Source organism: Heloderma suspectum, chromosome 4 (assembly GCF_057233095.1).
Source record: "Heloderma suspectum isolate Gila_16-S chromosome 4, 16-S_ref, whole genome shotgun sequence".
Taxonomy (NCBI): Eukaryota; Metazoa; Chordata; class Lepidosauria; order Squamata; family Helodermatidae; genus Heloderma; species Heloderma suspectum.
Window position 1 is genome coordinate 24,682,434 of NC_139461.1, and position 288,358 is coordinate 24,970,791.

General features: G+C 45.5%; 5 protein-coding genes and 1 non-coding gene across 34 annotated transcripts; 3 read left to right on the forward strand and 3 right to left on the reverse strand.

The window, feature by feature from the left end:
* Positions 1-15,188: 15,188 nt before the first annotated feature.
* Positions 15,189-25,633, forward strand: C4H8orf76 (chromosome 4 C8orf76 homolog). The gene is made up of 6 exons (XM_084848841.1): positions 15,189-15,746; positions 16,481-16,576; positions 17,700-17,843; positions 18,338-18,822; positions 21,469-21,601; positions 24,309-25,633. The coding sequence occupies exons 1-6, from the start codon at positions 15,630-15,632 to the stop codon at positions 24,480-24,482; spliced, it is 1,149 nt and encodes a 382-aa protein (XP_084704967.1). The 5' UTR covers positions 15,189-15,629; the 3' UTR covers positions 24,483-25,633.
* A 2,338-nt stretch (positions 25,634-27,971) lies between these two features.
* SACK1A (scaffolding CK1 anchoring protein A) lies at positions 27,972-38,540 on the reverse strand. Its single transcript, XM_084847977.1, has 4 exons — positions 38,023-38,540; positions 36,923-37,090; positions 34,495-34,619; positions 27,972-29,771 (listed from the first exon to the last, which is right to left on the reverse strand). The coding sequence occupies exons 1-4, from the start codon at positions 38,503-38,505 to the stop codon at positions 29,216-29,218; spliced, it is 1,332 nt and encodes a 443-aa protein (XP_084704103.1). The 5' UTR covers positions 38,506-38,540; the 3' UTR covers positions 27,972-29,215.
* A 7,555-nt stretch (positions 38,541-46,095) lies between these two features.
* Positions 46,096-46,168, forward strand: TRNAM-CAU (transfer RNA methionine (anticodon CAU)). Its single transcript has one exon. It is a non-coding gene; the product is annotated as a tRNA-Met (tRNA).
* Positions 46,169-50,832: 4,664 nt separating this feature from the next.
* TBC1D31 (TBC1 domain family member 31) lies at positions 50,833-85,116 on the reverse strand. 21 transcript variants are annotated; one of them, XR_014789997.1, is made up of 22 exons: positions 84,810-84,965; positions 78,404-78,550; positions 77,465-77,580; positions 74,974-75,152; positions 73,601-73,752; positions 72,983-73,142; positions 70,786-70,992; positions 69,134-69,301; positions 67,405-67,484; positions 67,166-67,312; positions 66,090-66,223; positions 64,663-64,796; positions 63,447-63,626; positions 62,381-62,613; positions 61,257-61,409; positions 60,861-60,996; positions 59,861-59,953; positions 58,361-58,501; positions 57,000-57,194; positions 53,591-53,667; positions 52,411-52,542; positions 50,833-51,200 (listed from the first exon to the last, which is right to left on the reverse strand). XR_014789997.1 is itself a non-coding variant. In XM_084848856.1 (22 exons), exons 1-22 carry the CDS (start codon positions 84,884-84,886, stop codon positions 51,061-51,063), a joined length of 3,249 nt encoding a protein of 1,082 aa, XP_084704982.1. In that variant the 5' UTR covers positions 84,887-85,116; the 3' UTR covers positions 50,833-51,060. The 21 variants fall into 21 exon arrangements, 13 of the variants coding, with proteins under 13 accessions (XP_084704982.1, XP_084704980.1, XP_084704983.1 ...); XR_014790001.1 differs by having other exon boundaries at positions 53,591-53,741; positions 57,000-57,210; XR_014789999.1 differs by having other exon boundaries at positions 53,591-53,741; positions 57,000-57,307.
* A 2,050-nt stretch (positions 85,117-87,166) lies between these two features.
* Positions 87,167-112,599, forward strand: DERL1 (derlin 1). 3 transcript variants are annotated; one of them, XR_014790006.1, is made up of 9 exons: positions 87,167-87,412; positions 93,856-93,967; positions 95,440-95,504; positions 96,404-96,430; positions 100,847-100,942; positions 101,870-101,922; positions 104,613-104,723; positions 105,050-105,186; positions 106,830-108,894. XR_014790006.1 is itself a non-coding variant. In XM_084848868.1 (8 exons), exons 1-8 carry the CDS (start codon positions 87,260-87,262, stop codon positions 106,966-106,968), a joined length of 756 nt encoding a protein of 251 aa, XP_084704994.1. In that variant the 5' UTR covers positions 87,167-87,259; the 3' UTR covers positions 106,969-112,599. The 3 variants fall into 3 exon arrangements, 2 of the variants coding, with proteins under 2 accessions (XP_084704994.1, XP_084704995.1); XM_084848868.1 differs by lacking the exon at positions 105,050-105,186 and having other exon boundaries at positions 106,830-112,599; XM_084848869.1 differs by lacking the exons at positions 104,613-104,723; positions 105,050-105,186; positions 106,830-108,894 and adding an exon at positions 102,342-102,573.
* A 3,112-nt stretch (positions 112,600-115,711) lies between these two features.
* Positions 115,712-198,930, reverse strand: ZHX2 (zinc fingers and homeoboxes 2). Of its 7 annotated transcripts, XM_084848873.1 has the most exons (7): positions 198,556-198,781; positions 157,837-157,933; positions 154,027-154,130; positions 137,730-137,926; positions 130,389-130,449; positions 123,480-126,071; positions 115,712-116,834 (listed from the first exon to the last, which is right to left on the reverse strand). In XM_084848873.1, exon 6 carries the CDS (start codon positions 125,887-125,889, stop codon positions 123,484-123,486), a length of 2,406 nt encoding a protein of 801 aa, XP_084704999.1. In that variant the 5' UTR covers positions 125,890-126,071; positions 130,389-130,449; positions 137,730-137,926; positions 154,027-154,130; positions 157,837-157,933; positions 198,556-198,781; the 3' UTR covers positions 115,712-116,834; positions 123,480-123,483. The 7 variants fall into 7 exon arrangements, with proteins under 7 accessions (XP_084704999.1, XP_084705003.1, XP_084705001.1 ...); XM_084848877.1 differs by lacking the exon at positions 130,389-130,449 and having other exon boundaries at positions 198,556-198,792; XM_084848875.1 differs by lacking the exons at positions 130,389-130,449; positions 157,837-157,933 and having other exon boundaries at positions 198,556-198,905.
* Positions 198,931-288,358: the final 89,428 nt, after the last annotated feature.

A 288,358-nucleotide genomic window follows, 5' to 3' on the forward strand; every position in this document is an offset into this window, starting at 1 on the left:
AAGTGCTTTAATCTTTTAGGGAGAATTCATTTTTGTTGTTCAGTTGTAGTGGCCAGAAAGCTGCATTTCTCCAAACGTTTGGAGGACCAACTTAAAAATCAGTGTAGCTGAACTTTTGTTGAATTCATTAAACTTAAAGTACCCAGTTCTGAAGCGTGCGTGGATGTCCTGCTCCCTGGTCTGATGCAGATGCAATCCTGGCTCCCAGCAAACCGTGGTTTGCAGCTTGAAAGCCAGCCTCAGGAATGCATGCTCCCTCCCCTCTCTGAAATGAATTACTTCCTCCTTTCCATCATTGATGTTAACTGTAGTTGAGTATTGCATATGCATCAACCATGGTTTGAACGCTGACCAGGATCTTTTATATTTAATACCCTGCAGACTTACTCCACATTCTGATTTTGGGTCCTGCTTTTATGAGAGATGTCTGTCCACCTGAAATACCAGCTAAACTATAACCAATGATTCAGGTTCACAGTTTGGGTGTACTCCTGGATTCAGCCCTGAACCTGGGTGCCCAAGTTTCGGCAGTGACCAGGAGTGCATTTGCACAGCCAAGGCTAGTGCGCCAACTGTGCCTGTTCCAGCCATGGTGACACATGCCTCAGTTGCATCCTTTTTGGACCACTGTAATGCTCTCTACATGGAGCTACCTTTGAAAAGTGTTCAGAAACTTGTTGCAGCCAGACTGTTGACCAGGGCTGGTTACATGGAGCATGTGATTCCCTTGTTACAGCAGCTTCACTGGCTACTGGTTTGTTTCTGTGCACAATTCAAACCGTTGGTTATGACCTATAAAGCCCTCTAGAACTTGGGACCAGGCTATTTTAAATATTGCCTTCTCCCAAATGAGTCTGCTTGGTTTTAAGATCTTTGGGGGAGGCTTTTCTCTTGATCCCACCACCATTGGATGCGTTCAGTGGGGAGGTGAGAGAGGGCCTTCTCAGTGGCCGCTCCCAGGCTCTGGAACTCCCTGCTGATGGAGGCTAGGTTGACTCCCTCTTTGTTGCCTTCCCCTGGCAGGCAGGTACTTTTTTTTATTCAGGCATGTAAGCTGGTTTGTTGCTGGCAGGGTTTCAGCTGGTTGGGTGTTGTTTATTTCTTTTTTACTGCCATGTTTTTAATTGTGTTTTCATCAAGATTCTGTTTGCATGTGTATTTTATTTTTAGCCGCCCTCCATGCCATTTTTGGCAGAAACGCAGGCCATAAATTTAATTCATGTCAATACGGGAAGAGAGGTGGGTGTTTGCCCCAGAGCGCGTGCATTTGCTGAGGCTGGCTCCTGATGGGCGAGCCATGCTTTGCAGGGAGAAAGCATTGCATCATCCCTGGCCTCTGCATATCTGCCTTCCCATAATCCTTAATGCACAAGGGGTGCTGGTGCTGGTTGCAAACGTGCTCAAAGCCTCTCTGCTGTTGGGCTTTGCAGGGTGCTCACTGCTTGTGCGGAGGAGCCAAATAGACCCAATTCCTCTGTTTTGTGTTTGATGTGGGAATGTCATCACAAAGCTATTCCCCCCCCCGCCCCAGTCTGTCATGTATTATTTCTTAGGAACAGGCCCCTCCTCACCAGTGGAAACAGCTGGTTTGCTACTAGATCTTTCATCCAACGCGATAAAATGTCTCTTGTCACGGCACACCCAGAACGAGCAGTCACTGTGAAAATGACTTCGTAGAATCCTGTTGTCCTGATGACTTTGCCATGGCCTTCCAGATGCGTTGGACTACAACTCCCAGGATTCTTGACTATTGGCCATGCTAGCTGGGGCTGATGGAAGCTGAAGTCCAAAAGACTTGGAGGGTACTAGGTTGGGGAAGACCGCTTTACCATATCGTCGTCGTTGTGTTGTGTCCAGACCAAACTCCGCTCCGCCAAAATGTAGCCACCGCCGAGCTGCGGTTCGATCAGGTGGTAGAAGGATTAGCCGGCCCAATGCACTGTTACCAGGGTACGCCCAATTGTACAGCAATCTTCGAGGAGGCTCCTCCCGTGTACCCCGCTTTACCATATCAAAAGTGGACACAGTAACTGATGCTTAAGAGGAACCAGCAGAGCCCGGTGGCTCCGATGTCAGTGGGGCAGTGAATCTGCTCTGGGTTTCAGTCAGAACTTTGCACCTTGGGTAGCTCCTTTAGAGTTCTGACTAAAACCTGGCACATTTCACTGGCACTGGGGCCACCAGCCTCCCCTGAGAGGAACAGAAGGCCACACGTGCCCTGAGACAGGCTTGTATAACCCAGCCTTCTACAACTTGGCGCTCTCTATATATGTTAGACTGCAATTCCCATCATTCCCAGGGAACATCCCCCCCCCCCGGAATTGTATGCCACACTTTATTTTATTTTGAATTTAATATTTATGGAGATGATAATGATTGATGGCTAGGTAATTCAGGGGTGGGCAACCATAGGCCCAATCCTGCCCTCCAGGGTTCCCCGAGCGGCCCATGCTCCCTTCCTCTAGCTCCACCCCCTTTCTCCCAACCACCAATCATTTGGTGGTTTCCTGGCTTTTGTGTTGTTCGTTCCCCATTGTAAAGTATTGAAATGGCCCTCCGAAGGCTTAGTTATTGGCAGTAAGCTAAAATATGCTGGTGTTTTGGCGCCGCCCCGTTTGCCTCAGGCCCTCTCACCACTGGAATGCAGCCCCCAAGAGCTTCTCTGAATTGGAATTTGGCCCTCCAGCTGAAAGAGGTTCCCCACCCTTGGGGTAATGAACCGAAGGCAAATTGATTGTCACATTAATTGGGGTGACCCCCCCCCCCGATTCATTCTTGGTTTGCTTTTGAATCAATCTAATATGCTTTTTCAAATTGTCATTTTTAGGAGTCTCTTTGAAAGGGGTTATGAAATAACTTACCAACCATTCTCTTTTGTGCATTTTTTCCACACGTGTTCACACCCATTGCAAATTAATTGTAACTGAATAGGAGTTCCTGATTTGGTATGATCTGGGGGTTGGGATCCAAATCCATTAAAACCTTTATTTTATTTGGTGTGATTTGGATGGGGAATTGATAGCCTGGCTTTGCCTTCTGTGAAATTTAAGTAAATCCTAGTAATTATTTCTACATTTGCATGTATAGATATAAACTAGCTCATGCAAATTTTATAGAGATTTGTGTCCTATAGGCCTGGCCCCTGAATCTTTTAAGTGCCTAGCAATGCCCGTTGCCCAGAAAGATCTGGGCCACGTCACTTCAGGATTGGGTCCCCTCTTCTTGAAACTTATCTGCCTATAAGGTCCAATAATGCAGACTCCATTTCAAATTTCCCCCGTGGTCTCTCCGGCATTGTCCTTGTTAGGAATCTGGTAATGTTTTGTAGGTTTAAAAAGCTGCATTTGGCAAATATTATTGCCAAGGCATTGCCAATAATGCCAAAGAAACCACAACAGATTCTGAAATGTTCTTCAGAAGTATAAACTATATGTCAGATTCTTAAAAGAAATTAAAAATACTTGGGTGGTGGAGGAGTTTCTTGTGACGTAGATTTTAATAGGCCTCTCCCAGAGTTGCAAGTTTGTTTTGGGAGATCAGTCTACTAAAGCTTTAACTCAGGGGTGGGCAACTTGTAGCCCTCCAGGTATTTTGGCCTACAGAGAGCCAGTGTGGTGTAGTGGTTAGGGTGTTGGACTAGGACTCAGGAGATCCTGGTTCTAGTCCCCACTCAGCCATGAAGCTCAGTGGCTTCGGCCAGTCAGTGACTCTCAGCCTGACCTACCTCATAGCTTTGTTGTGAGGATGACATGGAGACGAGGACGATCATGTACACCGCTGCGGGCTACTTTGAAAAAAGCTGGAATATAAATAGAAGAAACAAACTCCCATCATCCTTCACCACTGGCTGTGCAGCTAGGGCTGATGGGAGTTCTAGGCCAAAGCATCTGGAAGAACACAAGTTGCCCACCCTGCTTTAGTTGATTGAAGGCCAATTGTAACTGATGGAGCTTGAGGATTAGGGAGGCACCTTGTTTATTTTTGAGGGTATTTTGGTTCTGGCATGGTTTAGGGAATTAATATTCTCTTTGAAGGATAGCATTTTCTTTCAACTATGTGTGGCAGCTTTTGTTTGTTAAATTGCGAGCAATTTCACCCTTCTGCATCTCAAGAAAGGTATGCAAATTTATTTTAAAGAACAGGTGATGATTCAGAATCCCTTAATTGGTTGACAGCCATACTACAAACAACATTTAAGACATTTTCGATTAGATGCTTTAAAAAAAATGACTGGAGAATTTATGCCTCAATTTAAGAGCAGGCGGAACAGAGGGCTGTCTTTGGGTCAGATAGATTAAAAACGCCAAGTGGAGAAGCATGCGGCCCATGCAGTCTCCACCTCTTTGACCAGTCAAGAACTGAGGAGGGTTTGGAGGTCAATGTGGGGGGGACCTTTCTGCTTTACAAAGACCCACCCCATATTTGAGCACTCAGGCTGCTCATTGGGCTGTTCAGTCTCTTTGATTCTTGTTCAGGTGTCTCATGGGACCCAAACTCCTTCCCTTTCCAGAGTGAAAAGCATTTTAGCACTGACTAATAAACCCTATATTATAGTAATGCTCTTTCTGTTTGTATTTCAGTTTTTTAAAGTTTGTGTGTGTGTTGTTTTTTGCAAAGCTTTTTTGGCTTGCCAGTACTGTTGGATATTGTTTTGACTTGCATTTGTTTACAGCCCAATTTTCCTAACTCTGCTAAAAAAGATAGCGTTACAAGCACAACGTTGCGAGGCCACGACCAACACTGTGATGAGACTGAGCCGCAGGACTTCCTGTTATGGTGCGCCATTCGAAGTGGCTTTCTTCCCAACTTCTGGAAAATGCAGTACAAATAGTTGCTAGTTATCCATAGGAAAGGTCTGAGGGTAATACAGGGTGAAAGAATTGCACTGAATATGCCACAAGGGATTGAAAACTGCAGATTTTCTTCAGTGAAGCTCCTGCAGCTTTTTCAGTACACATACAAATAAACATCTTATGTGTCCGAATTTGCAGTTGCAATGACTACATTGTGATGTATTTGAATCATGAAAATGGTGCTTCTGCAACTGCCGGTAAAAATGTGAGATCAGCATGAAGGAGGTTGCTAAATCTGCTTTCCTGGTGTATTGTAATTGCAGGTGACCAATGCTATTAGACTCCTTAGAAGTGAAGATTTTTTTGCTAGATTGATGCACAGCAGCTTATACTTTCTAGCTGCTCAAAGTGATGAAGGGGAAGGAACAGCGGGGGGAAGGCGATATATAGGAGTGTAGGAATTCTGGTTTACTGTGAATATGGGGAGGGGAGTGCCTGATTTTTTGTAGAATCAAGAAGAGAATTGGACACACACAACCCCAAGATTGGAATATACCACAAGGACTGGACCATCCATGTTGTGCCAAAGTTAAAAACTACTGCAGTTGGCAGAAGTTCTGCACTGTAAATAAGACTGGTTAAATGACAACTTGTAAAAAAAGAGGGAGGGGGAGATCAGATTTTAATACAGAACATTTCTATTCTACTTCTACATGATAAAAAAAACTTCCATGTTTTTAAGAACTTTATCCAAACGGAGCAACAACAACCACTAGATTTTTGTCTGGCTTGTACCAATACTGTATGTTCTTAGTATAAAAATGGGCTTTATTGCCTGTGTTTGATATGTGATTTAAGCTTATAGCTTCGAGTGACCAAACATTTTACAGAGTAAAAGTTCTTAGAAACAAGTACACCTGATGGATATTTCTGTGTCTTATTTATCAGGATTTGCACAGGTGTTGTATGCGTATTTGTACAACAGTTAACATGGAAGGTGCAGCGTGCTTTTTAAACGTCTTGCGAATGTCTGTGGCACTATGGATTCTGTAGATACAGATTGTTTCCAGAGCAGATGCTACTGCTTTCAGAGGCCTGTGTATTTCAGGGTGGATTTTCTTTTGATCACATAGCTGGAGTGTTGCAGAACCCAGAGTCAGAGAGACCACGGAGTGAAGGAAAAAGAGATTCTTTATTTAATGCGCGGGCTTAAGGCTGGAATCATTTCCAAAGAGCCAGAAGCCCTGAAATACATCAGCACATTGTTTTTATAGACATTGTGTCACATATGAAACGGCTCCTCCTCCCCCTCCCGTGTGGGGTTGCAGTCCTCAACATTTCTTCTCCTAGCACCATTGTTTATAATACAAGAACTGGGTTATAGGGTAGCCATGATAAGGAGAGAACAGAAGAGAACAAGATATACAATTGTATGATCTTTGACGAGATAAGGAATTTCTGTGTCTCGTCAGCTTACAACAATATATTCAAGGGAGAAAGAGCTCAGCAAGAACATGAAGCATGAGACTGCATGAGGCTACTTAGTCTGACCCCCGATATGGCTGCTACAGGAGAAAACACTGGTGGGGATAGGGCCTGTTGCAAAAAGAGTGGAAGGCAGCCCCAGGAATAAATACCAAAAATGTTGACAACAGAAATAATGACTTGTATGCATGGTCAGTTGTATGTTCTTGCTCCCACCCCTAAAACTGAAAGCAGGAAAGAGAAAACATGATCATACCAATAGAAGTCCTCTTCCCCAACATCCTTTTATGAGCTGCAAACTACAAGCCTTGCAGCCAACGTTTTTAACAGGGCATATTTTTCATGGAGCGATGACTGAAGGACTAGTGACATTGGCTCTGCTCAGTGTGCCCTACTCCCTTTCAAGCCAGGAGATGGGCAAAAGTCTCCCTCCCCTATATCTTGTGGCCATATGTTCTCTGGGCGATATATTTGGCTGTGGCTTGGCGGGGAAGTGAGCCACTGAGGTGTGGAGAAAGTCTCTGGCGGCTCTTTTCCTGTTCACGCTTGCATGGAGCGGTCAAAGAGCCATTTGCCTCTGCTTTGTGGGAGAAAGCTGATGACCATAACAAGCAGAGGGTGTGTGTGTGTGTGGGGGGGGCGTTATTCTTGGGATGTGATGCTCTTCTAGGCAGTGAGGCAGGGCTGGGGTCAGGCCCTGGGCCACCAATTGCCTAGTCTTACGCGGTGGCTTAGTGGTTAAGACGCTGAACTGCAGACCGGAGGGTCAGCAGGACAGCAGTTCGAGACCCAACTACCGCGTGACGGAGTGAACTCCTGTCTTCAGTCCCAGCTCCTGCCAACCTAGCAGTTCGAAAGCAAGAAATTGCAAGTAGATAAACAGGTACCGCTTCGGCGGGAAAGGTAACAGCATTCCGTGCACCTTGGTGACAAGTCATGCCAGCCACATGACCACAGAAGCGTCTTCGGACAGCGTTGGCTCTTTGGCCTAGAAATGGAGATGAGCATCACCCCCTAGAGTTGGACACAGCTGGTTGGGGTCACCTTTACCTTTTTACTGTTAAATTTTACTTTATAATTTTTGACCCTCTGAATGGGAGAAGGGGGAAGACTTCAGCAGAGTATTAGGTTTTAAGCCATGAGCTCTTAAGACATGCTGGCTGGCGAATGCTGGGAGCTGTAGGACTTTTTCCTGCATAGGACTGCACCCTTAACTGCTAACTAAATGTGTGTTTTAAGAAATTTTCCCAAATCAGATCTGGTGTCTCCAACATGGTGCCCATGCGCACAACTGTGCTTACAGACTCTTCCCTTGGTGGCCCACCAGGCTCCCTGCCCCCCCCTTTTAATTTTTCTTAAGATTTTTTTAAATTTGAAAAGTGTTTCAACTGGGAGGCTGGCATGCCACAAAGCAAAGTGTTGTTCTCCAGCACCATCTTTATTTGAGTTCAAAAGAGTGGTTTTGTGATTTGAAGCTAAGCCCCCCCTTCTGTTTTGTACTGAGGTTCTTGGACAAGTTTATTTTATTTTATTCCCAACAGTTTGCCTTACACAAAATGAGTGTTTTGTGACCTGCCACGCCCACCATGGCAGCCATTTTATGAACAGGTAGGCCCTCTGATGGCAGCCATTTTGTGAGAGTGCCTCCAGCGCTCTCAAAATTCCAAATGTGCCCACCAACCCAAAACTGTTGGGGACCCCTGCAGTAGATGAACATCTTAATTTAAAGATTTTCTTTTTAAGGGATGCTGAAGAAATTGAAATGTTGAACATTTGAACATAGTTCACTGGGAATTGGATAGTTGCCTTTTACAGATATGAATACCTTGCGCATAGTATTGAACACACAAATACTTGTACATAGACTCACTGACTTAACTAGGTCTGTGTACGAATGCTAAAAGTGGTTGCAGAACTGAGATTCTAACTTTGCTGCTACATGACTGCATTTTTAAATTGCGGAGTGCTGCTCAACTGGATTCCTGTAGAACACATTGAAGGAGGAGTCGTCACAAGAACAATTCAGGGCTCTTTGTATGTACGTTGCATTTTTGCAGAAGGGCCAAAACAGGCAATACAGGGTACAGAGTTCAGCTTCCCCAAAATTGCAGCCTTTGCTTTTCAAAATGTAGGAAATAAAGGAAAAGAAGACTGGCCTTACTGATGAAAAAGATGTGTGTCAAAATGTCTGAGCATTACTGATGAAATCTGAGAAGCCAGCAGAGTAACTAAATAGAATTTCATGGGTTGCAGGCTTGGTAGCCTGCATCATTCCACACTCGTCCCCAGGAATGTCAGAGCCAGATAAAATTATGCAATTCCAGAATGCAATTTAACATATTTTATACTGGTTGCAGAATTCAGATTTTCTTTATGCAGCATATGGATTACTTTGATACAAAACATTTTTTACAGAGTACACATAGCCCTGCCTATACCTGAATAAAGCTAGAAGGTACTGGCACATTGTAATTATCCCATCAGTTTGTTTTGGGCAACATGTTACACAATAATCATTGTAAAGATAGTTTATCATCTTTCTGCTTGGGGGGGTGGGGAGTGGAGACAAAGCATTCATCTGTTAACAAGGGAGTTCCTGAACAGTCTTGAATAGGCATGTTGATTTCCTTTTTGTAAGCAGTTGCCTTTTATTGTAATAGTAACTCTCTCTCAGTATGCTGCAGTGAAGTTTTAGCCCCGTAACTGTTCAGCTGGCTAGTGCTGGACCAATTCATTTTAGTGGAATCATTTAGTGCTTTATGGATCAGGTCATCTGCTGAAATTGGTCAGTGGGTGAGCTTTATGTAAGGAAGATGTAATTATTTCAGATTGGTAAATTTTTTAAAACTTGTGCTATATTTTTGCCTTTAAACTTGATCTTTCTGTTCTCAAGATTTCGGTTGTCATTGAGTCCAGATGCCTGTGTCTTGTCCTGAAAATCTAGAGCCTGGGTGCAGAAACTCCTCCCGAGGGCCAAATAACATTTTGAAGAAGCTCCTGGGGGCTGCATTCCAGTGGTGGGACAGCACAAAAAATGCAAGAAATAACAGCCTATTTTAGTCTTCCTGCCAGTAACTAAGCCTTAGGAGAGGCATTTCAACCTTCTAGAATTGGGGGAAAACAGCAAAAAAGCTGAGAAACCACCAAACAATTGATAGTTGGGGGGAAAGGGGGTGGAGCCTGGGGAAGGGGACATGGCTTTCTGGGGACCCCCAACGGGCTGAATTTTGCCCCTGGGCCTTAGGTTCTGCACCTCGGTCTAGAAACAATCTGTCTAGTTCTGGGTGTAGCTAGGTAGCATAGTTAGGTTGGAATGAGCAGGGCTATTCCGTCCTCCCTGCCTCAAATCTCCATTGTACAACAGATGCGCATAGACTATCATAGGGTTGCTCCACATACACATATTCATCCTTGGATGACTTGCAGGTACTAATGAGCCATCACAGATCAAATGCCACAGACAGGACTTGCATGTCCTCACTTGCTCTCAAAACTGGGTGCTTTTTTCAGTGAGTCCTTTTGCACATTCCGAGCCAGGTATCTAGTATACAGTCATTGTGGTCTCCATGCTTTTAAAGTGCAAAGTACACACTTCCCTTTTATAGCATTAGCTGTTCCTTCCCAAGCAGCAGAGTGACATGCACTGAAATGCTTTGTGGGGGATGGGGCAGGGGGAGCAGATTGCACTGTGCTGGTATGGATGTGTTGGGTTTTGCTCATCAAAACCAAGCTTCTGGTCCTCAAGATAGAGTTGAAATGTGCAAACAATGCCGATTGAAAGTCAGAAGCTGGCTTTCATAATTAATATAGCTTACAGAATGCAGCTGTCTGGTGTGTGCAGAATTTTAACTCTCCTCTAGGGGACCCCTAGTTTGCTGCATCCTGAACGCGTGGAAGAAATGAGCAGCAACAGTCAAGATCCATTAAAATCAGGCATGGAACACACAAAGTGGGGATATATGTGTGTTTTCATCTCCTCTCTAGTTTCTGTCTTAAAGAGCACAGGTGGTGGGTTTCCCTGTACACATAAATGTGTTGCTCGACCTAGTGACATCTGATTAATGGACCTGCTGTAATCTTACTGTGTTGCTCCTCTTTTTAAAATTATTTTTGCTGATTTGATCTTAGGTCAGCCTATGAATAACATTCTCATGATGATTTAACATGCTTTCAGATACTGTACAATGAAGCCCATGAATATATTTATATTTTACTACCCGTCTCCACTGTTACAGTAATGGCCTGTCATTGTAAATAGTTTTATCTGTGTGTGTTTCATCTGAGTCTTGGAAGCTTAAGATATTTGGGGAAGGGAATCTGCCCATATTTGGTTTGTGTTCTTTTCATAATAAAGGTCAGCATTCCATAGTAATTCCCTTTCATTGATTTTCCATTTTCTTTAAGGGAAAATCAAATAGAATTACAGTAATGAATGCATTAATAGACCAGAAAAATTGAGCCGCTTATCAAAAACAGACTATCCTAAAAATGTTTAGAGGTAATCCTGGGGGTCAGTTTGTACAAAATGTATTAAAGTGGTGTTTGGGAGTTTTGACATATCATGAAGATCAAATGAACCCCCTAAATGACCAAGCTGTTGAAGATGCATCACTAGCTTCACTTCCATCCCAACCTGGGGCCTTAGCCACTCCTTAATTACTGATCCCTAATTGCTCTTCCAAAGGCAGCCTTCCCTAACCTGGTGGCGTCCAGATGTTTTGGACTTCAACTCCCATCAGCCCCAGCCAGCATGGCCAATGGTCAGGAATTCTGGGGGTTGTAGTCCAAAACATCTGGTGGACACCAGGTTGGGGTTCCCCAGAAGTTGGGTCCTAAGCTGTTTTCATGATCAGCCTTTACACTTTGTTGCAGTGGCATCACAGTGTGAAGTCAGTACCTGTGATATTATTACAGCTTATATGAGTGGTATCTTGGTGCTAAAAATACTCAGAACATGGAAACCTTCACACTTTTGTTAATTCCCTGGATAAGAGACCTACAGCAAGACTTTATCTCTTGCCTGGGAAAGTCTGCTGCACCTCCCCATCAAGTGTGTGCCACTTTCTCACTTCTGCAGTTTTTAATCCACCTTCTGTGCTGTGCTATGAGAGGATGGGGGAAAGGAAAGGTTCCTCCTGTGCAAGCACCGAGTCATTACTGACTCCTAGAGGGACGCTGCTTTCGCTGGCATTTTCATGGCAGACTATAGCAGGGTGGTTTGCCATTGCCTTCCCCAGTCGTGTCTACCTTTCCCCCAGCAAGCTGGGTACTCATTTTACCAACCTCGGAAGGATGGAAGGCTGAGTCGACTTGAGCCAGCTACCTGGGACCCAGCTTCCGCTGGGATCGAACTCAGGTCATGGGGAGAGTTTCGGTTGCAATACTGCCACCTACCACTCTGCGCCACACGAGGCTCTTCAAGAGGATTGGGGAGTGTGGATATTTGGAGTTGTGTGGGAGCTGGAAGTCACTTCAGATATTCATGGGCTGTTGGGCAGCTGCTCCACTTTTCTGAGTGCTAGTGGTGGCCTCAAGGTCACAGAAGCAAAGGAACTCTTGCAGCTGCTTGAGAGAACAGTTTCAGCCACTGACAAGCTGTCTTTGCAGGCAGGTCTTAGTGGGTGACAGCTGGAGATCTGCAACTGTGTTGCACAAAACCACCACCACCCAAATCGTAAGAAAATCCTGATGTGATTGCTTCTCACCATTCCATTCATTCATTCCAGCCCACAGCCTGCCTCACCTTTAGGTTCTCAGTTGTTTATTCGGTCAGTCGCTTCCGACTCTTCGTGACTTCATGGACCAGCCCACGCCAGAGCTTCCTGTCGGCTGTCGCCACGCCCAGCTCCCCCAAGGTCAAGTCTGTCACCTCCAGAATATCATCCATCCACCTTGCCCTTGGTCGGCCCCTCTTCCTTTTGCTTTCCACTTCCCCTAGCATCAGCATCTTCTCCAGGGTATCCTGTCTTCTCATTATTGGCCAAAGTACTTCAGTACTTCATTCCCTCAAGTGAGCAGTCTGGCTTTATTTCCTGGAATATTGGCTGGTTTGATCTTCTTGCAGTCCAAGGCACTCTCAGAACACATGGCAAAACTTATCCATGAAGACATGTCCTCGTACTGTTCAGATGGCATCTGTGACTGTGAGAATCACACAGTACTTATAAATATTTACAAGGTTCAACCTTGCCCAGAAGTCCCATCCTTCAAACCTTACAGTTTGGGAGTTTGCTGTGACGAGTAATTGCAGTACTCTTGATGAAGTAATTCATTGACGTACTCTTGCATTGAAGCAGGGGCAAAAAGTAATGCTCACCACTCAGGTAACAATAGACTGAATATATATGATGTTTGATCTCTTTTAGAGATGATGTGAAAGAATCAGATTTTTGTGTGTGTGCATATTCATACTTTGATCTTGCTAAGGTTTACACAAAATGTGCTCTCTAGTTAACTGCAGTGATTTTTAACAGGCTTCATTTCTCTATATCAAAATGAATGATCACATAGCCAGTTCTAAGCTAGCATAAAAAAAAATCCTTTGCCTCAGTGTGAAGCAAATACCAATTTAAAACTGAAGTGTTTTAATTAATTAATCTGTGCAGGTCAGCAATTTATCCCCCCCCCCCTGCTTTGAATAGCATCAGTGCAATCTAGAAGTTTGAAAATCCTCATGTATGGTTATATCTGGTGCACTTATTTTTTTTTTTTTAATCCTAGCCTGCCCCCAAAGGTCAGGGCATAATATTAAGTTATTTCAAAAAGGTTTGATTTCTGAAAATATGAAGCTTTAAAATCCACACTCTCAGCATGTGTGGCTGGAATTATGGAGTTGTAGTCCAACACATTTGGAGGTCACCAGGATGAGGAATGGAATGACCTGTTGAGAGTGATAACGTTGTGCTATAGCAAGCATTACGTCAGGTATCTGACCAGGGGAACTGCCTGTGCCAGTTTCTCCAGATTGCAGCGGACGTCACTTGACATGCCAGCCAGCGGTGGGGCTTAATAGGACTCAGTTCTGGTGTCATCGTTTTCAGCAGCAGGGCTCACCTGGAGCCTACAGAGTAAAAAGACTAGAGCTACAATCCTGGACTCCCTCACTAGGGAGTAAGCCCCCTTGAAAGGAGTGAGAATTACTTCTGAGCAAACATGCATACGATTGGCCTGTAGCTGGAAGTGACTCTTGAACAGAAGCAGAGTGCATTTATTTATCTATCTATCTATCACATTTCTATACCACCTAATAGCCAAAGTTCGCTGGGCAGTTCTCAAAATTTAAAGAACATACAATCAGACCAAAGGTCCATGTAGGCCAGGATTCTGTTTCCCACAAGGACTGTGGCCAACCAGGCCAGCCTCTGGCAACCCCATAAGTAGGACATGAGACTTCCATTGTTCCCCAGCAACTGGTATGTAGAGCCATACTGCCTCTTATACTGGGGGTACTTTATAGCCAGCATGACTAGTAGGTGTTGTTAGCCCTTTCCTACTTTAATTTCCTTTTAAAGCAGTCCGAGTGGTGGCCGTCACCACTTCTTGTTGCAAATTTCATAGGTTAACTGTGCCCTTAATCTCCCATTATCCAGCTTCATTGGATGACACCCTGGGATTCTAGGGGCCGTCACCCACATCTTGCGGCAGCAAGTTCCCCAGTTTAACTATGCCTCGCTACGAACTATGGGCAACTTTCCCTAAGCCTGATGAGGGGAAGAGTTTCCAGATCAGAGGGTAGCATTTTGAGGGTAAACACCCCTTTTTCTAGGACTGGCTGGGCTGGGGTGTGCCATGCCACTAACTACTCTGCATCTCTAGGTTAAGAGCAAGCATTTCCCAACCTGCTGTTCTCCAGGTGTGTTGGACTACAACTCCAGTCCAACACACCTGGAGAACAGCAGGTTAAGGAAGAGACAGCTGCCTAGATCAGCCTTCCCTAATCTGGTCCCCTCCAGGTAGTGGGACTGCAACTGCCATGATTCCCAGCCAGCAGCATGGGAGTTGTAGTCCTAAACACCTGTGCCGCCGGCGGGCTTTCCCCTGCGCGGCTCACCCGGGCAGGGAGCTAAAAGGGCCGACCCACCTCCCTTAGCACAGGTGAAGCCGTAGAGGCAGAGCAAGAGGCAAAATTAGGGGGGCAGCGAGCCTGAACTTCCGGTCACAACTAAAGGCCGCCAATTGCATCGGCCCTGAATTCTCTACAGACGCAGAAAGTGCACTGATCTGTCTAATCATCTATCTATCCTAGAGACAGAAAAGTGCGGTGACAATTCAATAGCCTATATTTCAAGTCTATTAATGTGATTTTTAAAAATGTGAACTGTTTAGGTATTTTATTATCTTATTTTATTTTATTTTATTTATTTATTTCATTTCTATACCGCCCAATAGCCGAAGCTCTCTGGGCGGTTCACAAAAATTAAAACCAAACAACACACAATAAAACAATTTAAAATATATAGAACATTAAAACCACAATATAACAATACAACCACAATACAACCTAGCAGCAGTGGAGTTTAAAATACAGATTTAAAACAGCAAAGATAAAAATTTAGAAAGCTAAAATGCTAAAATGCCTGGGAAAATAAAAAGGTCTTCCTTCACCTGGCGCCGAAAGGAATACAGTGTAGGCGCCAGGCGAACCTCACTAGGGAGCTCATTCCAGAGCCGGGGTGCCATCTTAAGCGGTTTAAAAGTATAAAACATAGATTTTAGTCATTAACTTGTTAGCCTTTAAGGTGTCATATAAGGGTCTTTGTTGTTTGTGACCTGCAACAATAGCTTTCCCCCCTCACACAGCCTTTCCCAACCTGGGACCCTCCAGATGTTTTGCACCACAACTCCCAGCATTCCTGACTATTGCCCATGGTGGCTGAGGCTAATGGGTTACAGTCCAAACATCTGGAGGATACCAAGCTGGGGAAGCCTGGCCAAACCCCGCCTCAGTTCCCCCTTTTTCTTTTCCAGCTATCAGCGCTCAGCTGCACGCAGAAGCCTTATGCGCCTCCACTGGCTTGCAGGGAGATGCCTTGCGCTTTAAAGAGAAAAAGCCGGGGGGGGGAGGGGGGGAGGGTTGCTTGCCCCCCAGCCACAGCTACGCTGAAATCTCGGATTGTCCCACCTATGTTATTCCGCGCTGGGGAGAACAAAGAATGGCTTCCAAAGTCAACCCGGAACTGTTGACCCTGCCTGCTAGTCTAAAAGCTACGAGCCTCCACAGTTTTCGTAAATCTATGGCGGCACACGTGGGCTTGAGACGTTCTAGACGTGCTGTCCTCTATGGCCCCAAAGGGGCCTCTCTAGCAGCAGAGCCTCCGGCGCACTCGCTCTCCCCGCTTCCGCCTGGCCGGGATGGAGCTGCCTTTCGGGTTCGAGTTCGAGGAGTCGGTCTTCGAGGGGGGCTGTCGGGAGCGGAGCGGCCGCCCCACGCTCTCCCCCGCCTACAGCGCCCGATGCTGCGAGCCCGAGGTGAGCGGGGAGGAGAGCGGATACCCAGCAGCTCCACGCCCTAGTAGGAATAATGATGCACTCTGCACATGCTCAGAGGCAAGCTTATCCTCAGATGGCCTGTGGGACGTTGTCTGGGGCGGGGGCCGCGAGATAAGACTCAGTTAACGGGGAGGATTCAACTCACTATTTGGGTGGCATCGTACATCGGTGATGTTTCAGGGGTTGGCGGCCTTGTGCCCTCCAGATGTTTTGGGCTACAGTTCCCATCAGCCCCAGCCAACATGGTCAATGGTCAGGGATGATGGAAGCTGTAGTTCAAAACATCTGGAGGGCGCCAGGTTTGCCGAAGAACGGAACTGTAGAAGAGTAGCAGTCCTCTTACAGCACAATCACAACTATGTCCCATTGAGTTTAGTTGGGCTTACTCCCAGGTTAGTGGTATAGGGTTGCAGTTTTAAGTTTGTTGCTGGAAAACCTCCAAAGAGTCTTACAGCACTTTAAAAAACCTAACAGGTTTATTATTGTGGCAATGGCCTTTCATAGGCAAGGCAAGCCACCTTCGTTAGTCTGATGTGGACAGTGAAAGTACTGTGTGTGTGTGGATGTGTTGGGGAACGGAATTCTACAAGATGAGGCTTAAAAATGAATGAATGCATACTGAAAACAAAGCGGCTGAGAGTCCATCCATACTTCTGCTTTAATCGTTACATTGTGGATACTGGAATTGCTTCGTAACTTTTCCTCCTCTACAGTGGTTTTGTCGGGAAGCAAACGGCGAGGATGCTGCTGAAAGTGTTAATGTAAAAAAATTCAGAGGAGATTTGGCATATAAGCAACAAGAGTTTAAGGTACTATCATTCCCTCCTGCCGTGTCCCACCCGGTCCTCCTTTGTTTACACTTTCCTGCAAGCAAAATGTCTGGATCCTGTCATTTGAACGTGTCTTGTTCTTGATTCGCTTTCATGCTCGTTATAAAATCTGCCCCAGATCAAACGGCTGCCATCACCCCCTTTTCCCCTTTTGATTTATGTTTACATTTTGCATCTTGCCCTTTTCTCAAAGTCTTGGGACTAATTGTAATCATAATATTTTTAATATCAAAATAAAAGCAGGGTGGGCAAACAGTCTCTAAGACTCTGGACTGGTGATTTATTCTGCAGTCCTGTGCATGTCTACTAGAAAGTGAGTCCTATTGAGTTTAGTGGGACTTACCCAGGTAAGTGTGCATAGGAGGGGTGCTGAGCCTCTTTCAGCCCGAGGGCCAAATTAAATTTTGGAGAAGTTCTAACGAGCCATTCCAGTGGTGGGTAGGGCAAAAGGGGGGGGGGAATCTACCAGCATATTTTAGCTTAAAAGCTCTTACAAGCCTTAAGAGGGTCATTTCTACCATTTAGTATGGGGGGAAAACTGCAAAAGCCTAGAAACCACCAAAGGATTGGCGGGGGAGGGGGGGGGGTGGCAGCAGGAAGCGAGAATTACCTGATGACGTGGATATAGGGGTGTAGCTGTCTGGGGAACCCTGAATTTGGCCCCCGGGTCTAAGGTTCACACAGTGGAGGCTGGTGGCTGCGATGTCAGTGGGGCGGTGAATCCTCTCCAGGTTTCACTCAGAACTATGAAGGAGGCATCCCAGGTGCTTTGCTGTGAGTGTTGCGTTGCACCTCCTTTAGAGTTTTAAAGGAGGTGTAACGCAATAGCTCCTGTTATAGCTCCATTAGAGTTCTGACTGAAACCCGGGGCGGATTCACCACCCCACTCACGTCGGAGCCACCAGACTCCACTGGGATCAACACCCCTCATGTATAGGACTGCGGCCTTAAATGTGCCCTTTGCTTCTAAACAGATTGTTACTCCTCTTGGAGCTCGCTCTTGGTCTTCTTTTGTGTTTCATGACCGAACACAGCTTACAGCCCGCTCAGTCTTCTGGAGTTCCGCTACGCTTCAGCTCAGTGTTTGCACGTCTCATTTCAGAAGGCCCTGTGGGAGTATTCCAGCTGTCTCGCGCTGTTGCCTCCCAGTAATCTTGCCATGAGAAGAGATGTACAAGAGAGCCAGGCCCGCTGCTTAGCTCAGCTGGGGAGACACAAGGAAGCCTTGGCGATTGCAGAAACGCTGGTTGGTAGCTTGCCAGTTCCGCCTCTCTTTATAGGGTTGCCACCAACAGAGCTATTCGACGAATGTCAATGTGCTAGGTAGTTTACTGAAGAATGGCATCGTTTTCTCCCCCCACCCCTTCAAGTTCTCCAGTGGTTTCCAGGAAGAAATATTTCCATTGCCATGATGCTCAATGTATCAGGATGAGGAAGAAATTTCAGAGACTAGGAGAAAATCGCATGATCCATGTCCCTAATGCAGAAAACCCTCACTCTATAATTTTTATTACATTTCTGTACATGGGGACTTCTGACCTCTGGAGCAATTCAAATTGGCTCCAATGTGTCAGCTGTATTGGTTCCTCTGGCTCTGTTAAGTCTGGAAATTATTTTTTAGGACACTTGAGTGGGTATTTCCTTATTAAGGAAGACATTTTCTCTCTTCAGACTCGTCTGTAAAAAGTGCATACAGCATTATTCATTGTTATTCTTTCTCGATTTTGTCTTTCTTTGTAGAAAAATGGAGCCACGAACACTGACCACGTAACTGTGGTACTTGGTCTGCAGCTCGCTATTTATCACACCCTGGAGCATGTGGAGAGAATAATCGAATGCTTACATGGACTCATTACGTTACACCCCTTTCACCCGGGTTACTGGAAGTTACTTGCCGAGGCTTATCTGAGCCTTTGGCGGCCTCCATCACCGTTGCCAGGTGACGGCTCGACTGCAGGTAGCTCTCCCCAAGCTGCGTCAGCTGAAGCCAACAGGCAGTGTCACAAAAAATGCCGCTGGAGGGACGATGCCTCCTTGCAGTGTTCTCCCCAGACCAACAGCAGCTTCGGATCTTGTGAGGAAGGCCAAAGACTAGAGGGTCCCTTCAGTGCCTCAGGAAAAACAGAGGCACAGCACAGAACCAAGAGTGCTGTGTTTGATTCTATGGGACAGGAAGGATCAGAAGACATTTGGATATACTCATGTGCTTCCTTTGTTAGAGCAAGGTACAGCAGAATAGTATCTGGCTTTGTCTACAAAATAATCTACAAGTCTCCATTTAGGACTGAAACAAATATGATCATGGGTCTCCAGTGTCACATCACTAGGGATGCTGGAGAATTCTACCATGGATCTCAGTGAGGCCGAATGCTAGTGCATTCGGCCCCCCGAAATCCATGGCGGAACAAAGCCCCCTGCCCCACCACCCCGCGAATGGTGCGCAAGACGGACCACTTACCTGGTGCCGTTCGCGCTGCTTTGCAAATGGCGGCCGCGTCTGTGGCCACCATTTGCTTCTTCATTATTGCTGTGATAGGCTACGTATATACTTACGTAGCCTATCACGGCTAATGCAGGGACACCATTTGCGCCATAGCTGCCACCATTTGCGTTCCTGTTTTTTTGCCGTGGTAGGCTACGTAAATATTTATGTAGCCTATCACAGCAGAAGACAGGGGTGCAAATGGCGGCCGCTATGCCATTTGCATCCTGTCTTTTGCCGTGATAGGCTATGTAAATATTTACGTAGCCTATCATGGCAAAAAAACGAACGCAAATGGCGGCTGCCGTAGCCGCCATTTGTGTTCCCTTTTTTTTGCATTGATAGGCTATGTAAATATATACGTAGTCTATCACGGAAAAAGACAGGGACGCAAATGGCGGCGGCTGCGGGGGCCGCCATTTGCATCCCTGTGCAGCCCAGCGGCTGAATGTCCGGCTGCGGGCGGCCTCATCGGGTGGCCCCAGCCAGCGGCTCTGTGGAGTTGTCGTGGAGCTGGCCGGGGAGAATTTCGGGGGGGGGGGGGGAACGGAGCGCCCTCCCCCCACCGCGGATGTCCCTGGACGAAACCAAGTGTTTCGTACATCCCTACACATCACCCTGTTTTTACTTTAAGGGCACAATCCTATTGTTTATGCCCTGGGTACTTGTAAGCCTCCAAACCCGGAAGCTCATGAGTATCCATTGCAGAGTGGGAGGCAATGTTTTCACCCGTCTAGCTGAGGCATCGGGGAGGGAGAGGGAAGGAGGCTGGGGAAAGCTCATAAACCTGCTTCCCCAGGCCCCTCTCTGTCCACTGGCATGCCGCCTTTCCCACCTCTCCAAGCTGACATTTGTGAGCTCATAGAGGCAGCCAGCGCAGTTCTCTCTGCACTGGCAGGGAGGGGAAGGGGAGCTTGCACTCCTGGGTCCAAAGTCAGAGCGCTATTCCCAGCCTAGAATCCAGGAACACGAAAAATCCTATGATCCCCCTCCCCCCCCCAGACGCTGTCCAGTGGCCATAGGATTGTTCTCTAAAGGAGTCTTTGGGAAAGGGGCTCCCAATTTTGCTTAAAATTTTCTAGCTGCCATTTTAATATTACTGAAAACTGCTTTGAGAGGTTGCTGAAAAATAATATATAGACATTTGTTTGTGAAATGTTTGATTGGAGAAGAAGCAGGATTGCTCCCATGCCATTTTTCCAATCTAAATTCTCCCACCCACCCCAGAGCTGGTATTTGTCATGCTGGGGGGAAACTTACAAATACTTGTGCATGGAGAACATAAGAAGAGCCCTGCTGGATCAGACCAAGGGTCCATCTAGTCCAGCATTCTGTTCACACAGTGACCAGCCAGAGCAAGGGATTAAAAGAAAATCCTGAACCCTCTCCCAGTTTTCCTAGATCATCCGTTCACCCAGTGCTATGTTAACCATTTGTCTTTTGCAAGCCAGTTTCAAACCGTGGTTTCAGATACTGGCTGTGTTCTCAGGTCACACTAAATGGTGGCTTAGTGCAACCTGCATGGGCTGGAATGAGCTCGAGCGAACCTGTGAATTGGCTTGTTTTAAAACTGACCAGAGTTGGTGAGAAAACTTAGGATCCTTAGTTTGGATGCAATGACAAGCTGAGTTTAAGGGAAACAGTCTAAACATTTGAGCTGTCTTTCTCCTGACTGCACAAGAGGAGAGGGGTGGGGGAAGCACTCATGCCTGAGGCTCGCTCAGGCTTGCTCCACCTCATGCACATGATTTTAAACCAGGGGTGTTATACCTCAAGCTGGTTTCCCAGATGGCCGTGGCACCTTCCCATTTCCCCCAATTGCCCATTGTTCAGTGGCTTCCCAGCTTTTGCAGTTTTTTCCCCATTCGAAAAGGTTGAACTGCCTTTTCTAGGGCTTAATTTCTAGGGACTAAGAGCTTGAAGCTAAACTATGCTTGAATTCTTTGTAATTTTGCCCCCTTTGCCTTCAGCCTCCCCGCTCCCTTCTCCAAAATTGAATTCAGCCCTCCGGCTGGAAGAGGTTCAACACCCCTGTTTGAAACCGGGGTTTAGCCATGCGATGTGCGAATGTGGCCACTGGGTTGGTAGCCTCTCACAGATCACGGTTAGTTCAGTGGTGTGAGTTTGAATAACAAGAGAAACTGTGGTTTGATGTTACATCTGAACACTCTCTAAGGGCCATTCAGCTTGCACCTTTGTAGGAACAGCTCAGTTGCAAAACACCGTCACTCCTTCAGTGGGACCTGATGCTGTGCACCATTAAACCTCCCGCCATTCAAGCCAAGCTTCACTTCAGGGTTGTCTTGTGTTGATTTTGGCAGTCAGAGCTATTTTGACCCCACTGTCCATCTCCAGTGTTGGTTTTTTTTGTTTTCCCTTTCATCCCCAGGCTCTTGTTTCAGCTCCTGCAGTTGAGTCAGTCTTCCTTTGCTTTAGAAAGTAACTTAAAGGCACAGCAGAAAATTGAAGACCAAATTGCTGCTTTTGGGTTGAAGGAAGATGTCTTGTTCTTGATGACTCAGGTGAGTAGAAGTCCTATGCTGTGCAGAATATATACTCTGTGCTCATTATGAGCCCTGAATAAATGATTCAAATCCAGCGTGTTTGCGTATATTTATATAAGTGTTGTTCTTGCTAGCCACAGAGAAGGGCAAGCTGGGGGCATGGTGGGCTCTTTGTAAGAAGTTGTGCTGAGCCTATATGGAGTTGTTAGGGACCTTGGAGGTCATCCACCTGATCCCCTGCTCAGTGCAAGAATCTTATAACTTTAGCATCCCTGTCCTGCGTTGACTGCAGCAGACTCTGGTGCAGAGCTAAACAAGAAGCAAGGCAATGAAGCCAGAAAGTGTTCAAGCACACAGGTTCTGTTTAATAGCTTTCAGGCTAAGGCAGGAGTGGTCAAGATCACAGGCAAAGGCTGAAGCACAGGTAAGCAGTCAGATAAGTGGGGTCAGGCAAAGACAGGAGCGGTCAAGATAGCAGGCAGAGGTCAAAACGCAGTGAGGCAGTTAAATACATTACACATTCCAGAAGCAGAGTCAAACAGGAGTCCAAGGGTTAGTAGCACAGAGGGTCTGTGGTCTGGACAAGGCAAGGTCTGGAAAGCAAGACTCAAGGCACTGGAGCTGTTATAATGATGTTGTTCCAGCATTGGCTAGGCAGCCACTGAAAGCTTTTAGCACCAGATCCTGCTGAGCCCCACCCAGTCCTCAGCTGCTTTACATTGGAGCTCTCTGGTCAGAGCCCTAGGCATGAGGAGTCAACTTCTCCTGAGGACTCCTCATTTGCAAGCAAGCACTCCTCCTCATGGGAGCCCCACTGGCCTGTTGCTTGAGGAGACGGTGCTCCTCAGGGCCAGGGGGCCTCAGAGGCAGACTCTCCTCGCCCTGACAGGGATGGACCTGCAGCCATCTCCCCCACGGTCCCAGGCTTATCCGGGCCTGGTGACAGTGGCTGCTCTGGGTTGCCCTCGGTTTCTGGGAGCTCCAGCCCTTCCTCTGAGGAGGATTCCAACAGTGGGGGCATGACAGTCCCTGGCAGATGGCCCTTCAGCCTCTGCCTAAATCTCTAGTGAAGGAGGGGACACCGCCTCCCAAGGCAGACTGTCCACAGTCCAAGAGCTGGCCTCTGCTTCCCTGCAATGTCCACCCATCTGTTCTAGTCCTGCCTTCTAGAGCAACATGGAATTAAGTCACGCTGTTCTCTGGAGCGTGGCCAGAATTTCCTAGGTTTCTGCAGGGGGTGCACAACCTTTTCGGTCCCAGCACATGATGCTGTCCCAGGGATCAGGGGCCACATGAACACACACACAGTTAAGAACATAAGAGCCCTGCTGGATCAGACCAAGGGTCCATCTAGTCCAGTGTTCTCGAAACCCACAAGCAGGATGTGAGTGCAACAGCACCCTCCCCCCCATGTCCCCCAGCAACTGGTGTACATAGGCATCCTGCCTTTGTTACTGGAGGTGACATATAGCCATCAGAACTAGTAGCCATCTATAGCCTTCTTCTCCAGGAATTTGTCCAACCCCCCTTTAAAGCCATCCAAATTGGTGGCCATCACTACATCTTGTGGTTGCAATTTTCATAGTTTGACCATGTGCTGTGTGAAGGAGTACTTCCTTTTATCTGTCCTGAACCTCCCACCAATCAGTTTCATGGGATGACCCCACTGGGTTCTAGTATTAGGAGAGAGGGAGAAAAATGTCCCCCTGTCCACTTCCTCCACACTATGCATAATTTTGTATGCATGCACACACACATCCCAGCGAACCTGATACAGATCCCTTTTCCTCGCTGCTAGATTTGTATGAGCGTCTCTGGGGGAGGGAGTGGAAAGCCTTCTCTCCACCCCTTCCCACAGTGATCCTGATACAGAAGTCTCTCTCCTTGTTAGTGCTCCTGCCAGTGAGAAAAGAGCAGTCTATCAGAATCTCTGGAGAAAGGAATTTGGTAGTGGCATCAGGTTGCCCTAGAGGGCTGCAGGTAAGGAGGGCCACATGCGGCGCCCAGGCCACAGGTTCTGCACCTCTGGTTTTGTGGGAGGAACATGGCTGCCTTTGACAGGTTCAGACTATTTGCCATCCGATCTAGTGTTGCATGCTCTGACTGGCAGCAACGCCATCTCAGGAGGAGAGGTCCTTTTGAGACCACTGCCTTCAGAGGCACGTTTAGTGGCGACCTGAGATGGCCTTTTTGGAAGCCGCTCCCAGGCTGTGCAACCCACTCCCAAGGGAGGTTAGGTTCACTCCTTCTCTGTTGTCCTTTCACCAGCAGGCTTGATTGATTCTGCTTGATTCACAAAGGCCTTTAGCCTGTAAGTGGGTCTGTTGAGTTGAGTGCTGTTTTTATTTTTTTATTCTGTAATTGTTACATTTTTATTGTATTTTAATGTATTGCTGTATTGTTTAATCAATTCTGGTTCTGCCTGTAAGCCCCCTTGAGTACCATTTTTTGATAGAAAGGTGGCATACAAATCAAATCAATAAATGAAGGAAGGAAGGATGGGAGAAAGAAAGAGACAGAGAAGTTTTCTCCATCACCTGCTGCTTGATCCTTTTAACCAGAGATGTCAGGGACTGAGTTGGGGCCCATCTGCACCCTAAGCATGTGTGCTGATCTTTTTTTTTACTTGATATGAAAGTCATTGTTTTGCTTAAATTGAGATCTAAAGTTTGGATGTGAGCTCTAATGTTCTGCTGGTTAATTCCCCTCTCCCCTTTCCTTGCAGGCTATGGGAGAGGATCTTGTCCCAGAAAAGCTGAAAGAGGATGTTCAGGGAGAGGTGAAATGCTTAGGTGCTTCAGCCTTGACATCCATGATGACTGCATCTGCTGTGGAATTTGAAAGAAAATGGTTCCAAGGGCTGCGAGGTCACTTTTCTCCCTTGGACTGTCACACATAATGCAATGTGGCTGCACAAAGACGCTTGCTCTGTCCTTGTTTCTGTCCTGGCTGTCCAAAGGGAAGGGGTGGAAGGGTGTGTCTAGCCAGGCTACCAGTATTTTACTCTGGCCAGGTAAGGCCCGGAGGCCCCACACCCAAAGCAAGGCCCATCTATCTGAGCCTCCGCTTGCCTCCTCCAGTGGCGCCTGTCCTGTTCACATCGGAGTGCAGCCTTCCCCAAGCTGGTGCGCCCCAGATGTGCAGGACGGCAGCTCCCATTCTTGCCAGCCAGCATGGCCAAGGACACCTTGGCCACTGGGGAGGTGGCTGAGCATTGTTGGGCAAGGAACTGGCCAGCCCTCCCCATGTTGCTATTTGTGCCCCATTCGCTTTTGTTGTCCCTGTACAACCAGGGCAGCTTTTATCCCTGGCAGTCGACAAAACTTTCATCCCTGTGGTCTTTTCTGGCTCTGCTCGATCCTCCAAGCAGCCACGCTGTCCACTCGCAAAGAGGTCGAAATGCGTTTTGTAAAATAAAGGTCACATGTCTTTCAAATTTTGTTTTTTCACAGAAGGTTCCAAAAAGTGGTGTTTATAGCATACTGGTGATTGATGATCATGGTCACCTCGTGCATGAAAGGCCTGCAACCAGATGCAAACAGCATTATGGAGAAGCTGCTAATGCAGAAGTAGAGCGAAGCCTCCCTTCGCCAGGTTGTGTTGGGCCACAAATGGCCCAACACTTCTGGAGGGTGCTGTGGGGGGAGCAGAGCTGGGGTCTCAACCCACCCGGTGGAGGTGTGGTAAACTGCAGCATGCGCAGGTTGAATAACATGACCAAACACTTCGGTGCACGTAGGGTTGTGCTCAATCTGCACTTAACTGAACGCACCAGCTCCACTTGCGCGAGACGATCCGGTGGAATCTTTTGAGCAAGAATGACAACCTGCTTTTCATGTTGTATCGCATGACCCGGTATTCCCTTACTCGGAATCATTTGTTTGAAGTGTGACCTTCTTCATGATCAACACTCATGTTCCATGGGAGTGGTAGAAAATGTCATCCAACTTCCCAAGTACATATTTTATCAAGATTCTAGGAATTTTTCATACTTAGATCGATTCATGTACCATTATTTCTCTTAATAAAGAATATTAATTTATTAAGTTATTACATTTCTACATCGCCCAATAGCCGAAGCTCTCTGGATGGTTCACAACAAAATTACAAAATACAGAACAAAAGACAGTATGTCATTTCACAGTTTAAAACTACAGTATAAAAGTAAAACCAAAATAAAACCTAGCAGCAATGCAGAGATTTAAAATACAATCACAGATTTAAAACAACAGAACTAAGAGACTAAAAAGCCTGGGGAAATAAAACGGTCACCTGCCACAAGAAAGAGCCCAAAGTAGGTGCTGGGTGAGCCTCTTAACTGGGGTGCCACAGCAGAAAAGGCCCTCTTCCTGGTAACCAGCCACTTCACTTCCATTGGCAGGGGCTCTCGGAGAAAGACTGCTAAAGATGATCTTAGGGTCTGGGCAAGTACATATGGGAGAAGATGATCCTTCAGGTAGCCTTCCCCAGGGTTGGGATAGACATTTCCCAGTCCTGATAACATGCAAATCTTCAACCCAGTGTTGGTCATTGTCTTTGAACTTTTGGTGCACTTACCAAAGTGCCAGCCTAGTGTGTGCTGGACTAGAGAGGGACCATAACTCCATGGTAGAGCAGAGATGCTTTGTATGCAGAGAGTCCCAGGTTTAATCCCTGGTAACGCCAGTGAAATGGCTAAGGTAGCAGATGGTGGGAATAACCTCTTTGTGCCAGAGACCTGGAAAGCAACTGCCGGTGAGAGTGAACAAGGAGTCCCCCAGGCATGCTGGACTACAACTCCCATGATCCCCAGCCATCTCCAGGTTGGGGAAGCCTGGAGTAGACAATACTGGGCTATATAGAATAAGGCAGCCTTCTCCGTTCTGCTATAGTACTTGTGTAGCACCCCATGCCTGAGGGTAGCTTTGTCTCTCATGGTAACCTGTGAAACTCACCAGTCATGTACAGTGGCCTATGAGGGACTCGATAAACCTGTTTCGGGGTGCCTCCCTGCCCTATGATTGCAGAAGCAGGGTGGCCAGCAAACACTGAGCAGGCCACGAGACTTGGTTGCTCATAGGCCACGTTTGGCTTGATGGCTACAGATGGTGCAAGCCTGCCTGGTCTACTGGGTGAAGCAGCAACATGCTACCAGAGGGGGGGGGGGTGTCTTCTGGTGCAGCTGAGGCCACAAGTCCTCTTGGTCTAGCCTAGGGGGGGCAGAATCTCCACCAAGGGCTGAACTCCATTTCGGAGAAGCTCTCGGGGGCCGCATTACAGCATTGGGTGAGGCATTTGAGCCTTTTAGAATGGGGGAAAATTGCACAAAAGCCAGTAAACCATTCTGATGTTGGTGGTTGTGGGGGGAAAGGGTTGGGCCAAGGAAAGGGAGCGTGGCAATCTGGGGAACCCCAGGTGGGCCAATTTTAGCCCACCGGCCTGAGATTCTGCACGCCTGCTCTAGGCCAAGGGTGCTACAAACTCCTGCCTGTGCCATGGGTTGGCCGTCCAAGCTTGAACTGGAGATGCCAAAGACTGAGCTGCTGAATCATGGTCCTTCCCTCGCTCCTTACCAACGGGGAGGTGAAGAGCAGTGTGAGTGTAATAGGCCCCCAAGGCACCTTCACACATTTACTTCAGCATTGTAGCATGCAAGGTTAGCGCTGTGCACACTAAGCTTTGGCCTTCCCTCATTTGTCACAGATTTTCTGTATTTGTCTAATAACGTGCATCATCTACTACTGTCAATTGTATTCAGATAACTTAAAATTTTGGCAAGGGCTACAGGGCATGAAAGGAATGGGGGGGGGGAGGATAGAGGATGGAAAACCACACCTTTGATCACTGGAAACCCTGTTCAAGTCGCCTCTTTCATTTCTGTAACTTCAGCTATCTCCTTTCAAACTTTTCTCAGAAACCACAAGGGCTAGAAATGTCCTTTAAAAATTAGCTGTAGTTCAAGACACCAAACTACATTTTCAGCGTGAGAGATTTTGCCAACGTAATCCCAGAGTTCTCCAGTACTCAATTGATTTCCTCCTCTTTCCTGAAGTTATATCAACTTTTAATTCTGTTTTCAGGTAGTAGTTATACTTTGCAGTTGCTCTAAGGCCTTTTAATTAAAAACGTATTTTGATATGAAGGTTGAAACATAGCCCCATTTACTTAAGTTGCAAAAAAACAAATATGCTTGCAGCTGTAGCCCAACTTTTTCACAGTTTCAATAAATTTATTTATGTACGTCTTTAGCCTGAACATAGTGTATTTCTGTCGGCCTGGGTGCTCCTGGAACTCCCCTGCCCAAATTGATTTCCTTTTTCCCTTTTCTCTTTGCACTGGAACTCAGATGACCTCTGGAGCAGGAGATCTGAGTGGTGATATGGTGATATATAACCCACAGTAGCTGGAAATGTTTCTGCAAAATTTTATTTTATATATGCTGAAATAACAGGTATAAATGAATAGCAATAAAATATACATAATACATGAAAAAGATCCTTTCCTTCCTTTTACTTTTTAACCCACAAAATGCAAAGGCTTCAGAATAGGACACATGTGAGCAAGTTTTAGGATGCAATCCTAAGCACCCTTACCTGGGAGTAAGCCCCATTGAATACAGTTGGACTTACTTCTGACTAAACATACATAAGATTTCTCTGACAGTGATTTCACCTATAGTCCACGCAAACGGGTTTGACAAGAATAATGCCTTCTCAGAGTAGCTTAGGGTGCATTTCACTCTTTAGTTAATTACATGGAAAAGTCTGTTTTGTGTCTAAGGGCACCATTCAATGCATATTTAGACAGAAAAATGTCCTACAACTTGTAGGACTTCTTTTGTCTAAATATGCATTGAATTGCACCCTAACTAAAGAGGTTTGGCAGTGCAAATTCTCAAAATCATGGATCACATATTTATCCTCATTTCCCATCTAGGATTCTTTTTTTCGCTGCTGGTTTCTCATTCCTAAAGAATCAAGGCACACTGCCATAATGTTTTCTCATGCTTTTCAGTCATCCCACAGTCTAGAAACATTTTTAAAGGACAACTGAGGTTCTCAGCCTGTAGGAAGAATCACTGGGTCATTCACTGTCATCTTGTCTGTCTGTCTGTCTGTCTGTCTGTCTGTCTGTCTGTCTGTCTGTCTGTCTGTCTGTCTGTCTGTCTATCTATCTATCTATCTATCTATCTATCTATCTATCTATCTATCTATCTATCTAATCTTAGAATTTATAAGCCGCTCCACATCAAAAGATATTGGAGTGGGGTAGAGCAAAGGAAAACACAAAAAAATTACAATAAAAAAAGGAATGTCAATAAAACTGGGTGGAATTTTGTCATTAGTCAGGAAATGCTTGCCTGAAAAGAGAAGTGTTCAGCAAATGCTGAAAACAAAGTAGTGTAGGTGCATTCCTGATCTCGGAAGGGTATTCCATAGGGTGAGCTTGGAAGGGTATTCCATAGGGTGGGAGCCAGCACACTGAAGGCCCTACACCTGGTGGTTTCCACATGGATCTCTGACCCATGTGGGACCACCAGGAATGCCTCTTCAGAAGACCTTAGCTGTCAGGAAGGATGGCCATGTTGCCTCCTACCATACTCAAGTCATTCATGCTCACGGCAATAAAAGATACAAGTAACCTGGCTGCAAATCATCCAATCAAGTTGGCTTTGTGAAGGCAGCGCCAGACAGGGTTCATTCGTGCCCTGCTGACATCGTCTTGTCTCATTCTCATGGGCCTGTAAATGTTGACGTTGTTGTTGTAAAGGACTGCTGGGGAATTGGCGATGTACTGTCGCTGGTAGTAGTTGACCTGAATGCCATTTGGTGGCAGGGTGGTCATGAAGGTGGTATAGCCGTGGAAAGAGTGGATTCTGTTGAGAGGCAATGGTGACATGGGCTGGCTGCTATAAACAGGAGTCTTGGGAGGCTGCCGGCTTGGCGAGGTGCTGTTGTTGGACAGAGAGCTGAACGGGTTGGATGGGGTGTGGATGCTTCCCTGGGTGCTGCTGTTGGTGAAGCTGCCTTGGGTGGCGGCGGTGCTCTTGTTCAGGAAGAAAAGCGACGTGTGCAATGGAGGCCTCAACCCTGCCACGGGCTTGGACATGGCGTAGAGATGCCGGAACTCTTCATCAAAGAGCTCCACCACTTGGCCCGTGAACTTGGAGAGGAAGTTCCGATGGACCTGGCCACATAGCCATGTGAAGCTGGGTGAGGGCAAAAGAAGAGTAAGTATCCAGGTTACAATGTCATAAGGGGAAACATTTCTGGGCATAATGCAAAGTGCCAGCGCTGACCCCTTAGAGTCCGTTACAGGTTAGGACCAGAGTACCTGAAGGACAGTCCTACTCCCACCCTCTACCTGTACACTAATATCATCATTGGAGGCTTTTCTCTGGGTGCCCCAGATTAATGAGATATGGCGGGTGACAACCAGGGAGACAGGGCCTTCTTGGTGGTGACACCCAGTGTGTGGGATGCTCTCCCCTGGGAAGTTCAATTGGCACCTACATTGCTAACAAAGTCCCTAGGCTTATGAACAATTTTTTAGCTCTGAATTTGAATTGGTTTTGTGCGGCATTCTCTTCTGTTTCGTTCTTATATTGTATGATACTTTAATTGCATATATAAGCTGTTCTTTAAGGATATTATGACCATCTGTATTTAGGGTGTCTTTGTTGTTCTTGCTGCTATTTCCCTATTGACACCATCCAATTTTACCACTTCTTTTAGACAACATGTTGTTGTAAAGAGGCATTCACTACTACCCTTACTCAGACAGTCCCCTACTCCACTCCCGGCTTCTCTTATATGTCAGGAAAGGCAAGGCTCCAGCAAACACACAGAAGTCTCACTTTGCCAAGGATCCTGTCCTCACGCTGTACAAATTGAAAAATATCCATTATAACTGAACAAGAGGCCAAACTCCCATTCACTGGACCGGTATCAAAAATGGCACCCAAGTTGAAACAGATATGAGCAATTTTATATCCAGAGTATCACACAAATTGGTCACAATAGACTACTGAGTGGTCTACATTTTCTTCTAATGGGCCAGAAGGTAATAGGCCTTTGGCCACCCAAGAGAGCTCCATTGGGTGACTCTCTGCGGACGCAGTGGTGGGGGAGTAGAACACTTTCTTTACCGCTATAGCCACTATGGCGCAGGCGTTCAAATGGGCCCTCGTCTGTCTTCGGTCAGACTCGCTCCAGGCTTTCCACCAACATCGCTCTAGTCACCATCCCACTTGTTTCACCGCCACCAGTTCCCAGGAAAACCAGGGAGCTCATCTGGCTTCACTCGGTGGGAGAGGGTGCTCAGGAGCAATCATGTTAACCGCCTGGGGCCATTTCTCCATTCTAGAACGCAACCAGAGCTTCAACGGAATCACCTGCCAAGGTGGTAGGAAAATCCCCAGGAGCTGTCAGAAAACCATTTGGATCCATCACCCTCCTGGGACAGAGCATCGTAACTGGTCCCACGCCTGTGCAGAGGCCCTGAGTCCTAGTTATGTCCCACCCGCCCCACCTTTTCCTGAAGACTCCTGTACTAAAATGATCTTGCGAAAGTACCCAAAGTGATAAATGTAGATGGAGTCAATGGGAAACAGCAAAAACAAAACAAACACAGTAACAACCAAAAACCCACCCTAAGCACAGGCAGTCTTAATATGTTTAAATGTTTTTATATTTATGAAATAATTTTAATAAACTTTTAAAAGCACCAAGTATCCACATATTTGAAGCAGGTTCCCTTCTTACCAAGCAAGTAGGTGGAAAATGGCCTGCATGCGTGTGTTTTCTTTGTACCTCTGCCAGTAAAAAGGCTAGAAGGTTTGGGGGCCTAGAATATCCCCGAGGGGCTCTGAGGGTTTCTCTGCCTGCCCCTTTCCCATGGCAATGGTTCTGCTCATGTTTAACCAGAACAGGAAAACTCACAGTCGGTGTTTTTCCTCCCTGTCAACACCCATCTTCAATGTACAACTTTGTTGGGCTGGAGGGGGGATTTCAAGTTTCTGCATAACTTAACCTTGAATAGCTTAAACATTGGAAGGTGCTGCCAAATATTGCTTAATACCACCTATCAAGATAAAACACATGTATAAGGTTTTTTTAAAAAAAATGAGTGTGATTATCTCTCCAGCCCAAAGCTAACCCAGTTTCGTTAAAGCCAGTTTCTTTGGGGAAACCTATCTGGAGTATGTCCAGGGTTTAGTTTCAGAGAGTACATGTCACAGCATTTTTCAGTCACGTTCTCCATTCCCCACATGAAAATCTTGCAAGTGTTTAGTGCATCCTTCCCCAACCTGCTGCCCTCCAGATGTGTTGGACCAATTCAAGATGCTGGTTTTGACTTATTAAGCCTTACATGGCACGGGATCTCCCAGTATGAACTGACCCGTACGCTATGATAATCATCTGAGGTCCTCCTCCGAGGGAAGCACGGAGGCTGGCAACAAGGGACAGGGCCTTCTTGGTGGTAGCCCCCTGATTGTGGAATAATCTCCCCAGTGAGGTCTGCCTGGCACCAACATTGTCATCAGTTTGGCACCAGGTTCAGCCTTGCCTCTACTCCTATGTATTTGACAGCATATGATAAGCTTTTAACCAGTCCTGGGATTTCTATTGTTGATTGTTTTAATTATTCTTTATGTACATTGTTTTTATATTACGTTTTATATTGTATTTTAAGCTTTTAATCTTTGTAAACAACCCAGAGAGCTTTGGCTATTGGGTGGTATAGAAATATTGTTGTTGTTATTACAACTCCCAGCATCCCCCACCCAGCATGGCTGGCTAGGGAATGATGGGAATTGTAGTCCAACACATCTGGAGGGCGCCAAATTGGGGAAGGGTGGTTGAGTGATTCACTGAACTCCGCAAAGCAGTTTTTAGTGGCATGGACGATGCCTTTGCAGAAATCCAGCTTCTGGAATGATTAAACCAAAGTTTAAGTTTTATTTATTTATTTATTGTATTTTCATCCCACTCCTCAGCCAAAAAAGGCTCCCGGAGCAGCTTACAATCAATCAATTTTAATCCAGGCATGGCATTTAACCTGGTATGCTGCTGAGGGTTTTTTTTGAACTGCTTGGGTGCTGTTTATTTCCTTTATCATTGTGTTTTTAATTGATTTGATTTGATGTTATGTTTTAGTTAAGATTTTGTTTTTAATTTATATTGCATTGTTAGCCGCCTTGAGTACCATTTTGGATAAATCAATATCATCGAATGAATGAATGCAATAGCATCCGCCCACTCCTGTTCCTCAGCAAATGGAGCTGAGTCTGGAGCTGAGCTCTGGGCTTGTCTCCTTGCTGTGGTGAGCCATAGGAACCTGTGCAGCGATGCACACAGGAGGCAGGTACATTCAGCAGAACTGATCTGCTGAATCTGATCTGCAAAAACAGCCAATTTTGGTGTCTGAGATGGAGATGCAATTCTCTTCTCTCTCCATCCTGCAATAAAATCTATAGCAAATGTAACAAACTGCAACTTTGCAGCCTTTTAGTGTAATCCACAAGCTGCTGTTTGAGGGGGGCACCTGACTGTGTTAGAGTGGCCAGGTTTTCTCCTTCGCAGAGGACAGTACTCTCTTTGAAGAGCTGCCAGAAGAGTGTCCTCGGTTTTGAAAGCACCCTCTCTTTGAAAGGCTGTCCAGGTCAGACCAGATTTAAAGACGCAGAACCCTCAGGAGGAAGAGCTGGGCCTTGAAGCTGCCCATTGGCAGCACCCGGACAGCAGACTGAGCAAGACACACAGGTCACCTGGTCACCGCCTCCCATGCTAGGGCGAGATGTTTGGTATTTCTATTGAAATGATAAGGATTATTTCTAGATTTGCATCTATAAATAAAAATCAGCATCTGCAAATGTTACGCAAATCAACACCCTCTTCTCCTCTTTTTTCGTTATCCGTTTCCTCTTTTGGGGTGATTCACAAGTGGCCACCCTACCAAGAGTAGGGCTGGTTGACCCTGTACAGCAGGTGATCACAGCTGGCCTTTCAGAACAAATCCAAAGAAAGAGAGAGAGGGGGAACGAAATGGAAATCCAGAGGGATGAATAAGCTTAAATGTTGGTGGGTGGTGCACAACAAGTGTTAAAACCACCAGATCAAGCAACGGTGCTTAATATTATACGTGATGGAATCCTGTTGGGATTCAGGAATCTAATTATTCCAGCCTTGCAAACAGGGAAGCCTCTCCTACTACTGGCTCATTTCCTCTCCCCTGCCCGCACACTAAAATCTCCCTTCTCTCTCCTGCTACCAGTGGAGGCTGTGAATCTGCGCCGAGTTTCAGCCAGAACCAGTCAGAACTAACCCAGAGTGGATTCAAACCCCCACAGACGTCAGAGCCACCAGGTTCCGCTGCCTGCTCCTCCCTCTACGGCTTTCCAACTGCTCTGTGTACTTTGCCAGATGGAAACAGAGACGCCATCAGGGCAGAACTCCGGGGCAGACGTCAAGGGGCAGCAGGACCCCAAATGCAGCAGGGCTAGTTACTGCGTTTTGAAGCACTGCGTATTAGCATTGAAGGGGCAGGTGGGGCGGAGGGGATAAGACCACTATGCCCAGACTCTAAAAGAGTCTTCCCCAAGCACTGGCCATGCTGTCTGGAGGATGATGGGAGTTGTAGTCCATCACATCTGGAGGGCACCAGGTTGAGGTAGGCTGGTCTAGAGAGTGATGCTAGTCCAGCAATGCTCTACCAGAGCCCAGGAAAGAGGAGTGTCGCATGCAGGAAGGGGCGGCAGCCAGACAGATGCTGCCACACAGCTGCCTTTCTTGGGAGCAATGGCTCCTCTCGCCAGGCAAGCAGCAAATGAACCATCACGGTGTTTTATTTCTGTCCTAAATGCCTCAGTCCACGAGACAGCCTTAAACGCAAGCCTCTTAGAACAATAAAAGTGTAGCAGGTGATCTTACCTGTACGATCCAGACAGAACATATCTCCAGTCGGAGATGATGAATTTTTCTTGGATTTGCCCTGAGAATTTTCGGCCCGATTTGGCACAGTAAACCTCTCCTGTAACGCTTCTCACAGAAATGTTCTGGTAAATTATTAAAGAACACTACATGTCAGTCACTATCGCTCAGCCTAGCCTACCTCACTGGGCTCTTATGAGGATATAATTGCATGCGGGGCAGGGGAATAGAACCATGTATGTCGCCTTGAGCTCCTTGGAGGAATAGTGGGATATAAATACAATTAATAATAACATATTAAGAGAATGCTGCATGCATTTATGCTCTTATATAGATGTAAATAATACTATGCATTCTGATACATTCTGACTTTCACTAAAAGTCCTCCCTCTTCCAGTCTGAGGATTATGAAAGTATGTGAAGTGCCATAGGTATGCAACTTGTCCTGGGTTCAGTTCCTGGCTGCCACTGCAACTGCAAGAAATTGCTTCAAACGTGTGAAGGGGAAATTCCAACAGCCCCATCATTCCCTCTATTTCTGATGTTCAGAGGTGAGTGCCGTTGCTTATGTAGCCAAAATGGCACCATCCACACAGAAGAGGAAAATACCACCAAGCTCAGGGAAACCCCAAGGTTTGCCAAAGTACAAAAGATCTTTAGGAGAAAAAACACAAAAATAGACCAATGAGAACTGAGCATTAGTGGTTCAATGGCAGAATTCTTGCCTACCGTGTGGGAGGCCTGGGTTCAGTTCCCTGCCAATGCAAAGATATTTTAGGGAAGGGCCATTGCTCAGTGGCAGAGCGCCTGCTTTGCATGCAGAAAGTCCCAGGTTCAATCCCCGGCTTCTCCAGGAAAGGCTAGGAAAGAATCTTGCCTGAAATCCTGGAGAGCTGCTGTCAGCCAGTGTTGACAGTACAGGGCTATATGGACCAATGGTTTGACCCAGTATAAGGTAGCTTCCTATATTCCTATGAGCATGCTCAGTGGCAATGGAATGCTGGCTGACTGTTGCGGGATGGGATGGGAAACCAGATGAGAAAGGGAATGTAATGGTGTGCTGTGGAGGAGGGCATGGCTGGCTAGAACCCTGAACAGGAACAGTCCACACTGCAACATTTTCTTCCAGGTCCCACTTGTTCTACCCTATTTGTGCTTTGGGCACAGCTTGCTCTGAGCTCAAGTGCTGACCACTGTTGTGAAATAGACTTCATGTCCTGGTTTCAACAGGAGGAGGAAGATTTTGGAAGTACCTGCTTCAAGGTGGGATTGTCCAAGCTTCCCAATACCGTTTCTTTAAGGTACACACTTATGATGTGTAGCCACCTCGCAGGTTGCAGGGTGAAAACATACACATGCACCCGCTTGTCTCGTAATGTGTGAAGTGTGCCTCATGTACCTGACTCTCCCATCAACCTGCTTTCCAAGGTATAACCTTTTCCAAGGCTTGTTTTCCTAAATTAGCATGGGCGGAGCCAGGTGAAGGTTAGGCAGGATGGCTAATACAGATGTTAGTCACCAATTGTTGATCTATTGTACTATTTAAATATACGCAAATTTAAACTTGTGCACAGCAGGGCTGGCCTGACATATTATCACCTGATGTGGAAAAATTCTCTCGCGCCTCTAGAAAACAACAATTATACACACACACTCACACACACACACACACTCACACACACTCACACCACTGACAATTTGCCAGCCCTTAATAGCATCATAAACCTACCACCTGAATTGTATACCTCATCCTACACATGGTAGAGTCAGCTCCAAATATCACCCACTATGGAGGCTGAGCCATAATGTATGGAGTCAACCATATATTATTATGCTGTGATTCAGGGGAACCTGAACAAGTTACGGAAGTATGCATTTTTAAAATCCATTCTGTCTGTATTTCACAGCTTGTCAGGTGTGTTTTGTTCCATTTTCTGCTGATTGATGGGATCAGATTTTTTAAAAATACTTTTTATTCTATTTTTTATATTTATAAATGAAATAAACAGTACCAATGACCTAATCAGTATCTACAGTTTCCCAACAATACAGTATTCTTATGAGGACAAGGCAATACTGAAAAAGAGAAAAAAGAAAAAGAAAACAGAAAACAGAAGGAGAAGGAAGAAGAAAGCAAGAAAGAAAATGGGATCGGATTTTTTGTATGACAATTTCATTCGTTGGCAAATGCACATTGGTGCAAGTGTGCATTAATTAATGCACATTTGTGCAAATGCACATTTGTAAATGACAGAAATTGTGCAAATCCTCCCCAAAAGTAAAAAACTGGTCTGCAAATCCACGGAATCTGGGGCACTTGGAAATAGCTGGTCCTTCTGAGGAATCTGCAGGTTGGATTCATAGATATCTGAATGCATTTGAATGTATTGCAGATTTCTCCAACATCCCTAAGAAGACTCAGACGTACCTTGCATTGTCCCTCTGCGATGTGCAGCTTGTCACACATCTCGGTGAAGAGCTTTAGATTGCTGTGGTCAAGCAGCAGGTAGACAAAAACCCTCCGCTTGTTAGCTGCTTCTAAGATATCACAGAATATCTCAGCATCAGTGAACACATCCATCAGTATGGCCAGTACCTGGGGAGCAAGCAGAAATAGATATATGTCGACCAAGCAGAAATACATCACAGAGAGCAGAAGAACAGAGGGTCAATGATAGTGACAATAGCATCTATGTAGAACTTGTGTTAAAAAAACTTTCACATTCCTTATCTCTGTCATCCTGTAATGTAGGTCAATATTATAATTCCAAATACCTGCAGAGAAGGAGTGAGAGTGCTACGTTTGACCATAGAGCTGGAGGCTACAAAGAATTCTCTCTCTCTTCTTCATCAGCCTTCTGCAACCAGATGTCTTCCAAATGTTTTGGACTACAACTCCCAGCATTCCTGACCATTGGCCATGCTGGCTGGGGCTGATGGGAGGTGAAGATCAAAACATCTGGAGGTCACCAGGTTGGGGAATTCTCCATTACAGGTGCCACACAATAAACTTGAAGCTAATGTGTAGCTCCCTTTCTCTCTTCAATCAAGCTTCAGAGAAGTTCAGTATTGGATACCTGCCAAAAGGCAGCTCTGCATCACCCATTTTAAATGTAAGAGGAAGAATAACCATAAATCAACAAGCCAAACTATCTCAAGCTTTTGTTTTTGCGAGGGGTACCTTCTACTTGTGTAGCAAACCTGCCACATCGGAAACCATATGGGAGCCCTGGACTTACCTGCCTGAATGTCAGAGCTGGCTGTGCCCAGCCAGTGTAGTTTAGCCGTTAAGAGTGTTGGCCTGGGACTTGGAAGATCCGGGTTCTAGTCCCCATTCAGCCACAAAGCTCACTGGGTGACTTTGGGCCAGATACTGACTCTCACCCTAACTTGCCTCACAGGGTTATTGTGAGGACAAAATGGAAAGGACGGGGACCATGTGAGCTGCCTTGGGGTTTCTTGCAAGAGGAAAAAGGTTGGGATGTAAAAGTAACTATAATACATAAAAATACATTGCTCTCCCCGCACCTGACAGGTCTTGTTGATGCAGCGGCGGATCAGGTCCCTAATATTGCTGTTCTTGTCTGTTTGGAAATACACGGTGGCACTCGACTTCTCTTTCAGGTAGGGCTTCTCTGCTGTGCTCCACGTGTGAAGAAGAGCCGGTTGGCTGTTTTCGGAGATGAGGGGGAAGTATGTTCCTGATGGGAGAGAGTGAGCATCTTTACTCTGCCTTGGCCCAGCTTCTCTGTCCGCATGTGCATCGCTGGAGTAGTACGGTTCCCTTGCATTCCTCTGGATGTATTGGGCTTCCACTGTGGACAGGAAATCCACTTCTCCCTCTTCTTCCAAGGCCTTGAAGTAGGACAGGAATCCGCCATCTAAGAGGGCGTCGGTGGCCAGCCGCACACTTTCATTGTGGCTAAAGTCCACCTTCGCCAGCCGGAACGACCAGTTCTTGACCTCTTCCAGTCGCCTCCGGATCTTACCCACGTGCCTCGATCTGTTCATGCTTCTTCTCCAGGCCCATGCGCTAGAGCGGAGCGAAGGATCTGGGTCAGGCAAAAAATCCCCACTTTCAAGCGGCACAGGAGGGTGAAACAAGCAGATAGCAGCTGGATGTGCTATGTTGCAAACTCTCTTTTGTAAAGAAGACCAGACTTGGCCAGTGGAAACACACAGCCCTCAAGACTTAAGGCAAATTGTCCCAATCCAACTCCCCCCCCCTCTAGATTTTGGGTGTATACTGAAAAAAGGGAGAAATTACACAAGCTTAGCCAGATGCACTTCAATAACAATTACGCTCCAGATGGTAGTCAAGTCTCAAGTTGATTTGTTTGCTCATGTAAGAAAGTTACACCTTCTCCGCAGGGCCCAAGAAAGGGGAGGGGAAAAAAGAGAGATCCCAGCTGCTCATTATCTAATTTTGATTTAATTATACAATTTCCTTTTCTCTGTCATTTGGTCCGACAGGGCAAGGAATTAAAAAGGTGTTCCGGCAGAAGCAAAAATTATTCCCAAATACAATTGAACAATTTTTGAGATAGCTCAGAGGCTCATCAGACTCCTATAGATTTATTTACTTAACTATTGCATTTTTATACCACCTGACAGCTGAAGTTCTCTGGGCGGTGGAGAACATGAAATCAATATCCGTGACTATGCACTGGTGCTACCAATGGGTTGGACCAAGACATCAGTCATGCTTAGACTGGATCCACTGAAATCAATGGGTCGTAAGTTAGTAATGACTAACTTAACTTAAGTCCCATTGATTTCATAGGTCTACTCTAAGCATGACTCAAGCCTGGATCCAATCCAATGTCTCTGCAGTAACAACTTCCCTAGAACCCCTGAGTTATTGAGGTGTAATTTGCAGCATTGTGTTGGGCCAGGGCTGTGTGAAATATGCTATATGTTCAAGGCTGGGTGCAATATGCAATACTGTGCAAGCCCAGAAAAGCCTCAACACTTGACATTGCCTACACAGTTGAGCATCCTGGGATTCTCAACTTTTATTTAATTTTTTTTTAAGCCAAGGTTCTCGCTCTCATGGTTCAAAATATAAGCTTTAGACTGGGTGAACTCATTGTGCATTCTAGAACACCCTCTGAATCCTGTGCAATGCACAGGGGCTCTTGGGTAGACAAACAGATGTGGAAAATGTTATCTGAAAAGCAACAGTTTGAAGCCCATTATCTTAGGGCGCAATCCTATGGCTGCTGGACAGTGGCTAGATGGCCATAGGATTTTTCATTTTCTGCAAACTGAGCTTGGAGACAGCGCCCCGAAGTTGGTTCCCAGAAAATGGACTCCCCCCCTCCTCCCCCACTGCCTCATAGGTGGTGTGGTTCATCCCTGGCTCCATGCTCAGAAGAGCAGTGCACAGCGGGGGAAAGGGGCGTTCCTGGGAGTGGGGAGGGCGGAAGTGCCCTTGTGACACTTCCAATGTGGCATCTGGCCTCCCCCTCCCAGCTCCAAGGCACTCTGGCTAGACAGCTGAAATTGGCCGTCTAGTAGCAGATGCAGGGCAGCCAGAGTGCAGAGGAGAAGTTCCTCTCCTCGCTCTGCCCACCCTGCTTTGGATATTTGGCGGCCTCTGAGTTCAGAGGTGGCTGACTATCCCCATAGGACTGCACCCTTAGGGTACAATCCTATGCATGTTTAGACAGAAAAAAGGCCTATAACTCCCAGCATATAGGGAGTTGTAGGCCATTTTTCTGTCTAAACATGCATAGGATTGCACCTTCAGTTGATTAACTTATTGACTAAACCAGGGGTGTTGAACATGTTTCAGCTCAAGAATTCAATTTTGGAGAAGTCCTCAGGGGCTGCATTCCAGGGGTGGGTGGGGCCAAAGGCAAAACAGGGTGGAGCCAAAGGCAAAGGGGGTGGGGTGAAAATACCCAGACCAACCAGCATATCGCAGCTGAAAGCTCTTACTTCCTGTAGCTAAGCCTTTTAGAAGGGGGGTGGGGGAGGACATGCAAAAGATGGGAAACCACCAAATGACTGGTGGTCAGGGGAAAGGGGGTGGGGCCAGGGGAAAGAGCATGGCCCCCTGGGAAACCGTGGAGGGCCAGACCAAGAGCCCAGGCAGGCTGGATTTGGCCCACGGGCCTAAGGTTCTCAGTCCCTGGACTAAACCAATGAAGGGCGCAACCCTATTTTTTTCTTTTGCATACAATTTTGACATTAAAGCTCCAGGGAATGGCCTGCACCACATTATCAAGGACTCAAACTATAGCAAAATGTATATATTTCCCGATGAAGAACATTTATGCTCAAAATCTGATAGGGCTTCTTGTGTTATTCTGATTAATAACCATGGTGGTGGTCTGCACTGGGGTTAGGTCATAAGTTGTACAGGCCAATTTAAAAAGTTGTAGGGATCCAGCAATTCTAATTCTCACAGAATGCTGTAAATGCCTGAGCAGAAAATCCCAGGCCAGAAGAGTATGAGAAGAGGAATATACAAAGATTCCTTCCTGCCACCTTCATTTATGCACCAACCTTTATGTCCCAGTTGGTTACTTGACATTAATGAACCACATTTTTCCCTCAACATGCGCCTGCAGCTGCATCCAGATCTACAAAACAAGCAATGACCCAGCAACCGCTAAGTGCAATTACCAAGGGGAGAGTCATTTGGAATAATTAACTGGACGGGTAAACAAGAGCCTGTCAGCTTCAATCCGACCAGTTAAAAATTGACAAGGCATCACAAGTATTTAAGTTATTGGGCCTGTTCTATGTTGATCTTTCAAAGTCACCTGATGCCTTTTTGTGTGATGTAGACTGTATATGGGGGCTAGGAATCTGTGCCCCTCTGGATGCTGGTGGACTCCATATCCCATCAGCCCCAGCCAGCATGGGCAATGGTCATGAATGATGGGAACTGTAGTCCAGAAACATCTGGAGGGTCACCAGATCAGTGCCCCTGCTGTATAGCCATGTATTGCTCTGAAGTAAAACTCTTCAGTAAAACTCCAGGAAAGGTGTTGTAAAACTAGTAAAATTCTAGTAAAGTTATAGTAAAGCTGTAGTAAAACTAGTAAAACTCAAGTAAAGGTGTAGTAAAACTCTACACCTTTAACAGGATAATGAAAGTGTTCAGCAGCTAAATCTTATCTTGGTATGAAGAGGCAGCTTTGGGAAATGTGTTGGCTGTTGAATGGCTACCTGAAATACAGCTGTTGAAAGAAAGCCCAGAGCCTTTATGACAGGCGCCCCCAGATGTTGCTGAACTCCAACTCCCATCATCCCTGACCATTGGCCATGCTGATTGGGGCTGATGGGAGCTGGAGTCCAACAGCATCTGCAGGGGCACAGGTTCCACACCCAAGTGTTTTTCATATGCTCTGAAATTACTTTGTTGTTAGTCTATTTTTCTTATATATTTTAAGTTAACGACTGACTGCATCCATCGTGGAAGCACAGCCTCCTTGCTGCTCTGCTGTTGTGCCACTTCAGACCTCTCTCTCTCTCTCTGTTACACAGTGTGTCCCTAAGTTAGGGCATTCGATCCCACAAGGAATGGTGATGGCAGCAAGTTTAGCAGGCTTTAAAGGGGAAATTGGACAAATTCATAGAATCTATTAACAGCTTTCCCTTCAAAGGCAGTCTACCCCTTGAATGTCACACCCTCCTTGTAAGCTTCCTGGCAACTGCAACTGGCTGGCTGACCGCTGCTGGAAACAGGGTGCTGGGTGAGATGGCCCCAGTGGAGGCTGGTGGCTCCGATTTTGGTGGGGTTGTGAATCCATTCTGCATTTCAGGGAGCACTCTAAAGGAGCTATCCAAGGTGCTGATCATGGCAGAGAGTTCTGACAAAATGTGGTCCACTGGACCACATTTGTCAGAACATGACATGGCAGGTCATGGCACAGAGTTCTGACAAAATGGGGTCCACTGGAGAAGGAAATGGCAACCCACTCCAGTATTCTTGCCAAGAAAACCCCATGGAACGTATCACAAGGCTAAAAGAGATGATGCTGGAAGATGAGCCCCTCAGGTCGGAAGGTGTCCAATATACTACTGGGGAAGAGCAGAGGGTATTTCCAAGTAGCTCCAGAAAGAGTGAAGTGGCTGGGCCAAAGCCGAAAAGACACTCAGCTGTGGATGTGTCTGGTGGTGAAAAGAAAGTCCGATACTGTAAAGAACAATATTGTTTAGGAACCTGGAATGTAAGATCAGTGAATCAAGGTAAGCTGGAGGTGGTCAAGCATGAGATGGCAAGATGGAACATCGACATCTTGGGAATCAGCAAACTAAAATGGACAAGCATGGGCAAATTTAATTCAGGTGACTATTATATCTACTACTGTGGGCAAGAATCCCTTAGAAGAAATGGAGTAGCACTCATAGTCAACAAAAGGGTGGGAAAAGCAGTACTGGGGTACAATCTCAAAAAGGATAGAATGATCTCAGTACGAATCCAAGGCAAACCATTCAACATCACAGTAATTCAAGTCTCTGCCCCAACCACTGAGGCCGAAGAAGCTGAGGTTGATCGGTTCTATTAAGACCTACAACACCTTCTAGAACTAACACCAAAAAAAGGTGTCCTTTTCATCATAGGGGATTGGAATGCTAAAGTAGGAAGTCAAGAAATAACTGGGATAACAGGCAAGCATGGCCTTGGTGTACAAAATGAAGCAGGACAAAGGCTAATAGAGTTCTGTCAAGAGAACACGGTGATCATAGCAAACATGCTTTTCCAACAGCACAAGAGGCGACTCTACACATGGACATCACCAGATGGTCAATATCGAAATCAGATTGATCATGTACTTTGCAGCCAAAGATGAAGGAGCTCTATACAATCAGTAAAAGAAAGAACTGGAGCTGACTGTGGCTCAGCTCATGAGCTTCTTGTTGCAAAATTTCAGCTTAAATTGAAGAATGTAGCGAAAACCACTAAACCATTCAGGTATGACCTAAATCATATCCCTTATGAATATACAGTGGAGGTGAGGAATAGATTTCAGGGATTAGACCTGATAGACAGAGTGCCTGAGGAACTATGGACGGAGGTCTGTAACATTGTTCAGGAGGCAGCAACTCAATCCATCCCAAAGAAAAATAAATGCAAGAAAGAAAAGTGGCTGTCTGAGGAGGCTTTACAAGTAGCTGAGGAAAGAAGGGAAGCGAAAAGCAAGGGAGAAAGGGGAAGATATATCCAACTGAATGCAGATTTCCAGAGAATAGCAAGGAGAGGCAAGAAGGCCTTCTAAAATGAACAATGCAAAGAAATCGAGGAAAACAATAGAATGGGAAAGACTAGAGATCTTTTCAAGAAAATCGGAGATCTCAAGGGAACGTTTTGTGCAAAGACGGGCATGATAAAGGACAAAGAAGGCAGGGACCTCACAGAAGCAGATGAGATTAAGAAGAGGTGGAAAGAATACACAGAAGAACTATACAGGAAAGATCTTAATGTCCCCGAGAGCCATGATAGTGCGGTCACTGAACTTGAGCCGGACATCCTAGACAGTGTAGTCAAGTGGGCCTTAGGAAGCATTACTAACAACAAAGCTAGCGGAGATGACAGTATTCCAGCTGAGCTGTTTAAAATCCTAAAAGATGATGCTGTTAAAGTGCTGCACTCAATATGCCAACAAATCTGGAACACTCAACAGTGGCCGCAAGACTGGAAAAGGTCAGTTTACATTCCAATTCCAAAGAAGGGCAATGCCAAAGAGGGTTCGAACTACCGTACAATTGTGCTCATTTCACATGCCAGCAAGGTTATGCTCAAAATCCTACAAGCTAGGCTTCAGCAGCATGTGAACCGAGAACTACCGGAAGTATAAGCGGGGTTTCGAAGAGGCAGAGGAACTAGAGATCAAATCGCCAACATTCGCTGCATCATGGAGAAAGCAAGAGAATTCCAGAAAAACGTCTGTTTCTGTTTCATTGACTACGCTAAAGCCTTTGATTGTGTGGATCACAACAAACTGTGGCAAATTCTGAAAGAGATGGGAGTACCAGACCACCTTACCTGTCTCCTGAGAAACCTGTATGAGGGTCAAGAAGCAACAGTAAGAACCGGACATGGAACAACCGATTGGTTCAAAATTGGGAAAGGAGTACGACAAGGCTGCATATTGTCGCCCTGCTTATTTAACTTATATGCAGAGTACATCATGAGAAACGCCGGGTTGGATTAATCACAGGTTGGAATTAAGATTGCTGGGAGAATTATCAACAACCTCAGATACGCAGACGATACCACCCTAATGGCAGAAAGCGGAGAGGATCTAAAGAGCCTCTTGTTGAGGGTGAAAGTGGAGAGTGCAAAAGCTGGTTTGAAACTCAACATTAAGACAACTAAGATCATGGCATCTGGCCGCATCACTTCTTGGCATATAGAAGGGGAAGAAATGGAAGCAGTGACAGATTTTACTTTCTTGGGCTCCAAGATCACCGCAGATGGTGACTGTAGCCATGAAATTAAAAGACGCTTGCTCCTTGGGAGGAAAGCTATGGCAAACCTAGACAGCATAGAAAGAAGCAGAGACATCACCTTGCCGACAAAGGTCCGTATAATCAAAGCTATGGCTTTCCCAGTAGCAACGTATGGCTGTGAGAGCTGGACTATAAGGAAGGCTGAGTGCCGAAGAATTGATGCTTTCGAACTGTGGTGCTGGAGAAGACTCTTACGAGTCCCCTGGACTGCAGGGAGGTCAAATCAGTCCATCCTAAAGGAAATCAGCCCTGAGTGCTCATTGGAAGGACAGATACTGAAGCTGAAGCTCCAATATTTTGGCCACCTAATGCGAAGAGAAAACTCCCTGGAAAAGACCCTGATGCTGGGAAAGACTGAAGGCAAAAGGAGACGGGGACGGCAGAGGATGAGATGGCTAGATAGCATCACGGATGCAATGAATATGAACCTGAGCACGCTCCGCGAGAGAGCGCAGGACAGGAAGGCCTGGCGTGCTGTGGTCCATGGGGTCACGAAGACTGAATGACTGAACAACAAGAAGCCTGGCCCTGTGAAAATGTGACGTATGGATATTATTGTTGTTGCGGTGGTTGTCTTGTAATGTTTTAATAGTTTCACAATTTTAATACCGATGATTTAATTATATTTTTTAACTTTCGTATAGTTGTTCTATTTCTATTTACAGGTTTGAATTGTAGCAGTTTTAACGTTGTAAAGCCGCCTTGAGTCCCAGTATTGGGAAAAAGGCGGGATAGAAGTATAAAATAATAATAATAATAATAATAATAATAATAATTACAACAACCACCACAACACCCCCCCCCCCGACATCGCAGCCACCAGCCCCCGCCGGGCCGCTCCGCCGCGGCCGGCCCCTGCCCCCGGGAGCGCGGCTCCGGCCCTGCTGCGGCTCGCCGACCACGGGGCGCGCGCGCGTTGCAGGGCTGCGTCGCCTCCGCGGGCAGCCGACTCCCCGGGCAGCTTCCCGCCGCCGCGCGCCCGGTTCCGGTGGCTCCCCGCGGCAAAGGGCGCGCGCTGGCCCGCTTCCTCCCCGCTAGCTTAAGGCGCGCAAGGCGCAGGGGGGCCGCCGCCGCCCGCGGCCGCACAGAGTCCTCGCTTCACCCGGGGACTTGTGACGGGCCTCCGCACGCGCCTCGTTAGCGCAGTAGGCAGCGCGTCAGTCTCATAATCTGAAGGTCGTGAGTTCGAGCCTCACACGGGGCAGCGGGACTTTTTCGCCCTCGGGGGCAAGAAATCCCGCCTGTCCGAGTTTTAAAACTGCACCGCCCCGCTCCCCAGATCTCCGTTTTGAGCGGTGCAAGACTGCAGCATACGAAAGCGGCGGCGGCGGCGGCGGCGGCGGGGCGGGGCGTGTGCGTGTGCATCGGGCATTCCGGGGAGAAAGGGGGCTGCCGCCCGCTGTATGGAATGGGCTAACGCTGGGTCGAGAAGGATTCATGCAGCAGTTCGACCCTATGCAGATATTTACTGGGAAGGAAGCCCCCCCCCCCATGAGTTCTCTGGGGTAAAATCCAGGCTGCTTCGAGTAGACCCGTTTAAACGACTGGGGCCTTAGTCATGACTAACTTAAATCCCGTTCATTTCAACGGGTGCACTCTAAGTAGGACCTACGCTGGATTTTACAATAGGGCTCCCAAATACGTGTGCGTATAAGAGAGCAGCCCGAGCCTGCCACCCCATGCGTGTTTACCTGGGAGTAAGCATGGCTCCTCACCCATGTATGCGTGAGTACTCAGCGAGGCTTAGTTCGGAGTAAGGGCCAAAACAGACATTACTTTAAATCCGTATCTAGCAACTATGTCTCTCTCTCTCTCTCTCGCCCCCCTCTTTTACTCTAGAGTAGGCACGGCACCCCACCCCAATCCGGATAATTGGGGCTGCATAGGGTGCTTTTAGGACTGGGATCAACCTAGCATAGGGCGTTGGGGAGCTTTTAGGATTGGGATCACCCTCCTGCACCTTCTCTACAGTGAAACTGAAGGGGCGGGGGAGACATAGCTGCCAGATAAGGAGTGGAATTTTAGCCCTAAAGGTGGCCAACGTCATTACTGTGACCTGATTGTAAGTGGTGCTGGCTGCGTATCTATATTCCAATTAGGTTAATGCCTTATTACTGTTGGGAATATTGCAACCTTGCCTGCAGCATTGCAGTTAATTCCCAGGAGGGTTGGCCGCAGCTAGCCTTAGGATCTCTATAGCCTACGCTGTGGTTTCCTGTGATTTTGCTCCACCCCTTCCCTCCCTCTCTGACCTTCCACTCCTTGCTGGGAGCAGTTCTGTTTGCTCTCTTGCTCCTGCCTGTATAATAGAACATTTGTGAGTAAACCACTTTACCTTTGGTGTGGTCTGTTTTTAGCCTTCTGTGCATGTGGGGCTGGTAAACACTCATTATATTCTGCCTTTTGTTTTTCTCTCTGCTATTGCTTTTGGCAGCCAAATAATTCCCATCAATTACCATCGGCTGGCGTAAGACCTTTTTCTCCGTCTCCCTCACTTGGTGGTGGGGTTTTTCTTCCTAAAGGTTTTTTGTACTTTTGCAAACCTCAGAGCTTGCAGATAAGCAGAGCTTGTACACGGGTGGTGTCTCTTTAGCCACATAAGCACTTCCACACCACATCTGAACGTTGAAAAGAGAGGGGATAACTGGAACCCCTTCGAAAAATCAAGAAAACCTGTATGAGGTGGAGGCTCCCACTTGCAAGCGGAAGGGGCGGGGGGAGAGCAAGCGAGAGAGCACACGAACAAGCACCTATGGGCTCAATGAAGAGAGCAAGGCATAAGCTGAGGTTGGGGAAAATGAGGAAAGAGTGAGGAGAACTGGAATGTTTTTGAGCTGGGTTGTTTTTATGGATCTCAGGACATTATATAGACCAGGGGTGTGTAACCTAAGGCCCAAGTGCCAAATCTGCCCCTTTCAGATTCCTTAGATGGCCCCTTCCCCTAAGCATTCATGGGTTTCCACCTTTTGTACAGTTTTTCCTCATTCTGAAAGGATGAAATGCCTCTCATAAGCTTAGTTGCTGGCAGTAAGAATTAGGGCCATGCACGGACCCCCCGATCTGCCTCGGAGGCTACTTGGGGGCTTCTGAGGCACGCCCAAATTGCTTCACGCTGATTCGAGGAGGGGGGGCAACCTGCTTCGGCTTCTGGAGCTGAAGTGGGATTTGGACATCTGAATCCTGCTTCGGCCCCTGCCCCCTTACCTGGGCCCTCTAGCCACACACCACCAACCATCTTGTTCTGCAGGGTGGGGGACGCTGCCACCACCGGGGGAGCCAGAGCCCCTGCCGCCAGCTCCTGGGCCCTCTGGACATGTGCCAGCAGCCATCTTGTTCCGGGGGAGGAGCCATTTTAAAAATGGCAACTCCTTGTATTTCCAGAAATATAGAGTTGCCATTTTAAAAATACCCCCCCCCCCCCGAACAAGACGGCTGCTGGTGCACATCCAGATGGCCCAGGTAAGGAGCTGGGGGGCTGGGCTGCACCAAAGTGCTTCAGAGCCACTCGACCCGCTTCATGCTGTGGTAAGAGCAGAACTCGCTCACTAGTTCGATGCCTAGCCGGAGGCCCAATGAAAACACTAGACACGGGTAAGACTCTGGATCAGGTGCTTTATTGCAAGGCACTCTGTCTGCGAGGGAGCAGAGAGCCCCAAAAGTTCAGTGGGGCAGACTTTTATACAGAGAAATATGTCACACATAGGGAAAAGCTCTAGCATGTTCTGCTAAACACATCACCTGGAGGCGTGCACTCTTTCTGGTATTGGGAACACGGCTGAACATTCTTTCTCTGAACATTTTCCCCCTGGGCTAGGGTCAGTGTGTTGGATGTTGGTACTGAGTTGCTGCAACAGTAAACTGCTTATTAGCACGCGGCACAGGCTGTGAGGAGCGATTCACTGGGGAGGAACCTGCACTCCCTAGCAATTCTCAGAACAGGCTGCTGACAGTTTGCAATCTTCTACAGACTGCTGGAGCCAAAACAGGGTGAGCTAATGAACATGGAGTTACTCTGGTTAAGACTTAACACATGCACAAGCATGTGTTGGACACCTTATGCAGATGCCAACGGCATACTTATAACTCGGTGGCCACTTTGGGGTACACATAACACATTAGGAGTGACGTTAAAGGATTCCTTCTACAATGCTCCCTCCCCCTTGCTGGCATTCCAAAGTGTCCCGCTCCAACTCGGAGCTCGGGCCAAAGTGATGCACAAGTAAGAACTTCAAGCTAAAACAGGCAGGTACTTTTGGAATTTTGGCCCCTCCCCTTTTGCCTCTACACCCTTCCCCCCCCCCCCCGCCTCCCACTGAAATATGACTCCTGAAAGCTTCTCCAGAACGGGATTAAGGCCCTCAGGCTAAAAGAGGTTTTGCACCCCTGATGTAGACTGTGCCAGCACTTGACAGAATCCCATCAACAAAATATATACCGGTCTTTGTGCCCAAGGCGCCTGCAATCTAAGATTGACAGGGAGAGGCAAGGGAGGGATGTGGGAAAAAATCAGTGGTGTGTGCTTAAAGCGTGATTGTAATTGGGAATGAGGAGGTAAGTCTTAAACAATAGTGATCTTAATTGAAACAACCCCCCAACCCCAATCCCTCATGTCAGCAAGTTTCTAAACTCTTTATTTTTATCATATCCACAAGGGAGCTTCCTGAACACAGCGCAGGGCTGTTATTCTGTCTGGGGAAGTACGAGAAGTGGCAACTTCGGGAAAGGGTCATGCAGGAGTGCTCTGTAGCAACAGGGGCCCTGCCCTCTATAGACTGTACCATGCTATTTAGATTATGTATGCATTATATGGTCTCCTGGACTGCAGACTCTGGCCTCATCTATTGGCCAAGGGCATACCTTATCTCTTAGAAAGATGATCATGGCAAGCAGAAGACCAGCCTATAGCCCCATACACTGGCCAGAGAATAAACAACTGCAGGGCACTTATTTCACCCTTCCCTGCCAGAAAGGACACCTATAATAACTTTGAAACTAAGAACTAGTGCCTGAGTTTTGCTTCTCCTCCACCCCACCCAATCTCTTTTCCTTTTGTGTCATGTCTTTTTGATTGTAAGCCAGCATGGCCAATGGTCAGGAATGCTGAGAGGTGTAGTCCCCACTCCGCTGAGAGCCAGTGTGGTGTAGTGGCAGGAGTGTTGGACTAAGAGCTGGGAGATCCGGGTTCTAGTCCCCACTCAGCCATGGAAGCTCACTGGGTGACTTTGGGCCAGTCACAGACTCTCAGCCCAACCCACCTCACAGGGTTGTTGTTGTGAGGATAAAATGGAGAGGAGGAGGATAATGTAAGCTGCCTTGGGTTCCTTGCAAGAGGAAAAAAGGCGGGGTATAAATGAAATAAATAGATAGATAGATAGTCCAAAACACTGGGAGGACACCAAACTGGGGAAGGCTGATCCACACATTTATCAAAAGCATGTGGTACAGTCCCCTGTGGACTGTACCTCTCGAGCATGTAGGAGAAATGCATGGCTGAACAATCCCCCAAAACATAATTCCCTACAAACAGAAAAAGTATGTCAGGCTCAGCTGTAGTGTTTTCCCTAACATGCTAATTTTCCAGAAGAGAGGTTTTGACCATGTATACTTGGACTGTAACAATGCATTTCCCCTGATATGATACGCTTACATTTGACAGTACTGAACATTCATTGTGTCAGCAGTCACAACCATAAAATGCACAAGATTACACATATAAACCATGCAGGTGGATGACTAGAATCTGTGCAGCAATTCAGAACTATTAAAATCAATGGGACCAAACAAGCTCATCTCCAAGCACTACAAAATTTTGTAAGATCAGCTGGAATAGGTCACAGAACGCTTTTCTGTTAGAGACACAGCCCTGGCTTTGAAGCTACAAGGAGCTCTTGTATATCTGTGATGCTTTATTAAAAAACATATGTTTACTTAACAGATTTGTTAAAACATGAGCTTCAACTTGTTTTAATTTATTTTTATGTACAAAAATATCTCTAAAAACATTTAGAATAGTGTAAAATCAGATCTTGCAATGCATTTAATGCAGCTACTTAAAACTTTAGTGGAAAAGTCCATCTAGAGTTGGATCACGTCCCTTCAGCTGCTCCACTGTGCATCTGGTGTTGGGGTATGCTTTGCCCGAGCCTGCAACATGAGCTTTTGCCTAAGCTGTCGAACGTCTGCCATCAATTCCCGCTCTTTAGATTCCAGATCTTGCCGTCCTCGGTCTAAAGAAACTTGAAAGGAGAGATGTGAATTAAAACGCCAAGAATTCCATGCTCCAAGGATTGGATCCAGACTTAGTTGTATTTAGGGCGGACCCATTGAAATCGGCACGCATTTAGTTATGGCTAACTAAAGTCCCATTGATTTCAATGGGCCTAATTCAAAGTTCGACTAAGTCTGGATGCAACCCAAAGTTTGTGTCTTTTCAAGATCAAGGCAGCACCAAGTTGTGCCTTCTTGAAAAACGTAATGGAAAATGTGATCTTTTAATGTTTCTAAGTTTTACAGCTCTTGGAAAGCAGTAGTTAGGGTTATATTTCTACAATTATAATTATTAGTAGTTAGAAATATTTCTACAATTGGATTTTCAAAACGTTTTGACAGAGTCCCTTGCCAAAGGCTACTAACGAAACCTGGCGCTCTTGCGGTGAGAGAGCTTATGCATAATAGAATAGAAGGGTTGGAAGGAGCCTATAAGACCATCAAGTCCAACCCCCTGCTCAGTGCAGTCCAAGGCAAAGTGCAGGAGTCCAAGTTATCTCTTATGGGTAAGACAAAAGTTTCAGCGTGGGATAGCAAACATTTTCTGATGTGGCTCTAGCTCAGCCTTCCCCAACCTGATGCCCTCCAGATGTTTTGGACATCAACCCTCATCAGCCCCAGCCAGCATGGCCAATAGTCAGGACTCATGGAAGCTGTTCTCCAAAACATCTGGAGGGTACCAGGCTGGGGAAGCCTGCTCTAACTGCGTGGACCCCTCTCCCACTTCTAAACTGAGACAAGGAAGGATGGAAAAAAGTATCATGCATTGGGTTAGCTGAAGCAAATCAAGCTGAATCACCACATTTTTGGTGGAGAGGGGAGAGTAACAGAAAAAAAGGGTCATCAGCCAAATCTACCCTGTAGCGTGGGGAAGGAGCCATGAATTTGTTCGAGAGTGTGTGTGTGGGTGTGTTAAGGATTAAACTAGACAGTCTGCCCTTGCATTGCTGGTTTTTCTTGTATAGCCAGTGCAGGTCCCTCCAAGCCAGAACGGGCCCATGATATAGGGGGAGGGAGCCTGTAATCCCTGCTCAGAATCCCCCCACCCCCATGCCACAGTCCCTGTCTGGCTTGCCCCCTCCTGCCATGCCGTCTCTTTGTTCAACAAAAAGCAATGACACAAGAGCAAACTACGTGAGAAAATCATGCCAAGATTGGCTCTAATGTTCAGCTGCTTACAGTGTGTTGCTGAAGTGACTCCTGACGAATCGTTTAAGCAGACCTTGCCATGCTGCGACTGAGTCTTCCTGGGTGACTGACCGATTTCCAAACCTTGCTGAGTCTGGGACACTCTCAAGTCTCGCAATCTCTCTGCAGAAAGTGGACAGGCTTCTTGCTAAGTTACAAGCACGGCTGGGCACACTTTGTGCCAACTGATATTTCATACTCTGAATCATAAAGAGATCGTGCCATTTTGTTTGTGCTGGCATACCAGAAGCTTTATGTATAAAATCTACTGGAGGGCCACAGGTTCTCCACCTTGGCTATAGGGTAAAGTAAGGAACTATGGAGAGCTGTATAGACAGCATGCTGAACAGAGCCTGATCCCCATGTATTACATTTATAGCTTTATCAATTTGCATCCCACCCTTCCTTCAAGGAGCCCAGCGTGGTGTGAAGAGGGAGGGGGTATCCCTCCCCCCCTTTTCCTAACAACCCTCTGAAGGAGGTTAGTTTGAGTCTGGCTCAAGGCACCCAGTGAGCGTCACGACTGAGTGAGATTCCCGCTGGGGTGTCCAAGATCAGCCCATGCCACATTGGCTCTCCACTGGACCACAAATGTTACATTTGCTTCACTTTGATGCCATGTCAGGCAATTCTGCCTAATCCATTGCCTTTTAGGTGCCCGGAAAAAAAACTTGTCCGTGCTCTCAAGGCTTTTAAACTGCTACTTATATATTGGCAGTTTTACTGTGCAGTTTATTCTGGGCTGTACCCCATGACATCCTGTTCACCAGGAATGGACACTTCTGCCAGAACCAATTGCTCCTCTCCTGCATCTCCCCACCCACCCTCCTTCCCAAATCTGCTCTAGAGGGCTGGGGAATTCTCTGGATCAGATCTGGGGTGCACACGGAGGTGGGAGAGGAAGGGGAAGTCTCATCGTGCAAGTCTACTTGTACGACATTGGATGTAGCCCTCTGTTTAGGCGTGTTAGTGCATACATTGCCCTTAGATATATTACGATATTTTGAATGCCTAACACACACACACACACACACACACACACACACACACACGAGAGACAGACTAACAAGAGAAGGTTCTCTTGCTAGTCTCTCTTTCTTATATATTTTAACTTAAGACTGACTGCATCCATGGTGGATCCAGAGCCTCCTTATATATCTAATGCACTCACCAAAATAGCCGTCTTCATCCTGGAGCTTTACAGCTAGTTCTATTGCATCGTTCATTTCACGTTCCAGGAACCGCTTCCTGTTGGCATCCAAAGCAGCGGTGACAGCCTGCTCCGCTACCAGCTGCTCTCGCTTTTGCAAAACCTCCTCCCACTAGCGCAAGACAGATAAAAGCAGGACATTGCCATTCAAAGGAGCAAGGAAAGAGGAGGGGAGGGGGAGAAGAGTCTACGGTGAAAGACCAATGATTTAAAAATAATTCAGCACTATACCATCATCAAAAAAGGAGGCTGAAGTTCTTGGCTCTTGAATCTCCAAAACTAATTTAGAGTAACGTTCACAACTTTTGGGATATAAGAAATACTTTTAATAGCCTGGTTTGAGAAGCATCCACATTGCCCCAAGGTAGCCCTCTGGATCTTTCCAAGGCTGACTTTCCTTCGCAGTGGGGGCACCCCACTTATGGCAGAGACTCTCCAAAGAGGTTTGCCTGGTGCCCACGTTGTTATATTTTTGGCACCAGGCAAAGTCCTGTCTTTTTGCCCAGGCATTTGAGAGGCCTAGTTCTAGATTTATGGCTCTTTTATCCATTCCTGTGCTATCTGTGGTTTTGCAGTATATTGTATTTTATCCTTTTAAATATTTGTACTGTGTTTTATATTTTTATCTGTTCTATGGCATTTTAGTTTTTTAACTGTTTGTAATCTGCCTGGAGAACATTTGTTATTGGGTGAATTAGAAATGCAATAAATAATAAAAACAAACAAACACAGACCAAGGGTATTATATTGCATCTAGAATAGGACAAAGGTGGAGGCAACTAAAACATGGTAGCTCACCACAATTCCACTCAACTGTTTGCATCTGCTTATTCCAGCTAAAACATATCCCAGGAGCCTTTTCGCTCACATGAGAAGACCTCTAATAAACGTGTGTGTGTGCACACGCGCGGGGGAATGAGTGCCACAGCAGAGGAAGAAGGTGGATGTGTTTGAGGAGGAGGAAAAGGCGGTTAAAACTACTTCTCCTCTACCGCCCCAGGTGCTTAATTTTAAAGCTTACCCCCACAGCTAGGATTACTGGTTGTAAAGTAAACAACTCTTAGCATTCCTGACCATTGGCTGGGGTTGATGGGAGTTGAAGTCCAAAACATCTGGAGGGCACCAGGTTGGGGAAGGCTCCTCTACACCAGCCTCCCCCAATCTGGCCAAGCTGGCTGGGAATTATGGCAGCTGCAGACGCATCCGGAGAGCACCAGCTTGGGAAAGCTGCTTTGGGGGAAGCCATGACAGCTAATGCTGATATACATTGGTAGCGTAGCAAATCGGGTCGAATTTTGGGTTTCCCCTCTAGCTTGGAGGAGGAAGAGGGCATGTCTCAATGTCCGCCAGGGTCTTGAACAGAAGCAGAGCTTTCTACAGGCAGCCAGGGAAAAGGATGCAAAGGCAGGGCATAGCACAGGGTAGGGAACCTCTTTCAGCCTAAGGGCTGAACTCCATTTGGGAGAAGCTCTCAGGGGCCACAGTTCAGTGGAGGGTGGGGGCGAAGGGGGCAGGGCCAAAGATGAAGGGGGCGGGGCCAAAGACACCTGCATAGTGCAGCTTAAAGCTCTTCCTGCCAGTAATTAAGCCTTAAGGGAGGCATTTCAACATTTTAGAATGGGGAAAAACTGCACAAAAGTCTGGAAGCCACCCAGTGATGGGTTGTTGGGGGAAGGGGGCATCGCTCCACTGAAAGCAATGGAGAAACACTTAGCAGCCCCAAACAAAAAGGAATGGTTGAAAATGTAGGACCCCTTGCAAGGCAATTTGAAACCCGTGCTGCAATCACTGTGTAAAAAGCAGTGCCCATCCCTCTTAACAGCAGTTAGGCAACTTAAACGTCCCCCTAAAGGTCAAAACACAGGCCCCTCACTACCAGCAGAGGGAACACGCAGCTCTACCTCTCATTCAAATCTTCACCAAGGTTGGCCGTAGAATCCCTGTCCAAATGTCTGGAGACGGTGAGTGGCTGGATGGGGAGGAATAAGCTGAAGCTGAACCCTGGCAAGACCGAGGTACTTTTGGTGGGAGACAGGAGGTTGGGGGATGTTGACCTGGTGTTGAATGGGGTACGGCTACGCTTGAAAGACCAGGTCCGCAGCCTGGGGGTCATTTTGGACTCCCAGCTGTCCATGGAGGCTCAGGTGTCAGCTGTGAGCCGGACAGCGCTGTATCAACTCCATCTGATACGGCGACTGCGCCCCTTCCTTCCTGACCATCTGCTCCCATCGGTAGTACATGCCCTGGTCTCCTCTCATTTAAACTACTGTAATGCGCTCTACGTGGGGCTACACTTGAAGACGGTTCGGAAACTGCAGCTGGTACAGAACGCGGCAGCTCGCCTGATTAAAGGCAGCTGCCGGCGAGATCACATCACTCCAGTGCTGAAGGAGTTGCACTGGTTACCAGTTGTTTTCCGGGCCAAATTCAAGGTGTTGGTTTTGACCTTTAAAACCCTATATGGTTCCGGCCCAGCCTATCTTAAGGAGCGCCTCCAGCAGCACCAGACAGGCCGCTTAACAAGATCAGCCTCGGATGGCCTTCTCTCTGTCTCATCAGCCAGGACAGCTAGACTGGTGGGGACGAGGGAGAGGGCCTTTTCTGTGGTGGCCCCCACTCTGTGGAACTCCCTCCCTAGGGAACTCCGTCATGCCCCCTCTTTAATGAGCTTCCGTCATGCATTAAAAACGTGGTTGTTCAGGCAGGCATTTGGGGTGGGTTAGGGTATTTTAGAAAATGTTTTTATGGTAGAATTTTATTGTTTTAAACTGTTTTATTGTAGGTTGTACATCGCCCAGAGTGGCTGGGTGACCAGCCAGATGGGTGATTAATAAATTTAATAATAAATAAAATAAATAATAAACAATCCCCCATGCTGGTAGTTCGGAGGAAAGTGCAAGGAGGAAAACACAGCAGCACTGCCAAAGAACGCATGGACTAGACATGTGCTCGGGTACACATAGGGCTCCCTCCACTGGAGGATTTAGACACACGCACCACTGAATGGGAAGAAAACGCAAAGCACGTTATAGCTGGTGGCACGGCGAGTGGCCTTCTGATGGCTCTGCTCCATGGCCAGATCAGTTTTCAGCATGCAGTGAGGAAAGCAGAAGGAACTGCAGTCCGTACCACAGGTGGAACACCGGTGGCTGCGAGACTGAACAATTAGATCCCCGTTTTGCTCTGCGGCAGCCGTAACATGCCCCAAACGAGAGCCATGCTAGAGGTTGATTCTGGGTCGTCTGACTGACGAACCACACACGTGCCAAACAAGTGGCGGTGGGCAGCAACGTGGCCCCCTGGTCTTGAATCCAGCCACACGTGCTGCAGCAGAGGCATGGCCAACTTCGGGTGGCCTTGAAACACTCACTTTCTTGGCCTCCTCCTCTTTCATCACACCCAGCAGCTCCGCCTCGGCCACTCTGTTGCGATGGAGGAGCTTGGCTAGCTCTTGACAGCGAACATCGCGGGCCCCGTCGTCACACCTTTGCTTCTGCAGGACCTGAGCTCGCCAGTCTGCGTCAGTGTGCTCTTGGTCAGCTTTGGCCAAACACTCCTCGACCAGCTGGGAGGATACAAACCTTGTCAGGGAGAGATTGACTCTGAGGACTTCGCACACATTCCTTCGAGTGACGCTTCAAGCTTGTCCACAGCCAGCTGCCTGGTCACCTGCGAGGACTAAAAACTGTTCCCAGGTGACCAAGAAGGGATGCTTTACAAAAATCAGTGCTTCTCTCCCCGCCTCCCGATCCACCAGTGACTAACGTGGGTATTTTTGGGCAGATGGGCTAGAAAACATTTTCGTGGGGAGCTAGTACCTTTTATAGAGTTATTGTAAGGGTGAGATACCAACAATCCCCTTTGTTTAACTATGAAGATGACAACTAAATATGAACAATTATATATACTATGGACAGCTACTGCCAGTCACTGTGCTGCTAGTACTGTGCTAGATAGATCTACTGAGTCAGACCATAGAAGGCAGTTTCTATTGTTCCTCTTGCAACTTTCAAACCCCTTTTATATTGACCGGGTTTGGACAATTGTGATGGGGAAAGAAGTCATCGTGGCTTCTCCTCATGTGTGCCGTGTTCATGACTGCTATTTGCATAATTCCCTGTGCTGCAGCATGGGTTGGTGTGGGCGGCTTCATACCCACCCTACAAGCCCTGATGTGCAGTACAGATTGTAGGGTGGGTATGAAGCCACCCACGCCATCCCAGGTTTGGACAACATGCCAACCCATGCTGGAGCGTGGGGAATTATGCAAATAGCAGTCACACGTGTGGAGGGAGAAGCCATGATGGCTTTTTTCCCCGCTGCAATCATCTGAACAAGCTCACATTCTCTTGCCACAGGAGAGTGAACTTGAGTGACGCCTGCAGGGGGTTATATATCTAACTGTGCCTTGGGAGGTGGTAGTGGCAGCAGAACAATAAAACACACAAAACACACTTTTGAGTAGAATGCTGCAGTCCTATACCCATTTACCAGGGTGTAAGTCCCAATGGGACTTATTTGGGGGTAGATATGTATACAACAGCTCTGTAAATCATTCTCCCCCAGCCTGTCTTGGGGGGGGGAACGGCACACTTTCCCTCACCAGGCTGTAAAGTTTTCCTTCCAAAACGACAAGCTATGAAAGGAACTCTACAGCATTTCAGCACAAGCTTAAAAATAGGTAGCTAAAAACTATTTCTGCTAGTTTGTTGTGAGCTGCAGGATTCTTACAAGCTGAGCTCTCCGTTCCCCATCCTGCTCCGTTTCAATCAACCTCTGAAGCAAGCGTTCTTCGAGATCCACTTTTTTCCGGCTCGTTTCCAATTCCTCTTTGACTTCCTGCGTTGCACTTTCCTGCTCTTTGACAAGTTTCTGTCAAGATAAAGACCACTGTGGTGTGATTCTGGTGAGAGACAAGGATGAAATATCAAGAGGTTCTCTGCCATAAACTAAAGCCAATCTTTCAAAATGGCACGGACAGTTAGGGGTGCCTTGCTTCTAGGTGACCGCCATGTTGGGCCATTTGGTTTGCATCAACCATTTCTTAGTGATGTGGCTGTCAGCTCCACAGTACTCCCCTACTGGAAGTGCATCAGCACCAGAAGGTCGCTGGGCTATTCTGGGGCAACTGGGCTACCCGCAGTATTGTACAGCTGGGTTTGATTTTCAGTTGGCATCCGCCTCCAAGGTTTTTCTTCCACAGCTTTCTTTAAGCAAATCTCGAGCACGCATAACATGTTCCAAGTCGCAAGCAAACCCCCACTTCAGCCTTCCCCAACCTGGTGCCCTCCAGCAGTTTCAGAATGCAACTCCCATAATTCCTGATTAGTGACAATGCTGGCTCAGGATGATGGGTTTTGAAGTCCAAAACATCTGGAGGGCTTCAGGTTGGGTAAGGTTGCCCCACATCAATGGTAGGGAACCTTTTTTAGGCCCAAGGGCTGGATTGGTTCCATGCAAGCATGCCAGCGGCCACATCCCAAGGTGACTGGGGCCACCCCACTGCTAGCATATGGACCTGTCACATGATTGAGCTCCCTCCCCACACACACCGCCCCTCCCTGCTCCAATCAGGCTTTAAAAAAGTCTCCCTTGGAACCAAGGGAGGGGTGATTTTTGAAAGGGGGGCGGGTTGCAGTGCTGAGGAGGGTTAGCCCTTCTGTTCCCAGCAGCTACTCCCCCATGAAAACGCCGCCTCTTGCTGCAATTAAGCTTTTAAAAAGTCTCCATTGGCAACAATCGAGGCTTTTAAGAAAATCTTAATGAGGGACACTATCTTATTTCCAGTTACTGATCAGAGGTGGTAAGGCATGGAAGCTAGTGGGCTGGATGTGGGTCTCTCACAGGCCGGAGGTTCCCCATCCCTGCCCTACTTCTTTGGCATTTTGTCTCATTTCCGATCAAAACAATAATAGGGCCAGATTTGCAAAAAAGGACACCTGAGAATAAAAACAACCATAAGCCTCCCTTGCTGAACAAGGGGGCTGGGGGGTATTCAATTGGTTGTAACAATTGGATTTCCAGCCCTTTGCCATTTTGCCACTTTGGGGTGAAGCACTCAGCACTCCACCAGCAACAAGTCAGATTGTTGCTAGCAGAGACAAATCCACTGTCCAGATGGATCTGACCCACTGGCACCGACCCACAGTACAAGAACTAGAGCAAGGCACGATCCCAGCTAGAGGCCAGCCTCTAGCACCTCCTGCTCACTGTCACGTGATGCGCGCGCACCTGTTCAAAAAGCCGTCTCTGGGACTCGAGCTCCATCTGCCGCACTTCTACGTCTTGAACTGTGGCGGCTGTTTCTTGCTCTCTCATGGATGCCTGGAACGGACAGATGTAGTCATGCCAAATGAGCAAAGAGTCTTCCTTTGTTCCCGACATCTTCATCTAAACAGTATTTTTCACTGGGTTGACAAACTACAGGGTGGGGGGAAAGCCATATGGTTATCCAGCCCAGCTTCTTGCAAAAAGGCAGGCTCTTCTGTGTGTAACCGCCTCCGCACAGTTGCTGATGGGATTTGGCCAGCAATGGCTAGCTCTTTAGGCCTGGGAGGCTGTACTATCCCACAACGAAGCTGCTTTACTCACCTCCAGCTACTTGGCCATGGATAGCGACTGGCCCCTTGCCAGGTTTGAGAATGTGGCCGGTCAGTGCCAAAGAAGAAAGATACTGATGTACAATGACATTTGTGTAAAGGCAGAGGTCGGAGACAGCAGGAGGGCCTGGGACATATGCTGAATGGGATACCAACACTGGAAACCTCAGCCAGTTCCCTTCTATGTTTCTGAGCAATACAATCCGCTAAGATGATATAAAGAACATAAGAAGGGCTGTGCCAGATCAGACTAAAGTCCTATCAAGTCTAGCATTGTGTGACCGCAGTTGCCAATCAGATGCCCGAGGGAAGCCCATGACCAGGATATGAGTGCAACAGCAGCCCCCTGCTCATGTTCCCCGGCAACTGGTACACAGGGGCCTACTGCCCCTGATGCTGGAGATAATACATCATGACTAGTAGCCATGGAGAGTCTTATCCTCCATGAATTTGATTAATTCCCTTTTAAAGCTGTCCCATATTGGAGGCAATCGCTACATTAGAAAAGATTTGGGTGTTCTGCTCTCTGAAGAAAATACAGCAAAGCACAGCATCGGGTCAAGCCAATGTACATATAAGTGCCGATGCTCCAGGTGAGATAGGTCTCATTTCTCCAAAAGTGAACAGGTTACCTTTCTTGCAATTTCATCATCAAGTCGTTTGAGCTCCATTTCTCGCTGATCTTGCTGGTATTTCAGAAAACGCCTTCTTGCGGCTTCCACCAACTGCAACTCCTTCACCTTCAGCTCTCTCTTCACAGCAGCTAGCCTTCAAAGCCCCCAAAATGACAGAAATTAAGAAGGGCGGAAAGAAGTGAAACTTTGTGATGTGTTACATTTTGGGCAGATTTCGTCTGTTATCTACTAAGGCTGTTCTCATTGTATGACCTATTAACATGCAGATTGAACAAGCAAATTCCAGTTTGTGAGACAATACCTAATCCACATCTATCTAGAAACAGCACTCCTTCTAGTAAAATTCTTAAAGACATCTGCAGTCAGGACCAAAAGATGCTAAAATAAAAATACCTCCGCCTTTGCTCTGCTAGTTTCTCCTCTTCCTTAAGCAGAATCTTCCTCCTTTGCTCCTCAGCCTCATGGAGCAGCTCTTGTTTCCGATACCAGGTTTCATCCTCCACTCGGCGCTCGATTGCTTTGGCTTCTATCTCATGAACCAATTGTCTGCAGAGAATGATTTCATACTTCACGGTCTAAAGCAGAGTTCAAGCAATTCTGCAATGCTCAGTCAAAGCAGGAAATGGCATTTAATCTCTCTGGCTCCCAAACTGGCAGATATGTCCTCTGGCAACATTATCCAAATCAGGGATGCTCAACCTCTTTCAGCCCAAGGGCCAAATTCAATTTCAAAGAAGCTCTTAGGGGCTGCATCCCAGTGGGCAGGGTTGAAGGTAAAAGGGGCGGGGCCAAAATTACCAGCTATTTTAACGTAAAGCTGTTACTGTGAGTAACTAAGCCTTAGGAGAGGCAATGCAACCATTTAAAATGGGGGGAAAAGAACCTGAGCAAAAGCTGGTTTTTCCCCTTAGCAGTTGGGCGGAACCTGGAGGACCAGATCAGGACCCCAGGTGGGCCAGAGTTGAGGTTCAGTATAATCGTCAGTCCTGATGATCAGTATAAACTGAACGTGCAGATAAGAGTAAGCCGTGAATGTGTTGCCCCCCAAATGCAGGCTGAACAGGAAGTGGGCTGTTGTATTGTTTTTCTAATCATTCCATCTACTTCAAAGACTATACATATACCTATTGGAGATGGTGAACCAAAGGGCCAAGCTATTATTCTTTTGGAATGCTTTTACTTCATACTCTGGCCTGATTCACACAGAAGATGTGTGAATCACAGAGAGCCTCCTGAGTAAACAAGGCTAGACATGTGAGGCACAAGACACCTTTCTCATCCTTCTCTGGCCCAATGCAGAGATAACATTCCTGATCTTGTAACTGGGATGCATGTGAACGTGTGTCCAAGGCCTCCTTTCCAAATTTGGGTGAAATAATCTTCAAGTCCAATCCACCCCATAGCTATGATTTCTCAGTCACCACCCCACATCAAACTTGAGTTACCATTCATGTTTCCTAAAGATCCAAGGAACAGGCTACCCTGCCCCATCCCCAGTTCCCTGCTGCCATCAATACCTCTCTCTTAGGTACTCGATTTCATCCTGCCTGATTCTCTCTCGCTCTTGAGACTGGTAATCCACAATGAACTTGGGATACTTGTTAAATATTGGATACTGCCCCTTGGTTAGCGGCACAAAGTCATCTAGCATACGGCACGGATGGATGTCTGCTGGGGTGCACTCCATAAGGTGGTAGGCCTCTTTGATCACAACGTTGACATCCAGGTTGTTCCGATGATGGAAGAAATACTGCAACCAAAGATCAACTTGGATTTAAACAACAAAAAACTGACAGACAAGAGGAATCTTATTCTGGTTTGCTCAACTCCCCAGTATTCATGCAACTGACTAATCCTGTACCAAAAGCACCGATTAACAGGATATCGTGTCAGGTTCACCACCAACTGCTCCAAAAGATTTCAACCCCCTAAACTCACAGGGTCACCAACCCTTTCCCTGACAAAGGATTTGTCCCATGACTTTAATGCTGCACAAGGAAGAAATTCAACAGCTTGAAGTCATGATTGGAAACACGGCAGCATGTCTCCCACTAAGCGAGTAACCAAATGGTACACGTTACTGGTCTGCATTCATTTAGCGTAGGGGTGTTCAACCGCTTTCAGCCTGAGGGCCAAATTCAATTTTAGAGAAGCTCTTGGGGGCCACATTCCAGCAGTGGGAGGGGCCAAAGGCAAAAGGGGCAGGGCAAACCCCCCCAAAGTACCAGCGTATTTTAGCTTAAAGGTCTTTCTGCCAGTATCTAAGCTTTGGGAGAGGCACCGTAACCTTTTAGAATGGGAAAACACACGCAAGAGCCAAGAAACCACCAACCGGTTGGTAGTCGGGGGGAAGGGGGTGGGGCCATCTGGCAAACCTGAGTGGGATGGATTGGGACCCCAGGCAGGCCAGATTTGGCTCAGTGGCCTGAGGTTCAACATCCCTGTTACAGAGTCTGCCCATCTAATGGAATGAGCAGAGGGGTGAATGCAGCAAAATTCAGGTTCCCAGAACACTGTCCTGAGATCAGAGTGAGCCCCATCAATACAGGTATCCATCCCTGGCTTAGATAGCAAGATGCTTACCTCAAAGTCATCTTTCTGATTACAGTGAAGCAAAGGGGCCCTGGAACATAAAATGTAAGCTGCAACCACCATCAGAAAGTAGGAAGGATGGTTGGAGAAGATATTATCAAACATTTTCAGCCATTCCTCCCTTGTCAGAACCTCAGAGAACATGGTTTCCAGAAGAGGCCAGGCATATACCTAAAGTCACATGGAGAAGTCAATGAGCGATCGTTGCATCCTGCCTGCAGGAACATTAGACGAGCTTGAGCACAAAAGACAGGTTTGGTTTTTAAATGCTCTCACAGTTCGTCTCACAAAAAATGCTGGTTCCCTTGTCAGTTCCACTATTGCCTCCTTCAACTGGCAGCATCTCTTCTCGGGTCTTTGGTAGAGAGGGAAACCTAGTGCTCCAGGAACAAGGGCAAATCTGCAGCAGAGGGAGATGGGAAGCAGGGCTGTCCCATCAGCTCTGCTGAGAGGTCAGCTGCATCATTTTAGCAACTACGATTTCGCTTTAACGCTCAGTGCTTGAGTTTGGTTTTTTCCTCTGCCCTCCCGATCCCTTTTCTTTTCTGCTGTTGTGTCTTTTAGCTTGTAATTCTGGGGGCAAGGACTGACTTATTTGTATTGATCGTAAGCCACTCTGGGAGCCTTTTTGGCTGAAAAGCAGAATAAAAATACTTGAAATAAATACATTATTTATTCACCCATGAATGTTGAGGAACTGTACTAAATTAACTTGGAACTGTAGGATACAACAGTAGTTTCACTTGAAGAAACAGTGGTTCATTTTTCCCCTGGAGTAGGCCCAACAATGGAATTAACAATGGAATCCTATGCATGTTTACTCAGAAGGAAGTTTTAATGTGCCCAACTACTCCCAGGTAAGTGTACATAGGACTCCAGTCTAAGGAAGTGGTTTGAGGACTGTCCCCGAGCTTCTAGAATAAAATTAGTCAGGCACAGAACAGCAGTGCAGAAGTGAGCAACAAACACAGCCTCTTTCGTAGAATGAGAGTTTCTGGCCTGTTAGCAACTGGGCAATTCTCTGGACCACAATGAAGTAAACCAGAGCCATCTGAGTCCCTCAATCAAGCCTGAACTTCAGGTCAACGCACGGTCCGACTCCCATTACTTTGAGCAATTTGTCTATTGAGCAATCCCACCCAGTTACTGCTCTACGCAGTAATAATTGCACTATGCTCAAAGCCAGGTTGATTTTTTTTTTTTTTACCTGCGATGTTATATTGAAACTCATTAAATGCTGAAGCAGTTCTTTGTCATGATGGGCCAAGACGTTTTCCACCATACTGAGGACGTTGATGGGAGGATTTGGGAAGAACTCGAACCAGTGCTGACACCAATTAACTAAATAAAGAGAAAAAGGGGGGGAAAAGAGCTAATGTCACTACTTTTATCCCACTAATGGGCAATTCAAGCTCAAAAAGTTAGCAGATGCACCACGGGGTCCCAGGCTTTCCCCCATGCGCATCCTCTTGTGCACTCCATTCAGCATCTGATTCAGGCTTTGGATCTCTCGCTGGGGTCCCCCATGGTCCAGCAGATGGGCAAGACAAGCATGGCCTCTGCCAGCTGTGCTGGAACGCCTCCCAACAGAGGCCCCATAAGGCCCCGTCACTATATGCCAGCTTCCAGATTCCTGCAACCTGGGCACCCTCCAGACATGTTGGACGATAATTCCCACCACGTAGTCCAACACATTTGGAGGGTGGCAGGTGGGAAAAAGCTGCTCATACATCTTCTGGTGCCTGGTGAAGAACTGATTTTTCAAAGAGGCCATTAAAGGGGAGCTGAACTGATAATCTTCTCTATTTCCTGGCTCGATTATTATACGTGGGACCTGCAACAAAATGTTGCAGCGTAGCATGCTCCTGTTCAGTGTTCCAGCCGGTCCTGCCCTCTGTCAGGATACTCCATTCCATTCCATTCCATTCCCCCTTCCCTTCTTTTCCACCCCCCAAGCAGTTAATCAGCACTCCATGCTCAGTGAGCATTCTTAGTCCTTACTGGGCTGTTCTTGGTGGGTTTTTTTCACCGAAAAGTTTTTTTTAAAAAAAAACTTCTGCAAACCTTGCGGGTTTCCCAAAGCCTGGGAATACCTCCCTCTTGTATGTGGATGGTACCACTTCACACGATGTTAAACTCTACAGGTGTATTGGAGATGCTCCACCCTCTGCACCGGACTGGCTTCCAGCACCCTATGTGCCTTCTCTGTGGTGTCACCTTGACCCTGAAATGCCCCCCCCCCCGGAGACACAACTGGCACCAACTCTGTTTTCTTTTCAGCGTCGAATGAAAATGTTCCTTTTGCCCCAGGCATTTTAAGTTTCATTTTTCTTTATTTAATTGATTGTTTTTCATTTTGCTAGTTGGAGGGGGTTTTCTCCCTCTTAATTGGTAACTCTATGGTTTGTATATTGGATTTGTTTTAAAAATGCTGCATGTGCCGCCATGTGATCGCATGTTGGATGATGTTGGTGGTATATCCACTGCAAAAATAATAAATAAATGTGCAGGTAGCTTCTTGGAAGCTATTCAGAACCCAGTGTCAAATCCTCCATGAAACGAGGACCACACTGCTACTCGAGAACACTCTGTGGCGCAAATAGGATGGCCGTTGCTTTGAAAATCCTTCCTTACCTATTACAGTAGCAACCACCTCAAAGCAGATGAGCTGATTGTTCTGGAAGAGCTTGACAAAAGGGAAGGCCAGCAGAGGGACGTAGGGCATCTCGCCAAAGATGGTGGACCAGTGAGCTAGAGCAGATAATGTCCTGTACACAGAGGGAAGAAACTGCTTAGAAAATGTTGGCCGAGAAGAAGCTCGTGTAGCAAAGAGTCAACCCATAAAGTAATGCTCTGGAGTCCAGGATCCTTTTAAAAGAATGGCATGGAAGAGAATGTTGGTTGGGGAATGACCAAAATACTGTCACTGACAGCAGGGTGCTTCCAAGTGGGGCTTTGAGTGTGCAATCGCCCTGTCTCAAACACAGAATTTTACAGGGGGTCCAGACAATGAAATCTTCCATTTGTTACCCTGTTTTCTCACTGCTTCTTCTGTCTTTTCTTACCAGAAAAAAAATCTGCCAGAATAGTTCGATTGGTGGTGAAAGAAGCCCTTTGCCAGGAAGCAAAAGTCATGCACTAGAATGTAAGCCTGACCACACAGGGGCCACGAGAGCCGCCACACGGCAACTTCCTCCTGTCACAAGTGTTTGTCTAAATTCATTCAGAGCTGGTTCACCTGTCGCACAGACTATGGGATGACGGCAAGATAGTAGAGTTCTTGGGCTGTTATAGCTTCTGGGCCACATTCAAGGTGCTGGGGCTTGTGGCCAAAGCCCTCCTCACAGCGGTTTCCAAGCTGGATTAAGTTTGCCGCATCAACAAGCTTTGGATCGGGGGCACAGCATTTGGTCTGCACACAGAGGGCCCCGGTTTAAGCCTTGGTGATTCCTGTTAAAAGCATCAGGAGGCAGGTGGTGGGGAAAATCTTGGCCTGAGACCCTGGGGAGTCGCTGCCAGTCAGAACAGATCACATTTCCCCAACCTGGTGCCCTCCGGGTGTGTTTGGATTGCAACTCCCATAATTCGTAGCCAGCATGGCGACTGACATTGCAAAGATCTTAGGGTGAATGAACAGAATAATACAGTCATCTGGACAGTGAATATGAAATTAACTGCAGCACGCTTCTCTTTCCCCCCCCCGGATTTACCTTTGTAAGACTCTCAAAAGTTTCCTGCTTTTAATAGGGTATTCGCTCTGAAGGTGCACAAATGCTGAATGAGTCCCTTTATCTAGCAGGCTGCTAAAGGCCAAGTGGTTTTCTGGAAGGTGAAGTAAGGACCGCCAAACAAACATCCTGCAATTACAAAGCAGATTTGCGGAGACAGGCCGATTCCGTTTAATGGGGCAGAATGCAAGAAATCTGGTTTGACACATGTCCCCACGCACCTGTATTTGGCTGGATACTCCCCAAATCCTTTCAGCAAGGCCTGCAGCCGCTTCTTCTTCAGCCCGTCTGGCAGCTCGTTCTAGGACAGGACCAACGAGGTGATTTCTTGCATCAACTACCGTAACTCTTCTGTGCGCCCTTTCTGTCTCTTCTCTCAAAACCAGTGGGGGCTGATGGCTCCGATGTCAGTGGGGCAGTGAATCTGCTCTGGGTTTCAGTCAGAACCAGTCAGTGCTTTGCACCTTGGATAGCTCCTTTAGAGTTCTGGCTGAAACCCAGAATAGATTCGCTGCCCCACTGACATCGGAGCCACCAGCCTCCACTGCTCAAAACTCTTTCCTTCATTTTGAATTTCGCAGTTCACATGATCAATTTCTCTTCCTCATTATGATCAAGTCACCTCTCTTTTCTGTTCTCCACACTTTTTATTCTCAGATTAATGTCAGTGTCTTCTATTGGTTTTCAGTTTATTCTATTTAGACTCTTTTTACCCTGTTCTTTAGCCAAAAAGGCTTACACAGTATCTTACAAAGACCAGTAGTGTGAGAGTTCCTCCCCACAGGCTGACAATCTAAAAGTCATGTCACACGAGGAAAAAGGGATAGGGAGGGAGGAGAAACAAAAGTCCAGGCACCAGTTCTTAAAGTTAAAGTTGTTATGACCAGATGGGTTGGAAACAGTTCAGGTAGCTAGTCTGAAACTCTTAACTGCTGCTACACCACACTCCCCAGTAGAATTCCAAAGAATGAGTTTGTCACTGTAACACGTGTCAGAGATGGCATATGCTGCAGGCAAACTGAGGCAGCTACCTCAGGACTCAGATTCTGATGTTGTTTAGGGCTACACTCTGGAAGATGGACAGATCTACTGCATGGAACTCAGTCCATTAGGATGTTCTCCTGAGAAAGCCTCACTGAAATTAGTGGGGGTTGCAGAACAGTACAATAGTGTGTGGAGAATCCAGACAACATCATTATCTGCCTGGTGGATTCCAGCGGGGTATTTTTTGTACTTTTTTGCAATACAAATACAACTGTATTGCACCAGTCTGCCTTATACCGACAGGAAAATCATTACTGAGGCTTTTAGGGGTTTCTGTGCATTTAGTTAAATGCTACCTTTTTGCATGTTCAGCACAATTTATTGCTTCATGAAAAGAGCAAGTAGGTGCTTAGTGATGAACAGCCTAATATTCATTTTGGTTCCTGAGAGGGGTGGAGGCTTTAATTACTGATTTCCTATTGTTTTTTTCAATTTTTATATTGAAACAGCACTATTTCACTATTAAAAAATGAAGAGAAAATGAAAGGAAATCAATAATTAAAGTATCCCTATGTGTGAACAGAAACCAACACTGGAGGAATTAAAAATGGCCATTCAAGGAGCAATTAAGAAATTTCAGTCACTAAACTTCCCAGCCAGGCTCATCAGGAAGCAATAAACCAGGCTAACCCTACAAAGAGGAAACTGCTAATTAATATTGTTGAGAACCTTTGCTGAATGGGACTTACTTAGGAGTAAACATTATAGAAGGAACTTGTCCACAGGGAAGAGGACTGCTGGATACTGCAGCACTATATTAAGTGCTTGTGTGGAAGCTCTGTTTAAATTCTGCTTCCAGCTAATTGCAAAAACCAGTGCTAAAAATTCTCACATGGAATCAGAGACCCATTTGGATTTTCTACTTTAGGCATCAAGTCTTGGTCAAGCCCTGACACATGATCTTACCTCTTTATCCTCATGCAACGTGTCTGGCCCGGGCCGCAAAACTTTGGTTTGGATTTTGCCCCCTTTTGACTTCCATGGCCTCGCTGAGATTCCAGATGTCACTCTCACAGTAAGCTTGCTTGTGTCCTTGGATGACTCTTCAATCACTTTAAACAAAGGTGGGGGAGGCTGAAAAACATAAGATTCAGGCAACTGGATGAAAACCCTCCAGTCCTCGGATAAAGAATGCTACAGGGAGCCTAAAACCTCAAGAAAAGTCTAAACATTCTTCATCATTGTCTAAATCAGCCATCCCCAACCTGGTGCCCTTCAGAAGGGTTGGCCTATAACTCCCATCATCCACAGCCAGCACAGCTGTTGATCACGCTGGCTGGGAATGACAGAAATTGTAGGCTAACACATCTGGTGGGTCCTGGAGGAATGGTCTCAGAAGGTGGTGCTGCGGGACTTCTGTTCCACCCCATGGTTGTGAGCCTGTGGGGTGCTGCAAGGATCCATCCTGTCCCCGATGCTTTTTAACATCTACATGAAACTGCTGGGAGTCATTAGGATGTTTGGGCTGAAGTGGCATTGGTAAGCGGATGATACTCAGCTCTAGCTCTCATTTCCGGCTACACATCCCAGGGAGACTGTGGAACTCTTGAACTGGAGGGTGTTTTGGGGCGGATGAAGGTGAACAAGCTGAGACGTAATCTGGACAAGACAAGGGTGCTGTGGGTTGGGAAACCAACTATTTTGGATGGAGTTTTACACCTGGTCTTAGATGGGGTTGCACTCCCTCAGGAAGACCACATGAGCAGTCTGGGAGTCCCCCTGGTCTCTGTGCTTAGTGGGGAAGCCCAGGTGGCTGAGGCATCCAGGACTGTTTTTTTACCAGCTTAGGCTGGCACGCCAGCTGCGGCCCTATCTGGAGAGGATGGACCTTGCCTCGGTGATCCATGCACTAGTGACATCCATGCTGGACTACTGTAACATGCTGTACATGAGAATGCCTCTGAAGGAGGTCTGGAAACTTCAGCTGGTGCGGAATGCGGCTGCCCAAGTGTTGGTGGGGGTGAGGCCGTTCGATCATGTTGTGCCAGCTGCAATGGTTATTGGTGTGTTTCTGAGCTCAATTTAAAGTGCTGGTGTTGACCTTGCAAGCCTTAAAAGGTTTGGAACCAAATCACTTGAAGGACCACCTTCACCCATATCAGCCTGCCTGCACTTTAAGATCAGCGAGAGGTCCTTCTCAATTGCCCATTTGTGAGGGCCGTTAGGTGGGTAAGTACATGAGAGACGGCCTTTTCCACAGTGGCTCAAGCCTGTGGAATAAGTTGCCATCTGGGGTCCTCCAGGCTCCATCTTTGCACTTTTTATGAAGGCCCTGAAAACCTACTTGTTTACTCTGGCCTTTTTTACTGGACTGTTCTGCTCTGTAGCTGCAATTATGCTGTAGGGTTTTGGTAACGTTTTATTGCTGGTGTCTGTTTTATGAATGTTTGCTGTCTTATTATTGTATAGGATTTTTATTATATGAATGTTAATGTTGTAAGGTGCTGGGCAGGGAGGCTTTTGCCGTGGAAGGCAGCCTAGAAATATTAATATTAATAATAATACCACCAGGTTGGGGAAGGCTGCAGTACATTAATGGAGGTCTGCACACTTCACACCTTCACCTTATTCACTTCTTGTGTCAGAGCCTGGATGCTATGTATGTTAAGGCTGCCATTCTCCATGATCGCTGCAATGTATCTTCCATTCGGGCTGATGGTGATGGTGCTGATTCCCTCTTCGAGACTGCCAACATCAAAGAGAAGCTTACATGTCCGTATGTTGATAAATCTCAGGATATTATCCTGGCTTAGCACTCCAAGAACCTAGAGGGCAAAGAAAGGGGTACAAAAGACTTTCTAATCAATTAGTTTTAATAATTATTTTAAAAACTCCATTCTACTCACGGATCCCCTTTTCGTGATTAATGAATAAGGGGGGCTAGAGTTTACATCCATAAACGTTCTTCTGATTTTTGCAGCCAAGTAAGCAATGAAAGCACAGTACGGGTAGCACAATGATCTTGATCCCCAATCAGAAACTCAATTTGATTAGGAATGGACCAAGAGTACATTTTCCTAATGAGTGGAGAATGCAATTTGGCTCTAAGCTGGCTCTAAAGCAAACAGTCCATGATCAAGGGTCTCCATTTTATTTGTGTAATAACAAAGAGCTCTTATGGAAAGGATTCCTTGCACTACAGCCTTCAAGCCAGTTGAATTTTCATTGTCTGGAATTGTTTAGAAATACAAAATTGGATGATATACAAGCAACATCTCTTAGCACTGGAATCTGTAACCTTTGGGGTTACACTAAAACCTTCATCAGGGCCAAACAAAGGTACCTAGGGGCCAAGTTAGGTGTGATGCCAGGAGATGTGTGACCAGATCTTCATTGGTCCCCCCACAAGGTTAAAAGCGGATTTGTGGAAGGTGGGAGTTTTTATTCAACTGCTTGTTTAGATAATTGATGGAGGAAGCAATCCTATGCCCCCCAAACAGTGCCGGTTTCCTGGCTCTGACCTTGGAGCCAGGAAAACGCTCCCCAGCCCTTCGTAGCCAGCATGGAGAGAAGTGCGCCAGCTACCTCTCTGCACTAGAAAATGGAGTGTGGGGATGGGGAAAAGGGGGCATTCCTCGGGGTAGGGAGGGGTCAGGGTGGCTGTGCTACGACCTATCGTATGGCTTCACAGCCTCCTTCCTTTCCCCTCCGAGGTGCCACTGCGAGATGGGAGAAATCGCCTGTCTAGCAGAAATGTAGGGTGGCTGGAGCGTGGAGGTGCAGATTGCCTCCATTGTCCTCCCATCCTGTTTTGGAGGCTGACAGTTATCCACATAAGATTGTGCCCTAACATGGTTTGTTTTATTCTGGAAGGTTTTGAAGGGTTGGACTCAGTGATTATTTAATTTCTGCTGTGGTTTTAATATGTCTCTTCTGTGTTTCTATTATTATATGTTAAAAGGTGTAAAATGTATTTATTTTATATTTGTATTATATAACAATACTTAATAATAATAATAATAATAATAATAATACATCTACTATGTTCACATTTAATAAAACAAGCAATTTTTATTTATATCCCACCTTTCCTCCAGCCAGTTCAGGGCAGGGTATGTGGCCAAACAACCACCCTGTGAGGCAGGCTAGGCCAAGAGCTAACGGCTGGTCCAAAGTCACCCAGGGAGCTTCACAGCTGGGATTTGAACCTGGGTCTCCCCAGTTCTGATCCAGCACTCTAACCATTATACTGCACCAGCCCTATTAGAGTTCCACAATGCAAGAACAAACACATCAGAAAATGAGAACAGTTCCTTTGAAGGTCCCTGAATGAGGTCAGTCCCACAGGCAGCCACACCTGGAACCAAACCTAAAGTGGGTGTTCTGGAGAGCCAAGCTGGAGCCAAGGGGGCCAAGGGTCCCTCTAGTCATCATCTACTGTGGAGCAGGTCATTCTGCGGCATCTCTGCATCTGGTGTAGCTAGATCATTCCACCAGTTCCAATGCAGAGATACAGCAGAAATACCCAGCCTCAGAGGATGCTTCCCACAGCATCTCTGTATCAGTCCCAGCCCTAGGCTTGCCTCCTTTCAAGTCAGGAGGCACACCCAGAGCGAACGCTATGCAGAAGCGTAAGGGAGTGGCTCTACTGAGAGGGGGCAATTCTGAATTCTTAAATGCTTGAGAAGTTAACTTTTTTGGATGCAAGAGGGAAGCGGGCCTTCTATTTTCATTCAGGAAGAAAAAAGTAAACATCAGCTGTCAGGAGCTTACCAAATGCCCCTCTACTCCTTCGATTCAAACTCTGCCACCCACCTGATTAGAACCACCATCAAAGCTATCCAGAAGGAATTCGAGGTGGCGAACAGCTCGCACTTTGGTCGGCATCTGGATTATTCTCAGCAGCTGCTTAGACTCCAAACACCACAAGTGAAGGTGATTTGATTTACCGCCGGCTGCAAGGACACGGCCATCCCTGTACCCCAAAACAAGACAGAATTGTCATTAATCCAGCCATCTTCATCGACGGCTGAAATCCCAAATTCATGGTTGATTGGCCTTGCTGGCTAGGAGCGATGCAAGTTTCAGCTCAACACATCTCAAGGGCACCAGGTTGGGGAAAGCTGCCTTAATGTATAGGCCAGAATTTTTAAAAATGGATGACAACCCCAAAAAGTAAGAGAGAGAGAGACCCCAACAGATTCTATGGAACAGTTTAAGTTCTTCCACAAAGCAGTGGCTGTTTCAGAATTTGGGGGCCAAGCTAGACACAGCACCATTCGTGCAACTGCATCATGTCTACTTTGGACTTTAGTTTCAAGACACACTAAAACAATGTTAGCGATAAGACACCTATAATAAAAATAATAGTTATTTAAACAAAATTCAGTACTGCCTGTTCAGATTTTTGCAGGCTTGAAGGTGACAACATACCTTGTAAGAGCAAAAACTTTATAGCGCAATGAAGAACCTTCTATTGGAGACGGCAGCTGATACTTGCAGCGAAGAGTATCAAACTCCCAGGCAAAGACAGAGTTATCTTTAAAGCAGCTGAGGATGGTGTTACTTAGTGGAAGGAAGAAAACCTGAAAGCACAGGGAAGACTACCTGGAAAACACATTTTAAAACAAGCAGCTTTCTATACTGTAACAAAAGTGATACTTGAACTTCTAAAAAAAAAAAAAAGCTCCCAAATTTCAGCTATATTTAATCTCTCACATTTCTATCATCTGACAAGATCATATGAACTGCAATATAGGCAAGTGCTGAGACTCCAGCCCAGAAGTCTTCGGGCTGGGAAATGAGGGACGTCAAGCAGGACTCAAGTCTGTGCACTACAACGAAATGGAGAAGTACAGGAAACCGGCCAGATATCAAAGCAAGCTCTTCACACCAATGGCTGGAGCAAGTTATGTGGCAATGCCTAGCCCTCTAGCTTCCAGGTCAGGCTTGCTCGTTATCTAGGCCAGGGGCAGGGAACCCTTTTCGCCCAGAGAACCACATTCCCTTGTGGGTAACCATCTGGGGCTTCATGCCAAGGCTGTCGAACTCCCTCCCGAGGGAGGCTAGGTTCACTCCCTCTCTGCTATCGCTCCAACAGTAGGTAAAGACCGCTTTATTCCAGAAGGACTTTGACCCGTAAGCAGGTCTGTGGGTTGGGTGCTGTTTTTATTCTGTAATTATTCTGTAACTGTTATGTTTGTATTCTATTTTCATATGTTTTAATGCATTTTAAATTGTTTTGTAAGCTGCCTCAAGTGCCATTTTTTGGTAGAAAAGTGGGGTATAAATCAAATAAATAAATAAAGCCCCCACACATGCAAAAAGAACCCCCACTCCCATGCAGCAACTTGACTTGAAAAAAGTCTCCCATTGGAGCCAATGAAAAAAAGCCTCTCCTTGGTTCCAACAGGAGGCTTTTTTCAAACCTAACTGTTGCAGGGGCCAAGGAGGTGGACTGCAGGGTGGCTAGAGGCCTTGTGAGCTGCAGGTTCCCAACCCCTGGTGTAAGCCACTGGTATTCAGCTGGTGGTTCAGGACCAACTACTGGGTATCAGTTTGACCCAAAGTGGGTTGCAAGAGCATAGGGTGAACAAGCATATGGTAAAAAATTAAACCAAATGCATGTTTGGGCTAAAACTGAAGCCCGGATCTGAAAAGGTTGAAGATGACTGATCTAAGCAAGAAGTCAGCTCTACTGCAATAGGGCCTTGGCTCTCACTGGGGCCTGACAGCGATTTAAATCATTCTGGATTTCAGAATAAAAGTTAACAAACATGGCAAAGGAGGTGTTTCTTAACACTGACCTTCTGGATACCCACAGACTGGCGAACATTCAGCTTTCTTTTTCGCTGAAACGTGTCAAGATCCCAAAGCTGGGCTGTATCGGCAGATGATGTGATGGCGTATCGACCAGAACTATGAACTGAGATTGAGGACACTGAAGAGTCATGCCCTCTCATCCAACTAACAAGCTCTTTAGTATCTGCAGCAATAAGGAAGACATCAAAATGACAAGATTTAAACACAAGAGAACCAAGAGGCCATAGGTGTATCATCAGAAAACAGACAAGGGGTTAAAGCGATGATGTTATTCCTCATATATACTCATATTAACCTGAAAGCTAGATAACCGTTACACTAGAAATTGTTCCGAAAAATAATTCTACACAAGGGGATAGGAGAGGGGGTCAATAAGTGCCTGATGCTACAGTATTGCTAAGCAGTTGTGAGCCTCCATCAGTCTTCGGAATGGGAGACCCCTGTGAGCCCCATGTAAGGCTTGGATATAAAGAGTGTGCGTGTGTGTGTGTGCATGCGTGCATACACATATATATACACACACACACAAACACAGTATTTAAAAAAATGGGTTTAAAAAACTTGCAGTGGTTCTTAGTTCCCATTACTTTAGGAACTTATAACAACCCGCTGACATGCTTTCAACTCTTCCTCCAAAATTATGAAGGCTGGTCATTTAGGATATAATCCGCCCATTTGTAAATCCCACTGACTTCAATAGGAAAAGTATCTACTTAAATTGCTTCAACCAGAACAGGGCTGCATGTGATGCTTGCTTGGGGGCTGCATGCATGTACACGCATACATGCGCACATACATCCCAGAGATCCTCATACAGATAGATCCCTCTTTCCTTGCTGCTGGCAGCACTGGGAAAAGGATATCTGGGGGAGGCAGTAGAAAGCCTTCTCTCTACTCCCCCAGCGATCCTGATACGGAAGGCTCTCCACTTTCTCTCCCAGAGATCCTCATACCGATTTGTACTGCTGGCAGTAACAGGACAATTGGTGAGAAATTGGCATGCAAGTGGGTGGGGATTTCTGTGGCGGTAGGGGTGTCACAGCACACAGGAGACGGCTGCAGTTAGGGCCTGTGTGTGTGTGTGTGTGTGTGTGTGTGTGTGTGGGAGTGCAGGTTTGTTGTTGTTGTTCAGTCGTTCAGTCGTGTCTGACTCTTCGTGACCCCATGGACCATAGCACGCCAGGCCTTCCTGTCCTGCGCTCTCTCCCGGAGCGTGCTCAAGTTCATATTCATTGCATCGGTGATGCTATCTAGCCATCTCATCCTCTGCTGTCCCCTTCTTCTTTTGCCTTCAGTCTTTCCCAGCATCAGGGTCTTTTCCAGGGAGTTTTCTCTTCGCATTAGGTGGCCAAAATATTGGAGCTTCAGCTTCATTATCTGTCCTTCCAATGAGCAGTCAGGGTTGATTTCCTTTAGGATGGACTGATTTGACCTCCTTGCAGTCCAGGGGACTCGTAAGAGTCTTCTCCAGCACCACAGTTCGAAAGCATCAATTCTTCGGCGCTCAGCCTTCCTTATAGTCCAGCTCTCACAGCCATACATTACTACTGGGAAAACCATAGCTTTGATTAGACGGACCTTTGTCGGCAAGGTGATGTCTCTGCTTCTTACTTCTTATGGTCTAGGTTGGCCATAGCTTTCCTCCCAAGGAGCAAGCGTCTTTTAATTTCATGGCTACAGTCACCGTCTGCAGTGATCTTGGAGCCCAAGAAAGTAAAATCTGTCACTGCTTCCATTTCTTCCCCTTCTATATGCCAGGAAGTGATGGGGCCCGATGCCATGATCTTAGTTTTTTTAATGTTGAGTTTCAAACCAGCTTTTGCACTCTCCTCTTTCACCCTCAACAAGAGGCTCTTTAGATCCTCTTCGCTTTCTGCCATTAGGGTGGTATTGTCTGCATATCGGAGGTTGTTGATAATTCTCCCAGCAATCTTAATTCCGACCTCTGATTCATCCAACCCGGCATTTCTCATGAGAGTGCAGGTTATGCACCCCTATTCTAGGATTAATGGGACTTCAAAGTACTTAAGGCTGTAATCTTATACATATTTACATGAGAGCAAGTCCCACTGAACTCAGTGGCATTTACTTCTGAGTAGACATATAGGATATCCTTTGACTTTTAAAGTAGGAGAACTAAGATCGTTCCAGTTCTAGGGTGCTCACTCTATGGGTAAGAACTAAGCAAATATCAGGTGATCTTTTGACTTCAGGTGTTCCCTGTTTGATTTAAATGAGTGGTCATCTGTCTAGTTCTTAGGACTTCTGGCTTGATATTTCCCACTTTTCACTACCTGGAGTTTTTTTCCTCTAGTAGCAAGAAAGGCAGCTTATCCTACAATGACTGATGCAGATGCCTGCATACTGTTTGGAAGGGAAACTGTAGAATGTTTTACACTATAGCGAAAGTCAGACATGCAAGATAGGAGTGGCCATATATACAGAGCAAAAGTTTCTTAAACACATGACTATTACCTGTATCAAAGCATTTAATGGAATAATCAGCCAAAGCCACAAGGAACTCAGTTTTCCTGCGGAGATTAAATGCCAGAGCAGTGCAAGCTTGTGCTGTTCGTTGAACCAGGTTGAACCTATTAGTACAAATCAAAATGATTCCTGCAGAGCACAAGAAGCACTCACACCTGCCATCATGCCAAACAGAATGATCGTCAGTAAGACACATGCCCTAAACGTGACTTTTGTGAAGATTTCACATGCTCTTCACACAGTAGCCAAAAAACAATCCTATGACATTCAGGATACCCTCATTTATCTAGACAGAAATCCTGAGACAAAACATTCAGAACATAATCAGTCCCCAGGAAAATTGAATATTTTTTTATACATTATCTTTAGACATTGTGAGGACAACATAGGTTAAATCCAACGTCGTGTGAGTGGACTTCTGCTTGTGCAAGTGGACTTCCCCTTGGTCTCCTCCCCTTTGCATCCCCTGAACACCCCTCAAATCTGCTCAAGGGGGTCCTTCAACCCTCTAGAGCAAGGGTGCGCAGAAACTAGATCTCCAAATGTTTTAGACATCCTGGCATTCCTGACCATTGGCTGGCAGAGGCTTCTGGGAGGTGAAGTCTAAAACATCTGGAGATCTAGCTATTGCCCATCCCTGCTCTAGAGCAGCTTTTTGGGGTAGGGATTGCAGGAGAGAGGGGAAATCCATTCTGCCAGTGATTTCTGTTCTATTGGTGAACAGCCAGCACTGGATACATCCCAGTATTGTGTATACGCAAGGAACTGGACAGGGATTTACCAGGACTAGAGGGGCAATCTTGAGAGTTTGCCCCTCCACTTCATGGTTGAAACTGTGCTAGTGCAGGCATCCCTCCACCCACACAGTTTGTATGTTTTTAAACAACAGCAAAAAGAAGATGAGAGCAATAAACAAGTAGCACTTACCTGTTGCCCACCAAATCAAAAACATAGATATTCCCTTGATGGTCTCCAGCAAGCAGTGAATCTCCCGAACTGCCAAAGGCCACATTCAAAAAACGTATCGTCTTGGAATGGTAGCCCGTGGTACTGTGAATAATATTTACAATGACTCTGAGGAGAAAACAAGGAGACATTAACAGCATGGCATTAGGAAGAGTAAAGTCTGCCATAGCCCATGGAAACCAACAGGTAGATGGGCCTAACTCTGCACAGAACTGGGCTTTCTGCAGTCAGAATCTTACTTACGGAACTACTTCCAGTTTTTTGACATATACAAAGGTATTTCTTGTACAAAAATATTTCTTGACCATGTTCTTCCAACTTTCTTAAAGCCACTGCAGAACATCTATTTAGAAGGGGCAAAGTACAGAACAGATGTATGCTACATGTGCTGAATTACTTTTTCTGATAAATTGCTAAAAAAATACAAAGAAAAAACAACCCCCTCTCCCAATTTTTTGTTTGTTTCATAAAGAACAATGGCAACAGATGGACAGACTCCCCTGTATAGTTCTTCTCCAGTCTGTTGATTTATTGGGGTAAATAAATGCACTCAATTCTTCTGGGAAAGGGTTAGTTAGCTGTTTTGCCACTGATTGCCTGCCAGGGTGTATAAACCAGCCTTCCGCAAACCGCTACCCTCCAAATGTGTTGAACTACAACCCTCATTGTCCCCAGTCTGCATGGAGGGCACCAAGTTGGGGAAGGCTATCGTAAACAATAGGAAATACCCATTTTGTTGCAAGTTAAGAGTGACAATGACTGGAGTATATGCACAACATATCTCCCAGAAGTTGTTAAAGTTCTTGAAAAGAAGGCAATCATGGTATTTTCCCATCTCTTCAAGAAACAGAAATAGGTTTAAAGGACTTGGTGTGGTCTTTTTAGAGACAAGGGGCAGGGAATGTGAGGAACCCTGGACAGCTGGATTTGGCCACTGGGCTTGAACTTCCCCACCCCTCAGATAAGCCATTAACTCGTAGCCTACACAACACAAGGATGACAGCAACAGGATTTTGACTAGTCCCTCTACTATAGACTTAAGAACATAAGAGTCATGCTGGATCAGACCAAGGTCCATCTAGTCCAGCATTCTGTTCACACAGTGGCCAACCAGCTGTTGACCAGGAACGCTCAAGCAGGGCATGAGGGCAACAGCACCTTCCCACTCATATTCCCCAGCAACATCCTGCCTCTGACACTGGAGGTGGAAAAAAGCCATCAGGACTATTGCCATCAGTCTTCACTGGAACGTCTCGTAAATATGCCCACAAAAGTTACTAGCCTGCACAAATTTCTACCTGCCTGCTGGGGGTTGCAGCGGAGGAAAGGAGAGGCCCAGTCCTACTCTACCAGCCCACCAGGTTTCTATGCTGGGTGCCAAGGACGGGGTTTTATTCCTTTGGCTGCCCGCTTAGGGTGCTTCCAGACTGAAGGATCCTAGTCCTAACCGTTAGAAGGCATTGTATAGCTATTCCATCTTTTCTTGCTTAAAGGATTTTCTGTGATAAGAAAAAAGACAGAAAAAGTGGTGGGAAAGCACAGCACGGTTACAATGCTCCATTACATCCTTCCTCTCCTAGCCTGCATGCAATTCCTTGTCACCGCTGGCTACCCAGCAAGTGCTTAAATAAAAGACTAAATACAATATATGACAGAGAACCTGCCCCCATTTATCCTCAGAATCTAGTAGCCAGAGATATATTTCCTCTGTACATGGCAATTACAGAGCTAAGAGCCCATCAATACTACCCCCTCTGCCTAATTCAATATCGAAAGTCATCTATACAGCGCATGATGGAGGACTTGCCTCTACTGTTTGTCCACAGCATTTGGTAGCCAGAGAGTTATAAATGAATCATCATCTTCACCACCACCACCACCACCACCACCACCACACTGTCGAAGAGGGGCACAGAGAAACAGGGCCACTCCACTGGCTCAGCTGAAAGGTCAGCCATTCTTGGCTCCTACTCTCTTTGCACCCATTCCAGCTAGGCGTTGTAAAAAGACCAACAACTTTTGTCTGTATTACAGCTGGCTGTAATACAAACCAGATAATGTTAACTGTTACCAGAGTGTGCTTATTTTCCTTTCCCTTCACCATCCCTTTTCCCTTTTGTGTCATGTCCTTTTAGATCAGTCTCTCCCCGCCCTCCAAATGTTGTCGACTACAACTCTTAACAGTCCTGATCATTGGCTGTACTGGCAGGGGCCAACGGGAAATGAAGCCCGAAACAACTGGAGGGCCCCAGACTGGGGACGACTGTTTCAGATTGTAAGCCTGGAGGCAGGGACAGTCTTTATCTGTAAGCCACTCTGGAAGCGTTTCCAGCTGAAGAGCGGGGGTACAAATGCTTTAAGGGCACAATCTTATGCACATTTAGACAGGAAAAAATCCTACAACTCCCAGCATTCCCCAGCCAGCATTGTTGGCTGGAGAATGCTAGGAGCTGTAGGGCTTTTTTTCTGTCTAAACATGCATAGGATTGCACTTTTAAGTTAACAACAACAACAAAATACATATATTATCCTGCCTGTACACTGAGACTCCATTTTGCTATCACCACCACTGACAGAACTCCATGCATTCATCTAATGCAACAGGTGGCACCTTCCAGAGGTTTTGGACTACAACTCCCACAATCCCTGACCATTGGCCATGCTGGCTGGGGCTTATGGGTGTTGTGGTCCAAAACATCCGGAGGGCACCAGGTTGCCTAGGATAGTATGAAAGAGTAAGCCACCCACCCCCTCTTGTCACCTGCTTGAAGCAACTGGAAACTAGAGGGCAGACTGCTTTTGGACAGAGAGGCTCCACTGTTGATTGACTGGTTAATCTAACATGCAGGCTCAAGAAACGCAAAACGTTTAATTAAAATGAGATCCAGTGTGGTGTAGTGGTTAAAGAGTTGGACTGGAACTCAGGAGATCCAGGTTCTAGTCCTCACTCGGCCACGGAGCTCATGCTTTGGACCAGGCACTGACTCTCGGCCTAACCTACCTCACAGGGTTGTTGTGAGGATACAACGGAGAGGAGGAAGGCTATATGAGCTGCCTGCAGTTCCTTGCTTCAGCAAAGGAGATCGTTACCTTGTCATGGTACTGGAGCTTGAGCACCTCAATGACGTCATGAGCTAAACCGTGAAGGGACACCCAAGACGGGAAGGTCATGGCAGAGAGGTCAGACTAAATACAATCCCCGAGGAAGGAAACCGCAACCCACCCCAGTATTCTTGCCATGAAAACTAAATGGATCAGTACAACCAAAGATATGTCGGTATACCATCGGAAGATGGGACTCCCAGGTCAGAAGATGGTCAAAATGCTACTGGGGCAGAACAGAGGATAAGTTCAACTAGCCCCAGATGTGATGACGCAGCTAGCTCAAAGCCGAAAGGATGGCTAGCAGCCGATGGTGCTGGTGGTGAATGACGAATCCGATGTTCTAAAGATCAACACACCATAGGAACCTGGAATGTAAGATCTATGAGCCAGGGCAAATTGGATGTGGTTATTGGGGAGATGTCAAGATTAAATATAGACATTTTGGGTGTCAGTGAACTGAAATGGACTGGAATGGGCCACTTCACATCAAATGACCACCAGATCTACTACTGTGGACAAGAGGACCACAGAAGAAATGGAGTAGCCTTCATAATTAATAATAAAGTGGCTAAAGCAGGGCTAGGATACAATCCAAAAAATGACAGAATGATCTCAATTCGAATTCAGGGTAAGCCATGTAACATCACAGTGATCCAAATATACGCCCCAACCACAGATGCTGAAAAAGCAGAAGTAGATCAGTTCTATGAGGATCTGAAGCACCTACTGGATAGTACGCCAAACAAAGATGTTATTTTCATTACAGGAGACTGGAATGCTAAGGTGGGTAGTCAAACGACACCTGGCATTACAGGCAAGCATGGTCTGGGAGAACAAAATGAAGCAGGACATAGGCTGATAGAATTTTGCGAAGACAACTCACTATGCATAACAAACACTCCCTTCCAGCAACCTAAGAGACAACTTTATACATGGACTTCACCAGACGGTCGACACCGAAATCAGATTGACTACATCCTTTGTAGCCAAAGGTGGCGGACATCTAGGCAGTTGGTAAAAATAAGACCTGGAGCTGATTGTAGTTCAGATCACGAACTTCTTATTGCACAATTTAGAATCAGACTAAAGAGAATAGGGAAGACCCACAGATCAGTTAGATAGGAGCTCACGAATATTCCTCATGAATATGCAGTGGAGGTGAAGAATAGATTTAAGGGACTAGATTTAGTAGATAGGGTCCCGGAAGAACTATGGACAGAAGTTCACAACATTGTTCAGGAGGCGGCAACAAAAAACGTCCCAAAGAAAAAGAAAACCAAGAAGGCAAGATGGCTGTCTGCTGAGACACTGGAAGCAGCCCAAGAAAGAAGGAAAGCAAAAGGCAACAGTGATAGGGGGAGATATGCCCAATTAAATGCAAAATTCAAGAGGTTAGCCAGAAGAGATAAGGAATTATTTTTAAACAAGCAATGCGCGGAAGCGGAAGAAGATAATAGAATAGGAAGGACAAGAGACCTCTTCCAGAAAATTAGAAACATCGGAGGTAAATTCCAGGCAAAAATGGGTATGATCAAAAACAAAGATGGCAAGGACCTAACAGAAGCAGAAGAGATCAAGAAAAGGTGGCAAGAATATACGGAAGATCTGTATAGGAAGGATAATAATATCGGGGATAGATTTGATGGTGTGGTCAGTGAGCTAGAGCCAGACATCCTGAAGAGTGAGGCTGAATGGGCCTTAAGAAGCATTGCTAATAACAAGGCAGCAGGAGTTGACGGTATCCCAGCGGAACTGTTTAAAATCTTGCAAGATGATGCTGTCAAGGTGATGCATGCCATATGCCAGCAAATTTGGAAAACACAAGAATGGCCAACAGATTGGAAAAAATCAACTTATATCCCCATACCAAAAAAGGGAAGCACCAAAGAATGTTCAAACTATCGAACAGTGGCACTTATTTCACATGTCATTAAAGTAATGCTCCAGATCTTGCAAGGTAGACTCCAGCAATTCATGGAACGAGAACTGCCAGATGTACAAGCTGGGTTTAAAAAAGGCAGAGGAACTAGAGACCAAATTGCCAATATCCGCTGGATAATGGAGAAGGCCAGGGAGTTTCAGAAAAACATCTATTTCTGTTTTATTGACTATTCTAAAGTGTTTGACTGTGTGGATCATCACAAATTGTGGCAAGTTCTTGGTGGTATGGGGATACCAAGTCATCTTGTCTGCCTCCTGAGGAATCTGTATAACAACCAAGTAGCAACGGTAAGAACAGACAACGGATCAACGGACTGGTTTAAGATTGGGCAAGGAGTACGGCAGGGTTGTATACTCTCACCCTACCTATTCAATCTGTATGCAGAACACATCATGCAACGTGCTGGGCTTGATGACGCCAAGGCTGGAGTTAAAATCGCTGGAAGAAACATTAACAATCTCAGATATGCAGATGATACCACGTTGATGGCTGAAAGCGAGGAGGAGCTGAGGAACCTCATGATGAAGGTGAAAGAGGAAAGTGCAAAAGCTGGGTTGCAGTTAAACCTAAAAAAAAAACAAGATTATGGCAACCAGCTGGATTGATAACTGGCAAATAGAGGGAGAAAACGTGGAGGCAGTGACAGACTTTGTCTTTCTAGGTGCAAAGATAACTGCAGACGCTGACTCCAGCCAGGAAATCAGAAGACATTTACTTCTTGGGAGGACAGCAATGACAAATCTTGATAAAATAGTGAAGAGCAGAGACATCACACTGACAACAACAGTCTGCATACTTCAAGCAATGGTCTTCCCCGTAGTAACCTATGGCTGCGAGAGCTGGACCATAAGGAAGGCTGAGCGAAGGAAGATAGATGCTTTTGAACTGTGGTGCTGGAGGAAAATTCTGAGAGTGCCTTGGACTGCAAGAAGATCAAACCAGACTATACTCCAGGAAATAAAGCCAGACTGCTCACTTGAGGGAAGGATATGAAAGGCAAAACTGAAGTACTTTGGCCAATAATGAGAAGACAGGATACCCTGGGGAAGATGCTGATGCTAGGGAAAGTGGAAGGCCAAAGGAAGAGGGGCCGACCAAGGGCAAGGTGGATGGATGATATTCTGGAGGTGACGGACTCGACCTTGGGGGAGCTGGGGGTGGCGACGGCCGACAGGAAGCTCTGGCGCGGGCTGGTCCATGAAGTCACGAACAGTCGGAAGCGACTGAACGAGTAAACAACAACAAAAAGCGGTTCCTTGCAAGAGAAAAAAAGGCGGGATATAAATGTTATAAGTAAACCGACTGCCCCTGCGCGATTACCCCTGCTGCGCTGCCGGGGAGGGCTTGCGGTGCCAGATCTTGCCCTCCTCCCTGTTGCCCAGGTCCGAACTCTGCATCCTGACAGGGAAGAAGAAGAAGGAGCTGCAGGCCCGGCCACCGCGCGCTCGAAAAAGTTCCAACCGAACTGCCCCGCCCCAACCGCCGCTTCTCCTTCCAGGCCGCGCCCACTTTGGAAGACTCCAAACTGCCACCACGGAGAAGGGGGGAAAGGAAGACCCTCCCTTGGCGTCCGCTCAGGGACTCGGGGACAGAGACGCTTCCCTCTCAGTGTGAAACAATCGAGCCCGATGCCTGCTGGGAGTTGTAGTTTATCTATCTTTCTTTGTGTTATAATAAGGTTAGCCGCCCTGAGGTTAAATCCGGGTTAAGCAAATGCAGATGACAAATGGGATTGCAAGTCGAGGGTCGAGCGGTCGAGGCTGGCGTGTGCTACAAACGGGGTTAGAAGACGCGGCTTCGGTGCTTGGAGTAAATAGCTTGGAAAGTTGCCCTGTGCACGGCGGCTCACGCGCTCCTTCTCCTGACAGATCTCTTGTGCATCGTGGCAGGCAGAATTCAACAGGTGCCGCCTCGCATGGAGAAAAAGCCACACCTGTTCAGTTCGCAGTTGCTAAAGGCATGATTTTCTTAAGGCTGCAGACCTGTAGTGTACCTACTTACCTAGGAGTAGGTCCCATTGAACCCAATAGAGCTTACTTCTGAGTAGGCATATATAGGACTGCACTGTGAAACTAGAAAATATTTTATGTCTATATATTTTAACGTTTAATGGATGGATTAATGGATTGATATCGTCCTTTACTCCTCATTAACCATCCACCGTAGCTTATACAAGAGGGGGAAAGCGAAGCAATAAAATAACGTTGTCACTTATTCTCCTTCCCCTAACCCTTTGTAAACCGCTTTGGGATTTGTATCCTAGAAATGCGGTATATAAATACAACAACTATCAGCAAATAAAACAACGCTTAGCCGTCGAAGGTGCGGCTTGCAGCATACTACACAGAGGCGGAGTATGAGCTTGGATGTAGGAGCTGCAGCTTCATTTCTTCGTTTTTGGCGTAAATTCCCTATAAGCTTGCCTCACTCGCAGGCATTCCCCCCTCCGTCTCCCCGGGTGATCTCCTGTGTTTTTTAACAGCATGGCAACAGGCAGACTGCGAAGAGAAAACTCCCTGGAAAAGACCCTGATGCTGGGAAAGACTGAAGGCAACAGGAGAAGGGGACGGCAGAGGATGAGATGGCTGGATACCATCACCGATGCAATGAATATGGACTTGGGCACGCTCCGGGAGAGAGCGCAGGACAGGGGGACCTGGCGTGCTGTGGTCCATGGGGTCACGAAGAGTCGGACACGACTGAACAACAACAGGCAGACATTCAACAGGTGCTGCTTCCCCCAGGATGGAGCTGTGTCCCTACCCGAAAAGCTCGCAATCTGAAATTCAGTACAGGGGAAACAAGAGCGGCAGGGCGGCAAAGAACGGGCGACTGTTTCGCGCTGCACTCCTATACTTGCCTACCCAGAAGTAAGCCCCATTGAGTTCAGTGGGACTTACTCCCAGGTGCTGCACCGGTTGTATTTGCACTTGTGTGAACACTATGTATAATTTTTAATACATACAGAAGTATTACGTCTTTACGGCATTTCATGTCTATGAATTGCTTATTTAACATTTATATCTAGCTCTTCTGCTTATTGAGCACTCGAGTAGCTTACAGAAGAGAAATAACAGAGAAATACGTCAGACATCCAGTCAGTCTCCCCCGCTCGTCCTATTCCCCGGCCAACCTGCATTTTGTAACACCTTGTGAAGAGATCTCAGAAAAGCTTGCACACATTTGTTGAAATCTTTCAGTTGACCTCACAGCGGTAGTCCACTGTTATGCATCTTTGAATGTTTCTTATGGCCAAAACGGCTTCCTTTGTTGTTGTTTTTTTTTTTTACATACAGCTTAACAAAAAGTATAAAGCAGATCCCGTATTAGAACGACAGAGTTTTTTAAAAAATCATTAAATTGGGGGATTATTAAGCAGCAACAACAGCGGAACTGAATATCAGAAGCCTGTTGGTACAAAAAACATGACCACCGATGTCTGCGTCTACATTTTTATGTCTATGTACTACGTGCTAGAGAAAGGAAGGAGCCCGGCAAAGCCAGCCGGTCGCTTTAAGGCGCGGAACGGAACTCCCCGCGACGCGCCTTCCGCCCCCGTCTCGTTCTGTTGCTTAGCGAAGGGAGGGCGGAAACCGGAAGTGGCCGCTGCTCAGTCAAATTGCGTGCAGCCACGTCGGAGGAAGGCGGGCCCCGCCCACCGACCGTCCAACCTCCGCGGCTTCGCTGTCGGAACAGCTCCGGCGGCAGCGAGGAGAAGCGAGGCCCGGCGCTAGGCCTTGCTGCAGCACCGCCTCGGTGGTGGAGGCGAGATGTCGGACCTCGGGGACTGGTTCCGGACCATCCCACTGATTACGCGCTACTGGTTTGCAGGCTCCATCGCGGTTCCCCTCATCGGCAAGTTAGGCCTCATCAGCCCCGTCTATTTGTTCCTGTGGCCCGATGCCTTCATCAACCGCTTCCAGGTAGGGGGCCTGGACTACAGCTCCCGGCATGCATAGCGCGCTCCGGTGTTAGAGAACCGCGCAGCAGTGCTGCGTTCTGGGTGCTGGGAATTGTGGACAGTTCAGTTAATGTAGCAGGAGGGCATGTTTGGGATCGTAGTTGGCTGGGTAGTTCTTTTGGCAAGATTGATTGCCCTCGAGAGGCAGTGATAGGAGTGTCACTATGGCCTCATCACTGTCAGGGAGCATAATTTGAAATACCGTCTCCCCGCTTTCTTGTTGAAAGGAGTTGCATGGCACTTTGCCTCACACTTCGTGAGAGACTAACCCAGCCTTCCCCACCTGCTGTATCCTATAGATGTTCTGGACTGCAACTCCCATCACCCCTTACAGTTGACCATGTTGGCTGGGCCTGATGGGAGTTGAAGTCCAAAACATCTAGAGGGTGCCAGGTTAAGGAAGGCTGGATTAACTTTATGCAAGGAAAAATACCCAGGTATATTTTTTTTCCCGAGCTCCCGTTCTGGGACAGTCTAGTTGGGAGCTATGGTGCAGTGCACAGTGTGTAAGGCTTGAACAGGAAGTTTGTGGTTCAAATGCCCACTTAGTCATTTACTTGCTTATATGTAGTACACTTATATCCTGTCCTCCTTTTTTCATGGAAACTGCAGTGGTGTATATGGGGTTTCCAGGTAGTCTCCCATCCAGGCACTGACCTGACCCAGACCTGCTTAGTTTCAGCAAGGTTGCTGCATCATGTGCTCTCAGGCTGTCCTATAGTTATGAAATTCACTGGGTGACCTTAAGCTGAGCAATTGGGACTGGTCCAATGCACTTTGCAGGATGGCTGTGGGACTGAAATGAGAATACTCTGTGTATGCCAAACTGAGCTCCTTGGAGGATGGGTGAGACAGGAATAAATAAGGAGGTGAATGTATGAGAGGGAGGCACAAAAGTGATGGCAGAGTACTGGGGAAGCAGTCTGTAGCTTCATACTTTTGTGTATTCTCTTTGCAAGCAGAGCTATGCTGAAATTCCACAGGAGCACATAAACTTTGTTTTGTATTGAACATCAAACTGAAAGTCTTAACTTTCTTCTCTCTCCTGCCCCTCCTGATTATATTTCCCCCTTTGATGACTGTCAATATATGCTTGAAAATGTGTGGGCAATGCCTGCTGTAATCTTGGAAATGGGGTTCATGTTGAGAGTGTGTGTGTGCCCTGCTGCTGAATAAGAAAGGTGTGCCCTGCTGCTGAATAAGATTTTTCAGTAGGAAGGGAGACATTTTGAGCTCCCTGTGTAGCGTCTTTTTCATCCCCATCACTAGAAAACAAAAATAAAATGTAGAATAAATTATGCAGAATAAGAGAATCACAGAATTGTAGAATAGTAGGGCCGGAAGGGGCCTACAAGGCCATTGAGTCCAACCCCCTGCTCAATGTAGGAATCCACGTCAGAGCATCCCTGACAGATGGCTGTCCAGCCTCGTCTTGAAGGCCTCCAGTGTGGGAGAGCCCACCACCTCCCTAGGTCATTGGTTCCATTGTCCTATTGCTCTGACAGTCAGGACATTTTTCCTGATGTTCAGCCAGAATCTGGCTTCCTGTAACTTGAGCCCATTATTCCATGTCCTGCACTCTGGGATGATCGAGAAGAGATCCTGGCCTTCCTCTCTGTGACAACCTTTCAGGTACTTGAAAAGCGCTGTCATCTCTCCCCTCAGTCTTCTCTTCTCAAGGCTAAACATGCCCAGTTCTTTCAGTCTCTCTTCATAGGGCTTTGTTTCCAGTCCCCTGATCATCTTCGTTGCCCTCCTCTGAACCCTCTCCAGTTTGTCTGCATCCTTCTTAAAGTGTGCTGCCCAGAACTGGACACAGTACTCCAGATGAGGCCTAACCAGTGCTGAGTAGAGGGGAAGTAGTACTGCCCGGGATTTGGAAGCTATGCTTCTATTAATGGAGCCCAAAATGGCATTTGCCTTTTTTTGCAGCCACATCACATTGTTGGAACACATTCAGCTTGTGATCGACAACAATTCCAAGATCCTTCTCTCTTGTAGTGTTGTTGAGCCCCATCTTGTAACTGTGCCTTTGGTTTCTTTTTCCTAGGTGCAGAACTTGGCATTTATCCCTATTAAATGTCATTCTGTTGTTTTCTGCCCAGCGCCCCAGTCTATCAAGATCACTTTGAATTTTGTTTGTGTCTTCCAAAGTATTAGCTATCCCGCCCAATTTTGTGTCATCTGCAAGAAGATGAGTGGGTCTGCATAATTCTTCCAGGTGACAGAATTCAGGCTTATATATATTTAGTGCTGACAATATAACCAGTTTTGCACTGTCAAAGGAGATGCTAATGCTTTCATAGGCTCCAGTTTAGTGAAGAGGCTTTTCTGTTATTGAAGCTAGGGGTTGCCTGCTTCTGGATTCTCAAAGCTCAGTTTATTCGCCAAATGCTGGTCTGGGGGCCAGAACTATCCATACATAGGTATGGAAGGTCTGGCTCATAAAAAAAAAAAATACATTGCCATTGCCTACCAGTAAAAACTTCACAGGTGTAAAACAGATGTTGTCAGGCAGTGGCCCTGTTCGCAATTAACTGTGGCAAATAGGAATTAATTAACCCACAATTTGCTGTGTATGAGCCTCTGTTGCTTTGCATAATCAACCTCCAATCGGCCAGATCAGAGGTTGTTGAGTGACATGTGAACCTGGACACTATGGGTTATTCATGGGTTAAACTACCCAAAGTCAGCCTAAGACCCTTATTAACCCACAATTTGCTGCTGTTATGTGTGAACCAGGTCAGAATGAGGCCATCAACATGGGTGGCTAGGAAAGAGCAGTACAGTATAGTGTATATAAAACTCTGAGTCCTGTTGCTATATTTCCTTAAAATTAAATCTGTAAAGAAAACACCTTGATTAAAATTTGGTAGGGTTGCAGCGAGGTTGTATGAAGTTGCTCTGGAAGCTGTGTCTGGCCCATGAACTGACTGTCGGCTTTTCCTTATTGAGCTAACAACCATAATTTGCAGCTGTATCTCCTTGATTACCTATAATAGAACAAGAGTTTTAAGTAGAACTGCTGTCAGTGGTTGGCAGTTACGTTTCGTGAAGGTCTGCAAAGTCATGACAGCATTAGTGGCTAGGTTAGGAACTTGGTTGACTTCCTTCACATGCAGCTGTTTCATTTTCCATTGCCAGCTGGATTGGTGATATGAGAAATGGAGGCTGGACTGTAGCATCACAGTATGCCTGTAGGCCTGCATTTTTTGTACAGGCCTGTGGTTTTTAACTGGGTGGGGTGTAGAGGGGAATAGCTCCCTGATGCTTTTCTCCAGCCTTATAAATTAGCCTTCAAAAGTTTCTAGTCTGCCATTTTTTTTAGTTGTATGTGAAAAGGCTAGTAGCCTGCATTTCCAGGCTGGATATGGAGGAGGGGAAGCCCCTCTATGGCTAGCATAGAAAGGCAGCCTACTAGCTTCTTGGAAGGCAGTCTTTTTTACTACCAAGCAGGCTGGTGGAGGAGGGATAGAGCTGAGGGAGCCCATTCACTTGCCTGCATGGAATTCCTTGTGGTCTGCAGCAGGGGTGGGCAGAAGGTAGATCTTCAGGTAGTTTGGACTTCACCTCCCAGAACCCCTTGCCAGCATGGCCAATGGTCAGGAATACTGGTAGTTGGGGTCCAAAACATCTGGAGTTCTACTTTCTGTCCACCCCTTGAATACAGCAATCAGGTGAATTGATGAATAGATTACTGTTTTTCTCATATTGGAGGAGAAATGCTATTCCAAGGCCCTTGCATGCTTCACTGGAAAGTTACTTTGTGAGACACACAGTGCATCAGTCAGTGGGATTGGGAGTGAAGGGGAGGGATATGCTGTCCTCCATTCCATTTGCTCTGATGTGCCAGGAAGTGCAGCGCGCAAAGCTATGGACATGCCATTACTTTGGTTTGCTCAGAGAGGTGCAGCCATGACCCGATGGGGAATTAACTGCACTGCACCATGATCCTATTTGCCTGATCATAGCTGTTGCCATCAGCCTATCCTTAGTACAGTTAGACTGTGGTCCTCTTCATGCTTATGTGGGAGTAAGCTCCATTGAGCATAGTGGGGCTTCTGAGTAAACATGCATAGACTTGTGCTGTCAGAGTATTTACCTTACTAGATTTGATATGCCTGAACAAATACCATAGCTGTTCTTCTCTGAAGTCTGAAATTGAGGCCAGTCTTATTTAGAAAATTTCAAATGGGTGAAATGTAGGTGAAAGTTGCTCCTTGTTTCTTTTGGGCAAGATTATCTGGATGGTGTGTCAAAAATGGCAACATGGTCAGCCCCTTGTGGCAAGGCTATTTATGTGGCGGCTGCTGCTGCTTGCTCAGTTAGCAGGGCCATTCTTGAAACATGATAGATGGGAGCTTCCATAAAACAGGTGTTGTGCTTAGAGTTCATGCATGAGATTGGCTGTTGGTGCAACTCATACAAAATAGCATGTGAAAGGCAACCATCCTCATGGTGATTATCATTTATCATTTCTATATTGTGGGTAAAGTTGAATCCTCAAAGGGGAAATTGCTTGTGCTGTTGTGTATATTAATTACACAACTAGCCTGTTTCCTTTCCATTGAGGCTGGGCTACAGGAGGAGGGGCAGTAGCTCAGTGGTAGAGCACCTGCTTTGCATGCAGAAGGTCCCAGGTTCGGTCCCAGCATCTCCAGATAGGACTGGAAGAACTTCTGCCTGAAGCCCTGGAGAGCCACTGCCAGTCAGTATTGACAATACTGGGCTAGATGAACCAAGGGTCTGTTCTAAGGCAGCTTCCTAAGTTCCTATGACAAGCCCACTGAAAAATTACACAGGCAGGTATATACTGCATCAGTGTGTGTTCTGGGAAGAGTTTGATCTGTCTTTAAAATAACGTTAAAGGTTTTGTTCATTACATCCTGTTCATGGTGTCTTCGTGGAACAGCCTGGTAAAGGTGGATGGTTAAGGAAGGAGTTAGGAAAACTGCTAAAGGAGCGCAAATTTGTTTTTCTTTCTATTATTTCTGAATTGCTTTTCTGCCATAAGCAGCTAGAGCATATGTATAAAATTAAAATGCTGACATCAATGTACTCAGTTTTTTTTTTTAAAAAATCATCCAGACTCAGCACAAAGAAAATCCAAATCTGCACTTGTAATGCGTTAAGCATAATTAGTCTAAATGAGTGGGACTTGCAACACAATGTATGGAGTACTTCTGCTTATACGGTCAGCAAGCTATGCCCTCTTCTAGGATCCTCCATTCTGTTCCCCCTTCCCAGTTTTCTGTCTCTTTCCTCTCAATAGCAGCCAGCATGTTGTGATGATGGAGCATGCTCAGTCCTCATTGGGCTATGTGGCCAGGGGGTCCCACCATTATTTTCTAAAGATTTTTGGTACTTCTGCAAGACTTGGCATTTTCCCAAGCCTACTGATACCTTCCTCTTGTGTGTGGGTGGTGCCTTTATGACTCTATAAGGATCCATGCTCAAGAGAATGAGTTCACTGTTAGAATATAGAACATATACAGTTAGTTCTGACTGGTATTTAGCTATATTGTCATGCTTGATATATTTGTGTACAAATTTGATCCACAAAGAGAATGGAGGGTGGGAAGCCATGTACTGGGGTGAGTGGGTGATACAGTTAATGTGACAGACTCAAGCAAAGAGATATGTATGACATAGTGATCTGGTTCAAATGCCACAGTGGCCCATGGAGCACTGTTTAAAACCATGGTTAATTGTAATGGGAATAAGCCACAGAAAGCCTTTTGGCACAGTCACAAGGAGGACATTGGAAGCTTTTGCTTCTGTTTTTGATTAACTGCAGTTTCATGTTTCATCTGAATCCTAAACTATAGTTTGTTAAAACAACCGAGCTTCATAACCCATGGTTTGAAGTTTGCTTTTTTCAGACAAGCCATGGTTAAGAGTAACCAGTTTGTTAGGAAAATGATAAGCTACAGTAAATAAAAAATGGAAGAAATGTTTCTGATCTCATGGCTACACTGGAGGGAGTAGAGAGCATGTGAACCCAAGTCTCCCTTTGTCGTGTTCCCATCATGAGACAAGCCATGTTTTTATTATGTCTGAATTGGTCCAATGGCTTCTCCTCCTGACTACTAAAAGTCCTACTCGACCCCTTCTGGCTTATGACCCATCACACTGCCCAGATGTTCAAATGTTCCCATATCTCTGAGGGCAGAACCTATCCAAAGAACATCTTGGTATTCCCAGGTAACCAGAATCTCTTCCAGATTTGGCATTGTATGAATGCTCAGAATAGACATTGTCTTCCTTTATTTTACCATATCTAATGTAATAATGTCTTCCCAATCAGCCATATTGCCAGATGAAAGCAAGTTAAACTTCGGTACTGCTTAAACTAGCTCTCTCTGTAATAAAAATCTGAATTCCTACTGTGTTTTGTTTGAACAGATCTGGAGGCCAATAACAGCAACCTTCTATTTCCCTGTTGGCCAAGGAACGGGGTTTCTTTACCTGGTGAACTTATATTTTTTGTATCAGTATTCATCAAGACTAGAAACAGGTAACTTACCTTTAAGTGTATATAGCTGCGTGATCAAACTACATCGCTCTTGTATTCAGGACACTAGTTACCTTCCTTTTGCTTTTATAATCCTCTGTGTCTATCTTGTAAAGACAGCCAAATTAACATCTCACCGTTTAAAAAACTATTAAGTGAAACTGTGGCTGTGTTTGCAAATAAGCCAGAATCATTGGGTTTTTCTGGTTTACTGTGAACAGACAACATGCTGGTACACACAGCTTGTTCACAATAAGCCAGGGTAAACTAGCAATTATATTTTATTATTAATTAAAATATTTATAGATGGCCATAAGGCCCTCAAAGAACCAATACAAAAACAACTTGAACAATAGCAAAGATTAAGAACAGAGCACTAAAACCCTCCAAAAGAATAACATCAGCAATCAGCTCTTAAAAAAAAACAAACCCACACTGAGTGGAAGAGAAATTTCTTCACCACCCACCAGAAGCTAAGCAAGGAAGGAGATAATCTAACCTCTCTAGGGATGGAGTTCCTACTTGGGGTCTTGCCCCAGAACACAGCTTATACGTGGGAGTAGGTGTATACTTGTGCCATCAAAATACCCAAGTGCAGGAGCTTGTCTGGCAAGGGCATCTGGTGTCAGAGGAAGATGAAGGCTGGCTAGTAAAATGGTCACTGTGCAACCTGATTGAAAGTGGGCTGATGACTATTCTGTAAAACAGGAATAGGGAACCCTCCCTTCTCTTCCGTTACAATCTGGCCCATTCTTGACCCCTGTTAGGATGTATTCATTCTCATCTGGGTCAGGCCCCATGTCAGTCAGCAGCTGAGTTGCCAAAGGAGATGCATAGGGCATATTGGAAGGGGTTTTCCCTATTGACAACTAACAATGAAAGTGTACAATTCATATGTAACTTGTTTTTGACCCAGTGAGCCTGAACTGAGCTGCTGGTTAACTAATTCAAACTTATGGTCCTAATCCTTAGAATACATAATTATTTTTTTTTAAAGAAACCTCTGATCGTGATGCAGATGCCATTTGGGGGCACTCACTAGGGCTGCAATCCTGTACCCATTTGCCTGGGAGTAAGGCCCATTGAACTCTGTGGGACTTACTTCTAAGTAGACATGTGTAGGGTTGCAAAGTGAGTTTGTTTACCATGGTGTTCGCAGAAAAATAACACCAGATCCAAAGCTGGTACCCTTATTGCATAGACAGCTCCTCCATAAATATGGGGAGAGGATAATATATTTAAAAGTGTATTAAAACGACCAGTTTTTCAGGTACGCCTTTGCTGAAGAAAGCCTCTCTGACTTTCCTATTGGTTCCCGAAAGAGCAGCCTCTTATTTCTTCCTCTGCACAAAAGTTGCCGTTGTGTCCTGCAATCTAATCATAGTCCTTAAGAGCCAGCCAGTGCCTCTTGGGGGAAGCTAGCAAAACAACTGCCGGTGTTTCAGAATCACGCTAATGCCATGCTTTGTTCACAGGTGCTTTCGATGGAAGGCCAGCCGACTATTTGTTCATGCTTCTCTTTAACTGGATCTGCATAGTTGTATCCTTTTTTTTCTTTGGCAGCAATGTTCTGGTGTGGTTGAGTCCTGGGAAAACAGTCACAGAGCTGGTGCATGTTTCACCTGCAAGCCGCAAGGTGCTCAGTTCAAATCATGTCTCAGTCATGAATCCACTGAATGGCAGGCTACTTCTCAGCTCCTCCTTTCCCCCATATGTAATAATACTGGCCTACCATATATAGAGGAGGGTGGGAAGGGAAAGGTGTGAGGATTACAAGTGAAAAACCCAGGGAAAAATTTGCTATAAATATTGATCGATTGATTACATTTCTACACCACCCAATAGCTGAAGCTCTCTGGGTAGTTCACAACAATTAAAACCACAAAAGACATAATAAAATACAATATAAAATGTAACAGTTTAAAACATCAGTATAAAAGTACAAACCAAAATAAAACCTAGCAGCAATGCAGAGATTTAAAATACAATAACAGGTTTAAAACAACAGAGCTAAAAGACTAAAATGCCTAGGAAAATAAAAAGGAAAATAAAAAGGTCTTCACCTGGCACCAGAAAGAGCACAATGTAGGCACTAGGTGAGCCTCTCCGGGAAGCCCATTCCACAATCAGGGTGCCACAGCAGAAAAAGCTCTCTTGGTAGCCACCATCCTAAATATCAACTGTTATACTTTGTCACCATTCTCACTTAAGACCCAGCATGTGTCTGGCTTCCAGACTGTTCTCTTCTGCATCGGACTGTGTGTATGAGAGAGAGAGTTAGTGAGTGAGATTCAGAACACCCATTTTGCAGGCTGTGTCCAAGCCATGTAATGGGGCCCCAAACAGATTCTCCCTGGCTCAAAACCTCAGTGTTAAATCTGCCTCACAACCATGCTGATTTTTGTGTCATTTGGTTTTCCTTAGTGAAAATAATGAAAGATCACTGGCTTGGCAATGAATATGCAGGTAAGTGTCTCTTTGGTTTGAAAGCAATCCAGCTGACAAGGGGCTCACTCCTCACACCACTGCTTGTACTCTGATGTGAGTGCCAAATTCACGTGGACGAAGTCGAAGAGAAGTGGGCCGGTGTGTGCGGTTTACCGCTTTTCCCTCTAAAACAGTGAAGTGCTAGGGAAAAAGGGTCAGTTTTTGCTTGAGTATTTGGAAGGGAAAGATACCAAACAAAACACTCATGCATCACTCCTGCTTGACATGATTTGTGTGCATTTTGCAATTGGTGTTTTGCCCAATTTTTGCCCAAGCACAAAATAGTAAAAAACAAAAATAAAAAAAAAACACCCTAAGAGACTATGGCTACATTCAGATATAATGATAAAACTAGGGCTTATTGTTGCCCTAGGCTCATGCATGTCCCCCTCCTCTCTCCTCTGGTGAGGCTATGAGGAGAATATTGGAAGCTTTTGCTGATTTCTTTCTTTTAAAAACAATCTAATTGCAGTTTTGCCTTATGTCCAAACCCAGATACAGTGTGGATAGTCTTAACTCTTCTTTTACTGAAACAAGCCAGCTTCAAACCTTGGCTTCTGAAGCTGGCTTGTTCTCATAAACCTAGTTAATATTAACCACAGTTCAGGGTTCAGATGTAATGCTAAGCTGCAAAAGCTTCTAATCTTGTAGCTGTGCTGGAAAGGGGAGAGGCCCTAGGCCCAAGGCTTTGCCATGTAACCTTCAACTACCATTTATGATTGTATCCAAATGCATACATTATTAACATTATTGTATGCAATATGTTAATTGGGGGATTAACATTATTGATGTCAATAGAGGATATGCCGTAGGGGTATTCCTTTCAAGCCACACTTCATGTTGGTGCCCTAAAATCTCTGCCCCACATAGCAGGGAGCACTTATAGTATGCTCCCAGAGCTTCAAACCAGTGGGAAGGGGGGCTTTTAGCCATACCCTGTGACACCGCCAAATCTCAAACGTGGGCACCTTGAGTCTAGACCCTTCCTGCTTTCTTTTGCAATAGCTGGCTTCCAGAGAGAGAGAGAGAAACAGATGCCCCTCTTTGCAGCTTCTCCAGTGTGAGACTTCAAGGCCAAAACCTTGCTACGAGTTTCATGAGAGTACCAGCTGGGATCGCGTCCATGAACCTGTGCCCATCCTGCCAGCATGTCATTCTCTACCAGCTTCACTTGACCTTCCCTCACCCCACTCTGTGTGAGGCCTGCTGTCCTTCACCTCAAATCCTCATAAGTCTTTCCTCATAACCAGTTTTCCCAAATCCATGCAGTTTCTTGCACCATAGCAGAACAGGAGATAATTACATTTAACATTTGCATCTACAGTCAGGGCCAGAAATATTGGAACAAGGATAACTGTTTTGGCAGTTGGCCTCTGTACACCACCACATTGAAGTTGAAAGGAAACACACCCAGATATGAGCAAAGTCAGGACTTTCAGCTGTAATTCAAGGGGTTTGACAAAAGTGGGGCACTAGCCATTCAGGAAGTATAGCCAGTGGCATACACACCCCCCCTCCCCATCGTTGGTGGCTCATAAGTAATGGAACGAATGGCTGACAAGCAGCTGCATGGCCAGGTGTGGCCTGTTTCCTGGGTACCCCATGACCAATCAAGCAGATAAAAGGCCTGGAGGTGGTTCTGAGTGTTAAATGTGCATTTGGTAGCTGTTCACTGGAACTCGCAACATGAGGTCCAAAGAGGTGTCCATGCAAGTGAAGGAGGCCATCATTAGGCTGAGGAAACAAAATAAACCCATCAGAGATAGCAAAAACAGTGGGAGTGGCCAATACAACAGTTTGGAACTTCCTGAAAAAGAAGGAATTAACTGGCAAGCTCAGCAACAGCTAGAGGCCTGGAAGACCATGGAAGATAACTAAAGTGGATGACCGCAGAATTCTGCTTATGGTGAAGAGGAGCCCTTTCACAACATGTAGCCAGGTCAAGAACGTGCTTGAGGAGGTAGGCATGTCATTGTCAACATCTACAGTCAAGAGACAGCTTTATGAATGTAAATACAGAGGCTTCACAACAAGTTGCAAACCACTGGTAACACTCAAGAACAGACAGGCCAGATTAGTCTTTGCCAGCAAACACCTAAAAAAGCCTGCCCAGTTCTGGAATAAGATTCTTTGGACTGATGAAACCAAGATTAACTTGTACCAGAATGATGGGAAGAGAAAAGTGTGGAGAAGGAAAGGAACAGCTCATGATCCAAAGCATACCACATTATCTGTCAGACATGGTGGAGGCAGTGTTACGGCATGGACATGTATGGCTGGCAATGGAACTGGGTCACTGGTGTTTATTGATGACCTGACTGCTGATAAAAGCAGCAGGATGAATTCTGAAGTGTATAGGGCTATACTTTCTCTCAGATTCAGCCGAATGCTGCCAAACTGATAGGACGCCGCTCCATATTGCAGATTGATACTGACCCAAAACATACAGCAAAAGCTACCCAAGAGTTTTTCAAGGCAAAGAAGTGGGATATTCTTCAATGGAGCATGCCTTTCACTTACTGAAGACAAGACTGAAGGCAGAAAGACCCACAAACAAGCAGCAGCTGAAGGCAGCTGCAGTAAAGGCCTGGCAAAGCATCTTGAGGGAGGGAACTCAGCATCTGGTCATGTCCATGGGTTCCAGACTTCAGGCAGTCATTGACTGCAATGGATTTTCACCCAGGTATTAAAGGCGATCCTTAAGATTGAAATGATGTTGGTTTCTTCCATTACTTATGAGCCACCAATGATGGGTGTGTGTGTATGCCACTGGCTGTCCTTCCTGAATGGTTAGTGCCCCACTTTTGTCAACCCCCTTGAATTACAGCTGAAAGTCCTGACTTCACTCCCATCTGGGTGTGTTTCCTTTCAACTTCAGTGTGGTGGTGTACAGAGGCCAACTGCCAAAACAGTTATCCTTGTTCCAATATTTCTGGCCCTGACTGTAAAACATCCAGCAAGCCTCTCGTCCAAGGCACAGCAGACAGATGTGTGTTGTATAACTTGGTCATGTAATTAAGCAAGCCTGGTATTGACACCTTTGCAAAAACACACACACCCCAAACAAAAACCACCCTCCCCCTTCACAGCATCACTTCTCTGGGTAGTATTCACTTCTTTTTAAAGATCTTGTTGGAAGTAAATCAACACTTTTTTTCTCGCAAACCATCTAGATACGTAAGCACAATAACCAAAGTTCTGAATAAGGAGGCCTAAAAACCTGCATGGCCCCTGTTTGTGCCGTGAATCTCTATCAGTGTCAAATCCAGTGGCACCATCAAATCTAATAATACTCTCCAGTTTTATTTCTATCCCTTGATTTCTATTTCTCTTCTGTAATTCTGAGGTCTGCAGTCTGAAGCATACTTCTGTGGAAATAGGTCTCGGTGAAATCAGTAGGACTTAATTCTACAATAAAACAAGGCTGGGAATGGCGCCAAGCAGCCACAACTTGTGACCCAACAAGACAAAGGCAACCTGCCAGCCATGTCTTCTGGCTTGTCAGGCCTTGACAACCCTCTGTGTTTGCTATCTCAGGAAGTCAACAAAATGCGGCGACATGGTCCAGTCGCCACTTCTCAGCAAATGGACCCCATGCCCCTCCAGTGATCATGTGACTTATACTAATTTTAGCCAATTACTATGAGTGTTGGGTTGGATTTTCCAAAGCCAGGAATGAGCTTTTGTGGCAGGCCAGTGGCTGGTATTTTGGAGTTGGGGACAAGCTTTGAGTAGGGTTTCTAGAGGAAAGTAACACAGCAACTAATGCAGGTATTCTACTCCCAGAAAAGTGCTTTCACCAGCAATTTTTTTTTTAAAGCTGGGAGCGGGGGGGACAGGACTTCTAAGTGTTCATGCTAGCTAATAGAATAAGGGCCATTGAACAATGTTACCCATGCCATGTTTATGCAGCAGTAATTTTCTGATTTGCACCCTCTGTGTTCACCATCACAGGAAGTCAACAAAACCAGGCGATTGATCAAGCCCCTGTTATGCTGCCCCAAGTGGTTTGTGGTGGGCTGCCTTCCCCATAGTGTGTCACAGGTTGTGGAGGCCTGGCGCAAACAGTGAAATCTCATTCCCAAACAAGTTTGTTTCAGAATTAATTCCTGGTGGTTTTATGCTGGCAGGTGTGAAGACACCTCTGGAGCACCTGCTTTGGAGCAGCCTTCCCCTACTTGGTGCTTGCCAGATGTGTTTGATTACACCCCCCCCCGTAGTCATACTGGGTGGGGGTGATGGGTCCAACCCATCTGGAGGGCACCAGGTAGGTTAGGGCTGCCATAGAACTGAACAGGAGGCTTCTTTGCATTCTGTTTTATTGTGAATTGTCTGCAGTTGCTCAGGTCTCTCATATCCATTCTCATCTTTTTTTGTTTCTCCCTTCTCTTGTAGTTGCTGATGATCCCCCTGATCATGTCAGTGCTCTATGTTTGGGCCCAGCTGAACAGAGACATGATTGTGTCATTTTGGTTTGGGACACGGTTTAAGGTAAGGCCCTAGGACAGGGCTTTTCCATAGACTTTTGACTGAATCAAGGGACCGTCACCTTCTTGCCAAAGAGAGGCAGTTCCCCCTGCGTCCAGTCATCCCTTCCAGATTATCAAAGGAAAGCCAACCTCTGATGAGCTGTCTTGCTGCACTAAGGATGGTCCTCTTCCAGGTCTTTATGTAGGAGAGAACTGGAGCTGGGAACATGAGTTTCTGTCTTAATAGAAGTAGATACAAGCATGAGGTGGTGACACCATTATTCCTTCACTGCATGCATGTTGTAAAAATATGCTGGGACGCTGCAACCAGGCATGGACTTGAAGGGTCCTGCGTAGTGCTGATCTTTACCTACCTTCCTAATATTACTGCCTGTCTCATCCCAAATCTCCATGCCTTCCCATCACTGTTAACTATTTAGGTTTGAGGATTAATGCTACTGTGGAATGTTGGGCTTGGGGGAAGGAATTTGGTATCGTTGTAGTTCACCGCGCAATGAAGAGGTGCAAGGACAAGGGAAAGATACCAGTGATAATGCAAAGTGGTGGGGAAGACTAGGATGAGGAGGGAACGTTTGTGTGAGCAGGGGCCAGGGGTTCCATGGGGTGGAGCAGTAGAAGAGCATCTAACTGCAATGTTTGAGGCTTTAAACAGCTTTTAAAAGGTGCCTGGGATGTTATAACCCAAGGGAGAAGTACTTTTAAAATATGAATTGCACATAGTCTGCTCACCTGAGTAGAGCAAAGTCTCTGTATCTGTTTTCTTCTGATTCCCTTTAGTACTTGGAAAAAGCTTCTGCGGCATCAAACCATCTTACTATTTATTTAAATCCCCTGCAATGTACCTTGCTAGTTATGTGATTTTCTATCAGTTAAGGAATTGCATTTGGAGGTGTTCATAACTAACTTGTATATACTCATGTTCCCCTAGGCATGCTATCTACCATGGGTTATTCTAGGATTCAACTATATCATTGGAGGCTCGTAAGTATTCCTAAATCCTCTCTGTGTATATGCATGCAAGTACAATGCATGCAGTAGAATGGCAGTATCAAATGCTGGCCGTTCGCCAGCTCTAAACACATTGCACTGGTGGGAGCATTTGCTAGCGCAACCAGAAACTAGCACAACCAAGGATACTCACTGAAACTACTGCTGCTGGAGCAGGACAAGCCAGTGGAGGTCCACTGACTTGGCTCATTCTGGAAGTGGTTGTTTCAGCTAGTTTCCAGTTGCACTAATCTGTGCTAGTTTCCTGCCGCACTCCCCGATATTCCCACTAGCGCAACAGCAGCATTGGATGCTGCCCAATGTAACTTACGTACATATCTGAAAGGACTTCCAAAACATTTGGATATGTGGGAAATTTGGGTGGAGGGTAATCTTTCCCTCCCTTTGCCCAGCACTTCCATTGGCCTAACCTGCAGATCTCCATGGGTGGATTCATCTGTAAGCAACTTCCATAGAAAGCTCCCACAATGCCGCTGGCACTGCTGCAGGATCAGCCCTGGTCAAACTGGGACAATCCCCCTGGTCTGAGTGAGATTGCTCATGCATGGGCAGTAGGTTCCTCTGTCCTTCGCCCTTCAAGGAGAAGGTGAGCACAGGAACAAAGGGATTTTTTTTTTAAAGTAACATATCATTTTACTCAGTCTGCCCTATTCTTAGAATGTGTGATCTGAACTTGGCTGCTAGGAGTCAAGGCTGTTTTGGGGTTTGGGACAGGGATCCCCCCCCCCCCTACAGGGCCTAGCAGTTTAGGCCCTACGCTGCTCCATGTAATCTCCTTGGCTATATATGGGAGCGGTCAAGGTTGCCAATAAGACACAGCTTTGTGTACCAAGCAGACTTTGTAAAGAGAGGTCCAGACAATCGATTAGTTTTTCAGCTGTTCCCATCGTGTGGTTAACTAGTCTTAAAACTAAAATATTAAATTGCCCACTTAACAGCTTCTCCCTGGTCATGGGAAAGCCAAATAAAAAGCTTTTGCAGTGCTTCCTAAAGGTGCTGGGTCTCTCAAATCTCCAGGGAAATAGAGTTTTGCAATTCTGGGGCAATTACTGGAATACCTCTGAAATATGCCCTTGTTCTCCCTACTTTTTTTCTTGGGCACTCTACCTCCTGTGTGTGTAGTGGGAGATTAGTTGAATAACTGTTGACATCTGGAATCCACAGGAGAGATCATTACCCCCTGTAACAATGATCCGTGTGTATCTCAAGGCCTTGAAATGTAGAACAGAATAAGTTGGAGTAAATGATTGTTGAGGACCTCTTTGATGCTTATATGTAGTGATGGCTGCAAATTCATTCGTGGAGGAGAAGGCTGTCACTGGCTACTAGTTGTGATGGTTATACACTACCTGCAGTATCAGAGGCAGGATGCCTCTGTATGTCAGTTGCTGGGGAATATGGGTCAGAGGGTGCTCTTGAGATCATGACCTACATGTGGGTTTCCTGGGCAGCTGGTTGGCCACTGTGTGAACAGAATGCTGGACTAGATGGAGCCTTGGTCTGATCCAGCAGGGCTCTCTGGGACTTCGTCATTCTTGGGATTCAAATGCATTTTTATTGCTCTTGCCTCCCAACTTCGTTAACTCCAGCCATTAGGATTGATTTCACCACACATTTGCAAAGTTTCCCGGATGTGTATCTTATAAAATAAGTGTTTGCTCTTCAATCAATATGGAACATTTGAAAAGCTTTGCTAGGTTGTTGTTTTCTAGTTCAGCCCTACACACACGTGACTCCTATACATATCTGTTCAGAAGTCATCCCCACTGAGTTCAGTGGGACCTAGTCTCAGGTAGTCTAAAATCCTGTACACCAGCCTTCCCCAACCTGGTGTCCTCCAGATGTTTTTGACTACAGCTCCTATCAGCCCCAGTTAGCATGCCCAATGGTCAGGGATGTTAGGTGTTGTAGTCTAAAACATCTGGAGGGCAGCAGGTATGGGAAGGCTGCTGTACACACTTAAAATTGGCAGCAGAAATGGTTTTACTTAAAAAGTAACATTATAAAACACCCCATTAACTATTAATGCTCCTTGGAGGCCCTACTCTCCGGGTTGTTCAGACAATTAGTGGGGGAAACGACGCAGCGTTCGTTGTTTCCCCCACATGTGCTGATCACACGACTGGGATTACCCTAATTACTCAGTGGGCAGTCTGGGTGAAGTGTATTTTCACTCACCCTACAACTCATACTGCAAGCCATGTGTTGTAAGGTGGGTGAAAATACACTTCACCCAGACTGCCCGCTGAGCAATTAGGGTAATCCTGTTCGCGTGACCAGCACATGCGGGGGAAACAACCGACGCGTTGTTTCCCCTGCTGATTGTCCAAACCTGGACTCTGGCTCACCAGCAAGAGCCATTTGCCTGGTGGGTACTAGGGACAGGGCTTTCTCAGTGGTGGCCCCACATTGCTGGGACCCCGTCCCCAAGGAGATGCATATGGCCTCATCACTGCCAGTTTAAAAAAACAGACACCTGAAGACACACTTATTCCAGTCTGCATTTGGTGCTTAAAAATTAGTAGCTCCTGCTGTGTGTGTTTAATTGTAATTTGTATATTGTTTTTGTAATATAAGTTGTGAGGGCAGTGGGCCCTGAAAGGTGGGTTAAAAGTCTTTTAAGTGAATAAATCAATTAATGAAATGTTCCCTGCCCCCTGCAGCATCATCAATGAGCTGATCGGCAATCTGGTTGGTCACCTGTACTTTTTCTTAATGTTTAAATATCCAATGGACTTAGGAGGAAGAAATTTCCTGTCGACACCTCAGTTCCTGTAAGTTGGTTCAGTTCTCTCCTCTTAAAAAATTCAGCTTGATTTCTTAGAGAATACTGGTGAGTTATCCCCGTTAAGGTGCAATCCTGTGTATGTTTAGATAGAAAAAAGTCCTACAACTCCATGCTGGCTGGGGCATGCTGTGAGTTGTAGACCTTTTTTCTGTCTAAACATGCATAGGATTGTGCCCTTAATCAGTTGTTATTCCTGTTGTAAATTCTTTACAAGAGAATTTAGGCGGTGCAACAGGTTTTTCCAGGTGAATGGATTCATGATTGAGTCAATTGCTACATTTCAGCAGACTGCTTATCTTCTCCCCATGTCAGAGATCCACAAAGATCTTTTAGATTGAAACTTTAGAAGCCACCAGTCAAAGAGGGGAAGAAAAAGAATGCTCAAATGAAACTTGAAAAAATTAATTCATCTTAAAACAGAACCAACACGTTGCAAAGTCACCACCTAGGTATGCTTATCCATATATGCAGAACAGATCCTCCTTTCTTTAGCTGGCGTGCATGTCAGTTTATAATGATCCAGATACTTGCTCCAATGTCCATCTTCCCCCAGTCTTGTGTTCTTCATATCTTCCATCCATCAGCCTTGTTCCCTTCCCATTCTGCCGATATACAGCCTTTTGCTACTAACAAATGCCAGTTTCTCTAACTCAAATGAAAGTATATAGTGCAGGAGGGGGCATATTTTGGCCGTCCAGATGTTTTGACTTATGGCTCCCAACAGCTCTAGCCATCATAGCCAATGGTGAGGAATGAGGGGAGTTGTTAGCCAACATCTGGAGGGCCACAGATTGCCCACCCGATACAGGAGAAACAAGGGTGCAGCTAGGTGACCAATGCCACCCCCACTGTCCTGAGCTTCAGTTGCAGAGGAATAGGGTGGGCTGCTGTGATGGTGACTTGAGATGCCTCCTCTCAGAAGTGATGCTGGCTGGATTACTGTAGCTGCTGGGGCCCTGCAGTTTTCCCTCCATACTTCCATTGGGTAAGCAGCAGGTCTAATTACTGGCCTCTGTGACCCTTAATGAGCTGAAATCCCAGATGAGAGTGGGAGAGAGAAATATATATTACTATCTTGAAGCCACAGACAGCAGCAATGAGGAGAGGGATTCCCACTCTAGACACCAGCCAGTACCCTGTGTTGGAGGGAGGGCAGGACCCACCTTTTCAGCCTGGGACTTTTGCCCTTGTGTTTTGTCACTTGATCTCATCTCCTGGGGGAGTGGGAATCCCATTTGGCATATGGAAGTGGGATTCCTCCCAGGGGGGAGGGGGAGGATCTTTATGGAGTATGACTCTTAACAGGTCTCTGCAGCTGCTGTATCAAGTCCATATGATGTAGAGCCCTGCAAAGAAAGATACTGTTAAGAGAGAAAAGAAAGACCTAATTGGAGTGAGCAAGGAGGGAGACAGAAAGCATCACAGCAAAGTGCAAGGTGGGGGAAAAGCAGACATGAACACAAAGGCAAAGAGAATGAGCAGTAAGACACATGGGGGGAGCAACAAGGTATGTGCAAACATGCAGCTCAGCAGAGAAACTCAAGGAGAGAGCAAGGACCCACATGTGAACACACCCATTCTCCCCCATCAGATAATACAGTTTTTATCCCAGTTCAGAGCCAGAGATTCCCCTATGCCATTTACTGTTTGTGGAGAGCTGCCAGCGCTTCTTGGGACCTGTAGCTGCCTTAGAACCCTCAGATGATGTTTTTGTGATAATTACCCAAACATGATATACTACTGAAGTTAAATTGGGGGCTTTCACACCTCTTAACTTTATGAATATACAATGGATTTTCACCAAAGTGTGAAGAGCAACATTTCTTTCCCAGAATCTTTGATAGTATCTTAATTGGCAGAAAGAACTGCACACCGAGCCTTTAAAAAATGCTTATTTGAATCAAAACAGCTGTGTTGTTTGGACAGGAATGTATGAAAATCCAGAAGAGTACTGAATTTGTTACAACTTTAGTTTCACTTCCTGGTTCGTTGCTGCTCTTTTAATGGTGAAAGCTTAATATGTGTGCATGTCATTTATCAGGTTGATTGTGTGCACGCATAATTCTGAATGGCTCTTTTGCTTGGCCCCCAGGTACCGCTGGTTGCCCAACAGGAGAGGAGGGGTGTCTGGATTTGGCATGCCACCTGCCAGCATGCGCAGACCAGCAGACAATCGCCAGGGTGAAGGAAGACACAACTGGGGTCAGGGCTTTCGCCTGGGTGATCAATGAAAAGAACTTTCTGCTTCCTTTTTCTTTTGTGTGTGCGTGTGGAACATCATCGATAATATGTGGGAATGGGTGCGACCATGAGGCATACTCAAGGACTAGGTTTGCTCTAGTACTGTTGGGTCTGACCCATTAAGAATTCTTGTTTGTTCCTGGTGGAAGGTGACACAACTGGAAGGCACAACATAGATTTTTACACCCAGCTCTTGAAAAGTGCTCAACCCAGTACTGCCATTAAAAAAAGAAAAACACACATTTTGGTCATTGTCTAGTACAGTGTACTTTCTCTTACCAACCTCTCCTCAGGTGAATAATGCTGTTCCATCTGTCTTGTGAGCCTCACTTCATGTACGAGGCCTACCGAGTCCTCTTAAGAATGTACTTTTTTGGTCCAAGACTGCTCTCCTTAGAGTGTAATTAGTAAAAGAGTTACTTTAAAGTTCACACTAACACTAACAGAAGAACTTCAGGTATCTGTAACTACATTAGCCTTTAGCAGCAACAGACTGTTAAAAATTCCCTTTTGTGGGGCACCAAATAACTGGCTTGTTTTGTTTCCAGTGGGAGAGATGCTAGCTCGAGCCACCGAAGCAGAAAAGAAAGGGATGAGTGGCAAACATTAGCTTTCATCTGCAAAACTTGCTGTAGTCGCCTAAATGCCACTATACCCTCAGTATAGCAAATCTGGTGTACTTCAGTGCTGCAAATGCTGTGCACATTCACTTGGGAATAAGTTCTACTGAACTTGGTAAGGTATAGGATTGAGACAGAATGGGCTCAGGACTACAAAATCTAAGATAATGGCTCCTGGGTTTGTATCTTACATGTAAAATGAAGGAGGAGAATGCATTTCTTGTGCAGGGTGTGAATAAGGACAAACTAGCTGCAGATGATAAGTTGGGTAGTTCAACACAGAATACTTGTTTGCTTAAAATAAGATACAACTGGAACCAGGTTGCTGGGTTTAATAAAGCAGATGGCAGCTTCTCTCCCCCCCCACCAATTTCTCATCCTGGAATAAGACCTGGGTACTTAATAACCTTTGTTGGAAGTTTATTATAAGAAATGAGTGTGATATAACACATGTGGAGATGTTGATAGTTATATGGAGTAATGTTGGAGATCTCAATACTGGAGAATAAATAAAATCTCTGGGCAGCACATGCTGATGGTGGTAGGAGGCAGTAGACCTCACCTTGTTCTTTCAAGCCATTGGTCTCTTCCCTCCTGCCCCAGAACTCCCTCTGTTCCTTTGGCTCAGCCTTCCCCCACTGGGTGCCCTTCAGATGTTTTGGACTACAACTCCCAGAATCCCTGACCACTGGCCATGGTGGATGGGATTTGAAGTCCAACAGATCTTGAGGACTCCCCTACTTGAGGAAGGCTGCTTTGGCTTAATATTAGTGTGGTCTACTGTGCAAACCCAAGAGACATCACAGCCATCCTGGTCTCCCCCCCGCCCCACCATCACATCAGCAAGTCTCTACAGTGTGTCTGTTCCCATCTGCAAATGGAGCTACAAGCAACAGTTCACCCAGTTACGCTAGTAGGCATTGTTTCTGTAGCACTCAAACAAGAAGCACTGTACAAGTGATTACGAATGCTTTTGGTTTTACTACTGCTGACACGATTTCCCTACTCGTATGCTGCAGGCTCTTCAAAATGTGTAGTTGCTAGTTGTGCTAAGCGGGAAGGAGGGAGTGATATGCTCACTGGATTTCACGTTGTCTGTGACTTGTTCCAAAATATGTGAACACAAATGGTGGTGGTCTTTGTTGAGCAAAGCGGAAACCTTGAGATTATTTGTCTTAATAGTGCAGAAAGGTGTAGATCAAGAAATCATTTAGCACTGTCCTCATGGTAATAAACCTTGTAACGGCTCTTGCCTTGATTTTTATTTATATTTTTAATAAAATGACTGAAGCCCCCAAGGTCCAGCATATACTTCTTGTCAATTCATTCTGGTTTATAGAATGTGGGAAATCAAATTCCTGGCATGTGGCCTTCCTCAAACTGGTACCCTCTAGGTGTGTTGGGACTACAACTCCCATCATGTCCAGGTGGGGATAATGAAAGCTGTAGTCCAGCATACCAAGAAGCTGCCAGTTTGAGGAAGGTTGCTGTAGTGGTTTATCACTGGATTAATATTGTCAATAGAGGGCATAGGGCAGGGGGGAGACAGAACAGTGCATGTACTTAGAGCTTTGGTTGCTGTTTTCCCCCCAGCAGTTTTCCACTGCAAAAGACAAGCAGCTTCTTAAAATTGAACACCAGTTTCAGTCCTTGTAGTGGGAACGGCTGTATCAAAACCAGAAACAGTTTTGAGTGTGTGCCATTCTTTCCCATGGGCAAATGGTTTTCCTTTGGATCTTAGTCTAAGCAATGTATGTTGTGAATGTTACTTTGCCCAACCCCCAGGTTCTTGATTTTAAAGGAAGAATCTTGTGAAGCAAAGAGCCACCCTTTTAAGATCTGGATTCTCCTTGCTGTACGTTCTAGGAGAAATTAATCACTGCATTGTGTGAGGTATTATTTGTTGGTTTATACAAAGTTCAGGTTCTCATGAAGACTACACATACACACCTCTAAGAGCCGATCAGAAAAGGCATGTGGGTATAGGGACTATACCAGCAGAATCTAGGCAGGGGATTGTAGGTTTGAATATGCCCCCATGTTAAAAAAGAAAAGTGCTGGGCGGGGCAGTGGGTCAGACTAGAACCATTCCTCCATGGCATGCTAGTTTTCCACTGGCAGGGAATCTTTTTGTTTGGATTGTTTTCCCTGGGCTTTTCCAATCATGCCATTTCCCACCTCTGTAGAAACAGTGGTCCTTCTGAAGTGCAGTACTTTTGAAATTTGAGAGATCTCATGCAGTGTTCTGGCAGATCCAGTCCCTGGAGCATGAATAGCATGGGCACTGCCTCAGATTATCAGGCCTGCCAAACTTGCATAACTGATAAGGACCACAGTGTGGCTCTTAAGCCTGCATGAACTGCTTCTCACTTGGAGCGTGGTGATGAAATCTCCCTTTTCTTCACAACTGTTCTGATTGCCAAGAGCTTAGCAGTTAAAAAAACCCTCACACTTGTGGCTTGACTCTTCAGCAATGAGACCTGCTGGACCAAACCATGCTCCTTATTACCATGCTCTTTGTTCTGCTGGAAGCTGCTATGTAAACATTTAATACATGTGAAAAGAGCAAAAGAATCCATCCTTACAAGTATTAAATACATTGGGAAGGAATTTTTGTGAACCACCCAGTGAGCTTCGGCTATGGGGTGGTATAGAAATACAAGAAATGAAATGGGGTGCTCAGAAGAGGAAACTGGTTGGTTTTGCAAATTTCTATCTGCATCAGTCTTAAAGCAGATTCAAGTGCTGAGAAAGGCATATGGTACAGTCCTGGTGAGACTACCATGATACAGTGCATGCAGGAGTTTGGCTTTTTGGGGTACACTTCAGCAAGTAACTGTCCTAGGCTCACTTTGCAGGGGCTCAGTTGTGTGGAGGAGGACTGTTATTTGTGTTAGTCTCAAAGCTGGATTTGGCTCTTTGACTGTCCCCGCATCAGAATCTTTGCACATAGAAACATACATGTTGTGGGGAAGGCTTTTTACTTACCTTCTCCTTAATGCGCTAGCTTTCTACATGCAAAACTGGTGTGTTCAAACAAATGATTTGTCTGATGGTTATGCCTTGTGCCTTTTCTGGATGTTAACTCACTCTTGCTTGGATTTGTTCACCTGAAGCACGCCTTCCCTGCCCCGGGATTTCCAGTTGACACTGACAATGGCAGATTCCATTGTAAAGTGGGTACTTCTGTTCTTTTGTATAAAGAAAGTCTTTTTGTAACTAAATTCTTTTTTGGGGGGCAAAGTTTTAAATTAAAGTTGTAAAAACTCTAAACTATTTTGGTATTTGTTTTATCCTTGCAAGTCCTTGACATAACTGTGCTTCAACCTTCAAAGAGCTGAAGATCCACTTCCAAAGGTGTAAAATGAGTGGTTCTCTAACAACCTGCAAAACGCTTAGTTTCTATAGGCCAGAAGGTTATTATTGAGTATTGGTATGGGTCTTCATATATTCCGGTACACCTTACAACTGTTCTCCAAGGTAGTCTATTATGATTGGGCCAATAAATAATGGATGGTTTAAGGCAGGGGTAGGTACTTTTACCCCTTCATGGGTCAATGCCTTGTTGTGGCGAAGGGGCTTGCGTAACTCAGTGAAGCCATAAGCTATGCCATGCAGGGCCACCCAAGACGGACAGGTCATGGCGGAGAGTTCTGACAAAATGTGGTCCACTGGAGAAGGAAATGGCAACCCACTCCAGTATTCTTGCCAAGAAAACCCCATGGAACGTATCACAAGGCTAAAAGATATGACGCCGGAAGATGAGCCCCTCAGGTCGGAAGGTGTCCAATATACTACTGGGGAAGAGCAGAGGGAATTTCCAAGTAGCTCCAGAAAGAGTGAAGTGGCTGGGTCAAAGCCAAAAGGACACTCAGCTGTGGATGTGTCTGGTGGTGAAAAGAAAATCTGATGCTGTAAAGAACAATATTGTTTAGGAACCTGGAATGTAAGATCAATGAATCAAGGTAAGCTGGAGGTGGTCAAACATGAGATGGCAAGATGGAACATCGACATCTTGGGAATCAGCGAACTAAAATGGACAAGCATGGGCGAATTTAATTCAGGTGACCATTATATCTACTACTGTGGGCAAGAATCCCTTAGAAGAAATGGAGTAGCACTCATAGTCAACAAAAGGGTGGGAAAAGCAGTACTGGGATACAATCTCAAAACGATAGAATGATCTCAGTACGAATCCAAGGCAAACCATTCAACATCACAGTAATTCAAGTCTATGCCCCAACCACTGAGGCCGAAGAAGCTGAGGTTGATCGGTTCTATGAAGACCTACAACACCTTCTAGAACTAACATAAAAAAAAGATGTCCTCTTCATCATAGAGGATTGGAATGCCAAAGTAGGAAGTCAAGACATAACTGGGATAACAGGCAAGCATGGCCTTGGTGTACAAAATGAAGCAGGACAAAGGCTAATAGAGTTTTGCCAAGAGAACACACCGATCATAGCAAGCACTCTTTTCCAACAGCACAAGAGGCGACTCTACACATGGACATCACCAGATGGTCAATATCGAAATCAGATTGATTATGTACTTTGCAGCCAAAGATGGAGAAGTTCTATACAGTCAGTAAAAACAAGACCTGGAGCTGACTGTGGCTCAGATCATGAGCTGCTTCTTGCAAAATTTCGGTTTAAATTGAAGAATGTAGGGAAAACCACTAAACCATTCAGGTATGACCTAATTCATATCCCTTATGAATATACAGTGGAGGTGACGAATAGATTTAAGGGATTAGACCTGATAGACAGAGTGCCTGAGGAACTATGGACGGAGGTCCGTCACATTGTTCAGGAGGCAGCAACTCAATCCATCCCAAAGAAAAAGAAATGCAACAAAGCCAAGTGGCTGTCTGATGAGGCTTTACAAGTAGCTGAGGAAAGAAGGGAAGCGAAAAGCAAGGGAGAAAGGGGAAGATATATTCAACTGAATGCAGAGTTCCAGAGAATAGCAAGGAGAGACAAGAAGGCCTTCTTAAATAAACAATGCAAAGAAATCGAGGAAAACAATAGAATGGGAAAGACTAGAGATCTCTTCAAGAAAATTGGAGATCTCAAGGGAACGTTTTGTGCAAAGACGGGCATGATAAAGGACAAAGAAGGCAGGGACCTAACAGAAGCAGATGAGATTAAGAAGAGGTGGAAAGAATATACAGAAGAACTATACAGGAAAGATCTTAATGTCCTTGATAGCCATGATAGTGCGGTCACTGAACTAGAGCTGGACATCCTAGAGAGTGAAGTCAAGTGGGCCTTAGGAAGCATTACTAACAACAAAGCTAGTGGAGATGACAGTCTTCCAGCTGAACTATTTAAAATCCTAAAAGAGGATGCTGTTAAAGTGCTGCACTCAATATGCCAACAAATCTGGAACACTCAACAGTGGCCACAAGACTGGAAAAGGTCAGTTTACATTCCAATGCCAAAGAAGGGCAATGCCAAAGAGTGTTCAAACTACCGTACAATTGTGCTCATTTCACATGCCAGCAAGGTGATGCTCAAAATCCTACAAGCTAGGCTTCAGCAGCATGTGAACTGAGAACTACCGGAAGTACAAGCTGGGTTTCGAAGAGGAAGAGGAACTAGAGATCAAATCGCCAACATTCGCTGGATCATGGAGAAAGCAAGAGAATTCCAGAAAAACGTCTATTTCTGCTTCATTGACTACGCTAAAGCCTTTGATTGTGTGGATCACAACAAACTGTGGCCAAGGGTCAAGAAGCAACAGTAAGAACCGGACATGGAACAACCGAGTGGTTCAAAATTGGGAAAGGAGTACGACAAGGCTGCATATTGTCGCCCTGCTCATTTAATTTATATGCAGAATACATCATGAGAAACGCCGGGTTGGATGAATCACAGGTCGGAATTAAGATTGCCGGGAGAATTATCAACAACCTCAGATATGCAGACAATACCACCCTAATGGCAGAAAGCGAGGAAGATCTAAAGAGCCTCTTGTTGAGGGTGAAAGTGGAGAGTGCAAAAGCTGGTTTGAAATGCAACATTAAAAAAACTAAGATCATGGCATCTGGCCCCATCACTTCCTGGCATATGGAAGGGGAAGAAATGGAAGCAGTGACAGATTTTACTTTCTTGGGCTCCAAGATCACCACAGACGGTGACTGTAGCCATGAAATTAAAAGACACTTGCTCCTTGGGAGGAAAGCTATGGCACACCTAGACAGCATAGTCAGAAGCAGAGACATCACCTTGCCGACAAAGGTTTGTATAATCAAAGCTATAGTTTTCCCAGTAGTAATGTATGGCTGTGAGAGCTGGACTGTAAGGAAGGCTGAGCGCCGAAGAATTGATGCCTTCGAACTGTGGTGCTGGAGAAGACTCTTACGAGTCCCCTGGACTGCAAGGAGGTCAAATCAGTCCATCCTAAAGGAAATCAACCCTGAGTGTTCATTGGAAGGACAGATACTGAAGCTGAAGCTCAAATATTTTGGCCACCTAATGCGAAGAGAAAACTCCCTGGAAAAGACCCTGATGCTGGGAAAGACTGAAGGCAAAAGGAGAAGGGGATGGCAGAGGTGAGATGGCTAGATAGCATCACCGATACAATGAATATGAAGTTGAGCATGCTCCGGGAGAGAGCGGAGGACAGGAAGGCCTGGCGTGCTATGGTCCATGGGGTCACGAAGAGTTGGACACGACTTAATGACTGAACAACAAGAAGGCACTTTTGGACTACAACTCCCATAACCATTGACCATGCTGGCTGTGGCTTATGGGAGCTGTAGTTCAAAACATCTGGAGGGCTCCAGGTTGCCCGCCCCTGGTCTAAGGCCAGCAATGCACTGTTGAGACATTACTTGAAGTGCAAGCTCTAGGAAAGCCCTTGCTCGCGCCAAGGCAATGGAGGGCTCTCAGAGGCTGCATTCCAGCAGTGGGTGTGCGCCTTTAAACACTATGCTCCTCCTGTGTAGCCTCAGCACCAGTAAGTGCTTTCCCCTAGCTTGCCACAGAGGCAGCGGCTCACCCAATCCACTGGGACTCCACAGTTGAAGGGAGATTTAAATTGGGTTCCCCAGCTCATGCTCTTAAAGCTACCCTAGCTTTGAATATGAAGCAGCAGAGCTGGAGAAAGGCATCTGAATAAACTGCAGCACTGTCACGCTCAAATGAGTTTTCATTTCCTACACCAGGCGTGTAACTGCCATCAGCGAGCCACCATGGCCAATGCTGAGGAACAATGAGAGTTGCAGTCTTGTGACGTCCGAAGGGCCATACGCGCCCATCCCCATCCTGTATGGAGTATGAACATTGCCCTGCATGCGTACGTTACCGAAGATTTCAAAGTGAATGGGAACACCTCTTACTTGCTGCATAGAGCTAACATTCTGCCCCAAAGGCTTGGGAAGCTGCCTTACACTAGGCCACACAACTTGGCCGTCGAGCCTAGTGCTGTCCATTCTGACTGGCTTTCCAGGGTCTCAGGCAAAGGACTTCCCATCACTTACCATCAGTCTAACAGCACAGGCCAGGGATCGAACCTGGGAGTTTCTGCATGCAAAGCATGCATTCGTCCTGCTGAGCTATAATCCTGCAGCTGGTAGTTTACCTCTTGACTGGCTAGGGTCTAAGTACATGCATCATTATGGCTACACGTTGCTTAGAAGGAACAGAGTTCCTGTAATGGCGCAGGATTGTTGCCTTAAGGCTCTGCTTGGGGGGAATCAGATGCTGGACTGGATCAGGGGGGCACAACCTTTTCAGCCCCACAGAGGGCATGTGATTCTGGCTCTACTGCACACACACCAGCAATCTTGATACTGGGCACTCTTCCCTCACCAGCAGCAGCAATGGGGAAAGAGCAATGAGGGTCTCTGGGGGAGGGAGTGGAGAGTACAGGTGGGGGGGGCAGGGCACTCATGGGGGTCCACAGTAAATGCTTTGGTGGGCTGCAGGTTGTGAACTCCTGGACCAGATGGCCCTTGAAGCAGATCCAGGTGGGGCTGCTCCTTTAATAAGAGCAATAACTGGTGAAGCTATACTGCTGGGTATGTGCCAGGCGCAAGACGAAGGGTAGCGCTAACAGCAAAAGAACAATTGGAGACAAGAGGAGAAAAATTACCCCAAACATTATGCCTGTTACCATAAAAAGCAAAAAGTTAGAAAAGTTTTTTTTAATTAATTCAAACTCCCTAACTTTAGGTTTGTGCAGCGTATGTTGGGGGCAGGAATGGATCAGTCTCTCCAAACCACAACAAAGTCACCTTTAAACGTTTACCCAAGACAGAGTTATCCCTTCCATTTTCCTCCCTCTTCTTTCAGCAGTTATTTGAAGAACAAAAGTGCACTCAGGGGAACCTGGAAACAAGCTAAAAACTTAGTGGCAAGGGTTCAAGAAACCATGTTGTGCACTACAGCATCTAAGGCTGACAAAAATAAGAGAGTCTCTGTCGTTGCACCAACAAAGAATTACGAACAAGTTCAGTTATAAGGAAGCTTAAGCCCTCGATCGCAAAGTACATTTGTGTTTAGATTGTACGATGTGTAGTAGAAAAAAGGTGCTTGGAACAAGCAAAGGTGTACTATCAACATCTCCCGAGTTCCCCAGTCCAGATGTTTTGGCAAACAGTGAATTATAGGATGTGTTAAGGTATCTGCTCTCCCAGTGCAACAAATGGTTTTCTTCATGCAGAGGAGCAAAACACAGAGCCAACTGCAATTAAGATGGTTCTTAAGAAAACCAAATGAGCAAACACCACAGTCCAGCGTGGATTTGGTAAAAGTGTTGAGATAGATAAACTCTCCATGGGGATAGACGCTCATCATAAGAAGCAGATGCAGCAGGCCAAGAAGTCTCCAAATTATCATAGAAGTAGATGCAGTGGTTACTAATTCTAAAGAAAACTGAAAAGCCAAACTGGTAGCTTGAGACAGCAATGACCTGTAATGTATGTGCTGACCAGAAAAGGTAGCAAAAAAAAATAAATCTCTGCAATGTAAGTATACATTGGGAGGAAGCAAGTAGCTCACTACAGAGAACCTATATACAGCGGCCCTTTCTGAAAAATCCCCTAATGGGACTTTGGCACCATGAAACTTGTTGCGACGCTCCACAGTATTGTCTTTTCTCCACCATGACTTCGATTCTGGAGTCAAAACTTGGGATATCCCTTTTCCAAAGACCTTGTTTGATCTCAGAGTCAGTGACAGCATACTCCCAAGACTGGAAAGATAGGTCGAGAAAGCTGAATGATAGCCCTATGAACAAGAAAAATGCACAGAATGTGATTATTTCACAAAATAGTATAGACATGCAAAGTTGTACATTTATCCAGGTGCATCAGGAAGAGGAACAGTTCAGCAAGGAGTCAAATAGAAGCAACTAAATACTGACCCAAAGCTTCGAGTTCCACTATTTCTTAGAGGATGCTTGGGCTGTTTACTTGGTTCAAAACTGAAAAGCACCCCCTCCATTTGTCCGCCTTTAAAATAAATTTTTACTGCACGTGTAGTTCATTTCACAACTCAGCTCTGCAATTTACATGGATGATTTATCCCTGCCGTGCCAGATGTTGAAACTTGCACACTAGGATCTGTACATCTGTATGAATTCATGCCATACGAACTGGTTGTACTATTTGTTCCAGCTGTTGAGTGGATGGTTGGTCCATGACAGGTACACTCAGGACTGGCATGCCTCCCCAGCAAGCCCAGTGTCTGAGGGTTGCCTGCTTCTAAATCTGGCCCTGTTTCCAGCAGATGATGTATGCAACCTTCTTACTAGGGCTGTGCACTGCTTTGGCCCAAAGCCTAAGCTCTGAGTCGAAGTGGGGTGCTTCGGGCTGCCTCCAAGCGGAGGCGGAGGGGGCACAAAGCAGGTTGGGTCGCTCTGAAGTGCTTTGGCGTGATCCGGAAGCCCGCCCAGCTGCACCACTGTTGCCCAGCCCCCAGCTTCTTACCTGGGCCCTCTGGACGCGTGCTGGCAGCTGTCTTGTTCGGGGGGGGGGGGGCATTTTAAAAATGTCAACTCCCTGCAGGATCTATTTCTGGAAATACAGGGAGTTGCCACAACAAGACGGCTGCTGGCACATGTCCAGAGGGCCCAGGAGGTGGCAGCAGCTCCCCCACCAAACAACAAGATGGCTGGCGGCGTGCACCCAGAGGGCCCAGGTAAGGAGTTGGGGCTGGATGGCGCATCGGGGGGGGGGGGAAGGAGCAAATTCGGAAGTCCGAATCCCGCTTCAGCTCTGGAGGCCAAAGCAGGTTAGCCCCCCCTGCCCCGAATCAGCCTGAACCAAATTGGGCCTGCCTTTGAAGCCCTGAAGCAGCCTCCAAGGCAGATTGGGGGGGGGGGCATGCACAGCCCTACTAATGGACTATATAGGCCTTTGGCCTGATCCAGCACAGCTATTGCACTTTGAGACAGGAGATTAAAGACTCAGTTTGAGAAGATTCATCTCTAGACAGGCAGTTCAATGTCAACAGGCCAAACGTTTGTCAATCGAGAATGGTCTTCGTAACTCACCTGGTGCATGCAAGTCATCCCATTACCCTTCCTGCGTTTATGTTCCCTCCTGTTCCCTGTACTCGGTGTCTGCCTTATTAACCAAAATAGTGCCTGTCTAGGCATGGATAAAGGGTTATTTTATCAACAATAAAAATTAATGAGCTCTCCAAAGCAAATCCACTTAAATTTTCAGATTTCTGTCTGGCCCAAACCACTCTCTAAGATACCTTTCCATACAAATCTTTAAAATAAAAGCATTAAAATACATGTAACTGTTCCAGTTTAGAAACAATACCATCTTTTTAAAGGGCAGGGGGAATAGAGGCAACTATCTAATACAGAGCAAACCTACTGAGTTCATTGAACGCACATGTGCCTAATTCTATGCTGGATTGTGGCCCCAAAGCATGACTACATAATGTTTAGCATGCCAGAGTTTTATCTTTTCCCACTAGAGGGCATGAGTTTGTATTTCCAGCAGGGAGGAGTGTTAAAATGTGAAGGAAAGACCAGGGATACCTAGAAGGTACAAAAGCATATCTGGGGGAAATCAGGAGACCCCTTGAATTGTTTTTTTTTAATTAAATAAGGTGGATTGCAAAAACATCCGGCACTGCTCTACTGTCTCCTAAGCATATGAAATAAGTGGACGTTTTTCTGGATTGTTTTCTCCAGTATAGAGTTGAATATTGTCTGCGTCTATAGGGCAAAACCCAATGTAAGTCCTACTTAGAGCAGATCCACTGAAATAAATGGGACTTAAAGTTAGTCGTGATTTTACCCATTGGGCTGAACTTTTAAGCCCAAGTTCCATCTCAACTGTGGACCCCTTGAGCAGTTTTGGGCAAGCTGCTTTATATCAGCTTCAGTTTCAACCTGTGTAAGGGTAACCTACCTCACAGCATTGTTGCAAGGACAAAATAGCGTAAAGCACTTCCCTTATTAAGGCTGCAGTGCTATGATCCCTGGAAGGGCATCCCAGGGGCCATGGGACAGATCAGATCTCTCCCTCTCTGATGGTTTCTCTGATGACAGAGCTCCAATGCTGGTCGAGGCAGGTCGGGAGGCATGGCATTTCTGTACCACCCAATAGCCAAAACTCTCTGGGCAGTTTACAAAGATTAAAAACCTTAAAAAATAAAATACTGTAGATAATATAAACACTGTTCACATACAAACATATAGACAGTGCGCACGTGTGGATGCATACACGCATGTGCACACACACATGCTCACCCCTCTATCAATTTTTGCAACCAACAGGACCTGAATTAAAAACTTTATCATATATGCCTGAGAGCAGAGGAAGATCTTAACCTGGCGCCAGAAAGATAACAATATTGGTGCCAAGTGGGCCTCGCTGGGGAGACTGTCCCATAATGGGGGTTACCACCAAGAAGACTCTCTCCCATGTTGCCTCCTTTCAAGCCTCCTTCAGAGGAGGCACTTTGAGGAGGGCCTTAGATGATGAGCATAGTATGTTGTGGGCAGATGGGGGAGGCTTTGGATCCAAACCCTCTTGGTCCCCAGACATGCCCCCAAGATAGGAGGGTGGGGAAATTTATGGCAGCCCCAGAGGTGGTGTACATAACTGCCTTCCCATTGGTTCCAATTCGTAGGGAAATCATCAAAGGAAAACAGAACAAAAGGGAAATAAAAACAAAGAAGTTGTGAACATGGCAAGGCTTTGGATAAGGCGGTTCCTCTGCCTTTGGATCTCCCACCCCAACCGGCCAGATTGCTCCGCCCAAGTAGACATGAATGACCAAGGTTGCATGATAACAATATACACTGAGAAAAGAGTTAAGGGCTGGATGTGCCTGATCTTGTCTGATCTCGGAAGCTAAGCAGGGTCAGCCCTGGTTAGTACTTGGATGGTAGACTGCCTGGGAATCAGGCTTCCTGCATTGAGCAAGGGGTTGGACTTGATGGTCTTGTAGGCCCCTTCCAACCCTATGATTCTATTCTATTCTATTCTATTCTTATTCTAAAGTATTTCTTCTCAATATAAAGTTTGCCTAGCTCAGTTTGTCTTAAGTAGAAGCATACAGAATAGGCAAATTGAGCGGGGGTGTGTGTTTACCACTAGGTTAACCCCCCCTACTTTGCATGCAGAGGGTCCCAGGTTCAATCCCTAGCAAAGAGGTGGGGAACCTCAGGCCAGGGGCCAAATTTGGCCCTGCTGGGGTCCCAAGTTGGCCCTTCAGTGTTTCCCATATGGCTATACCCCCTTTTGCCCAACCACTGATAATGTGGTGGTTGCCTGGCTTTTGTGCAGTTTTCCCCCCATTCTAAAAGGTTGAAATGCCTCTCCTAAGACTGGCAGTAAGAGCTTTAAGCTAAAATATGCTTGTATTTTAGGCCTCATCCCTTTTGCCTGTGACCCCACCCCCTTTGCCTTTGGCCCTGCCCACCACTGGAATGCAGCCCCCAAGAGGCGCTCCAAAATTGAACTTGGGCCTTGGGCTGAGGGAGGTTCCCCATCTCTGCCGTAACATCTCCAGCTAAAAAATTTGCAGGTGAGGCGAAATACCTTTGATGGAGGCCCTGGAGAACCACTCTCGGTCAAAGTAGGCAACACTGGGCTAGATGGACAAGGAGCTTGACCTGACATAGGGCGCCTTCTTATGTTGCAACTTCTTTTTCTCTAGTGATTTTATGGGCTACTATCCCCAAAGAATGATAGAATGATCTCAGTACGAATCCAAGGCAAACCATTCAACATCACAGTAATTCAAGTCTATGCCCCAACCACTGAGGCCGAAGAAGCTGAGGTTGATCAGTTCTATGAAGACCTACAACACCTTCTAGAACTAACACCAAAAAAAGATGTCCTCTTCATCATAGGGGATTGGAATGCTAAAGTAGGAAGTCAAGAAATCACCGGGATAACAGGCAGGCATGGCCTTGGTGTACAAAATGAAGCAGGACAAAAGCTAATAGAGTTTTGCCAAGAGAACATGCTGATCATAGCAAACACTCTTTTCCAACAGCACAAGAGGCGACTCTACACATGGACGTCACCAGATGGTCAATATCGAAATCAGATTGATTATGTCCTTTGCAGCCAAAGATGGAGAAGCTCCATACAGTCAGTAAAAACAAGACCTGGAGCTGACTGTGGCTCAGATCATGAGCTGCTTCTTGCAAAATTTCGGCTTAAATTGAAGAACGTCGGGAAAACCACTAAACCGTTCAGGTATGACCTCAGTCATATCCCTTCTGAATATACAGTGGAGGTGAGGAATAGATTTCAGGGATTAGACCTGATAGACAGAGTGCCTGAGGAACTATGGACGGAGGTCCGTAACATTGTTCAGGAGGCAGCAACGAAATCCGTCCCAAAGAAAAAGAAATGCAAGAAAGCCAAGTGGCTGTCTGATGAGGCTTTACAAGTAGCTGAGGAAAGAAGGGAAGCGAAAAGCAAGGGAGAAAGGGGAAGATATACCCAACTGAATGCAGAGTTCCAGAGAATAGCAAGGAGAGACAAGAAGGCCTTCTTAAATGAACAATGCAAAGAAATCGAGGAAAACAACAGAATGGGGAAGACTAGAGATCTCTTCAAGAAAATTGGAGATCTCAAGGGAACGTTTTGTGCAAAGACGGGCATGATAAAGGACAAAGAAGGCAAGGACCTAACAGAAGCAGATGAGATTAAGAAGAGGTGGCAAGAATACACAGAAGAACTATACAGGAAAGATCTGAATGTCCCTGATAGCCATGATAGTGCGGTCACTGAACTTGAGCCGGACATCCTCGAGAGTGAAGTCAAGTGGGCCTTAGGAAGCATTAGTAACAACAAAGCTAGCGGAGATGACAGTATTCCAGCCGAGCTATTTAAAATCCTAAAAGATGATGCTGTTAAAGTGCTGCATTCAATATGCCAACAAATCTGGAACACTCAACAGTGGCCACAAGACTGGAAAAGGTCAGTTTACATTCCAATTCCAAAGAAGGGCAACGCCAAAGAGTGTTCAAACTACCGCACAATTGCGCTCATTTCACATGCCAGCAAGGTGATGCTCAAAATCCTACAAGCTAGGCTTCAGCAGTATGCGAACCGAGAACTACCAGAAGTACAAGCTGGGTTTCGAAGAGGCAGAGGAACTAGAGATCAAATCGCCAACATTCGCTGCATCATGGAGAAAGCAAGAGAATTCCAGAAAAACGTCTATTTCTGCTTCATTGACTACGCTAAAGCCTTTGATTGTGTGGATCACAACAAACTGTGGCAAATTCTGAAAGTGATGGGAATACCAGACCACCTTACCCGTCTCCTGAGAAACCTGTACGAGGGTCAAGAAGCAACAGTAAGAACCAGACATGGAACAACCGATTGGTTCAAAATTGGGAAAGGAGTACGACAAGGCTGCATATTGTCACCCTGCTTATTTAACTTATATGCAGAGTACATCATGAGAAATGCCGGGTTGGATGAATCACAGGTCGGAATTAAGATTGCCGGGAGAATTATCAACAACCTCCGATATGCAGACGATACCACCCTAATGGCAGAAAGCGAAGAGGATCTCAAGAGCCTCTTGTTGAGGGTGAAAGAGGAGAGTGCAAAAGCTGGTTTGAAACTCAACGTTAAAAAAACTAAGATCATGTCATCTGGCCCTATCACTTCCTGGCATATAGAAGGGGAAGAAATGGAAGCAGTGACAGATTTTACTTTCTTGGGCTCCAAGATCACCGCAGACGGTGACTGTAGCCATGAAATTAAAAGACGCTTGCTCCTTGGGAGGAAAGCTATGGCCAACCTAGACAGCATAGTAAGAAGCAGAGACATCACCTTGCCGACAAAGGTCCGTCTAATCAAAGCTATGGTTTTCCCAGTAGTAATGTATGGCTGTGAGAGCTGGACTATAAGGAAGGCTGAGCGCCGAAGAATTGATGCTTTCGAACTGTGGTGCTGGAGAAGACTCTTACGAGTCCCCTGGACTGCAAGGAGGTCAAATCAGTCAATCCTAAAGGAAATCAACCCTGAGTGTTCATTGGAAGGACAGATACTGAAGCTGAAGCTCCAATATTTTGGCCACCTAATGCGAAGAGAAAACTCCCTGGAAAAGACCCTGATGCTGGGAAAGACTGAAGGCAAAAGGAGAAGGGGACGGCAGAGGATGAGATGGCTAGATAGCATCACGGATGCAATGAATATGAACTTGAGCACGCTCCGGGAGACAGCGCAGGACAGGAAGGCCTGGCGTGCTATGGTTCATGGGGTCACGAAGAGTCGGACACGACTGAACGACTGAACAACAACAACATCCCCAAAGAAGAGCTTTCTGCTCAAAATGTATTGGCAACTGGAAATGGAATAGTGAGCAAGGTAGCTGAAAAGAAGGACCAGGGTCAAAGTTAGGTGAGACAAAACAAACCATCAGCATCATTACCTGTCTAGGTATGAGAGTTGTCACCAGATAAACTTTCAGAATCAAAATCTGCTTTGCGTTCAGGCACTGATTGACTCCAACTATCCATACAGTCTGAAGCAGCATCATCATCGTCAATGGTGACTTCCACCCAATTCACGTTGCTGGCGTCCTGGTTCTCATCAGTGCCCTGGCTTTCTTGACTGTGGCATTCTGATTTCTCCATACATTCTACATTCTGCTTCTCCAGCTTCTGATAATCCTTGTGAGGCAGTTGAACCTTATCAATACTGTTCTTTAGACTCCCAGTGGGCACTGGCCTCTTTGTTTCGTTATACCCATCGATGACGTACTGCTGCTGGTACTGGTCCAACCATTTTAGTGTCCCAGTTCTTAGAGAGCTCCTGTTCTCTTTAAACCAGCGAACAATTTCCGTCCTAGTGAGTCCTGTTTGAGCCGCCAGCTCATCATATTCCTGTGGGGATGGCCACTGAGTTCTTGCGAACGTGCTCTTCAGTAAGTGGACCTGCTCTTGGCTACTTGTGGCAAAGGCTGAGGAGCGTCGGGACAAAGATGTCGGTACCTGGGATATGTGAAATTGTGGTGTTTGACTTATTGCACCATTGGAAGCCCCTTGCTCCTCATTCTTTATGCTTGGCCCCATTGAGTCCAAGACTGCTTGTTCCATGTTATCCCGGAGTTTTCTTCGCTCTGTGAACCAGGATTCAACCTCTCTTCTACTCATCTTGGCTTCAGTCCTAAGTCTTTCCAACTCACTTTGTGTTGGAAAAGAGCTCTTCAGGAAACTTTCTTCGAGGATCCCAAATTGTTGTTGGGTTTTTCCTTTGAACTTCTGGAAAGTGAAGTCTGGGTATGGACCGTGAACACGCCCCTGCCGCGCAGCAGCAAGGGCAATCTGGTCCTTAGCTATGGACTCACTCGTGATATTGACAATCCCCCGTTGACTTCGGTATCGGTGGTCACTGAACCACTTCTTGATCTCACTCCTGGAGAGACCTGTGATTTCTATCAGCTTGTAAATCTCTGCATTGTCAGGAAACTGGTTGACAATGAAACTCGCCTTCAGGGCTGCTATCTGCTCCTTGGTCTTCTTGCGGTCATTTGATGAAATCAGCGGCACAGCAGATAATGGCGCTGTTGTCGTGCTTGTAGGCGTTGCAGGGGTGTTCTGTTTGGGCAAGACGTCCGCAGGGACAACATGTGAACGCTTGGCTTCTGGGACAGCCGGCTGGGTCTGTGTGCTCCGTTTCTGCCCTTGATTGGCAGCAACAGCAAGGGTAATTGGGGAAACATTTGATCCATTTGATACTTGTGCCAAAACCAGGCCAGTCTGACTGAGTATCTGACAAGGCACAGCTGTTTGGATAAGGGGCTGTGGCATTTTTGCGGCAGTGACATGCGCGGGCAGAACAGTGATGGTCTGAGGCGCGGACTGGATGGTACCGTTGAACATCTTCTTCCTTGCCTCTTCGACCTCTTCTGGAGACCAGCTGATGCCATGCTTCAAACGCTGAGTGGCGAACCAAATCCGGATCTGCTCCTCTGGGTGTTTGGATGCTGCCGTTAACCATGACAACTCTGCCTGTGTCGGATATGGAAATTTGTTGAAGGAATCGATCATAGTTGCATTAGTATCCAGGGCGGAATTGTATTTGGCACTATTCAGTGGTACAGGGACTTTGGGAACAAGGTTGATATTTGGCGGGAGCTGTACAGAGGGCATCACATGAGCCAGGATATCTTGGAGAAGCTCTGCTCCATTAATGCATGCAATAGGCGCAGTACTTTCAGTAACAAGATGGGGAATCCCATCCAGATGGTTGTCAATAGAAATTTTCTTAGCCTCGCCTTTAGGCTTTCCGATGTTAATAATCGGCAGCGGTTTGTTTGCACCGCTCACTCCAACTGGAACCACCTCGTATTCAGGGATTTCAGCAGCAACTGGGTTGCTTGTTACCTCAATGGACTGCTCTAGGACAGTCTGATTGTTGAGCTTGATTAACTTAAGCTTGAAATTGTTTTCTCCCGGGTGGAGTTTTGCATTGTGCTCCGATAAGCAATCATACTTTTTGGTTGTAAAGTTACATTCAGCGCATACATAGAGGGGGTTGAGAATCACGTTTGGATGTTGCGTGTCTATGTGTTCTGTGAATTCATTCAGATTCTGGGTGGAGAAAGGGCAGTACTTACATTCATAACCACCAAGAGGTTTCCTTGTTGGGTTGGCTGGGGAAGATTTCCCCTCGATCACCTCACAGTCATTTTCGCAGTTCTCCTTACCTGCATCTGCTGAGTCCTGACCTGGACTGCTGGGTGCCCTTCCTGCATGAGAGTCTTTAGGAACCCCCTGCTCCATTGCTCCAGATGCTCGCACCATACATGGTGTTGTTGACTTCCTTTTGCTAGCCATGGTAGCTGTGCAAGTAACCTCAGTAGCAGCAATGTCTTCTTTCAGACCAAGCCCTAAAGATGCTCTCTGAGATGGGTTTTAGCTTTTCCAGAAGTGAAGTTGCCCGGGAAGTATCCTAAACAATTCTAGTGGCAGCCATGGCCTTCAGCTCTGGCCACGACACAAGTTGGGCTGCATGACACCTGCGAAGAAGGACGTGCACAGTTAAAGTATGTTCACACCTCCCTTTTACACCCAAACAGCATTACCAGCCCATTATCTTCATTAGTAGAGCACTTAACTTCTATCCTCTTTCTACATTGTCACTTGACTGGAAATTAGAACTGCTGCAAAGTTACCTTTGCTGCATCCCTGTGCTGAGGCAAAAGTAGTCCATGTTGCATATTCCCTTGCACTGAATAAGGGAGTATGGAGGGTGTGATCTTTGTAAAGGACACTCTACCCAACCATTTCTGCTCAGGAAGACTGAAGAAGCTCCTTTGAATGAACCCCAGACTCTTATCTGCCTTGTCCCAATACCGGGGCTGGATCCAGCCCTTAGTCATATTTATCCTAGGTTCACTGAAATCAATGGAATGAAGTTAGTCACTCTGTTCTATTTCTCCTGGGATGTACCAGGCTTGAGACCGGGATTGCTCAATGTACCACCAATGAGACAGGAACTGCTGCATAACAGAGAAAACTCCCTTAAAGAAAGTTTGACTACCAAGAAGAATTCTGTCTGGAGACAGTCTAGTTAGTACATTGCTTGGAGAGAAACTGGACTGGGAAATGTAATTGACCAAAAATGTTTTGAGTGAAAGCAGCGTTGGATTAATTAATGGTGCCTATTAAAACACCAAGATATTTCTAAGTTCTACTTTCTAGTGAGGACTGGAGAGCTCAAAATAATTGTGCCACCTACAGAGTTCTTGTGTCTAAGGGCTCTGATACACATCACTGCAGACCATTTTGCCTTTCACTGGTGGGTGAGGCAATGCCTTGTAATGGCACTGATCACACTCCTATTAAAATGCAAAATAAGGCTGTGCATTATAGATGTACAAGGCCTGTATACACAGCCAGTTAAATCTGGACAACCCACCCCAGCTTGGAACTAATATCAATTCCAGAAGTTCTCAGTTTTCACCATTTGGTTTTCAATTTCCCTACATTTTGGGAATTCTTTCCACATTGCTGCGTGTGCCTCGTATGTCTCTGTGGAACTCTCCTTCATTGCAGAAGATTCCGGGGGATGCTTTTGGGTGCGCATAGTTAATGTGGAGTGCTGGGATTCACTCTGAGTGCATGGAGAGTGGTCCTGCCTAGAACACTCTTAATGGATCCCTGGGAAAGAGGTGTGACAGGATCAGCAAGCAGGCTGCTATTCCAGGAAGGCTTGTCTGCCATTTTGGTCTTCTCATTGAGCAACCCCTGATAAACTTTCAAGGAACCTCTGGGATTCCAAGAACAGTTCAAGAACCAGTGTTTTACACCTTTAAGGCAGGAGTGCAGAACCTCAGGCCTGGGTTCCAAATCTGGCCCTCCAGGATTCCTCATATGGCCATGCATCTTCCCCCAACCACCAATCATTTGGTGGTTTCACAGTGTTTGTGCATCCCCCCCCCCTTCTAAAAGGTTGAAATACCTCTCTTAAGATTTTGTTGCTGGAAGTTAGGGCTTTAAGGTAAAATATGCTGCCATTTTGGGTCTCACCCCTTTTGCCTTCAGTCCTGCCCAACCCTGGAATGCGAACCCCAAGAGCATGTCTGAAATGGAATTCGTCTCTCAGGCTGAACAAGGTTCAAGACTCCTGCCTTAAGGAGTGAACTAGAGGTTGTTGAAGAAAGTTACATGAGTGCCAACAACCCCTAGCATAATCAGGGCATCTTCCTAAAGAGCTGACTCACATTCCACATGTGTGGTTTTACCATTGGCCATACTAGCTGGGGCTGATGGGAACTGAAGTTGTAGAATCATAGATTCCAAAACATCTAGTGGGGACCAGGTTGGGCAAGGCTGCTCTAACTACAGATGTAGTTGGACTAAAACTCCCGTTATCCCCAGCATGACAAATAAGGAAGATGGGAGGTGTAGTCCAGCATCTGGAGAGCTGCTGGTTGGGAACTACTGTGCTAGGACCATGTTGGCTGATAAGACAACAAGGCAGAAATATTCTGCTGTACCACCATCAGTGAACCTGCCTTAGTGGCACAGAAAACAAAGGGAATCCCCCTTCCCCCCCTGACTTTTATCTTAGCTGACCTCCTGCTAGTAAGAGGAAGGGATAAATAGGGCACAAGTCCTTTATGGCCTCTGGAAATGCATTTCAAAGCAGCCTAGGCATTCACTAACTGCCTACTTGTTGCTGTCAGTGGGAATAAAACCACTAGCGCTATTGACCTCCTCACTGCAGACATCTGCCTTGATGGCAGAGAGGATGGCCCAATGCTCAGAATGTCAAGGCTCCATCTGATCAGGGGCAAATGCATATCAAGAAAGCAAAAGGTCCCCCCCCCCCGCAACCTGCCCATCAGTTCTCAGAGCCTGATGCCAAATTTCAGTAGATCACACCTTATGGCTTGAGAGTGGTTGCCACATCTCATTCTAGAGTCCTTCTCCAGGGATGTCAGTGAAGATCAGAGGATCTCTCTCACAAACAGCTTTCAAAACGGCAGCATCTCATCAAGGCATCAGAGCCTGCAAATAGTAGCCTTACACCTTTGTCAGGGTCTCCCAACAGAAATTTCCAGGAGAAGAGGTCTCCTCCCCTAGGTTTCCAAGCTAGCTAGCATAAATGGGCAAGGAAGCAGACCAGCTATAAGCATCAGCTAAGTTATTAGCATCAGCATACAAAACCTGCTTGCTTGCTTGCTTGCATGATTTCTAACCAACCCCCAAACCAAATTCATCTAAATCCTGCACACCTTTTAGAAACGGGGCTTTATTTTCAAGGGGGCATTGATACTAAGCAGCCTAGATGACACCATATTATCCACAGTAAACTGAGTGGCCTAGATGAAACAATCCTATCTGAACTAAACCAAAGGTCAATTAGACTGGGACCAGCAGTGGCACAAGAGCCATTGCCCTGTGGCTTCTTCCCATGCGGCACCAATTATATTTTCAATGCAGAAGCCGCATAGACGGGGCGGGCCAATGATATAGCTCCTTATCTTTCAAAATGTCATCCTCCCTTCTAGCTGAGCTACGACTGGGTAAGAAGGTCCAAGTGGTTAAAACGATGTACTAGGGCAGGGATGGGGAACATGTGGCCCTACAGATACTGTTGAACTGCAACTCTCATCATCCCTCACCGTTGGTTATGCTGGCTAAGCAGTGGTGTAGTAGTAAATTTTGAAATGCAGGCACTCATCATGACAGTCCCCATAGCTATGCCCCCAAGGAGAGCCCCCCAAATGCAGGCAGCTGCTTTGATCCATATCAACAAAGCAGTCCTCGCAGTTTTCAACTGGACCAGGCCAGGAGCAGGTCTTTTGTAAAGCTAATGGGTCTTAAATGTCCATTCCACCCCAAAATACTTTGCATTACAACAGAGAACAATATATTGTTGCTGGGAAAATTCATTTCCCCCCAGCTACTGTGAGGTGTGCGGCTACGCTCAGAAGGAACACAGAAGTCTAAGAGGGGTGGGAGTGGCAGATGACATCAGAGTCCCTGCTAATCAAAGTGTTGGTGCTGCATTCCTGTGAGCCCTGGCTCCACTATACCATTGTAGCTAAGGCTGATGGGAGTTGTAGTCCAACAACGTCTAGAGCCTATGTACACCAAATGCTGGGGAGTATGGGCAGGAGGGTGCTGTTGTGCTCATGTCCTGCTTGTGGGTTCCCAGTCAACAACTGGTTGGCCACTGTGTGAACAGAATGCTGGACTAGATGGACTCTTGATCTGATCCAGCAGGGCTCTTCATCTAATCTTAGGACCACACGTTCCCCACACCGGGACTAGGACAGCCCACTCAGGGTCACTCAGTGAAACTCATTGGGTGACCTTGAGCTAGTAATTCTCTCTCAGCCTAACTTACCTCGCAGGGCAGGTTCAGTGAGGGTGCTAAGCAGGATTTCTGCCTCATTCCTTGGCGGCCCGTTGGGTGGGGAAGAAGAAGAAGAGAGAAAAGGGGTGGTGGGCAGAAAGAGGAAAGAAGTGACCCACCCACTTTGGCCTTATCTGCTACCAACATGAGGCCCTGACAGTTTACCCACAAGGGAATGCAGCCCTAGACAGAAAAAAGGTTGCCCTCCCCTGGTCTAACTATTAGCCTTCTAAGAACACTTCCCCCCCCGCAATTGGGATATTATTGCCATGTAGGGAAAAATATCCACGTGTCAAGCAGTTCTAGGAACACTTTCCCAAAATACAGTGTAATTGCCATTTCAATATTCCATGTGGCTGATGTGACATCGGACTGATCCATACTATGCATGTCTAGTTCCTGTAGCAGCTGTGCAACAAGCAGAAATCTAGCTGGTGAAGTTTTTCCAGCCACTGCATCCGCATACCTGGAAAAGCTTCACTCTCTCATTTTCTGCTCCTCACATGGTTGTTAAAGGCAAGTCAGCTCTGCCAGAGATACAAAAAGAAAAAAGCTGGTAAGCTTATCATACAATCCTTATTGTGCAAACATCCCTGATCTCAGCTTTTTGTACCGATGCTTGGCCACCACTGGAAACCAAGACAACTGGTTCTCCATCTGGCTCATTTGGTTGGCAGCCCATGCAGGGGGGTGGATATTAGCTATTGTTATTGGCATTCTGCAACAGCAACCAAGGAACCAGACCCTGAGGAGCATATCTCCCCCCCCCCCCCGGCTTTGGGGTGGGGGGGAAGAAATAAAGAAATAAAAGCCATAGACCAGTGAGTCACTCATACTCAGGAGAGAGAATTCATTTGGACTGGAGACAGAATATAGTCCACACACAATATAAAGCATTTCCCTCATCAGAACACCCATATTCCTCTCCAGACTGTTTCCTAAGGCTCCCTCATATATTGCCAGCAGAAGAGGCCAGAAATTAGATAGTTTGTTCTTAAAGAAAAAGCTCTATTTTGAACAGTAAGACTAGGTATCAAAGCTATTGAACCTCCCCCCCCCCGCCCCACACCCACACCATAAACAAGGGAGAACAGTAAGAGATAAACAGTTTACACAGTACAGCAAAAGAAAAAAGAGGAAAATTCAATCATAAAACCTGGGTAAACAAATAGGTGATGACTTAGCACCTCATGAACATGGGGGGTGGGCGTTCCACAGTGCCGGTATGGAGAACACCCTCTGTCAGGTTGCCACAAATTAACCGCCAGGCAAATGTGGTGTGATCAAGAGGGTAGAAGACCATAAGAAGAGCCATGCTGAATCGGACCAAGGGTCCATCTAGTCCAGCATTCTGTTCACACAGTGGCCAACCAGCTGTAGTATTCAGTAGTTAGTTAGTTAGTTAGTTACTGTGAGTGCGGAGTAGGGAGGGAAGAGTTTCCCACCCTGGCTTCCTCGCCCTGTGCTAAACTCGCATCCCCATTCTATCTTAATATCCGGGTGGATATATAATGGAGAAGGTGCTGTATCAGGTAACTGGGTCCTAAGCCATATAGGGCTTAATATTAGAGGTTTGTGCAAATGGCCTCTTAAAATTCTCCACCTTACTTGTGGGCAGAGAAATTTGGGAGACAATTTTACCAAATTTCTCCGGGGGAGGAGAAATTCTCAACTGTTTCTCCTAGCTAGGGCTCCCCACTGGCAGGGCTGGTAGCATAACTGCTTTCTTTTTTGGTAAGGGTTTTGGGGTGCAACAGCATCAACAGTCTTGGCAGGCTGGCCCCCAGTTTGCACCCACCGCAGTGCAGCGGGGGCAGTGTTGTGTCTAACTCCAGGGATGAGGTGGAGTTAGTGGTCTGCCAAAATCTGTCCTCCAATTTCTTGAATTTTTCTCCTCTCATGAAAGAAGCTTCCCTTGTTCTGCCTCATTCATGATGTTTTATAATTTATTTTTGTGGAGCTTTTGAGATTCCCTAATCATAGCTAGCCTCCCGGGTTGCCTGCACATCCTGATCTGAAAAAGCCTTATGGGAGGAATTACCTCATGGTGCCTTAAACTGGGCTTTAATTGAAGCGTAGGAAGCTGAGGAGGCTACAGGCTGCCAGAGCGATGATTGTACAATGAAAAACAGGACACTTGGGCTCACTCTTCCGACACCTAAATAAGGTAAGCCCAAGAAACCCAAACCCAGCCCATGAGAATTTCTCTTAAATTTCTTCATCATTTAATTTCTTTTTGAAAGCAATTTCTCTTCTATTAAATTGAACGAGAATGGTCGGAAAAAAGGGGAGAAATTTTCAACACAGCACTACTTTATATGTCAACATAAGCACCTTGAACTTGGCTTGGTAGCTTATGCAACTCCTTCAGAACTGGTGTAATATGTTCCCAGCTGGCCAGACTTCTCCAACCTGATGCCCTCCTGATGTTCTGTACTACAACGCCTACAATTTCTGACCATTGTCCATGCTGGCTAGGGCTGATGGGAGTTGAAGTCCAAGACATCTGGACGGGTCCAGGTTAGGTAAGGCTGCCCCAGTCAGCAGCCTAGCTGCAGCGTCCTAGCCAACATCATAGGAATCTCTACATAAAGTGCATTACAATAGTCTAGTCTTGAGGTTCATAGAATCATAGAATCATAGAATAGTAGGGTTGGAAGGGGCCTACAAGGCCATCGAGTCCAACCCCCTGCTCAATGCAGGAATCCAAGTCAGAGCATCCCTGACAAATGGCTGTCCAGCCTCGTCTTGAAGGCCTCCAGTGTGGGAAAGCCCACCACCTCCCCAGGTAATTGGTTCCATTGCCGTATTGCTCTGACACTCAGGAAGTTTTTCCTGATGTTCAGTCGGAATCTGGCTTCCTGTAACTTGAGCCCATTATTCCGTGTCCTGCACTCTGGGATGATCAAGAAGAGATCCTGGCCTTCTTCTCTGTGACAACCTTTCAAGTACTTGAAGAGCGCTATCATATCTCCCCTCAGTCTTCTCTTCTCAAGGCTAAACATGCCCAGTTCTTTCAGTCTCTCTTCATAGGGCTTTGTTTCCAGTCCCCTGATCATCTTTGTTGCCCTCCTTTGAACCCTCTCCAGCTTGTCTGCATCCTTCTTAAAGTGTGGTGCCCAGAAATGGACACAGTACTCCAGATGAGGCCTAACCAGTGCTGAGTAGAGGGGAACTAGTACTTCCCGGGATTTGGAAGCGATGCTTCTATGAATGCAGCCCAAAATAGCATTTGCCTTTTTTGCAGCCACATCACATTGTTGGCTCATATTCAGCTTGTGATCGACGACAATTCCAAGATCCTTCTCGCTCGTAGTGTGGTTGAGCCACGTATCCCCCATCTTGTAACTGTGCATTTGGTTTCTTTTTCCTAGGTGCAGAACTTGGCATTTGTCCCTATTAAATGCCATTCTGTTGTTTTCTGCCCAGCGCTCCAGTCTATCCAGATCACTTTGAATTTTGTTTCTGTCTTCCAAAGTATTAGCTATCCCTCCCAATTTTGTGTCATCTGCAAATTTGATCAGCATTCCCTGCACCTCCTCCTCCAAGTCATTCATAAAAATATTGAAGAGCACTGGGCCCAGGACTGAGCCCTGCGGTACCCCGCTCGTTACCTCTCCCCAGTTTGAGAAGATCCCATTGATAAGCTCTCTTTGAGTCCGATTCTGTAGCCAACTGTGGATCCACTGGATCGTTGTTTCATCTAGCCCACTTCGAGCTAGTTTGCTCATCAGGATATCATGGGGCACTTTGTCGAAAGCTTTGCTGAAGTTGAGGTATATGATGTCTACAGCATTCCCACGGTCTACAAGGGAGGTGACTTGATCAAAAAATGAGATCAGATTTGTCTGGCAGGACTTGTTTTTGACAAATCCATGTTGGCTTCGAGTAATCACTGCATTGTTGTCAAGGTGCTTCCAGATGGATTGCTTTATGATCTGCTCCAGAATTTTCCCAGGGATTGATGTCAGACTGACTGGTCTGTAGTTCCCAGGTTCCTCCTTTTTACCCTTTTTGAAGATAGGGACAACGTTAGCCCTCCTCCAGTCATCTGGCACTTCCCCGGTCCTCCATGATTTCTCAAAGAGAATAGACAGCGGTTCTGAGAGCTCTTCTGCCAGTTCCTTTATGACTCTAGGATGCAGTTCATCTGGCCCTGGAGATTTGAACTCATTCAAAGTAATGAGGTGTTCCTTGACCATATGCCTGTCGATCTCAAGCTGCAATCCTGCCCCTTCAGCCTGTACTTCGCCTTTGCCAGGGGGGTCATAGACCCTCTTTTGGGAGAAGACTGAGCCAAAGTAGGAATTGAGCACCTCTGCCTTTTCTTTGTCCTCTGTTATCATTTTGCCATCCTTATTTAATAGCTGAACAACCATTTCTTTCCTCTGCCTTTTACTATGCACGTAGCTGAAGAAAGCCTTTTTGTTGTTTTTAGCATCCCTCGCTAACCTCACCTCGTTCTCCGCTTTAGCCTTCCTGACGCCATCCCTGCAATTCTGTGCTACCTGCCTGTACTCTTCCTTTGTTACTTGGCCTTCTTTCCACTTCCTATATGTGTCCTTTTTTGTTTTCAGGTCATCCCTAAGCTTTTTGTGAAGCCACATTGGCTTCTTCTGTTGTCTTCCACCTTTTCTTCTTGTTGGAATTGTTTGTGATTGTGCCTTGAGAATTTCCTTTTTTAAAAGTTCCCACCCATCTTGGACTCCTTTTCTCGCTAGCATCGCTTGCCATGGGACCTTACTGATCATTGTTCTGAGTTTATTAAAATCAGCTTTCCTAAAATCCAGGGTACGCGTTTGAGTACACTCGGCTTTTGCTTCCCTTAGAACCAAGAACTCAAGTACAACATGGTCGCTTTCCCCCAGAGTTCCTGTAACTGCTACTTTATCCACTAAGTCATCTCTGTTGGTTAGGATCAAGTCAAGGATAGCCGATCCTCTAGTTCCTTCCTCTACTTTCTGTAGGAGGAAGTTATCCGCCACACAAGTCAGGAATTTCCTGGAGGGGCCATGTTTTGCAGAATTTGTCTCCCAACAAATATCGGGGAAATTGAAGTCCCCCATTACTACTACATCATGCTTCCTTAAAACATTGGCTATTTGCTTTTCAAAAGTTTCATCCTTAGCTTCTCCTTGATTGGGTGGCCGGTAGTAGACTCCGACCACCAGGTTCCTTTTATTCTTTGCTCCATTTATTTCAACCCAGATGCTCTCGATGGGGCTACCAAGCTCCTCCTCCTGTATTTCTGTGCAGAGATATGTATTTTTCACATACAGTGCAACCCTGCCTCCCTTTCTGTTCCTCCTGTTCTTTTTGAACAAGTTATATCCTTCAACTGCTGTATTCCAGTCATGAGAGTCATCCCACCAAGTCTCAGTTATACCTATCAAGTCATAATTTCCCTCCTGTATTAAGAGTTCAAGTTCGTTCTGTTTGTTTCCCATACTCTGGGCATTAGTATATAGACATCGAAGACCATGTGCTTCATAGTCTGGCTTTCTTCCTACATGTGTCTGAAGACTATTATTGGGCGCTATCAGCGCTGTTCTCTCCATTGCAGTGCATGCGCCTACGTCCATTGTTACCCCCAACATTACATCTCCCTTCCCCGTAGGATTCAGTTTAAAGCCCTCCTGATGAAGTTCTTCATGCTGTGGCCAAACACATTCTTCCCAGCCTTTGTGAGGTGCAACCCATCCCTAGCCAACAGCCCATCTTCCAGGAAGTATAGCCCGTGGTCCCAGAATCCAAATCTCTCTCGTCGGCACCACCTTCGTAGCCAGTCATTCACCCGGAGTATTTTTCATTCCCTTTCTATCCCTCTTCTAACTACTGGAAGGATGGATGAGAAAACTATCTGGGCCCCAAAGTTCTTGAGTTTCCTTCCCAAAGCTTCAAAGTCTGACGTGATCTCTTCGTAGCTCCGCTTGGCGGTATCATTTGTTCCCACATGGATGAGAAGAAAGGGATACCTGTCAGTGGGCTTTATGAGTGCAGGCAACCTTTCAGTCACGTCTCTAATCTGTCCTCCCGGGAGACAACATACCTGGCGAGTCCACGGGTCTTCGCGACATACTTGGGTCTCGATCCCACGCAGCAAGGAGTCTCCCACTACTACCACTCTTCTCTTCTTCTTCTTGTAGGCCTGGGTTTCATCGCCTCTGTTTGACTGACCTTTAGCCTCTTGCTCACTCTCATGCAGGTTCCCCTGTGATTCTTCCTCTGCAGGCTGTCCTCCAGTCTCATCTGCAAGTACCTGGAATCGGTTCCACAGCTCCACCGCTTCCACTGGTGCAGAGTGGCGTCTAGTTCTTCTTCTCCTAACTGTCACCGTTTTCCAAGGAGTATCCTCTACTCCATTTTTCTTCACCTCAGCATTTCCCACTGCCTCATCTTGCTGTTGCTCTTCAAGCTTCTGGTCTGCCCTTTGCTGCTGTAGTTCCCCCATTCTGTCCAAGAACTCTTCGTGTTCTCTTATTCCCCGGAGGGTTGACAGTCGCCGCTCCAGTCCACTTACTTTTTCTCCAGCAGCGTGATCAACTTGCACTTGTTGCAGGTGTAGGCCATGTTGTTCTCAGGCAAGAAAACAAACATTGCACACACCTTGCAGGTCACCACCACTGGAGAGTCTTGTCCTTCCATAGCCTCTTTTCCCTTTTTGTGTCTAGCTTTGTGATTGTTCTAGACTAGCCTGTGCCTGCTCCTCTACTCAGTAGAGGTTAAAAGCAGAGTCCCACTGGTGTGGAAGTGTGTGTTACAAGACAAATAAATGAAAAAAAGTTAGAAAAAAAAAATAAAAAAAAATGTTAGGGGCCTCCCCCTTGACCTCCCCTGCCGAACTCCCCTGGCCAACTCCTGTTTGCTCCCCCTGTCCGCTCACTCTGTTCGCTCGCTCTCTGGGAGCTTGCCTGCTTCTGTAGTCCCTGGACCAGCTGGAGCAGCTTGCTCTGCTCTGCTCTGCTCAGCTGGGAGGCGGGAAACAGACTGAAGCTTCCCGCCCAGTCAGCTGCTGGGAGTACTCAGGCCACACCCCTCCAATTCAGTTGGAGCTCTCAGAAGCTCCTGGTGAGCTCACAGCCAGTCAGAAGGATAAAGGGCAGCGCCCTGGGCTTCCTGCAACCCACTTACCTCTTAGCCTCTGTCTCCTTTGTCTCCTTTGTCTCTTCAACCACTGCAACTCCCCTGGCCAACTCCTGTTTGCTCCCCCTGTTCGCTCGCTCTGTTCGCTCGCTCTCTGGGAGCTTGCCTGCTTCTGTAGTCCCTGGACCAGCTGGAGCAGCTTGCTCTGCTCTGCTCTGCTCAGCTGGGAGGCGGGAAACAGACTGAAGCTTCCCGCCCAGTCAGCTGCTGGGAGTACTCAGGCCACACCCCTCCAATTCAGTTGGAGCTCTCAGAAGCTCCTGGTGAGCTCACAGCCAGTCAGAAGGATAAAGGGCAGCGCCCTGGGCTTCCTGCAACCCACTTACCTCTTAGCCTCTGTCTCCTTTGTCTCCTTTGTCTCTTCAACCACTGCAACTCCCCTGGCCAACTCCTGTTTGCTCCCCCTGTTCGCTCGCTCTGTTCGCTCGCTCTCTGGGAGCTTGCCTGCTTCTGTAGTCCCTGGACCAGCTGGAGCAGCTTGCTCTGCTCTGCTCTGCTCAGCTGGGAGGCGGGAAACAGACTGAAGCTTCCCGCCCAGTCAGCTGCTGGGAGTACTCAGGCCACACCCCTCCAATTCAGTTGGAGCTCTCAGAAGCTCCTGGTGAGCTCACAGCCAGTCAGAAGGATAAAGGGCAGCGCCCTGGGCTTCCTGCAACCCACTTACCTCTTAGCCTCTGTCTCCTTTGTCTCCTTTGTCTCTTCAACCACTGCAACTCCCCTGGCCAACTCCTGTTTGCTCCCCCTGTTCGCTCGCTCTGTTCGCTCGCTCTCTGGGAGCTTGCCTGCTTCTGTAGTCCCTGGACCAGCTGGAGCAGCTTGCTCTGCTCTGCTCAGCTGGGAGGCGGGAAACAGACGCCTCAGCTGGGAGGCGGGAAACAAACAGGTTACCAGCACATAGATCACCATGACCAGACAGACTCTCCCTGCCTAGGAACGGCTGTAGCTGATATACCAACTGAAGCTGGAAAAAGTTACTCCTCGCTATGGAAGCCACTCGTGCCTCCATATACAGTGACAGATCTAGGAGCAACTGTGAGCTATGTACCTGCTCCTTCAGAGAAAGAGGAACCCCATAGGGCAGAAAATGCTGGCTCAGCGTTCTTTACTGCCCTTTTATCATTTCTATAAGCACTCGCAGCTTGTAAAGTGCATTACAATCTTCCCAGCGCTTGGCTTCAAAGCAACCACCTGATATTTATTAAATTTATACCTTGCCTTTCTGCCACAAATGGTGCTCCGTGTCGGCGATGGCAATAAAATACAAGACCAAATGTATAGTCAAAACATAAAAGCAGATCAATTAAAAACACATCTATAATATTAAGGAATAAACAGCACCCACTGGTTTAAAAACTTACATCAGCACACTAGTCAGCTTCAAAGACAAGAGCCTGTCTGAATTAGTGCTGTGCCGAAACCCCACCCGCCCTTTTGCAGCCTCTTTGTTTCCCTGCGAAAGAGGCAGTGATTTTTTCTGTCTCTTTGGTTTTGTTGCCGAGGGTTTTGGATAAATTTCTCAGGGTGCAGGGCTTCAGTGCTTGCCTTATTGGAAGGAGGTGGCCGAGGGGTGTGCACGCATGCTCTTTCGTCTACCGTTTCCCCCCGTTCTGTCCTTGCAGCCTCTCTGGCTGCTTGAGCTCCTTGGCCCCTAGAGGACTTAGCCAAGACTTCCTCCCTTCGGGCTTCCCAGTGTGGCTGTCTGCTGAGTGACTGAAAGCTGAGTGAAGAGTTACTGTTATTGTTTTTATTATTTTTCTTCTTATTGTTAAAAGGACTTTTAATAACAGCAGAGCAAAGCAAAACCAAAAATGCCTCTCTCAGCTTTCAGGCACCCTGCTGGCAGCAGCACTGGAAAGCCACGAGGAGGAAAGTTATTTATTTCATTTCTGTACCGCCCAATCGCTGAAGCTCTCTGGCTAAGTCCTCTAGAAAGCTTTCCAAGTAGCTTAAGCAGCCCCAGAGGCTGCAAGGACAGAATGGGGGAAAATAGTAAGAGCACACATACTCACCCCTTGGCCACCTTCTTACAGTAAGATAAGCATGGAAGCCCTGCACCCTGAGAAATTTCTCCAAAATTGTCACCCCTTCCCACAAATTTTCTGGTGCAATTTCTTTTTGTGCCTCCCTACGACGAATGGTCAAAAATAAACAGATCGAAAAATTCGGCACAGTGCTGGTCTGAATTAAAAAGGCCTTTGCCTGCTAGTGGAAGAACATCAGATGGAGCTAGCCTGGCCTCCCTTGGCTGGGAGTTGCACAGGCTGGGAGCAGCCTCTGAGAAGGCCCTCTCTCACGTTCCTGCCAAATATACTTCTGATGGTGGCGGGATAGAGAGAAGGTCCTCTCCCGAGGATCTTAAAACCTGGGCAGGCTCATATGGGACAATGATTTAGAGCACTACTGCACCCTCATTTTGCAGAAGGAGAACCGCACTCTGCAGTTCCAAGCACACTTAACTTGGGAATAAGTCGCACTGAAGCTGGTAGGACTTAATTCCCAGTAAACATGTAATGGATGTGTAGCTGAGGGAAAGTGTCTTGTCCAAGGCCAGGTAGCAAGTCAGTGGCACTGGGACCCAAGTCTTCTGTCATCCTGGTCTACTGAACCACGCTGGATGTGATTTATTTATGGTTTGCTGCACAGCAGGACCAGAAGCTTCTAATCTCCCCTTGCGCGTTGAGGGAGGGGGAAGGCCGCTCATGACCCCAATGCTGCTTGTTTTCTTAACACCATGGTTTGGCACTATCTGAATAGCCTTGTGGTCAATGAAGAGGACAGCCCACCCTTCAAGAATGATGGAAGTACCAACAAATTCAGGCAAAGAGAAGAACAAGTTTGTTTGTTTTCTCCGCTATAGAGAAGGTAAACCATGAGTATACTACAGTATATATTTGCATAGTTGGCTGAGAATACAGAGTTCTAGAAGATATTTATTCACAACTCTATGGCTGAGGATATACTGCATTTCCTGGAAGAGTATTTATTTATTTATTCATTTATTTAGTTAACGCCATTTATGGTTTGCTGCACAGCAGGGCCAAAATCTTCTGGTCTGCCCTTGAGCATTGAGGGAGGGGAAAGCCACCCAGTCGCTGAAGCTCTCTGGGTGGTTCACAACAGTTAAAACCATAAAACACAGCAACGTGATAAAACGTAATATAAAACATTTTAACGTTTATACCTACCATATAAAACCAGCATAAAAAACAGAGTTTGGGACCCCCACCTTCCTTCCAGGCCACCCTATAACTCTCTCATACTGTTTAACAGATCTGTACAACCCATCCTGTCTTGTTGTTGTTTCTAGTCTCCTTCTAAGCAGGCTCATTAATTCACGACTTGCTTCACCGACAGACTGCACCAGGCGTGTGAACACACAGGGGCCTGTGTATGTGTCTAGACTCATAACATCAAGGCTGGTTACCTGCATGACTGCACAATAGAGGGGCTCTTCAGTCTGTTCAGGACAGGTGTGCAGGACTTCAGGCCTGGGGACCAAACCTTGCTTTCCAAGGGTTCAAATTAGAGCTGTGCACAAATGGCCTCTCAAAATTCTCCAGCCTATTTGTGGGATAAGAAACTGGGGGGACAATTTCACCGAATTTCTCTTAGGGGAGGAGAAATTCTCCAACAGTTTCTCACAGACAGGGCTCACTATTGGCAGTGGTTGTAGCATAGGTTCTTTCTTTTTTCCTAAGAGTTTTTAGTTTATTGCTCTGCTTCTGGAAGTGGCAACAGCATCAACTGTGTTGCGGCTTCCACTTTTCTGAGGCAGAATTTTGAATTTCGTTTGGTGGTATTTTTGAGCTTACCAAATCTCTGTGAGGTGGCTGAGGGTGCTGTGTGTGTGTGTTTTTTTCTCTAGTACACATCTTTCCTTTGCTCTGCAGCCTCCCAGGCCACCTGCACTTTCTGAACTGAAAAGCCCCAGGTGAGGAATTGCCTCATGATGGCTTTAACTGAAGTGTGGGAAGCTGAGGAAGCTACAGGCTGCTACAGAGATTATTGTACAATGAAAGACAGGACAATCATGAACACTCCATGGCCACCTCATAAGTAAAGTAAGGACAAAACCCCCAAACCCAGGCCATAAGAATTTCTCTGAAATTTCTCCTTCTTTGAATTTATTTTCAAAAGCAATTTCTTTTCTATCAAATTGAATGAGAATGGTTGAAAAAAAAGTGGGAGAAATTTTCGGCACAACACTAGTTCAAATCTGGCCCTCCAGGGTTTGCCAAAAGGCCACGCTAGGGATGCTGGAGAAATTTGAGATGAACTAAAATGAGCTCAGAGTTTTAATAATCTGACCTGCAGAATCCGCTGCAGAGTGACCCCCTCAGGCTGCACAGAGTCCATGGACTTTTCAGATTTTTTTTTACTTTCCCAAAATTGATGCACATTTACTCATAGGAAAATATGCACGTTTCTGCTGAGGAAAAGTGGAATGGAATGGTGGATAATACACAAAATGTTACGTACTAAGGTTAATTATGTAAATTCTTACAAAACCTCTTATGTAATTGTTTGTGTATTTTTCCACATGACGAAAAAATATTTGCATCTGTCTGTGAACAGACGACAGAACAGAAGGCGTTTGTTGACAACTCCACGAACACGAAACACAGATGGAGTGGATTTTACACAGTCCGTATATCCCTAGGCCACGCCTCCTTCTCCTGGTCTCACCCCCTTTCCCCCAACCACAGATTGTTGAGTGGTTTCCTGGCTTTTATGCTGTTTTTTCCCCATTCTAAAAGGCTAAAATGCCTCTCCTGAGGTTTTGTTACTGGCAGTATCAGCTTTTAAGATAAAACATGGTGGTATTTTTAACACTGCCCCCTTTGCCTTCAGCACCACCCACCACTGGAATGCATCCCCTGAGAGTTTCTCCAAAATAGATTTTGGGATGGAAGAGGTTCTACACCCCTGGTTTAGGACCTTACAAGAACAATCTTAAGAAAACTTACTGTTCTGCACCATTAAAAATAAATAAATCAAAATAATTATTTTCTCTTATTACTTTGACTCACTAACAGGTGTATTTTGACTCACTAACAGGCATATTGGTCAATGAATGGATCTTTTTAAAAGTATTTCACAATTACTGGGAAAACTGGGGAAGTTAGCATATTGAACTATAGAAATATTATGGGGGCCATTATAAATATTAAGAATGACAACTGAATTCCAGAACAGATACCACATTATAGTAACTTTTAGTTATGGTAACACTAAAGCCTACTGTAGTGTGCAAAGGGGTGAATTTGCTGTAATTAAATTATTGTTAAGATCATCAAGGATTTTAGTTCAGGCCCAATTTTGGGCTCATAACACAGTTCTTTACTACCACACAATACTGATTTTGCACAGGTCAATTAAAAAAATCACCCCTCAGCCATGAAACTCACTGGGTGATCGTGGGCCAGTCCCTTATCTTTCATCCTAACCTACTTCACAGAATTTTATGTAGTGGAGATAAAATTGGGTGAAGAGAATACGCATATGTGCTTCCCCATGTTCCTTGGAGGAAAGGCAGGATACCTACCGATAAGATAAATCAACTAATCATATGCACATATTTATGTTCTCTCAAACATATAGTGCAATTAACATCCAGAATACACTGGAGTCCACAGGAACGGTTTAAACATGTGATACATCCCTAGTTTACCAGAATTCATATTTCAATGAGCTATGGAAAAGATGCACATAAATGGACATATGGCAGGTTCACAATCCATGTTCATCACTTGATGACTGAAGCATCAAGTGGCAACCTGCATGTGTGAATGAACCTTCACAGCTCAAATGCCATATAGAGTTTTCATAATACTTCTCACTTAAAACACAACGCTTCTCTCATTGTTCATTCACACGTTCAGTGCCAAGTCATCAAGTGATGAGCCATCAAATGATGACTCATCAAATGTACATACATTTGTAGTCCATGAAGTCTTTCAGTCCTTGACTTCTGAAACAGCAAACACTCTATTTCCTCCCTTGCCATTCTCCCTCTGCCCTCATCACTCGCTCTTTACAGGAATCTACCCTCAAGATTTCACTCGGTCCATCTCCCACTTAAATAGAGTGACTGCTACAATCCTTATCCTTCCCCTTATTTCAGCACAACGCCAGCTCCTTAAGGCTGCAATACCCTTGGAGTTACTCCCATTCAGTGGTAAATTTTGAAGTGCAGGCACTCATCATGATAGTCCCTATAGCCACACTCTCAAGTAGCGTCCAAAAGAGTAGGAAGCTGTACTGGTTCATATCAACAAACCAGTTCTAGCAGTTTTCATCTCCACCAGGAGCAGGTCCTTTGTATGGCTTATGGGTCTTAACTTCCCATTCAAGACCAAGCCACCCCCACATACGTTGCATTACAACAGAGAACAATATATTGTTGCTGGGAAAAAAATCATCCCCCTCCCCGCCAGCTACTGTGAGGATTGCAGCTATGCTCAGAAGAAACTGGGAATTGTGAAGGTGGGGTGACAGATGATGTCGCTGTCCCTGCTAATCAAAATGTCCAGGCACTTAACAGTAACAGAAAGTGACAAGACATCAACTGTAAGATGAGAAAAAAACACCTCTAGAATTCTCATTCAGGAAATGTGTCTTCTTTAAAGAGAGGGGATAATAGCACTTCAACATTTGTCAGTGGTTGACAATGTAGTCAGAATCGCATTTCTCTCTCTCCTACGCCCACATTACTTCAGATGTACTTATGCCTCCAGCATTGAGAGAAACTAACTACAAACATCTTGGTTTATTTGTTGTACGTCCCAGTGTCTGACTGAATTGTTAAAATAACTTTCACGCAAACCCATTTTTCCTTTGGCATCCAGAAGAATGGAAAACACAATTACATTTCAGAACATTTGTTTAAAATTACACTAGCTGGACAGATTCATCCTTTAAACACAGAGGCCCCTTTAACATGGATGCCGAATCCTTGGGAAACACTCGCCCTATTGACTCCACCCACACGACTGCTTTATTCATGCCCATTCTCCTGCAGCCTTGTAAATAAGCCCTCAAATGTTACCAGCCTGAAACATTTCCTATTACCTTCCTGGGGGCTGGCAGAGGAGGGGCGGAGCCCACTTCATCTCTATGCTGGGCATGGAGGATGGGGCTTCTGTTCCCTGGCAGCCTGCAAGCAATCTTGCAGCTCACTTACAATCTCTTAACTGGAGTTAAGAAACATAGAAAGCTGCCTTATGCAAAGTCAGATGGTTGGCCCTTCTCACTCAGTCTAGCCTGCACCAGCCTCCCCCAACCCAGAGCCCTCCAGATGTGTTGGACTACAACTCCCATTATCCCCAGCCAATGGCCATGTTGCTCAGGGCTCTACACTGAATGCTAGCAGCTCTCCAGGGTTTCAGACAGGAATTTTTTCTAGCCCTAGCTGGAGACGCCAGAGATTGAATTTTGGACCTTTGGGGTGCCATGCATGCGCTCTACCACTAAGCTTTCCCACCAGTCCTCAGGGAGATGGGTAGGCTGGGTGGGCAGAATTAGGCTTGTTATTAAAGTTCCATCAGGTTCAGTTTTTTGCTTTAGAAATAAAAGACATGCCTGAATGAAAAGGAATATTCTAATGAAACTCTGAAGGCTTGACTTAATTGATATGTAATACAAGAAAGACTTTACAGGAAGCAGATAGCAGTGGCAGATCACGTTCGAAATTCAAGGTTATACGAACAGCACCATGTCCACCCAAGCATGTGCGAATTGGTGCTACTTTTTAAAAACAAAAACCAAATTTCAAACCCTGTCATTAAGTTTAAAGCCCTTACATTGCACAATGCAATGTTTTTAAGGGCTCAAGTGGTCCTTTAAAAAATATCATATATGTCTTGCCAAACGCAACTGGAAGGCACCAGGTGGGGGAAGGCTGTTTTAGGTGTATTGGTGAGGGAGGGAAAGGGGGTAAAAATGAGAATGGTAAAGTCCTTTCCTTATATATTTAAGTTACCTCCTGGGCTTATGTTGGTGAGTTTACTCCTGGTAATTAATATTAAGAGTGATTCAAAATCTAGAAAAAACTCTCACAACAGGTGCTCTTTTAGTAGATTGGCTTTCACATTTTAAACATAAAAAAGACTCATGGATTTGTTTGTTTGACTTTGCACCCAACATGCACCACCCTGGAACCCATGGGCTGAAAAGAATGACAGCAACAGCCCAACATCCTGTGCGTAAACCGTTTAAAGCCCATCACCCTATGAAGACCTGCAATCAAAAGTATCACCTTGTGCAAGCTAGCAGTCGTGTGGCAATACCAAGCAAGCATAAAGTTTTTGTCTTCACTCCAACAGCACCCCCTACACCCAAACAAACATTCCCCCATGTTGTAAATCTGCGTATGGGGGAGGGGGGCAACCTCGTATGAAAATATATGAACGAAAGTATCTTACTGCATTTCAAGATCTCTCACCAGGATCTCATGCAACCACGGCTAGGATTCTAATTTCAAAACAACAGGCTGCATCAGGTGAACTAAAAAAGAAGGCTTGGAATGTAAATCCACAGAGGATGTCTGTACACGCCTGAAGGAAACAGAAATGGCTCAGTTTTTGCAGAGTGTTCTGAAAGGGCATCTCGCTTTGAACAGAATGAGAAATTAATGATCCACTAGAGAGCCCTGGTGGGAATCGCAAGATCCAAAAGGAAAAGCACCAGAGAGTTGGCACTAATGAAGAAAAAAGGCCGACGGAATAAGCACAAGTTTTGCCTCAAAGCCATTCTGCTCCACAGACGTCCCTTATTTCATCATGCCCTCTGGAGAGAGTATGCGGGTTCTGCCCCTTGGTCAGTTCTCTCGGATTCTGCTGCTGGGTCTGAACTGCTTCTGTTAAAGGGAGTCTCCAGAGGTTATGCCGTTACCTGCAACTGATAGTCCAACCTGGCTTGTTGACTCAAACCTCCAGACGCCCACTTGAACCACAGAGCATTGACAAAATCTACTGAAAATTGATACTGTAGGCTGAAGGATGCAACAGCTGCTACTGTTTTTGCATCCAACTAGTGGAAAAATAATTTTACTGCATTTCTTAGCTGTAATGTATTAACAAATTTACCTCATCTAAAAGAACAACAAAAGGGTCTTGTGGCACTTTTAAAGGCTAACAAATATATATTAGCATAAGCAGGTTTTATAGAAGCGTATGCTTTCGTACTCTTGCCACTACAAATTAGTTACTTTTCACCTTTAAGACCCCACATGGGCCCAAGCATACTTTAGAGTAGCCTTCCCCAATCTGGCATCTTCCAGCTGTGTTGGACTACAGACCCCATCACCCCCAGCCAGCATGCCCAATGGTCATGCTGGCTGGAGATTATGGTAACAGTAGCCGAACAATCTGGACGGTGTTGGATTAGGGAAGGTGGCTTTAAGGCTCAATCATATGCGTGTTTAAACAGAAAAAAGTCCTACAACTCCCAGGACTTGCTGGTCCGTGGTATGGACTGGGCCCAGAAGGAGAGGCAAGCGAACGGGCATCACCAACAGCAATGTGGAGGAGGTGGGGCTTCTCAGAGATGTGGCATCTTGCCCAAGGGCCACCCAAAATCTGGAGCAGACACCTCTGCTCGTTGCAGTCACATACACACACCTCCCTCCATGCAGAAAACTAGCATGTCAGGAAAAAGATTCTAGCCTTTCACAAACACACTAGTCTTCTATGTGCAGGAATCTGCGGAGGGAGCATTCCATCACAGAAACCCCACCTGAAGTCTTAATTGATCCATCCCAGACACCAGTTTACTACCTCAGACAGAAACAATCGACAAACAAAACAGTGCTATAGATTGGGGGTGGGGGGGGACACACCTTTTTTCTGTTGAGGGCAGCATTCCCTCACGGGCCATCTGTCACAGGCCATATGCCTGTGGTGGGTGGAGCCAGAGCCAAAAGTGGGTGGGGTCACCCCTTTTCTTCCTCTTTTTCTGCCTCCCCCTTCTCTCTCTCTCTCTCCCACCTTCCTCCCCTGCCCAACAGGCTGCTAGCGGAGAGTGGGGAGAGATAGCTCTTGCCAGAGGTCTGAACTGATTACTGGCAGAGAGCTTTAGAAATTAGGCTGAGGGCTGCAAGCTGCCCACCCCTGTTATAGATCTTTCCATGGCAACACACTAGGTGTCTGAGTATGCTCCCGCAAGCGCCAAGAAGCAAAATAAATTTAAAAAGTAAAATAGAGGGGTAAGAGGTTGGAAGATAACACTGTGAAGAGTAGGGATGTGTGGATTGTGTAAAATCCATTCCGTCTGTGTTTCATGGATTGTCAGGCACCTTTCATTCTATCATCTGTTCATAGATGGATTCGGGTTCTTTTCGTTGTGTGGAAAAATAAGCAAATAATTCCATAAGAGGGACCGTAACGATATAATTTACCTTAGTACATAACATTCAGCGTATTGTCTCCCATTCCATTCAACTTTCTCCCACGTATATTTTCCAGTCTCAGCAGAAACATGCGCATTTCCCCATGCATAAATGTGTACATTTCGTGAAAGTAAAAAAGAAAAAAGATCCCGAAGTCTACGGACTCCGTGTGGCCTGAGCAGGTCAGTCTGCAGTGGATTCCGCAGGTCAGATTCTTAGAAATCCGAGCTCATTTTAGTAAGTCTCAAATTTCTCCAGCATCCCTAGTGAAGAGTTGGTTCTGGTAATCTAAGAGCAGAATAGGCAGTCTTTCTTATAGAGAAGAAGGAATGTAAACCTCTATACCTGACATGTAAATATCAGTTACTCAGGGCCTGTTCACATCTGTATGTTCATTGGTTATCTATCATCAAGTGATGGCATATATTTGAGCAAAATATGAAAATTAGCACACAACTGAAAACTGGTCTAGGTATAGATGTTCGAATTTTCTATTATATATATAATATTATATTTACACTGTTTTTTCACATTTATATTAATCTGTTTAAACACTAATCATTTACACTAAATGATGAACTAACAAAAATTATAAATGATTGTGTGTTTCAGTATTGTTACATTATTAGATTAATATACCTAGACCAGTTTTCAGTTGTGTGCTAACTGAATTTTCATATTTGGTTCTTTACAACTGTGGCCTTATTTTTTATTCTTTAGCATATATTTGAGCAAAACATGAGAGACAAATCACCTCAGCCAGAACGTTTATGTCATTTGTAATCAGACACAATGCCCTTTTCCAATGGAGAGAGCTCAAACATTTGGTCAAGAGTCATCAAGTGTTTAACAGAATAATTTTACAGCTGAGTTTTTTTAAAAGCAAAATCTGAGAATTTCATTTCACCTAGCATCTCAGCCCCAAACATTACATTATTTGCCTCCATACATTACCTAAGGCCTGGTTTACACATGAAACAAAATGAATTGGTTTGAATCCAGAAGTCTTTACAGTATGTACCAGACTTTGGGGAAAAGAGGGAGACTGTCTCGTCCACCTGTCAGGAAGCAAGAGACCTCCCCCACACATTCACTCTCTACAATGCCTAAAAAATTTGGGGGAAGGGGTCTATTATGTCATGCTCATCCACTAATGGGATCCCCAGGAAGAGATTCCTGGCCACCGAGGACAACCACATTTGGGAACCTTATTCCTCAAAGCTCAACCTGCAAAGCTACTGTGCTTTGGTAGCTACTCATAGCACCAGGTCAAAAAATACCTAATTCAGTGTCATATACCAGATTTCATAAATGTATGGCAAACTCATAGAATACTTCCTGACCATATTTATCCAGGGTTGGAAACTGGAAGTCACCAGTTTCTGTACCAAAGGCCAAATATTTTGTATGTTGATAACTGGTATGAAAAATCCTTCAATGGTCATGAGAAAAGTAATAAAAAATTCTCCCATAAGAGGCCAGAATAATGCCTGTCTTCCTTTCTCTAGGACAGAGTGTGCATATGATTAGTATAGCACATAATGCAGGGTGGAAACCTATTTGAGCTGGATGACAGTTCTTAGAAATACCATGACTTAATTTGCATGTTCTGGCAAATGAGTGTGTGTTTCTGGTTCCTGTTAACTGTCCTTAAATCTGGAGGTTCCAATGTTAACCACAGAGAAACTTCATTTTCTGGAAGAGGGAATTCTGCAGAACTGAGGCCATCCCAAGAAAAAGCCTCTGATCCTATCCCCAGCTGGATAAGGGAACACAGAACTACACCCCTATCCTGCAGATTTGGAAAGGCAAGGAGGTTATATAATGAGAGGAACTTGCTAGAACAAAAGTTCTCAAACCACGAGATCCATTCAGATGGTCTGCAGAAAGGTTGCAGAACAATGTACAATACGTGTACTCAGCTCTCCACTGGATTAATTTTTTTTTTCTGACAACAGAGATCAAGGCCTTCTGACCAGGGCCAAATTGTCAAAGCAATTAACAAGGCCCTGGCCTAGAACCCTGATTTTCACAATATGGTGCTAATTTTGCTGATGATGCCAGTCTTGAAGAAAAAAGTGGCATTAAAATATGAGTTATTGGTAGAACAGCAGCAATGAAAGTTTAAGTGATCCTCCAAGGCCCCTAACAATTTGCAAGTGGCCTACAGAAGAAGAAAAGCTTGAGCACTGCTACTCTAGAGTAAGCTTTGGTCTTTTAGAGCTTTAAAAGTGTGTGTGTGTTGTGGGAGGGGGGAGTACCCTTGAATTTGGCTTGTAGGCTCATCATGAGCCAGTGCAGTTGTTGGGCACAACTGTTCTGTCCTGGCTCAGGAGAAGTGGACTGCAGCAGATGCACTGGTTGTTCTGGGTCACGTCAGGCAAAGCAGGCAGGATCACAACAGGCCAGGCTGGGGCTGTCAGAACCTTGAAACGCACACTGCAGGGGATGCTGGCTGGAGTACTCTCCCATAAAGACAGCTGTTGTCCCAGCAAAGGACTGCAGTCAACTGAGGCCTTAAAAAGGCCATCAAAGCCAGATCTTCCAGTGGCTCCACCCCTGCTGGATGCTGAGCATAGTTCTTAAAGGGCCAATGGCTGTTTCTGCAGTCTAAGGCTCCTGTATGGCTGAGGGATAGAAGAACCTGCAGGACAGACATCCTCCAAATCAGAGGTTGATGGGAAGTCTACACCCTCAGGGTGGGAAGAGATAAAAAGGTGTGCTGAAGACTTCCTCCAGTGGGGAAACCTGCGATCCATCTAAATCTGAGTCTGTCTCGGGGTGACGCTGGTCCTTGGAAGCAGGAGACATGACAATGGGCAACTCAACAGTACCACCCAGATGGGCAGCTGCATCATGCACTCTGTGCAGCTTCAAAGTACTCCCTTTGTTATAGTCTGCCATTTCCCCCAAACTACAAGGAAACACAGCAAAAAACCAAGTTTTCCTACATTAGGAGAACAAACAGATTCTGTCTGAAAGTGGACTTTGGCTTGCAGAATCACAACACTCCATGATGAAGTAAGCTTGCTTCTAATTTCCTTGTTAATATTATGCCACCTAAAAGGTCACTGCTGCCCTTCCGCCTCCCACTCAAAGATAATAATACCAGTCATGGGAAGACTCCTTGGTATTAAAACTTTGAGGACTGCAAGTTATTAAAGTAGCTTGAAAATAAACTCAGGAGTGATGCTGGCCTAATCAAGAGAAAATAAGAAAAGCTTGAGGCAAATGGGAAAACACCAAGAGATTTTTTTTTTTTTTTTAAGGTGAATGGGAAGGTGAGAAATCAAAAGGGGTTTCAACAAGGAATACTGCTGCCCCTTCTCCCCAATGCTGTTAAAAAGAAATGTTAAGTGAAGGTTTCTACTAACAGTGCCTGTGATCACAATTTCCAAGGGGTGCAGCCCAAGCCCAGAGAAGTTGAGGATGGCAAGGCCTGCAAGGAGGGGGAAGAGAACATCGTTTAGCCTAGCCTTTTGCTTTTGCTGCTGACCTCTAAGCAGCTCAGAAGGATTGCTCTCTGAAGATACACAGTGGCAGGTCAATCCTTCTCAGTGGGCAAGTCAGCTGAAAATCAATGGCTTGTAACTGAGGCATGCTAGGAAGAAAGCAAAGGGGGGAAACACAGAGATGAAAAGCTCTTAGATCTGTACGTAACATAGCGGCAGGGTCTTTAAAAATAAAATAAAAGAGGAACAAAGAATAGAGGGAAAAAATCTTGTTCCTTTGCCCCTTGTACAGTTCTTTTAAGAAAAGGGATGAGTACAATTGCCATGCCTTATCTACACCCTTTCATCATCATTTTGGTATTATTGCTGACCAGGTGATACTTTTCAGTTTTTAATAAAATGCTGCCTGCCCCTGAAGGGGACCTCAAACTGGCTCTGTCATACAGACAGCTGCATTTCTCATCCTGTGAGGCCTACTTATCAAGCACTGAATTCTGAAAAAGTCGAATTCAGAAGAGGGGCAGGAGGCCATTGGCAAGCACACATTTTGGCTGGCTACCAAGGCCTGCCAAAATGTTTGATTGTAGGCAACAGAAAAAAGGTGTGCCCCAGGCTAACCTCTGCACAGAACAGATGTGGTGGTGTCAATTCAGTGTATGGCCAGTGTATCAATGAAGGCATGACAAGCCCATAATAAGCCCTACCCCTAAAGGAGCTATTTATTTAAGTTTCTTGCAGGGATGTCAAAAGGCTCATTGTTACAAAATTGCCACCAAGGCAGAAATCAGTTCATAAGTGCTAAATAATCATCTTTGTCATTCACGAATCAAGAAATTCTCAATATATATCCCCCCTCCATTAAATCTGTACAGTGCTCCGAAGGAGACACTCTTTAGCTGGTGGGTTGTTGACAAACAAGTCTTTAGAATCAGAAATCCCTTTTATGCTTTTGAACACAGAAGAACCAGAAGCATCTTGCTGTCAGGAATAGAACCCAGGACCAAATGGACCTTGATCTGATCCAGCAAAAGGCTGTTCTTATGTTCTTAAAATTCAGCTCACACACATGGCTGACTAGTAAGGATGCCAGATGAGCCTTATTTTAAGGCTCACCCTTTATAACAAAAGCATAAGTACACAATAGGTGTCCTTTATTTCCCCAACTTTAAATTTCTACTGAGCATAATGGATGCCCCAGATTTCAGATACCACAACTCCAAAGCATCCCCTGTTTTTGAATTAGAGAACTGATAACCCTATCTCTGGTGACTGTGTTTCTAATACTCCTTTCAGAACAATTTGTAAGGCCGGTGCCAAGGGGTGCTTTCAAATCTGTTTTGGCGAAGACGAAGGCAGCCAGGGTAGCTGCACCAGGTATGCATATAGCATGCCTGCCCTTTAAATGCAAGGCAGCGGTCATGTCCACATCTTTCATCATTACTACTACAAGAAAGGCGGCCTCAAAATTATTCTGTCAGGCAGCCATCCAAATGACAAAAGCCTGGCAGGCAAGCTTCCAAGACTTCTTGCTATACATAAAGTTCAGGTCACGCTGTGCTTTCAATTCTTTTAGGGCACAAGATGGCTTGGAGGCCATATATTGCTAACTATAGGAAACTGGGGGTGCTATGCAGAAAGGAAGGGAAGGACTGTAGCTCAGAGGCAGAACACAAGCTTTGCAGGCAGAAAGTCTCAGTTCAATCCCTGGCAGCTCCAGAGCTGGGAAAGACCCCTGCCAACCCAGACGATACAGAGCTGGACAAATAGTCTCATTCAGTATAGGGCAGCTTCCTATGATTTATAGAATATGGTAGCCTTCCCTAACCTGGTGCCCTCCAGGTGTTTTCTGCAACTCCCAGCATAGCGAATGGCCGGGAATGCAAAATATCTGGCCCAAAATATCTGGAGCATACAAGGTTGGGGAAGACCAGAATACAGACAGAGAGAGCCAGAGACCTGGTTCAGACTGTGGTTAATTGGGCCGAATGAGCTGTGTGACTGCGCATTCTCTCTCTGCTCCTCCTTTTCAATGTGCTTCTGCCCTGGATTGTAAAATCAGATCCTGGTTTGTTAGCAGATCAAACAACAGGCCACATTTTGGATGTAATGGGAAACTGTGATTTAAACAAGGCAGGACAGATGCACTGAAGGCAAGCATGCAGAGGCGAAGTGGGAGCCTGCAGCGATACAGCACATTCTTGAACCAATAAACCATGGTTTATCGGCCTGAAATCATCATGTCTGAACAATACCATTAGAAAATGCAATTAACGACTTCTTTACAGGAATTTACAAATTTATAAAAAGAAGATTTGGAGACAATGAACCCAAAAGAACCCTGTTGCAATTAGAGTTGTTTAAAGGATTATGTCCAAGAATATTATGCTAAAATTTAAATAATGTTGTTAAAAATGAAGTATATTCTATTCTATGGCTTAATTCAGAAATCGTGCCAAAGCATAATTAAGATAGTTTAATTTTGGTTTAGTGTGCTGTCTCAATTGATAAGGCATGGTTTGCCATTCATCAGCAAATGAGATTCAGGTAGCTTGAACTGGGTTTGCAAACCACAGTTTGTGTCAATAATGGGTAATATTTAGCACTGTCTGAGCACCACCACTAATGATGTTGTGTTAGCTCAAACACTTGCACAATGTAACAAGAGCAATGGAAATATTTCAGCAGTGAATTGCCACTTTTTCCTGTTGTACAAGTTACGTTGTACAAGTGTCGGTTTATAAAAGTTCAGTGTCATTAGGGCTGGTGCCAGGACAACACTGAATACTACCCTATGGTTTCATGTGATGTCTGAACTGAGAAACCATCATTTTAGCCATTGCTCTGCCTGCAGAGGCTGCTGCATCAGGGAAACAGGAGTGAACTTATGAAGCCAAGTGCTGAGATGGCCAAAACCAAAAAAGCAGCTTTAAACCATGGCTTTCTTGTACATTCAGAAGCTCAAAGAATGGGTTGGGTACTGAACTATAGGTTGACAAAAACCATGAATTTGGATCACTGTTTGGATTTTTTTTTCTAGCCACCACAAATGCAAATAACCACAATCATGATCTTGACTGCTAACTTCTCAACTGTTTGCTTTTATGATTTGAAAATTGTCTCACCTCCCTTGCTGGTGTTGCAAAATTCTTCTGGCTCATTATTTCTCAACCCCATCAACTTCCTGGCACATAAACAATAGGGAAGAATTCCCTAACCTGAGCAGTTTCTGCAAATGAATCAGAAAGAGCTTTCAGGGATCTAGCTCTAGCACTGCATTGTGATGCATGAATCTTTAGTTCAGGGGTCCCCAGTGAAGTACCTGCGGGAATTTCTAGTGGCACCCACAAAGCCCTCCCCTCCCCCCCCTTAAAAAAATGTTTGAAGAAAAACCTTGGAAAAGGTTATAGTATTCTTTCTCTCCCTTTGTTGCCTCTAGCCTTGCTCTTTCTCGCCCCACACTCAGCATCAATTTAGCTCACTTTTGACTAGCCAGGCCCTCACAGCAGCCATTATGTGACTAGCCACATCCACTGTGGGAGCCATTTTGTGGTGGTGCCCACAGCAGTTTCTCAAATTCCCAGATGTGCCCACAGGTCCAAAGAGGTTATGCATGCCCAATTATGTTGATGAATTGTTCCAATCAAGGATTAGCATGATTACACAGACAATCTGATCATATTACTCCAATCTCACTCACCTTCATTTAGCTTCGTATTTGTTTCCAGGCTCAATTTAAAGTGCTGACGTCAAACCCTAAATCAGGGGAGGGCAACCAAAATTGGACAGATGCCGACCCCCAGCCCTCCACAGGCCAAATGATGTGAAAGGGGGTGTGGTCACACCCTTTGATGTCAGCTGGTCCCCACTGTGTCCATCGGGAGGATGATTCTCCTGCAGGGAAATGGCTTCTCCCATTGGAGAAGCGCAAAAAAGCCGCTTCGCCTGCCCCACCCCTTCTCCAACTAGGGAGAGGACATGGGGCAGGCAAACTGTCTGGGACTGAGCCAGAGGAATCCAAGAAGGCTAGCAGGCTGGATGGGCAACCTAAATACTCTGAGACCGACATGAACCTGCCTGAAAATTAAGATCATGCTGAGATCGTCTGCTCAGTGTCCCATAAATACATGAAATCAGACAGATGAGTGTAAGAGACAGGGACTTCTCAGTGGTGGTGTGAAATATATGGAATGCCCTCTTTACAGAGGTCCATCAGGCTCCTTCATAGCTGGTTTTTCTGCATCTTTTAATGCCTTTCTATTTCAACAGGCTATTTGTGTGTAAGTTTAAATCTGCTTCTTTGAAATTTTACCAGACCTTTTGCTGATATTTGTTTCATTTTTTTATTGTTGCACAGTAATTTTATTTATTGCTTTTATGCATTTATTTTTGTACACTGCTTTGTAGGATTTTCTTTAGAAATTATATATATGTATATGTATGTATGTATGTATGTATGTATATATGAGATCCCTGACCTGTAGGTACATCACCTAGTGTGCAGGTATTCTTGCAGAAAATACTAGACTATGTGGACTTTGGTCTGAACTTTCCAGACATTTCTTATGTTCCGAAGTCAATGTGAATACTCAGAATAATTTAATACATAGTTATGCCTTAATTGTTAAGAACTCCAGAGTATGCACACTGCCTTTGTATATTTAAAACACTGCTTAGACCCCCAGGATTCCAGTAGAAAAGAAAGTACACCATGAGCCCAACCCTGGATTAGATCATTCCATTTTAGAACCTTGATTGATTAAAAAGGTGGCCCCTATTAAGTGGGTAGCAGACCTTTAATTTTTTAAAATTAATTTAATTCAAGGCGTTATAAAATGCATAGATACCTAGCACTTTTAGAAGCATTAGTACTTTGTAAATCCTCTGCATGTTTACTCAGAAATGCCACTGAGCTAAGTGGGACTTATTCTCATGTAAGTGTGTACAGGATCGCAGCCTTAAATATTGTTTGCAGCTGCAATAATCAAAAGCAGTTTGTTTCTACTTTTGCAACATGCTGTAGTTTTGGCATTCATGTCACTATTCCAAATTAATTTTTTTGCATGCATTTCAGCTTAATTAGAAACAACAATAAGAAGCGTACAAATGTACAGTTGGCTCTGATAGTTTCAGAGTGGTTCAGCTGAGACTCAGAGGTTATAATACAAAACACTATTAATGATGTGCTAGAGATCTACTTATTGGGCGTAGTTATTCCAGTAAACCTTGGAAACAATGAAACATCTGAGCAACAAGCATGGAGGAAGAGGTCCAAGAAGACTGGTTCACCCTGCTACAGCAGCAATAGGTAATGAGGCAGAATGAAATCATCAAAACTAGGCCACAGTCTGAACTGGTGGACTCGAAAAGCAGCTGATACATACTGACAGAGTAAAAGTGTGCCTTTGCCTCCAGTTGAGTCTCTGCAAAACGCCCACCCCCCTCCTGGCCAATCAGCAGTGTACTGAACCGGTCACTTCCAAGTCCTATGGAATAACCTCTACCAAAAATGACCCAAGTGGAAGTGGAGGAAGAGGCCTGTTTGAATAGGCGGCCAGCTGCTCACCCCACAAATTAGAATACAGCTGAGTTATGCATGCAGGTCCCAGCTTTGATCCCCAGCATCTTCAGGTAGGGCTAGGAAAGAACCCTGAGCTGCTGCCAATCAGTGTTGTTGACAATACTGGGCTAGAGGGACCAATGGGCAGTTTCTTAGGTTCCTAAGGTACTAAAGAAATATTTCAGATACCAGTAATCCAGGTCACATGCACCCCTGCAGCCAACAAAAGATTGAGTTCATGAGATTTCAGTAACTGTCTATAGGATGCTCAGAACATCCTACCATTCAGAAGCTAGAGCCGACGCATAATAAATAAAAGTAAGCTTGTATTCCTGATACTCGTATGATGGCATCACCTGCTCCCTACACATTTTAAAATGGTATCAATGGGTCACATGGCTGAAGTGCCAGAACAGAAACAGGAGTTTAAGGACAAGAAGGTCAGACACGAGGCTGTGAAGGGGGCCCGGTGGTTTGTGCAGCAGAAAGAAGCCCCTCTCAGACGCCACTCCAGGATCCACTAACACTGCCCTGCTACCAAATCCTTGAGCAGAAACAGCAAACATACATGCTCAGTGTTTTTCCAAGGCCAACGACGATTAGAAACTTGCTCTTTTATTTTTATTAAAAAGCTGTGAACCTTAGGATGCAGTCTGTGTCCTGGCCCAATTTAAAGTGCTGGTTTTAACTTTTAAAGGGCTTGGGACTGGGTTACCTGAAAGACTGCCTTTTCCAACATCCACCTACCCATACTTGAGGTTATTCTTTAAAGGCCTGCTCTGAGGGCCGCCAACCTAATGACGTGAGCCAGGTAACCACCATGGAGTGAGCCTTTTTAGTAGTGGCACCTTGATTAAGGAACAGTCTTCCCAGAATCTAGAGCCAGCTGAAGATCTTTTTGTTCACTCAGGCTTTTTGAATAACTTAAGTAATCTGGACCACTCAGGTTTAAAATCTATGTTTTAACTCTGGGAGTCAGTGGGTTTTGTTCTCTTTTGCTGTGTTTATGCAGTTTTTGCTTTTTATGGGTTTATGTCTTATTTTGTATTTAAATTGGGTTTGTACTTATTTACTGTAAGCTGCCTGAAGAACGTTTATGTTATGGGGTGGCATACAAATGTTGTTAATAAAGCAAATAGTGCTAGTTGAGTCTACCTTAGTGGCTCCATGCTCCCTGGCAAAACTGTAGATCATAGACGTTATCACTAGCCAAGGTTCCTTTGTGATTATATAACTAGCAGTGCCATCCTATGCATATGTACTCAGAAGTATGTCCTGTTGATTCAGCGGAATTAACTCCCAGGTAATTGTATATAACCTTGCAGCCTAAGCAACTGAAAATCATAGCCACTGAATGAAAGGAACTCTAACATACCTTTCCATATTCTGATGTTTTTACACTGCAGCAAAGCTGTTTTCTCTTTTTTCCATATTCTCCTCCATGGCTATGCTGTTCCTCAGGCAGTCTTGTCCTTAATGAAGGACAGTTAAAATGCTGTTATGGAGGTCTGAACACATCTCCCCCATCCCCTGCACCACCTAAAGCTTCTGTCTGCCAGAGGGCTTGGGGGGGGGGATGTCAGATTCTGTTCTCTGTTCAAGAATGAAGATAGTTACTAAATAGATCTACCATGCTGAACTGACATCACTTTGCTAGCCTTGGCCTTGTCTCACTCATGAAGCATGTATGTTATAGAGTAGTTTCTTCGTTGAATATTATAATAAAGAGCTTGGAAATGCTACTGAGCCCTAAACTAAAGAGCAGTGACCCAGGGCCATCTTCTTCTCTAGCTTTTAAGACATCCCTACCAACAAACACTCTCTTCAATCTCAGACTCGCTCTACTGGAGATATACCAGTAAGGATGATGATGATAATATAAAAACTTAAGAACAGCTGGGCTCAAGCACATCAAATGAATGACACAGACAGAAAGAGAAATGATCCCTAACCACATATTATGATAATAAAAATGTCATTGCTATTTTTAAAATAAAACAATAAACCACCCAGAGAGCTTTGGCTATTGGGTGGTATAGAAATGTAATAAATAATAATAATACCAATCACAACAACAACAACAACAACAATAATTCCATGAAATGGAATAATTATTGGTATTAGTAATATTGCTTTACAGCTGCCTCCTCCAACCAGGTACCCTACAGATGTGCTGAGACCACAACTCTCATCATTCTTAGACAGCAGGGCTGTTCCAACACATCTGGAGGACACCAAGTTGGTGAAGGCTGCTTTATACTCTGAAGTTCAGAGTATAGGAGGATAGGTCTCTGTCCTGAGAGGCTTGTAAATGTAAAAATGTAAAATCCAGCACTTGGGGGAAAACAGGAAATTATATATCTATATCTGTGTGTGTGTGTGTGTGTATATATGAGATCAAGGTAAAATTTACTAAAATACTGCACAGTTCCTCTGTGAAAGTGTTCAATTCTGACAAAACTGGCATAAACAATCTATGCAGATTCTCATAGTTCAGGCAATTGCCATCATACAAAGGCCCACAGAGCCTCCAATGCACACACAAAAACCATTAACAGACAGCAGCAGGGTATACAGCCTCTTCGTTTTTCCAACGGATTATTAAGATCCTTGCATATTGTTATTTGACTTGATATAATTGCGCTGGGCATGTAAAAAACATTGTTAGATACCTTGAGCTTCAGTTATTGGGCGGTACATAAATAAATAAATAAATAAATAGACAGACAGAGCAACAGGAAGGCAGGATCAAAATTATAAATGTTTCTCTGTGTGAGTAGGAGCTCAAAGATTCAATTCATTTTCTCTAAATGCATACTAAGGACTGTGCTGCCATTTTAATGTCAAGCACCGCAGAGGCTGACCTGGGAGCTTAGAGAGAATCATGTAGTGGATCCCCACTCCCATTGCAGAGGAAACTACTAGAGCCAGGGCAGGACCCTAGAACCACAGCCAAGAATCTTCCTGGTTCTAAGAATCATGTGACCTCAGAGAACCAACCCAATGCTTCTGCCTGCTTTAAAGGGCCCAGAGGTGCTGTGTTAGTTGTTGCTGAAGGAGGCCATTGTTGTCATGGCCCCAGTCTTGAGCTCAGAGTCAGAGGAGCTGGCCAAATCTAGGGCTGCCATACCACCAGCTGAGGATCTGAACCAGCAGAAGCCAAACCAGGACCCTTGAGCAGGACAGACAGGAGGCCACAGAAAGATGGAGAAGCGCTTGCTTTTGGATCAGGGGGTTGGCCTCTGAAACAGAGGTGTTGAATCACTTTCAGCCCAGGGGACAAACTCCATTTTGGAGAAGCTCATGGGGGCTGCATTCCAGTGGTAGGTGGAGCTGAAGACAAGAGGGTCAGGGCCAAAAAACTGAAAACACCAGCATATTTTAGCTTAAAGCTCTTATTGCCAGTAAGTAAGCCCTTGGAGAGGTATTTCAACCTTTTGGAATGGGGAAGAGATAGCACAAAATCTAGGTCACCACCCAACGATTGGGGAATGGGCTGGAGCCAGGGGAGGGAGGGGAAGGCCATCTGAGAAACCCAGGGGCCTCCAGGCCTGAGGTTTTGCATCCCTGCTTTAAAGCATGGGGGATGGAGCTTAGGAGGATTAGACCAGATGGAAGGACTCATAAGGCCTCAGTTCATGGCCAGCTAGTCCGTCACTTGGGAGTTTTCCTCGGCATTTCAACTACCAGCCTGCCTTGCTCCATTATGCCCCATGGGCTCCTATCTGTCATCAGCTTGCCTGCCTGCTTGCTCCAGGTACTTGCCTACCCTTGGAACTGAGCATCTGACAATGTGGTCTGAACAAGCTAGACTTTTGCAGCTTGCCCAAAACTGCAATGATGGCAAAGTCCATCATATATTGGACTTCTCCAGCCAAAGCAAGCTGTTCTTCTGCCGCTATTCAGTGGCCGCAAAAGTCACAGCTCCCTGAGGGGAAAGAAAAGAACTGACAGTGTCCGAACCCGTTGTCTGGTACACAATGTTCAGAGCACTGTTCTTGCATAAAGGCCACAGTAAAATCCGAAAGCCATGTAAATTATTCAAAGTCCACAAAAACCCCCAAGTATGTATTTTTTAAAAATAGTGCAAAGCCCCCTTTCTGCTGTTTTCTGTCTCCTGAAGAAGATCCATTTTATTAAATACAGCTGCCAAGAGAGGCTCCTCTGCACACACCCCTTTCCCAAAACACCACCTTCCTTTCCAACTGCACACAGATCCAAACTTCTGTGCATGAAAGTCATCCAACACAAAACACGGAAAAAACAGAGCAATTCAAACCTGAATTAAACCTGACTAGAAAATGAAAAGTGAAGGATATGAATGCACCGAAGCAGCAACTGAGGAGGCGGGAATGGTGTTGCGGCTTTAAACTCTGACTCTGCATTGCCTTTGCTTTCCAGTTTTGGAACGGACTCACATTTTCGCACCCCTAATGAATTACAGGGATCTGTCAGGGGAGCTGATGGTTCAATGCCAAAAAAACTTGGCTCTGAAACCTTTCTTTGCCACTCACCCTTTGTAGTAGCAATATAGCACTTATACTCAGCCTCACCACAGGCAGGGTTTCCATTAAATATTAAAAGGCTATTTGTTAAAATAACATCGCCATAGCAACAGGGGAAAGCTAAAGAACGCCAGGTGCCGCCGCCGCAGCTGCTGAGTCATGGCATGTTAAAATTGCCACTAAACCCTATTTGGTTGCCCCCTCCCCCTGCCAAACTTTGCCTCACCAGGAAGGGGGTTATGAAAGTAGTCACTGCTGAGTGAACAAGGGCCACGTAAACCTAGGCTGAGGGCCGCAGGTTGCCCACCTCTGAGCTAGACTCTCTCACAGGGCTTTCCACCACCAACTTCCCTGTGGCATGGATTGCAGGCGAACAAAGCAGGCAGGCAAAGACCACCTCACAGTCTGCTCCAGCTGAACTGCCCTCCCACTCCACTGAGCCTTCTACTTCCACCTGCTCTGGGAAGGTAATCCTGATTATTATTATTATTTTATTGTGATTTTATTAATGACGTTTCATTGATGTTCACTTGCAAGCTGCCTTGGAAGGATTTGTATCCTGAAAGGTGGGCTAGAAATAATTGCAATGAATGAATGAATAAATAAAATAAAATAATACCACCGTTTACCAAAATTGGTTCCAGGATGGTTGGCAGAAATAAAATATCAAAACAATAAAACCACACAATAAAAACAAACTAGCAGATAAAACAGATGTAAAGATCGGCAAGATTTAAAATGCCTAAAGCAGAGTGGGGGAATGTGCATCTTTCCAGGTGTTGTTGAACACCATTGGCTATGCTGACTAGAGCTGATAGGAGTTGCAATCCACCAACATCTGGAAAGCCACATGGTTCCCGGCCTTTAAAAAGAAAATAAGGAAGGTTTTGTCTGGCACCTAAAAGAAAGCAGTGTTGTTACCAGGCCAGCCTCTATAGGGAGGCCAATCTGCAAACAGGGTGCCACAGCTGAAAAGGCCTTCACTCTTGTTGCCACCTGCTTCATCTCTAACACAGAAGGAACATAGCCTTGGCTGTTGATCTGACAGTGGGGGCAGGATGATCTAGGAGAAAATGCTTCTTCAGTTCCCAAGCCAGGAGGAGCAACTGTCCCCTAGTAATACCTTCTAAAACCTACCCTCCATTTAGGAATGGAATGTGGTGCTTTCAACCCTTGCACAACAAAGGCAGTCCACAAGGATACCATAGTTGGATGGCTGGATGGGAAGGAATAAGCTGAAACGGAACCCTGACAAAACCAAAGCACTTTTGGTGGGAAACAAGGGGAGGTTGGGGGATGTTGACCTGGTATTGAATAGGGTGCAGCTGCCTGTGAAGGACCAGATCCGCAGCCTGGGGGTCATTTTAGACTCCCAGCTGTCCATGGAGGCTCAGGTGTCTGCTGTAAGCTGGGCGGCGCTGAACCAACTCCATCTGATATAGTGGCTGCAGCCCTACCTCCTTAACCATCTGCTCCCATCAGTAGTTCATGCCCTTGTCTCCTCTCGCCTAGACTACTGTAATGTGCTCTATGTGGGGTTACCCTTGAAGATGGTTTGGAAGTTGCAGCTGGTGCAGAAAGCAGCGGCCCACCTGATTAAAGGCAGCCATCAGCAAGAGATCACATCACACCAGTGCTGAAGGAGTTGCACTGGTCACCAGTTGTTTTCTGGGCCCAATTCAAAGTGTTGGTATTGACCTTTAAAACCCTGTATGGTTTCAGTCCAGTCTATCTTATGGCGCGCCTTCAGCAACACCAGGGATGCCACCTAACAAGATCGGCCTCGGAAGGCCTTCTGTCTGTCCCATCAGCCATGACAGTTAGGCTGGTGAGGACTAGGGAGAGGGCCTTTTCTGTGGTGGCCCCCACTTTGTGGAATTCCCTCTGTAGTGACTGACGCCATGCTCCCTCTTTAATGAGCTTCCACCGGGCTTTGAAAACCTGGCTGTTCAGGTAGGCATTTGGGGTGGGTTAGGTTTTTTTTAGAGCAATGTTGTTTTGTTGATTATGTTGTATTTTGTATTGTTATTTGTACTGTATGCTGCCTAGCTGGCTAGATGGGTGGTTAATCAATCAATCAAACAAACAAAAATATTTGATAGTATCAAAAGCCTCTAACTGGTCACAATCCCCTACTTTCTGTCTCCAAGTGCCAACCATCTGCCAGAGTGACCATGTCAGTTTCCATATTAAAGTCTAACCTAAAACCAGATTGCTAAAGGTCTAGATAACTGGTCTTGTCCAAGAGAACCTAGAGTTGTCCAGCCTTCATCTGCCCAGCACCAGAATTTGAAACTGGCTTATAATTAATTGGGTTGGCAGGATCCAGCGAAAGTTTCCTAAAGATGTGTCTTAGTTCTTTTAAAGGTGGCACAAATAGCCCCCTGTACTAGAATGGCCATGTGTCCTCTTTTACAGAGGGCAGTCCTCTGTTTGAAGGGCTGTCCAGTCCAACTCTGGTTTAAAGATAGAACCATCAGAAGGAAGCATGGAGCCTTGCCCATTAACAGCAAACTGAGAAGGCACACAGGTCACTGTCTTCCATAGTATGCTGTGATGTACTGTGACGCTTTTTAAATTATAATAATATTTTCTAAATTTGCATCTATGCACACAAATTAGCATATGCAAATTGCTCTCCTCTTTTGTCCTCTTTTTTTAGCAATTCATAAGTGGCCAGCCTATATAAAATTGACACATTACTACCCTGCTGACCAGGCTGGATACCACCATCTGACTAGCTCTTACCAGCCAAGATGGGCAAAAATCAAGCAATCCCGTTGGGCCACTGACTTGCTCCAAAGGATTTTGTGCACTTCTTCAGGTGAGATCAGCTGAAATTCATCCAAGCCATTGTGACTGAAGCTAAGGTGACATGAGATTCATACACAACATAACAAAAAAAACATTGAACGGGTTCACACATAATAACCCCCCATGGTTTGTTGTTGGGTTAACTGCTGCATTGTTTAGCCCCTAAATAACCCAGTGGTCCAGGTTCACATGTCACGCTGCACAACCTGCAAAGAAAGCGCTTGTGGGTTGTGCGCTAAAGCAGAAGAGGCACGTCAACACGTTAGTTTTTAAACCAATGGGTTGTAGTTACATGAGAACAGTCCCACTGCCTCTTTTATCCTTAACTAGTAAATACTGCTTCTTTATATCCTAAATGAGGATATAACCATCTGTTATGATAGCTAAGTTCTCTTTTATTATAAACATTTTAGGCAAAGTAATTATGCTTTAATATTAAAATTCACATCAGGCCTATGAAATCAAAGAAGTTATATGATGGAAGCCTTCTGAAAAATCAAAGATACAAACCAAGTCAGCTAACCTGTTAAGGAATGAGTTAATGTTCATAGTACTCCATTATCAATTACAGTTTTTGCTGCTTTGTTTGGGTGTTTCAACTGATGTGGCTATGACAACCACAAGTAACGCCTGCAGTGATGCAATACAATGACATCTTATTCAGTGAACAAAATCCTTAATAAAGCTGACTCTTTTTGGCTGTTAAAACGCTTTTTTAAAAAAAGAAAGAGAATAGACGAAAATGCTCTTCTCTTTTCCAAGTTCACCCAAATTGACTTTCAATTATAATTATAACTAAACCAATAATCAGAACTGTGCCTGTGGGTGATTTGCAGTAGGTTCCTGACTCCCAGTGGTTTAACAGCAACAAAAACACTTATAGGCTAAATCCAACATTTGTTCTAGTAGAGGATCTACTGAAATGAATGGGACTTAAGTTAGTCGCGACTAAGCTAAGTCCCATTCATTTCAGTTAGTCTCATCTATGCAAGATGAACATTAGATTTAACTCTATTGAAAGAATTCCAATGAGAAGGAAAAATGGGGGACACCTAGAGAAGCCAATGTGGCTGTGCAGGGAGTGCTCTGATGAGCAGAGAGTTATAAAGGACATGTAGAGGGGCATATAACCAAAGATGAGCACAACAGAGCAGCACAAACTTGTAAGGATGGTGCCAGGAAGGCTAATGGCCGGCACGCAAGGGATGCTGAGAATTACAAAAAGAGATTCTTTGGCTATGTTCCAGAAGGGGTAGGTCCACTTCTTGGGGAATATGGTAGAGTGTTAACAGGTGACAGAGAGAAGATGGAAATACTCAACTCCTAATTTGCCTCAGTTGTCTCTTGCAAGGGGAATTGTGTTCAACCTGGGAATAGCAGAACAAGCAATATAAGGAAGGATCTGCAGACCAGAGTGAGCAAGGATTTCTCATTTCTGGTACTAAAGATAAATTTGTGGGCTCATCGCAAGAGGCATCTTAATTCTTTGTCTGCCCTACCCTGAACCTATATTTTGTACCTGCTTCTGATTGGTGGACTTCAGGTTCTAGCAGAGTAGAGTAAGTTTCCCTAACCTGGTGCCCAGCAGATGTGTTGGATTGGTTGGGGGATGCTGGAAGTTGTAGTCCAACATATCTGGTAGATACCAGTTTGGGGAAAGCTGTAGTAGATCCTTCAAGCCTGGTCTGCCCACCTCTGCCCTAAGACCTGCCCAACATTCTGTAGAGTTGCACATTGCAGGGGAAGATTAGTAGTGGTAGTAGAGAGGCTGTCTGTTAGGGAACGTTCCCTACTATTGCTCATCTCCTCATTGGGTTCGCACAACATGCTAACTCACACTCAGTGGTTGAGTGTGGGTTGTTGTTGAACTGTGGGTTAGCATGTTGTCTGATCCCAGGACATTTTCTGCAGGGTGGCTTGTTAACCATGCACTGTGGATTATTTTTTTTGAACAAGCCACCTTAAGAACCCATGGTTTGTTGTTGGGTTACTCAGGGTGGTTAACAAGTCACACTGAATGGTTAACAAGCCACCCTGTGGAAAATGTCCTGGGTTCAGAGAACACGCTAGCCCACGGTTCAACCAACAACCCACGGTTCAACAAACAACCCACACTCAACCACTGAGCTTCGGCTCAATGAGATATTCGGCTATTGGGCGGTATAAAAATAAACAAATAGTATGAATGCAGCCATGAGAAAACCCAGGACTCCCTAGAAGCTAATCTGAAAACAACAACAACAACGACTTCCCTTCATGAAAAATCAGAATAGAAGATATTCAACATGGAACACAACATTTGTTTTTCCCCCACAGCCTAGCTTACAATGCACTAGTACGATTTTCATTTGAAGGCAGTTCACAGCAGAACTATTAGGTGATCAAATTTCCTTATTGATTTATATATCTGTATTCCCAAAGAAGAGCTTGAATTGTCAAAGTGGTTGTAAATGATTGGCATTTCAGCTGTAAAACAGAAGCAACAGCTCCACAGTACCAATGCAGGTAAACAACTGTATCTGTTAGGAGTGTGATAATATGAATGTCTCTGAGATACTACCTATTTATTGCTTCTGTTAGAATTTTTTTCTAACAAAAAAAGAAAATACATTTTATAAGGAAAGAAACTGTACAAAAGTGAAAGGAAACAGAATAGGGATTCCTACGAACACCACATCTGTTTTAAAAACCTGAAACAATGACAGAACTCTTTCGTGGAAAGTGTTTTTTCTTTCTTTCTAAAGATACCAAAACGTACAAATCTACTGCTACTTTCACGGAAAGGCACTGATGTTCAAGAAAACAAGCAACGTAATATAGAACAACCACTAGTATCAAAATAGCTTGGTGGTAACATAATAGTAGATATAAATATTTTCACATAGGTGGATGCCATACAGCCTTTCTCATTCCCCCCCCCCCCTTGTATTGGCCCCAGGAATGTAGCCAAGTCATTTGTAGTGTTAGAGGGGCCTAGAGATCCATAATGCCTTGCTTAAGTTCATTATTAGTGCAATTCCCTTGCTAGTAAGCCTCTGAGCATGTGAAGATGAGTCAAAGGCCGATACATTCCACACTAATGAGCCAGAAGGCCACATCAAGATGTGCCTGAGAAGCAAAGTTTGTTTATGCTGAGCTGCAGGTGGCTGTGCTGAGAACTAAGCCCTGCTAGTCTATGCTGGGAATGAACGCTAAGGGGTGCTTGCTGCTGTTATGCTACTTGATTGCTAACATGTATGGTGTAAAACCCATTCTACCCCATGGCTCTGTGTTCAGGTACGCCTGTGTGCTGTAAGTTACTCAATAAAGTATCTCCTTGTAAGTAAACCTAAGGATCTGATTTATCACTATCTTGGCACCTCTAAATTAAGAAGTTGAAGCCCACGGCCGGGGCAATACACTCCCCTAAATAAAACACTTAAAAAACTTCTATAGACATGGAGAGGTGGGGAGAAATACATTAATCACCATTGATGTCACCATCACTAGCCAATGGGTGCCTGTGAGTGCTGTGCACAAATCTATAAAGCTGATGCCATGTTTGATTTGTTAGCCTATCAGGCACCACAGTATTCATTGGTTTTTTGTGCTACAATGAACTAACGTGGCTACTCTTTGAGTCCTGGGGCATCTTCCAAGGACACATGATGCAGCCAACTTGTTGAAGTTAAGCAGGTCTAAGCCTCATCAGTGCCAGGATGGGAGATCACCCATCCAGAGGGACCACAGCTCAGTGGTAGGGCACATGCTTTGCGTGCAGAAGGTCACAGGTTCAATCCTTGGGATCTCCAGGTAGGGCTGGGAAGGAATCTTGTCTGAAACCCTGGACAGGTGCTTCCAGTCAGTGTCAACAGTACTGGACTAGATGGACCAACGGTCTGACTCAGTAGAAGGCAGTGTCCTATGTTTACTCAGAAGCCTGATGTATGCTTCATACATCATATAATTGATGTATGCTTCATACATTTACCTTGAGTTCCATGATGGAAGAAAGGTGGGATGGATGTGTGTGTATGAGTGTGTAAGTAACCCTGCCTTCTGGTGGACTGCCTGGAGATCAACCCTTTTAGACTCTGAGGAGATAAGGTACAAGGATAGACTCTGAAAAGACAGTGAGGAGGGATAGAAAAAAAGGAACCAAATTGGGAAGAAAGGTTCTGAGGAAACTGTCAAGAGGGAGAAACAGAAATAGAAATGAGGGGTCCTGAGGAACCTAAGAAGAGACCAGGAAAGAGAGTAGCAGCATTCTGCCCTCCCCTCAATTACCAGACAGCAGCAGCTCTATAGCCAACATTCAATAATCAAAGCCTACTCTTCTGAGTCCTGGACTGCACAGCTGGAGACAGGTCTTAAAAAATAACCTTCATTTGTGGACCATATAATTATCGCACTCTACTCCCTTCACGTTATGGTTTGAAGACTCACTTAAAATTGTTTTCATTTGAATGTTTGTCTTGTCCCCCCTTCTCTGTTACATAAATCCTAGTTCTTGTTTTATAAGTTACTTACTCATTTCCCCTCATCTGTTTTCAAGAAGCAGGGATCCTGGTGGGCTGGAGGCACTGCATGCTAGCTTGGGGTCAGCATTTTTCTTTCTCATCCATCCCACTACCATATGAATCCAGGTCCTACGGTTTCTACCACCCCTCAGGGTTGCTGTTAGGGAAAGTGAGGCCCACACTTTCCCTACAGTACAGATACACAAACAGAATAACTCTGATCAATATGCTTAATCAATATATAACTCTGATCAAAATACATACACACTCAATAACTCTCATCAATATACTTTAATCAAATTTATGAGACTTGGATGCTGGAACGCTCCCAATCCACAGTCCTAAATTATTAAAAAGTCTCACTGTTTCTCTTTAGTTTACTCTCCTGAGCTGTCATAACATGCCAGATATCGTAACTTCTAAGTATGCCAGTAAGCCAATATAGTGACATCAGAAGTCTGAGGTCAGATGGAAGGAACCCAGGATGCATCTCTTCCCAGACCAGCTTCATCCCACCCCAAACTGAATGACCAAGGCATGAGCAACAGCTACATCACCAGCTCCTCCCGTGCGGTATCAGACTTCTGATGTTACCCAAGTAGTGATGGGAAGGGGTGTGTGTGTGTGTGTGTGTACATCTGTTGCAGTGGTTCCCATTTTGCTGTGTTGATGCCAGAAGGGGCACTCGCTGATACATTAGGAACATGTCAAACCATTAAGGCTGACAATAAATATTGTATAATCAAACTTCTAAGGTGTCAGTTTCAAACTTGGATAAACTGGTGAGCTTGGAAGAAAACATCATGGAAAGGAAGAGAAATGTGATACCATTTCAAGAGAATAAATGGGCTGCATGTACCATCCTATTGCTATACAAAGCTGTCTTAATCCTGTCAACCCATAGGTTCCATCTAGCGTAATACTGTCTACTCCAACCTTCCCCAACTAGGTGCCCTCCAGATGCGTACTTAGCCATTGGCCATCCTGGCTGGAGTTATAATCCAATACATCTGGAGGACACCTGGTTAGGGAAAGCCGGTTCACTATGACTAGCAGCAGGTCTTTAAGATCTCAGACAGGAATCTTTCCCAATCATAATACCCAAGATCTTTTTTTAAAAACCACATAATACCCAAGATCTTTTTTTAAAACCAGCGGTGATGGGGATTGAACCTGAGTTTTTATGCATACAAAACACATACTCTGCTCTTCCTCTGAGCTTTCTCTTCCTCATGCTTAATCAATGCTCTTGGTGACCGTTTCCTCTATATAAGAGCATTCTCCAGAGTTGGTTGTCAACGTCTATGCATTAGGGATATGCTTTGGATTTGAATCGATCCCAAACCAAATCAGCCTCATCCGCACAGATTCTGGAGATGTCTGAATCAAAGTGGGGCTCCTCCAAAGCAGACAGAGTTCAAAACTGAACACCAGCGAAAATTTGGGGGAGACAGTGGCAGTGTGTCTCAGAAAATTGATACATTTCTCCTTTGGCTTTCTATATAGGGAAAACACCAAGAGGAGGAGGTGCAGTTTTGTGACTGACAGTTCTAGTTTCTAACCACAGTTAATGGTTTTCCCAGGGCTCTCCATTCACAGTGCTTTGCAGGAGGGACGTTGAAGTAATATGTCACAGCTCTTTGCTAGTTGTGTCTCCCAACAGCAGGAATGTTAAAAGAGGTTTGGTGGTCTGTGGAACTGCGAGAGTGTAGCACTGGATGCTTGCTTGGAAAATACTGGATGTTCAGGTCCTTATGCCTCTGTAGGCCCCAAATCCATCATCTACCTGTCCTATTGCACTTTCTGTGATTTTGGTGCCAAATGAGCAGGAAAAAAGTCTTGAACTGTTTTTTATTCATCATAACTCACTAGCCCCTGCACCTATCCTTCTGAAAGTTTGCAGGTTTCTTGCCTAGGAACACCTCTATTACATATGCCATTTTCATACAAATTGCCCACCCCCCAAAAAAACCCATGAAGAGGAATGAGGGAGTTAATCACTTATCCCCCACCCAAATTTGAACACTCCCCTTGCATACAAAATGCTACACTTATCCTATCCCTCAAGCTTGGGAGGTACTGCTCCCAAGGTTCCATCAAGGGTGAGCTATTCCACCTGCTCCCCCCGACCTCGCAGACCTTATAAGCGACACTGGAGCTGGAGCTTGAGAGGCGCTGCTTCACAGGAGAGATGCTGTTCCAACCAAGGCAGGCTTTTTCCTCATCTGCTCTGTTTCATCCCCCTGCCTGGGAGATCTTAGAAACAGCTGGGGATTATTCCAACTCTCCTTCAGCATTTTTGCTGATGGTTTTTTTTGTTTTGTTTTTTGGACAGGAAGAAGGTGTATTCGGGCTTCAGGATTGTTGCTGTTTTAGTTTTAAATAGTTGGTGTGATTTTTTGCTTTAAACTTGAATGTAGTATATTGTTTGAGTATTGTATTTGTATATTTTTTGTGAGCCCCTTTGGGGGCTTTTCAACTGAAAGGCGGCATAGAAATAAAGGTGACATAACATTACAAATTTCTGAACGAGGGCCACCTCTATGTCATTTTCCTAACAATTGCCCACAACAAACGTAAGGGGATAAATGCATACTTTTTTGGAAAGCCCCCAACTGTAGTGGCTGCTCTTGCACAAATCTCCCTCCACCTATTCATCTGAAACTTGGCAGGCTTTATCCCCTCAGAACTGGTAAGTATGCCTGCATATTTCATCCAATTCTTCAGAGAAATAAAAAAAAGTCATCTGCAGTTCCCTTAAAAATTGTAATTTAAAGGCATGTAATACAAACCCCCTGCACCTATTTGTCTGAAATTTGGCAGATATAATCCCCTTATAAAGGACTACTATGCCTGCAATTGCTATTCAGTTCTGACATACAGAAAAAATGTTATAGCCAACTGTTGATTTCTTATGTTAGTCAATGCGAAGCATGAAGATTTGTACTCCAAATCAAAATTTGGGTTGAAGTGGGTGGCCTCCAGATCTGTCTGAGCCAAACAGGGCTGTTTTCCAAACTGCAAATTGGAGTCTGAACCGAATCCTGGAGTCAGTTCACACCCCTAGTATGCATAATGTACAAAGTGTATTATTGACAATTTGAGGGGATCAAACAGGTTAACGTTCAGATTCTGTACAGTTAACCTGGGAGTAAGCCCCTGGGGTTCAATGGGGCTTACTTTTGAGTAGACATGTATAGGATTGCATTGTCAAATGTATGGATGAGTACTGCCAGTTCTTACAATTAGATCTGCAGATTGCTGTCTGATATTTCGTTCTGTTTTATTTTCTCTCCATCATGGGGACAGAGAGAGCTGTAAAGTAAAAGGGAGGGAGAGAGAGAGAGATTGCAAATGAAACAAACAACTAGCCCATCCCCAAAGTTTGTTTAGTGAGTTGCCCAACACTTTCTGGGCTTGTCTAAATCATAGACATAAAGGGGGCTGCAGCTTCTTGCTAAACAAACAGCAGCAGTTAAGTGTAAAAGCAGCAAGGCAAACTCTATGAGTGCAGAATGTTGACTTTAAAAACAATGAAATCATTTCACTTTCTCAGCTCATATAGTTGTATTTGTGCTTCTTTTACCTTTTGGAGTCGCTGCCCTTATGCATCAAGATAGCTCTCTCCTATGCATGGGAGCGCTTACGTATATTCACATATCAAATAAGTCACAGCCTGTAAGGTTGTGGTTGGTGACCTGACTTAAAACACAATATTCAAGGAGCCATTAATGATGGCATGGAAAAGGTTGTCAGGCATCTACTATAAACTGGATAGTTGTCCACAGGCATCTCCCAGCATCCAGTTTTAAGCCATCTCAGGAATGGAAACCATAAAAGTCAACCTTTTGGGGTAGGATGAGGGAAAATGTGAGTGATTCATCCTGACACTGAACTAACAACTGGACCATGAGGAAACTTACCAAATTTCTACTTCCTGAACCTATGCACAAACTGGAATGCAGTGATACAGTAATATTTGCATTTTCAGGAATTTTGTAGTACGCTTTGGAAATTTATTTATTTATTAAATTTATTAATCGCTCATCTGAATGGTCACCCAGCCACTCTAGGCGATGTACAGAGTATATAATAGAACAATTTAAAACAATAAAATTCTACAATAAAAACATCATATTTCTTAAAATACCCTAACACACCCCAAATGCCTGCCTGAACAACCATGTTTTTAATGCGTGGCGGAAGCTCATTAAAGCGGGGGCATGGCGGAGTTCCCTAGGGAGGGCAAAAATTAAAAATGGGCACAAAAATGCATACAACAGGGAAAGGGCACACAAAAATTAGTATGTTAGGGGAAAGTGTGTACAGAACTACATTACATTTGGAAAAACAGCTTGCAAAAATCTGAGTATTTAGAAAAGTGTGTACCAAAATGTGTACATTTAGATAAACATGCACCCCCCCCCAACACAAACTGATGTGGAAACAGGACAGAATGAACTTAATGCAAGAAAAACAAAAAACACAGCAGGATCAAACATGACAGATTCATCCATCCCTACCATGAGGTAAATGTTACAAGCTTCTGTAAGACCTGGCTAAAGTACTACTACTACTACACTTGCATACATATGGTTCCTCTTTCCAGGCCTTGTCAATGTAGTGTGTGACCAGAAAGCAATGCCCAGAAACATGGTCTCAGCAAGATAGGGCCACATAGAATCATAGAATAGTAGGGTTGGAAGGGGCCTACAAGGCCATCGAATCCAACCCCCTGCTCAATGCAGGAATCCAAGTCAGAGCATCCCTGACAGATGGCTGTCCAGCCTCGTCTTGAACGCCTCCAGTGTGGGAAAGCCCACCACCTCCCTAGGTCATTGGTTCCATTGTCGTATTGCTCTAACAGTCAAGAAGTTTTTCCTGATGTTCAGCCGGAATCTGGATTCCTGTCACTTGAGCCCATGATTCCGTGTCCTGCACTCTGGGATGATCAAGAAGAGATCCTGGCCTTCTTCTCTGTGACAACCTTTCAAGTACTTGAAGAGTGCTATCCTATCTCCCCTCAGTCTTCTCTTCTCAAGGCTAAACATGCCCAGTTCTTTCAGTCTCTCTTCATAGGGCTTTGTTTCCAGTCCCCTGATCATCTTTGTTGCCCTCCTCTGAACCCTCTCCAGTTTGTCTGCATCCTTCTTAAAGTGTGGTGCCCAGAACTGGTCACAGTACTCCAGATGAGGCCTAACCAGTGCTGAGTAGAGGGGAACTAGTACTTCCCGGGATTTGGAAACTATGCTTCTATGACTGCAGCCCAAAAGAGCATTTGCCTTTTTTGCAGCCACATCACATTGTTGGCTCATATTCAGCTTGTGATCGAGAACAATATTTCTTTACATCAACATATTTCTTTACATCAAAGGTAAGCAACATGGTGCCTTCCAGATGCTTTGAACTCAAACTCCAATAATCCCCAGTCACTGAACAAGCTGGTTTGGGTTAATTGGAGCTGTAAATCAAACATCTGGAGGGCACCAGGTTGCCCACACCTGCTTTTACAACAGTAATGGTTGTGAACCACCGAGAGGGCTTCAGCTATTGGGTAGTATGTAATAAATAAATAAACATATATAAGAAAAGATTCTCACTTGTTATAGTTACTTACTGTTTATATCATTTGACTGTATGGCCTACAACATACAATCAAACAAGATAAACATTTAATAGTTATAACAATACATATGAATTGGACTTCACATCACAATCCTATGTATGTTTACGCAGATGTAAGCCACTCTATGTTCAATGGGGCTTATTCCTAGGTATATGGGCACAGGATTGCATCCTTAATCTTCAGTGTACCAACATGTGCTTCTCCCAATTACGCCTACCTTTTCTATGCCACTGGGAGCAGGATGGGGAATTTGTACACGCAAATGCTCTGCCTTGTATCTGACGGCATTCCTCTATTGAGGGAATGCTCGCTGATTCGGCATCAGCAGAACAGGGATGGAGGTGATTTCACAACCCCACCTCATCGCACCTCCCATGGTGTTCTGAAGGGTCTCCCAACCCTCAGAAGCAGATTTGGGGGTACTGGGGCTACAGGAGAAAAACAGAGAAAACCACCTCTCCCCCCATTCTGATGAGGGAAGCATCCTCCAGATCAAAGCCTTCTGTCACCAGAGTGACACCATTGGATACAACCCTCTGTAACCCACTTCCTTAATGTTATTCCTCCAGGCTCATTATTATTATTAAAAGCTGCTGAGAGGCCAACTTTTTCATTTTTTGAATGATCAACTCTATTGTCTTAAAAAGGGAACAGGAAACTTTTCAGGATATGAAGCTAATTTTCAGATACCTTCATCTGAGTCAGCATTTCTACAGAGTCAATTGTTAAGTAACTACTAAGAAATGGACCCAGCTTTGCACTGGCTGGAGTAGCCTGTACTTTGATACGGTGAATTCTTCAAGCAAAATTAAAAAAATGTCAGCGTTGGAGACATTATGCTCGCCCCATCCGAGTCAAGCCACACCACTGGCACCTGTGGGCACAGCCCCCGTGATGCTGTACCACTAATAGCCCCCTGAGGGAAGGGTCTGTCCACTGACCGGGGTTGTCCCCAAGCAGAGGGAAGGGGGCAGGTGTATAACTGTGTCCCTCAAACTACTGACTTCAAACTGTATAGACTGCAAAGCTATGGGTGTGGAAGTCTGCCTCTAGTTGCTGAAGATGTTACTGTAGGCTTCAACCACATGGAGAGTAAAAGTAATTAAAATATTTAAAAAACAAAATAACTCCGTGGAGCATACCACCAGGGTCCCCTTAGTATCCATGCCAAGTTTCAGATTTCCAGGTTTCATGGTCTTGGCATTATGATGCTGACAGATGGACAGACAGACACACATCCTCTTTTACCGGTATAGAAGAGTCAGACACTATGGTTTACCTTTGATACATAGGATACAGCTATGTCTTTGTTTCTTACTCAAAAGTAACTGCAGGGGACACAATTTAACCCTCTGCACACACACCCAGCTGTGGTCCCAATCTGGATTGCTTCCCGCCATCTGCAATTTGCATAGGAAAAGGAAAGCCTCAATTGACACGAATTACAAAACAAATGGCTAGTTTGGGGTATTTACAATAGGTCAAAGACATAAGCTGAAGGCCATGGCTATTGAAGGCAATAGCAACTCCCCTCCCACAAATAATAATTAACCAAAAGCTGACAGCTCCAGGGTTGAAAGAAAAGAGTGGCAGCTGGGGGGGGGGGGGTTAGGAAAAGCAAGCAACCTAATTATCTCACTATGGAAAACAAAGAACTAATGAACTATCTCTCAAGTGCTTTTCCAAGCTACAGTTCCTTTAACTTCAGGAGATGTGCCTGCATATTTCTGCTAACACTACAGCATCAAGGGAATTTAAATGAAGCCCAGGAATCTGATTAACAACTGCACTTCCCTTACAGACAAGATTTGCAATTTGGCTAGGACTTCGTTTGCAGAAGATATGAGACACATATCATTGCAGCAATCTGTGTAAGGTAAAGGATCCGCAACTGGGGGCTTCAAGGCCAAAACCACCCCCCTTCAAGGCCCCAAACCTGCCTCATCATTGCATTGCCAACCTAGAAGCAAGTGAGAAGCACAGAAGATGTAGTGAATATAGCAATAGGACTTGTAAGGGTGGGGGAGAAATTAGTTTGGCTCATATTTTTATGCAAACCTACCTAATGTTGCACTTATGAGCCAAAACTCAGTTATCCTTTAAAATTCGCACTTATCGGAAATTTGGAATGGAGTTCTCCAATAAAAAAATGTATATAAAAATGTGTATGTTAGGGGAAAGTGCACACAGAAATGCATATATTTGTGAAAACAGCATTCAAAATGTTTTACACTTAAAAAATTGTTGGGAAAAATGTATATATTAGGCAAAATTACATACAAGAATGTAAGTATTAGAAGTGCGCACACAATGCATATGAATTTTCATGCAAACGTTTTCCTGAAAGTTCAGGGCAAACCCAATTTAAGCTCGAAAACATTATCAAAGTTTGGGACAACCTGAACTTTACATTGGAAAAATCAGAAACAGAGAAACTGGAATTGAAAGATTCACCCATTCCAACATGCTGGTAATCCACTTTGGAGAATGTGGGGGATGGGGATGGGGATGGGACAGGGAAGAGCCCAGTCCCACTACCCCCCATCCTCTCCTTAAAATGGCAGTCTTGTAAAACTATGTGAAAAAATATTAAGCTCCCTTAAGTCAGATATATCACCCAGCACTGTCTATTTTGAGTGGCAGCACCAATTCAAGATTTCAGGCAGTTGTCATCCTCTCCAAGAACTTTTAGTTTGGAGATACTGTTGATTGAACCTGGGACTGTCACTATGCAACCCATGCGTTCTGCCACTATGCCAGGGGTGGGGGACCAGATGTTGTTGGACTCCAAATCCCATTAGCCCCAGCCAACATAGGCAATGGTGAGGGATGCTGGGAGTTGTAGTTCAACTCCCTGAAGTCGGACTCCAGGGAGTCCTGGAGGACTGCAGGTCCCCCATCTCTGCACTAAGCTATGACCCATCCCTAAAGCAACAGTCACCCTCCAACTGTCCCATATCTGGCAGTATTGCCACCTTTTTTATACCCCTGTCCTGGGAAAACCGCATCCTCCAAAAGTCCTGATCTGCAGGGAGCAACCATATGTGTTTCCCTCTCTTCCCCCTCCCTCTTCAGTATGCACGCCTGTGGCTGCGCCCTAATGCAGGCACCAGTATGACCTGCCTGACCACCACCCTGCTTGCTTAAAGAGGCTACTTTGAACTAAAGTACAAATATCTATCTCCCTTTTTCTTTAATGGAGAACATTGTTTATTCCGGGGACCTAAAAAGATGATCTTACCAAGGAGAAATCTGAGGCTATTTTCACACATACCTACCAAAACCTTGCCAAAGCAAATCAAACTCGGCCAGACTTCAGCCCAACACTAATTGATGGGCCTTGCAAACAAGTCTACAGAAGTTACTGGTCCACAAATATTGCACATGCCCATATACCAATGTTAGTGATTTGCAACCTACAAGAAAAAGAGGCAGACTTTTGCAAGGCTTCCCCATCCAGTCAGCTGGAGGGAATTCCTGGTCCCCATAGACTGCCAGGTAAGTAGCTATTAGCAAGCCTATATTAAATGCTGGACAACAATTAATCCAGAACGCCGGAGTCCGAAGCTAAGGGATAAAGAACATGTTTTCCATGAAGAAGATGTCAGGTGCAATTCCCTACATCTTCAAAATCTTCTCTTCGAGGTCTAGAAAACCCACTGTCAAACAGAACAGACAGGACTTGGCTAGATAAAATGGTTTGACTCGGTATATATGGTAACTTCCACATGTTCATGGAAAGCCGTTTCTCTTTCCTGTTGGCTGTAGCTGACCCAAATTACTAAATTTTGCCTCTCTCTGAGGCTCTGTGTTGTTAATTGGTTTCTTGGAGCTTTGTGATTTCTGCAGAAGAGGCTCATGAAGGACAAGAGCGGTAAAAATACATGGAACAGAAGAAAGAGGCAGCGAATTGCTAACTAGGCATGAATAAAAAACAGCAAACTTAACTAGGCCAGAGCTCTGTTTACGAGGTCTCCACCTATCATCCAGTAAGAGGACACCACAGCCCTTGTTAATATGCACATATGGTTACAAGACCTGCTGGGTATATTTGTTGTTTATTCGCTCAGTCGCTTCCGACTCTTCATGACTTCATGGGCCAGCCCATGCCAGAGCTTCCTGTCGGCCGTTGCCACCCCCAACTCTCCCAAGGTCATAGAATCATAGAATAGTAGGGTTGGAAGAGGCCTACAAGGCCATCGAGTCCAACCCCCTGCTCAATGCAGGAATCCAAGTCAGAGCATCCCTGACAGATGGCTGTCCAGCCTCGTCTTGAACGCCTCCAGTGTGGGAGAGCCCACCACCTCCCTAGGTCATTGGTTCCATTGTCGTATTGCTCTAACAGTCAGGACGTTTTTCCTGATGTTCAGCCGGAATCTGGATTCCTGTCACTTGAGCCCATGATTCCGTGTCCTGCATTCTGGGATGATCAAGAAGAGGTCCTGGCCTTCCTCTCTGTGACAACTTTTCAAGTACTTGAAGAGCGCTATCATATCTCCCCTCAGTCTTCTCTTCTCAAGGCTAAACATGCCCAGTTCTTTCAGTTTGTCTTCATAGGCCTTTGTTTCCAGTCCCCTGATCATCTTTCTTGCCCTCCTCTGAACCCTCTCCATTTTATCTGCATCCTTCTTAAAGTGTGCTGCCCAGAACTGGACACAGTACTCCAGATGAGGCCTAACCAGTGCTGAGTAGAGAGGAACTCGTATTTCACATGATTTGGAAGCTATGCTTCTATTAATGCAGCCCAAAATGGCATTTGCCTTTTTTGCAGCCACATCACATTGTTGGCTCATATTCAGCTTGTGATTGATAACAATTCCAAAATCCTTCTCGCTTGTAGTGTTGTTGAGCCACGTATCCTCCATCTTGTAACTGTGCATTTGGTTTCTTTTTCCTAGGTGCAGAACTTGGCATTTATCCCGATTAAATGTCATTCTGTTGTTTTCTGCCCAGCACTCTAGTCTATCAAGATCACTTTGAATTTTGTTTCTGTCTTCCAAAGTATTAGCTATCCCGCCCAATTTTGTGTCAGCATTTGATCAGCATTCCCTGCACCTCCTCCTCTGAGTCATTAATAAAAATGTTGATGTCAGGGTGGAAACTGAGCTGATAGAACCCCAGAGTAGTTCTGATTCTGAGGAGGATTAGCAATCCGTGGGACAGGAGCCAGCTCATCCCTCACAGGCACAGCAGCTGGCAGCGATTCCTCCTGCTGGCATTCCTGAGATAGTGATCCTAGCAGTGAGAAAGTGTGGGAAAGAGGCTTGTTAGATGCTCAACGCAGACGCAGGGAGCGACAAGCGATGGAGGGCATGGCAAGGAGGCGTAGTGCCCATTTGGCGCGCAAGCAACGGCCGCCTCCCGTGGACCCAAGGGAAAGAGGGAAGATCTCTCCCTAGCCCATAAGTTCAGGGTCTTCACATGACTCTCCTTTAAATGGGGATCAACTGCCTACCTCGGCGCATAGGCCACTCTGCTGTTCCTTGCTTAGTCGCTGGTGAATAGCATCTGAAAGAGTCATTAAGTTGTAAAAAGATTAAAGCCTTGAAAAGAATCCTTTCATCTGTGTCTCGAGTTGGCTATTGGGGTCTACTGAAAGAGGCCGCTAGGGCGCTCCTGACAGCTGAAGAGCACTGGGCCCAGAACTGAGCCCTGCGGTACCCCGCTTGTTACCTCTCCCCAGTTTGAGAAGGTCCCATTGATAAGCACTCTTTGAGTCTAATTCTGTAGCCAACTGTGGATCCAGCGGATCATTGTTTCATCTAGCCCACTTTGAGCTAATTTGTTCATCAGGATATAATGGGGCACTTTGTCGAAAGCTTTGCTGATGTCGAGGTATATGATGTCCACAGCATTTCCACAGTCCACAAGGGAGGTGACTTGATCAAAAAATGAGATCAGATTTGTCTGGCAGGATTTGTTCTTGATAAATCCATGTTGGCTTCAAGTAATCACTGCATTGTTTTCAAGGTGCTTACAGATGGATTGCTTTATCATCTACTCCAGAACTTTCCCAGGGATTGATGTCAGAATGACTGGTCTGTAGTTCCCAGGTTCCTCCTTTTTACCCTTTTTGAAGATAGGGACAACATTAGCCCTCCTCCAGTCATCTGGCACTTCCCCCGTCCTCCATGATTTCTCAAAGAGAATAGACAGCAGTTCTGAGAGTTCTTCTGCCAGTTCCTTTATTACTCTAGGTTGCAGTTCATCTGGCCCTGGAGATTTGAACTCATTCAAAGTAATTAGGTGTTCCGTGACCATATGCCTGTCGATCTCAAGCTGCAATCCTGCCCCTTCAGCCTGTACTTCGCCTTTGCCAAGGGGGTCATAGACCCTCTTTTGGGAGAAGACTGAGCCAAAGCAGGAATTGAGCACCTCTGCCTTTTCTTTGTCATCTGTTATCATTTTGCCATCCTTATTTAATAGCTGAACAACCATTTCTTTCCTCTGCCTTTTACTATGCACGTGGCTGAAGAAAGCCTTTTTGTTGTTTTTAGCATCCCTCGCTAACCTCAGCTCGTTCTCAGCTTTAGCCTTCCTGACGCCATCCCTGCAATTCTGTGCTACCTGCCTGTACTCTTCCTTTGTTACTTGGCCTTCTTTCCACTTCCTATATGTGTCCTTTTTTGTTTTCAGGTCATCTCTAAGCTTTTTGTGAAGCCACATTGGCTTCTTCTGTTGTCTTCCACCTTTTCTTCTTGTTGGAATGGTTTGTAATTGTGCCTTGAGAATTTCCTTTTTTAAAAGTTCTCACCCATCTTGGACTCCTTTTCTTGCAAGAGTCGCTTGCCATGGGACCTTACTGATCATTGTTCTGAGTTTATTAAAATCAGCTTTCCTAAAATCCAGGGTGCGCGTTTGACTACACTCGGCTTTTGCTTCCCTTAGAACCAAGAACTCTAGTACAACATGGTCGCTTTCCCCCAGAGTTTCTGTAACTGTTACTTTATCCACTAAGTCATCTCTGTTGGTTGGGATCAAGTCAAGGATAGCCGAACCTCTAGTTCCTTCCCCTACTTTCTGTAGGAGGAAGTTATCCCCCACACAAGTCAGGAATTTCTTGGAGGGGCCATGTTTTGCAGAATTTGTCTCCCAACAAATATTGGGGAAATTGAAGTCCCCCATTACTACTACATCATGCTTCCTTAAAACATTGGCTATTTGCTTTTCAAAAGTTTCATCTTCGTCTTCTCCTTGATGGGGTGGCCGGTAGTAGACTCCGACCACCAGGTTCCTTTTATTCTTTGCTCCATTTATTTTGATTCAGATGCTCTCAATGGGGCTACCAAGCTCATCCTCCTGTATTTCTGTGCAGAGATATATATTTTTCACATACAGTGCAACCCCACCTCCCTTTCTGTTCCTCCTGTTCTTTTTGAACAAGTTATATCCTTCAATTGCTGTATTCCAGTCATGAGAGTCATCCCACCAAGTCTCAGTTATACCTATCAAGTCACAATTTCCCTCTCATATATTAAGAGTTCAAGTTGGTTCTGTTTGTTTCCCATACTCTGGGCATTAGTATATAGACATCGAAGACCATGTGCTTCATAGTCTGGCTTTCTTCCTACATGTGTCTGAAGACTATTATTGGGTGCTATTAGAGCTGTTCTCTCCATTGCAGTGCATGAGCCTTCGTCCATTGTTACCCCCAACTTTACATCTCCCTTCCCCGTAGGATTCAATATAAAGCCCTCCTGATGAAGTTCTTCATGCTGTGGCCAAACACATTCTTCCCATCCTCTGTGAGGTGCAACCCATCCCTTGCCAACAGCCCATCTTCCAGGAAATATAGCTCATGGTCCCAGAATCCAAATCTCTCACGTCGGCACCACCTTCATAGCCAGGCATTCACCTGGAGTATTTTTCTTTCCCTTTCTATCCCTCTTCTGACTACTGAAAGGATGGATGAGAAAACTATCTGGGCCCCAAAGTTCTTGAGTTTCCTTCCCAAAGCTTCAAAGTCTGACGTGATTTCTTCATAGCGGTACCATTTGTTCCCACATGGATGAGAAGAAAGGGATACCTGTCAGTGGGCTTTATGAGTGCAGGCAGCCTTTCAGTCATGACTCTAATCCGTCCTCCCAGGAGACAACATACCTGGCGAGTCCACGGGTCTTCGTGACATACTTGGGTCTTGATCCCACACAGCAAGGAGTCTCCCACTACTACTACTCTTCTCTTCTTCTTGTAAGCCTGGGTTTCATTGCCTCTGCTTGACTGACCTTCAGCCTCTTGCTCACTCTCATGCAGGTTCCCCTTTGATTCTTCCTCTGCAGGCTGTCCTCCAGTCTCATCCTCAAGTACCTGGAATCAGTTCCACAGCTCCACTGCTTCCACTGGTGCAGAGTGGCGTCTAGTTCTTCTTCTCCTAACTGTCACCCTTTTCCAAGGAGTATCGTCTACTCCATATTTCCTCACCTCAGCATTTCCCACTTCTGCCTCAGCTTGCTGTTGCTCTTCAAGCTTCTGGTCTTCACTTGACTGCTGTGGTTCCCCCATTCTGTCCAAGAACTCTTAGTGTTCTCTTATTCCCCGGAGGGTCGACAGTTGCCACTCCAGTCCACTTACTTTTTCTTCCAGCAGCGTGATCAACTTGCATTTGGTGATCTCAGGCAAGAAAACAAACATTGCACACACCTTGTAGGTCACCACCACTGGAGAGTCTTGTCCTTCCATAGCCTCTATTCCCTTTTTGTGTCTAGCTTTGTGATTGTTCTAGACTAGCCTGTGCCTGCTCCTCTACTCAGTAGAGGTTAAAAGCAGAGTCCCACTGGTGTGGAAGTGTGTGTTACAAGACAAATACATGAAAAAAAGGGTTTGTTTTAAAAAGAAAAAAAAAGTTAGGGGCCTCCCCCTTGACCTCCCCTGGCCAACTCCTTTTGCTCCCCCTGTTCGCATGCTCTGGTCACTCGCTCTCTGGGAGCTTGCTTGCTTCTGTAGTCCCTGGAGCAGCTGGAGCAGCTTGCTCGAGTCCGTCACCTCCAGAATATCATCCATCCATCTTGCCCTTGGTCAGCCCCTCTTCCTTTGGCCTTCCACTTTCCCTAGCATCAGCATCTTCTCCAGGGTATCCTGTCTTCTCATGATGTGGCCAAAGGACTTCAGTTTTGCCTTTAAGATCATTCCCTCAAGTGAGCAGTCTGGCTTTATTTCCTGGAATATGGACTGGTTTGATCTTCTTGCAGTCCAAGGCACTCTCAGAATTTTCCTCCAGCACCACAGTTCAAAAGCATCTATCTTCCTTTGCTCAGCCTTTCTTACGGTCCAGCTCTCGCAGCCATAGGTTACTACGGGGAATACCATTGCTTTAACTATGCAGACTGTTGTTGTCAGTGTGATGTCTCTGCTCTTCACTATTTTATCAAGATTTGTCATTGCTCTCCTCCCAAGAAGTAAACGTCTTCTGATTTCCTGGCTGCAGTCAGTGTCTGCAGTAATCTCTGCGCCTAGAAAGACAAAGTCTGTCACCGCCTCCACGTTTTCTCCCTCTATTTGCCAGTTATCAATCCAGCTGGTTGCCATAATCTTGTTTTTTCTTTAGGTTTAACTGCAACCCAGCTTTTGCACTTTCCTCTTTCACCTTCGTCATGAGGTTCCTCAGCTCCTCCTCACTTTCAGCCATCAAAGTGGCATCATCTGCATATCTGAGATTGTTAATGTTTCTTCCAGCGATTTTAACTCCAGCCTTGGATTCATGAAGCCCAGCACGTCGCATGATGTGTTCTGCGTACAGGTTGAATAGGTAGGGTGAGAGTATTCAACCCTGCCATACTCCTTTCCCAATCTTAAACCAGTCCATTGTTCTGTGGTCTGTTCTTACCGTTGCTACTTGGTCATTATACAGATTCCTCAGGAGGCAGACAAGATGACTTGGTATCCCCATACCACCAAGAACTTGCCACAATTTGTTATGATCCACACAGTCAAAGGCTTTAGAATAGTTAATAAAACAGAAATAGATGTTTTTCCGATACTCCCTGGCTTTCTCCATTATCCAGCGGATATTGGCAATTTGGTCTCTAGTTCCTCTGCCTTTTCTAAACCGAGCTTGTACATCTGGCAATTCTCATTCCATGAATTGCTGGAGTCTACCTTGCAAGATCTTGAGCATTACCTTACTGACATGTGAAATAAGTGCCGCTGTTCGATAGTTTGAACATTCTTTAGTGTTTCCCTTTTTTGGTATGGGGATATAAGTTGATTTTTTTTCCAATCTGTTGGCCATTCTCGTGTTTTCCAAATTTGCTGGCATATGGCATGCATCACCTTGACAGCATCATCTTGCAAGATTTTAAACAGTTCAGCTGGGATACCGTCGTCTCCTGCTGCCTTGTTATTAGCAATGCTTCTTAAGGCCCACTCAGCCTCAGTCTTCAGGATGTCCAGCTCTAACTCACTGACCACACCGTCGAATCTATCCCCGATATTATTATCCTTCCTCTACAGATCTTCCGTATATTCTTGCCACCTTTTCTTGATCTCTTCTGCTTCTGTTAGGTCCTTGCCATCTTTGTTTTTGATCATACCCATTTTTGCCTGGAATTTACCTCCGATGTTTCTAATTTTCTGGAAGAGGTCTCTTGTCCTTCCTATTCTATTATCTTCTTCCGCTTCCACGCATTGCTTGTTTAAAAATAATTCCTTATCTCTTCTGGCTAACCTCTGGAATTTTGCATTTAATTGGGCATATCTCCCCCTATCACTGTTGCCTTTTGCTTTCCTTCTTTCTTGGGCTGCTTCCAGTGTCTCAGCAGACAGTCATCTTGCCTTCTTGGTTTTCTTTTTCTTTGGGACGTTTTTTGTTGCCGCCTCCTGAACAATGTTGCGAACTTCTGTCCATAGTTCTTCCAGGACCTTATCTACTAAATCTAGTCCCTTAAATCTATTCTTCACCTCCACTGCATATTCTTATTAGTGAGCTCATATCTAACTGATCTGTGGATCTTCCCTATTCTCTTTAGTCTGATTCTAAATTGTGCAATAAGAAGTTCGTGATCTGAACTACAGTCAGCTCCAGGTCTTGTTTTTACCGACTGTATAGATGTCCGCCACCTTTGGCTACGAAGGATGTAGTCAATCTGATTTCGATGTCGACCATCTGGTGAAGTCCATGTATAAAGTCGTCTTTTAGATTGTTGGAAGAGAGTGTTTGTTTGCACAGTGAGTTGTCTTGGCAAAATTCTATCAGCCTATGTCCTGCTTCATTTTGTTCTCCCAGGCCATGCTTGCCAGTAATTCCAGGTGTCAAATTTAGGATTGCATCTGACCCATCTAATGAAGTGGGCTCTAGTCCAAGAAAACGTACACCAGAATGAATTTGTTAGTTTTTCAGGTTGTCGTTGTTGCTGAAACAGACTAACACGGCTACTCCTCTAGAAATGGGAGTTTCCCGAGCATAGTAAATATGCAGCCAGTCCCTTATACACTCAACTCAAAAGGAAGTTCCACTGATTTCAAGAGGGTTAGAATGTAGAGAGAAGAATGGGCTGTAGGGGCAACAGCACTGAATTTTAAAAGCACAACATCATCAGGACATTTCTTTTTCATAAACACTGTTCCACCTACTGCTCAGTTCCTCTTCAAAACTCTTTTTTAGCACAACAGAACGTCTACTATTTATTCCATACATTAGTGAAAGTAGGATGCCTGTAGAAGGACATCCCAGAAACCTAAATTGGGAGGGAGGGAAGATAAGTAAAAGGTTTCTGCTGATGGTACCCACCCCCCTCACTTTGCAGAAAAATAGCAGATGCTGGAAGGACCTTGGCAAAAGGATCTTTTTGATGGTTAATGGGGGCCAATCAGAGGACATATATCTTCCATGCCCCTGTCTCCTCCACCCATCATTTTGGTGGCAAATGTGGACTCAGCCTAATTTCACCAACAAAAGGTTCCCCAATGGGAGTGGATATGGCTTCTAGGACATGAATCATGAAGTCCAGTTCCCTCCATGTTTAAAGCCCTGCAGCAGCAATGGCACAACAACCATTCTTTGATTCTTATTTAGAGTGTGTTCTATGGAAAAGTGGTAGGGTGGCCATGTACCCTCTTTTAGAGAGGACAGTCCTCTATCTGAAGGACTGCCAGAGAACAATCCTCTATCTCAAAGTGTCCTCAATATGAAAGAGTGCTAGAGGGCCGCCCTCTATTTAAAGGGCTGTCCTGTCCAATTCTGGTTTAAAGATAAAGAACCATAAGAATTGTTGCCCATCAACAGTTAGCACCTGGGCAGCAGGCTGTACAGGCAGACACACCGGTCACCTGGTCACAATCTTCTGCACTATGGTGAGAACTACTGTATTTCTATTTAAATTATAATAATTATTTCTAAATTTGCATCTAGACATAAATTAGCATAAGCAATTTTGATGCAAATCAATGTCCCTTTTTTGGTGATGGATTTCCTTTTTTTTTTTGGCAATTCGTAAGTGGCTACCTTTACAGAGGGACATTTTCCCCTCTCTCAGGATGCTAGAATCTGGGGCCATAGGAAGAGATTGAGTGGCAGTAGGTTCAAGGCAGTACTTCTTCACACAACACAGGTTTCTAGGCAATCCTGCCTGCTCCATCTCAGTTGCCTGGAGGCAAAGCCACATCAGGGTGACACTGCCACATATTCTTGACTCGACTTGTGGCCGTTTAGCAAAAGGTTAGCCCCCGTTGCTCTAAAACTCACTTCCTAAAAGCACAATCCTATGCATGTTTAGACAGAAAAAAGGTCCTACAACTCCCAGCATTCCCAGCCTGTATGGCTGGCTGGGGAATGCTGGGAGTTGTAGGACTTTTTTCTGCCTAAATATGGATAGGATTGCTCCCTAAAGCTTTCTTTCTCTTCACCTCACCTGCTCCTTGCTACACTGCTCCCATCTGACCCGTATCTTTTCCACATTTTTATATTTCCAGTCATAAAAATAAAACAAAAACATAGTTTACAAATTACATTACAGCTGTTTTCAATGACAAACCAACAGAAACAACAATTAAAATTAAGCTGCTATAACCCCTTGCTGTATCACTCCAATAGCAACACATCTGTATTTCATAAACATATAATGTTTTTGCAGTGGGACAAAGAGATGAGAATTCATGGCAAACAGAAATAAAGAACTGCAACTGGAAACATTATGAAAAAGGAGACCAAATGGTTAGAAACAGCATGCCAAGGAGAGATGGTTCATAGCCTAACCTTTATGATATTTAGTTTTCTATGTACAGGGATTTTTTTAATGAGTTTGCCATTAGCTATTTGCCATCACAGCTAAACATTATGAGCTGGTTCGGATGCACCACTAAGCCACAGTTTAGCATTCTGAGGATGAGTCTAGTTGACCCTTGGGCTTGCACACTCCCTCCCTCTCCTGCATAGTCACAAGGAATTCAAAAGCTTTCACTTCCGTTTTAGATGAAGCACAGCTTTCCATGTCATCCAAATGCAACAAACTATGGTTAATCTTAACTATGAATTGTTGAAATGAGCCAACTTCAAACCATAGTTTAAGAAACTGACTTGTTTCAATAAACCATAATTGGGATTAGGGTTTGGATGGAATACTAAACTGTGGTTAATTGAAAACAGAAGCAAAAATGTCCCAACTCACAGCTGTACTGGAGCTAAACAGAGGGAAGAGCGTGTGAGCCCAAGGGTCATAATTCTAAACATGGTTTAGCATAATGTGAGACCTGGGCAAATGCCTTGGCATACCAGTTCCTGGAGACCACACAACAGAGGAGAGCTTTCACCCTCATGTCCTACTTTTGGCTTCCCACAGACATCTGGTTGGTAACAGGATGCTGGATTAAGATACCTACTTGGTCTGATGCTCTTATGATATCCATCCCCTACAAACCAACATGTAATCCACAATAAGTTTTATTGCCTGATCTGCTACTTGTGCAAATTGGCCCCATCAGTGGTGTATGGGTTCAACTGAGATTTTTGCGATGTACAGATGTTGAGTTGCTGTTTTTAAAGAGGTGACTTTGCCAAACTCACTCAGCCCTGTATACCCAATGTTTCCCCTTATATGCTCTTTTGCAGCACCTTCTCAGTTCATTTCACATCTCCTAAAAAAAAAAATTCCCTGTGATATAAAGAACTGCATCCTACAGACAAGGGACACAGGCAGGACCAAATGCCAGAGAAGTGGCAAAAGTAACAGCACTCACTGCCCCCTCAAGTGCTAATTAAATCACCACTATCCTTGAAAACAAATGAAAAGCGTGAACCTTCATGCCCTACATATCACTGCTTCTAAGCAGTGTTAATTTCTAAGTCAACACAGACGCGGTTAAATATTGATAGATAGGAAGCTTGGAAGCATGGAGGATCCGACAGTCAACTCTGGTAAAGCATACATGAACGTCACTACAAAGTTAGATCAACAACTGATTGTGGGTTCCTATTCAAACATTGCTGTGATGCCTTCATATCATTAGTCTCTAAACGTTCCACCTTTATGGAACCATCTCCACATGGAACCATCTCCACATGGAACCCTGAGCTTTCTTGATTTGGGAGTGCAAGTGAGACCAGCAACAAAATGTTAGTGTGGAGTGCTCTTGTTCAGGGTTCCAGCCAGCCATGCCCTCTTCCAGGATAATTCCATTCTATTCCCTACTCCAACAGTCAGCCAACGTTCTGTGGCCACTAAGCATGCTTGGTCCTCATGGGGCTGTTTTAGGCCTGCCCCCGTAGCGTTTTATTTTCCCTTCCTAAAGATTTTTGTCCTTTGCAAACCTTGGGGTCCCCCAACCCTCCTGTTTCCTCCCTCTTGTGCAGGGGTGCTGAGGTTTTGGCTACATAAGGATCCACACTCAGAGAAGAAATTTGTGATTAGTATATAAAACGTTCCAGGACATACATACATTTCATGAGACATTTTTGCCCTGTCTCTTGGGCCTCATTGTTGTCTTACATCAGCCTTCCCCAACCTGGTGCCCTCCAGATGTGTTGGACTAGATAGCTGGCTGGGGGAATTCTGGGAATTGTAGCCCAACACATCTGGAGGGAACCAGGTTAGGAAAGCTGTCTTACATCAACTGAGGGTGGAATTTAATGGGATGCTAGGCAAAGGACAAAGTCCCATGTTGAGTTCTCCCTGCTCTTGTCATAATTGCCTCTGCCCACATGAACCTCATGAATTCGGTTTCTAAGGCCCTCCTTGTTGCCTTTCGCCAACACAAGTGCAGTTGGTGGGGACAAGTAGGGTAGACATTTATGAATCGCCTCCAAAAAGGAAATGCATCACCAAAAAAAGAAAGGACACAAATCTGCATACAATTTGCATATGTTAATTTTATGTACAGACACAAATTTGGAAATAATTATAATAATTTAAATAGAAATACAATATATCTTACCATGGTATGGAAAATTGTGACCAGGTGATCTTTGTGCCTGCTAAATGTTGATGGGCAACAGCTCTTATGGTTCTTTAACTTTAATCCCGAATTGGACAGGACAGCTTTTCAAATAGAGGACTGTCCTCTGTAAAAGAGGACTGTGAAGAAATGCCTGTATATAACTGTTGGTGTCATGCAATGTTTACTTTGTGTGGCCTCTGTGAGAGTACAGTGTATCTGTGTAGATTTGAGGACTTGTTTTGTTACTGTCAAAGGTGTGTGTAGTAGTTGCTGAGTGACATTCACAGGAGAGACAATCGCTTTGAATTTTGTTAGATGGTACCTGGAACAGGTAAATTAGATTCTAATTGGCTGGGGATGCTAGCTAGGTGGGAAAGAGCGGTTGGGAAAGGACACTTAAGGCATGATGACAGTTGACCGTGAGGGGCTGGTTAGTCTGTGGTAGGCTGAGAGGGAAAAGGGCTGCTGGTTGGTATGTGGTGTTTTAAAAGGACTAGGAGAATGTGAATAAATAAGGCTTGAGTATTAAGCTATTCTTTCTCTGGGGGATGACCATACGTGGCAGGTGAAGGCAGCAGGTGGCTGTGTTACGCCAACACCTTGTCAGAGGAAGGTTATACAAGTAGGCAGTAAAAACCCAGATAAACTGTCCAAGGAGCCAGAAATACAATGGGGGGAAATTTGGTGTCAGAGGAAGAGCATACCCAGAAGCTGGAGCTGGTTGTAAAGGTTATTGGGCTGGGATGGAGGTTCAGGAAATTTGGCCTGAGGTAGAAGAAGTTCTTAGAGGCTTGTAACAGCAACAGTGTCTCTTGAGTCCTAAAGAATTGTCACTAAGAAGTCTTTCAAAAAACCCTTAAGTAATTATTACTAATCCCTTATGTGCAAAATATCCCTTTAATACCTTGTTTAATAGTTCATTTTGTCTCTAGTGTTGGTGCCCATCTCATGCCTAAGCCTCTTATACCAGCTACTAGTTGGTTTTAAAGCATTCTAACGGAATTGGTGGCAGCGGAAAAAAGTCGCTTGTGGAACTCTGTGTTATAGGGGCAGATAGTTCCTTAGGTCCAGAAAAATAAGCATTTCTATAAATAAGAAATCCCATAGGTGGGATTGCCCAGTGAAGGAGCAGTTTCCCCCACAGGTGGCAGCAGTACTGGGGTGACCCCCCCCCCCATAAGGACACATAGCCACCCTGCACCTTTTCTGTTGTGGCATCTATAAACTATGAAATAGCCTCTCAAGGGAGCATTACTTGGCCGCCTCTTTGATCATTTTCAAGTGAATCCTGAAGAAGGCAACTGGGGTGTTGAGGGGTCTGGAAACCGAGTCCAATGAGGAACGGTTGAAAAAGCTGGATAAGTTTAGCCTGGGGAAGAGACGTTAAGGGGAGACATGATAAGAGGTCTTCAAATATCTGAAAGGCTGTCAGGCAGAACATGGAACAGACTTGGTCTCTGTTGCTCCACAGGCAGGACTAGGACTAATGGGTAGAAATTGCAAGGAAGCACCTAAATATGAGGAGAAACCATGTTCCTGGTGGTTCCACATGGACCCATCGTCCGGTTGGAGTCAACCAGGAAAAAAGAACCTTCAGTGTTGTGGCCCCCTTCCTAGCTGTTCACTGCTCCAAAATCTTTTGATGTGGAGCAGTATATAAATATTGTAAATAAATAAATTCATAAAATAAACTTTCTAATGGTAAGAGCTGCTCAGCAGTGGAATAACAGATTGCTTCAGGAGGTGGTAGGCTCTCCTTCACTGGAGGTACTGAAGCAGAGACTGTAATGGCCATCGGCCAGGGATGCTGTACTTGCAAGGTTCCTTCTTTGAGCAGGGGGTTGGACTAGATGAATCCCACAGCCCTATCTAAGCCTAAAATTCTATGGTCGATCTATTCCAGTGATTTTTTTTTTAGTTAGAGATTCTGATTATATGTTTTTAGTCTGCTGATGCTAATCTGCTTTTCACGATGCTGGGTATTTCATTTTGTTTTTAGTGCTGTTGCTTTTGTTTTCTTGTTAATGATCGCTTTAAAGCAAGTGGTTGGACTACAAGTCCCATAATCCCCAACTATTGACCATGCTGGCTGGGGCTGATGGGAGTTGTAGTCCAACAACATCTGGGGAGCCACAAGTTCCTTACCCGGCTTTTACATTTATTGTAATTTATATTTTTATTTGTAAGCTGCCTGGAGTTTGATTTTAACCAGAGAAAAGTAGGCATACATGTTCAAATAAACAATTGTGCACATTTATCCACATTGTTCCCTTGCTTCATTGCTCCAGCTGCAGCCAATGATATGGAGAAGGGAAACAGAAAAGCCCCACAGAAGCCCCTTCTGGGATGTCACTTATAATGACATACAGATGCTTCTACACTTATTTCTAATTACTTTCTTCATTATGTGGTATAACAAAGTTTCCTGAAGCACTCTGAGCTTTTTCATAAAATAAATTACTTGAATGTAGTCAAAGTTTATCATACCAAAGAGTACCAACCTATGGCCCCTAGAGAGTGAGAAAATGCTATGACCTTGGAGGAGGAAATCTGCCACTCATCCCCATCCCTCCTAGCCACCATGGAAAGCTCCGCAGTGGCTTCCTCTCCGGAAGTTGGTGTTGCGACCTTGGGAAGAGAGGAAATGGCTTTTTAATAAAATAAAATAAATTATTTGAATGTAGTCAATTTTTTTCATAATTAAGGATGCAATTCTATGCACGTTTAGACAGAAAAAAGTCCTACAACTCCCAGCATTCCCCAGCCAGCAATGCTTTTTTCTGTCTAAACTTGCATAGGATTGTGCCTGGAGACAGCAATCCTACAGGAGAAATTATGTAGAGGGCCATAGAATTCTTCAGTTTACCGGCTCCGAGCTTGTAGACAGTGCTCTGCGCTCGGAGCCAGGAAACCGCGCTCCCTGCCCCTAGTCCCTAGCAGCCTGAACAGGGAGAACCGCGGTGGCTGCCTCTCTGTGACTGTAAAACCGAGTGCAGAGAGGGCAAAGGGGGGGCATTCTCGGGGGCGGGGAGGAGACTGCGAAAGCCCCTTTACGTTGCTTCCTATGGGATCTCCAGGCCTGTTTCCGCCCCCTCTCCGAAGCCCTGGCTAGCCGTGCAAAATCACACCTGTAGCCAAGAATGCAGAGCAGGAACAGCGCAGAGGAGAGGATCCCCTCTGTGGTCCACTCGATCTGCATTGGAGAGGTGTCAGCCTCCAAGTTCAGAGGCTGATGTCCATCTCATTAGGATTGCACCCAAAGAGTACCATCCTACGGCCCCTAGACGATGAGACAATGCTACAACGTCAGAGCGGGGAATGTGAGCAGGGATTTCCCCACCTGCCACTCACCCCCAGCCCTCCGAGCCACCACAGAAAACTCCACAGTGGCTTCCTCTACTGAAGTTGGTGTTGCAACCTTGGGAAGAGAGGAAATGGGTGTGCTGGGGATGGAACAGGGAGAGGCTGTGGATCTGCCAGATCCACAAGCCTTTCAGCTTCCTCCTCCAGAGCAGCCTAGCTAGATGGGTTCAAAGTCCCATCTAGCAAGAAATGCAGTTAAGGAGGATGGAGAGGCGAAAATAGCCTCCTTTGCTCTCCTTCCTGCTGGCCAGAGCCCAGTGGGGCACTGGATATATGGGAGCCTCTGATCTCTGAGGCTTCTGTCGTTTGGATGGCAATCCCATAGGATAGCAGCTACTCCTCATTCTACCAGCCCGCCACTTTGACCGCTTGCCAATGCTTCTTTCTCCTGCTGCTTCCAAGGAAGTCTAAGTAGCGGCGAGAGGGAGGAGTGGGTCCCTAGCAGCGGCTGGCCAGGCAAGCCTGACTGCAACATGCCATTTTAAATTAACTTTTTAAAAACATTCATTTTGAGTAGCAGCAATCAGACACTGCCTTTCGGGGGCGGGCGGGCACACAGCCAATGAAGACACAGGAGTGGTGAAGGGGTGGACTTTACATTGCTCCTGTGCCCTCGTTTGCTGTGACCCCCAAAGGCAGTGTCTGATAGGTTCAGAGTGCTGCTGCTCAAAACCTAATTTTTAAAGAAATTTATTTTTAAATGGCATGCCGCAGTTAAGTGCAGGCTTGTCCGGCAGGCTGCTGCGGTGCTTCATTTTGCTAGTGCCTAGGGCCGGCTGGGCCAGCAAGGAGGGAGGAGGAGCTGCTCCAGCTGCTGACAAAGAAAAAAGAAAGGAGGGAAGGGGGGCTGGTAGGCAGTGGCAGCAGGTAGTTGTTTGGGGCCCCCCGCACCCCACATTTGGCCCTGGCTGCACCACTGAATGTGCCCTAAAATACTAATTTTCAACAGGATATGACAGCAAGTTCTAAAAATGCTTAAACAAACCTCATTCTATGAAATACAGTCTGTGGTACTGCACCATGTTAGGCATAATTCTATCCTGCTGAAACGAGCGCCATTTAACTAAGTAGAGATGTGGGACGGCATCCTCCTTCATGACTATGGAGTGTTTGAGGAGGCAAGAGGTTTCTTTTTTAACGTCAGCCCTAGCTTGAGTGTTTCATGGATCTCTCCTCCCTTTCTTTTGTTGTTGTTGGACCAACACTATTTTTTTTTTTACTGCACAGTATAAAAATCTGAATGATAGGAAACCTGGAACATGTGCACAATTGCAGCTGTCTTATCCTGAGGGGAAACTAAAGAAGAGGCTGGAGATCTATGATCTGATCTTTTGAAATGTCTGTAAAAAGCTGTTGTTTGTAGGCGATCCTAATTGGGAATGCACCATGGGGTGGTGGTGGTGAACCCTTTCCCTCCAGTTGTTTTCTTCATGAAGATTGCTCCCTTCCCTCTGAAACTTCTATTGTGTCTCATTAGAGTACGCGACACATTTTTTGGGTGGGCGGGTGGTGGATTTTCATCAAGAAACTGTAAAGAGGGAAAGGGTTAACTGCTCCAGTGTGACAGTCCTGATTCACTTCAGAGCTGCCACACTTAAACAGATGGGAGAACTGATCATGTCTCTATGTGCTCCTGTCTAGCTCATGGGTCCTCAACATGGCACCCTCAGGCACATCCAACGGTGCCTGCAAAGCTCTTCACACCCTACGCCCTTAAAAATAAAGGAAAAAGGAAAACCGTTAGATTGCAAGGTTCTCCTGCGTGTTCCTTAACCTGCTGCTGTTCAGCGGACAGGAAAGAAAAAGCAAGGCAAAGGAGTAGAGAGGAGAGAAAGAGCAAGGTAACAGGCTAGGAGGGTGGAGAAACAGCAAGATAAGGGGTGAGTGGGAGAGAAAGAGCAAGGCTAGGGCTAGGAAAGGAGAGCAAGAAGGAGGCTAGGGAAGGGGAAGGGAGAAAAATAAGGAAAGCAGCTGGGAAGAGAAATAGCGAGGTTGAGAGTAGGGAGAGAGAGTGCAAAGCTGGAAGAAGTGGATGGAAGAAGATTGGGCAGGCCAGGAAGCAACTTTTTCCATTTCCCCCTCCCTCCCAGCCTCTAGTTTTGTTATTTCTCTCCACCTCCCCCACCTATTGACTCGCCAGACCTCCACGGCAGCCATTATGTGGCTAGCCACATCCTCCATGGGAGCCATTTTGTGGTGGTGACCAAAGCAGTTTCTCAAATTCCGAAATGTGCACACAGGTCAGTTGGGGACTTCTGGTCTAGCTTGTCCCCAAGTTGGAGCATTCGTCCATCTTGCTCAATTCTGTCTACTTCAAGAGGCTCTCCAAAAGCTCAAACAGAAATCTTTCCCTTCCCTGCTCTGCAAGAACCTTTGAACATGAGATGCCCTGTTCTGAACTTGGAATTGCAAAGCTGTCTATGGTGCGACCATGCTTGGAATACAATGTACAGTTCTGGTCACCGCACCTAAAAAAAGGATATTGTAGAGTTGAAAAAGTTGCAGAAAAGGGCAACCCAAATGATCAAGGAGCTGGAGCAATTCCCCTATGAGGAAAGATTACAAGATCTGGGATTGCTTAGCCTAGAAAAAACAGATGAGTAGGGAGGAGGTATGACACAGGTGTACAGAATTATGCATGGTGTGCAGAAAGTAGAAGAAAGGAGAAGTTTTCTAGAACCAGAGGTCTAGAGGTTTTTCTAGAATCCAGGGTCATCTCATGAAGCTGAATGGTGGGATATTCAGGATGGGTAGAAGGGTACTTCTTCACATAGCACATAGTTAAACTATGGAATTTGCTGCCACAGGATGTAGTGATGGCCACAAACTTTAAGAGGGGATTAGAGAAATTCATGGAGGAGAACGGTATTAATGGCTACTAGTAATGATGGCGGCATATTTCCTCCAGTATCAAAGGCAAGATGCCTCTCAATACCAGTTCCTGACAAGCATAAGTGGGAGGGTGCTGTTGTGCTCACGTCCTACTTGTGGGCTTCCCACAGGCAGCTGGTTGGCCACTGTGTGAACAGAATGCTGGACTAGGTAGGCCTTTAGTCTCATTCAGCAGAGCTCTTCCTGTGTGATCTACTGCTGAGCATAGAAATCTCTATGGCAGCCTACATAACTTGTGACCCCACAAGCCAAACACCAAGTCAGTCAGTCAGCCATTTATGACAGTTCACCAGGCATTTAAAAAAACAAAACAAAAAAACCTCCTAGTGTTTCTGACCGCTTGGAATTGCCAAGATGTGTCTGGGTCTAAATCTACCACATGGCAGACTGTAATATATGACTGGCTGGTTACATACAACATAGCAAGCCACAAGTTGAATAGACCTGTGCTACTGAAGCTTCAAATCCTAAACACATGAGAGTTTACTTTTGAGTCAACATGCATAGTTTTGCACTGTGAACACCAAATCCAAGGAAGATCCAAAAGATGATGCTTTCTCCTGGACAAAGTGTATTTGATACCAGCATGTTTGTTTTTTAAATTGCACAGAATTGTTGTTTGGGTGGAAAAGAGGAGCCCTGTGCAACTCAAAAGCTAGCTAGATATATTTATTATATTGGGTCCATGTGCTTATTCTCTCCCACCCGCTTTTCATTACATATTTTAATCTGGTTTTTGTGGCTTACAAACTGCCCAACTCCTCTGTTTTGCCATCTCACCAGGGGTGTTAATTAGCATTGCAAATCTAGGACGATTATATTATCACTAATTACCGCTGTTGTGAATAGTCAGGCTTCTGAATGGTCACTGTGCTTAATGGTCACTGTTCTTATTTTGCACACATTTAAGCTTCAACTGAATTGTCACAGACTGTGCTTTATTTTTTTTTAACTTTTCACGACCATTTTACCCTACTGTTTATGTATGTATGTGTGTGTGTGTGTGTGTAAGTGCACCCCCCCTTCTAAATATGCAACTTCATGCATTTGATGCACTGGACTCTAGGTTGATGTCATAATAAAGCTGATGACATAATACATTTGTTAATCTTTCAGGTGCCACAAGACACTTCTCCTGTTTTTGCTGCAAAAGACAAGCACAGCTCCGGAAGTTACCAACCTCCTATTGCTTACACACAGATTCTGCGCTGACCAGACAAAGAGCATGAATCAGTCCCACCACCCAAACGTACAAACACACACACACACACACAGCATGGTTTTGAAATCTTAAGCCCCAAATGGTGCAATGTGCCTTTAAACAAAAACGAAAAGAAAAAGGCAACCAACCAACCACCCAGCTGTATAGCAGACCGAATTCCCACACCAAGCAAACAAAAGGCAATCAGGAAATAGTCGAGGGCACAGAAAGAACCTCACATGGCTTTGAAGTCAATCAATCAGGTGGAACTTCTCAGCAAATCACAACTTCACTTCCTCCAAAATCAAGTCTCTTCACCCCCAAATAAACTTTATCACGAAAGGGGGGGGGAATCTTTGTTATTGTCTCTCTCTAGTGTAAGAGAGACAGAAAAGGAACAAATGCATAAAAATCCTATGAAAATAAAACCGATTGCAAAAAAGAAAAGAAACCTCTTAATCTGGATGTCTTTTCAAAGGGGATAGAAGGACCAGAACGTTCATTAAGAATTTTCCGATTGTGGAGATCTTTGGAACATGAGCAAAACTGAAGTGAAACCAACAACGGTTAGGGTAATATATATATATATATATTTTTAAACGGGGCTGTTGGAATGCACCAGGCATTTGACAAGAAGACTTAAAAAATGGTTTTAATCGGGATGTGCTAGAGGGAAAGAGAAGATCTCTCTGTCCCTCTCCCCAATATCATAAGATCGAAAGGCTTTGTGGAAAGATTTTGGAAGGGAGGGTGATGGCTGAAGTGGTGGCCTTTTTTTTTTTTAAATGCTGCCCAACTAAGCATGGATTGACGGACTATTTCCTATTAATAATGGTAAAATACAACGCCGCCTTCTGCCATCACTGGTTCCCCCTCTCGGGGGGGGGGGGAGGCTGCAACCCAACGCGTCATGGTGCCGGCATGCCACATTAAGGACAAATCGTCGGGTGTGTGTGTGGAATCCAAGCCCAAATCTGTGCCAAGTTAGAGCCCGCAGGGGGTTCCCCCCCTTGTTTTTTTTTTACTCTAGCCTCGTGTGCTAGGAGGCGCCTCTGGGAACAGGGGACTCTTTGCTTTTAAACCCCCCCCCCCGACGTTGCAGTGCTGAAAAAAGAAATTAGCGGGGGGTGGGGGTCCTTTCTCAAAGCCTGGATTTCCAAGATCGCCTTCCTCGCCTCTACGTAACGCCCTCTCGAAAGCGGACGCCATATTTTGTGTTGCTGATGTCGACACAGGGAAACGTAGACATTTTTTTTTTTTTTAAAAGAGAGACCTTCGTTTTTTCTCCTTTCCCCCCCCCCGGCATGCAGCCCCCTCCCCCACAAAACACCCCCCCCAAACAACAAAAACAAACAAACTTGCGATCGATTTGAAGAGGCCGCGAAAGAGAAAGGACGCGTTGCCTCTCTCCCCAAATATCTATCTATATATTCTTCAACGCGATTTTATTCCCCCCCCCTCGCTTGCCACCTTCCTTGCAATCTTAAGCGCCCCTCCCTCTGCCCCCAGCTCGAGTCCTCGTAAAGCAAAACAGGAGGGTTTTCGGGGTGGAGGGGGGAGAAGGAGGAAAAGTTAGGTCGAAGTGGGCTGCCCTGTCGACTGGCTCAGGGCAAAATCAAGAGCAGCGAAGTCCATGTGGCAAAGGAATATCCAATCTCGTTTTGCAAGGGATCCGCACTTCCTTTTTCCGATCGAGGGTGCTGCTGCTGCTGCTGCTGGCTTTTTTTTTTTTTAAAAAAAATATTGTGTGCGTGTGTGTGTGTGTTAAAAAGAAGGGCGGGTGAGCGGAGGAAGGAAGGCAAGGGAGGGAGGGCGAAGTTTTTCTTACCTGTGATCAAAGCTTTGGAACGCCGAGACGCGGAACTTTCTCCCCCCGCGAACAGAACTCGCGGCGCGCGTTCGAGAACACGGGGAGCCGCGCCGGGGCTCTCGTTTAAACCATCCCCCCTTCCTTCCCCCGCTCTAAAAAACCGAGTAGCAATTTTTTTTAAAAAAAAATAAAATAAAAATATATAAATCTCCCCGATCGGTGGTGGTGATCTACGCCAAAACCCACATGATCTCTTACGTCAGCTTGCGTATTTGCATACGATACAACCCGCAGCTGTTTCTTTGCCAGGGTCCCTGGATTTGGTAGAAAGTTTTTGACGTGAAAATTCAACTGCCCATTTCTCTCTCTCTCTCTCTCTCCCCCCCCCCCCCCCCAGACCTCCAAGCCCGGCGGTTGTCTTCGAATGCCGTCAGCGTTTATTTATTAATTAAACCATCTTTTCCTTTATTCTGTCCGCACGTATTTTTTCTTAGTACGTGTGCGCGCGCGCGTATCTTGCATGTTGCTCTTAACTTTATTCAGAAATCAGGACGCTTAAGTTTGGGAGAAGGGATGGTCCCTGGGAATGTTACATCAGGATTCCTATCTGGCTTCCAGTGTATAGTATACTGCGATGTCGTCTTTCCAGTGACTGAATAGTTTGAAGGCTGAGATTCTTAACTAAGCACATTTACTCGGGAGCAAGTCCCATTCCTCCTACGGAATGCATGGGCTAAATCCCCAGACACCCGAATTCCCTTTGAACTCGTGGGGCTTCATATGCATGGAGGGAGTCCCACTGAGTTCGACGGGGCTTACCCCCAAAGAAGTGTGTCTGTGGGACTGGGGGCTTCTTGGTAGCCCGATCCTGTGCACGTCTTTACTCGGAAGAATCACTAGGCTTGGTTCTGCAGAAACAGGGTTAGCGTGGCACAACGCACTCCCTGGATCTGGACGCGGAACCCCCCAGAAATATAGCCACAAACGACCCAGAAAATCATGCCAGGGTTTGGTCCTCTCCAAGTGAACAAACTCGACCCCTAAACCGGCACTCCGAGTCATTTAATGGCATTTCCAGATTAGCCAGGGAAAGTCGAAATCAATACGATTGTATTCCAGTGGGTGCAGGATTTGAGAATGCCCTATTTCATAAGAACATAAGAGCCCTGCTGCATCAGACCAAGGTCCATCTAGTCCAGCATTCTGTTCACATAGTGGCCAACCAGCTGCCCATGGGAAACTCACAAGCAGGACATGAGTGCAACAGCACCCTCCCACCCATGTTCCACAGCAAGTGGTGCACATAGGCATCCTGCCTCTGATACTGGAGGTCGCATATAGCCATCAGGACTAGTAGCCATTGAGAAACTTGTCCTCCAAGAATTGGTCCAATCCCCTTTGAAAGCCATCCAAATTGGTGGCCATCACTACTTCTTGTGGGGGTGAATTCCATAGTTTTAACTATGCGCTGTGTGAAGAAATACATCCTTTTACTGTCCTGAATCTCCCACCAATCAGCTTTGTGGGATGACCCTTGTTCTAGTATTTAATAAGAGAGGGAGAAAAATGTCTCCCTATCGACTTTCTCCACCCCATGCATAATTTTGTACACCTCTGTCATATCTCTCCTTACTTGTCTTTTCTCTAAGCTAACCAGTCCCAGTTGTTGTAACCTTCCCTCATAGAGGAGTTGCTCCAGCCCCTTGATTTCCTTTGCAGTTGGCTTTACAGTTGAGTAGCTTGACACCCCTCCCTCCCAAGATGGTGTTCTGATACTCCTGTTAAATCTTGGGGATGGGGTGGTGGGCGTATTTCTTGCAGCCAGGAAGATCTCAAGGGTTGTACCCAAAACATATGCTGGCTAGACCAACAATGCCTTCAATCAACTGCTTCCAGTGACAGCTGTCCGATATTGCGTATTCAGTTCCGTATCGTGGTTTATTCTCGGATCTTTAATGGGGCCCTTATGGTCCGTGAGGAAGGGGCACCTTGCGCCGTCCTACCACCACCACCGCCGTCGCCAGAGTTCCTTTAAAAAAGCTCTGCTGGGATGTGGATTATTTTGGCGGAGCCTTGAGACAGTGACATCCGAGAGTCCAAGGAAAGAGCCAATCCGAATTTCCGGGCTACGCATTCGCAGTGATCCTGGGATGTTCTGAGGCAGCCGCCCTTCCCCTACTGGGCGCCCCACAGATATGTTGGACTATAACCCCCATCATCCCCATGCCGCCTCGGACGCTACACCGGGGTGGTTTGCGGTGTCCTTTAAGGCTGCAATCCCGTGCCCGCTGACCTGGCAGGAAGCGCCATTGAACTCAACGAGGCTTACTTCCGAGTAGACCTATATAGAAGTGGGCTGTTGCTGGACATGTTTGTGTTTGCCTCGGTGGAGTCATCGTATGGGCTGGGACCCCACCGGATTCGGAACTGCAGAAAGTGATATTTTTGTTGCTGCTGCAGTTCCACGTTCATTGTTTCATTCCCACGCTTCATCTGAAGGGAGAGGAAGGCGGATGGCCGTGGGGTCGCCTCGGAAAACCCGATCGCGTTCCTCGGCACGTCTCCGCACCGGGGAGTTCGACAAACTGCTGCTCGCGCAACCACGTGGGAGTGCCAGGAGCCGGTGAACTGAGGAGGATTGCACGAGAGCGCGGCACGCGCCCAGCCGCTCCCGCGGCACTGCTCTTTTCGGCGGGCGTTCAGCGTCTCCTCTGCCTGCTTTTCATTTGCTAGGAGGGAAGAATGGAAAAACTCGAGGCTGCCTTGGGAAACGGGAGTCATGAGGCACAGGATGACTCTCCCTCTTCTACCGTTCACGTTTCAACTGGCGCAAGCATACTGATGAATCTGATTTTATGTCACTATAGATGGTCCACGCAGACTTATGTAAATCTTCCGTGGAATCACACTGGTGGTCTATTGAGGGCAGTTATTCCCCCTTCCCTTTCCTCCCCATCCCTGGTCTGGCTCTTAGCAGCTGCCCAAGAAGCAGAAAGTCAACTGGTGTGGTTTTGTCCCAGCCTGGATATGTGGTGATGGTAGATGCTTCACCTGTTGTATTTTTCCCCATCACCCAGCTTTCTGCCCCCTATACACACTCCTATATATTCCATTGGTGGCTGGGAAACACCCCCACCTCATCTGCCACCTGGAATGGAGTTCTGGCTGGTTTAAAGGGGACATGTGGCATACTTGAGCACTTTACAGCTCTCCCACTCACGGCATGCTTTGCAACTGCTTCTACATTCCTGATATGTTAGAGCAAAAGCAACAACAAAACTGTTTGCCAACCCTGATTTTAAAAACAACAACAACCAGTCTGAGCACAGGTGATGTTGCATTGTAAGCTCACATAAATCAGAGCACCATCATGATTACTGGAATGAAATAAATACTGGAATAAAATAGGATGAAAGTTGTATTTATTTTCCCAGGCGTTTGGATATTAGTTATAGCTCAGTTGTTGAGGACTGCTTTTGTGGTGTTCATTCAAGGGAGGTGGGAGATGGGAGATTTTTGTATTGTGAATGAACACTTTTTGTACTGTTTTTAGATTATGTTTTTATTTGCTATTGTACTGATTATGGTTTATATAGATTTTCTTTTGTTATATTATAAATGTCTCTCCGTAAGTTTCTTCGAGATTGTTTTTTGTGATGCAAGGAAAAAAAGAAAGGTTCCTCCTGTGCAAGCACCGGGTCATTACTGACCCCTAGAGGGACGCTGCTTGCGCTGGCGTTTTCATGGCAGACTGTAGCAGGGTGGTTTGCCATTGTCTTCCCCAGTCGTGACTACCTTTCCCCCAGCAAGCTGGATACTCATTTTAGCAAACCAATACATAAATAAATAGAAATAAGAATGAAATGGAGTTTGCTTCTCCTGCCCAGATACTAAACACATTTACCTGGGAATAAGCACCATTTTGTTGTAGAAAAGTCTACATTTTAAAAGTAAAAATAATAGCATGGGCATCTTGAACAGTGTACATGCCACCCCTGCAGCCCTCTGACTACAAAATAGTTTTTAAAATAAGAAATGATGCAGCGACAAGTGGCATCAGCCCTGTTAGGCCTCAAAATGCCTGTTTGCTACTGACACCTCCTGCAATTTAGGTGGTTGTTGGGGGGGCGGGAGGCTGGGGCCCTGGACATCAGCCATAGTTGCACCACTGTGTGGCTGTCTTAGGGCGCAATCCTATTCCTGTCAGCCTCTGAAGTTGGAGAATGATGGGAATCCTGTGCAAAGCAGGAGCAGCGTGGAGGCAGTCCTTGCCTCCACACTCCCGCCACTCTGCATTTTAGCTACGTGGGTGTTGGGGAGGGGGAGAGACAGAGGTTGGGGAAGGCTGGGGTAGCTCGTATCCCTGCTTCCCCAGTGCCCTCCCCTCCCAGCCCATGAAAACATCCCCTTTCTGTCCATTCCGAGCCTGTGTTTGGGAACTTGTAGAGACAGCCAGTACAGTTCTCTCCACACCGGCTGTGAGGGGAAGGGGGTGGGGAGCTCATACGCCTAGGTCTGAAGATGGAGCACTGACTCTGACCTCAGATCCAGGAATCCGAAGTATTCTGTGACCCCTCAGATGCTGTCTAGGGGGCAAAGGATTGGTCTTAGCCTCTTAGTATGTTTTTAAGTCTCTTTCGTTGTTGTTGTTGAACTTGTTAACTGCCTTGCTAGCACCTAAAGAGCAAGTTTGATCCACTGAAGCAGGGATGGGCAACTGTGGTTTACCACTCCCATCAACCCTAGCCAGCATAGCCAGTGGTGAGGGATGGTGGGAGCTGTGGGCCAAAGCATCTAGAGGGCAACAAGTTGCCCACCCCTGCACTACAACACACCAGCCCACACTCCGTCGTTGAGTGTGGGTTGTTTTGAACTGTGAGTTGTTTGTTGAACCGTGGTTTAGCAAGCTGTCTGAACCCAGGACATTTTCCGCAGAGTTTTAAGCATGCAGAGTGGCTTGTTATCCACCCTGGGCAACCCACCAAAAAACCATGGGCTCTCAAGGTAGCTTGTTCAAGAAAAAAAAGCCATCCTGCATGGTTAGCGTGTTGTGTAAACAGCCCCAAAGGGTTGGGTTTCAACCTGGGAGGGCTAGAGTTTAATTTCCAAACTCGCAGGTTCATTGAATGACCAACCTTTCTCAGGTTCCCCATCTGTAAAATGTGAAAAATAATGGCCTTCCAGGGCTGCTGTGAGCAAGTGCTAGATGAAATAGGAAACAATCTGGCAAATTTAAAAATTTCAGTAAAAGTTAATAGATTAACACTGGTCAGAATAAATGTTACCTCCATGAGCACATATAGTTAAGATGGTGTTGCAAAACATCTGCATTTTTAACCTGTGATGAGTGCATCCAGCGATTATTGTGCATGGCTCTAAATCTCAGTTCCCCAGTAATGCTTTAATTGTATCGTAATTGCTTGGAGAGCCATGCTTTCACCGTTCCAAATTACTGCTATGGTTAAATGCCCTTTTGACTTCAACCTATAAGAATACTGTTCAGTGGTGGTTATTTCACACTTCCTTGTGTTCATTGAGCTTTAAATTACTCTACCTACTGTTTTGCATTTGATTTTTCTAAATACCAGGCTGCATGTTGTTATGGCCTGTGAGAAACACAGCAACAGTTTAACATTGGGTAAAAAGTAATTATAGGGTGCCTCTTAGTAGAGGATAATTAATACCTTAGTTGCACTGTACTTGTAAATCATGGAAGGCCTGAAATTCAGACTTACATTTTAACACAAGACTTCAAACTTTTCAGATTGATTGGTGCAATGTATTTCTGTTGCTCATTTCCCCTATTTTCCTTCCTTCTCAACTATTATCATAATTTGCAAATTTTTACTGTCTAGACTGAATAATTGGCACACCAGCCCTAGGTAAATGAAATAAAGTCCAGCTGACATGAGCATGATATTAGAAAAGCAATCAGGAGCCTCAAGCATGCCCCCTTTTCATCTATGGAGAAAAAACCTGCGCATTTGGGGACTTTCACATTTCTTTGCTTAGCCTTTTCCTTCTCATGGAAAAGAATGGAAAGCCTCTGCAAACGTGTGCCAGCCAATTTAGCATGAAGGTGCAAGCCAGGTTTACACAAAGCGTGCGCGTGCACACACATAACACAATTTGATTCTCTGTGTACATTAAGGGTGCAATCCTATTCATGTTTGGACAGAAAGAAGTCCTATAAGTCCCAGCAGTCCCCAGCCAGCAGCGCTTGCTAACTTGCTAGGCATCCGCCTCTGACCTTGGAGGCAACTGCCTATCCAAAGCAAGGCAGGAGAGGATGGAGGGGAATTGTTCCCTCCGTGCCTATCCTGCCTTGCTATTTTTCACTAGACAGTCGTTTTCAGCTGTCTAGCGGCGGAGCGGCCGATCAGGAGAGGAAGCTGCCGTATGACACATAGGATGCGTCGTACGTGCAGCTCTGCTCTCCCTGCCCCGGAACGCCCCCTGGAACGCCACTTTGAAGTCACTCCGCACTCCTCTTCCAAGCGCAGAGGATGGGGCTTCACACTACCTCTGAGACAGCGCAGATGAGGGAGAAGGTCGGTTCCCCGAAAAGAGCATATGCTATGGCCCTCTAGACAGCGTCTAGTGGCCATAGGATTGCTCTCTCCATTGCTTTTTTTGCCAAATTTTTCTGCACAACTATTAAAGGTAAAAGAACCCTGCCTTCCTTCTAATTGCCATGCACATTAATGCAAGCAGAGAATCAAGAATAGTGGTGGTGCTAGGTAATTTTACTTTCTGGACTTTCTGATCTCATGGGGGCCTCCCTTTGACAATCATGTGTATTATTTTAGTTGTGAGGCACACCACTAATATTATAATTGCTTCTACATTCCTGATAAGTTAGAAGAACAAAGCTGTTTGCCAACCCTGAAGATAACAACGATGACAATAAAGAAAATCACTTTGTGTAAACCACTTTGATAGCCTACTGGAAAGCAGTAGGCAATTTATGTCAACAATAATGGGCAGTATCCAATGGTGACTGTCCACCAGCAGCCAGCCCCAGCTCATTTCTGGAATGGGGCAGGTCGGCAGAGCTCGCATAAGGAAACACTACTGACCTGCCCCATTCGAGAAACGAGCATTTTGTTTCTTGCTCGTTTCGGGGCTTGCCCCCGGAAGTGTCAGGAGTGCTTCTGAGCGCAGGGAGGGAGAGAGCAGTTCAGATTCTGAAGAGGAACCGCCAGACATGGGGGAGGTATGTTCCCAGGCTAGTCCAGACATGGATAGGCAGGCTTCTCAGGTTTCAAAGGTCCAGCTGGAGGCAGGTCCCTCATTCCCCCCTCCCATGAGAGACAGTGAACAGGGAGAGGTGGTGTTTGGCGAGTCTGAGTTAATAGATGCAAGGCGCAGACGCAGAGCCAAGAGGGAGATGGCCGGGGTGGAGCTTAGAAGGCACTTAGAGGCCTCACGAGAGAGAGAGACCTCCCCCGACCCCTTAAGTTAGGCTAGTGAGCCCGCCTTTCTTTCAAGCAGTGGGCAACCTTTGCAGCTACAGTTTGAAACTCCTGAAGGCATTTTCTTGCAGCCAGAGAGTCACTGAGAATTTGAATCTGTATGGCCCTTTGTGGTAATGGAATTAAAAGCTGTAGATTGAAGACTCTTGTCTGTGTTTGATTTGGTGTTTGAAGATCAGTGGGGGCAAAAAGGGAGTCCTGACAGGAAGCACGAAATCTCAGTTGTGCAAACAGTGGGCCTCACTTGAACAACAGAATCGGATGGGTTGGCCGGTTGCAGAACAGAAGCAGTGGTGGGCCTGGCTCCTGGACAGTCACCATTGGATACTGTCCTTCAACTAAATCAAATCAAATATAAAATGCACTGTTTGAAATTGGTTTAAGATAGAAGTACCCTAAACACAGAGAAATCAGGTGGGAGGGCTGAGAGCACTTGAGCAAAGCCAAATGAACGCTGCTTCTCCATAGGAACATAGGAAGTTGCCTTATATCTGGTCAAACCCTTTGTCCATCTAGCTCAGTATTGCTGACTTTGACAAACAGAAGCCCTTCAGTCTCAGGCAGATCCCTGCAAATCCTTTTGCAGATCCCTGCAAATCCCTGCAGAACCCTGGAAATGCCAGGGGTTGAACATGGGGCCTTTTTGCCAGTACACATGTAACTCTCTAACACATGTGACTCTTGAGAGTCTGTTTGATGTATAGAGAGAAACTCAGGGCCAATGACTGAAAGTTGGTGTAGTCCAGTATAGCCTTTCCTGGGCTGGTACTCTCCAGGGGTGTTGGGCTACAACTCCCAGCATGCTGGCTGGGGGATGCTGGGAGTTGTAGTCAAACACATTTGGAGGGCACCAGGTTGGGCAAGCCTGGTGTAGTGGTTAGAGTATCAGACGTAGGCTGAGGCAACCTGGTTCGAATCCCTCCCCGGCCATGATGTTGAACTAGACATCCTCTCTTAGCTTAGCCTACCTCACAGTGTTGTGGTGCAGCATGCTCTCCTGACACCTTATAGAAAAAGAAGTATATATAGTCTTATCCCTCCCATGTGGTGTCTTTATAGAATACAGTCTATTCTTACATAACTGGAATCTGGAGTGTCATGGGATGGACCCATGGAGTTGCTGGGGCTGGATAGCTTGTATAGCATAAGAATCCATCCACGGTTTGCAATCAAAGTGAATCTTGTTGAAGAAAAATGGCAGACGTACTCTTCTCAAACTGGGGAGAGGTACGCAGGGCTCAGTCCTGGGCCCAGTGCTCTTCAACATTTTTATGAATGACTTGGAGGAGGAGGTGCAGGGAATACTGATCAAATTTGCAGATGACACAAAAATGGGAGGGATAGCTAATATCTTGGAAGACAGTAACAAAATTCAAAGTGATTTTGATAGGCTGGAGCGCTGGGCAGAAAACAACAGAATGAAATTTAACAGGGATAAATGCCAAGTTCTGCACCCAGGAAAAAGAAACCAAATGTTCAGTTACAAGTCGGGGGATACTTGGCTCAACAATACTACAAGTGAGAAGGATCTTGCAATTGTTGTAGATCACAAGCTGAATATGAGCCAGCAATGTGATGTGGCTGCAAAAAAGGCAAATGCTATTTTGGGCTGCATTCATAGAAGCATAGCTTCCAAATCCCGGGAACTACTAGTTCCCATCTTCTCAGTACTGCTTAGGCCTCATCTTGAGAACTGTGTCCAGTTTTGGGCACCATACCTGAAGAAGGATGCTTACAAACTGGAGAGGGTTCAGAGGAGGGCAACAAAGATGATCAGGGGACTGGAAACAAAACCCTAGGAGGAGAGACTGGAAGAACTGGGCATGTTTAGCCTTGAGAAGAGTGAGGAGAGATAGGATAGCACTCTTCAAGTACTTGAAAGGTTGTCACAGAGAAGAAGGCCAGGATATCTTCTCGATCATGCCAGAGTGCAGGACACGGAATAATGGGCTCAAGTTACAGGAATCCAGATTCCGGCTGAACATCAGGAAAAACATCCTGACTGTGAGAGCAATACGACAATGGAAACAATGACCTAGGGAAGTGGTGGGCTCTCCCACGCTGGAGGCATTCAAGAGGAAGCTGGACAGCCACTTGTCAGGGATGCTCTGACTTGTATTCCTGCACTGAGCAGGAGGTTGGACTCGATGGCCTTGTAGGCCCCTTCCAACCCTACTGTTCTATGATTCTATGAATGTTTGTACAATTCCATTCAAATGGGATGTCGGAGGTGACCTTCGAAAACATTTGCACTGGTATGTTGGGTTACTTGCCATTTGACCAATAAGAAAAATAACACCCAGCTGCATTCCTGCCCCAAAGACCCTACAGTAGCCAGGAAAGGTTTAGCATGGTCATTTTTTTGGAATGCTAGTCAGAAGGTGACTGCTGGAATGGATGAGTAATCTTGCACTGTTGCAATGGGGTTGCAACCATGTGCTAAGAGCTGATTTGTGTTGACTTGAGTGGGTGGTGTGGGCATTCACACATCCACCAATGCATAACACTAAAAGGATCGTGAAATTGGCCTTGATGATCTTATATGGCAAGTCACTTAAATGGGGTTGTTACTGCTTTTACCGATGTTGTGGGTGATTGATCCTCATTCTTTATTGGCCTTTTTTGCTTCTTGTCTTTCTGCTGTTTCTGCTGTGAAAGCTGAGTGTTGAGTATGAAGCATTTCTATAACAACACACTGGGATGTGATAAGCACAGAAGAACAGTCTCACTGGGGTCGCCAGTATCCAGTGGTAGGAGGCAGAATTTGCTCCTTTCACCCCCCAAAAAGCCTATTTCTGATTACACACTACCATCAACGTCTACGGGTTGGAGAAAATCATCAACTTTGGGCACATCGTTTAGGGAGAAGCACTTTAGTCCAAATAACGATAGCATTAGTTCTCTGTTCTGTGTTTTCTTGTACTGTATATTCCTCTTGTACTCTAGAAGTAGTAGTCAGCCAAGGGTCAAATCATTTGTTATGTTAAATGCGTGGTCACATTTAATGTATTTTTTTAAAAAAAAATTGTTGGAGGCAGGGAATCAGGATCAGGACTGTGGCACATTGGAAGACCGGTGTGTGTGTGTGTGTGTTAACCTTCTCTGTCACTCCCTGTGTCCTGGGAGAAATTGGCTCCAAGAAGCCACTACATGTTTTACGAGGGAAGTTGTTCTGAGTTGTGCATATATAACCACCCAGATTGGCTCTGCAGTTCCTCTGATAAAATTAGATATAAAATTAGGTACCAACAACTATGCATTGGAGAGAGAGATCAGCTGTGTTGATACCAGGTTGATGTTTGCTTCTAGAGCAATGTTCAAATGGGATTTATTCAAGCAGAGCATATTTAGGACTGAGCAGAGAGAGAGAAAGAAAGAGGGAGGCTAATGTGGTATTTGGCAAAAATGCTCTGTATTTCTATGGATCATTAAGTACTGTGCAAGGATTATCTCATTAAAACGACAAAGGTGGTGAACCAGTGCTAAACTGTATTCCTTACGGTGAAGCCATTCTTTATTAGGCTGCACAAAGACCCACCATACATTTTTGATCCAAAGGCAAAAAAGAAAAGTGTTTTACACTCCCTGTTTCTCCAAAAATTACAAGAGTATCCTTTTGCAGGGTCAATTTCTGATTTATAAATCACACTTTCTGCCTGAAGGTACCTGAAGTTTTAAATGCAATGCAAAAGTTTTAAAAAACTCAACATAGGTCTTCAGACAATAAAACTGTGAGATACAAATAAATAACAATTTAAAAAAAACAGTGATGACTGCAGCAGTAGTAAATAATAGCACACTCAGATAGTAACATGCCCCCCATCTTGAGCAGGGCTGGGAAGCAAGCAGGCACTTACATTTCATGGGACGCCTCCTTGCCCAGCTGAGGGGGCAGCGGGAAGCTCATCAGAGGAGGAGAAAGGCTGGATGAATCCAACTGTTGAGCTGGGATGAATTCCCAGTCAATGATTTTGTTTTTTGAGGCTGTAGGGGTGGGGAATGAGTGCCCCTCCAGATGTTGGTGGACTGCAACTTTCATCAGCCCAATCCAGCACAGCCGGTGGTGAAGGATGATGGGAGTTGCAGTCCAGCAACATCTGGAGGGCCACACGTTCCCCCATCCCTGCTGTAGGAGATGTGATGTTCATTATCATAGAATCATAGAATAGTAGGGTTGGAAGGGGCCTACAAGGCCATCGAGTCCAACCCCCTGCTCAATGCAGGAATCCAAGTAAGAGCATCCCTGACAAATGGCTGTCCAGCCTCGTCTTGAAGGCCTCCAGTGTGGGAGAGCCCACCACCTCCCCAGGTAATTGGTTCCATTGTCGTATTGCTCTGACACTCAGGAAGCTTTTCCTGATGTTCAGCCGGAATCTGGCTTCCTGTAACTTGAGCCCATTATTCCGTGTCCCGCACTCTGGGATGATCAAGAAGAGATCCTGGCCTTCTTCTCTGTGACAACCTTTCAAGTACTTGAAGAGTGCTATCATATCTCCCCTCTACCTGCATGGATACCTGCATGGAGCTGCTGAGTCAATGCTGGTCATGTGGCCACCTGCATCGCCCAGGGCATAAAACAGCAAATAATTCAGACTGACGAGCCCAAAATACAATGTTGTCAAGATGTTCTCTGGTGGACAGGGCCAGCGTCAAGGGTAGGCCCAGTCAGGCACCTGCCGAGGTCCCACTTCCCAGCAGGGGCCCACTGACAAGAGCCCCCAGGATTTGCACCTCCTCTTCACCATTGCAACCTGCTTGTTCACCAGCCTCTGGCCAAGACTATGGCAGTGGTGAGAAGGAGGAGCAGCGGATGCCACGGCCTACTTGCTCCCTGGCTCTCTGCCTGTCAAGCAAGCAAGTGGTAGCAATGGTGAGAAAGAGGAGGAGGAGCGATAGCAGCTGGTGGCAATGGCAGTGAGAAGGAAGTTTCATGGTGGGAGGGAGCCCATGGAGGGGGCCTTGCCCAAAGGCCCCCCAAAACCTGGAGCTGGCACTGCTGGTGGAAACTGTACAGCTATATAGCATAACTGCCTGTAGGTCTCCAAAATCTCAGCGAAGGCTTCCTGTCTGAGCTACATCCTTTCCTTGGAGTTGCCAGGGACTAAATCTGGGGATACGTCGGTTTGGCTACAGTACCTGCTTTCAGTGTGGGGCTGTCAGTTCAAACCCCATCTCTGCTCCGCACATGGTAGAGCAGGGGAGGCAAATGTCAAGCTTATGGGATCTATTTTGTTTTTTTACTAGAGCCTCCAAGGTTTCCCAACGGGAGCCAGATGCAAAATAGTGGTTTGGACAGTGGAGGCTGGTGGCTCTGATGTCAGTGGGGCGGTGAATCTACTGTGGATTTCAGTCAGAGCCAGTCAGAATTCTAAAAGAGCTCTGCACCTTGGATAGCTCCTTTAGAGTTCTGACTGGTTCTGACTGAAACCCGGAGTGGATTCACCGTCCCACTGACATCAGAGCCACCAGCCTCCGCTGGGTTTGGAGGTAGAGCCAATCACCTACTGGACCCCCTTAGCCATACACTGGGATGACCTGCATACCAAAATACAAATCTGCATCTGAGTTACTACAGATCAAGGATTCAAAAAGTCTAAATTTAGACCTAAAGGTTGCTATTTTTATGGGAGCTGGAGACTTTTGCTGATCTACCGCAAATCACCCAGAATCTACCAGCAGATTCCAGATCTGTCTTCTGCCCACCCCTCTGCCACAGCACATCCTCTACATATTTTAAGGTCTCAGTTTCAGTCCTGGACACCTCCAGTTAAAGGATCTTGGATCAGCAGGGTGGGGGAGGCCTCTCTCTGAGATCTTAGACTCTGCTGCCAGCTAGAGGTTACAGTGCTGACTCAGTAAGGCAGTACTCAGTTAAGTCAGCTTTGTATTGTTATGCTGACACCAATTCTCCAAGCAGTGAGAGGTTTCAGCGATTTGAGCCCTTTCCCAAGTTCGGTTTCCTTTGGAAGGAGGTCACAGGATGCTTAGGTCATTTTGTAATCTCTGTGTTTTATTTACAGATATACAGGTTGAGCATAGGTGGAAATTCACTGCTTAAACACACGCCCAAGAGACACTGCTCCCCCGTCTGATTTCTAGGGGGCTGCCAGTACCTTTAGTTTGGTGCCAAGAGCAACTCACCCCTCTTTTTCAGTCTTGTTCCAGTTACCTTTATTAGGACCATCCAAAATGCTACAAAAGATAGTGCAGGCTCATCCACTGAGTATGGCCTGGATGCTCATTTCTTAAAAACATAGGATCGTAGAGTTGGAAGGGTCCTTGAAGGGCATCTGTTCCAACCCTCTGCTGATGCATGAAACATCGCTGTAGATGATCATTCAACTTCTGCTTCAACAGCTTTTTGTGGCTGTGTCTTCAGTGTCAGCTCCTGCCAGACCCAGGGATGTTTATGCACTTCCAACTTCGTATGCTATCAGAAGCTCCTGGAGAGATTATTTTATATTAGTTGTTGTTGTTCAGTCATTCAGTGGTGTCCGACTCTTCGTGACCCCATGGACCATAGCACGCCAGGCCTTCCTGTCCTGCGCTCTCTCCCGGAGTGTGCTCAAGTTCATATTCATTGCATCGGTGATGCTATCTAGCCATCTCATCCTCTGCCGTCCCCTTCTCCTTTTGCCTTCAGTCTTTCCCAGCATCAGGGTCTTTTCCAGGGAGTTTTCTCTTCGCATTAGGTGGCCAAAATATTGGAGCTTCAGCTTCATTATCTGTCCTTCCAATGAGCAGTCAGGGTTGATTTCCTTTAGGATGGACTGATTTGACCTCCTTGCAGTCCAGGGGACTCGTAAGAGTCTTCTCCAGCACCACAGTTCGAAAGCATCAATTCTTCGGCGCTCAGCCTTCCTTATAGTCCAGCTCTCACAGCCATACATTACTACTGGGAAAACCATAGCTTTGATTAGACGGACCTTTGTCGGCAAGGTGATGTCTCTGCTTCTTAGTATGCTTAAAAAATAAACTTGCTCCACAGTCATCCATTGTTATGTACAGAGTTATGCGGGTTTAAAGAAAAAAGTTAAAGGCTTTCTCATTAATAGTGTGCATCTTTTTTTTTTTTTCTGGTGTTTTTTTTTTTTGGTATATGACCAGGGTAAAAGTAAGTTGCATTTATGTTTCTAGCCAGATGCTATTGCTGAGTCGTATTATGCTGATCTTTAATCTCTGGCTGAAGAAAAGCTACATCAGTGGGTCACGTTAGATAACAATCAGAAGAAGTTATAAAAAAATTGACAATATCTTATGAATGCCAGCATCCCTCTTGTATGAGCTCTAAAGTGGTGGAGGGTTGTTGGGAAGACAAAATTGGGGCTGTGGGAGAGCTTTGCATGCTACTCTGTGCTCCCTATAACAGCAACCAACAATATAGCAAACAAAATATAACCCCAGAAATACCCTCAGCCACTTCCAAATGCCTTCTGGAAAAGCCAGGCGTTTACCTGCCACTTGAAAGTATAAAGCTTCAGGGCAAGGTGAGCATTTCTGAGGAGGGCATCCTGAGAAATGTCACCAACAAAAAGGTCCTGCTCCTGGTAGACTCCTATCAAATGTCAGTTGGAGAGGGCATCTAGAACAAAATCTCAGATGCTAAATAGAGCACACGAAGGAGTATATAAATGGGAACGTGGTCCTTCTAAGTACCCAGGCCCTAAACTATTTTGGATTTTATAGGTAAGTACTAGCTCCTTGAATTGGGCATGGAATCAAACAGACAATGACTGCAGATTGCATAGAATTTGGAGCAATATGCTTCAAGCTTTCAGTCTTAGCCTGAAATCTGGTGGCAGCATTTTGCACCATTTGAAGCTTCTGGATACTTTTGAAGGGCAGCTCTACATAGAGTGCACTACAGTAGTCAAGCCTGGAAGTTATGAAGGCATGGATAAACTCTGCTCCCCCCCTCCCCCCGGAATGGACACAGTAGGTGTACCAGCACACAACAGGTAAAAGCTATTCTAAATCACTGCCACCACTTGAGCTTCTAAAAGCAAGTGCCGGATCAAGGAGCATCCCCACGCTGTGAAGTTCGTGCCCATATATGACATAATTTGGATGGATTCTCTATTTTGAATGAAGAATGGAACTGCATGACTTGTACTGTGACTGAAGAAACCATCCATGTCCCAAGATATGGTCTGAAGGCATGTGTGGCAACTACCTTGCTGAAGTTAAGCAGGTCTGCGTCTGGTCAGTGCTTGGAGGGGAGACCACCTGGGAACTGCATGTAGCTACCTTGAGCTCCACAACAGAAGAAAGGCGGGATATGAATGTAATACATAAACAAATAATAAATGTAGGGAACAGATCAATTAAATGCCTACAGCTAACAAAATACTGCCTACTATAGTTAAGTAAAAGTTTACAACTCCTAAATGTTTTCACCTTGGGTTATTCTACCCAAAGCTTTTATTGTGCACTCACAATTCCTCATGTATGGTTGTTTACCAGTACTTTAATTGTTTACCGGTGCTTTAGATGATGTTGTGACCCTCCAGGTTTGCTTCTGTTTTTTTAAGAGCACTTTTGTGGGAGATTTTGGAGCAGGGGAAATCAGTACTTTTTTTTTCAACCCGAAACAAAGCCCAAAGTCCTCACTAGTGTAATTGTGTTATTCCACTATATCACAGTGCCACCACAGTGCCAGCTGCTTATGTAGCACAAAGAATGGAAAGGCAGGAAAGGAAAAGCTTTTTGTGTAGAGATCCGATCTTAATTCTGCAACAAAACTGGAAGTAGATTCAGTGGGTTAACAACCTCATCTAGAAAAACTCCTTATCACTATTTCTTTTTCTCTTTAGCTTTTTCTACAGCTTCTTTCTGGATTACAAAAGCAAAACAGATGCTTCATTATCCTGTTTAATACTGAAAGCAAAGAATAAAATGTAGTAATAAGCAGATGTCGTGGGGCCTACAACCAAAAATCTCCAATAAGCTGGAGGGAGCAATCCTATGCCCCCTAGACAGCATCTGAGGGGACATAGGATTGTTCTGTTTCTGGGCTCCAAGGTTGGAAACAGGGTTCCAACCGTGGAGCCCAAGAACTGTGCTCGCCTCGCCCTTGTAGCTAGCGCAGTTCTGGCTACATCTCCACACTTGGAAACGGAGTGTGGAGATGGGAAAGGGGCTTTTCCCAGGGGTGGGGAGGGGACTGGGGTGGCAGCCATATGACATTTCCTATGGTCACCCCAGCCTCCTTCCCTCTCCCTCTGAAGTGCCACTGCTAGATGGGAGAAATCACCCATCTAGCAGAAAATGCAGGGTTGCTGGAGAGCAGAGGCAAAGATTGCCTTCGCGCTCCAGCTGCCCTGCATTTGATACTCGGCAGCCTCTGAGTTCAGAGGGTGCCAACTATCTTTATAGGATTGCGCCCTAAGAAGAGGATCATATTAGTCTTAATTTACTATAGCTCAGTGGTTCTTCAATATCCCCCCCCCCTTTGCAGGCCACTTAAAAATTACTGCGGGGTTTGCTGAACCACTTAATACACTCCCCGGCCCCCCTACAAATCAAAGCACATCCATAACTCATATTTTAAAAGCAATTTTTTTCCTTCAGTACTGGCATCATCCACAAAGCCAGCACTGGATGATGAAAACCATGGGCCAGAGGCCAGGGCCTCGTTAGCCTGTTTGATAATCCGGCCCTGGTCAAAGCAGCCTCAGTATCCATCAGATAAAATAAATCAAGTGCAGGGCCAAATACAATTATTCTTTGACAGTTCTGCAGCTTTTTTTTGCAGACCACCTGAATGGAGCGGCCAGGCCACACTTTACGGACCTCTGCTGCAGCTGTTTATAATCCTTTGTGAACCACCTCCAGAAGGGCAGGTTGTTCTTGCTTTGTGGACAGTATAGAGATCGTATCACATCTTTGGGTCTTTGCCACAGAATTCAGTCCAGAGTTGTGATAGAGACTGTGAAGGGGAGAGGAAGGGGGTTTGCCCAAACTCCCTGCCAGGTCGACAGGGACAACAAATGACCCAGTAGGCTGCCACCATGCCTTACATCCACCTCAGCCTGAGCCAGGGGACCCTCAGACCTTTCTGGACACTCCTGGGACACAGACATCAGGGTTCAAGCTGACACTCTCTATTTCAACTCCCAAACCACAAATTCTAAACTGTAGCAAGACCAAACAGAAGGCTCTGAATTTCGTTCTGGGGCTTTACCTGGAACAAAGTGCACACAAACTTTGAAATAGATGCAAAGTTTATCAATGGTTACAAATCCTGTTGGCTATATGTTGCCTCCAGTTTCAAAGGCAGCATGCCTATGTACCCAAATTGATGGGGAACATGGGTGGGAGAGTGCTGTTGCACTCATGTCCTGCTTGTGGGTTTCCCATGGGCAGCTGGGCAGCTGGTTGGCCACTGTGTGAACAGAATGCTGGGCTAGATGGACTTTTGGTCTGATCCAGCATGTCTCTTCTTATGTTCATCTGTTACACCTGGCAATCTTGCCTTGAATGTCCACCCTAAACTCTCCCCTTAGGGATTAGGAGAAAGTTCAGGCACAGAGGATAAACAAAAGGAAAGGCCCAGGCATGGAGATTGGAGCATGGGGGAACCACTGTCATACACCACTGTCACCCTCCTCATGATCACAATAGTCTTCTGGAATGGGTCCCACTACACCAACCATGCCCACCATGGCAGCTATTGTATGAAGAGGCAAGCCCCCCCCCGCAACTATTTTGTGAGAGTGCCCATGACAAAATCCCGAAATGTGCCCACTGACTCAAAAATGTTGGGGACCCCTGCTGTATTTGAAGGGCTGTGCAGCCAAAGGGCTTCCTCACACTGAGCTTTTATCCTGCTACTGAGATTGCTCACTCACAGAAGTTTGCCCTTTAGATGACACCATTAACCTCCAGGGCGTCTCCTGCACTAAATGACCTTTATTCTGTTTTTAAATAGATTGGAGATAATGAGCTGTCAAATTACCCTGCTTGTGTTCTGCTTGAGTTCCCTCCGTGAAAAAGGAAAAGCCGTGAGAAGAGGAGCTAGACCAATGAAACAAATGGAAGGGTCAGATAAGGGGGAGAAGCAGGGAAAAGGCAGGGAGGAAGCACATGTACAGGGTGTCCGTTGTGATCCTGCATTTAAAACGGAAGCATAAAGCCCCATTTTAGGTGTGGAATTTTAGGCTGGCATAGAGATGCTCCAAGTCTGGTTTAAAGGTGTATGCCCTGGGCCCTACATCGGTCTGCTGCACATTCGAGTTGCTGACCATTAAATTAAAATTAGGAATGTCGGAGAAATCTGCAATGGATTCAGACGAGTTCAGATTTCAGTGAATCTGACCTGTGGATTCTGTAACAGACTGGCTTTTTCTGAGTCGTGTGCATTCTGCAAACTTGCAGCCCAGTTCTTCACTTTTGGGAGGGATTTGTGCTAATTCGCATTAGCGTATTAGCGCAAGTGTGCAAGTGAATTAGCACAAGTAGAATGAAATTCTGGTAAAAATAATACGATTCCGTCAATGAGCGGATTATGGAATGAAAGACGCATGACAATCTGCAAAATACAGGTGGTATGGATTTAACAACATCCGTTCGTCCTTAATTAAAACCAAGAAAGACAGTGCTCGTAATACTGATACTTGCATTAATTAGAATAATAGAATCATAGAATAGTAGGGTTGGAAGGGGCCTGTAAGACCATCGAGTCCAACCCCCTGCTCAATGCAGGAATCTAAGTCAAAGCGGAATGTATATCAGTGATCTTCAGTTTAACCAGGTTTAAGACCCACTGGGTTAATAGAAGACATTAATATATGAAATTTAATGCTGCATGTTAAGGAGAAGGTTTGAATTTCTGCTCATAGTAGACACCTTTGACACTCAACTTGAATATATTGTACTTGCTTTTCCTAATGCTTCTCATTCGTAATAGCAAAGTAGGAGCATTCTTCATGATTATGAAGGAACACTTGTTATCTGAGCTTGATTAAATTCTCATGCTAAAAGGTGCTCCAGGCTCAAAGGCCAAATGCAGAAGAGTTCATTAGGAAAAGATTATTTTCAAATCAATGAAAAGCTGCCATAATTGATTCTGAGAGTCTGTGGGAATTTTAAATTTGATATTAACATTTTGTAATTGAGAAAATGTTAGGACAATTAAAAGCAGCTTTTCCCAGCCTGGTGCCCTCCAGATATTTTGGACTACAACTCCCAGGAGCCCTGGCCATTGGCCATGGTGACTGGAGCTGATGGGAGTTGAAATCCAAAACATCTGGAGGGCATCAGGTTGAGGAAGGCTAATCTAGTGGTTTGGGTGGATAGGAAATATATTTGCTCCTTTCCCTTATCTTAGATCAGCCTTCTCCAACCTGGAATCCTTCAGATATGTTGGACTACAGCTCCAGTCATCACCAGCCAGCATGGCTGCTGGAGTCTACGATAGTAGTCTACAGGTTGGGGAATGCTGGTCCCCGAGGGGTCATTTAGACCAACCCCAATACCATAACAATATCTGGAACTTGATTTCCCCAATATTAAGCTTGCTATTTGCCATGGTTGCTTAATAATATTTGGGGGATAATGTTTTAAAGGAAAGACAAAGGAGCCATAGATTGGCTTGAGGGCCCATGTTACTGTTATATTATTTAATCACAGAAATGCTCAGGCATATGATATTTGGTATCTCATACCAAAGCACTTGATACTTTATGTATAAATCAGGGAGTCCAACCATGACGTGGTTTGGTTCTGCAGCAACAGAAGTTCTCGCAGTTTGGTTTTGGTTTACCTCTAGAATTGGGTAATTAATGGACAATTAAGACCCATTAGCTTTAGACTGCCCTTTGCCAGCTCACTATTCTATGACTGTACGCTGATACCAATAAATTGGGTATTATGCCATTCCTTGGGATTTGTGTTTGTGTGTGCGCTCGCACATGTGTGTGAAACCTGATGACTAATTTTAAAGTTCTAGAGGGTTTGCCATGCCAATCTGTTACAGTAAAGGCACACACACAAAAAGTATCCTGTGGATTTATATTGGCAGAAGGTTTTGCCATTGAGAGCCTCGGTGTGTTTCCAGACAGAGGGGTCCTAGTGCCAGCAACCAGAAGCATGGTGCAGCCTTAACAGATTTTCTGTGGTAAGAAAAAAGATGTTAGAAGTGGTGGAAAAATATGGGAGGGTTACGACTGGAAGATGATGTTGTCTGGACACACACCCCCTCCTGAAATTCCATGAATGAGGCAGCGCAATGGTGAAATAAAAGCCTCACCTGGAAGCAACTTTAGTCGACAAGTATGCACACATGGAATTAAAGGGAGAAAATGGAAATAGTAGGGATGAATGACCATAAAACGCCAGAGGTATTCTCTGTGGCACATCCATTCAAATGTCCATGGAAACCAAGGTTTTCTCTCCCACTACAGAATGGAAAAGTTAGGGAAAGTGCTATTGTGAATGGTTTCTATTTTCACCCAGTAAAGTTCATCCTGTATGTAATTTTCTGGGCATCAGTAGAGACAAGGGTGAGTAGACCCAGTTGCCTTATTTTAAATTGTAAATATAACATCCCCAGAAAAAAGAGCTCATCTCAAAATGCAGTGGGAAATAAAGAATGGTGCCTTTTCCTACACAACCACTGCCCCCTGTATATTCTTTGTAGCTATTTAATCCCCTCTTGTTGCTTCAAATTCTGGGATAGACGTTACTATTCAACAACATTAAAGGCACAATCCTTCGCATGTTCAGACAGAAAAAAGTCCAACAACTCCCAGCATGCTCCAGCCAGCCATATAGGACTGAACCCTAAACTAGGCACACTGATTTCAAGAAACCTGGGGACACAATCCAGCCAGAGCTGAATATATTTTAAATCCCATTGGTTTCAGTGAGGGATTCTCTCCTCCCCTGACCTCCCCATGAAAGAAATTAAATGCATTTAACTTTGGCTGGATGTGCTTTGGGGGAGCATTCCAGAAAGGATACAACAAGCATCTCTACACCAGCCTAAAATTTAGGCTGGGGCTTTCTGTTTCTGTGGGCTTTCTGTGGGGCTTTCTGTTTCCGTTTTAAATGCAGGATCACCACGGACTCCCTTTACACGCGCTTCCTTCCCCCCCTTTCCCCCTCCTTTCCCCTCTTATTTGAGTCTTTAATATTTTCCATTCATTATACAGTCGTTAGATGGTGCTGTGGTCTAGCTCCTCTTATTGTGGGTTTTGTTTTCCTCTTTTCATGAGCGAACTCAAGTGGAACTCAAACACTGTAATTTGATAGCTCATTATTTCCAATCTTTAAAAAAATGGAATAAAAGTTATTTAGTGCGGGAGACACCCTGGAGGTTGATGATGCCATCTAAAGGACCCGCAATCCTCCATGAGTAACCAATCTCAATAGCAGGATAAAAGCTCCGTGTGGAGAAGCCCAACATGATTGGTTGGACAGCATATTGCTTGGTGGGGCAATATAGACTTTGCATGTGTGGGCCTCCCCTGCAGATGTATTTTTTAGAAGTGGAGTCTAGGCCAGGGCTGGACAACTTGTGTCCCTCCAGATGTTTTGTCCTACAACTCCCATCAGACTTTGTATTTGTTGTTCTGGGGAGGTTGAGGATGTTTCCCACTCTTTACTCAGATGCCCCTCTATGACCATCCTAGGCATACATTTCTTGCTATTATTTCCCTGTCAAAGAGACCCCTCTTAGACCAGATACGTGCTTTTCTTTCTGACGTTGATATTCTTACAACCTGTCCAGGTAGCACCTTGTCCAGCCTGTTGTTAGTCCCCAGCACCAGTTATTCAGAAGTATACTGCCTCTGAACATGGAGCCGCTATTTCATTACCATAGGCCAAAGTAGATATTATCTACGACACGTCAGAGTGATGGCCACCAAGTTGGATAGCTTTAAAAGCGGATTAGATAAATTCATAGAGGAGAAGGCTACCCATGGCTACTAGTCCTGATGGCTATATGCTACTTCCAGTATCAGAGGCAGTATGCTTATGTACACCAGTTGCTGGGGATCATGGGCAGGAGGGTGCTGTTGCACTCATGTCCTGTTTGTGGGGTTCCTGTGGGCAACTGGTTGGCCACTGTGTGAACAGAATGCTGGACTAGATGGACCCTTGGTCTGATCCAGCAGGGCTCTTCTTATGCTCTAATGTTCTTTTCTATGCAAATGCTGTAAATGCTATAAATGTTAACAATAAATAAAAAAACTGCCTTGATGGCTTTCTTTTTTAGCAGATAAGGTGGCAAAGAAATGCTAATACTAAATTAAATGTATGATCCTCTCAATACCAGCCTAAGTGCAGCCATAGAATAAGAACTTGCATTTTTCCAGTTTTTTCCTCCCTCTCTTAATGCCTTTTGTATCACTCAGCCCTATTGAGAAAATACTTTTAGTTGTGATTTGCTTGTTTTAGTTCACCAGTAAAGCCCCAAGGGTCTGGAGTGTCAGTCACCCCACGTCTACAGCCTAAACCTCATGACACTGAGAAAAGGAAGTTTAAAAGAAGGAAGGTGGGATTCTTAAGGACCCAAGAGAGCCTTAAAAAGTTGCTCAAGAGGTTCAGGTCATAAGGTCAAGACCTCCTCCCCTAGTGCTTGCTGAAACTCACCAGCAAATGTCCCCTACCAAGGTCATCACTCCCCACTTCGCACTCAGGCTCACTTCCAGGTTTGAAACCTGTTGGGATGGGGGAAGCCTTTAAAAGCATTCTGGAACATTTGCAGTATAGACTCGGTGAGCAAGGGAAAGGTTAAGTTTCTGCTCCTGCAGGCCTCTCCAACCTCTGTATTAGAGTTCCGAGAGCAGGTTAGGATGGGGAATGTAATGGTTAGTTTTTATTTAATTTATTTATTTACATTTCTATACCGCCCAATAGCCAAAGCTCTCTGGGTGGTTCACAATGATTAAAACCATAAAATACAACATAAGATACAGTATAAAAGTTTAAAAGTATAAAACTACAGCATAAAATAGAATTAAAAACCAAAACAGACCCTAGTTCAGACTTAAGCTAGCGCCTATCATCCCATCACATGACAGTTAGTCTGATAAAAATGTGGCCTCGAACTGTGTACCCCCCCTCCCCATGAAATGGCATGTTTTGATAGATAAATACCAATAACAACATGGCTGCATTTAGAGAGTGGTGCAAATACCTGTAAATATATGTATTATGAACACGTATATTCGGAATGTTTCTAAGTTTTCCCCTTCTCCACTAGATGGCACCAAATTCATTTACAAAGTAAAAATGCAAAGCTCTTGCTTCTGTGCTCTGCATTTTGCGCTCTTTCCGAAAGCGGAGTCTCCTGCTTCCTGGCCTCTAGGAGAGGAGTAGGCAACCTTTTTGGGCCATGGGCACATTTGGCAATTGGAGAAACTGCCCTGGGCATTGCCGCAAAATGGCTGCCACGGGAGGCGCGGCAAAGGACAAGAAACCTGCCCCAAAGACTGAGCACAAGGCAGTGGTGGGGTCTGAGCTCCAACACACAAAACAAGTACTTTGAACCCAAAGTTTTCAGCACCAATAGAAACCTATTTGACAGCTGCTGGTATGAAAATGTTAATTTTTTTAAGTGGGAGGGGTACGGAACCTTGGCGAATGCCAAGCAAGGTGTCCAGGGGCGCATTGGTGCCTGAGGGTTAGGAATGTCAGAGAAATCTGTCTGGGGAGTGGAGCTTGATGAGTTTTCCTAGGCTCAGCCCTCCAGACTTTGTTTCAGTTCCCACTGTGGTGCACAACTCGATCTGCAGCAAGTTGGACCAGTTTGAAGATTTTCTGGGATTTTGTGCATTTGTTTTTGGAAGTTTCTGCAATTCGCGCAAATTTCTGAGCAATCTGGGCAAATTATAGTCGGATTTCTGCAAATTACAGCCAAATTCACATAATTTGCACAAATTTAGCCATAATTTGCATAAATTCAGCTGTAATTCATGCAAATTGCTCAGAATTTTGTGCAAACAGCAGAGCCTCCCCCCCCCCCATGTGCTAAAAAGTTCCTGGAGTTCGGGGAACAGTCTGCAGTTCAGCTCGCAGACACAAAGCAAATTGTACATACTGCGGAATTCTGTTGAGCCAAAAAAGAAACAAATTTCCCAGCGACAGACATCCCTATTGTGGGTACCACATTGTCTACCCTTCCTCTAGGGCATGTCAGGAACCATTATGGGAAGCTGTCTGTCAGCCCAGGTGTGGTAAGGTAGAGACAGGAGCGGTCCAAATCAGACAAGGACAAGTTCCAGAGGATGCACAGTTCTGATGATAGGGATGAATGGATCTGTAGTGATCTGGTTCACATGTGCTCACCGTATGTCTTTTCCATCCTATTTCCATGCAGATTCCCACACCGCCCACTCTGCACAGATTTAGTATTTTAAATAGTATTACATGGTAGTCCGAGAGGTGGATTTTGACATTTTTCTCCCTGCTCCTTTATTTTTAATTTTTTTTACAGGTTCTAGCTAGAAAGCGTAGCTCCTGCTGCATGTGTTGAAAATTGGGCCAGAAATGCCCCCAGGAAGCAATGGCATGTTGTCACATCCCATCCCTCCCAGGGACGTTGTATGGAGAGAAGAGGGCTGCCCCTTTGGGTCCATGACGGCAGCCATGTTTTTTCCTGTGTAATGTCTCTGGGTGAGACTGCACTTCATCACGCGCTGTCATTTCCAGGCCCATTTTGTGCAGCAGGAGGCCTGCTTTCCAGCTGCTCCAAGCAGTGGTGCAACTAGGTAATTTTACACCCTGGACTAATGGTTTTAGAGGGGCCCGATTTAGATGGCCATGTGTATTACTTCAGTTGTGAAGTGCACAACTAACGTTTCTCCCCTCCCTCTGACTACCATTCCATGCTTTAAAAATGCTTCTACATTTCTGATATTGAAGAAGAAGAAGAAGAAATCTGCTTGCCAATATACTTTGAGCATGTGCACTTTTGCATGTTCAAGTTGCTTAAATCATAGCACCATCATGACTACATGAATTAAATGGAGCTTGCTTCTGTAGCTGCCGCTTTCTGCATGGTCATTTGGGCGGGGGGCTTGGGCCACACTTATTTATTTATTTAGTGTATGGCACACATTGCCAGGGAGTCTACAATGTTTTTTACACAGTAGATGTTCTGGCGCTGGTAGTTGCTAGTCTTTGTTGCACTGATGCACCACAAGAGGGCGAGCTCGCTTTGCATCAGCTGGCCAGCAGCGTTCTTAGGGAAGTCGGCTCATCCGGGCTTTTTCTCCACCGCTCCTCTGCCGATCGTGTCCAGGCAGATCCAGCGCCGGTTCCTGCTCCCCGCATAGAGTGCTGCCAGCGTTTCCCCCCACCGAAATGGGGGTACCTATTTATCTACTTGCAGATGTTATGCTTTCGAACTGCTAGGTGGGCAGGAGCTAGGGATGAAATGACGGGAGCTCACTTCCGTCACGCAGAGCTGGGCTCGAACCGTTGGAGTGTCGACCATTTCTGGCCAGCAAACTCCAGTGCCATTAAGCCGCTGTGCAGCCACGTCCCTACCTGGGCCACAGACCCCTGGACTTTGGCCCGAGCTGCACCACCGGCTCCAAGAGCAAGCTCCATTTCAGTTCACATGTTAAAATGAACTGAAAAGTAGGTTGCTTTTTCAGTACATGATAGATACTTCCAAGAAACCTCCAGCTTAGCTCAGAATTTGTCTCTGTTATTTTCAAGATTGTCTCGGGGATGGTGGGATCCTGGGGGATTTGTTGGATCCATCAAAGGGATCCAACATGTGGTTAACCCTATGAGCCATATCAGTTTGCACAAGTTACAAACAGATATTTACAATATACATATGGCTACTGCCAAAACGGGCCGTGGTGGCTTAGTGGTTAAGATGCTGAATTGCAGACCGGAAGGTCAGCAGGACAGCAGTTCGAGACCCGAGTGCTGCGTGATGGAGTGAGCTCCCATCTTCAGTCCCAGCTCCTGCCAACCTAGCAGTTCGAAAGCAAGAAATTGCAAGTAGATAAATAGGTACCGCTTCGGCGGGAAAGGTAACAGCGTTCCGTGCACCTCGGTTTTCAGTCATGCCAGCCACATGACCACGGAAGTGTCTTCGGACAGCGCTGGCTCTTCGGCTTAGAAATGGAGATGAGCACCACACCCTAGAGTCGGACACGACTGGTTGGGGACACCTTTACCTTTACCTTACTGCCAAAATGGTAGCCACGTGTTTAGAACCTTCCTCTCCCCCTCCGTAACATCTGGCACAACTTAACCCCATGTCCTGACATTAATGGTGTTCTGTGTTTCTTGTTCCCCTTCCAGTAGCAGCCGATGATGTGGAGTGGAATATGAAGAAAAACACAAAGTTGTGATGTCAGGACATGGCTACATTGTACTAGATGTTACAGAAGGGGAACTGAACATGTAGCAGCTCTGTTTGGTTAGTTTAGTTTGGTTCATTTATAAAGTTCATTTATTGCTTGACACAACCCAAAGGAGTCCTGAAATAATTTGCAAAACATGAGGATAAAATACAAAGAATACAATATTTAGCAACATACTCATTAAAAGCACACAGATTTACTAAAAAAACATCAATCCCAAACATCACCTAAAACCATTCTTGATGAACAACAAAAGGTTAGGGATGTGTAAGAAATTTGTTTCAGTTTGTTTTTGATCTGGATTTACCCAGTTCGCACCTTCTGGACCAAACAGGAACTCAGTCGAAGTCCGTACATTTCCAAGCTTGCAATGTAATTTGTGGACCAAAACAAATGCCTTCAACGACATGCGCATATTTGAAAAATGTGCATGAAAAAATTTGTACTTTTGAAAAATGCACACAAATACATTTTAATCAATAGGAGAAGGATGCATCCATTTCAAAGATGTGCACAATAGATGCATACATTTGGGAAAATATGCACAAAAATATGCATGGATTTTCATGCAAAAAGAAAAAAAATGCTTGCAGTCTGATATGGACTTGAGTCAGAACGAGCTTCAAGATGGAATTCACAGAACTTTTGTGAGCTTGAGTTTTGTTGATCTCTACAAAAGGCTGCTGGTTAAAACTATCCAAATTCCGGGGCAAAGCATCTTAACAGGGTGTCAAAAGGATGACAGAGTGACAGAGTCAGTGCCAAGTGAGCTTTTTTGGGGAGAGAATTCTATAATCGGGGGGGGGGGGTACCATAGAAAAGGCCTGTTTTATTTGGCACCTCTGAACATCTTTCAGAGGGATCACAGAGAAAGGGGCTTCAGATGTATATCTCAGGGTCTGGGCAGGTTCAGATGGGGAAAGGTGGTCCTTGAGGAACTGGGGTCCTGAGCCATGCAAGGCTTTATGTCAAAACCTGCACTTTGGGTTGGGCTCGGAAACACATTATCAGCTGGTGCAATCAGGCCAGAACTGGAGCTGTATGTTCAGACCACCTCGTTCTGGTCAATAGTCTGGTTGCTGCATTCTGTGCTAGTTGCAGTCTCTGAACTGTTTTCAAAGGCAGCCCTAAGTAAAGTGCAGTGCAGTAATCTAACCTAGAGGTTACGAGATCATCAACTGCTTGAAGCCATTCTAGTTTGGCGGCAACTATATTTTCATCCACCCCCTGGAATGCTCTCCCATGTATCGTCCAAGAGGTGGAAACTGTGGCAAGCTTAGATGCCTCTTGAAGACACACTTGTGTGTTTATATCGCACAATTTATATCTTTTGTTGTTCAGTCATTCAGTCGTGTCCGACTCTTCGTGACCCCATGGACCATAGCACGCCAGGCCTTCCTGTCCTCTGCTCTCTTCTGGAGTGTGCTCAAGTCCATATTCATTGCATCGGTGATGCTATCTAGCCATCTCATCCTCTGCCGTCCCCTTCTCCTTTTGCCTTCAACCTTTCCCAGCATCAGGGTCTTTTTCAGTGACTTTTCTCTTTGCATTACATTGGTGTTTATATCGCATTTTATGTATTTAGGTAAACTGCTTAGAGATCTTATGATATCAAGTGGTATATAAGCAGTTTAGGGTGCAATCCTATCGTGACAGTGGGCAGCCTCCAAAGTTGAAGGTTGCCAAATATCCCATGCAGGGCAGCTGTAGCATGGAGGTGATCCTCTCCTCTGTGGTCCGGCCACCCTGTATTTTTGGCTGGATGGCCCATTTTGGCTGTCTAGCCATGGCTTCAGGGAGGGGGAGGGAAGGAGGCCGCCTGGAGAAAGAAAGTGTGTAAAGCGGCTTCCACGGTCTCTTCCCCTGGGGCCCCCCTTTTTGCCATCTCTATGCTCCATTTCTGACCGCGGAGAGAACTGCGGCGGCTACGAGGGGGTGGGGGATGTGGTGGGGAGCATGGTTTCTGGGCTCCGAAGTCCAACCTTGGTTCCCAGAAACCGAAAAATCCTATGGCCCTCTAGGCAGCGTCTAGTGGCCATAGGATTGCTCCCTTAAATAAAATTTAAAAATCATATGTAAGTCTGGCCTAAAACAATTGCAAATTTCATGCAAACCTAGTCCTCTTCTGTCTTCTTTTTGGTGATGCATGTCTGCTTTTTTGGAGATGTGTCAGTGGCTGCCCTATGGGCCAGATTGTTATGATATTCTTTTCTCTAAATATTGCTTGATATTGGTTCGATAATATGCATACTTGCAAAGTCCTTTGCATTCCCCATCTCTTTTCATTTTCTAAAGCCATGTGAAATAAGTATGTATTCTTTTACTAGTGATTTACTGAGGCTGATGCAGCTATGCACCTGCCCACGTGCAGCTAATGAGTCCAGGATGAATGAGGAGATGAACACAGGCTTTCAACACACTGTTCCTGGAACAAACTCATGAGTAGCTGCAGAGACATGTTTTCTAAAGGGCAGACTCTAGGAAGCAACTGAAGTTGGCCATCAGCAATTTTTCCCTCGCCCCAAATTATCCTCACTTGTTGGAAACACCGGTTCCCTACATTGTCTTTTTCTCCTCCTCTGGCTGATAAGTGATAATTCCTGGGATCAGCCAGGAACCGCCGCTTCATCTACCCACTTCACAATGACCCTTATCAGTTCTAATAGCAGAAAAGGGAAGAGGCTGTCAAACATAGTCTCCGAAGATGATGTCTGGGAGACCTTGTCAGCACATCCTCAGAATTCAATTGTGCCTTCTTTAAATTCCCTCTAGACTCAACCTGAACATATATTTTCCATTCCCAATATTGGGGTGGGTGGAGGGTGGTGGGTGGGAAGGAACATCTAAGCTAGATTCAGATGACATTTTTTCCCCGGGGCAAGCTTCACAGTCAGCAAACAATGGAAATCGAGTGAAACATGCCTGTTTGCAGTGGTTCAACGACAAAGAGGGAAAGAAGCACCTGTTGCCGTGCTGCTTCCTACAGCAGTCTTTCCCGGCGTGTGCCCTCCAGGTGCTTGGGGCTACAACTCCCATCAGCCCAACCAGCCTGGCCAATGGCCAGGGATGATGGCAGTTGTCGTGCAAAACATCTGGAGGGCATGATATTGAAGAAGATTATCCTATAGCTTTATCCACGCAGGACAGAGAATTTAGGATGGTGTGTACATTTGTGTCTGTGCGATGGGGGTCCACTGGAGAGTGGATGGGGGCCCGCTACATGCAAAGCCAGCCCTACCATTAGGCAGAGTGAGGCAGCTGCCTCAGGCGGCAGATGCTGCAGGGCAGAGAATGGCATCAAGGTGTTCGATCATGGGTCCCCAATGTGGTGCCTGAGGGCGCTGTGGCACCTCCAACAGTACCCATGAAGTTCTCCACTCCCTGCCCTTCAAAAAACAATTTTAAATAAAACCATAGAAAATATTAGGTAGTCTTCTTTCTCCTTACTCTTTCTCTCCCCCTTTGCCTTGCTATTTCCCCCTCCCTCCTCGGCTCCAGTCTTGCTATTTCCCCTCTGCAGTTCTTTAGCTCACTGTTCCTCTCCTAGCCTCTAGCCTTGCTTTTTCTCTACCCTCTTTCTCTGCTGTTTTCCCCTCCCTCCCAGCCTCTAGCTTCACTATTTTCCTGCCACCTCTTTACTGTTTTACTGTTTCTCCCCTTCCCAGACTCTAGCCTTGCTCTTTCTCTCTCCTCTAGCCCTTTGCTTTGCTATTTCCTTCATACCAGCTTCTAGTTCCACTGTTTCTCTCCCCACACCCCTCTTTAGCTCACTTTTGATGAGCCAGGCCCCCATGGCAGCCATTTTGTGACTAGCCACATCCTCCATGGGAGCCATTTTGTGGTGATGCTCACAGCAATTTCTCAGACTCCCAAATGTGCCCACAGGACCAAAAAGGTTGGGAATGCTGTGTTAGATGATAGAGCTGTGGGTGCCACATGACCTGCCCTACACTCCCTAAAGTTAGCCTGCTGCCATCAGGTGTGATGGAGGATGGTCTGTCCTATGGCGAGTGTTGAAGTAAGATTCGGCATCCAGTTGGGTCAGCTTCTGTACCTGGAGTAGGATGTGGGAGGAAGTGCCATGTTGTCCTTCGCCTCAGGCTGCAAAACTATCTTGGGCCTACACATCTAGGCTGGCCAAAAAAGGAGAAACACATCACTAAAAAAGAGGACAATGATTTGCATAACATTTACAAATGCTAATTTATATGTATAGATCAAAATTTAGAAATGATTATTATAATTTAAATAGAAATACAGTACATCTCACCATTGCGAAGAGAAAACTCCCTGGAAAAGACCCTGATGCTGGGAAAGACTGAAGGCAAAAGGAGAAGGGGACGGCAGAGGATGAGATGGCTGGATAGCATCACGGATGCAATGAATATGAACTTGAGCACGCTCCGGGAGAGAGCACAGGACAGGAAGGCCTGGAGTGCTATGGTCCATGGGGTCACGAAGAGTCGGACACGACTGAACGACTGAACAACAACAACAACAACAACAACAACATCTCACCATGGTGTGGAAGACTGTGGTTCTTTATCTTTAAACTGGACTTGGCCTGGACAGCCCTTCAAATAGAGGACACCTTCAAAATGCATTACATTATAACATTTATATCCTGCCTTTCCCCTCCCCTCTTGCAAGGAACTCTAGCTGGCTTACATGGTCCTTCTCCTCTCCATTTTATACTCACAGCAACCCTGTGAGGTAGGTTAGGCTGAGAGTCAGTGTATGGCCCAAAGTCACCCAGGGAGCTTCATGGCCAAGTGGGGACTAGAACCTAGGTCTCCCAAGTCCCCGTCCAGCACTTTAACTGCTCCACCACTCTGACTCTCTCTTTTGAAGGGCTGCCAGAGGACAGTCCCCTGGCAGGTGGATTGTCCTCTGTTAAAGTAGACACATGGCCACCCTACATCTTCTGCCGGGGGCCCACAAAAAACCTGGAGCCAGCCCTGATGATGATACCTATATTTGCAATGACCTATGCAAAAAGCTGGGGAATATGTCTGTGGTCACAAGTGGGAAGTAATACTGCCACAAGGCTATAAATGAGGAAGGAGCCATGGAATGGGTGGAGAACCCAGGAAAAACACCTCAATGGGAGCTTAACTAGGCTATGGTCTCCTTCCCACAGTGTCAGTAAAACTGAAGTTCCTCCTTCTGTCTTCTTTCATGAGGTGTTTGTGAGAAAACAGAGAATGAAGGCCAACATCTGATCCTGCTGGATATCCCATCTAATTAGCAATTAATCTCACCTCCGCTTTCTGTTTTCTCCCCCAGGAGCAGAGAAAGCAGGTAGCCAGGTTAAGTTCCCTTCCTAGTAGGGAATATTCCCCTGAGATAAATATTCTCATACTCATTGCCTCCACTGGTTATTAATGCCGTTTTCCTATTTAGGTCACACTTCCCTGACCTGGTGCACTCAGCTATCAGCGACTGACCAAGCAAGAGATCTTGGGGTTGTGGTGGACAGCTCAATGAAAACGCCAGGCCGGTGGGTGGCTGCTGGGAAAAAAGGCAAATTCCATGTTAGGCATAATTAGGAGAGGGATTAAAAATAAAACTGCCAAGACCATACTGCCGTTATACAGTTCTGGTCACCACAGCTAAAAAAAAAAGGATATTGTAGAGTTGGAAAAAGTGCAGAAAAGGGCAACCCAAATGATCAAGGGGCTGGAGCATCTCCCCTATGAGGGAAGGTTACAGCAGCTGGGACTGTTTAGCTTAGAGAAAAGACAAGTAAAGAGAGACATGACAAAGGTGTAGAGAATTATGCATGGGGTGTAGAAAGTGGATAGGGAGACATTCCCCCCCCCCCCAATAATAGAACATGGGTCATCCATCAAGCTGATTTGTGGGAGATTAAGGACAGATAAAAGGAAGTTCTTCACAGAGTGCATAGTTAAACTATGGAATTCACTTCCACAAGAGGTAGTGATGGCCACCAATTTGGATGGCTTCAAAAGGAGATTGGACAAATTCCTGGAGGAGAAGGCTCTCAATGGCTATATGCTACCTTCAGTTTCAGAGGCAGGATGCCTATGTACACCAATGTTGCTGGGGAACATTGGTGGGAGGGTGCTGTTGCATTCATGTCCTGCTTGGTGGTCTCCCACAGGTAGCTGATTGGCCACTGTATGAATGGAATGCTGGACTAGATGAACCCTTGGTCTGATCCAGCAGGGCTCTTCTTATGTTCTTAGGTGTTTTGGACTTCAATTTCCAGCAGCCCCAGGCAGCATGGCCAATGGTCAGGAGTGCAGGGAGTTGTAGTCCAAAACATGTGGAGGACACCAAGCTGTGGAAGACTGATTTAGTTGGGTAACAACATCAAGCACTCTCAGGTATTCTGGAATTCTTGAAAGGGTACAGCCTCTGAGAGGATTAACACACCATTTAGCACTAGCCAAATTGATATCATGCTAGTCACAAAACGGCTGTTTATTTTACATTATGTCCCACAAAACATCTCAAACCGAAAATGTTCAGAATCTGGACTGTGATAGATGGCATTTGATGCTTTTGAGCATTTTATGATCTGTCCGAGAAAGAATTTGGTTCGTTGATTTAACATATCATGCATCTTTAACTGTGCAATTTCCCTAGTGCAGGGAAATGCTAGCCCTTTGTAACCTACTGCCAGAAAAAGGCAAGTTTCCAATAAAGGCTTTGTTGCTGGTTTGAAGAAGTGCATAAAAACCATTTGCATGTGTAATAAGGTTACAGAGGCCTTGAGAAAAATGACTTGTGGCTCTCAAGGAAATATCTGAAACTAATGGGAAAATTGTTTTTTTGTGTATGAGAGAGAGAGAGCTGGCTTGCTCTGAAGATTTTACGGCAGCTGTGAATATAAGTGTGAGGGGGAAAACACTTTGGTGATACACCAACTGAGCAGCCGTGCTGGATTGCTCCTGTGACTCATGTAGCCCAGAATCCTGTCCCTAACATGCTGGCTGTTCAATGCTGTGAACTGTATGACTTCTTTCTGTCTAGTCATGCTTAGGATTGTGCCCTTCGTTCCTGACTCTTGATTGTAAAAGCTCTAGAACATGTTAGCCCTTTGCAAGATCCCTGCTGGATCAGACCAAAGGACTATTCCAGCATGTTGTTTGTACTGTGGCTATCCAGATGCCCATGGGAAGGCTGCAAGCAAGTGGGATGGCTACTTCTACATCAGCAAAAAATAAGAAATGCATCACCAGAAAGGAGGACAAAAGAGGATATGGATTTGCACATACCACATTATATGTATAGATGCAAATTTAGAAAGAATGGCTCAAATCTAAATAGAAATACAATAAATCCAAATAGAAATACAATACGTCTCACTGTAGAGGGGAAGACGGTGACCAGGTGAGCGATGTGCTTTCTCATTCTGCTGCCCAGGTGTTGCTAGCTGTGGGAGGGTGACTTCCAGGCCCCAGCTCTCCCTCCTTGTGGTCCTCTACCCTTAAACTGGGCTTGGACCATACAGCCCTTCAAGTAGAGGACTGTCCTCTGTAAAGATACATTAGAGCAGCTGAGCCGTGTTGCCTGGGAATGATGGGAGTTGCAGTCCAACACATCTGGAAATCAGAGCCACCAGCCTCCACTGGCTGAGTGTGGTTTTCATAAGAACTGTCCCAAACCCACCAAATTCTCCATCTATGGGACAAAAAAGAAGTTGAGTTTTTAAATAATTCGGACCCGAACTGACAAATTTGTCCGGCTAGGCTCAGGGCTTTGAGTGCTTCACTCTTAAAAGTCTGAGTTCGAATCCCTTTGTATTCAGTTAGCACTGAATTAGGGTTGCCACTTCTTTTTTTCTGAAAGGCTCCTCATCTCAAGCAACTATATGGCAGGCAGGTACTCCAGGGTCCTCTCCACGCTGGGAACAGCTCGATGTGTTGAATTTGCCTGGTGCAGATGGGTGAGAAATTTGTTTCAGTTCAGTTTTGGTAAGAATTTACCAAAATCCGCAGAGTTCATATTTGGGAGAGAAAGAACTTGAGATTTTAAACATTCAAATGTGGAAGGACGCGAAACTGACAGATTTGCCCATCCTTAAACACAAGGAGGACGAACTGTCCCTCTGTCGGTCCCTAAACAGTATTCCTGACTCCAGGACCAAACAATCTACCATTTTTGATATGTGCAGAGAAATGCTGAGCATATTTACTCAGTAGTAAGTCCCACTGAGCTTGGTGGTGCTTAGTCCTAGTTAAGTGTGTTTTGGATCGCATCCTTGGACTTGCATCCTTATCTGTATGCACATACAGTCTGGAAATTAATCAGGCTTTTCTCTTTCCAATGTGGTCCTAAAAGAACATAGACGAGGGTGGGAAATAACTGGCTAACCTTGAAGTCAGGTTGTTATGACTACTCTCCATGAAACTGTAATCCGAGTGCAAATTGAGCCAAGAAACTGAATGATGTTCAGCTCAAACTGATAAAGCTGTTGAATTGTCTCCTTTTTTTTTTTTGCATCTTGGATGAATGAAGTTTAACCAGTAAAAAATGTTAATGGGAAACACATCCATGGGACGTTCGCTTTGACTACAAACGTCAGGCCATAAGCCAAACAAAATACTATTTGGGATTTTCTCAGCTTTCTCAGTGTGTTTTTACTTCCCCCCTCCCCCCCCCATGCAAGTCTGAGGGCATAATTCTGCTGCTCAGCGGGAGGGGGAAGAGTTTAAATGAAATATTATATTTGGTTCTCCTTTGACAGCCAAGTGAAGTACATGGCCTACAGTGGTGGTTTTCCAACTGTGTTTTAGGGAACCCTTGGATTCCTCAGTGGGAAGATCAGTCAAGGCACTTAAGCTTCCCTGAAAGATGGGTTGCCCACCAGAGCCACTCTTCTCCTGCACTGTTCTGCCATGGAGGAATGCTGGTCTGTGTCCTATGGTGCAGGGTGAGGCCAAAAGGGTCTGACCAGTGCAGTACATGAACTGGCTGTGTGCTCTAGAACACTCCCCCAAATCCTTCACAATGCACATAGAGGAGTCTTATGGACCATAGCGATGGGCAGATCTGTCAAGTTCATTTCTATGACTGTCTTCCTTTTTTGCACTTCCAAGTCCATTCTTTGCTGGTTCAGTGGAGATGGTAAAAAAACCACCAAAGGTGTGTGTGTATATTTTTTTAAAAGTATGCATTTTTCAAGTTGTGTCTATTTTTTGTACACAACTATCCATTGGCTAAAGCATGTTTTTACACACACAAGCATGCTTTTTAGACATACACATATACATTTTTCTTTGCACACTTTTCAAATATGTGCGGTTTTTTGGATGCATTTTTCCTGGTCCATGGAATGCAACTCAAACCTGGAAATGTATGGGTTTCCAGATGCAAATTGTGTCTGGTCTGCATCCATTTCTGGGTGGTGCAGATTAGAGAAATCTGCCCACCCCCGCATCTGATGGAGCAGATTTCTTACATATCCCTAGGGAGCAATACAGTGGCTGCATTTACACTTAATGGTAAGCCATAGTTTAGTGCTACATGCATAATCAGAAAGCAGCCCATGCAAAGCTCTGGGCGTGATCATTCCCTCCTCTCCTTCTTCATTGTGGCAAGTGGAGGGCTAAACCAAAATATTTAATTAATTAAATATTAATTAAAAACAAACAAACCAGCCAGCTAAACAGTCCAGGCTTTGTAGTTGGCTTGTTCAGCAATTGACTACGGTTTACTTTAACCCACAATTCCTTGTTTACACATAATGACAAGCCAGGAATCAGCTAAAGCAAAAACAACAATTTAAACCAACCATAATAAATCACATTAAAACAACATCAGCAATATAATAGGTTGCATCCACATTTAGTCCTATTTAGAATAGACCCATTGAAATCAACGGGACTTGTTAGTCATGACTAACTTCAAATCCCATTGATTTCAATGTGTCTGCTCTAAGTAGTCTAAATCTGGATCCAACCCAGTAAAAACAGAGACAGGTGCAATAGACAAAATAGAGGGATGGAATGAAAACGTATCTGTCTTATAAAACAAACACTTGCCTTAAACTGAAGATTTGAGCCATACGGTGAAACAGTGCAAGAGAGAGGTTGCCAACTGAGCCACAACTGAATTCCACAATTCCATTGTGAAGAATTCCACAACTGAGGTTTCAGCAAGGGCTACTGGAAGAAAGAAACAAGAATGGCTGTTTTGGTTTGGTTTTATTTTGGTGGAAATCCAAGTAACTCCTAACATTTATATTTTCATCATGCTGGTCTCTCTATCTTTCACCTCTCACTTTTGGTTGAAGAACTTGAGGAAGCTTGCTCACAACTTTGTGACATTTTCTTTGGTCCTCATAAATGCGTCACCATACTGTAGCTTTGGGATGTAGACCACCAATATCTTTTGGGGCCGAACACAAGGTCATGAGAGGATGCCATGGCAATGGGCAGTCATCTGTTTAAAGGCGTTTCTTCCGCTTTACAAATGGCGAGGATATCTTTGTTTCCAAGAGTTTCGCCATTTGGTGTTCTTTCGTGACACTTCCTATATAATACATTCCTCCTTGAGCCTAAAAGGAAAACAAATTGAAGCAATAGAGGGAGCCCTTGCCTCATAAACCAAGGTTCACAGGAAGCTGTTGCGTGGATTTTTAAAACAAAACTATGGCCAATTTCACAAGTGAGCCTTACAATTCATTGAGTGTAGCGGCCAATAAAAAGTTTCAGTCCTATGCACAATGATGTGAGATAGGAGATACAGAACTCAATAGGACTTCTGACTGAACATGCATGGGACTGAGCTGCAGCTGCAGAAATGTGAGCTGAGAACCAAGCCCCAGTTCAAACCTCACCTCAGCTGCTGACTCACTACGAGAGCAATCCTGTGGCCCCTAGACAGTGTCTGGGAGTGAGGTGGGCTGGGCATGGGATAGCTGGGATTCCTGCACCCAAGCTCGAAGGCAGCGCTTGGACCTCGGACCCAGGAGTCTGAGCTCTTCGCCCCTCCCCCTCACAGCCGGTGTGGAGAGAACTCAGCCTGCCGCCTCTCTGAGGTTGCAAATGCGACCTCGGAGGGCATGGGAAAAGAGCAGTTCTGTGGGTGGGGAGAGGAGGGGACTGAAGACGTGGGGAGACAAGCCATCCCCAGCGTCCTCCAGCCTCCCTCCCGCTCTGCAAAGCCCTGCCTTTGACAGGCAGAAACACCTGTCTAGCACACATGCAGAGTGGGGGAAGTGCGGAGGCGAGGAGCATCTCCGTGCTCCTCCCGCTCTGCATAGGGTGCCTGTCAACCTCTGAGTTCAGAGGCTGACGGGCACCTGGATAGGACTGCACCCTGCGGGGTTTTATCCTCAGTGTCCTGTCTGCAGTATGAGGTTAGCCACATGCACCTATCTTTGGATTTGTCCAGCCTTCCCCAAACTGGTGTCCACCAGACGTTTTGGACTTCAACTCCCATCAGCCCCAGGCAGCATGGCCAATAGTCAGGAATGCTGAAAGTTGTAGCCCAAAAACAGCTGGAGGGCACCAAGCCAGGGAAAGCTAGATTTGACTGTAAGTCCCACTGATGGTTATTAATGATGGTTATCTTGCATTTCCTGAGTCTGTACATTGAACGGAAGAGCCATACTTATGAGAAGGCACTTTCAATTTAAAAATGGCTATACATTATATAAACAAATTTGGCACTTGCTCGCTCACTCACTCACTCACTCACTCATGGGACTGCTAAAATGGTTAAGTAAGATGCTCCTATTACAGATGAAATGAAAATATTTGGTACACAAGTAGACCTAAAAGTGAGATTTTTAAAATTACATTGAATGGTTGATACCCAGTGTCATGGACCAGGGCCCCAAGCCTTCATCCTCAGAGGATCCTGACCCCTAGTTCACAGATGAAGTTGCTCCAGTGTAATGGGAGAGGACTCAGCCATGGAAAGGCTTCATGGGGCTTCCATTTCCCCAGGACCTAATTCTCCAGAAAGAACCTAGGGGTTGGCTTCCCTGCATCCAAAGGAGATTGCATGACTGTCCCCAGACTCTGAGGATTCAGGCCATGAGGACACTAGCATGCCACAGCCAGTCCCATGCTGTAACAGCCTGAGAATGCTAAAACACGCAAGACCCCTTTAACAGACAAAGCCCCAGTCAGTATGGTGGTGGGGCCAACCATCCTAAAAGTGCTTCACTCTTATTTAAGGCCCAGTCTTGCTTTGCTCCTTGTTGGAGCAACATACAGACAAGCCTGTCTGGCTTCCAGCCGCAGCACCACTCAGAACTTTTTGTGATGCTGTTGTATTCCTGTTCCTGAAACCTGATCTTGCTAAAAAACAAAACAAAACCCCCTATCCTTAGGGGAATCTTGCAATACAGGCCTCATCAGCACTTAAGTGATGCTAAGGTTACCACAGTAGAGGCAGGACACAACACCCAGACAGAATGTAGTGCTCATGGTAGTGCCCAGTGCTGCAGCAGAAAGCAAGCCAAGCCACATGGAATGGGTGTGGGCATTCCAAGGTGGAATGGAAGGGTGTGGTAGTTTGTGTTTCACACAGTTGAACCAGCAGGCAGGGAAACAGGGTGAAAGATCAGAACAGGATAAGCTGCAAGTGCAACAGAATGGAGGTGGGGAAACACACTTTCATAGCTTAAGGTAAGGGCAATTTTCAGTAGAATCCACAAATGTATCTATGCTCTCAAAAAGCAAGCTTATACTTGATATGTAGACATGGGTTTGAACCAGATTTAGTCATATTTCAAGTAAACCAACTGAAATTAATGGGACTTACGTTAGCAACTACCTCAAGTCTCAATGATAGCAGTGAGGAAAGAGTGATCTGTATCAAGATCACTGGGGGATGGGGGTGGAGAGAAGGCTAGCAGTGAGGAAAGAGCAATGAATATCAGGATTTGATGGGGAAAGAGTGGAGAGTAGGGATGCTGGAGAAATCTGCTGTGGACCCAAATGAGGCCGATGGACTGACTGCCCCCCCATCTGCGCATCCTTGGATTTCGCGCAGGGTGGCTCTCTGTCTTTCTAAAAGGTGTGATAGGCTAATGGCGCCTGCCATTAGCCAACTGTGGGAAAATTACAGTGGTAATTGAGATATTTCATGCCATTTGCAGCTGTAAAGCACTTACGTCTACCTAAATTGCATCGTAAATTACACCAATTTCAGCTGTAATTTTCCTGCCATTAGCCTATTGCAGCTTTTAGAAAGATGGAGAGCCGCCTTGCAAACTCTGGCGGATGCGCCAGGGCTCCAGGGAAATCCACAGAGCTCCAAGCAGTGCAGTTTTTCCTGCAGAAACTCCCCCTACACCGGATGTTAGGTCCCTAACATCCACCCATCCCTAGTGGAGAGCCTTCTCTCTACTCCCACCTCCAGAGATCCTCATATGGATTGGTCTTTCCCCGTTACTGTTAGCAGTGAGAAAAGAGACATCTTTACCAGGAGCGCTAGGATGTGTGTGGTAGTGTGTAGACGTGTTTGCACATGTGCAGCCCCTGAGCCTGCATCACATGTGGTCTTTGGGGCAAAAAACGTTGTGCAACCCTGGTTTAGCAGAAAAACATCTGTTCTGTATCTCTCCAGTTGACATGTATTCCTCCTGCTCTCCTCTTAGCCACACCCAACATTCCACCTCTCTTCTGCCCCATCTGTATCCCTTTGCTTCTTGTCTTCTTCTCTAATATGGGCATTCTCAGTGTGTGCAGAGGCTTTATGAACACAGGAACACAGGAAGCTGCTTTATACTAAGTCAGACTCTTGGTCCATCTAGCCCAGTATTGTTGATACTGACTGGTAGTGTCTCCCAGGGTTTTAGGCAGGATTTTTTTCCTACCTGGAGGTTCCAGGGATTGAACCTGGGACCTTCTACATGCAAAGCATGTGCTCTACTACTGAGCTTCTCCCACTCCACTGCATGACCCTCAACCATGTGGCACCTCTGTATTGCCCTGGCTGTGGGCTGCTAAGGTTTGGAGGTGCCGAGATAGTGATAAGCCAGATCCAGGTTTGCTTACAAGGAGACTTTGTTGAGCACTTACAGCACACAGGCATATCCAGTGGTTGGATCAGACAGCTTCTCTGAACCCAGAGCCATGGGGTACAATGGGTTTTATACCATATGTGTCAGCAGCGAGGCAGAATGACAGCAGCAAGCGTTAACTAGCGTTCATTCCCAGCATCAGTTGCTTGGTCAGAAGGAAAACAATCAGAACTTCCCCAGCACAGACACTTGTAGCTTAGCATAAACAGAGCCTCACTTCTCAAGCGCATCCTAGGCCCTGATAAGACCAGCACTCGTTAGCATGGAATGTGCTGAGGCGGTGATATCGACCTTTGACTCATCTTACCAATCAAGAGGACTACTAACAGGAAAACTGCAGCTGATGGACTAAAGTCAGAGCGCATTATGGATCTCTAGGCCCTGCTAAAACTACAGGCCTGGGGCCAACACAACCTCACACGGGGCAAAGAAATAAATGCTGAAGCCCTGGTAACTTGAAACAAAGAACGTGAATGGATCCATCCAGACCCCCATCTTAATTTAAAGAACAAAACCCTCGGGTCCTTCAAAAAGCCATGCATTCTGCTGACTTCCCTCTGCAGGGATGACTGGGGATCTTCACCAGTGGGATGCCGATGAAGCTGGGGAACATCTGTTCCTATTTTGGAATGCTCAAGCACAGCTGAGCTGCTTGCCAGAAAATATTAACTATAATCCAAAACACTAGATCAGCCCGAAAAGAAATGTTTTCTTCACTTTTATTCATTATAGATCTATAGAGCGGCAAACTGGGAGAGGGGCTGGTTTGCCAGAAGAGGGTTGTCTCAGCCATCTGCGTTTGGTGTTTATTAGGAGAGGTGTTTGGAGGATGCTTCTGTAAATTTTGTTCTTGTTTTATAGAGCAAGTTTGTGCTTTGCAGAAAAGCCAAGGAAAGCCCCCTTGTTCAATCTGCTGCTATACAGATTTGGAGGCCCTTGAGATAAATAGGGGAGGAGAGAGGCTTATGGGGTCCCTGGTGTTACCTTTTAGTCAAGAAAAGGTTAGAAACTAGGGGCATCCCTCTAAGCAAATTTCAGTTGTGCTAAATCTCCTGATTTTCAGAATTAATTGCATGTTTTTGAGGGACAACAATTAGTAGTTGTTGTAGAATGAACCCGGCTTTACACAGGTTGGAATGGCCCATGGTTTGGTAAAGTGAAGCAGCCTTACACAGCTGTCAGAGTTTGGACCCATTGTGCCTGTTCTGTGTGAGTGAACTCATGCCATCTGGCACCCCTAGGCATGGCCCCTGTCATGGTGCACACCCATAGCCCGCTCTGGGCAGTGTCTGTCCACTTCATCCCCCCTGGGGGGGGGACACTGCCCCACAGCAGGGGGGTGAGGTCAAGCGTATAACTCTGTCCCTAGGCCTGCTAACTTCCGATTTTTTCAAATTGTATTGACTGCAAAGCTAGGTGCTGGTCAGGGAAGACTGCCCCTAGAGGCTGAAGATGATACTGCAGGTTTCAACCACATGGACACAGTCAAATTGTGTTTTAAAAGCAAAATAACCCTGAGGTACATGCCCCTACTGTCCCGTTAATATGCATGTCAAGTTTCAGGTGTCTAGGTTTCACAGTCTTGGAGCTATGGTGCTGATAGATAGGCAGACAGACACAAATCATAGAATCATAGAATCATAGAATCATAGAATCATAGAATCATAGAATCATAGAATAGTAGGGTTGGAAGGGGCCTACAAGGCCATTGAGTCCAACGCCCTGCTCAATGCAGGAACCCAAGTCAGAGCATCCCTGACAGATGGCTGTCCAGCCTCATCTTGAACGCCTCCAATGTGGGAGAGCCCACCACCTCCCTAGGTCATTGCTTCCATTGTCCTATTGCTCTAACAGGATGTCAGCTGGAATCTGGCTTCCTGTAACTTGAGCCCATGATTTCATGTCCTGCACTCTGGGATGATCAAGAAGAGATCCTGGCCTTCCCCTCTGGGACAACCTTTCAAGTATTTGAAGAGCGCTATCATATCTCCCCTCAGTCTTCTCTTCTCAAGGCTAAACATGCCCAGTTCTTTCTGTCTCTCCTCACAGGGCTTTGTTTCCAGTCCCCTGATCATCTTTGTTGCCCTCCTCTGAACCCTTTCCAGTTTGTCTGCATCATTCTTCAAGTGCAGTGCCCAGAACTGGACACAGTACTCCAGATGAGGCCTAGCCAGTGCTGAGTAGAGGGGAACTAGTACTTCCCGGGAATTGGAAGCTATGCTTCTATTAATGCAGCCCAAAGAAGCATTGGCCTTTTTTGCAGCCACATCACATTGTTGGCTCATATTCAGCTTGTGACCTACAACAATTCCAAGATTCTTCTTGCTTGTAGTATTGTTGAGCCAAGTCTCCCCCATCTAGTAACTGTGCATTTGGTTTCTTTTTCCTAGGTGCAGAACTTGGCATTTATCCCTATTAAATGCCATTCTGTTGTTTTCTGTCCAGTGCTCCAGTCTATCCAGATCACTTTGAATTTTGTTTCTGTCTTCCAAAGTATTAGCTATCCTAACCAATTTTGTGTCATCTGCAAATTTGATCAGCATTCCCTGCATCTCCTCCTCCAAGTCATTCATAAAAATGTTGAAGAGCACTGGGCCCAGGACTGAGCCCCGCGGTACTCCGCTCATTACCTCTCTCCAGTTTGAGACGATCCCATTGATAAGCACTCTTTGAGTCCAATTCTGTAGCCAACTGTGGATCCACCGGATCGTTGTTTCATCTAGCCACTTTGAGCTAGTTTGCTCATCAGGATATCATAGGGCACTTTGTCAAAAGCTTTGCTGAAGTCAAGGTATATTATGTCCACAGCATTCCCACAGTCCACAAGGGAGGTGACTTGATCAAAAAATGAGATCAGATTCGTCTGGCAGGATTTGTTCTTGATAAATCCATGTTGGCTTCGAGTAATCACTGCATTGTTTTCAAGGTGCTTACAGATGGATTTCTTGATCATCTGCTCCAGAACTTTCCCAGGGATTGATGTCAGACTGACTGGTCTGTAGTTCCCAGGTTCCTCCTTTTTACCCTTTTTGAAATCCTCTCTTATTATTATCGATTGGTTGCTATTGCTGCTGCTGCTGCTGCTGATTATTATTATTATTAATATTTCTGATTATCCAAACACTCTGGATGTGGTATGAATGGAATATGACTGGGTGGGATGTCTGAACTGTCAGTTTTGGCAAATCCTTTTCCTGGCTTCAATGTGTGGTTTTGGAGAACTCACCCTCCATTGGCTTTGGAGGAAATCCCCTACTTTTCTTAACTCATTCTCAGTGCTCTGAGCAAATTTTGGCCAGAATATGAAGAGCTCTTGAGGTTTGAGGCCTACAGAGGCAAGAAAAAGAAAAAGAACAGGCCTAGAGGCCTGGGTTGTTGTCGTTTTTGGGGGGGAAGGGGGTATCCCTGAGAGGAGTAGTTTCATTTCCCTGGTTAAGTTTCATTTCCTTGAATTAAGTTTCATTACTTCAGGTTTGAAACAGTACTTTCAGTTTTGGGGAAGGAGGAGAAAAAATGGTAGAGAGAGCTAGTGAGTGAGATAGAAGAAGGCCAGAGTCTGAAGAGGGAGCAGGAAGAAGCAGCCTGGAGAAGTCTAAGTGCAGCTAGGGTAGAGGTAGGGATGGATGGATTGCTTACCGTCCGATCTGCAGCATTGTCTGCTGGGGGGGAGGAGATCTGTTCCTCCCCCCCGGAACCCTCTGGAGTGGCTCCGCTCTGCGACGATTTTGCGGAGCCGCACGCTAGCTCCGTACCGCTTCCGATATGGTAATGGCGGCTGCCATTACCATATCGCTCTGAGGAATACAGCTGCAAATGGCATAGTGGACGCCACTTGCAGCCGTAAAGCACTCAGTTTAACCTAAATGAAGCCATAAAGCAGCCACCATTATTGTATTGCAAGCGGTCTGGAGCCGGAGTGCTGTTCCAGAGGGAATCCTTGGGAGGCGGAGGTAAATGATCCATTCTGCTGCAGATTCCGGAGGCTGGATTCTTTTGAACCCAGCCTCATTTGGGTCCATGGCGGAATTCTCCGCCATCCCTAGGTAGAGGTACTTGCATTTTTGCAACCTTTATTTTCTCTTAATATCTTTTGTATCACTCAGCTCTATTCTGTAAATACCTTTAGTTGTAAATTGCTTGCTTTAATTAACCAGTAAACTGTTGTGGTTAAAACCCAAGTCTCTGAAGTGCCAATCACCCTGTGTCTACAGCCTAAACCCCACGTTAGTGGGAAGGGGAAGTTTAAAAGAAGGAAGGTGGGACTCTTAAGGAGGCAATAAATCCTTAAGGAATTATGACCTGGGGTCCAGGTCATAAGTGGAACCCTGACAATCATACAGTGGTAATACTAACCCCTCCTCTCCTTATGACCCCAGGCACCAGCAAAATTAGAAGAAATTGAAGAGTGGCCTCCAACGAAGCATGAGGAGCATAGAAAGAGGGTCCTGTTGTGCCTCTGTCTTGGTGAGGGCTTAGCATTGTTGGGTGTTGGTGAGACATGGGTTACAATGTTTCTTTATGGATTAGGGTTTGGAGCAAGTCAGATTTCCCAGAGAACCTAGAGTGGGAATAGGACAGCACCATGGAGAGCTCCAACTAGTGCTGGGGCTGGAAGTCAGGCAAGTGTGTCTGTATGCTGCTCCAACAAGCAGCAGATCATGATTGAGCCTTAAGTAGGGGTTTGAATTCCTTTAGGCAGGTTAGTCCACCTCCACACTGACTAAGGGCATTACTCTTAAAAGGGCCTGGTCTGTCTTAACAGCTTCAGGCTGCACCAATGTAGGGGTGGCTGTGGCATGTTGGTGTCTTCATGGCTGAATCTTCAGAGCCCAAGGATGGCAAAGCAACCTCCTCTAGATGCAGAGGGACAGGTCTGTGGGGTCTTGCTGGAGACAGCCTCCGAGTCCATGTCCAGGTCACTGCTAGACTTCAGGGTCATGACAGTCACTTTGTCCAGTCATACATCTCCTGTGTCATGTGTTGTTTGGCCCCTAATGGGGACCAGAATATGGGGCTGCTGCCAAAATCCAACACTCCCTCCATGGCCCTTTGTGCTCTTAACTCTGACCTGTGAAGTCCACTTTTGTGGAAGTGCGCTGATGGAAGCAGGTAAAATTGTGGTAAAGGAATGTTGACTGTCAAGACTACCCCAAGAAAAGGGGTGTCATCTGAAGACAGGCATCATTCCCTAACCATTTAGCAAATGAGGCAACAACATTCCCTCCCAACTGAACATCCACTAGAACACCCAGGATGCCACTTCTTTTATGTGAGGTTTTGGCTGCATGATCGTTCCCTCCTTTCTGTGAAGTCTTTATTACCTTTTGAAGAGAATAGACAATAAATCACTGTAGCCGAGAATTTCCGAGACATTTATTCCCACTTCAGATGTCTCTGTTTTATTGAGTTGCTTTCCCGGCTGCCTCCCAGTCCTTGAGAAAGATTTAGTTGCTATGCAGTCATGCCCAAACACATCACAATCTTTCTCTTAAACACGCACTTGATTATGATGTAGACCTTGTGAAAAGGTATCTCCTGTGGCCTATTTTCTTATTATTTGCATAGTGTTTTTACGCTCTGATCCTAAATACACTTGATTTCCTTGGATGAAGGTTCTATTTGCTCCCATGGAAATTACTCTCAGGTAAGTGTGCTTAAGTTCGCAGTCTTTCAGCAGCTTCAGTAGTGTCATTTCTACACTCTGGGATAAACTTACTGTTCTACAACCCTATTCCTGGGATCTGGCGCTATGGGTTGTAGCCCTTTAAGGGCAGGGGTGGGGAAACTTAGGCCTAAGTGCCAAATCTGGCCCTCCAGTGGTCCCCCAGATGACCATGCCCCCTTCCTGGCCCCACCCCCTTTCCACCAACCACAGATTGTTTGGTGGTTGTTGAGATTTGTGAAGTCCCCTTCCCATTCTTAAAGGTTGAAATGCCTCTCCTAAGGCTTATCTGCTGGCAGTAAGAGCTTTCAGCTACAATGTACTTTTATTTTTGGCCCCACATACAGCCAGATTAACCCCAGGGCTAAGGGGGCTGTAGCCCCCAACTCATGTTCTGTGGGGGCCCACTAGCTAGCCCATATTTGAAGCTTTCAAATTCTTTTTTTTAAAAGAGCAAGTCTCTAGCCCTTGTGGAATCCCAGATATGAGACACAACCAGGGGAGGCTGGTGGCTCCAATTTCGGTGGGGTGAAGATTCCATTCTGGGTCTTAGTTACAGCCAAGCAGAAGTCTAAAGAGCTATCCTAGGTGCTGGACCCATTTTGGGGATAGGGCCCAGCACCTTGGATAGCCCCTTTCGACTTCTGGCTGGTTGTAGCTAAACCCCAGAATGGAATCTCTACCCCACTGAAATTGGAGCTGCCAGCCTCCCCTGGACAAAACCGTCAGGCCCATTCCTATCATTTTGTGAGAAATGCACAATAGTTTTGTGAGAAATGAGTCTGCTACCACCTTTCAGTGTGTTTAGCCAATGAGTCAAGTCACAGCTATGATTAGCATCTGGCCACAGAGAGGAGTGTAGAGTTACCACTTAACCGCAGAAAGGACATCCTGGTTCATTTTGACCCCCTCCCTTTTTTCCTTTGGTCCCAGGAAGTAGGGATGTACAAAAGTGACTTACCTTTTAACGAAATTGATTTGAGGTGGGGGGGAGGCGCTCCATCCCTCCTCCTGAAATTCTGGCCGGGGAGGGGAGGCTCTCCATCCCTCCCCCCCCGAATCCTGGCCAGCCGGGTCTGCAAATGGCAGAAGCTGTAGCCGCTGCCATTTGTGTCCCTGCAGTCAGCCGTGATAGGCTACATAAATGTTTACGTAGCCTATCACGGCTGAGTAAAAAAAAAAATGCACGTACGCAAATGGTGGCGCCCATGGGCACCGCCATTTGTGTTCCTTATTTTGGCACGTCTTAGTCTATGTAAACATTTACGTAGACTACGGCGAATATAAGGGGAACGCAAATAGCGTAGCATCTACGCTATTTGCGTTCCCCTTATTTTCGCCGTAGTTTACATAAATGTTTACGTAGACTAAGACATGCCAAAATAAGGAACGCAAATGGCGGTGCCCATGGGCGCCACCATTTGCGTACGTGCATTTTTTTTTTTACTCAGCCGTGATAGGCTACGTAAACATTTACGTAGCCTATCACGGTGTTTTTTAAAATTTAGCCGTGATAGGCTACGTAAATCTTTACGTAGCCTATCACTTTTTTTTTTTTTTTAACTTGGAAATGGCGGCGGCGGCAGCCGGTCGGAAGACTGGCCGCCGCCGCCGCTGCACCACCGCCGGAGCCGCTGCCTGAGCTGCCACCGCCAGGAAGATTCGCTGAAGGTAAGTCCCGTCCCGGGGGGGGGCAGGGGGGGCAGACCGTTTCTCCGTGGCAGACCGATATCGGGGGGCTGAATGCGCTGGCATATGGCCTCCCCGAGATTCGTGGTGAAATTCTCTGACATCCCTACCAGGAAGCTGTGTGTGAGTGCAGGCAAGGAATATGAAATGGTGGTCTTTCCAAGCTTTTTGTTGGCTGGTTATTGATGATAGCAGAGGTGCCACCCTGCCCAGTCAGGTCCTTCACTCTGGACACCCTCCACCTCCCACCCATTGCAGCAGGAAAGCAGCAACACACCAACTCCCCAATTAGTGTGTTTAGCATTTCAGCCAAAGTTTCTTTATCCACGGAATTATTTCTGTGCCATACAGTAACTTGAAGGGAAGGAAGGAAGGAAGCGGCGGGGTGTGGGGGTGAGAGAAGAAGAGGCATTTAGGCTGCAGTCCTTTACCCAGGTATAAAATCCATTGAACACAATGGTACTAACTTCTGAGTAGACATGTATAGGGTTGCACCATTAATAAACACCAGAGTGTAGCTGTGTTAGTCTATTGCAGCAAAAAAGATAAAGAGTCTCATGGCACCTCACTGTTTACAATTCTTCCACCCCCCACCCCCCATATGCACTGTGTATAAAGTTCCCCATAATACTAGATCCATCTGATGAGGTGGGCTATAGTCCACAAAAGCTTATGCCAGAGTAAATGTCTTAGTCTTTAAGATGCCATAAGACTCTTCGTAGTTTTTGCTGTTAATAAAGTTACTTTGTGTTTATGTTCATACATAAGATGGAGGCATTTGGGTGGGGCATATGAGAAACAAGAGGATGTTCTTCAAATTTTTAATGTCTAATATGAGTTAGTAGAGCTGGTATCAGTCTTCAGGCTCCTTCCCCAGGGTTTCTGTAAGACAAATTTCCGAGTAGATCTTGTGCACAAATGAGCGCACAACATACAATACACAGTTGGCCATTTTACACACTAGGGAGGCTTATTTTGAACATATGGGGCTGTTTACACAACATGCTAACCCAGACTCAGTGGCTGAGTGTGGGTTGTTGTTGAACCGTGGGTTGTTTGCTGAACCATGGGTTAACGTGTCGTCTGAACCTAGGACATTTTCCACAGGGTGGCCTGTTAACCACGCTGAACAACCCTACAATAAACCATGGGTTATCAAGGTGGCTCATTCGAGAAAACTAAGCCACACTGCATGGTCAACAAGCCATCCTGAGGAAAACATCCTGGTGTCAGACAACATGGTAACCCATGGTTCAACAAAAAACCCTTAGTTCAACAACAAGCCACACTCAACCACTGAGTGTGGGTTAGCATGTTGTGCAAACCCAGTCAGTGTAAGACAATTATGTTTTCCTAGTATAAAATTATTCACTTCATGTTATTACATTTATGGTCTACCTTTCTTCCCCATTTTTATCCTCACAACAATCCTGTGAGATAGGTTAGGCTGAGAGGAAGTGACTGGCCACTTCCAGGGAGAAAGTGAGTTCATCCCGTGAGAAATGGGATGCGTTTGCTGGTCCTCCTCAGGCAGCAAAATAATGTGTGTGTGTGTGTGTGTGTGTGTGTGTGTGAGTCCTGCTTGGCTGTTGTGAAGCAGTGAGGCAGCCTGTTCCTCTCTCTCTCTCTCTCTCTCTCTCTCTCAATCTGCGTGTGGGTGAAAGAGTGAGAGGTTCAATGTGTGTTTATGTTTTCTGTGTCTGTGTGCTGTAAAATGAGAAGCTCGTATTTGTATTTGAGTTCTCTACCATGGAAGCGATGTTAGTCTTTTGCTTCCAGAAAAGCATGGAAGACTATTTCCACTAAAATATGTAGTATTTCCCCCCGTCCCCCCATTAGTGTTGAACGCTGTTGACTGATTGTGTGCAATGCCATGTGTCACGTGTGTGAGTTCAGGATTAGGAGCAGAGTGGGGCCCCTCTAGCCCCTTGGTCCCTTGTGGCCTTGATCTGGCCCCAGCCCCAGTGCTCTTAACTTTGGCCCCAGGGCCTTTGCCCCCTCCCCCCTCTGGACTCTGGTGCCTGAGAGCTTCTCTGAAAGTGAATTTGGTTCTTGGGCTGCAAGATGTTCCTCACCCCCGTTTTAGGGTATTGTTGATGAAAGGCCAACTTCTCACTGCTCAGACAGACTGCTTGTGTTCAGAAAGTGTTTTGCAGAAAAAAAGGGGGCGGGGAGAATGGTTCGCTGCTGCTGTCCCGTGTTGCATTTCATTAGGTTTTCTCTTTTCTTCTCAGCACTATTTAGTGGCTGAATGTGCTGTACTGTGTTAGGCCGCAGGCACAGGACCAACTCTGGCTTCTCATCTATCACCAGTTCTTCTTTTTTCCCCACTAGCAGTATTCAGTGGCTGAATGTGCTATATTGTTTTAGGCTGCAGGTACAGGACCAATGAGAAACTGCAGTGGTGCTACCCTGCCTAGCCTGCTGCCCTGCCTAGGTCTCTGAACCAGCTAATGCCTGGCGTATTGTCTATCATCTTGAAAATGAAAGCATGGCATTATCATTTGGCATTAAGCAGGTTTTTGAGGGCCCTTGGGCAAGGCACCCTCCATGGGCCCCCTCCCTCAGGGAGTCTATCTCCTCACTACCATTGCCACCAGCTCCTATCGCTCCTCCTCCTCTTTCTCATCTTTGCTACCGCTTGCTTGCTTGACAGGCAAACAGCCAGGGAGCAAGTAGGCCGTGGCATCCGCTGCTCCTCCTTCTCACCACCGTTGTCTGGGCCAGAGCGAGAGGCAGGTGAACAAGCAGGTTGCCATGGTGAAGAGGAGGAGCAAGTCCAGGGGGTTCTTGCCAGTGGGCCCCTGCTGGGGTGTGGGTGTCAGGGTGGACGCTGAGCCCATAGAATCCCAGAGTAGTTCTGATTCTGAGGAAGAGGAGTCGCTCCTGGGAGAGGAGCGCGCTCCTCTTTCCCAGGGCCAACAGCTGGTGGAGATTCCTCCCACCAGCATTCCTAGCTTAGATAGCAGTCCAGGGAGTGACAGAGCGCGGGAAGCAGACTTGGTGGGCGCGCGACGCCGACGCAGAGAGCGGCGCCAAATGGAGGGCGCAGAAAGGAGGCATAGTGCCCGTTGTTTGCACGCAAACAACGGCTGCGCCCAGAGGATCCAAGGGAAAAGGGGAGGGACTCTCCCTAGTCCTTAAGTTCAGGGGTCTGCCAGTAATTCCCTTTCAAACGGGGACCAACTGTTCCAACGTAGGGCATAGGTACTCTGCTGCTCATATCTAGTTGCTAACAGTAGAGTTATTAAGTTGTAAAAGAGGAATAAAGCTTTGAAAATAATCCCTTTGTCTGTGTCTGGACTTGGCTACTGGATTAGACTGAGAGAGGCCTCCAAGGAGCCCTTGACAGCGGGCCCTTGGCAGGTGCTCAACCATGCCTACCCTTGATGCTGGCCCTGCTTGAGAGCGAAGCAACCTTGGGACACACCCCAACCTTGGTTCGTGAATACTTTTAGTTCCCTACTTCTTAACGGCAGACACACCTCTCTGAAGACTGAAAGTCTACAGCTACCCAAACCCTGGAACATGGGGAGGGCCCTACATGATTTAGCCACTGAAAAGCAGAACAGGGGGTCTGTTTGAGAGTCTTTCCAGGAAACTGAACTGAGTCATGGCCACTCTAGAACACATACTACTAATAAACGAAGATAGCCACATTGGCCCATGAGAAAAAAAAATCCAACATCCACAGCTGGCCTATACTTTTATTAGGACCAACCAAAATGCCACAAAAGAGTGTGCAAGCTTTTGAGTTCAGCAGAACTCTTGATCAGGGGGCGGATCCAGGATCTGCCTTCTGCGAGAGGAAGAGCTCTGCTTGCAAAAGGTTCCTCTTCCTCTTTTATGGGGATCCCCCTGCCCCCACACATGTATCCCCCCACAATATAGGTGACCCCATTCAACAGGATCTCCTGACTATATAGCATTTTCAGGAGGCTGGAGAGGCTGCCATGGGAAGGAGGGGGTGAGGAAGTCCACTTCTGCCAGTGCAGTTTTTCCAGCTTAAATCTGGATCCAACCACTGGTTAGGTGGTACAAAAAGTGAGGGAAGGTCGAAGAAAATCCAAAGTTAGGTCAGATGTTGTGTCCATGAGGTGTGTAGTTTAGATCCAGTCCCAAGACAGAGATTGTCAAATGAATGAATTTGCCACTGGTAGGTGCTGCTGGTATCAGATTACACTGAGCATTCTGGGACAAAGGAGCAATGGCTGACACTCATTACTGAAAACATAAAGACTGGCTGTAACTCAGATCTGTCTCTTGCCTTGGGCAAAACACAGGTCCCCGGATAGGCAGGGAACAGCAGTAAAGAGAAAAATGAGCGTCTTTATATCAGCAATGCTGGACCCATGGAAAATAGTGGGGGTGGCAGAGCAAAATGCAGTATGGTGGCTCAGAATTGGAAGCCCATTACCCCAGCCTTACTCTGGGGTGACCTGCCCTACAAGGTCAAAGCTACAGATTACAGATCAGAGATTCGAACAGCCTAACTTGTGGTGCTGCTGCTGTTGGTAGTGGTGATGGAGCATGTTGCTGGGAATATTGCAACCTCATCTGCAAATTCCTGGAAGGGGGCAGTGCTGCAGTTAGTTAGTTCATGGGAATTTTGACCACAGCTAGCCCTAGGATCTCTATAGCCTACAGTGTGGTTTCCTGGGATTTCTTCCTTTTATTTATTACATTTATATCCCACCTTTTTTCCTCCTTAAGGAACCCAAGACGGCGTACATAATCCTCTTCCTCTCCATTTTATCCTCACAACAACAACCCTGTGAGGTAGGTTGGGCTGAGAGTCTGTGACTGGCCCAAAGTCACCCAGTGAGCATCTGTGTCTGAGCGGGGACTAGAACTCGGGTCTCCCGACTCCCAGTCCAGCACTCTAGCCACTACCCCACACTGGCTCCTTTGCTCCTCCCCCCTGCCCTCGACCTCCACCATTGCTGGGAGCACATGGAATGAGCAAGCTCCTTTTGAAACTCCAGGCTGTATCTGCATTGTTTATGAAATAATATTTGTGAGTAAACTGCTTTCTTTCTTTCTTTCTTTCTTTCTTTCTTTCTTTCTTTCTTTCTTTCTTTCACTAAAGAAGATTGTGGTTGCTTTTATTGTTCTCAGATAGCCTGTGTGCATGTGGGACTGGTAAATGCTCATTCTGTTTTGCCTTTTGTTTGAATCTGCTAATTGCCTTTCTAACAGGAGGCACCATTACTAAATAATCCCATCACATGGAGCTGCTACCACTAAGCCATTCAAATTCAGTTTGCTGATCTACTGAAAATTATCCAGTGACCTAGTGTGTGAGCGGAAGGTTAACTCATGTAACACCACATAATGGTCTGGCATTGCATTTAAACTGGGCTAGTGTGTAGAATGACTTTGCTGGACTCAGGTTGCTGTAGGAGCTTTGCTAGGCTTAGGTTGCTGCCAGAAGGCTAAGAATACCACTTTCTACGATCTTACACAACACATTCTGCTGACTTTAATCATCTTTACACTATTATCCTGGTGCCGATTATAATGAGCTTGTCACGGCTGCTCCCAAGTGATAGTTTGATGATATAAGCAAGGAAATGTATGGAGCTAACGTGCAATTAAACTTGCAAATTTATTTTGATCCGGGGCCTGGGGAGGCATTTGTTTTTTAAAACATGGGTGAGAGGGGTGAGAAGGGGGTCTAATTAGCTCCCTCGAAACAGTCTGTTGACGTTGGGCCCAAGAAGCAAAGCACACAGTTCTCTGGTTTCGTGCTGATCCTTTTACCTCCACAGACTTCAGAAGGCATTCCTGCCGCCAAGAAGAGCGACCAAATCAGAAACACGTTTGTGTACATTTAAAAAGCCACTCAAGCTGGGAGCTCCCCAGCCAAGCCCCCAAGGAGAATATCACCGGTCTTTTCAGTCATATGGATGGTTTCCGCTTATCCTGGTGCTTTCCAAGGCGTCCTGTTCTACAGAAATTTAGCACGTGTTCTTAGAACATATAAACACACTCGGTGCCAGATGCAGGATGGAATCGTGACTCACCCCCTCTGAATGCCACCAAGAGTCTAGAGCAACCTTTTTTTGTGTGTGTGTTTTAATGTTTGTAATTATTATTTGGTTTTATTGTTTGCTGTTTTTGTTGTTATGATGGTATGTTGATTTTGCTTTTATTATGTGTGTTAAGATTTTTTGAAGAAAAAGTATACACACACACACACACACACACACACACATATATATATATAGGGAGAGAGAGAGAGAGAGAGAGAGGTAAAGTCTATAATAGTCTTTCCCAACCTGGTGCCCTCCAGATGTGTTGGACCGCAACTCCTATAATTCCCAGCCAGCGTGAATTATGGGAGTTGTGGTCCAACACATCTGGAGGGCACCAGGTTGTGGAAGGTTGGTCTCTAGCATTTTTATTATTACATTTATACCCACCTTTTTTCTTCTTGCAAGGAACCCAAGGTGGCTTACATGATCTTCCTCCTCTACATTTTATGCCCATAACAGCCCTGTGAGGTAGCCCTGTTAGGCTGAGAATAGGTGCCTGACCCAAAGCCACACAGTGAGCTTCATGGTCGAGTGAGGACTAGAACCCAGATCTCCTGAGTCCCACTGACTCTAACCACTGCACCACACTGGTTGTTGTCAGCATGAGCCAATAAGTTAAAAAAAAAAAAAAGGACAGTGGAAACATTCAAAAGGCTTCATCGTAGCAATGGAACAACAAGACTGTGATCACTTATTTCAAAAATAGTAAAGCAAGTCAGCATCATACAGAGAGCTAAAGTCAAGATATATTTCCATACTGGGAATTCATCAGATGTTTGAAGCCAGAAAAGACATGGGTTTGTTTCAAGAGAAAGGAGGAGTGGGAGAAGCTGTCTTGAGCTTCTCCCAATTTTTCTTGGTAGAAAGGTGGGGTACAAATCAAATCAATCAAGGATAAATTCCCCTGAGGGTTTGCCTTTTGTGAATTAATTTCTGCCACAGTTTGCTGCACCAATAGGCAGCACACTCTAGGTGGCAAGGGACAGCAATTGTGAGGCTGGGAACATGGATAGGGTGACCGAAAAAAGAGGAAATGCATCACCAACGAAGAGGACAAAAGAGGGCAGATCTGCGTAAATGTGTACGTGCTAACTGATAGGTACAGAGGCAGATTTAGAAACAGTTAGTACACATCTCACCATAGACTGACCAGGTGACCTGTGTGGCCGCTCCATCCACTTCCCAGGTGCTAATAGCTGGTGGACCACTTCAAGGCTGCTGCCTGCTCTCTCTTCTTCTGACTATTTTAAAGCTTGACGTGGACTGGACAGCCCTTCAAATAGAGGGCACCTTCAGCTGGATGAGCCCTTCACGTAGAGCGGGCTGGGGAACCATTTTCAGCCCGAGGGCTGAATTCCAATCTTGGAAGGGTCTTGGGGGCCACATTCCAGAAGCGGGCAGGACCAAAAGCTGAGAGGGCAGGGCTGCAGAAAAAGTACGCTTATTTTTATTCATGTTTCAGTAGAGGTCTGTGCTCTGTAATGGAGGCAACATGGCCACCCTAAGCACAGGAGTCTATGATATGCTTGGCCTGTGCAGCCTGTGAGCCACAAAGCTAAACACAGCCCAGCAGCCATGTGTGGCTCTATAGACCACATCCTCTTGCTGCCTGCTTGGGACTGCAGAGATAGAAATGGTGTCAGGCAACTGGTGAACTTGAATCCATGCTGCACTGAGCGTGGTGGGGAAGACATTGTGCAGCCGTGTGATGTATGGATTACAGTACACTCAAATATGCTGCTCCATAACAGAAACCAGAACAGCAACATGCCTCCCAATAGTTTACTTCTCCCTCTGTGCACCCTGGTTCCATTGTCTGCTCCATTGCACACTCCACACAACGCAATGTCACGGGCTACATCAGCCTTCCCCAACCTGGTGCCTTCTAGTTGTTTTGAACTTCAACTCCCATCATCCTTGACCATTGGCCATGCTGGCTGGGGCTGATGGGAGTTGAAATCCAGAACATCTGCAGGGCACCAGGTTGGGAAAGGCTGGCCTACACTGGTTAACAACCCCATGGCCTGCTCCCTTGCCATATCATATATCTTGCCCCAATGGTTCACTCACTCCTCTTGAAATTGGGAGTGACGAATCCACCCCCTACTACTGCTAACCTGTTGTGCTCCAAATCTGCTTTCCTGGATAGAGCCTTTCAATTTCCTGCAAGCAGAACAATGGCAGGTGCAAAACCAGCTCTCTCTGCACACTTCCATATGGACATCTGGTGGGCAAGCCAAAGACCAAAGGAATCATAACTTTTCACAGCTGCTTTGTTATGAAGTCAGTTGTAATGTCTGATTATTATAACATGGCCTCTATGTTCATAAGCAGCAGGCCCAGAGCTCATGCCAGCTTTCCCTGTGAGTAGGGATGGGTCAGAAATTTCAATGCTTAGTTACCTAATTTCACACTTCCGAACCATTATGTGAATAGAAACTCAGTTATCCTTCAACATCTGCACATCTCTGAATTTGAAATGGAGTTCTCCAATCAAAATTATGCATTGTTGTTGTTGTTCAGTCGTTATGTCATGTTCGTGACCCCATGGACCATAGCATGCCAGGCCTTTTTGTCCTCCGCTCTCTCCCGGAGTGTGCTCAAATTCATATTCATTGCATCGGTGATGCTATCTAGCCATCTCATCCTCTGCTGTCCTATTCTCCTTTTGCCTTCAATCTTTCCCAGCATCAGGGTCTTTTCCAGGGAGTTTTCTCTTATTGAAGCTCAAATATTTTAGGTGGCCAAAATATTTGAGCTTCAGCTTCAGCATCTGTCCTTCCAGTGAGCAATCAGGGTTGATTTCCTTTAGGATTGACTGAATTGACCTCCTTGCAGTCCAGGGGACTCTTAAGAGTCTTCTCCAGCACTACAGTTCGAAGGCATCAATTCTTCGGTGCTCAGCCTTCCTTATAGTCCAGCTCTCACAGCCATATGTTGCTACTGGGAAAACCATAGCTTTGATTATATGAATCTTTGTCGGCAAGGTGATGTCTCTGCTTCTTACTATGCTGTCTAGGTTTGCCATAGCTTTCCTCCCAAGGAGCAAGTGTCTTTTAATTTCATGGCTACAGTCACCGTCTGTGGTGATCTTGGAGCCCAAGAAAATAAAATCTGTCACTGCTTCCATTTCTTCCCCTTCTATATGCCAGGAAGTGATGGGGCCAGATGCCACGATCTTAGTTTTTTTAATGTTGCGTTTCAAACCAGCTTTTGCACTCTCCACTTTCACCCTCAACAAGAGGCTCTTTAGATCCTCTTTGCTTTCTGCCATTAAGGTGGTATCGTCTGCATATCTGAGGTTGTTGATAATTCTCCCGGCAACCTTAATTCCAACCTGTGATTCATCCAACCTGGCGTTTCTCATGATGTACTCTGCATATAAGTTAAATAAGCAGGGTGACAATATACAGCCTTGTCGTACTCCTTTCCCAATTTTGAACCAAGTGGTTGTTCCATGTCCGGTTCTTACTGTTGCTTCTTGTCCCTCATACAGGTTTCTCAGGAGACAGGTAAGGTGATCTGGTAGTCCCATCTCTTTGAGAATTTGCCACAGTTTGTTGTGATCCACACAATCAAAGGCTTTAGCGTAGTCAATGAAGCAGAAATAGACTTTTTCTGGAATTCTCTTGCTTTCTCCATGATCCAGCAAATGTTGGCGATTTGATCTCTAGTTCCTCTGCCTCTTCGAAACCCCGCTTGTACTTCCAGTAGTTCTCAGTTCACATGCTGCTGAAGCCTAGCTTGTAGGATTTGGAGCATAACCTTGCTGGCATGTGAAATGAGCGCAATTGTACGGTAGTTTGAACACTCTTTGGCATTGCCCTTCTTTGGCATTGGAATGTAAACTGACCTTTTCCAGTCTTGTGGCCACTGTTGAGTGTTCCAGATTTGTTGGCATATTGAGTGCAGCACTTTAACAGCATCATCTTTTAGGATTTTATATAGCTCAGCTGGAATACTGTCATCTCCGCTAGCTTTGTTGTTAGTAATGCTTCCTAAGGCCCACTTGACTTCACTCTCTAGGATGTCCGGCTCAAGTTCAGTGACCGCACTATCATGGCTATCAGGGACGTTACGATCTTTACTGTGATGTTGAATACGATCGTTACTGTGATGTTGAATGGTTTGCCTTGGATTCGTACTGAGATCATTCTATCATTTTTAAGGTTGTACCCCAGTACTGCTTTTCCCACCCTTTTGTTGACTATGAGTGCTACTCCATTTCTTCTAAGGGATTCTTGCCCACAGTAGTAGATATGATGGTCACCTGAATTAAATTCGCCCATGCCTGTCCATTTTAGTTCGCTGATTCCCAAGATGTCGATGTTCAGTCTTGCCATCTCATGTTTGACCACCTCCAGCTTACCTTGATTCATTGATCTTACATTCCAGGTTCCTAAACAATATTGTTCTTTACAGCATCGGACTTTCTTTTCACCACCAGACACATCCAGAGCTGAGTGTCCTTTCGGCTTTGGCCCAGCCGCTTCACTCTTTCTGGCACTACTTGGAAATTCCCTCTGCTCTTCCCCAGTAGTATATTGGATACCTTCCAACCTGAGGGGCTTATCTTCTGGCGTCATAACTTTTAGCCTTGTGATATGTTCCATGGGGTTTTCTTGGCAAGAATACTGGAGTGGGTTGCCATTTCCTTCTCCAGTGGACCACATTTTGTCAGAACTCTCCGCCATGACCTGTCCGTCTTGGGTGGCCCTGCACGGCATACCTTATGGCTTCACTGAGTTACGCGAGCCCCTTAGCCACAACAAGGCAGTGATCCATGAAGGGGAAAATTATGCATACAAAAATGCATATATTAGGGCAAATATTCAGAACTGCATTATATTAGAGAAATTTCTTGCAAAAATGTATTCATTAGGCAAAAATGCATCTATCAGGAAATATGTGCATTAAACATCTCATTAATTTTTGTGCAAACTTTTAAAAAAAATTCTCAAAGTTTGGAACAAACCAAACTTAAGACTGGAGAAAAATTCAAGTTGAACCAAACCTTAGAATGGAAGAATTAGAAACTGAGAGAAACCAGAATTGAGCAATTTGTCCATCCCATGTTGCCTTGTTAGAAATGGCTGTGCCTTTGCCAGCTGAACGCAGATTTATATGAGGTTGTTTACTGTTCATACATAGCAACACATGGCTGGTGAAGGATGTACCACATATTGTATGATTTTCCACTTGATATCTTTGTAAGCTCAGCAAGCCATTTCTGTATTAGCCTCTGCCTGCCTCTTGTTTTTGTTCTTGAGTTCTGCTTTATCCTTCCTTCTCGAGACCTGAGCCATGGGCAGCAGTCTGGAGTGGACCAGAAACCAGGAGTTCAGGTTGCCAGGTAGTAAGGAGCAGAGGACACAACCAGAGGTACGAGTGAAGAACAAACCAAGAATCAAGGCTGGGGGCTAATGGAAACATGGAGGCACAACAGACCTTTGGGAGACCTTGTTGCTCAAACAATGAGGAACCAGTGAGACAGGAAGTCTCCTTATATGCCTTCCTCTTGAGAGGGAATCAATGGAAAGCTTGGGTGGAGATAGCCAGACCAGAACTGGAATGTTCTTTTCAGAAAGTTTGTGGTTGTGCAGCCCTGCACATGAGTCAGCAGAGCTTGAGAGGCTGCAATGAATACAGTTTACCCCAGGGGCAGAGGTCACCACTCTGATGATCATAAAAGAAAAAAACCCACCAGCCAATAGCACAATGCCCTTGTACAAATCTATGGTGTGGCCACACTTGGAATACTGTGTAGGGATTTGGTAACTGCACCTCCAAAAGGATATCACAGAGCTGGAAAAGATGCAAAAAAGAACAACCAAAATGATCCAGGAGCTGGAGCAAATCCACTATGAGGAAAGGTTATAACATTTGGGCTTTTTTTAGCTGAGAAAAAGGGCGAGTAAGGCAGGGACATGAAAGAGGCATGTCAAATTATGGATGGTGTGGAGAAAGTGGATAGTTTTCTTCCTCACAATACTAGAAACAGGGGTCACCAAGAAGCTAAATGGTGGGGGATCCAGGAAAAATAAAGGAAGTTTGTCTTTTGTGGAATTTGTTACAAGATGATGTCTCATTATTGTAGTTGTTGCTGTGTCATTCCCACAAAAATGAAGTGATATTTTAGAGTCATAGAACTGGAAGGAACAGAAAACTATGGAATTCGCCATCACAAGATGTAGTGGTGGCCACCAACTTGGATGGCTTCAAAAGGAGATTAGACACATTCATGGTGAATAAGGCTATCAATAGCTGCTAGTCATGATGGCTATATATTACCTCCAGTATCAGAGGCAGCCTGACTCTGAATACCAGTTGCCGGGGAACATGAACAGGTGGTGCTATACTTGTGCTCCTGTCCTGTTGGATTCCCACAGGCATCAGTTTTGTCATTGTGCCAACAGAATGCTGGACTATATGGGCCTTTGATCTGATTCAGCACAGCTCTTCTGATGTTTTTATGTCAGCAGTTTTTGACATACTCTCTATCCTGCTTCTTCTTCCATAGCTGCTACTTTGATACCTCAGATTTAATAAATATCTTGATTTGCAGAACAACTGAGGTCTTGCAAAGAGATCTAGGAGCTTGGATTCCATGAGACCTGAAAGTCCTGGAGCTGAGCTTCCTAAATCAAAGTGGAAGCACTTTGAAACACAGATAAGCTTCTTTGAGTTTCTCAACACAAGAGTTGAGTTGTGTTGCACCATGTTTTTTGCTTTGATCTCAGAAAGCAACCTTACAATGCAAACATGCCTACTCAGAAGTAAGTCCTATTGAGTTCAGTAGGGCTTACTTTCAGGTAAGTGAGCATAGGCCTGCAGCACCAACTGCTAGTTACATTTTTCAGAATCAGATTTCAGATCTGGTGGGAGAGGGTAGAAAGGAAGAAAGTGGGGAAGTTGATGAGCTCTAATATTTGGTGACTCATAGAGGAAGCACTTCTGTGCTTCCCTGTTCTTAGGCCTTGCTCCACCGCAGCCTTGCCAGTTTATATCGTGAGCAGAGCTGAGTGCAGTGGCGGTTGGTGGCTCCGATGTCAGTGGGGCAGTGAATCTCTCTGGGTTTGAGTCAGAACCAGCTGTGCACCTTGGATAGTTCCTTTAGCGTTCTGAGACTTGGAGCAGATTCACTGCCCCACTGACACCGGAGCCACCAGCCTCCACAGACTAAGTGGTAAAGCTTTTCTTGGGCCTGTACTTTTCTCAGCTGCCAGTGGAGAATTGCGTGCTTGGTGCTCCCCGATCTAAAAACAACATCTCCTTGCACGTATCAAGCTAGCAATCCACATCGCTACATAGGATCAATGGTGAAAGGGTAACAACTTCTCATCATGCACAGATTTAAGAGAAATGTCCACTAACCTCACAGAACTGCCCCCAAATTAAGATCACACACCATCCCCTGTGTTGAAAGTATCAAAAGGAATATGCTATTTCCATACTGGGTGGGCTTGTCCTGGACAAAAATTATCTTTAGATCCATTTGTTATATTATATAAAAAATGTAGGGTTGAGTCCAGATTTAGTCATACTTAGAGCTGACCCATTGAAATGTTGTTGTTTATTTGTTCAGTCGCTTCTGACTCTTCATGACTTCATGGACCAGCCCACGCCAGAGCTTCCTGTCGGCCGTCGCCACCCCCAGCTCCCCCAAGGTCGAGTCCGTCACCTCCAGAATATCATCCATCCACCTTGCCCTTGGTCAGCCCCTCTTCCTTTTGCCTTCCACTTTCCCTAGCATCAGCATCTTCTCCAGGGTATCCTGTCTTCTCATGATGTGGCCAAAGTACTTCAGTTTTGCCTTTCATATCCTTCCCTCAAGTGAGCAGTCTGGCTTTATTTCCTGGAGTATGGTCTGGTTTGATCTTCTTGCAGTCCAAGGCATTCTCAGAATTTTCCTCCAGCACCACAGTTCAAAAGCATCTATCTTCCTTCGCTCAGCCTTCCTTATGGTCCAGCTCTCACAGCCATAGGTTACTACGGGGAATACCATTGCTTTAACTATGCAGACCGTTGTTGTCAGTGTGATGTCTCTGCTCTTCACTATTTTATCAAGATTTGTCATTGCTCTCCTCCCAAGAAGTAAACGACTTCTGATTTCCTGGCTGGAGTCAGCATCTGTAGTAATCTTTGTGCCTAGAAAGACAAAGTCTGTCACTGCCTCCACGTTTTCTCCCTCTATTTGCCAGTTATCAATCAAGCTGGTTGCCATAATCTTGGTTTTTTTGAGGCTGAACTGCAACCCAGCTTTTGCACTTTCTTCTTTCACCTTCATCATGAGGTTCCTCAGCTCCTCCTCGCTTTCAGCCATCAAAGTGGTATCATCTGCATATCGGAAATTGTTAATGTTTCTTCCAGCGATTTTAACTCCAGCCTTGGCTTCATCAAGCCCAGCACGTTGCATGATGTGTTCTGCATACAGATTGAATAGGTAGGGTGAGAGTATACAACCCTGCCGTACTCCTTGCCCAATCTTAAACCAGTCCGTTGATCCGTGGTCTGTTCTTACCGTTGCTACTTGGTTGTTATACAGATTCCTCAGGAGGCAGACAAGATGACTTGGTATCCCCATACCACCAAGAACTTGCCACAATTTGTGATGATCCACACAGTCAAACACTTTAGAATAGTCAATAAAACAGAAATAGATGTTTTTCTGAAACTCCCTGGCCTTCTCCATTATCCAGCGGATATTGGCAATTTGGTCTCTAGTTCCTCTGCCTTTTTTAAACCCAGCTTGTACATCTGGCAATTCTCGTTCCATGAATTGCTGGAGTCTACCTTGCAAGATCTTGAGCATTACCTTACTGGCATGTGAAATAAATGCCACTGTTCGATAGTTTGAACATTCTTTGGTGCTTCCCTTTTTTGGTATGGGGATATAAGTTGATTTTTTCCAATCTGGTGGCCATTCTTGTGTTTTCCAAATTTGCTGGCATATGGCATGCATCACCTTGACAGCATCATCTTGCAAGATTTTAAACAGTTCAGCTGGGATACTGTCATCTCCTGCTGCCTTGTTATTAGCAATGCTTCTTAAGGCCCATTCAACCTCACTCTTCAGGATGTCTGGCTCTAGCTCACTGACCACACCATCAAATCTATCCCCGATATTATTATCCTTCCTCTACAGATCTTCCGTATATTCTTGCCACCTTTTCTTGATCTCTTCTGCTTCTGTTAGGTCCTTGCCATCTTTGTTTTTGATCATAACCATTTTTGCCTGGAATTTACCTCCAATGTTTCTAATTTTCTGGAAGAGGTCTCTTGCCCTTCCTATTCTATTATCTTCTTCCGCTTCCGCGCATTGCTTGTTTAAAAATAATTCCTTATCTCTTCTGGCTAACCTCTGGAATTTTGCATTTAATTGGGCATACCTCCCCCTATCACTGTTGCCTTTTGCTTTCCTTCTTTCTTGGGCTGCTTCCAGTGTCTCAGCAGACAGCCATCTTGCCTTCTTGGTTTTCTTTTTCTTTGGGAAGTTTTTTGTTGCCGCCTCCTGAACAATGTTGTGAACTTCTGTCCATAGTTCTTCCGGGACCCTATCTACTAAATCTAGTCCCTTAAATCTATTCTTCACCTCCACTGCATATTCATGAGGAATATTCGTGAGCTCATATCGAACTGATCTGTGGGTCTTCCCTATTCTCTTGAGTCTGGTTCTAAATTGTGCAATAAGAAGTTCGTGATCTGAACTATAATCAGCTCCAGGTCTTGTTTTTACCAACTGCATAGATGTCCGCCACCTTTGGCTACAAAGGATGTAGTCAATCTGATTTCGGTGTCGACCATCAGGTGAAGTCCATGTATAAAGTCGTCTCTTAGGTTGTTGGAAGAGAGTGTTTGTTATGCACAGTGAGTTGTCTTGGCAAAATTCTATCAGCCTATGTCCTGCTTCATTTTGTTCTCCCAGACCATGCTTGCCAGTAATTCCAGGTGTTGTTTGACTACCCACCTTAGCATTCCAGTCTCCTGTAATGAAAATAACATCTTTGTTTGGCGTACTATCCAGTAGGTGCTGCAGATCCTCATAGAACTGATCTACTTCTGCTTTTTCAGCATCTGTGGTTGGGGCGTATATTTGGATCACTGTGATGTTACATGGCTTACCCTGAATTCGAATTGAGATCATTCTGTCATTTTTTGGATTGTATCCAAGCACTGCTTTAGCCACTTTATTATTAATTATGAAGGCTACTCCATTTCTTCTGTGGTCCTCTTGTCCACAGTAGTAGATCTGGTGGTCATTTGATGTGAAATGGCCCATTCCAGTCCATTTCAGTTCACTGACACCCAGAATGTCTATATTTAATCTTGACATCTCCCCAGTAACCACATCCAATTTGCCCTGGCTCATAGATCTTACATTCCAGGTTCCTATGGTGTGTTGATCTTTAGAACATCGGATTCGTCGTTCACCACCAGCACCATCGGCTGCTAGCCATCCTTTCGGCTTTGAGCTAGCTGCATCATCACATCTGAGGCTAGTTGAACTTATCCTCTGTTCCTCCCCAGTAGCATTTTGACCATCTTCCGACCTGGGAGTCCCATCTTCCGATGGTACACCGACATATCTCTGGTTGTACTGATCCATTTAGTTTTCATGGCAAGAATACTGGGGTGGGTTGCCGTTTCCTTCCCCAGGGATCATATTTAGTCTGACCTCTCTGCCATGACCTTCCCGTCTTGGGTGTCCCTTCACGGTTTAACTCATGACATCATTGAGGTGCTCAAGCTCCAGCACCATGACAAGGTAACGATCTCCTTTGCTGAAGCCATTGAAATGGGTCGACTCTAAATATGACTAAATCTGGATCCAACCCATACAAAACAATTGTGGAGAACTAGTTTCATATACACTCATGGTTGCTAGGAAAAGTTACTTAAAGCCTTGGAGATTTAGTGCTGTCTGCTCCATTAGTACCTGAAAGGGAAAATAAAATACATGAGTATACCATGCTAACAAATCACCTGTTACATAGATGTAAGCCCCACTGAGTTCAATGGGATTTACTCCTAGGTCAGTGTGTAATAGAACTACAGCCCTCCGAGTTCAGTGTGTATAGGAGTGCATCCTATATTAGAGTAGAAGCAGGAAGACAAAGATGCAAGGTTTTTTTGGTCAAAATCAGATGTTACTTATTAATTACTGGCAAAATATGGATCGTACATCTACAGATATGACTCATGTATTTACTGCACAGTGATACATTTAAGATTTATTTATTCATTCATTCATTCAATATTGTAATAATTTAGCCTACAATCCTGTGTACACTTAGTTGGAAGTAAGTCCCATTGAACTGGATGGTACCTACTTCTGAGTAAACCAGCATATGACTGGACAGTTAATAATTTCATAAAATATATATACATATCCATCTCTCTTTCTCTGCATGTGTATATATAACATAACACAACATATGACATAACATTCACACAACACAACTGCATAACATAACATCTTAGGGAGAACTGGCATGCTATCTTTCTACTTATATGGAGTTTTCTTCCTGGGGGGAGCATTCTAACATGCAAACTGTCCCGCATCTGAAGGGCTTGGTCTGGGCCATCAAGCAGTGGTGTAGAAGAGCCAGGGCTCACAGGGGTTGAAGCGCCGGGGTGTTCTGATTGCCAGGGATTTGCCACCCCCCTTCAGAATTCCCTGTTCCCTCTGAACTTAGCTGCAATCGCCACAGTAGCTGGGTGGAGGGAGATTTTCCCAACAACAATATATCGTTTTGAACTATCCCTGTTGAATGCAAAGTATTTTGGTATGGCTTGGTCCTGAATGAGAAATTAAGACCCGTTAGCTTTACAAAAGACAATACAGCTGCCTGTATCTTTGAACTGTCCTTGGGGGTGTGGCTAGGGGGTCTGTCATGATGACCACCTGCACTTTAAAATTTACCACTATGACACTACCCTCAGGATACCTAATCTGGCCATTTATCCTACTCTCAAGGATCATCACCTTGGCCAGATGTTCAGGACTGCAACTTCCTAGGATTAACATTAACTTGATTCCTGACTATACCATTTGAGGAACCACCATCATACTACTATGAAGCAGTACCCTCCTCATACCTCCATGAAGAGGTCACTGCTTCTCAGGAGGATTTATTTATTTATTACAGTTCTATCCTGCCTTTTTCCTCCTTAAGAAATCCAAAATGGTGTACATAATCCTCCTCCTCTCCATTTTATCTTCACAACAGCAACCCTGTGAGGTAGTTTGGGCTGAGAGTCTGTGACTGGCCCAGAGTCATTGAGTGAGCTTCCATGGCCGACTGGGGACTAGAACCCAGATCTCCTGACTCCCAGTCCAACACTCTAGCCACTACACCACACTGGCTCACTGCTTCACATAGCATGAAGGGCTATCAATGGCTTGTAGTCATGATGGCTATGTGGAATCTCCAGATTCAGAGGCACTGTGCCACTGAATACCTTTTGCTGGGGTGCAACAGTGGCAGACAGGGATTGCTCCATGTCTCTTTTGTGGGCTTCCTGGTAGAGGCAGCTGGTTGGGTAACATGGGAAACAAGCTGGACTGACTACATGGAGATTTAGTCCTATCTGGCTCTTCTTATGTTCTTAGGAACATTAATTCGTGGCCCTGATCCCAAGAAGACTGCCACATCCCAGCCTAGTCTTCCAGATTAGGCATTCATGAGAAACAATCATAAGACTTCTTCTAGACCAGAGGTGCAGAACCTCAGGTCTGGGGGCCAAATCTGGCTCTCCTGGGGTTGCAATCTGGCCTTCCAGGCTTCCCCAGATGGCTGCGCCCCTTCCCCGGGCCCCACCCCCTTCCCCCTGACCACTGATCATTGGGTGGTTTCCCAGGTTTTGTGCAGTTCCCCACCCCCTTCTAAAAAGTTTGAAATGCTTCTCCTAAGACTTAGTTACTGACAATAAGAGCTTTAAGCTAAAATATGCTGATGTATATATTTTCATATTTTGGCCCTGCCCCATTTGCCTTTGACTCCACCTACTATTGGAATGCGGCCCCCAAGAGCTTCTCTGAAATGGAATTTGGTCCTTGGGTTGAAACAGATTCTGCACCCTTACTCTAGGCGTTATTGGGAATGTGTGGCTACCTCTGAACTGCATCTCCCCCACAAGTCTCCTTCATTTCATCAAGAAGGAATACGTGATATGACACCAGTACATCCAGCATTCATCCTCTCTATCCATTGGCTGCTGGGGGTGGGGAAACACTGAGTGTAATTCTTTTCTTTTACTAGATATTACCGGGGGAGATGCAAAGGGAAGATGTGCTAGTGACAGCCATGGTCCTCCACAGCATCTAGTTAGGTCCTGAGACCATTTGTGGACTTCTTAGAAGCTGTTGCTTAGTTTGGTAACAGGGACTCACTGTTCCTGACTCCCACTGACTTCCTGGAGCTCGTTAAGAGTTTGTCTTACGGGCAATAAAACGGGAAGCATGGAAATTAAAAGTCAAATTCATATTGAGCTGGCTTTATAAATCCGGTCTCCACTTCCTGCTGTCCCAGAATACCCTATAAATAGAGCCTGCGTACTACATGTTTCTCTCATTGAAGGGGGAAGGAAAAAAAAAGAAAAAGCGCAAGTCGAATTGGAGGTGATCTTACAGTAAGGGTGCCTTCAGAACTCTCGTTGTAGATCAAGCCCTTGAGGTCAAAAGGCAGCTTTGTAAATTGACTGTTGCTAAAAGTGGTTCTTCAATGCTTCATTGTTGCTGTTTGAAGTGTGATTGCCCATATGCAGTTAAAAAAAGAAGGAAAAATTTACAATAACCATGGAGATTAGAAGACAAGAAAGAAGCATTTGTGAGTTTCCTTGTGTGTGGAAATGTTCCCTTCCGAAAACCTTAACAGCTAATCTTTTTAGCTGAGGTAGCAATAGGCAGAACTGTAGCCTTAAATCAGTACCTGAGGGACTTGATGACTAACAGATTTCATGGAGCTGCCCTCCCCACTCCTTATTCAGAGGGGATACTTAAAGTTTTCAATTTGGTACCAGCTGTTCCTTTGAACAATGCCATACTTATGATTCAGATCATGGAAGCAGTGTTATGAGTGCGCCCCCTTGATTATTTCCCTCCGTACTCTTACTGAAGGAAACATTAGGTGGGCTTGAAAGATAGGAGAGCCTCAAAAGTACTTGTGAATCAGTTTCCTGGTCTGAACTGCAAGCCACATCTGACTTTTATTGAAAACACATGCGACTTTGATAAAAGATTGCATTTAAAAGAAAGGGCTGAAGCAGGGCTATGCAGACAACACGGTACTGTTTTTCATCAACGATGGAGCTACACATCTGCACACGTTTCGCGTTAATGGACCTGGGACAATTTTAAAGCAATCTTTCTCTCAGTGACATTGGCTGGCTTAGGCTATGGATGCTTCCAACAGGACAGACTTGCCACATGGGAAGTTCTTCTGTGTAGGAAAAGGAGCAGCAGTTGTGTGTAGACTGGCACAGGTGATGATCACATCTTTTTGTTGCTGCCATTGTAAGAACAGTGCTCTGGGAAGCTGCTCTTGGCCGTGACTCCTCAGGGCGTGTAGACCATGTTGCCAACCATCGGCCATTCTTAGATGATGGGTTTGCAGTATGATTGGGAAGTGACCCCTTCATGATTTGCTGCAAAAGTCTGGACAGCAATAGGGTCCCACTTGACATTACTCAGAGGAAGGGTGGCCACCAATAGATCTGTAGCCTGCTTGATAGCAAGTGGTTTGCCAGAAGCTGAGCTTAGTGTTCACTTGTTGTCTCATGGGCCCCACTCCATTTGTTTATGTCATTGGAGTGAAATCCTTTATCCTTCATCTCTCCCATGATTGACCCATAAGGCACTGGGGACAACAGGTTTATGCATGGTGACCTGTACCACAATGCCCCAATGCCCTCATGAGGAAGTTTGGTGGCTGTTTTCAAATGTATTCACGCAACAGCTCCCACCTCCTGACGAGCTAAGTAGCTCAAATCTAAGGTCTTGCAAGATGAGGGGCTCCTTCACATGGAGCTTTTATCCTGCGATTGAGATTGCTCCTTCATGGAAGTTTGCGGGCTCTTTACATGATGCTGTGACCCTGCCATGACCCTCCAGGGTGTCTCCTGCACTAATTGCCCTTTGTTCTGTTTTTAAATAGATCATAGATAATGAGCTATCAAATTACCCCATTGTGTTCTGCCCCTGAAAAGAGTAAAAGCGGCAAGAAGAGGAGCGAGATCAATGAAAGATAATGGAAGACTCAGATACGGGGAGAAGGAGGGGGAAAAGGGAGCGGGAGAAGGAAAGCATATGAAAAAGGGAATCATTGTGATCCTGCATTTAAAACGGAAGCAGAAAGCCCCATTTTAAATGCAGGATTTTAGGCTGGTGTAGAGATGCCCGAGGGCTGTCTAGCAGCTGAGATGTAGGTATTATCTTTAACTATAAAATGAGTTACATGTGTTGCAGAGGGACTGAGCTGTGTTCAAAGTACTTTTGTTCTAATCCAGCAAGCTCAGTCCCTGGGCAATTCATCTTCTTTGAACACTACTTAAGAATGTTGCAACCAATGTTAGAATTCCGGCATGTTGGAATGTTATTGTAATGTCATTGCTTAAGGAAACACAGTGAAGGACAGTCTGCAAGATCTTCTTGGATACTCTATGCAAAATAGAAATGGCAGTATACTGAATTTTGGGGGGTGGCTACTCATGCATGGGCCTTTTCAGTGGTGGCCCCCCAATTGTGGAATGCTTTCCCGAGAGAGATCTGCCGGTTGCCTACTTTGCTAATTTTTTTGGCTCCATGCAATGCCCTTTTTATTATCTCAGGCCTTTTAACTTGCTATACATTCCACTTCCCAGCTGTATCTTAATCCTGTGTTTTAGAGTTGTTTTTAATCTGTGTATATATTTTTTGACCTTTGTAGTGTTGGTTGTTTTTGATGTTTTAGTCTTCTCTATTTTAAACTGTGTTTGTGGCTGCTCTTAGGTTTTTTAAATTGTATTTAACTGGATTTAATTGTGTTTTATTTCATAGGTTGCCCTGAGAGCTTCAGCTATAGGGTGATGACAAGTTGAATGAATGAATGACATTTAAATAATGCTGTTGCTGGTCTTGTCACCCTGGCAAATGCCTGACTTTGCCACACTCTTGAGCCAGTCCTGAAGGTTGCTCAGTTCATGAGATGGAGCTTTGCTCTACCAGAACCAAAAATCAGAAACAAGACTGGAAGCAACAAGAAGAAAATACTTTTCCATTGTGATATCCATGCTGTGAAATTCCCATCGAAGAGAGGGCCACCAGGTTAATGTTCTTTAGCCATTTTGTGAATAGGTAAAAAACAAGCATTTTTTCCCTTCACAAAAGCATTTTGGGGCATGGGGGAAAAAAAAAAAACATTTTCAGCCTGGATGTTGAGGTTGTCTTACAGATATGGTTACTTATGGAGGGTGGATTTTACTGTTACGTGTTTACAGCTGATTTTGATATTGCAATTGTGTAGTTGATTGAGAACCGCTCTGAAGGTCGCTGTTGAACCAAGACGGTGCTATAAATAAAAGATGTGAAAACATACTAACAATAAAATAAATCCAGAAGCGAGGGAACATTGGGGCCCCAGTTAACGAGGGCAGAGCTCACTCCTCCCCCTGACTACAAGTTTCAGTAGGACTTAGATTTCTAGGCAATTCACTAGTTCTGCACATAGAGTGATGGTTTTAAAAAAATATTAAGTGGTCTAATGAACTGGGGATAGTGTCAAAGGCACAAATCCCTTTGAGTAAAACAGAGTGCATGTTTGACCTGCATTCCTATAGACTATGAAGAACTGTAGCTGCCTTTTGCTGAGTCTCACCCAACACTGGCCCAGTTCTCATGTAATGCTAAGCCAGGATTTACCCTTACATGTACAAGCCTCTGTGATCCCAAGTGAAGCCTTGGGCTTGTGCACTCCCCCTCCCCTTCCCTCCTCTTCCTGCACAGCTAGGAGGAGGAATAATATGTATATGATTTAGATTCACTTTCCTTGATTCCTGGCTTGTCGTTACATACGAACCGGGAACTGTGGTTTAAAACAAATGGGATTTTGCTAAATACGCCAGCAAAACAACCCAGGGTTTGTTGTTGCTTTGTTTAGCAATTGACTACAGTTTGTTTTAAACCAAGATTCCTGGCAATGACAAGCCCCAAATAGAGGAAAGTGTGACTGGATCATAGTTCATTCCTCCTCCTGGCCCTGGTGGAGGAGGTGAGCCAAGGGAGGAATGTATGAGCCTGAGGCTTTGTTCAGGTTTGCAGAGGCTTGTGCACATAATGCTGAACCACGGTTTTGCATTACAGGTCAACACAGCCATTGCTTACTTTTTGACCAGCAATGGCTTTCCAGCATCTAAGGCAGGGATCTTTCTCATCACCTGCTAATGGAGATTCTTTGACCTGGAGATCCCAAGGATTGAACCAGGATCCTTCTTCATCCAAATTAGACTCTACCACTGAGCTATGCCCTCTCCCCAGCCTGCAGTAATAACTATAATTATTATGTGGTACTAAAAATGTAGTAGTAGTAGTAATGATAATGATGATGATAATAATAAATAACAACAACCAATGCTCTTAAAAACAGATTACTTTTTGCAGTTTAGTCTTGTGTATACCCAAGAATTTATTTTAAAATATATCCTTTAAACCTTCCACTCTCCACTGACTACTGGGGCTTCCCCATATGTGTGCTTGGGGTTACTATCGGTTTTAGAGCTTTACTGCCTTACATGGCAGCTGTTGATCAAGGGCTCTTGCAAAGCCATCCTCTAGTGCATTTGCTACTGGGGAAAAAGCATACCTCTGGCCCCGTCTATTCATTGTGAAAAGGCTTTCCCACCATCTGGACCACCTATGAGGAAATGTTTTCTTTAAGGCGGCAAGATTAAGGAACAGGGATTTACACCTCAGCCCCAAAGGTAATTACCAGATGGCAAATGGCTTGTTTTCACTTAATGATTCAGAGCAACTGACTCAGGAATAGAGACGTGGAGGCTGGCTGGAGTTTCCAAGCAACCTTTTTCGTTTTTCGACCAGTGCGGCCTGATCCATTCTTCACCTTGAACAGTGGCCCTTAAGGCCACCTTTCCCACTGATCGTCAAATGTTTTAATGCTGCTGATCCATTTGCTGCCCTCATAAGAACACCTTGGAAGTTGTGTGGTTCGTGGTTCCCCTTGGCAGAACACATTCTTTTTTGGGAATGGACTCTTTGTTGTTGTTGTTCAGTCGTTCAGTCGTGTCCGACTCTTCGTGACCCCATGGACCACAGCACGCCAGGCCTTCCTGTCCTCCGCTCTCTCCCGGAGCGTGCTCAAGTCCATATTCATTGCATCGGTGATGCTGTCTAGCCATCTCATCCTCTGCCGTCCCCTTCTCCTTTTGCCTTCAGTCTTTCCCAGCATCAGGGTCTTTTCCAGAGAGTTTTCTCTTCGCATTAGGTGGCCAAAAGATTTGAGCTTCAGCTTCAGTATCTGTCCTTCCAATGAGCAGTCAGGATTGATTTCCTTTAGGATGGACTGATTTGACCTCCTTGCAGTCCAGGGGACTCGTAAGAGTCTGGACTCTTAGGCCCTTAGAATCCAGGAAGACTCTGCAAGAACAACTTTTGACAGAGATTGTCACTGCCTTATTGGCCCTAGAGTTCCAAAGTACTAAGTAGTGACTTAAAATGATGTCTTTGAAAGATGAATATGGGAATAAAAAAATAAGCTTAAATCTTATGGCAGCCTGTCCAACCTAGCACCCCCCAGGTGTGTTGGATTGGAACTCCCATCATCAGATGAAGGGAGTTCTAATCACACCTGGAGGACACCGGGTTGGGGAAGGCTGCCTTATGGAAATATGTATGGGACAACGGGATACAGCAAGATCTTGCTGGAGCTGTGTGTATGTGCAATTCTGTAGGAGCACAGAATGTGGAACTGCTCACAACTTTCTTTCTTTCTTTCTTTCTTTCTTTCTTTCTTTCTTTCTTTCTTTCTTTCTATACCACCCAATAGCCGAAGCTCTCTGGGCAGTTCACAAAAATTAAAGACACAAAGTGCAGCATAAAACAATATAAAATATGAAAGCTTAAAACCACAGTATAACAGTACACCCAGAATAAAACCTAGCAGTAATGCTGGGATTTAAAATGCAGATTTAAAACACCAAAGCTAAAATATTAGGAAGCGAAAATGCTAAAATACTGGGAGAATAAAAAGGTCTTCATCTGGCGCTGAAAGGAGCACAACGTAGGTGCCAGGCGATGGGTGTTTCTTCCCCTCCCCCCTCCTGTTTCTAGACCATATTGCTGCAAAAGATATGCTTGAAACTGTGTGATCAGTGCCTGGTAAAATCTTAAGAATCCAGAGGAATGGTTGAATATGATTTTAGCAATCACTATACCCAGTGGATGCTGGTGGCTCTGATTTGAGTGGGGCTGTGAATCCATTCTAGGTTTTAGTCAGAACAGCCAGAACTCTAAAGGATCCATCCAAGGTGCTGAATGCTATCCCCAAAATAGGTTCAGAACCTTGGATAGCTCCTTTAGAGTTCTGGCTGGTTCTGACTAAAACTCAGAATGGATTCGCAGCCCCACTGAATTGGGGCCACCAGCTTCCGTGGAGTATACCCAATATATCTCTTTGTCTCTCTGCAGGATTAGCAGAAGTGGGTTTTTTTGAAATGTGCCAAATATGAATACTAGCAGAATAAATTATGAAAGACATGCATGCTTGCATAATTTGCAGAGGTTGCAAAATTTGTGTTTTGCTGTTTTAGTACTGGGGTTTCCTTGGTGCAGACGTTTGACATTTTAAAGTGCAAAGCAAACAGACACCTCTGATTTGGGGTTCCTGGTTCTTTACAACCTCACAGGAAGCTGTTTTACGCCAAGTCAGCCCACTGATCCCAGCTAGCTCTGTATTGTTTGCATGGATTCGCAATGGATCTCCAGAGTTTCAGACACGGGTCTCCCCAGCACTACCAGGAAATATTGAGGATTAAATCTGGAAGACGGAGGTATGTGCAGTATATGCACATTACTGCTCATGGAGGGAATGCCCGAGGAGCTGATGTTTGCATGCATATGGGCAGAATCTTGAGCGAGCTTTTATTATTCTTTCCAAGAGGGATTTTTTTCTGGCATGGAAAATGGTGTTTAAGTTTTGCAAAGTACAGGTGTTTCTAGAAGCTTCTGGCATGTCTCCATCAGGGGACGAGTGCTTTTTTTTTTTTTTTTTGGAGAATGGCTTGTGTACCTCCGGTTGTAGGGCGTCATGTCGAAGAGTTGGATTTCACTTGTAGGGGGCTTGCTGGGCTGATGACTTCTCATGTGTAGCCTTGAGAAGGAAGAGGAAGCGTGAGAGGGCCAGCCATAGAAAGAAGCTGGGAGGGAAAAGGAGGGAAAGCTTCATCCCTGGAAAGGAGAGAGAGCCTTGCTTTTAAAAGGAGGGAAGGCTTTATCACCGGAAAGGAGAAAGATTCTTGCTTTTAAAAGGAAGGAAGGCTTCATCACTGGAAGGGAGAGACAGCCTCGCTTTTAAAAGGAGGGAAAGCTTCATCAGTGGAAAGGAAGGCAGCCCCGCTTTTAAAACGAAAGAAGGATTCATCACTGGAAGGGAGAGACAGCCTCGCTTTTAAGCGTGGTGCTGCTCAACTGCCTTTCATATGAAGATACTGAGTTAGGGGTGTTGCTAGACACTTAAAAGATTCAGGGCCCAGGCCCATAGGACACAAATCTGCATAAAAATTGCATATATTGATTAATACCTATATATGCAAATGTAGAAATAAATATGAGGATTTATTTCAATTCCACAAGAAGCAAAGCCAGCCAATTAATTTCTCATCCAAATAATCTCAGATAAACCCGTTCTTCAATTAATTTGCACCCTGCCCCAGATCATCTCAAACTAATGGAAAAAAGTTTGTTTTCTAAGCTTAATTGCTGTGCAGGGAGAGATTTTGGGGAGGGGGTGTTGCAGCAAGTGGGAAGGGGAGAGCTAACCTTTTCCTCCCTGGCTGTGATTGATCCTCTTTAAAAATCTCCCCCTGCATGGAAATTAACCTAAGAAAAACACACACCTTCCATTGGTACCAATGGATACTCAGGCCTCTGGGGAACAGATCCAGCTCTGTATTTGGGACGAGTGGGGCAGCGACCCCCCTCTGTGCCTGCCCCCCACCCGCTTGTGGCAGAGAGATCCCCCAACATACAGGTACATTTGCTCCAACGTGCAGCTAACAAGTGCCGCACATGGTCTTCTACTTCCGCCACTGGCCGCACCAACCCCAGTAGGCACCAGCCGGCACGGTCCAGGGCCCTAGGAAATCGATTCAGTTCTTGGGCCCCCTGACTCAAAGCTTGGCAACGCCCCTGCACTGAGTTAAAACAAAGTGCCTCCTGGTGTGATTTATAGGACCTGAAACCTTTTGCATACAAAGCATGTGTGTGATCCCTAACCCTGCCATTTGCTGCAAAACAGTTTCCTGGTTTCCTTATTTATAGGAAGGGGACTCCGCTCACCACCAAATTACACTGGTGGAGGCTGGTGGCTCTGATGTCAGTGGGGCGGTGAATCTGCTCCGGGTTTCAGTCGGAACCAGTCAGAACTCTGAAGTCCAAGGTGCTTTGCAGCTCCTTTAGAATTCTGGCTGGTTCTGACTGAAACCTGGAGCGGATGCTGTGCCCCACTGACATCAGAGCCAACAACCTCCACTGAATGACATATCATGCCGCCCTTCTTGCTGTGAGAATATGTAATGTTTGCTCAGTATAGAGACTAGTCTGTCCCTTTGGGAGCTGGAGGAGGATATGGAGTCATTTTACACACAAGATGGACTTCAGAGCTGCCCTGTGTTTATCATGTGGTTTACATACAATATTTATTTTTCTAAAGAATTTCTTCAGCACATTTATCCTCACTCTCAGAAATATCATAGAGTCTGAACCAACAGAAGAGAATACGATATTAACCTAAAGACTTGTTAAATTGTACTGTGGTTATAAATTTGTTTTCCAGGTCCTTCCCTTCCCTTTATCATAATTGACAAAGCAGATTTAATCCATCACAATGTGCAGTTCTTCATTTGGTCAACTGACCCTCTTTCCTTCCATACTAGGAGCACCAGCATGCTTAGGAAAGAAAAAGTCTAAGAAATGTTGGGGTAGGGTGGGGGATGATGGGATATACAGCTGCCACAGAAGGTGTTAGCGCTCAAACCCCAAGAGCAGGGGGGTTGAACTTCTTTCAGCCCAAGGGACTTCCATGACCCCCCAGTTTCACTTCTGTTTTTTAACAGTGCTTTCAGCGAGTTTCTTAGAGCAGGGAAAAGTTGGTATTCGTGAAAGTGAAAGAAAACACTTTTTCCACTTGTGTAAATGCACTATTCCACTATACCGCAGTGCCACCTAGAGGTTATGTAGCAGAAAAGCAGGAAATGAAATGCTTTTTGTGTAGCGCTCGGATCTCAATTCTGCAATGAATCAAACTAGATATAATGGATTAACAGCCTTGTGTAGACAAACTCTACTTGAAATGTTGAGTGAGCTTACAGCATCTAACTGGAAAAAAGAAAAGAGAAGCAGAGATATATGGGGGGGGGGATCAGGACCTAGAATACCAGTGGTGGGGTCAAAGGCAAAAGCTGTGGGGCCAAAATACAAAAAAAATATGCCAGCATATTTTAGTTTAAAGCTCTTCCTGGCAGTAATAAAGCCTGAAGAGAGGCCTTTCAATGTTTTAGAATGCGAAAAAAACTGCACAAAAGCTGGAAAACCACCGAACGATTGGTAGTCTGGGGAAAGGTGTGGTGCCAGGGGAAGGGGCCATGGCTGTCTGGGGAACCACTGGGATTCGGCCTGCACCACCACCCAGTTCTGGCCACAGGAAGGAACTGCTTGGAGATCAGCCAGACCAGCAGGGAAGCCTCCTGACAGCAATACAGGTCAAATGATCCTTCCAAAACAGGTCAAATGATCCTTCCTGACCTCCAGTAAGTCTTCTGGGCCAGGTTTGAACAACTTGGAGACTCTGCTGTGGTGGCTACACACTTCCTGTTGCCCTTTTGGCCTTTGTCCAGTTGTCTTGATTCACATCTGCCTCTCTTTGCCCCACATCCAAGCTGGCTGGAGCTGGGTCTGGCAGACGAAATCAAAGAATGGGGTAGCCCCAACTTAAGGTTTTGTTTAAGACAGGGGTGGGGAATTGCTTTTATGTCGAGGGCTGTATTTTCTCAAGGGTAATCTGTCAGAGACCACATGCCACAGGTGGGTGGGAACAATGCACAGCCAAAACTGTGCACAGCCACATTCTCTCCCTTTCTTTCTGATACCTCCTTCTCTCTCTCTCTTTTTCTCCCTGTTTCTCTTCACTCCCTCTTCTTTCCCATTTAGTGTACTGCTAGGGGAGAGAGAGATAGCTTTTTCTAGAGGTCTGAACTGGTCATGTGCCAAAACTGCACAGCCAAAACTGTGCACAGCCACATTCCCCCTCTCTCCTTCTGATACCTCCTTCTCTCTCTCCCCCTAGTTCTCATCACTCCTTCTTCCTTCCTATTTAGTGCACTGCCAGGGGAGAGATATATAGCTTTTTCTGGAGGTCTGAACTGGTCATTTGCAGAGGGCTTTTGAAATTAGGCCAGAGTTGCATGAAATTAGGCTGAGGGCCACATTTGGCCCTAGGGCTGCAGGTTCCCAACCCCTGGTTTAAGAGATTCAAGTCAATTCTGCAGGGGAAGTATGATTCATTGAGAAGCTCTTCCCCACTTCTCAAGAATATCTTGTATCTTCTCCTCACTACGGGTTTCAAGTGGGGCAGCTCTTGTGCTACATTCTGTAGCTCCTATGAACTTCCCACTTGGGGACAAGGAATGTCCAATGAGCAGGTGCTGTTCTTTGTCCCAGCTCACAGCCAGGTGGAGGATCTTTTAAGCCAGGCTTCTTGATGGGCCTCACAGTTGCCACCAAGGCCAGATCTACACCTCAAGTCATATCAGTACGATCCCATTGTGGCTCTATCCTTCCTGCGCATTTATACCTCATAGCACACACAATGACATTTCAGTACCACACTTCAATACCGATAATAAGCACTAGAGTAGATCTAGCCCAGGTGTACTTGAACTGGGATACCCATGGTTTAATCTGAGCCTGTAGCCTCAGGAGTGGTCATCACCACCATTCACTAGGAGCTTTTCTACATTGTGCACTCATCATTCCCTACTCACAGTTGTTTACAGGTTCTTTAGATGATGTTATGACTCTCCAGTTTCACTTCTGTTTTTAAACAGCACTTTCAGCGAGTTTTTTTTAGAGCAGGAGAAAGTTGGTATTCCTGAAAGCAAAAGAAAATGTTTTTTCCACTTGTGTAATTGCACTATTCCACTATACCACAGTGCCACCTAGAGGTTATGCTGCAGAAAAGCAGGAAATGAAATGCTTTTTGTGTAGTACTCAGATCTCAATTCTGCAACGAAACCAAAAGTAAATACAGTGGATTAACAGCCTTGTGTAGACAAGCTGTAGGTGAAATGTTGAGTGAGCTTGCAACAACTAAATGGAAAAAGAAAGGAGAAGCAGAGATATATAAGAGGAAAAAATCAGAACCTAGAATACCAACACAAAAATGGGGATCTCTAAAAATATTGATTCGGAACTGCTTACAGAGAGCAGAACAAGCTTGGTCTTCTCAGAACATCCAAACCCAGGAAGCTTTAACATAACTAAACCAGAGCTGCATGCTGTAACTGGTTTAATTAGTGATTAATCAACTAAAGCTTTAGTTGATTATCATTGGGGGACAATTTTAAGCAGTAAAAACTTGTTCAGAAGAAATTTGTTAATTAATATATTTTTGGTGCTTTTTATTGCCTTTCTTCCAGCTAAATACAGTGGTTCATATGTAGCAGAAAGTCATGACTACACAGCAGATACACAGGTTATATTATATGGTTAGGTTGCAAATTTCAGCAAATTTCTTCTTCTAATGACTGGTGACTTCAAGAGATATAGTGAAAAATTATTCCAGTTTGTTCCTAATAACAATGAGTAAAAAATGAATATCTCACAATAACAAAATTATATAAATCATCTGCTTATAAAAGTACATTGCTGAATGATGACTTGCAGTATCCACTACTTTATGGTCTTGTTCTCACTGCATCCATATAATTCTTAGCATATTTTGAACTTCGAAGTTCTGAATAAAGACTAACTTTGATAAAAAGACAAGACAAGAAACCCATTCATTTTTAAAGGCTGTTTTGATGTGTTATTGTAATAGGGAATGACACGTCCCACCCAATAGCCTTTTCTTCTAACAATAGCAGTAACTTGTGTTTGTTAATAGTTATCTTACACCTTTTGGAGAAGGCACCTATGCTGCGGTTTATTATTATTATTATTATTAAATTTATTAATCGCCCATCTGGCTGGTCACCCAGCCACTCTGGGCGATGTACAACATACAATAAAACAGTTTAAAACAATAAAATTCTACAATAAAAACATTTTCTAAAATACCCTAACCCACCCCAAATGCCTGCGTGAACAACCACGTTTTTAATGCACGACGGAAGCTCATTAAAGAGGGGACATGACGGAGTTCCCTAGGGAGGGAGTTCCACAGAGTGGGGGCCACTACAGAAAAGGCCCTCTCCCTCGTCCCCACCAGTCTAGCTGTCCTGGCTGATGGGACAGAGAGAAGGCCATCCGAGGCTGATCTTGGTAAGCGGCCTGTCTGGTGCTGCTGGAGGCGCTCCTTAAGATAGGCTGGGCCGGAACCATATAGGGTTTAAAAGGTCAAAACCAACACCTTGACTTTGGCCCGGAAAACAACTGGTAACCAGTGCAACTCCTTCAGCACTGGAGTGATGTGATCTCGCCGGCGGCTGCCTTTAATCAGGTGAGCCGCCGCGTTCTGTACCAGCTGCAGTTTCCGAACCGTCTTCAAGGGTAACCCCACGTAGAGCGCATTACAGTAGTTTAAATGAGAGGAGACCAGGGCATGTACTACTGATGGGAGCAGATGGTCAGGAAGGAAGGGGCGCAGTCGCCGTATCAGATGGAGTTGATACAGCGCTGTCCGGCTCACAGCTGACACCTGAGCCTACATGGACAGCTGGGAGTCCAAAATGACCCCCAGGCTGCGGACCTGGTCTTTCAAGGGTAGCCGTACCCCATTCAACACCAGGTCAACATCCCCCAACCTCCTCTTGTCTCCCACCAAAAGTACCTCAGTCTTGTCAGGGTTCAGCTTCAGTTTATTCCTCCCCATCCAGCCACTCACCGTCTCCAGACCTTTGGACAGGGATTCTACAGCCAACCTTGGTGAAGATTTGAATGAGAGGTAGAGCTGCGTGTCATCCGCATATTGATGACACTGCACCCCAAACCTCCTGATGATAGCCCCCAGCGGCTTCACATAGATGTTAAATAGCATCGGGGAGAGGATGGAACCCTGTGGCACCCCACAAGTAAGTGGCCACGGGTCTGAAACCTCCTCTCCCAGTGCTACCCTCTGGTACCTGCCAGAGAGGAAGGACCAGAACCACCGCAATACGGTGTCTCCAATGCCCAACCCCTCCAGGCGGTCCAGGAGGATACCGTGGTCAACGGTATCGAAAGCCACTGAGAGGTCGAGGAGAACAAGGAAGGAGCATTCACCCCTATCCAGAGCCCTCCTCATATCATCCGCCAAGGTGACCAAGGCCGTTTCTGTCCCATGCCCAAGCCTGACGCCCGACTGAAATGGGTCTAGATAATCAGTTTCTTCCAAGTGTGCCTTCAACTGCACCGCCACCACCCGCTCAATCACCTTGCCCCAAAATGGCAGATTTGAGACTGGGCGAAAGTTGTTCAGAACTTGAGGATCCAAGGAGGGCTTCTTTAAGAGCGGTCTTATCACTGCCTCCTTGAGGGCTGATGGCATCACTCCCTCCTCAAGGGAGGTGTTCACCACTGCCCTGATCCCCTCACCCAGTCTCTCTCTGCAGCCCATAATGAGCCAAGATGGGCAAGGATCAAGTAAGCAGGTGGTCGGCCGTACAGATGGAAGCACCTTGTCCACTTCATCAGGAGGAAGAAGCTGGAACCGATCCCACAAAACCGGTTTGCCACAGGCCACCTCTTGCTCACTAACTGTATCCGCAGCGTGCAGAGTAACACACCTAATCTGATCAATTTTATCTGCAAAGTGCCTTGCCAAGGCCTCACAGGAGGCCTTAGAATGCTCCAGTGGTTCCGGAGCCACAGGACCGACCAGGCTCCGGACCACTTGGAACAGCCTCCAAGTAAAGAAACAGATGTATTTAAATTTAATTAATTCATAGATCAATTGCTTAAATTCTAGCAAACAGAATTGTATGGGGCTAGATGGGTCTGACAACATCACAGTAATTCAAGTCTATGCCCCAACCACTGATGCCGAAGAAGCTGAGGTTGATCGGTTCTATGAAGACCTACAACACCTTCTAGAACTAACACCACAAAAAGATGTCCTCTTCATCATAGGGGATTGGAATGCTAAAGTAGGAAGTCAAGAAATCACTGGGATAACAGGCAGGCATGGCCTTGGTGCACAAAATGAATCAGGACAAAAGCTAATAGAGTTTTGCCAGGAGAACACGCTGATCATAGCAAACACTCTTTTCCAACAGCACAAGAGGCGACTCTATACATGGACATCACCAGATGGTCAATATCGAAATCAGATTGATTATGTCCTTTGCAGTCAAAGATGGAGAAGCTCTATACAGTCAGTCAAAACAAGACCTGGAGCTGACTGTGGCTCAGATCATGAGCTTCTTGTTGCAAAATTTCAGCTTAAATTGAAGAACGTAGGGAAAACCACTAAACCATTCAGGTATGACCTAAATCATATCCCTTATGAATATACAGTGGAGGTGAGGAATAGATTTCAGGGATTAGACCTGATAGACAGAGTGCCTGAGGAACTATGGACGGAGGTCTGTAACATTGTTCAGGAGGCAGCAACTCAATCCATCCCAAAGAAAAAGAAATGCAACAAAGCCAAGTGGCTGTCTGATGAGGCTTTACAAGTATCTGAAGAAAGAAGGGAAGTGAAAAGCAAGGGAGAAAGGGGAAGATATATCCAACTGAATGCAGAGTTCCAGAGAATAGCAAGGAGAGACAAGAAGGCCTTCTTAAATGAACAATGCAAAGAAATCGAGGAAAACAACAGAATGGGAAAGACTAGAGAACTCTTCAAGAAAATTGGAGATCTCAAGGGAACGTTTTGTGCAAAGACGGGCATGATAAAGGACAAAGAAGGCAGGGACCTAACAGAAGCAGATGAGATTAAGAAGAGGTGGCAAGAATACACAGAAGAACTATACAGGAAAGATCGTAATGTCCCTGATAGCCACGATAGTGCGGCCACTGAACTTGAGCTGGACATCCTAGAGAGTGAAGTCAAGTGGGCCTTAGGAAGCATTACTAACAATAAAGCTAGCGGAGATGACAGTATTCCAGCTGAGCTATTTAAAATCCTAAAAGATGATGCTGTTAAAGTGCTGCATTCAATATGCCAACAAATTTGGAACACTCAACAATGGCTGCAAGACTGGAAAAGGTCAGTTTACATTCCAATTCCAAAGAAGAGCAACGCCAAAGAGTGTTCAAACTACCGTACAATTGCGCTCATTTCACATGCCAGCAAGGTGATTCTCAAAATCCTACAAGCTAGGCTTCAGCAGTATGCGAACTGAGAACTACCGGAAGTACAAGCTGGGTTTCGAAGAGGCAGAGGAACTAGAGATCAAATCGCTAACGTTCGCTGGATCATGGAGAAAGCAAGAGAATTCTAGAAAAACGTCTATTTCTGCTTCATTGACTACACTAAAGCCTTTGATTGTGTGGATCACAACAAACTGTGGCAAATTCTTAAAGTGATGGGAGTACCAGACCACCTTACCTGTCTCCTGAGAAACCTGTATGAGGGTCAAGAAGCAACAGTAAGAACCAGACATGGAACAACCGAGTGGTTCAAAATTGGGAAAGGAGTACGACAAGGCTGCATATTGTCACCCTGCTTATTTAACTTATATGCAGAGTACATCATGAGAAACGCCAGGCTGGATGAATCACTGGTCGGAATTAAGATTGACGGGAGAATTATCAACAACCTCCGATATGCAGACGATACCACCCTAATGGCAGAAAGCGAAGAGGATCTCAAGAGCCTCTTGTTGAGGGTGAAAGAGGAGAGTGCAAAAGCTGGTTTGAAACTCAACATTAAAAACAGTAAGATCATGGCATCTGGCCCCATCACTTCCTGGCATATAGAAGGGGAAGAAATGGAAGCAGTGACAGATTTTACTTTCTTGGGCTCCAAGATCACCGCAGACGGTGACTGTAGCCATGAAATTAAAAGACGCTTGCTCCTTGGGAGGAAAGCTATGGCAAACCTAGACAGCATAGTAAGAAGCAGAGACATCACCTTGCCGACAAAGGTCCGTCTAATCAAAGCTATGGTTTTCCCAGTAGTAATGTATGGCTGTGAGAGCTGGACTATAAGGAAGGCTGAGCGCCGAAGAATTGATGCTTTCGAACTGTGGTGCTGGAGAAGACTCTTACGAGTCCCCTGGACTGCAAGGAGGTCAAATCAGTCCATCCTAAAGGAAATCAACCCTGACTGCTCATTGGAAGGACAGATACTGAAGCTGAAGCTGAAATATTTTGGCCACCTAATGCGAAGAGAAAACTCTCTGGAAAAGACCCTGATGCTGGGAAAGACTGAAGGCAAAAGGAGAAGGGGACGACAGAGGATGAGATGGCTAGATAGCATCACCAATGCAATGAATATGAACTTGAGCACACTCCGGGAGAGAGCGCAGGACAGGAAGGCCTGGCGTGCTATGGTCCATGGGGTCACGAAGAGTCGGACACGACTGAACGACTGAACAACAACAAGAGGGATATTTTCCTATTGAAATGGATATACTTCCTTGATAAAAGGGGTAGTTCTGTCATCTGGGTGATTTATTTCCATGAACAATTTGACCAAAGATCTGTGCTTCTGAGTGTATGTTTATATTTCACAGTCTCCGAGAACAGTCTCATGGTAGCTATTGTGGCTTATCAGAGTATGTGTGCATATGTGTATACAAATACACATACAATCACATTTCCAACATAAAATAATCATATGAGTCAGAAAGGACTATTGTGGTCTGTTAAAAAAATGGGGTATGGTATTATTATTACATTGTGTGGACTGTAAAGAATTTGTATAACATGTTCCTGGAATTGTTGCTTACTTGCATTATATTCGATTCAGTCATGCCTAAGGAGAAGGCCATAGCTCAGTGGTAGAACCCATCCTTTACATGCAAAAGGTCCCAGGTTTATAGAGTAGACCATACTTAGATAGATGGACCAATGGTCTGATGGTCCTTGGTATAAGGCACCTTCCTAATGTACTAAAGCTACAATCCTATACCCACCTGCCTTCTGAGTAGATATTTATAGGATTGCCCTGTTGGTATTTGTATAGTATTTTATAGTACAATCCTATCCATGTCTACTCAGAAATCCCAGTATAATCAACGGGTCTTACTCCCAGGTAAATATGTATAGGATTGCAGCCTTAAGAGTATTCCAAACCTTCACATGCATGATCTCAGTGATCATTCCAACACCCTGTAAGATAAAATCAGCGTATTCATTACCTCCATCTTGAATTGGGGAGGGGGAGTGAAGGCTGAGAGATGTTGGCTTACCAACAGCCAAAATTATTTATTTACTACTCATATTTCTCAGTGGCTTTTCAAAAGAAAACTTTTCTCTTAAAGCAGCTTACAGTACAGCAAAAATTAGGACACAGCACAGAATTTAAAAAAGCAACAACATCAGTAACCATCAACATTTAAAATAGTAAAATACATTTAAATACAAAGTCAAGCTAACCAGATGCACACTAAAAAGATAAAACTTCAGCACAAAAGTCTAAAACCCTCCTTAGCCAAAGGGACCCTGAAATTAAAAAAAAGTCTTCAGGGGTCATTTGAAAATTAACAGCCTTCCTTAATCATTGCCAGTGGTGGGCAAAAACTGTCAAAGCTTCAAGCTGATGCTCAAAAATATAATTCATTTACAATACTGATTACTGGGGGCGTGTGGAATCTCTATTACTAACGATTCATTCCTTCCTTCCTTCCTTCCTTCCTTCCTTCCTTCCTTCCTTCCTTTATTTAATTTCTTACTCGCCCATCTGGCTGGTCACCCATTCTGGGCGATGTACAATGGTACAATTTAAAACAGTAAAATTATACATTAAAACGTTATTTAAAAATGCCCTATCCCACCCCAAATGCCTGCCTGAATAACCAAGTTTTCAGTGCATGGAAACAGTGCAATGATCTTGCCCCAAAGTGCACCTCACTTAGCACCTCCAACTCAGTACTTTCATTTCATGGTTAGCAACCGCAACTGAGGTTTTAAAAAATATATAATAGTGCGTGCAGGGAGAGGGATTTCAATTATAGCTGCAGCATGTGGGGTGGGGAGATTTAACCCTTCCTGCCCCAGCCATGATCCCAACAAAAATCCCCCCCCCCCAGCAATGAATAGTAGAACAAAAGTTTATACTGGCGCCAATAGGAGCTCCCCCGTCCTATTGTTACCTACAGACTGGGGAGGGGCTTATCATCAGGATCATACCTGGGGAAGAAAGGGTTAAACCTCCCTTCCCCACAAGCGGCAGTACCAATGAATATCACCCTGGCGCCTAGTAATATATATATTTTAAAAACAAAACGAAATAAGACATAGTTGCTAGCTATGCAATTAAAGTAATGCCTACTTTGGCACTAAGTAATCTACTAACAGTGCAACCCTATGCACATCTACCTGGAAGTAAGCCCCATTGATTTCATGCTGGGAGTTGTAGGACTTTTGCCCTGCAACTCCCAGCATGTTTGTCGGACTAGACATGCATAGGATTGCACCCTTAGACTGTTTCCAGGCTAGGCTTTTACCATGCCATTGCCTGGCCTCATTAATGGAATTGTATGCTGGAACCATAGAATCATAGAATAGTAGGGTTGGAAGGGGCCTACAAGGCCATCGAGTCCAACCCCCTGCTCAGTGCAGGAATCCAAGTCAGAGTATCCCTGACAGGTGGCTGTCCAGCCTCGTCTTGAACGCCTCCAGTGTGGGAGAGCCCACCACCTCCCTAGGTCATGGGTTCCATGTCGTATTGCTCTAACAGTCAGGAAGTTTTTCCTGATGTTCAGCGGGAATCTGGCTTCCTGTAACTTGAGCCCATTATTCCGTGTCCTACACTCTAGGATGATCAAGAAGAGATCCTGGCCTTCTTCTCTGTGACAACCTTTCAAGTACTTGAAGAGTGCTATCATATCTCCCCTCAGTCTTCTCTTCTCAAGGCTAAACATGCCCAGTTCTTCCAGTTTCTCCTCCTAGGGCTTTGTTTCCAGTCCCCTGATCATCTTCGTTGCCCTCCTCTGAACCCTCTCCAGTTTGTCTGCATCCTTCTTAAAGTGTGGTGCCCAGAACTGGACACAGTACTCCAGATGAGGCCTAACCAGTGCTGAGGAGAGGAGAACTAGGACTTCACATGATTTGGAAGCTATACTTCTATGAATGCAGCCCAAAATAGCATTTGCCTTTTTTGCAACCACATCACATTGTTGGCTCATATTCAGCTTGTGACCTACAACAATTCCAAGATCCTTCTTGCTTGTAGTATTGTTGAGCCACGTATCCCCCATCTAGTAACTGTGCAATTGGTTTCTTTTTCCTAGGTGCAGAACTTGGCATTTTTCCCTATTAAATTCCATTCTGCTGTTTTCTGCCCAGCTCTCTAGCCTATCAAGATCATTTTGAATTCTGTTTCTGTCTTTCAAGTTATTAGCTATCCCTCCCAATTTTGTGTCATCTGCAAATTTGATCAGCATTCCCTGCACCTCCTCCTCCAAGTCATTCATAAAAATGTTGAAGAGCACTGGGCCCAGGACTGAGCCCCGCGGTACCCTGCTCGTTACCTCTCCCCAGTTTGAGAAGATCCTATTGATAAGCACTCTTTGAGTCCGATTCTGTAGCCAACTGTGGATCCACCGGATCGTTGTTTCATCTAGCCCACTTTGAGCTAGTTTGCTCATCAGGATATCATGGGGCACTTTGTCGAAAGCTTTGCTGAAGTCAAGGTATATTATGTCCACAGCATTCCCACAATCCACAAGGGAGGTAACCTGATCAAAAAATGAGATCAGATTCGTCTGGCAGGATTTGTTCTTGACAAATCCATGTTGGCTTGGAGTAACCACTGCATTGTTTTCAAGGTGCTTCCAGATGGATTCCTTTATCATCTGCTCCAGAATTTTCCCAGGGATTGATGTCAGACTGACTTGTCTGTAGTTCCCAGGTTCCTCCTTTTTACCCTTTTTGAAGATAGGGACAACGTTAGCCCTCCTCCAGTCATCTGGCACTTCCCCCATCCTCCATGATTTCTCAAAGAGAATAAACAGCGGTTCTGAGAGTTCTTCTGCCAGTTCCTTTATTACTCTAGGATGCAGTTCATCTGGCCCTGGAGATGTGAACTCATTCAAAGTCATTAGGGGTTCCTTGACCATATGCCTATCGATCTCAAGTTGCAACCCTTCAGCCTGTACTTTGCCTTTGCCAGGGGGCTCATAGACCCTCATAGACCAAATGACATTGTCTTCTATTTGAAGCCCTCCCATATCTTTTTCTTGCTTTTTTCTTTTCTGACTGCGATAAATGTCTTAACTAAGAAAAGGTGGAGTAGGTGCACAATGCCTTCTGATTGTTACACTAGGGGCAGGATCCAACAGGGCACTTATGCCCATGCCGACTCCTATCTGCCCTGCCGATTCCCTTCCACAAGTGGTGGGTTGCACCAATTCCATTGTGCAAGTAGGACTCACTGCTTATGCATGGGCGATTGAGCACTTCCTACAGGAAACCCTAAAATGAGTGGAAGCACATAAGGGAGCTCCGCCAACCTGCCTCCTTCCAGAAATGAGTGTTTCTGCTTGTTCCAGGTTGCCCCAGAAGCATGAAATCACGGTTGTGCAAGTGGTGGGGGCTGCTTGCTCAACGAAATTGGTGGGATGTAAGAGTATCGGCAGGGGCGTAGGCACCCCGTGGGATTCTGGAAGCAGCCCCATGTCCTCACAGGAGGATCTAACGTCACCTGCACCCTTCTTGTACATTACAGAGATCTGTGAAAGGGCTAGTTAACATGATATAACCTTTCATATGGTGATGTGACTGAGGCCATGATAATGTAGAGCAATCTCACGACAGTCCCAGTGATGGTTTGTCATGGATTTGTAATCACAACTATATGGATGCAGCATCCAACACAATTCCCATCTGAATACTGGAGCAGCACTGAGCCAATGTGCAAAGCCGGTCCCTTAATTTGTATGGATGGTCCTCTTCCTGCATGTCCACAGCACCATATGTCCAAGATACTTACCTGCAAAAGCAGATCAGTGATTTCTATAAAGCTGATGGTCATTATTGTTGCATTGCCTGCTGAATGGTTTTTTTATTTTTTACCCTGCAATTGCTCACGATGGTCACGCTTTAAAGCACAGATAACAGTACAGGTCTGAATCAGTGCTTCATATCACATGCACAGTTAGTTTAATTGTGCATCACATTCCCCATTCCAAACAGAGATAACCAGGCTGTATTCATTTATGTGCTGCTCTGAATAATTGTTGCACAATTCATGCTCAGTTTGCTTCTTTTGCTTGAGCAATTATGCTGCCCTTTTTTCATAGATCTGACAATAATATTCACAAACCGTCTCTGTCTCTTTGGGCATATTATCCATGATAGTGAGTATGCAGTTTTTCATTTGGGAGCAGAGAATCTGGGATATTCATGGCATTCGGACCAAAGGTGCATTTTGCCTTGTGCCCAGATTGGTGTGGGAAAAACCTAAAAGTACAAAATCTAAAATTTGACTCTCGAATGTACAAATTGGATGTAGGGATTGCATAAAATCTGTTCTGCCTGTCTTTCACAGATTGTCAGGTGCCTTTTGTTCCGTTGTCCGTCCATCGATGGAATTGGATTTGTTTTTGTTTCCAAATATGTGCAAATTCACAATTGTGCAATTTTGCACATGCAAAAATGCATAAATTCTCTGAAATGCACATTGTCACATTTTAGCCTATGGGGGAAATGCGCATTTGGGGCCATTTTTTTAAAAAAATGTTGCTTATTTTTCTACAATGAAATTTGTGCAAATTTTGGGCAAGTTAGAAAATCAGCCACAAGTCCGTGGAATCTGCCTGACAGGGGAAAAGCCAGTCCACTGAGAAATCTGCTCATTTCGTTCCGTTGCGGATTTTTCCAACATCCCTACTTTTGATGCACTGTGAAGCAATCACATGAACATTTCATATAGGGATGTCTGTCACTGGAAAATTTGGCCCTTTCGGGGCTCATCGGATTTCCATGCCCCCCCCCCCCAGTCATCTTCCATTTGCAAGCTGAGCCACAGGTTTCTTCCCCAAATCCAGGAACCTTTGTGTTTTTCTTGTTTTTTGTGTAAATAGCAATTTGCATAATT

Excerpts from the sequence above, each read along its gene's own strand:
- ZHX2 (XM_084848872.1), bottom strand. The coding sequence starts at position 125,889 with ATGGCTAGCAAAAGGAAGTCAACAACACCATGTATGGTGCGAGCATCT.
- C4H8orf76 (XM_084848841.1), top strand. The coding sequence starts at position 15,630 with ATGGAGCTGCCTTTCGGGTTCGAGTTCGAGGAGTCGGTCTTCGAGGGG. Across the intron at positions 15,747-16,480 it reads CCCGATGCTGCGAGCCCGAG|TGGTTTTGTCGGGAAGCAAA; the intron begins GTGAGCGGGGAG and ends CCTCCTCTACAG. Across the intron at positions 21,602-24,308 it reads TCTTGTTCTTGATGACTCAG|GCTATGGGAGAGGATCTTGT; the intron begins GTGAGTAGAAGT and ends CTTTCCTTGCAG.
- TBC1D31 (XM_084848854.1), bottom strand. The coding sequence starts at position 84,886 with ATGCAGAGTTCGGACCTGGGCAACAGGGAGGAGGGCAAGATCTGGCAC. Across the intron at positions 53,742-56,999 it reads AAGAGGAGGAGGCCAAGAAA|TGGGAGGAGGTTTTGCAAAA; the intron begins GTGAGTGTTTCA and ends GTCTTGCGCTAG. Across the intron at positions 52,543-53,590 it reads GGATGAAGACGGCTATTTTG|AGAGATTGCGAGACTTGAGA; the intron begins GTGAGTGCATTA and ends CACTTTCTGCAG.
- DERL1 (XM_084848868.1), top strand. The coding sequence starts at position 87,260 with ATGTCGGACCTCGGGGACTGGTTCCGGACCATCCCACTGATTACGCGC. Across the intron at positions 93,968-95,439 it reads TTCATCAAGACTAGAAACAG|GTGCTTTCGATGGAAGGCCA; the intron begins GTAACTTACCTT and ends CTTTGTTCACAG. Across the intron at positions 100,943-101,869 it reads GGTTTGGGACACGGTTTAAG|GCATGCTATCTACCATGGGT; the intron begins GTAAGGCCCTAG and ends ATGTTCCCCTAG.
- SACK1A (XM_084847977.1), bottom strand. The coding sequence starts at position 38,505 with ATGAACAGATCGAGGCACGTGGGTAAGATCCGGAGGCGACTGGAAGAG. Across the intron at positions 34,620-36,922 it reads TCGCAGAGGGACAATGCAAG|AACATTTCTGTGAGAAGCGT; the intron begins GTACGTCTGAGT and ends ATAATTTACCAG. Across the intron at positions 29,772-34,494 it reads GTTCTGTCTGGATCGTACAG|CTTCACATGGCTATGTGGCC; the intron begins GTAAGATCACCT and ends GCCCTCACCCAG.